Source organism: Gopherus evgoodei, chromosome 6 (assembly GCF_007399415.2).
Source record: "Gopherus evgoodei ecotype Sinaloan lineage chromosome 6, rGopEvg1_v1.p, whole genome shotgun sequence".
In the NCBI taxonomy this organism is placed as follows: domain Eukaryota; kingdom Metazoa; phylum Chordata; order Testudines; family Testudinidae; genus Gopherus; species Gopherus evgoodei.
In genome coordinates this window covers 62975191-63239506 of record NC_044327.1, presented here as the reverse complement: position 1 = coordinate 63239506, position 264316 = coordinate 62975191, and the positions used below count along the sequence as shown (strand labels likewise).

The window sequence follows — 264316 nt, the reverse complement described above, 5'->3', positions numbered from 1 at the left end:
GTGAAAAAGGTTATGAGTATCGTGCATCTGGAGGGGGCTGTAGGTATAGAGGGAGCAGGATGCTGTGTGGGGAAGGGGTTGTTTACAGCTGAAAGTTGGGGAAATTCAGCTTTTTACCACAGAAAGGAAGTAGGGAGTGTTATCTTTCTTTTTACTCCTCACAGCATTTGGTTAAAGCAAGCAGCCTTTACAATAATAAATATCTACTCTTCTAGCCTCCTACGAACATGGGTTGCTGGGCAGTTGCCTCTCCCTCACTACAGCCATAAGAGCAGGCTCTTCTGTTTACCATGCTGGTTACCTCCTCTCCCTGTTCTCAGTTCAAAGAGAGATGAACAGAAGAGACAGCTCTTGACTGGCTGAGTGTGTGCCAAGGAGGAGCCACCTGGGGATGCAGGTTGCAGAGGCAGATGGGGCAAGGCAGTATGTATTTGTGTGTGTATGCATGTCTGTGGACTGCAAGGGGACAGATAGGTATTTGAGGTCTTTGTGTGCCAAATAGTAGGTGGTTGAGGACACAAGAAGGAAAAGTAGTGGGGAGAAAGGAGCGCAATTCCCTAAAGGAGAAAAGAAATGGGATATTTATTGAGAAAGGGACCTGAAAAGGGCAGAGAGACAGAGATTGAGATCGAGGAGAACAAAGACCCAACGGAATTGAGTCCAGGAAGAAAGTCAGAAGGAGGGTGCCAAGGCCACTAAGAGTGAAAGACTGCAGAAGAAAGAAGACATCCAAAAGGGAAGAGAGCAGGAGCATGAGAGTGGTTATGAGGAGAATGGAGTAGTGAGTAATTGAAGTAGAGGGATCCATAGAGGAAGGGCAAGATGTTGGTCCCATCTATACTATAAAATATACCATGCTTGTTACCAGTTACAAAGCAATCATACCACTGTTGCTAATCCCAGACAGCTCAGGGTGCAGAGAACATGGGACCACATCATGTTGATTAACTTTATTGGAGCTTTGATTTATTGCAGAAGTCATGAAAACTGCTAAAACATGGTTGTGACTTGTCTTCACTTCAGGATCAAATCTATTCCACTATTCTGGAGAAGAATTTTCTCTAAACATGGATCATTAATACAGAACTCTTTCAGGTCAGTCAAGCTTGTGCCAATAAGTGTTTAATTTGTCAGTAACAGTTATCAAAATGTACTCTAAAATTAGAAATTTAAACAATCAAAACAACTACTTTATATTTACATGTCCCAGGTCTTAATAACATTAAATCATAGACAATTTTTCTGCATCACACACATCCACTCCTAGGTATAGCATATATATGCTCTGCATGATTTTTAAACTGCTTTCTGATACCTTCTGAAATTCAGTTTAATTAGGTATAATTGTAGGTGTTGGGATGAGAGAAAGAGGAAAGTTATAGAGGGGGTGTGTCAGAGCAAGAGATTGTAGGAGTCCAGGTATGAGTAAGGAAGGGACCATCTTATCCATAATTTCCCCCCAGGATCATTTAGAAAAATTCTGGCATGTTACCCTACTCAAAATCTACTACCCATCCCAAAGGAGTTTCTACCAAAATGATCAGCAGAGAAATAGTTAACATTTTTCACATGGAACTTATCTTTGGGTTTCAGATTCAACATGTCATTGAAATAAATGGTGCATTCATAGCAATCTTGGTACTTTTGATTCAATCTGTCTGTTTACAGACTCACACTATTGGTGCTTATTCAGAAAATTTATTTGCAACCCTGATGTTTAGCAGTTTAATTTTTTAAATGAAAAATTAAATTCTATGCCAGCCCTTGAAGCCACCAGAGAAGTGGCTGTACACAGTGCCACAGTATTATTGTCTCAGTGCAAGTCTTGCACTTCTGTGCTTGTATTGCTTCAGTAACTCTTGTGTAACTCTTGGAATTGCATTTTCTAATCTCATTGGAACATTAATCAGCTGATCAGAAATATTTTAGATAGTTTTTGTTTTAAACTAAAGTGTATTCACATGGTGCATAATGCAAAGGCTAGTCATGCGTCTCGAGACTACATCAGAAGGGCTGAATCTGATGAAAAGGGAAAAACAAGATGTTTGTGGCTGTTGTTAAAGATAGTGATGGCAGGGGATAAACAGTGTCTCTTACTGGCTCTCTTATGTCTCAGTGGAAGAGAGGCTAAAATAATGTTATGAGATTTGTGACGTGCAGATCTGCTTGTAAGTCTTGTTCCTTCAGGAAGAACAAAATGTCCTCATGTTCTGTTGATTTTTTTAAAAGCAGAATTAATAGTATATGGGTATAAAGGATTTTTTTGCACTAGGTTTCCAACAAGTCATTTACAGGCTCTCTTGTTTTTGAAATCAGACTCATTAAAATTGTCCCATGGCTCTACAGGAGCTAGAGTTTTTTTCTCCTCTTCTTTCTCCATAATGAGTATCATTAATTTGGGAGGAAAGACTTAAGAGTCAGAAATATCAGAGAGAGGAATTAGAGCAGCAGGGGTGAGGACAAGAGGAGGGATAGATTAGAAAACAGAGACTTTAGTTTAACATTCCATACAGTGTTTCCATCTTATATTTTTCACATCCTATAATAAAAGCTCAGTGGATTATTTGATAATGAAGAAAGAACCTTACAAACTAACTTTAAACATTAAAAACTGCTCTTTAGTTTCTTCCAATGCCCATTTTGTAATTGCTCTGGAATGCTGTGGTGCAGACTATTCAGCAATGCTGATTAAAGTACACCTCAGCTGCACCAGTGGCATTAATTGGCCAAACACCAGTCAGTTGTGTCCTGTTGCTTTATCTAAGAACAACCAGGCAGCAGAAACAATGAGTGTGTTTCAGGTCCACAGCCAAGTTATTTTTTATTTCTATTTAATTTTATTGGGGAGGGTGTTTGTACTGGGGGAAACTGAGGCAAACTCAAAGTGAAATTAGATAGTTCCATGTACCTGCAGAATAAAGTCCTCCCAGTGTAGGGTAACCATATTTGCCTATGCTGAATACAGGACACCTGGTAAAATTGCTCATATTCAAGTGAGTCAACAGCAATCAATCAGAACTATGCAGTAGCCCTCTCCCCCACCCACAGGCTATAAAAATTCCAGGGCCCAGCAGGGAAAGAGGAGCTTCAGGCATAGGCCTAGTATGACTTCTATTCTTGGGGCAGAGGCCAGCGAGGCTCAAGCTAGCTTCATATGACAGGTTTGGGGAGGGAGTGCCACCTACACCCCTTGACTCACCTCAGCAGGCCACCCAGCCTGTCTTGGTTGTGGTGGGGGAGTGCAACCAAAAATTATAACTCAAAGGTGGGTCTCAGCTCAAAATGTTTGAAAACAGCTCAGGGTGCAGGGAGGGGATAGCTGGGGGCTGTGTGTGGGCAGGGGGATAGCTCAGGGTGCAGGGAGGGGATAGCTAGAGGCTGTGTGTCAGAAGGGTTCCCTGTGGTCCCTGTTCCCTGTGGACTCTGCCAGCCATGGAGCTGTGTCCCCCACCACTGCAGCTCTTATCAGTTGTAAGAGGAAAAAGAGGCTGGGAGCTGAGGAGCAGCTTCAATCCCCTGCACCAGCAGCAGGAGAGGAGGCACCAGCCAGAGGAGCAGCTGCCCTGCACTGCTGGGTTCCAGATTCCTGTCTCTGAGCTGGCCACGGGGTGGTTAGAGAAAGTGTGTGTGGGGGACTGCGGATTTGCCCCCAGGACAGCCATGCACTTGCATTGCAGTTTGGGGGGGCAACATCCCCAGTGCCCCCCAACTCTTGTCAGGGGTCTTGGAGGGCTTCTGCCCCATGGGGAGCACTGAGGATCTGGGATTCAGCCCTGCCTCTCCTGGCTTCAGCCCCGTGGCAGGAGCTGGGGATTGGGGCTTCAGCCCCATGGGGGATGCTGGGGCTCAGGCTCTGGGTTTCAGCATCAGTGCACAGTGACCCCCCGGAAAGGGCTTATGGATCTCCATGGGGAACTCCTGCTTTAGGTTTCACCCATACCCCTCTCTCCCCACCCCCCCCCCAGGCTGTCTCTCCTCCTACCTGATATGGCCTCTTCCTGCCTCTCCACCCGGCCTGAGGCCAGCATGTGCTCTCCCTTATGAGCCACTACCTACCCGCACTCACCTGCCAGCTGCAGACAAGGCACGGCTGGGGCTGTGCTGACTGACCAGCAGGAGGAGCAGAAAATATGGGACAATTTGCCCATTTAAAAACAAACAAAAAATAAGGGTGGGGGGCATGACACCTGCAAGAGGGCTTGAATACAGGACTGTAATGTTAAAAATGGGATGGATGGTCACCCTATCCCAGTGCAATGTTTATCTTTTAAATGTCATACCTACATGCATAAACAGGATGAGTGAGGTGGAGCAATCTAGCTTCACATCAGAATGATATTTAGATTATAGCTCTAAATAAAATAAAATAGAAGAGGGTGTCCTGTATCCTTTAACTTAGCTTGGTAGTTAGTGAGCCTGCAAAACTCCCACCTACTGTTGCTGAAATGGCCCCAACAAGACTGGTTAGACCCTGGGTCATCCAAGAGGGTAGGGAACTAGGCCAGTGATCTGGCCAACAGAAGGCCTTGGAGCATTTTGACAGGCTGTGCCAGCACTAGCCAACAAGAAAGGGAAGTTGCCTTCTCATCCTGTCTGAGTTACCTGAAAGCCTAAGCCTTGTTCAAAGATCCAGGCGACATGGGGTGTCATAGGGTGGAGAGTGAGACTGAGGGTCTGGAAATAGGTTGATGGGAGTGGAGAAAAGCAGTCCTGTGACTGTTGGAGGAAAGCCAAGAAGTTTAAAAAACTTGGTATTGAGAAATATAGCTGCTTATATATTAAATATTTTTTGTACTTTCTTCTCTTTTTCTTTATTATTATGGACATCTGTATCACATTGTGCAAGACATGTTCATAATCCCACATGCTCTTGCATGGGGGTAGGGATTCTGGCCTCAATGGGGCTAGGATTTCACCTAGGATTTTAATTTGTATACATGTGCACCCGTACCTACAGGCTGACTCAGACACAAAGAAAGTACTTGTGTTATTTTCAGTGGATTGCAGGTTGCTACTTAGCATGATTCACATGTCATAATTCATGATCACTCACAGTCATGCAAAAAGTTAAGACTCGTGTGCTGACCAGCACTGTGTACTTAGTAATAATGGAGTGGAAGAGGCTGACCTAGAGGAAAATGATCAATTTGAGGTTTTACACATAAAACACTAAATTCAGTTTTAATTGTTGCTCTAATAGACATGATAACCATTGTTTCTCCTTACTATACATCCACAGAGAAACCTTCATTTTCAGCTTCAGGCAGCTTGCGATGTATTGTGAAAAATGAGAGAATAAAACCAATAGGTTCCCATTGTAATTCTTTTTCTCTCCTGCTATTGTAGAAAGGATTAAATTACAGTCAGGAGCGCCTCAGAGATTTTATAATTTTTCCCCTAGAGAGATTTGTGGTTTATTTTTCAAGACAAAGGAACCTGAATGCAATACATGACGACTATCCACACACTATCTTTTAAATCCGTTTGGTAAACTGTTTCCTCTAAATTTTATGTCAGCATTTAATTTTAATAATGGTCAGAGGAAAGGAAAATAATATAACCAAGAACTTACAATGGGTTAAATTAACTTGCTCTAAGGCTGAGCTGTAGCAAATATCTTAAAGAGGGCATGGATTGAGCTAATGAAGATTCCAAGATTTGTGCTGGACTTACCAGAACTATTTGTTTGCACACCACAGAGGAGAATTTAGCATGATGCCAGTACACTGACTTATTGCCAATATCTAAAATTTATGGGTTTTTGGTCATTTTAAACTTGTTCTCTCACAGTGACAGGGAAAAGCGATAGGAAAAGTCATCGATGATCTTAATATACTGGAAATTTGAAAAATTCCCCAAAGTGTCAAAATCAGTGTGAATTGTTACTTTTGGTCTTATTGCAAACTAAACTACAAATCAAAGGCAAACAATGAAAGTGTGACAGAGTTGCAACATTTTAGAGATTTGGGGAAAGTCTATTTACTTAACTGATGACTTTAAGCTGCAAGAGGTGGCTGTTAGTTTGTAAGATGTTTTATGTGACTTATTTAGTGTAGTAAGATATTGTCCTATTATTACCATGTTGTTTTCTTTATTGCAACCTTTTTTTTAAAAAGTGTAAAAATTATTGTGGTCTTAATGGTTACTTTTCAGTTTAAAAAAAGGCCTAAAAGAGTTTTGCGTGATGTGTGTATACTATAAAGAAGATAATGCACACAAGAAATGAAGAATCACATCCAAGTTTAAATGGATTTCTCAGTTTTATGTGTTGTATGCCAAGGACTGTAAATAATGAGGTGAGGATGAGGTCCTTTAGGACTTTTACCTGGCATTGTCTTCAGCGCTGTCCTCCTGGGACCATTATTTTGATGCTTAGTCTTCTGTTTCAATCGCTCTGGCTGATGTCAGGATCTCACTATCAGAGCACTTGTGCAGCAGTAAACCTAGAATAATCTTTCTTCTGTATGCCAGGCTGTTTGGTTGGTAAGTACAATTTAAAATTTTGGAAAACTCTTTTTTCCTCAATAACTGATATAACCTTTCAAACTGCAGTTTTTCATAGGAAGAATTTAGCACGCCTTTCCTATTTGTTAGATGAAGTCCAGAATGAAAATAATGATTATACAGATCATCTTGCAGAATTCAAACCCAATGAAAAGGCCTATCACTTCCTGTTATGCAAGAAATAACAAGGAAAGGATGTGTGGGGGACAAAATCTCCACTCTGTTGCAGAGAGTCTGCCTTGTTGTTCTGTTGGTGGATGGTGAGGGTTAGGGTAACCAGACAGCAAATGTGAAAAATCCAGACTGGGGTGGGAGGTAATAGGAGCCTATATAAGAAAAAGACTCAAAAATCGAGACTGTCCCTATAAAATTGGGACATCTGGCCACCCTAGTGAAGGTTGCTTTCCCGACTCTTCCCACAGAATGGGCCATTGTTCTGTCTCTACATCTTATGGATTCTCTAGGATACTGGCAGAACCTCAGGAGGCAGGGGCTATTCCTGCATATGTGTTCTGCTTCCATGCTGGCTCTGGAGTCCCCTCCTGCTCTCAGGAAGCCCAGCTCCATTTGGAACTCTGCTGCCAGGGAACCACTAAATGGTGGCTCACCTCCAGAACACCATCCCCCCTCACATTCACATAAAGCATTTCCAAGTGCAAAGAAAAATTCATTCATTCTCATGCTGAATTAAATTTATGTTCAATTTCCTGTAGAGTTTAGAGATGTGTGATATATGTGTCACAACATCAGCTGCTGATTCCTGGGCCCACAGAGCTCTCTGCAGGTTTGGGGCCAGGAGGAAGATGGTACTACAGAAATAGCTTAGCCCAATCTATCTTTTATGGGGGATGGGGGTAGATCTGTGAGGAGTACCTCCTCTGTACTGGTCCAATGAAAGGAGTGATCAGACTTAAATATTTTAGGCTAAATTCAGCGCGTTTACACCAAGGTGACTCTAAAGGAGTGGCCTAATATTATTAAAAATCTTGTAATTATGTAAAAGTAAATTAGAATTGATATGTACTTTCACTGTGAAGATAACAAGCAGCCTGTAACTATTAAGAACTCTGCTCACCATATCTTCTACCAGCTGAAGTATTTAGACAGCACAGGCTGCAAGACCCATGAATAACAAGTAACAATAATAAACCCTTGAAATAACAATGAGGAACATTTTCCTTTATAAAAATCATAAATGAATGTTATGCCTTCCAACTTCAAACATTTCCTGATGCATTGCTCTTTCTGACCAGAAACATCTGTCTCCTTGACAACATCTCCAAGTCTCTTTATATTACTTCTCCCATCCTGTCTTCAGTCAGTTAGCACTGTCTTACGTCTATGTTTGTTAGCAAATATTATATCCTTTACAGAGGTCACATTGTCTAGTAACATTGAGAAATGCATGTTCACAACAATAAAATACTTATTCTCATCAAGTTGTATGCAAAGTCAGTGTTTTGAGAGGGAGGTAGCATAGGAGGAGATGGACTAGAACTGACTGCTTTCCTTGTACACACAGATTTCAAAACGGAAATCTAAAGAGACATTAATGCTGCTTGGACGCCTGGCTAGACTGGAGGGCTGTCCTGAGGGAGGGAAAAGAATGTCCTGTTATGGAAAAGGTTGAGATTAGAACCGCTGAGTTAGAGGTCTGGCTAAGGAGCAGCTCCTTTTGTTGTTCTTCTCATCTCCCTTTCACCTCACTGCAAGGCACCTTCTCTAGCGCTTTTGCTGTTATGCCTCAACTTCTTCCTCTTGCCCTGCAGGGGATGCTATAAGCAGAGATGCTGAAGGCGTCCACCTTCTTTGCTGGTTCTTTCAGCTCCCTTTGTCTCTGCAGTCACTTATAGGAGGAAAATGAGGCAGGTAAATTAGAGAGCAGTGCCCCTCTCCTCCCCGCAAGGGTCCCAAGAGAGATTCCTGAAGGGGAGGGGCTTAAGTAGTGTGAAGACAACCACCCCACAGAGAGACCATTGCAGCAGGATTTGGGGAAACCTGAGACACTGTCCACCACCAGGAGGAAATGACTGGAGAGACCCAAATAAAGGACTTAAAAACCCTCCATGTCAAAGTGTCAGAGACCCCAAGTGTGGGGCAGTCCGGCAGATCCACGAGCAGATGGGGAAGGCTGTAAGAGCCTCACATGGAGGAGGCCCTTGGAGATGCCCCTATGGGGAAGTGAGGGGCAGAGAGATCCCCAGCAGACTGGGGAGAGCAATGAGATGCTCCCCAGCAGGCAGGGGGTAAAGGAATTAATGGGTGTTTGATGGGGAATAATGAATGCTGAGTGCAAGCTGTGTGTGTCACATGAGTGATTCTATTGTATTCAGATTCTTATACTGCGCCCATCACCCTGGTTTCTAAGCACTTTCCAAAGGTGCATTAAGTGGCAAAACCAGCATCTGTCACATGCAATTCTGTCTCCCTTTATCCTTCTGGGGGAGAGCTGTGTGACAGTGAGCAATGAAGAAGTGAGTGAGTGTGTTGGTTGGCTGATTTTGTGAGTGAGTCCACAGTTGTTTTATTAGCAGAGGGAGTGATGTGTTTTTTATGTTAAACATAAAAGCAGACTCCAAGTATAAGCAAAAATAGTGTAAAATGAAAAAGTGTGCGTTTAACAGGCAGAGTTTTCACCTCACCTGTCATTTAGAGCCTCCAGTACATTGGTGAATTGTTATGCTGCTGTCTGGAATGATAGAAATGCGACATATATTATTGCGACACATCTTTTGGAGGTCCATAAAATATGACAAACTATAGCACCCGTACCAGTTAATTTGCTTACACAGTGAAAGCTTTTAAAAAATTGGTTGACCATGACCTTATATTACCTGTGTAGAACAACAGTGACACCTAATGGCAAGTTAAGTTAACGATCTGTACATATATTCTCCACATCTGTTGCATATCATTGATGGCTCTTATTTGCTTTGTGAAAATGTTGGTATGTGTTTTTATATTCCAGAGAGTAATTTACTGTTTCAATGGGTTAGTGACAATTCCTTAAAATGGTTTTCTTTGATGTCTTAATGTCATGATTTACCCAAAATGTGTTGGAGTGTCTGGAGATCATCATTTTGCACTTGAAAATATGCAGCATTGCTGCACTGTAACATTCCTGCTCCTGAATAGCAAAAGATGAAACAAGACTTGAGTATTTATTAAAATCATCCAGCAGAGACACTGGAATTATGCAGCTGGGATCCTGGAATTATGCAGTACTGCCTCCAAGTTCTCTCTTCCTCATCACCTGTTCAGCAGTTGTCCAACCAGTACAATATGCCCTGATGTTATTTATTTATATTAAGTTGATACTGAATTTTATTATGCCCCCAAATTTCAATGTGCTGCACATTTTGGTATTGCAATGCTTAACTGCATTGTACAAGTAATCGGAGAAGAAGTCAGAGGTTTTACAAATAGAGAAGGGACACTTGGGTCTTTTGACACAGAGGAATATATGGGAAGCAGTTTTGTTTTTTGGCATCCAGGAGGCAACTGAGGCTTTTGATACATTTCCTTTGCAGTATCTCTTCTTACTTTCCTCCTTTTGGGCTCAAGGGAGATTACGTTAAATTTGGGAGAGGGGTTTGAATTCCTTGTTCCTCATCTCTTCAGCTAGTTGCCACTCTATTCTGCCCCAAAGTCTGCCACTACTTCTGGCAACAATGGATGAGCACATTAGCTTGATACGTCTGCTTTAAAGATTAGCAGGAAATAGTTAACAAGTGTTGTCATTTAAACTGTGGTCACTGGGCTTCAGAATCAACACCCCATTGTAATGAAATGGAATCTTCTTTCAAAGTTATTGTTTCTGGCTGTCTTTACAGATTCATGCAGAAGGCACTACATCTGTAGCACCTGATTCACATCTTGAAGGTTTTCTTCACAATCATATTGAGCTACAGACTTTTTATGATTTTAAGTGGAAGGTTCAGCTGTGGAGCTCAATTCACCTGTAATTTCAAAAGATTGCAGAATTATGTGATCACTTATGCAGTTGCATAAACAGGGTCCGTCTTAAACATTTCAGATAGCAAAAATGTAAATGACCATTGACAGTTCAGGAATCATTTAAAAAATGTACGCCCAGAACAATGGCCTAAGGATCTTTGGAGGAATATTATGCTTGCCCTGCAAAGTAGTCATCTCAGTAAATTATTCAGTAAATAAAAGGAAAAGGAACTAGGGTCAAACTGTTCAAATGTTGGTGCCTAAAAATCAAGCACTTACAGCCATATTTAGTTAATGAGATAAAATAGAAATAACAAATAATTTATAATAAAATTTAATTAAGAGCTGCTGGGTGCTCAGCACCTCTGAACTTCTGACCATTTATTTATGCACTTAAACATTGATTTAGGTATCTAACTTCAGGCACCCAAGTTTGAAAAGTTTGGCCAAAATTTAGGCTAAAACTAATGTACTACAATTACGGTTCCTCATATATACCCTATATACGTTGACTAGCTTGTATGGGTAACAAACCTTACATAGCATTTAAAATTCCTTATTTTAAATGGATTCTATCTTGATGAGCTTTACAGCAACTTTTCTGTATCAAAGATTAGATTTTAGAAGATGAATTGTCTCACCTCTAGCCCAATTCCAAAATAGGAAGATTGCAGTAATTGCTTTGTATCCAAAAGAATAAGAACAATTGCCTGTTTTGAGATTAGACGAGGAAAAAGTGGAGTTGATGACATTTACTGTAAATTTGAATTTATTTTTTGCTGATGGACTGTTGAGTAATTCATTTTTGTTGTGTCGGGGTGTTTTCCACTTGTTGTTTTTATAGAGGGTTTATAATGAATTTTCCTGTTTCCATAATGTCCTTTTGAGACATTGAATCCAGATAAGACCTTGCCAGTTTCCTCAATAGTGGTCTTATATGCCTGAATTTTTGATATTTTGGGGGAGGGTCACAGGCCAACAGTCTGTAATATGGAAAATACAAAATATTTTTAAATTGCTGGCTTAAGCAGAACTTTTCCAAGTTGATGCTTACTAACAGTAACCCAATACAAAGTTGTTTGGATCAAGTTGCATAGCACCAAGGTAGGCTTTGCATCTGATTTGTCTAAAGACCTTGGAAGGAAAGCTTCAAGGCAGAATGATCAACACTGTAAATGGTGTGAATTAAGGGTAAGGCTGACACCTGTGGGATTTGTTTGTTTGTTTTGGGGTGGGAGGAGTGTCAACAAGGCATCAGAGGTAGACTGTCATTCCAGAATCTTCAGGACTGATCACTTTGGGGAGAGCAGCATCAACAAACAGGCCAGCTCAGCCTTTGACTGGTCTCTGCCAGCACCCAAAGAAGTTCTGTTAGTGAGAAGTGTTTTCCCAGCAGAACACTGTTTGCACTCCTGCTCAGTGAGAATCCAGAAGACAGAGAGCTGAAGAGTTTGTGAACATTTTAAATATCTAATTTTTCCTTTTTCTGTTTTTTGTCTTTTGCTTTTATTAAGTGGGAGAGGTCTTAGCCTTTTTATTTTCTTTATTTTTAGGGTGTGGAAGTGAAAGTGTCGCTCTGTGCATGCACATCCAGAAAACCCACATGGGGAAAACACCACAAAGAAAAGTTCTCCAGATTTAAACAGCCCTAAATATTTTCTGATAAAGACACTCATTACAGTGTGCTCTGTATTTAAAAGTCTTGAGAGACTTTAGATTGTCACCTGCAATTTCTAGTACATAAGAGTTGTTACATTTCCACTTATGGAGAGTGTTCTGTTAAAGGTTTGTATTATAATATCAGCGTTGGGGACAAGGAAGGAAAGGGTTAGTTCCACATGAGAAATGAAGTCTAAAAGGAAACTGGCACTGTAATAGCTCTGAGATTGAGGTTCAGACATTAGGTAATAGTTTACTTTCAATATTAGGCTTTTTAACTAGATTCAAATTACTCACTTGATTGACCATGGTAAAATTCCTTAGTTGGGATATATACCCAGCTGCACAGCCACATTCTCAGCCTCCTTAGCATTTATACGAGGATCAGTTATTTTTATATTTATTTGATGATCTAACTCCAATCCACTATTTAGCCTACCTTGTTTGATTTGTTGATTTGATCTTTATTTGATTTTGATTTGGCAATGTTTTATTTTTAGTTAGTTTATTAATAATAGCTTACCTTTGGTGATATATTTCTAGATTTTATATTTGTTTTTTCACAATTTTAATAACATTTCTAAAATAGAATCAGACACTGACACATTTTTTTTTCAGCAAGCAATGTGGGTCCAGAACCTTTGAAGGTCTGAGATGGATACCAGCTGGTCAATTTAAAAGTTTGACTAGCTCTCTGTAATAAGTCTGTGGTTCTCACACCTGTATATATCTCTTTAAAGTGTTCAGTTTTTGATGTTTCCTTTTTTTAGTGTCTTGAAATGAGTGATCATTTAGAAGAAAGCTGTACTGAGAAAAGCAATTCTGCCCGTGAGGAACCTGCAGAAGCATATGCCACTCCTGATGAAGATTGTCAAATAGCACAGAAGCAACTGGTATGACTTCTGAAGTACTGTGTTACTGATCAGGGGCTGGAGCAAATGTGCAAATACAAGTAAAGGCAAATAGTGAAATGACAGCAGTACGTGCACAGGTACTTAACAGAGTGTTTAGAGCCATTCATAGTTCTAGCAAGGGAGAACGAAGGAAGTGGGACAGTCCTCTGAAGAGAAACTAATCTTTGTAATTAATTTTACCCTTAGCTCTGGAAGGAATTCATTGTATTTGTCATTTCAGCCTCCATTGTTGTCTATTATTTGCTTCCAGTTGGAATGTTTGTAACCTATGAGTAGGGACTGCATTTTAAGAGTAAAACCCAATTTCTACCCACAAAATGTAAATGTCTACATGTGGCCAGCTGATGAGGTTGTCCCACTGCTTATCAGAAGGCCAGTGGCTTTAATTTTCAGTACTTGATGTCAGCCAGCTTGCAAATAAAAGACCTTCAGTTGGCTATTGGACATGTGCCACAAGAACGGAGAATCTGCTTAAACTCCCATTGCTACCACCAGTGTGGAGTGACAGGAACCCTCCCCTGGGAGCACACATCAATTTATATATGAGAAGATAAGATCAATTTATAAATAAAATACTGGTAATCTACTTTTACAGAAATCTTGAGAATCCCAAACAAATATTACCAGCTTGCACCTTGTATCATCATTTACTACATCATGTGTATAGTAAGTGAAAAGTGGATGTAAAATGCTACTCTTCTGACTGGTAACATTTTATGCTCACTCGCAATTGCATTATACAGGTGAAAATGACAAACCACGTTGTAGGATATTGGAGAAGGCCCATTTTTTTAAACCCCCTAAACAGTTTAATATGATTGTAGATCCAGATTTCCAGCAAAAATACAATAAAATAATCCTGCTAAAGTACTGTCAATCTCTATGAATTGTTTGCTTTGGCTCCTCCTTGCCTTTCTTATATACTTCAGTCCTGCAAGTTGTTTTTTCCAGCACTAATGATCTTCCATACCTTCTCCTTGCCCCCAGATTCTTCTTGGAGAGATGGGCCATGGGGGCTGAGGGAACAGAGGCGGGTAAGAGAACAGAAGGAATGATCCAGCTGAGATTAGGACAGAGATAGTATTTTCTTTTACATTGTAGGCTATTGAATTACTTCCTTAAAGGCACATTGTGTACTTTTATGGACCTTCATTTTATTGTATAATGTTGAAATAATGCTTTCCTTGAATATTCAGAATAATTGAAAATGATGCAATATCCTTATTAAGGTTTTTTTCAGATGTTGAGATATATATTCATATTGGAAGAATGGTCTAATAAACTGTAACTTGAAGAATGCAAAATTAGGTTCACTGGGGAGAATTTGGAGAAGAGCTAATGCAACACAGATGAAGGCCTGGACCAGGGTAGTTGGTAGGGATTGTGCAACATAGACATAAACAAGGGACAGGGCAGAAAGGCCCCAGGCAGCATTGTGAATGGGCTATGAAAGTTTGAAAGGGTGTACTACTGAGAGGCAGAAATCAAACAATCTTTCAGCAACTCTATTTCTGTTAGAACTTCTGTTTTGAAACTTGTTCTGATTCAAAAGAAAACACATAAGGGCAACAGTATTTAACTGCAAAATATTTTAGAATATGCAATGTCTGCTTTCTTACATGGCATTTATGATGTGGTCCAGTCTCTCTGACAGAAAGTGAACACCACAAGTGCTGAGCTCCTTCTTTCCTGTTCTCGAATTCACTCTAGCTAGGCCTTTACAAGAAGGGAGTGTTTCTGCCCACGGTGATAATTTTTCAAAAACCAAGAGAAAACCAACCAATTTTTGTGGTGAGGTACTACAACCTGAGCTCTCTGGGTATGTCTACACTGCAGCTGGGAGAGAGCCTCCCAGGGCTGACAGAGAGACTTGCACTAGTGGGGCTTGATCTAGCACACTAAAAATAGCAGTGTGAACGTTGCAGGTTGAGTTTTCAAGCCTAGGGGCTGTAATGTCATGCTTATCCACCTCCTTTCTCTGCATTCACACCTGCATAAAATTGGAGATCCCTGGCTTTGCCCTCCTCTGTTAGCTGACAAAATGGGCCTTGGGCATAATTGGCTAAAAAGTTAATAGATGGATGAACTGTTTTTAAATGGGACTATTGCTACGGTAGGTCGGGTTTTTGCCTTACGTGCCAATCACTGTGTCCTTTTATATTTTTATTATGAAGATTATTAATTGTTGTAGTAAACTAGCAAACATATGGCAGTAAATAAAAAAATTCTAGCTAGCTTTGGTGTTTATAGTCTTTCCTTTGTTCATTCATAGCAACAAATAGAGCGGCAACTAAAATGCTTAGCATTTCAAAACCCAGGACCTCAAGTAGCTGACTTCAACCCTGAAACTAGAGAGCAGAGGAAGAAAGAGCGTATGGCAAAGATGAACCAAGATTTTTTTTATAAACACAAGTAAGATGGTATATTTGATTTATTGTGTGTCTTTTGAAGTTGAGATGTTTACTCAATATACACAAAATTAAAAAACAAATATTTTCATAGCCTTGTTAAAATGTGCATGTTTAGCAGAGTAAATAGACTTTCTCTGTTTGGTTTAACAGAAGATTGACTGACTTATTTTTGTGGCACACATTACTTAACATTTAATAACTGTCTATTATTAGCAGAATCTTATATTGGCATTTCACTATGTTGCAAGAGTGTTCAGAAGAAAGTACTTGCTCCTGTGTAGATTCTTCCTCATTAGCTTATTTCAGTCATTGAGTGTGTTTGAAATATTTTCTGTGGGTCACTGTTTTTTCTCTAACAGAACTATGAAGAAGTATGACAAACATGGCAGGCTGCTTTGTAATAACATGGATTTGTGTGACTGCCTGGAGAAGAACTGCCTGGGTTGCTTCTATCCGTGCCCTAAATGCAATTCGAACAAATGTGGACCAGCGTGTCGCTGTAATAGAAAATGGGTTTATAACAGAATTGAGACTGAAGCTGGTGAAGTGATCAGCATGTTACCATTTTTTGTCCCTGAATGATGTTTTTCTGCTAGCTTTTGTAACTGAGCAATGTTTTTCTTTTCATTCTTTTTTATTTTTTAACCTTGAATAAAAGTGAATTTTGGTTTTGTGAAAGGGGCTGGATAGACTTGGCTAAAGTACCTGTTGGTGGTGCTCATGCGCCTTTCTCTGCCTCACCAATGTGCCTTAATCTTCACCATTAGGGACAAGTATATATTTCATTCTCCTTAATCCTTGGCAACTTTGCTGAGGCAACTAACAAGGTCCTCCTAAATCTTTACTTTCTAAAATTACAGGTGTCAGGAATGCTGTGGTCAGACAACTTCCTTACTCTAGAAAACAGGATCATATTGCTTTGATTCAAGTTTTCCCTCAATAATTTTTTTCACACATGCACATATACAGACGTATGACAAACTCATTCTTCTTAGAGTGATTCTGCTTGTATTCTGCTCTTCCTTGTGTGCATGCACTGCATGCGGGCGGGTAGCAATGTTTATTGGGGCTGCACTTGCACCCTGCATGCCCTCCTGTGGCCCATAGCTGAGGGCATAAATAGCAGTGCAGCCACAACCAGGCCCGGCTCCAGGCACCAGCGCAGCAAGCAGGTGCTTGTGGCGGCCAAGGGGAAGGGGTGGCACGTCCAGCTCTTTGGCGCCAATTCGGCGGCAGGTCCCTCAGTCCCTCTTGGAGGGAAGGACCTGCTGCTGAAGTGCCGCTGAAGAAGAAAGTGGCGCAGTGAAGCTGCCGCCAAAGTGTCGCTGATGACCATCACAGCTTTTTTTTTTCCTTTTTTTCTTTTTCTTCCCCCCTCTGCTTGGGGCAGCAAAAACCCTGGAGCTGGCCCTGGCCACAGCTGCCCTCCACTTCCTTCTTACCGTTGGTATCAGTGTCTCTGCTCACTGTGTGATTCTTTCCTTGCTTATTTGTTAGTAGTTAGTTGTAGATAGTGTTCTATACCTAGAACACTATCTAGATCAGTACAGTTAAATTTCTACTTTTAAGTCTGTTGCAAAAAAGAAAAGTAGAAAGGCATCACATCAGAAGGTGCTCCGGCACTGGACACCTTGGGACATGGCAGATTCGAAATCTCCAGGATTCAAATCCTGTCCTTCCTGTGAGGCAGCCATTCTTATCAGTGATGGATACTCTACAGCTTCTGCCTTGGTGAAGCACATGTACCACACAAGTGCTCTATATATTGCTTCTTTTTGAAAAGGCCCACAAAAGTGAGGGAATCCCAGCTGAAGCTCTTTCTCTTAGAGAAATCTACGAAGACCTCTTTGGTTCCCAAAGAAGAGAAGACCACCTATCCTGACCAGACCATCCCAGTGATTGCTCTGGTAAGCCGGAGAACCACCCAGTACTCCTGGGCTCATTTGGTGGCAAGAAAGTCTCACTCCTCCAACTCCTTGACTATGGAGTCAGTAAGAGATTCCCTCCCCTTTCCAACCCTCTCCTATGAAAGGAGAGGAAGGAAGGAGCACCACTCTCAGGGTGACTGGAGTCACAGATCTCCCTCTTCAGCTCTGAGTAGATCCAAAGCCGGAAGCAGTTTCATGCCCCAAATGGGTCCTGCTGATATCTTGGCCCCCAAGGGTCTCCAGATGACCTGGGTGACATTTGAAGAAGCTTCTTGGCTCCCCACCAATGCCAATGCACCAGCACCAAAACACCTGGCAGTGACAGTAGAGCACTTCATCTTCTGTGATCCATATCATGTTCCTGGATGTGGATGAAACAACTTTGGAACTGACCTGCTTGGTACCCATGAGATTCATGGTATCAGGTGTCCTAGCGGTAACCAACCAGCCAGAGTCAACATTACTAGCCTCCACAAAAAAGCTGTTGGCTCCAGAGCTGTCCACATCTTACACTTCAGTGACACTCTAAGATGCTTTGGGCCATCCAAAATTCCTGAAAGAAGGTTCCACTTCTCAAAGAGAGATGATGTGGCGCTACATCTTTGAGGATTGCAAAACACCCTAGTACATCAACTCACAGACAATACTCAGACAATCATGAGTGGTCAGTAAAGGATTCAGTTCTACATGACATCTCCTCCAAGTGGGGACACCCAAGGATAGGCCTTTTTGCTACAGAACAAAACAAAAAGTGCCAAGTGTGTGCTCCAAAAGGAGATCCAGCACAGGCACTTTCCTCGTCCCTTGGACACTTGGGCCCCCCCTACACAGATCAGGGCCCTTTTCATCAGATCTCAAGCAGCTTCTGAGTTTTACTAAGAGGGATTCCATCCTGGAGATTTGTGGATCATCTACCTGGAGTTCAATTCATCTTTGCCCAGCTCTGCTTCTTGGTAGAGGGAGCCAGTACTGATGCCTGCTTTGCAGAGCTGTCTTACAGTTATTGATTCAGTAGACTCTGGCCATCCACCTCGAAGAATTGGGATTAGTGCTTGTGAGTCACTAGAAGTAGAATTGATGTGGACAATCACTCGAAGGAATGGTTATTTACCCTACAGTAACTGTGGGTCTTCAAGATGTGATGTCAACATGTATTCCATGACCTGCCCTCCTTCCACGCTACTTTGGAGGTCTGTATCAATTGTTTTAAAGAGGTAACTGAATGGTCCTTTATGCTCTTGGTTATGGGGTGCTGGAGGGCACGCAGCATCCAGGCATGGTCCCAACAGACACTGCTCTTCAAAAAAAATTCCACACTCATATGCATGGGGCACAGGCACAGCAGAACTAGAATACATATGGACAAAATATCTCAAAGACTACAATTACTAGAGGTAAATAAACATTCTTGCTCACATAGAAACATCCACAACAACAGAATCCCTATAAACTAATCAAACTGTTTCTTCTTCCAGGATGTGAAGGAAGACAGATTATTATTATTATTTTTAATACTTCGTTGATGGTCATATAACTGTGACTATATAGTACAATGACGGGGTGATATAAGTAGTGCTGGCCAAAACTTGGAATTTCCAGTTTGTGGGAAATTTTGCAATTTGGTTTCAGTTCAATTTGGAATAAAACATTTTTGGAAATTTCCCATCAACTGGAAACGGTAAAAAATATATGTTTTGGAAACTCTGACACATGGTGCTATTGAAAGGAAATATGCTCCCTAGAACCACAGCAGCTGCTGACTAAAATTGACATTAGGGCAGTCGATTAATCGCTGTTAACTCATGAGATTAACTCAAAGTTAATTGCGATTAAAAATTAATCATGATTAATCACAGTTTTAATTGCACTATTAATAAAATACTAATTGAAATTTATTAAATATTTTGGATGTTTTTCTACATTTTCATACATATTGTATTCTGTGTTGTAATTGAAATCAAAGTGTGTATTATTTTTAATTACAAATATTTGCACTGTAAAATAAACAAAAGAAATAGTATTTTTCATTTCACTTCATTTCATTTCACTACTAGTACTGTAGTGCAATCCCTTTGTTGTGAAAGTGAAACTTACAAATGTAGATTTTATTTTTTTGTTGCATAACTGCTCAAAAACAAAATGATGTACCACTTTAGAGCCTACAAGTCCACTCACGTGGCACTTTTGTAACCAGCATTGCAAAATATTTACGTGGCAGATATGCTAAAAATTCGTATGCCCCTTCATGCTTCGGCAACCATTCCAGAGGACATGCTTCCACGCTGATGACGCTCATTTAAAGAAAAAAAGGTATTAATTAGATTTGTGACTGAACTCTTTGGGGGAGAACTGTATGTCTCCTGCTCTGTTTTACCCACATTCTGCCATATATTTCATGTTATAGCAGTCTCGGATGATGACTCAGCACATGTTCTTCATTTTAAGAACACTTTTCTGCAGATTTGAGAAAACGCAAAGAAAGTACCAATGTGTGCTTTCTAAAGATAGCTACAGCATTCAACCCAAGGTTTAAGAATCTGAAGTCTCTTCCATAATCTGAGAGGGACGAGGTGTGGAGCATGCTTTCAGAAGTCTCAAAGAGCAACACTCTGATTCAGAAACTACAGAACTGAACCACCAAAAAAGAAAATCAGCCTTCTGCTGGTGGCATCTGACTCAGATAATGAAAATGAACATGTGTTGATCTGCACTGCTTTGGATTGTTATGGAGCAGAACCCGTTCCCTGGAATGGTGGTTGAAGCATAAAGGTACATATGAATCTTTAGCACATCTGGCACATAAATATCTTGCAAGGCTGATTACAACAGCGCCATGAGAACCCCTGTTCTCACTTTCAGGTGACATTGAAAACAAGAACTGGGCAGCACTATCTCCTGCAAATGTAAACAAATTTATTTGAGCAATTGGCTGAACAAGAAGTAGGAATGAGTGGACTTGCAGGCTCTAAAATTTTACATTATTTTATTTTTGAATGCAGTATTTTTGTACATAATTCTACGTTTGTAAATTTAATTTCATGATAAAGAGATTGCACTACAGTACTTGTATTAGGTGAATTGAAAAGTACTATTTTGTTTTTTTTACAGTGGAAATACTTGTAATCAAAAATAGATATAAAGTGAGCACTTTACACTTTGTATTCTGTGTTGTAATTGAAATCAATATATTTGAAAATGTAGAAAACATCTAAAATATTTAAATAGAATTCCATTTATTATTAACTGCAATTAATTGTGTGATTAATCACGATTAATTTTTTTTAATCACTTGATAGCCCCTAATTTACATGATTTATGGCAGTTTCATTGCTGCTATTAGCCCTCGTGGCTGGGTTACTCCTGAGCGGGGGACCCCGGAAACCTGGGATTTTCATCCCTGGTAGTGCTGCTCCAGAGCCATGGAAGAAAATGAACATTCTCTTGGACAGATTCAGCTAGACACAGATTACCCTTGTTAAGTAAATCCCTGAAGCAAGTGATTAAAAACCAGAATAATGTAAATCTACAGAGAAATCCATTTACAGGTTCATTATTTGTCTTCTAGTAACACTTTGAAATCCTAAAATGGATTTTGACTCCATTCTACTGGGCACATACAAATACTGAGTGAAAGACAGCTCCTGCTCTGTGGTTGTAAGAAATAAAAAGGAAGGGGGAGGGAGGAAAAGGGTAATAAAAATAATATCACGGTATATAGGGAACTACGACACAATTTGAAGCTGGTGCTACCTGTTTCCAAACAATGTTCCCTCTACTGTTTCCTGTATGCAGAATGAGCAGCAGTCAGTGCACAAGTTTAAATCACATGAGCACAGTTGCAGAAAACAAAACTACAAAATGTCAAGCATCCATTATTTATTGATAGTGAAACTCAGTGACTGATGTCTGTAAGAAACAAGTAGTAACAATAGGAAAACAAAACCTAGGCACTTGCCTATTGGCTTTGTGTAGTTAAATGTCAAATATTCAGTACCATGTTAGAAGGGACTTGCAGGTGATCTTTAGTTAAAATCTGTCAGCAACTTAAAGGGAAGGTTTGGATAATTTTCCTGCTTCCTGCAAAACCACCCCTTCTCATAATAGTAATAAATCCTTTTTTTGCCTCCTAAAAATATTTTTAAAGAGCAAATATTTTGCCTTTTGGAATAACTTTGTTCTGGAAGGCTAATTCAAAAAAATATGGGGATGGGGGGGAGACCATCTCTGGACCACTCCCGCAGGTCTGTCCACACATACGCACTTTCTCTCTCTCTCTCTCTCACTTCAAATTATAGAAGTTAAACGTGTTATACTGTCATTATACTTAGCATATCTATTCCCTGCACACACAGCTGCTTTTCTGACAGTGTATTGTGTATTGTGTTGTCTAAAGTCTATATGACCACAAAGAGCAGCTAAGCAAATTCCACCTTTATGGTCTTGACAACTGGGAGAATAAAATAGAACCACTGTGTGATTCAGTTTCTGTTTGGGTCTCAGCTTCACATTTTCATCGTACTGAGGATATTTAGCAATTGAAGATAACTGCTATTTAATCACATGTCCAGATCTGTAGCATAAATCATTGTAACTCCACTATAATCAATGGAGCTGGGACTTACACAAGCTGAAGATCTGGCACATTGCATTTTATAAATATAGTAATGTCTAAAATGACAAGCAGATAAAAAAAAAAGCATGCTCATGATAGCTCATGTAAAAACACTGCTGACTCACTGTATGACCTTGGGCAAGTCACTTCACCTCTGTGCTTCAGTTTTCCCATCTATAAAATTGAGATATTCATATTTATTTTTTTTCATTAAACACTTGGAGATCTCTGGGAGAAAAGTTATTTATTGGAGTTTAGTAGTATTATTTAGATAATTTCTTCCACCCAAAGGATCCAAAAATACTTTAAATAACAGTGTTTACATATACCAGCACCTCTGGAGTGGAGGATAGCAGCCAAATGGTCTTTGGCATACTGTAAAACAGCAGGTGATGGAGAACCCCCCCATTTATATGAAAAGTGTCATATGATCCTGTCCACATGGAGCCTAATTTTACAGTCTTGTCCAAAAGATTCTCACCCAGTAAATTGTATGGTACTAAATTTATTTATAGTGCTTAAGAAGGATGAAGGACTGTCAGCTTTGAGAGAATTCAAATCTGTGGCTCCAGAGTGTCTAGATATTTCAATCCTATGCTTAGACCACTAACCCATTCCTTCTGGTTTAAAATAAACTTCTGTATATTGGCTAGAAGCCAGTCAGATCCACTCCATCATTTAGAGGAAAATTAATCCATCCTGTTATTGAACTTATACATGTCAGCATCTGTTGAGGAACGAACTCTATAGTTAACGTTCACCAGACTCTGCAGTAACAAAAAACCTACTATGCTTTGAAGCCTTTTCCAGGCAACTTTCTTGATCCCTTTAACACCCTCTAACAGAGCAAAACTGAGCTCAAGCACTATTTTCAAACCAGATTAAGGACTCTAGCCCCAAACCAGAGAAATGCCCTAGATAAATAGTTTCACCAGAATCATAATATCCTACTTCTGTTGAATTTCTTATCTTGTTACAAAGACAATGCTTAGTCTGTAGATTCTCACTTTGGCACACTAGACATAATCTTTAGCATTTTCAAATAAATTATGCATGCTTCAGTAACCCATATCTGATCTCACTCCACTTGGAAAGTAGATGTGTGGAATTTGGGCTAACAGCCCTTTGTACATTTGTTACAATGTAATACTGGCACTTCATCAACTCTGATTTTGACCTTGGTATGAAATATGCAAAGGTTTTTATCCTTTTTTTCCATCCATAAAAGTAATTGTATTGTTCTCTTGGGGCCAGCTCCTGCATGGTACTGAGCTCCTGCCATCTCTATTCAGGTGGGAGTGTATGGACCTTGGTCCCTCATAAGATCATGTCTTACATGTAGGTTCACATTATGAACAAATTATTCTCTGCAGATACTGCTCTTGATTATAGGTTAGATTATGCAACCCTTACATTGTGAAGCACTGACTCACTTGAGTAGTCCCACTGATTTCAAAGGGACTACTCATGTGAGTTAATGCGCACCTGCATGAGTAAAAGATGCACAATGTAGTCCTAGAAATACACAGTGATTATTTACATAAGGCCACATTCTAGCACCCTTGTACATGTTGTGTGTGTAGTATCTTACTCTGTAAGTAGTCTTAGTGGAATTATTCAAAGAGTAGGGTATAACTCAGTGTAAGGGTAGTAGAATCTAGCCCATAAAAATATACATAATATATAGTTCATCAACAGAAACCAACAATGGCAATGCTTGTTTATGATGTACACAGCCAAAATGAGGATATATTTAAGATGTATTTTACAAGAGGGTTTTTTTTTTCCAGCTAGATTTTGAACTCCAAATATATAAGATTGGAGGTGTTCCGTAACAACATGGTAATCCTAGTAGCTATTTTCAGAAGCTATCTCTTGCCTCACAGCTTTATAGTTTGCTAGATGCTTTTGCATAAACCATTTGCTACATAATTGGTTGCTGTAAGGGAAAGTTCATGTGAAACATTATTTTATTTTTACTTGGTAGCAGGATGATTACACAGTGAACCTTTAGGGCCAGGTGCCTTGTACAAATGGCATATTGAAAACAATTTTTAAGTAGTTCAATATATTCATGTGTGTACATTCGGAACTAAAGAGATAATATAGTGTGTTCAAGATAAGGGATACAAGATTGTGCTTTAGAAATAAGGAAAAATGCCAGAAGAGGGCAAGTGATGAAAGATAAATGAGGGGTTAGGAAAAGAGAAGGAGTGAGGGAGTACAGAATGACAATGAGAAAAACAAATTGTGGGAGGGGCAGATCCAAAAGATACTTTGGACCTGGAAATAGCAATGAATATGAACATTTTTCAAAGCATCTTTAATTATGTGTATTTCCTCTGTCTTCTGTAGGAGTATTTTAAAAATTAAAAATCACAAAGGAAATTCCTGCATGAATTCTAACTGAAAAGTTGAATAAAGAGAACAGGCTGTAAAACATTTCTGTGCAAATGATAGGAAAACAGTATTTAAGGGTCTATAGGTACTTGTGCATCACAGCCTACAACAGAACAGAATATATGATTCTACAACTGAGAATGGTATGGCATAGGTGGTCATGGAGACTGAGATTTAAAAAGCTGTTCAAGGGATTTAGAAGCCCCCTGTTCATTAGCTAAATTCCCTAAAATCTCAGCCATAATGCCTAGGACCCTGATCCTGCAAAAGATTTCTGTAGATGGATTAAAATGCCTCACCGCTGCCCAGTCTCTTCAAGATCTACAGCAGTATGTCGAGAGCAACAAAGCTGGGCAATTTTATGGCATCGATATACTATTAGATGGTGGAACAGTTTTGAAAAGATCTGTTAATCACATTGCATGAATAAATCACTTGAATAGGTGTGCAATTTTTTATCATGTTTTTCTACCCAAGAAAAATAACTACCATATTCAAAGGACACTGTCAATTTAAAAAATCCCACTTATGTCTGAACTTTTAAAGCTATTGTTACATGAAACACCTACAATGAGTATAAATGAAAGACCTGAGGGAAAAAAAGATTTTTTTCTCTTTTCAGTTATACTTTGTGCGTTTGAAGCCCTTTGTGTATAAATAGTTTAACTGTTTACTCTCTCTAATCAGTTTCCTGTTATTTTTGTGTGTCTTTCATACAGTAATAGGTGAGATACAATCATTTTAAACCTAGGAAAATATAACTGTAAACCCAGTACTGGCAGGGAGATTGTGGAGCATATGTAGTACTTGAACTAGATTGAAATCCTTTTTAAAAAAATTATCTGGATTTCCAATCTACCTTGTCCTTTTAAAGGTTGATCTTTGAGATTCTCCAGTCATGTAGAGCTAGTGTGAAATCTTAACTTTTTGGCCAACTTTAATATGATTTTACTCTGTTCATAGGATTGTATGGGGTTACATGAAAATGTGTAAAAATAAATGCAATTAAATAAATGTATTTAATTATCTTTTATAGGATAGCTTGAAAAAATAGTTGACTTTCATGAAGGAGATTGTGGATTTAAATCCTGCTAATATATTTGGTGGGAATTCTGTTATTCCCTCACTCTGGAATTCTCCACTTTAGAATTCAATTCCTCTGTTGGGGTAAGGTCAGTGATTTTACTCAAGACTTTTTTTCCAGGGTGCAGTATATAATGAGTTCTGAACAAATGATTTGCTTAAATCGCTACTATCCTTTAAAATATGAAAGATGAAATTCTGGCCCCACTGAAGTCAATGGCAAAATTCCTATTGACTTCAGCATGGCTAGGATTTCACTCTATATGTTTAACACGTTGCTTTCCATAAATTATTAATAATTCCTTTGACCAGGGATTCTCAACCTCTCTCCATCTGACTCCAGCACCTGCCATGGTTTCTTGCCATGACTCCAGTTCCATAATCTTTTGTTATTTATTATATATTAGATGCTCTTGTGCCTTCTCACACAAGGCAACACAATCTTTCCACCTCCATTTGTCTAACGTTATGTTCTTTGCTCTGTTATAGTCTGTTTCCATGACAGCAGCATCCTTCTCAATGGTTTTCTTCTGTGTCATGTGTTATCCTCCTCTTTTCTGCCTCTGACAAAGGGCGTCCAATCAAGGGCTTGTCTAGTAGTACAGTTTCTTGACATCCATACTGCATGTCCGAACAACTTCAGCCTTCTTTCTGAAATCATTGTCTCTACAATTTGCTGGCAAGTCCTTTCTGGTAATATCTCACAAACCTTTTCAACCACATTTAACTGTTATTTTCAGCTTTTTCACTTTTTTATTATAATAAATGCACCCAGGCTTTACAATTGCCTATTTTATAAACCTAAAATAAAAACACATACATACATTTAGTGCTAGTAGGTTCAGAAGTATTGCTTTAATGGTGGCATGTGTGTTTCTGGGTGGGGGTAAAATAGTGATGTTAGGTCAGGGGTGGGCAAGCGTTTTTGGCCCAAGGCCGCAGTTGGGTGGGGAAATTGTATGCAGGGCCATGCAAGTAGGGCTGGGGCAGGGGGTTGGGGTGTGCAGGAAGGGGCTCAAGGCAGAGGGTTGGGGTGCAGGACGGGTGCGGGTATAGCATGGGGCTTGGAGCAGGGGGTTGAGGTGCAAGAAGGGTGCATGGTGAAGCAGGGGGTTGGGGGCTCAGGGCAGGGGGTTAGGGTGTAGGAGGGGGTGTGGTATGTGGGAGAGGGCTCAGGGCAGGGGGTTGGGGTGCAGAAGAGGGTTGGGGTGCAGGAGGGGGTGTGGAGTGCGGGAGGGGGCTCAAGGCAGGGGATTAGGGTGCAGGAGGGGGTGTGGAGTGCGGGAGGGGGCTCAAGGCAGGGGGTTGGGGTGCAGGTTCCAGCCTGGCGCTGCTAACATTGAGTAGCTCCAGGGCGGCAGCAGCGCACAGCGGGGCTAAAGCAGGCTCCCTGCCTGCTCTGGCCGCACCCTGCTCCCAGAAGTGGCCAGCATGTCCAGCAGTGGCTCCTGGGGGTGGGGCGGGGCAGGGCAGGCAGCTCCACTACACGCTTCCCTCACCTGTGGGTACCACCCCCAAAGCTCCCATCGACCATGGTTCCCCTTCCTCCCAATGGGAGCTGCGGGGGGCAGTGCACGAGCCCTCTGTTCCACCCATCTCCCCTCCCCCAGGGGCCGCAGGGATGTGGTGCTGGCTGCTTCTGGAAGTGACATGGGGACAGGGCAGGCAGGGAGCCTGTCTTAGCCCTGCTGCACCACAGGGATGGCAATCCCATGGGCTGGACTGAAAGCCCCGAAGGGCTGGATCCGGCCCATGGGCTGTAGTATGCCCTCACCTGTATTAGGTAGTGCTACAGGGCTTGTTGCTAATGAAAGGTGTTGAAGTTGCTACTGTTGGGAGGGGTGCTGGAGGAGGTGATGCAATGGAGATTGTCTGGTGGAAAGTACTAGATTCATTGAAGCTTATCTCCTTGCTGCCTTGAACTCTGGAGAAAGGTGCTGTCTGAAAATGGTGCGGAGCTGGTGTGATCAATGGGAGTTGGAGGGCCTGAGCAGCCAGCACATAAAGTTCCACACCAGCCTCAAATTTCACCAGCTGAGCCTGGTTCTGATGTGAACATTGAAGAGATGATGTAGGGACAGGATTATAGTTACCAAAGAAGAGAATGATCTTCTCTTTCTCTCCTCTTATGTTCTCAAAGCTGCCTTTTAAGGAACACCAATTTTTTTTTTTTTAATGGCAGGATTTCAACCATGATGACTCAGACACTTCTTCACACCCACACTGGGGTAGTGAATTTGGTTGTATCTAGACTAGAATAAAAACATGTGTTAAAATGTTGTAGTTAACTAACACATTTGAAAAGTTTACCATAGATAGCGTGTGCTGAACATGAAACTGGTTGAGATAAAGTCAAGAGGGAAGCTTAGCCTTTTCAAGTTTCAGACTGGTAGCCGTGTTAGTTTGTATCAGCAAAAACAAGAAGACATCCTTGTGGCACCTCAGAGACTAACAAATTTATTTGGGCATAAGCTTTCGGGGACTAGAACGCATTTCATCAGATGGAGTGGAAAATACAGGAGCAGGTATAAATACACCTCTACCTCGATATAACATGGTCCTCGGGAGCCAAAAAAATCTCACCACCTTATAAGTGAGACTGTGTTATATGAGGTTTGGTCCTGTACAGCATACCAGCAAGAGCCCTGGCAGTGATTTAAAGGGCGCGGTGCTCCAGCCACTGCAGGGAGCCCTGGACCCTTTAAATCACCACCCGAGCTCTGGCAGTGGGGCTCAGGTGGTGATTTAAAGGCCCCGGGGCTCCACATGAATTCAGATATAACAAAGTAAAGCAGCAGGGCTCAGGTGGTGCTTTAAAGGGCCCTGGGCTCCCTGCTGCTTTACCCCAGTTATATCTGAATTTGTGTTATATCTGGTCGTGTTCTATTGGGGTAGAGGTGCACATGAAAAGATGCGAGTTGCCTTAACAAGTGTGAGGTCAGTTTAACGAGACAATTCAATTGACAAGGGAGGAAAAATAACTTCTGAAGTGGTAATGAGAGTGGCCCATTTCAGACAGTTGAAAAGAAGGTGTGAGTAACTGTAGGGGGAAATTAGGTTTAGTTAGAAAGTGTCAGATAACGTGTTCTAGCAACACACCTTTAAATCCTAATCTAAACAAGGCCTTAGATGATATCAATGTAAAGAATTTTTAGAATGCAATTGCCTTTGAAAATGTACGGCTGTGTTTTCATTTCCCCCAGATTGGACAAGCAAAACCACTCGAGTCAATTTCCCTCTGGTTTATAGTCAGTTTCCCCTTTAGTGTCGGACCCGGGTTCAAGGCTTGAGAAGAGCGTCGAGCTGTATAAATACCAGATTTCCATGGGATTCTTAAACCTCCTGTGTCGGTTCCTTCTGCTCTCAGTTTCTGTATACTTGGCATTGGCTCTGCTATCCCGGATAACCAGGTGTCTGTGCCGACTCCGCAATCAAACACCCAACCACGCGCACGGGACGCTACGCTCCAAAACAGCCGGTTACAGCACAAGACCCTGCTGCGGGACAGTGCTCGGCCGTTTTCAACAGGATTTGTAGCGCGGCGGGGACGGTCGGGGGTCGGATAACCACGCTGCAGGCCCCGCGCCCGCAGGAGCGGACAGAGCAGGATCCGCAGCGCGGCGGGTTCCGAGCAGCCTCAGCCCCCGGCCCCTCCCGCCGGGCAGCGAGCAGGAGTCAGGACAGTCACTGGCGGACGGCGGCTGCCCAGCCAGCGCCGCCCACAGCACCGCCCGGAACTAGGGGCGGGGCCGGCTGAGCCTGCCGGGCTCCCGTCCGCCCCGCCTACCCCCCCTTGCCGGGTGCTAGCGGCGGAACCAGGTGGCGGCGGCAGGATGGCAGCGCCCATCATCCCCGAGAGCGGCAGGTACAGACCGCCCGGCAGAGCGGCGCCTGGGGAGCCCCGGCCCGGCGGGGAGGGTGGAGCCAGGAGTACCCGCGTCACCGGCTCGCCCCAGCCTGACACCCGGGCTGGGGACCCACCGCCAAGTCCCCAGTGTGCCGGGGCCGCCGGGGCTGGGACCGCCGCGCCCCCCCCCCCAAGTCCCCAGTGTGCCGGGGCCGCCGGGGCTGGGACCGCCGCGCCCCCCCCCCAAGTCCCCAGTGTGCCGGGGCCGCCGGGGCTGGGACCGCCGCGCCCCCCCCCAAGTCCCCAGTGTGCCGGGGCCGCCGGGGCTGGGACCGCCGCGCCCCCCCCCCCAAGTCCCCAGTGTGCCGGGGCCGCCGGGGCTGGGACCGCCGCGCCCCCCCCCCCAAGCCCCCCGGGTGCCGGGGCCGCCGGGGCTGGGACCGCCGCGCCCCCCCCCCCAAGTCCCCAGTGTGCCGGGGCCGCCGGGGCTGGGACCGCCGCGCCCCCCCCCCAAGTCCCCAGTGTGCCGGGGCCGCCGGGGCTGGGACCGCCGCGCCCCCCCCCCAAGTCCCCAGTGGGCCGGGGCCGCCGGGGCTGGGACCGCCGCGCCCCCCCCCCAAGTCCCCAGTGTGCCGGGGCCGCCGGGGCTGGGACCGCCGCGCCCCCCCCCCCCAAGTCCCCAGTGTGCCGGGGCCGCCGGGGCTGGGACCGCCGCGCCCCCCCCCCAAGTCCCCAGTGTGCCGGGGCCGCCGGGGCTGGGACCGCCGCGCCCCCCCCCCCCCAAGTCCCCAGTGTGCCGGGGCCGCCGGGGCTGGGACCGCCGCGCCCCCCCCCCCAAGTCCCCAGTGTGCCGGGGCCGCCGGGGCTGGGACCGCCGCGCCCCCCCCCCCAAGTCCCCAGTGTGCCGGGGCCGCCGGGGCTGGGACCGCCGCGCCCCCCCCCCCCCCAAGTCCCCAGTGTGCCGGGGCCGCCGGGGCTGGGACCGCCGCGCCCCCCCCCCCCAAGTCCCCAGTGTGCCGGGGCCGCCGGGGCTGGGACCGCCGCGCCCCCCCCCCAAGTCCCCAGTGTGCCGGGGCCGCCGGGGCTGGGACCGCCCCCCCCCCCCCCAAGTCCCCAGTGTGCCGGGGCCGCCGGGGCTGGGGCCGCCCCCCCCCCCCAAGTCCCCAGTGTGCCGGGGCTGGACCCCCTGCCCCCCCAAGTCCCCAGTGTGCCGGGGCCGCCGGGGCTGGACCCCCTGCCCCCCCAAGTCCCCAGTGTGCCGGGGCCGCCGGGGCTGGACCCCCTGCCCCCCCAAGTCCCCAGTGTGCCGGGGCCGCCGGAGCTGGACCCCCTGCCCCCCCAAGTCCCCAGTGTGCTGGGGCCGCCGGGGCTGGGACCGCCGTGCCTCCCAAGTCCCCAGTGTGCCGGGCCACTGGGGCTGGACCCCCTCCCCGCCCGAAGTCCCCAGTGTGTCAGGGCCACCTGGGTAGTGACAACCCCCTCCCAAAACTCTGGGACATCTGGGCTGGGACCCAAACTCCGCAGTGTGCCAGGGGCACAGGGCCTGTGTCCCCAGTGAGTCAGCACTGTGCCTCTTGAGGTTTCCAGGATGTGGGTGGATCTATTTCTGTTTTGATCCTTACAGTACTTGGACACTGGTTCTGTTTCTCTCTGTGAAGTTTTATAATTTTTATAAATTGTGTTTGAAGTATCAAGTATCAAATTAATTTAAGTTAGAAGCCAATAGCACTAGTGTGCTTTGTGTGTGAAACATTAGAAAACAAAAATATTTGTACTACATTGTTTAAAGCCAATATGTTTACATTAGGAAACTTACCTGATCTCTTTCATTTTATTTAGCATTAAAAAAGCAGTGTTGCTCATTAACATGATAGACCCAGGCAAATTTCCTAGATTACTCTCCCGCATCCTTCAGAAGCTTCATCTAAAGGTTTGTATAGTCTAACAATAACCCCTTACCCCTCACTTTTTAATATATTTTAAAACTCTATAATGCATATGTCAGTTACTGTGTATTTTATACTTTTTTGAATCAGGTCATAAGATACTGTTTTCTTAAATCTTTAGATTTTGTCTTGCATGTTTAACATACACATGCACTTTATCTGTGTGGGGCGAATAAGTATATTTTTTCTGTGATTTGACATTACTTGCTTGCTCAATATGCAAGATGAAACATAAGATCTAATAAAATAGAACCTTTGTTTGGTAGAAGCATAAAGGAAAGACTGGGCACAAAGAGCCCTCAAGATCCAATATTTATATAAAGATGCAGTTGCTACAAATTTTAATTTACAAATAATAAATTATACCTAAAATCCTAAATCATGTCAGTGTTTACAGACCCTGTACAATACCATGGATGAAATCCCAGAAATCTGCCAATTTATGAACAAAAATCATTATGAAATGTGATATTGATCAACTCTATAATACAATAATCTGCAGAAGCTCTTCTCCTTTTTATTTGTAAAGGATGTCATGATTGTTGTTGTACTATTCTGTATGATGGAGATAGTCACTTTTTTGTTTGACAAGTATATCAACATGTATGTCCTCTGGCCTGTAAGAATTGTGAAGCAAAACTGAGCAATTGTGACCCTTAACCTTTGAAAAAAAAGTTATGAAATATTGTCAGGCAAGAGAGATCAATAAAGCATATTTTCAAAGGAAACACCTGTTTCAAATAATATTTTAGAACAGTGGTTCTAACCTGTACTAACACTCAAGATTATTAAAACTGAAGGTATTTTTAAAATCTGCATTCATGATCTCCTCTATTCATATTAATTTTGCATAGGAGGGTGAAAATGCCATGTAATGAAACTTTTTCCTTGGAATTCTTCCATTGGGAGGCACAAGTTTCCTTTTTATTGTATATACCTCACCCTTGCCTCTCCGGGGTAAATCCCTGGGGGTTACAAAATGTGAATCTGGAGGGACCTTCCAAAGTCAAGAGGAATCCCTCTCACCCAGCCCTCTGCCTTCCCAGGGAACCCCAAGGTATTATAGATTCTGCAGTAGGTTTCATAGGATTGCCTAATGGATTTAAGTGAATATGGGTTCTGCAGCCTCTAGACCCTGCCTTGCTTATTGGTGGATCTGGACCGCTGTTGAGCTTCCATTGGTTTGGGAGGAAGGTTGGAGCTGGCTTTCCCCTCTTATGCCCTTGCGATGTTAGAGGTGAGAATAAAGCCCATAATTAATTATTCACCATTTATGCTCCCTGCCTGTGTTTTTCATTTCTTGCAGTTTGGGTAATGAAAATAGAATGAATAGTCAGTAATAGTCACTTCTGTTTATATCTGGTGTTAGATTGACTTTCTGGCACTAATGAATCAGAAAAGTGCTCCAGTGGAAAGCTAGAGGAAAATGTTTAAATCCAAACATGCTGTTTTTGTTGGAAATTTTCTTTTGACTTTATGAAATATTTCTTTTGATCCTAAGTTAGGTTTTGTATAATATTTAATCAAAAAATGTGCCTCTGTGTACATGCCAGGAATGGATGAATCTAGATGAGTCAGATTGAATAGAATCAAGCTTATGCACAATCTGCATTTGTGACCTATATAAAATGGAAAAGGAAGACTAGTAACTAGATTAATTAGATTAGAGGCAAGTCTTTTATTATTTTTTGTTACAAGAGAACAGAAAAGCACAATATATAATAGTGAGAACAATAGTAACGGAAACTTGGTCTTCCCCTCCAGGTGCATGGGTACATATTTGCTCATTTGTGTCCAATTTCCCCTAGTCATTATATCAGTGTTTGATGGATGCAAACTTGTATTATTTATTTATTTTTTTAAAGAATTTAGAATTATAGAAGGTGCCAAACTGATAGCATTGGAAATTGAAGTCTAGACATAGGACAGCACAGTGTGGCTAAAAATAATAATAATAAAGATTTACCTTTATTGTTCAGACTACGCTCTAGCGGGACCACCTCTAGGAATATGAGGGTTGTTTCATCTCTTTGATTCAATTATTGATTTTTCTGATGAAATTGCTAATGAGAGTCTGGTAATAGTAACTGTGATTTACTTATGAATGAAGATATTTGCCCACTAGCAGGGGGAAAGAGCCATTAACTTAATGTCACCTAACCTATTAAATTACCATTATATAGCATAATAATTTTTGGTGACTATTGGCCTGCACTGGATGTGAATGAATGAATTGGGTGGAAGACTCTGTATTACATTACCAGTTTCATGAGCCATGAGTTGTCTAACTGTAGGGAGCACTGAATTGCTGGACATTTTAAATAAATTTACTTGTGTTAGAGAAGATACTTAAAGCTGCATATTTCCTTCTAAAAGCTAAAGATTAACCTGAGACAGGCTTTCAAGGTTACACAGAGCTCTTCTTCAGGACTGAAGAAGAGTTCCGTGTAAACTCGAAAGTTTGTCTGTCTCACTGACAGAAGTTGGTTCAATGGAAGGTATTACCTCACCCACCGTGTCTCTTTAATATCCTGGGACACATGTGGCTACAACAACACTGCGTACAAAGATTAAACTAATATTTTCATTTTTGCATTCTTGTTAGAGATTCAAATATTTTGACCATTCAGGTCTCCTTATAATTACATCTTCTTTGCTCTCACAGCTCAACTGCTATTTTTAAGTAGCTGTGCAGTTACTGGATTGCTAATTGGCCTCACTATGTCTAAAACATAGAACATTCTGTTTTAACAGATGACAATATTTGCATTATTTTTAAACATTCAGTACATTAGTTCAGTAAGATTTTCCATTCAGTGATCTTTAATACGACGTTGTAAATTTTTGACTTTTTGTATGTGGTTTTCTAAATTTCTCCAAATAGACCTTTATTATTGAGTCTTTTAGAAAAAAATAGACTTGTGTTCAGACCAGAGGAATGTCAATAGCAAACCAAGAGAAGCATATATATCTGCACTACATCTTTGCCTTCTCTTTGGTGCTTTTATTTCTAGTTCAGCCAGTACACATTACAGTGTTTTCACTGGTTTGTATTGTCAAGTATAAATATGTAACTTTTTCCGCATAATGCATATTATAAAATATGGTCAAAAGATGAGTTTTTTTGCACAGTAATTTCAAACATGTTTTTTGTATACAGAGAGAAAAGTGTGCACTTGTATGCATATTTCATAAAGCCTGATTAAAAGCAATGGAGCGGCTCACTGAAGTCAGTGGGGTTTTGGTCAGGCCCTTGGTATCCTGATATAGTTTTTGCTCTGACAAGGTTTGTTTGTTTTTAAATATGAGAGGAAAAAGAAACAACCCCCCCCCGACTCTTTAATGTTTTAACTAAACTTGCCTTTTGGAGAATGACAGATGGAATACTAGGAATAAATCCATTTTTTTACTTCAGACTGAGAGCAGTTTCAGTGAAGAGGAGGAAGAAAAACTACAAGCTGCGTTTTCAGTGGAGAAGCAAGATCTTCATTTAGTCCTTGAAACTATATCATTTATTTTGGAACAGGTACCATTTTTATTAGTATGAATTGTTAAATATTTGAAACTAATGCTTGTTTGGTAGAAAAATTACTATACAGAGCAAGTTAAAATAGACACTTCCCGAAAACAAATATCACAGTCTTGCTATTTATTTATTCAAGGTTTGATTCTGCCTTCTTGACTAATGTTGCATAGTATCTTACTTGACAAGTAGTCTCATTGAAATTAGGGTTGTACTTGAGGAGCAAGGTTCTACTTAATGTGACTAAACGGGGGTAGAAGCTTGCCTTCAGTCTGTATCCTGTACTTATCAAAACATCTCTGAGCACCAGCTTGTGATCCTCTCACTCACACTGAGCAGTATCAAGCTTCACAGATACATCCCTGTTTCTGTTGAAGTGAATGGGAGAACTCATGGAGTAAGGTGCTATGTATCAAGAGTATCAGAATCTGGCCCCAAGTGCCAGAGCCAGTCTTAGGGCATGACACATCAATTCAAGCTTTTTTTTTAATTTTTTTTTTTTTTTTGAAACTCAGCTGCTTGTGGGGGCGCCAGCAACATTTGCTGTTGTGGGTGGCAAAAAATATAAGCCACTAAATACATTGACATACTTTAAAATGGAGCATACAATATTTAAACAACAACAATAATAAAACCCACTTGCAAAACTGTGAGAAACATTTCCTCCTTGATGTTTTAGATAAATATTTCATAATATTGTACAAAGTTACTCTGCAATAGCTTTATTATTTAAGATATCAATCATGTAAGCCTCTACTTAAAAAGTGGAAGTTAAATCCAAGTGAGGAAAATAGAAAGGAGCATAAACTGTGGGAAATGAAATGTAAAAATGTAATTAGGAAGGCCAAAACAGAATTTGATGACTAGCTAGCCAAAGACTCAGAAAGCAATAGCAAATCTTTTTTTTTTTTTTTTTTTTTTTTAATTAAGTACATCAGAAGCAGAAAGCCTGCTGAACAACCAGTGGGGCCACTGGACGATTGAGATGCTAAAGAAGCCCTCAAGGATGATACGGCCATTCTGGAGAAACTAAATTAATTCTTTGCATTGGTCTTCACGGCTGAGGATGTAAGGGAGAGTCCCAAACCTGAGCCATTCTTTTTAGGTGACAAATCTGAGGAGCTGTCCCAGATTGGGGTGTCATTAGAGGAGGTTTTGGAACAAATTGATAAACTAAACAGAAATAAGTCATCAGGAACAGATGATATTCACCAAAGAGTTCTGAAGGAATTCAAATGTGAAAATTAAGAACTACTAACTGTAGTATGTAACCTATCATTTAAATCAGCTTCTGTACCAAATGACTGGAGGATAGCTAATGTGATTCCAATTTTTAAAAAGGGCTCCAGAGGTGATCCTGACAGTTACAGGCCAGTAAGCCTGACTTCAGTACTGGGCAAACTGGCTGAAACCATAGTAAAGAACAAAATTGTCAGACATATAGATAAACATAATTTGTTAGGGAAGAGTCAACATGGCTTTTGTAAGGGGAAATCATGCCTCACTAATCTACTAGAATTCTTTGAGGGGGTCAACGAGCATGTGGACAAGGGGGATCCAGGGGATATAGTGTACTTGGATTTTCAGAAAGCTTTTGACAGGGTCCCTCATCAAAAGCTCTTAAGCAAAGTAAGCTGTCATGGGATAAGAGGGAGGTCCTCTTGTGGATTAGTAACTAGTTAAAAGATAAGAAACAAAGGGTAGGAATAAATTGTCAGTTTTCAGAATGGAGAGAGGTAAATAGTGGTGTGCCCCAGGGTCTGTACTGGGCCCTGTCCTATTTAACACTCATAAATGATCTGGAAAAGGGGTAAACAGTGAGGTGGCAGAATTTGAAGATGATACAGGCAGACTGCGAAGAGCTGTAAAAAGATCTCACAAAATTGGGTGACTGGGCAACAAAATGGCAGATGAAATTCAATGTTGATAAATACAAAATAATGCACATTGGAAAACATAATCCAAATTGTACATATAAAATGATAGGGTCTAAATTAGCTGTTGCCACTCAAGAAAGAGATCTTGGAGTTATTGTGGATAGTTCTCTGAAAACATCCACTAAATGTGCAGTGGCAGTCAAAAAAGCGAACAAAACGTTGGGAATCATTAGGAAAGGGATAGAGAATAAGACAGAATATCATATTGCCTCTCTATAAATCCATGGTACACCCACCTCTTGAATACTGCGTGCAGATGAGGTCGCCCCATATCAAAAAAGATATATTGGAATTGGAAAAGGTTCAGAAAAGGCAACAAAAATCATTAGAGGTATGGAACGGCTTCCATATGAGGGGAGATTAATAAGACTGGGGCTTTGGAAAAGAGACGACTAAGGGCAGATATAATAGAGGTCTATAAAATCATAACTAGTGTGGAGAAAGTAAAGAAAGAAATGTTATTTACTCCTTCTCGTAACAAGAACTAGGTCACCAAATGAAATTAATAGGCAGCAGATTTAAAACAAATAAAAAGGTATTTTTTTAAACAACACAGTCAACCTGTGGAACTCCTTGCCAGAGGATGTTATGAAGGCCAAGACTTTAACAGGGTTCAAAAAAGAACTAGATAAGTTCATGGAGGATAGGTCCTTCAATGGCTATTAGCCAGGATGGGCAGGAATGGTGTCCCTAGTCTCTGTTTGCCAGAAGCTGGGAGTGGCTGACAGGGAATAGATCACTTGATGATTACCTGTTCTGTTCATTCCCTTTGGGGCACCTCGTATTGGCCACTGTCAGACGACAGGATACGGGGCTAGATGGACCTTTGGTCTGACCAGTATGGCCGTTCTTGTGTTCTAATGTGCTTATGTAATCAGTCTTTTTATTCACACGAGTAATCCCATTTAAGTGGGACTACTTTTATGAGTAAGAATTTGCAGACTTGGGCCTGCAGTTTGGTTCCATGTTGTTTTGCATACATTTTGGCTAAATTACATCTCTAATCTAAGTGTTTAATATCGTTCTTACAGAAAGTGTGAATATTTTTGTCAGTAAATAAACTCAGTCAAAATGCTTCTGTGCTGGATTGTGCTTTACTCATGTAAAAAATAACAAAATCTTACGAAAAGGTCAGTTTGGGAGAGAAAGACAGAAAATGTTAAAAATGGTTTTTGACTTCACTTTCTTTTTTTTTGTTTCCATGAAGAAGTGCCAAGGTGATATACTAGGCCGTAAAGAATAGAACACTTATTTTTAAGGGATGGAAAGATATGTTGGCCATTGTAACTTTTGCATGGAAAATAATAGTTTTGAAAAAATGTCATTGTGACATTCTGCTCAAGACAACCAGAACTGAGCTCTACTGTATTATCCCTCTGCCCCAGAAAGAGTGAGAGCTTTGCTACTGCCAAGCTGTCTGTCAGCTCCCTGGCACACTAGCTGTCAAGGTACTATTCCCACTTTGAACTCTAGCGTCCAGAAAGTGGGGACCTGCATGTACCCTTCTAAGCTTAATTCCGAGCTTGGATCTGATAGCGCTGCCACCAACCAGAAATTCCAGTGTCTGGTACACTCCCTGTCCTCCAAAACCTTCCCTGGGGCCCCAAGACCCAAACCCCTTGGGTCTTAAAACAAGGGGAAATAAACCATTCCCCCTCCCAGACTTTCCCCTCCCTGGGTTACCCTGAGAGTTACACTGATCCAAACTCCTTGGATCTTAAAACAGAGAGAAATTAACCTTCCCCCCACCTTCTTTCCCCCCACCAATCCCCTGGTGAGTTCAAACTCAATCCCCTTGGGTCTTAAACAAGGGAAAAAAGTCAGTCAGGTTCTTAAAAAAGAAAGCTTTTAATAAAAGAAAGAAAAAGTAAAAATTATCTCTGTAAAATTAGGATGGAAAATGTTTACAGGGTCCTCAGCTCATATAGACTAGAGGGACTCCCTCCCCCTCTCGCCTAAGATACAAGTTACAGCAAACAGAGGAAAAATATCCATCCAGCAAAATACACATTTGCAAGGTAAGAAAACAAACATAAAACTAATCTGCCTTTCTAGCTAGTACTTACTATTTTGAACATGAGGAACTGTTTCAGAAAGATTGGAGAAAGACCTGGTTGCACATCTGGCCCCTCTTAGCCCCAAGAGAGAACAACGAACAAAACAAACAGCATAAACAAAGACTTCCCTCCACCAAGATATGAAAGTATCTTGTCCCTCCATTGGTCCTCTGGTCAGGTGTCAGCCAGGTTCACTGAGCTTCTTAACCCTTTACAGATAAGAGACATTAACCCTTAACTATCTGTTTATAACACCAGCCTGTCTGCCTAGCCAGCAAACTCTTCAAGACTCTGCCAGTCCAGACCTTGCCTTGCAGGTAACAATCAGTGAACCTGAATTCCCCCAGAGATGTTTCCTTGCAGTGTCCATTCCCTCTCACTGGACACTCATAGTAATTATTTTCTGCCTCCAAGGAATCAGAATGCATCACCTGGTTAGGGTAGCTGAAGACTCACACTTCACTTTAATACACAGCAATGAGATGGTTTTATAGTAAAACAAGAATAAGTTTATTAACAAAGAACAGAGTTTTAAGTGATGCAAAGCAAGAGAAAGAGACAAGTTTGGTTACAAGCAAAACAAAATAAAACATATTTTCTAGTGACTAAAACTTAATTTTAGCAAGTTACAGTATTTGCCTAAGCAGTTTTCTTACTTCCATCAAGTTGCCAACATCCTTAGCCTCTGAAGTAGGTGATCCAATTTTCACAGGCTCAGAGGGTGCTGTACCTTATGTCCCCAAAGAGAAAGATAACTCCAATGGCTTTTTGCTCTCCTTATGTTTTCCAATGTCCATTTTCTCTGCCTCAAGAGCCAGGAAGGCATACTGAGCTGCAGATTCTGTCCCCCAGATGTGATTACTACACTGTCTTCTCCCCTCCTTGTTAGCTTGATGGCTTTGTTCACTTTAATGTAAATATTCCTCAGTTGCCCTTTGCCTGGAAGCAAGCTAGTCAGACAGGTAAATACACATTGCTTTATCTAGGACAAGCTGGATTTATGCACTGCCTCCTAAATACAGCACACACACAACATGTATGTATACCACACAATGATTTTTGGTGCCTGAGGGTCAGCAGTTTACATAAGATACCATATATGATACACTTCAGATAATATTATGACAACAGTGTATTGGATGTAATGAGTGGGTCAGGCCTGATGTGAGATACTGTATGGTGGGTCCTTTGTCAACTGGCATTAAGGGGCTCCTAGGGTCATAGTAATCATGTAACATATACTTTTGTTTTGCATTAGAGTACTTTATTTTAGACTGAAAAACCAAACCATTTAGACTTCTATAGAGAAGAACATCCCTATTTAGAAAAGTGCTTTTCTTAATCAAGTACTAAAGTTGCATGTGCCAAAATGGAGTTAACTTGTTTTTTCTGCTGTACAGGCAGTCTATCATAACCTGAAACCAGCTATTCTGCAACAGCAGCTGGAGAGCATTCACCTTGATCAAGACAAAGCAGAAGCATTTGTCAGTGCATGGACTGCAGCAGGTCAAGATACAATTGAAAAGTTCAGGCAGAGGATTTTGGCCCCTCAAAAGGTAGCAATTGTTCTAGTTTAAGTGGAACTAGTAGTTAAAACAATAATTATTAGGACACAAATATTACAATATTCCTTTTTTGTTTTGTAAGGACAAATTCTATTGATCAACCAATTAAAGAAATCAATAAGGAAATTTTATGTATAATGTATGTCATAGGTTTGACACTTCAAAATCCTGTACTCTACTTAAATTACACAAAGTATGTTGTAAACTGGTGTAAATCAGAAATCAGTATAACTCCATTGAAGATAATGCCGCTCACCAACCAAGAATTTGGATGAGTATATCCTGTAACAATGTGTATGAAGCAATGAATGAATGACATGGAAGTAGATAAAATGCACAATATATGGGTCCTTAAATATTGTGTAATTTAACTAGAGTATAGAGGACATTAGCTTTAAACATGTTTGCTTCTTTCCTCCTATTAATAAAGTGAGCTTTTTAAGTGCAGTGTGTGTGGTGTTCCACTATCTCCATGTTAGGGCCCGAACCTACAAATGCTTTTGATCAGATGTAATTCATACTTCCGTTGACTTTAAAAGAACTTCTTACAATTGTAAGCGTTTTCTCAGTAGTAAGTATATGTGGGATTGGCCCTTATATTACAAGATGCCATGATTAGTATTGTAAAATGGTTGCACAGCACTGGAGAAAACTAGTCTTGGTTCTGTGCTTTGTCTGTCTTAAGATAACAGTTGATCATTTGATAATTTTGTTGTGTTTTTATTGGTGTAGAAGTAAAAAAAATATAGAACACAAAACTAATTCATAAAGAATACTTAATACACTGACAGGAAATGAATGTATTTGTTTATGGTCACAAATTTTAAACTTCCTGCCACAGTTAAATCCAAATTTTGGGACAAAAGAATTGGGGCATGGAAGAGAGTAGAGAAACTTAGAACAGGATTAAGGGCCCAATTTTCTAAAAGGCAGAAACTCAGGCTTTTGCACGGTTGTGTAAGAACATAAGAATGGCCATACTGGGTCAGACCAAAGGTCCATCCAGCTCAGTATCCTGTCTGCCAACAGTGGCCAATGCCAGGTGCCCCAGAGGGAGTGAACCTAATGATCAAGTGATCTTTCTCCTGTCATCCATCTCCACCCTCTGACAAACAGAGGCTAGGGACACCATTCCTTACCCATCCTGGCTAATAGCAATTAATAGACTTAACGTCCATGAATTTATCTAGTTCTCTTTTAAACCCTGTTATAGTCCTAGCCTTCACAACCTCCTCAGGCAAGGAGTTCCACAAGCTGACTGGGTGCTGTGTGAAGAAGAACTTCCTTGTATTTGTTTTAAACCTGCTGCCCGTTAATTTCATTTGGTGGCCCCTAGTTCTTATATTATGGGAACAAATAAATGACTTTACCTGATTCACTTTCTCCGCATCCCTCATGATTTTATATACCTCTTATCATATCCCCCCTTAGTCTCCTCTTTTCCAAGCTGATAAGTCCTAGCCTCTTTAATCTCCACATGTGACCTGTTCCAAACCCCTAATTGTTTTAGTTATCCTTCTCTGAGCCTTTTCTAATGCCAGTGTATCTTTTTTGAGATGAGGTGATCACATCTGTACGTAGTATTCAAGATGTGGGCGTACCATGGATTTATATAAGGGCAATAAGATAGTCTCCATCTTATTCTCTATCCCTTTTTTAATGACTCCTAACATCCTGTTCGCTTTTTTTGACTGCCGCTGCACATTGCATGGATGTCTTCAGAGAACTATCCATGATGACGCCAAGATCTCTTTCCTGATTAGTTGTAGCTAAATTAGCCCCTATCGTATGTATAGTTGAGGTTATTTTTTCCAATGTGCATTACTTTACATTTATCCACATTATATTTCATTTGCCATTTTATGAGATCTTTTTGAAGTTCTTCACAGTTTGCTTTGGTTTTAACTATCTTGAGCAGTTTAGTATCGTCTGCGAACTTTGCCACCTCACTGTTTACCCCTTTCTCCAGATCATTTATGAATAAGTTGAATAGGATTGGTCCTAGGACTGACCCTTGGGGAACACCACTAGTTACCCCTCTCCATTTTGAGAATTTACCATTTATTCCTACCCTTTGTTCCCTGTCTTTTAACCAGTTCTCAATCCATGAAAGGACCTTCCCTTTTATCCCATGACAGCTTAATTTACGTAAGAGCCTTTGGTGAGGGACCTTGTCAAAGGCTTTCTGGAAATCTAAGTACACTACGTCCACTGGATCCCCTTTGTCCGCATATCTGTTGACTCCTTCAAAGAATTCTAATAGATTAGTAAGACACGATTTTCCCTTTACAGAGGCCATGTTGACCTTTGCCCAACAATTTATGTTCTTCTATGTGTCTGACAATTTTATTCTTTACTATTGTTTCAACTAATTTGCCCAGTACTGACGTTAGACTTGCTGGTCTGTAATTGCTGGGATCACCTCTAGAGCCCTTTTAAAATATTGGCCTTAAATTAGCTATCTTCCAGTTACTGGGTAAAGAAACTGATTTGAAGGACACGTTACAAACCGTAGTTAATAATTACGCAGTTTGACATTAGCATTCTTTCAGAACTCTTGGGTTAATGCCATCTGGTCCTGGTGACTTCTTGTTGTTAATTTTATCAATTAATTTCAAAACCTCCTCTAAATTAAACACTTCAATCTGTGACAATTCCTCAGATTTGTCACCTACAAAGGATGTCTCAGGTTTGGGAATTTCCCTAACATCCTCAGCTGTGAAGACTAAAGCCAAGACATGAAGCAAAGGCTTCATTAAGGCATGCAGTTACTGTGACTGTATGTGCAAATCAAATATTTGTGCACTCAGATATCCAGTGAAGCAAATAGTTGATAGTTTGGGAACACAAATACTAGATTTGCACATGAGGCTTCCCTTCTTTTGAAAAAGATATGTTTACAAACACCTAGATATTCAGCTTTCATACACTGAAGTGCCAGAAGTTAGTTAATCTAGAGTAGTGTCACTCTGACTTTAACAGCAAATGTCACTTGTATATCAAATGAGTGAGTAACCAAAATACACTTCCTAGAATACACAAACTACCTGTTAAAATGAAGTGTGATCCTGACAAAGAAAATAAAGTCAGAATGAAAAGGCTGTGTTGGTCTTAAAATATGCTATGTTCCATAGCATATTTTATTCAGTCGAGTTCTCTTCATGCGTAGCATATAACTACATACTGGGAGCTGGCTTGCTGTTGACTACTGTTGGGCATATGCAAATTTACCAGACATGACCTTTTGGCCTCCACTCTTTGGGGTTGTGTCCATCCTGAATTTTGCTCTGTGAGTGCTAAGCGTGGCCTTGTTTGTGGGTAATATGCCTTTGCTTCCCTCTTTTGTGTTTGCTTTTGGAGACTTGCATCTGATATGTCATCTTGAATCCCTTTCTGGCGATTCTTCATGTATTTGTCTTAATCTCATGTAATGAAACCACATTGTGTCCAGTGTATTACACTCAAGCCTCCTAATATAAGCAAACTCTGAATATGGTTCATAATTAATAATCTTCCAGTAGAACAACTGTCTTCTAGTGAAATAATGGAATGTTGCACTCACCTTAGTTGTTTACCCGAACAAGTATAGGTTTAACCTGGGTGCCTAGACATATGTTTAAATTACCGTTTTTCTGTGGGGCAACTTCTGGATTTTTAGGATGTTGTATGATACTTTACTCAAACTTGAGAGAGAGCTGAATGTAGGAATGTAAGGAACCAGGTGTCACTCTCTAAGTTAAATATTGGGATAGTGTTATGAATTTATTTTGGCTGCTTGCTTCAGAAATCTTTAAGGACTCAGTCATGCAGATCTTACTCAAGAAAAATCTCCCCTTGAAGTTAATGGGAGGTTTCCCTTACTAAGAACTTGGAAATGCAGAACTAGCCACTATCTTCTCAGCTGCCTAATCAGCTCCAAATAGAAAGAATTTTAAAATCAAAATAGGATAAGCCTGCAGGACTTTGTTTATGGTTTTGCTATATTGTTGGTGTCATATCCTTGTAAATTCTTTCATCTAACCTTTCAGTGTTTGTTTATGTATTATTAAAGTAATTGCATAGTACTGGATTTTCTTAACCATTGTACACTCAGTGATAAAGTCCAAAAATATTTAACCATCATCAAAGTCAAAAGATTATTTGGTGTCGTCACTTTAGTTTTTATTTTCACAAAATGCTTTTTTTTTGTACTGTTGGCAATATTGGAAAAATATACATTGTTTTCTTATTCGGAATATGTTGTTTTAGTTCTAGCAGTAACCTCACTGTAATATTTTCATCAGCCCCTAATGAAAGAATACAAATATATTGGAATCCTGAACATCCCTTGAAACAATTAAAGATGTTTTCACTGAGGCTGGAATAGCATCTGCATGGAAAGCAGAGGTGTATAATCTAACTAGAAATACTCTTTGACAACAGTATCCTAATATATGTATATAAAACGTGGAAGATCTTTGAGGTAACCTTTTTCAAAATAGTTGGAACTGTTTAAATACACTCATGTGGTTGTACTTGTGTGTGTATTTTTGCACATGTATGCTTTATTTATGTTCCAAGTATTCAACATACGGTATCTGTTTACATGCATGCTCCTTTGCATGTTTAGTTTTCACATGTTATTACTTACATGTGCAAATGATAGAATATATCTGTGGGATTTTTAAAGGAGTCTAACATGCCCAAATCCATGGACATTTAATGGAAGCTCAGCAACTAACTTCCTTAGGCTCTTCTAAAAAGCTTAGCCCATGTGTACAAAATATTTGTGCTGCCTATCCCTGCAGATAAGTCGGCCATTTGTACATTAATCATCTTTGTGTGCAAAAAAAAATAGCAAAGCCTCTTTGAGAACTTGTCCTGTAACATTCATCAACTTCTGTTTCCCATATGAAGCTCCATTATTGTTAAGATGTACTCTTTTATGTCCCTTTCCAGTATATTAGTGTTTTAATCCAATCCTAATATTGCTGTCCTTTTAATGAGAGACACAGACACAATATTAGGATGATCCTTGCAAAGGTAAAGTACCAAATTCCAGTAACTTTACTAATGCATTATGAGTTTCTCTAATAGTCAGACTGATGTGATAACTGCGCTGCCCTGCAGTTTGGACAGAGGGGAAGGGGTTTGTGAATAGCAGTGTGCACCAAAATGCTGCAATGTAACACTCTTGGGTGGATGCTGTGGGTGCAAACTGAAAGATGCCTAGTTTGCATTAATATAGTCCTCTTCAAACACAACTATGTTAAGGTGAACTAGGAATGTTTTAGTTAGTGCCTGCAGTTTCCACATGGGGGAGTTATAACACAGTACTGGTGCGTGCTGCTATTCACACCTGTATAGGCTGAACTGTGTGTCAGTGTAGACAAGCCCAAAGAGGTGCATTCAGCAATTTATCACGCACAGGTTTACGCCACAAATTTCAAACTTGGGTGCTTAAATCCTGAATAAGGGATCAGATGTTAAGAGATGCTGAGTACAAGCAATTCCCATTGACCTATAGTCAATAGGGTGCTCAGCTCCTCTGAAAATCTGGCCACTTTTAGAGCAGTAATTCCAAAACTTTATTGGTTCAGATATTGATGTTTGATGTACCACATGCAAATTTATCCTTTTTGTACACATTTATTTTAGGCCTTAATAAGCTGCACTTGAGTATTTATAGACTTACTGTAAAATAAGTTTTGAATTTGGCTGGATGCGTCTAGGTGGAAGGATTAAAGGACATGAAGTATAGAGCAGTGATGGGAATTTTTCAGCAAAACATTTTTTGTCTGGAAAATGGTGATTTGTCAAAACTGACCTTGGAGGGGAAGGGGGAAGCATCAGGAAAAGTTTCTTAGGTTCAGGAGGGAATTTTTGGTTAAAACCAGAGAGAGACCCTCCCAAGAATAGCCTCTTGGCCAGGACACTCAGATGGGCTGTGAGAGATCCAAATTCAGTTAATTAATCTGTCTGATTTAGACCAGGGACTTGAACCTGCATCTCCCACATCCCAGATATTTGCCCTGACCATCAGGCTGCAGGTTGTCTTAGGGTGGATAAGCACTCGTGCTCTCTCTCTCTTTTTTTCCCCCTTCTTTCTCTTCTCTCCTCCACAAAAAACTTCAAAACATCTGTTTTGTCCCAGTGCAGAACAGGAACACTTGAAATCACAAAAAGTTTCACAAGATGGGAAAACTGTTTCTTGCCCAGCTCTGAAGCTAGACTGTGGGTTGGGGTTCTGCCTAGAATGCAGGGAGGGGACCTGGTCTCTAGAGTTTTTTGTACAAGTGTTCACCTGGTCCCTGAACTTACAACCCCTTCCTCTTGGTTAAAGGATTCCACAGCCCTCCACCAGCATCTATGTTGCTGCAGCATTCCACAGAGCCTTCCTTGGTCACTCCTTCCTCTTGATTTCAGGGCTCCCAGCCCTTCTCCTTATAATATATGGAGATATACCTATTTCATAGAGCTGGAAGGGATCCTGAAAGATCATTGTGTCCAGCCCCCTTCCTTCACTAGCAGGGATCTGGGGTAAAATCAGTACTTGGTCCTAAGGGGCCCCCTCAAGTATTGAATCACAATCCTGGGTTTAGAAGGCCAATGCTCAAACAACTGAGCTATCCCTTCCCACTTGGGGCTGTACTGTGATTCTGGTAGGCCTCCTCAGCTTTCCAGTCTCCATTCAGGTTCCAGTCCTTGGGAACCTCTCCCCTGACTTGATGCTCCCCCTGTAATTCTCCTGTCCAGGTTGCTCTCTTTCTCCTTCTGGTTGCCACCTAACAGCTGGGTTTTACCATATAAAGGAAGTGTTGGCAACTATCCATCTCAAAAGATGACAGTGTAAGTGCCCAAATGGTTCAGTTATGTCATCATGAGTGACTAAAAAGTCCATTTCTTGAATAACAGTCCTTGCCCCAGAAAGTGTCGATATAAGGGCTCAGCTCTAGAAGAGGAAGCCAATGCACTAGTAGTTCTCTTCTTTCCTCTCTTCCACCTCTCTACCTGAATAACATCTGTCCCCATAAAATGTTCATCTTTTGATAGGAGGTGGGTATAACAGAGCATGACTGGCTGTCCTGGGAATTAGATCTCGTTTCACCGGAGGGCCCTCGTCTAGTGGTGTCTCTCACTGTCCCCTTCTGGACACAGCCTTCCGGCTGTGCCCCACTTGGTTCTTCCCCCCTTCCGGGTGACTGACGGTCCTTAGTCCAACCACTTGCCTCAGTGGCAAACTGCAGTCTGTTCTCCAGCCGCTCCCCTAAGTGGCAAGGGGGGAACCCTGGCCTGACTGCTACTCTGGGTCCCGACCCAGGGACCCTATAGCTGGCAGCCATGTACTGCCACTCCTCCAATTCTGCTGTCACCTTCCCTGAGCCGCTTCCCCGCAGTCCTAGTATCTTTTCTGCCCTTGTATCAGGGCCTCAGTCTGGCAGCCTGGAGCTTTCTCCTACCCTGCTGACCCTGCCGAGCACTGCTCTGTCCATGGTGCTCCAGCCTTCTAAACAGCCAGTCCTCCTCCCTCACTTTTCATGGAGTAACTGCCTCCTCCTCTGCTCAGCAGCCCCTTCTTATATGGGCCAACCTGGCCCTGATTTGCTGTTCCAATAAAGCTCCCGATTGGCTGGCACTATAAGCCTTTTCCTCATTGGCTGTCTCCCATGCAGCCTCCCCAGGGTGGCTTTAACCCCATACCTATTAGTGAGGGGCAGCTGCCCCCATCACAGTGGGTATTTTTCTGAAGTTTCTCTTCCTCTAACTCTTCCATCAGAGTTAAAAAGTTACAGGAGAAAAGGGCCTATGAAGTTTTGCACACAAAATATCAGAACTTCTTTGTGTGTGCGCCTTGCAAAATTAATAGATTTTAAAAGTAGAAAGGAATATTACATCTGATTTCTTACACAACACAGGACATGGATCCTCAACCAGTCATTTCTATTTAGGCAATAGCATATCCTTTAAAATGATGTCCAAACTTTATTTAAACTTAAAGTGATGATGAATCCCTAGATTAAGTCATTCCAATTCTTCATTACCCTCAATGTTAAAAATTTGTGTCATGTTTCTAGTCTAAATTTGTCTAGCTTTAGCTTCCAACCATCGGATCTTGTTATGCCTTTTTTCATTACATTAAAGAGCCATCTAACTATCAGAAATCTCTTCCCCACAGGCAACCTTTAATTCTGGAATTTATAACTTCAGAGTGTTTGCATAAATATATAATGTGTGCGTGTGCGTGTGCGTGTGCGTGTGTGTGTGTGTGTGTGTATATATATATATATAATATAAAATATGAGTGTGTGTATATATGTATAATATATATTTCTCCCCCCCCACACCCCTATAGGTGGTATGTGTCTTCCTCAAACTCGGGTCCTCTACCAGAGGCTTGGGAGTTTGAGGGTTCTGCGCAGTATCTTAGCTGTTCCTAGCACTGCACGCTTCTGGACAGAGAGCTCTGATATTGTTCCTGGGATCTGTTGGAGCCACTCACCCAGCTTAGGAGTCACAGCCCCGAGTGCTTTTACCACCACTGGGACCACTTTGGCCTTCACTTTCCACATCCTCTCTAGTCCCTCTTTCAGGCCCTGGTACTTCTGCAGCTTCTCATACTCCGTCTTCCTGATGTTGCTGTCACTTGCACTGCTATATCTATCACCATCGCTGTCTTCCGGTCCTTATCTATTACCATGATGTCTGGTTGATTGGCCAGTACCTGCTTGTCTGTCTGGATCTGGAAGTTCCACAGAATCTTAGCCCTGTTATTCTCCACAACCTTCTGTGGAATCTCCCATCTGGTCTTGGGAGGATCTAGCCCATACGCTGTGCAGATGTTCCTGTACACAATGCCAGCCACTTGGTTGTGCTGTTCAGTGTATGCTGTTCCTGCCTGCATCTTACATCCTGCCACTATGTGTTGGACTGTCTCTGAGGCCTGTCTGCACGTTGGGTCCTCTCTAGTATGGTAGACCCCTGCTTCAATGGATCTGGTGCTCAGTGCCTGTTCCTGTGCTGCTATGATCAGTGCCTCAGTGCTGTCTTTTAGTCCAGCCCTTTCCAGCCACTGGTAGGATTTCCCAATGTCAGCCACCTCAGCTATCTGTCGATGGTACATCCCATGCAGGATCTTGTCTTGCCATGGCACTTCTTCTGCTTGGTCTTCCTCCCATGTCTGCTGCCGCCTCAGGCATTCTCTCAGCAGCTCATCTTTGGGGGCCATCTTACTGATGTACTCCTGGATGCTTTGGGTTTCATCCAGGACAGTGGCTTTGACGCTCACCAAGCCCCGCCCGCCTTCTTTCCGGCTGGTATACAGTCTCTGGGTGTTGGACTTGGGGTGGAAACCTCCGTGCATTTTGAGGAGCTTCCGGGTCTTCACATCGGCAGCCTCCATGTCCTCCTTTGGCCAGCTCACTATACCGGCAGGGTATCTGATAACCGGCAGGGCTTATCTGTTAATGGCGTGGATCTTGTTTTCCCACTGAGCTGGCTCTTCAGGACCTGTCTTATCCTTTGATGATACTTGGATGTTGCTGTCTTCCTTGCCTCCTCATCGTGGTTTCCATGTGACTGTGGGATGCCAAGGTACTTGTAGCTGGTCTGTATGTCTGCTATGTGGCCCGCTGGTAGTTCCACCCCATCAGTCTTGACTACCTTCCCTCTCTTCACTACCATCCGACCACACTTCTCCAGTCCGAATGACATCCCGATATCCTCACTGTAAATCCGCGTCAGGTGGATTAGCGAGTCGATGTCTCGTTCATTCTTAGCATACAGCTTGATGTCATCCATGTAGAGGAGGTGGCTGATGGTAGTTCCACTCCTAAACCCATACCCGTATCCAGTCCTTGTAATTATCTGGCTGAGGGGGTTTAAACCTATGCAGAACAGCAGTGGAGACAATGCATCACCTTGGTATATGCCGCACTTGATGGCCACTTGTGCAAGCTGCCTTGAGTTGATTTCCAGTGTTGTCTTCCATAGTCCCATTGAGTTCTTGAGGAAGGTCCTTAGTATCCTATTGACTTTGTATAGCAGCAGACATTCACAGATCCACGTGTGCGGCATTGAGTCGTAGGCTTTCCTGTAGTCAATCCAGGCTGTGCTCAGATTGGTCTGTCTAGACCTTGAGTCTTGGGTGACTGCTCTGTCTATGAGCAACTGGTATTTTGAGCCTCTGGTGTTGTTCCCAATGCCCTTCTGAGCTGTGCTCATGTACTGGCCCATATGGTCCTGTAGCTTGGCGGCTATGATACCAGATAGGATTTTCCATGTTGTGGGGAGGCAGGTTATTGGCTGGTAGTTGGATGGTTCTATTCCCTTGCAGGGGTCTTTCATGATCAGCACTGTCCTTCCTTGTGTTAGCCAGTTTGGATGGGAGCCTGCTGCCAGCAGCTGGTTCATCTGTGCTGCTAGGCATTCATGCTCTGCTGTTAGTTTCTTTAGCCAGTAGGTGTGGATCATGTCTGGTCCAGGTGCTGTCCAGCTCTTCATGTTCTTGACCCGCTGCTGGATGTCTTCTACTGTGATGGTAACTGGTTTCTGTTCTGGGAGATTGCTGTGCTCTGTTCTCAGGTCCTGCAGCCACTTTGCACTGGTGTTATGAGTCTTCTCTTTCTCCCATATGTTCTTCCAGTACTGTTCAGTTTCTGCTGCTATATAAATAAAAATATTAGGGCTGTTGATTAATTGTGGTTAACTTGAGATCAACTCAAAAATATTAATTGTGATTAATTGCAGTTTTAATTGCACTGTTAAACAATAGAATACCAATTTAAATTTATTAAATATTTTGGATGCTTTTGTACATTTTCATATATATTGTATTCTGTATTGCAACTGAAATTGAAGTGTATATTTTTATTACAAATATTTGCACTGTAAAAATGAAACAAAAGAAGTAATATTTTTGAATTCTGTACACCAGAAGTGGACACAGTATTCCAGTAGTGGTTGCACCAGTGCCAAATCGAAATACATATTGTCACTTGTCCTCTTTGGTATTTATCACTCCCTTAATCTCGATATCATCCTCAAATGTTACCAGTGATAACTGTTTTTCTACCAGGTTATTGATAAAAATAGAAGCATACCCATTTAATGACGATTCCCTATTTACAGTTAAATTTTGAAATCTGTCAGCCAGTTTTCATCCATTTTAATGTGTGCCAGGTTATTTTGTATCATTAGAGTTTTTGATCAAAATGTTGTGTATCCTTTTTTTTGATCCTTAAACATATGATGTGTCTTCACTTTAACTGGGAACATGTTTCCCAGCCTGGGTAGCCATACACATAGGTAATAGTAACAATAATCTGTTTGAGCTAGCATGCTAAAAAATAGCAGTGGAGTATGGGCAGCAGCTTGGGCTAGCCATCTGAGTGCAAACCCATGTAAACCCTCTGTGTACATATTTGGGTGATTAGCCCAAGCCACCATGCATGCTACCCCTTGGCTATCCTGCTATTTTTAGTGCGTTAGCTTGAGCAGAGCTCAGGTGTGGCTATCTGCCTGAGCTGGGAAGCATGCTTCCAGATGCATAGACATATTCGTATGCTGTGGCCCTCCAGATACCCTCTGAAGTTTGCAAATTGTTATAAAGCAGTAGAGTAAACTTAGATCCTATCATCTTTGAAAGAGTTTCCTTACATAGAACTTGCAATATAGTAATACTGCAGACCTGATAAAATATAAGAAACAGTTTTTATTTCAGATATTTTTTGTGAGAAATGCTTCTTATCTTTGAACTGTCATACACTTGGATTGAGTAAAATGGATATATGTTCCTTTAAGAAACATAGCTAAAACAAACCCTAACTTTTCTTAAGCCAAGAAACTGGATTTTTTCATTTCATTTTTTAAAACCCTGCTTTAAAGAATTGATTTTTTTTTGTCAGCGCTTGTAGCTGTTGGGAGTAGGACTAAGCCTTTTCTAAGTTAATCAGGTACAAATTCATTCAATAGTCTGTAAGAAAGAGCGTGCAGAGTTGTCCCTCTGAGTGGGCAGTGCAGATAGTGCTAGACAACTCTGGGTTAGAGTCTCTGGTGTATGCAGCTTACACTGGTTTCTTTAGAGGGCTGTTGTCCAGGAGCTGGTTGTGGCTCTCTGATTCTGCCTCAGCTCTGGTACAGTTTACAGCTGCTCAGTTAGAGGAATTTAGTTATCAGACTACTATTCTGCCTAGTATTCAGATCCCTTTTTAATATTCCCTTCTTCCATGACACCACCAAGAAGTGAGTCAACCAAGACATTTTTTACATTTATTTCAAATGTATAGTTACTAAAAGCTGTACAAAAATGTGTTCAACTATACTGTACATATGTCTCTGCTGAGTTGTTGGGTGATGTTATTGCTGTAACCCTTGTCTTTCCTCCCCATGTTCACCCCATTGTTGGTTGCCCTGTTATGGTGGCATGTATGAAACAATATTGCACACATTTTGGAGCAGCTCATCTGCGTTGTGATGTGTCTAGCACACTTTTGAGTACCCTAAAATGTATACCTTACATTTTAGTTTATTAATATAGCATCTTAACCACATGCCTTTGTGCATAATACCTTCTATAGTTAGTTTTTGGCCCTAGGAACTTCAAAATTAATTGATTTAAGCAAAGGCTATATTTCAAGTCTATGATTGAGGAAAAAGGGATTATTAATATGCTAGAAACACATTTATACTGTATGGTTAAACTCAAGTTGTTGTTTTTACCCATGGAGACTTAGCCAATGTAATTTGATTGTGATCTTTGCAAAGTTACTGTAGGTTCTGAGTTCACAAGAAAGTACTGTCCTGCTATTTATTACATAATACCTTCAGCCTGCAGTATCATGGGGGAGGGATAGCTCAGTGGTTTGAGCATTGGCCTGCTAAACCCAGGGTTGTGAGTTCAATCCTTGAGGGGGCCAGTTAGAGATCTGGGGCAAAAATCTCTTTGGGGATTGGTCCTGCTCTGAGCAGGGGGTTGGAGCAGATGACCTCCTGAGGGCTTTTCCAACCCTGATATTCTATGATCACCACAGAGGTACTGAAGTATGCATTATTCCCATCAACAAATGTATGTAATAGTAACAATAATCTATTTTCTCACCAACCTGGACTTTCTTGATCTATGAAATGTTTCCAGCTTGCGGTCCAACAAAGAAGGTAGGAATCTAATTAGATTCCAAGAACTTGCCCTAGCCAGCCTGCTACAAAACTTTTCCAACTTCTATATAATAATGAAAAGCAACTGGATTCAGTGCATAGTCTATGTTAAGCTTGATACTAAGAAGTCACATAGGGAAGTATCTTCCATTCCCTTGTCCTCCCGGATGTGCTCAAGTCACTGCAGCAGCTTCAAGGTAGTGCATGGGTGGGGAAAATGGCTGATGGAGCCACATAGGTTTGTCTACACTGCAGTCAAGGTATGTGATTGCAGCACATGGAGGCACACCCAAACTAGCTTTAATCTGGCCAGTTTGGGTACCAGTTGTAGTTAAGCTATGGCAGTATGGACTTCATCTGGGCCCCTGAGTATTTGCTCAGGTGGCTAAACAATACTGAAGTCTTTACTACCAGAGCTTCATTGCTAGATCAGAGCTTGCGTGGATGTGTGTACACATGCTGCAATCACATCTCTGATTGCAGCGTACACATGCTTGTAGTTGCATGTTGTCCAGATCTGTTCTTATATGTTCCTCCCACAAACCTCCTCCCTTCTGGGACACAGGAATTTCCCAGTGGAAAATTGCTTCCGCACACAGTAGGTGTGGATCCTTTAGTAGGGGTGACCCATATTTTGCCCACTATGTGCCTTGGAACCACACTATTTATGCTCCCAGTTATACCTTGTATACTCACTAGGGGAAAGGCAAAATTTGTCCCTAATGAAGAGTCAGAGGCACACTGCTCCAGCGCATCTTCAAATTGGCAAACTAACTCTAAAGAAAAGTAATTATAAATGTGAGTACTTGACTTTAAATGGGTGTTGCATCAATAGTTAAGGAGCTTTGGATTTTACATATCTTCTATACAAATGTGAATCAGTGCTTTCTTTACTAACAGCCTAGTAAGTAACTGGCTGAAACTGAAGGCATGAAGGTCCATGTTAGTGGCTTAAGTAGACATTGCTAATACCAGAAAGATCATTACTGTTAGAAAGTAGCCTCAGAGCGGTGTCAAGATTGAAATTTATAAAATGAATATTATTTATTTTCAGTCATGCTAAAATCAGTAACTGTATCACTAGAGGCCGATTTGATCTGATTGATGGGCTCATTGTAAGCTAGATCAATAAGAGATTTAATACCATACCATAATTTCCTTGGTATACATTTTTCTTCTCAGTCGTTGCAGTAGTACTGTGTAATCTAGCAGTTTCAAAGGAGACTACAAAGATGCCTATGGTTTTGGCCTTTGTCACAGACTTAGTTTACTTTAAGTTTCTGACCAACCAGTATTAAATTCCATGCTAAATTTAAGTACCATTCTGTCCCACTCCCACTAGGTAGCTAAATTTTCAAAAAACTTATACTGATTTAATATGAGACAGATCCTCAAACACTTCTATGTATAAGTAATCCTCTTGACTTTGTTGGGAGTATACATGCATATATGCTTTATGCATGGTAGTGTTACCTTCCTACATTGGGTTTTCTTTAACTTACTGTTCTGTGCACAGAAAATTATAGAACACCTACTCTCAATTTAGCACAACTTCTACCTCCACCCTGTCAGACTTGCTAACAAGTATTCTGTCCAGAAGGCTATGCTTTTCTGATTTTGTAATTAAGATGAATTTGCAATGTATTTATCTGAGATAAATGTAAATTATTCATCTACTTTGTCACACCAGGACAAAGCCAGTCAGCATTCAAATCCTTTTATATGTAAACAGAAGTAATATTTGTTTATGCAGAGATCTAATGATGTATATGACAAGGTATTCAACACCATTCCTGGTCTAGGTTTTCTATGAATATAAAGCAGTGTTATAGGCTTAATATGGTTTAATTGTGTATTCTAAACCGTATCAGATAATATCAAAATCTTGAATTTATTAGATATTTGAATAAATATGTTTTAAGTTATTACATAGATGGTGTAAACATGCACAAATGAAAGGTGCAATTTGTATTACCTTATAGTGAAAAGCTAGTAATTTTAAATGCCGTACATCTGGGAATCTTGCACAAATGGGAGATGCAATTTGTATTGTATTTTAGTGAAAAGCTAGTAATTCTAAATGTAGTACATCTTTTCAAAGAAATTGCAAGGATCTGAATGTAATAACCAGAGTATTCATAATATGTTGATACTAAAGCTTTAGCTGATTGGTTGTCACATAATTATCTAAGCTTCTTTCTTTTGTAGAAATTCTGATAATGTTGATTTCAGCTACTCTTACAATTTGCAGCCTTAGTTACAGTTTAAACCAGGGCTGGGCAAACTTTTTGGGCCGAAGGCCACATCTGGGTGGAGAAATTGTATCCAGGGCTGGGGCAGAGGATGGGGTGTGGGGTATGGAGGGGGTGCGGTGTGCAGGAAGGGGCTCAGGGCAGGGGTGCAGGAGGGGTGCAGACTGCGGGAGGGGACTCAGGGCAGAGGGTTGGGGTGCACAGGGGTGCAGGGTGCAGCAGGGAGCTCGGCAGGGGGTTGGGGTGCAGGAGGGATGTATGCTGTTCCAGTGCTTAACTACCCTGATAGGAAGCTTTTCTGAATGTCCAACCTAAATGCTCTTGCTGCTCAGGGCTGGGGGATGAGGTGCAGGAGGGATGTATGCTGTACAAGGGGGCTTAGGGCAGGGAGTTGGGAGGCCAGGTGCAGGAGGGGTTCGGGCTCCGGCCTGGTGCCGCTTATCTAAAGCGGCTCCTGGGTGGCAGCGACACGCCCCGGAGCCAGGGCAGGCTCCCTGCATGTCTGCCCTGTCCCTGCGCCACACCACAAAGCTCTGTGGCCCTGGGGGGGCGTGGAGGGTTCCGCGTGCGCTGCCCTTGCTGTGCCTCCAGGTGCCTCATCCAAAGCTCCCATTGGCCGCAGTTCCCTGTTCCTGGCCAATGGGAGCTGTGGGAGGCGGAGCCTGGAGGCAAGGGCAATGCATGGAGCCTCTGTCCCCCTGCGTGGGGACTGCAGGGACGTGGTGCCGGCCACTTCTGAGGGAGGCGCGGCAAAGGCAGCTCGCATGGAGCCCTCCACGCCCCTATCCCGAGGCCGCAGCTCTTCGTGGAGCGGTGCAGTGCCAGGGGCAGGGCAGGCATGCAGGTACTTGGAAAAGATAATGGACCAAATAACCAAACAATCAATTTGTAAGTAGCTAGAAGAAAATAAGGTGATAAATAATAGTCAATATGGATTTGTCAAGCACTAATCATGTCAAACCATCCTAATATCCTCCTTTGACATGTTAACAAGATGAGAGAGGAGGGAGAAGCAGATGATGTGATATACCTTGACTTTAGTGAGGCTTTTTATTCTGTCTCACATGACCTCCTCATAAACAAACTAGAGAAGTGTAAACTTAATGAACCTACTATAAGGTGGGTGCAAAACTTGTTGGAAAAGCATATTCAGAAAGTAGTTATCCATGGTTCACAATCAAGCTGGAAGGGCATATCAGCTGGGGTTCTGGGTCCAGTTCTATTCACGATCTTATTAAATGATTGGATAATGGCATAAAGAGTACATATATAAAGTTTGCAGATGATAGTAAGTTTTGAACGACAGAAATGGAATTCAAAATGATCTTGATAAACTGGAGAAATAGTCTGAAATAAATAGAATGATACTCAGTAAGGACAAATACAAAGTACTATCCTTAGGAAGGAATAATCAATTGCACAAATACAAAATGGGACGTGGCTGCCTAGGAAGGAGTTCTGCAAAAAAGGATCTGGAGGTTACAATGGGTACAAACTAAATATGAGTTGTCAATGTGATACTGTTGCAAAAAATGCAATCAATCTGGGATGAATTAGCAGGAGTGTCATAAGCAATACATGAGAAGTAATTTTTCTACTATTCAGCAGCGATAAGGGCTCAGCTGGAGCACCACACTCTGGAGGAGATGTGGACAAATTGGAAAAAGTGCAGAGAAGAGCAACAAAAATGATGGAAGGTGTAGAAAACATGAACTGTGAGGACAGATTGAAAAAAAAATAGGGCTTATTTAATCTGGAGAAGAGAATACTAAGAGAAGGGGGCATGAAAAGAGTCTTCAAGTATGTGTTATAAAGAGGAGAGTGATAAATTGTTCTCCTTAACCTGTGAGGACAGGACAAGAACTAATGGGCTTAAATTGCAGCAAGAGCATTTAGGTTGGACATTCAGAAAAGCTTCCTATCAGGGTAGTTAAGCACTGGAACAAATTACCTAGGGAGGTTGTGCAATCTCCATTGTTGGAGGTTTTAAAGATCACGTTAGACCAACACCTCTCAGGCATGGTCTAGATCAGCGGTTCTCAACCAATGGCCCACGGGCTGCGTGCAGCCCAATTAGCACACAGCTATGGCCCAGCTCAGCTATTTGCTAATGGCTGCCCAGTGCAGTTGGGGCTGTCAGCCAGCTGTGTGGGATCTGGGTTCAAGGTGGGCTGCCACCCGGCCCCACAGAATCTGGGTCCAGAGCTGGCTGCTACTCAGCCCTGCGGGCTCAGGGGTCGGGGGTGGGCTACCACCTGGTCTTGCAGGCTCAGGAATCTGGGGTCCGGGGCGGGCTGCATATGCGGCCCATAATGATAAATTAGTTGAGAACCACTGGTCTAGATAATACTTAGTCCAGTCCCTTGCACTGAGGCTGTGTGTCTTATCAAGGTTCCTTCCAGTTCTACATTTCTATGATTCTATACTGTTGTTTTCAGTTGTTTCAGTTTAATTCAAAATAAGGTTACCTGGACAATGAAATACAATTCAGCATCTCAACTACTCTGGCAATATGTTGGGGATAGGGAATCCAGTGGGAGTAGATCTGGAGTCTGTTAGGGAAGGGAGCCTGTTGCTGAAGGTAAGCTTAGTTTATTGCAGGAACAGATGACTTGAAACCTTTTCCTGCCAGAACTGGTGGTAGATTTCCAACAGCTAGCCTCTGAAGATGGTGCATGATATCCACTTTGTATGCTTATGCGATGATGTCTTTCGGTTAATGCCGCCTTAGCATTATGGGTTAGGTTGGCTTCTAAATATGCTATAGTTTGATGTGGATAGTTCTTTCCTATTAGTAGCTGTGCTGTTTGTCAAAATTCATAAAATTCTTTGACTCTATCATGTAACCATAACAACTCTTTCCAGTTTTATTAGATTTTCATGCAACACTCCTTCAGTTTATCTTGCATTAAATCATACTACAAACAAGTGAGTTGAACAGGAGTGTCTTACCTGATACAGAGTAATTTTACAAATAAGTTAATTTGAGTTGTGGAGGCGATAGTTTACACAAGACTACAAACATTAACTTTGTGGATATAGTTTACAGTGGGTAAATTCCATGTTGTACAGAGAATCCACATAAGGCCTATCTACCACTTAAGCCCTGAAAATAATATTTAAATGCCATTTAAGTTTCACATGGGCAGGCTTTCCACCCAGGGGATGTGTAGGGTGTGTGGTTATGTTCCTTTAAGCTTGCTGGTCCTCAGCTACCATGATGACCTCCTGGGGAGCCAGTGTGCTGCAAAATGGCCCCAGGATTAGGGGATTGTGAAGGTAGTTTAAAGATTCCCCATTTTAAGTTGCTTCGTCATCCTCAGTAGTACTAGAGGAAAAGAGCTGAAAGATGTTCCATAAATGCTAACTTGTATTAATGATATCGACTGCCTTCCCCCCATCTTCTAGTTATACTTCATTGTCATTAGTTTACAGACAGTTAAAAGTGTGTGATTTTTTTTAAATAAAAAAGTTGTTAAAACTAGATAAAAGTTAGTGCTACCAGTAAGATGTTATGTAGCAAAATAACACACAAACCATATTTATCTTCAAATTTGAGAGAAAGAGGGTAACTTTTCTTCATATACGTGTGTGTATGTAGAATATATATAAATGTGTACTTATGTGTATATGTATATATATATATGTATTATAAATATATCAAGTATGCTGATGAGGAACTGTGGAAAGATGCCAGAAGTCTACAGTAACTGAAAGCATCTATTTATTTTAATAAATTGAGAGAGGGGTGTGTGTGTGTGTGTGTATCCAAGGAATTACCTCTGAGATTACATTAAAACATCATAGTAGAGTATGAATACTGGAAAATCGTTCTAACCTTTTTGGGTCATTATAGTGAACATTATATTAGAAATGAAAAGAATTGAAATGTATTTTTATCCTTTGAAAAATTAATCCTAAAAGTTGTACCACTTAATTGTTGGCAAGTACTGTGACTCAGAAATAAATACTGTACAGAAACCTTGTTGCCACTCACAAAAGGTTAGTTACTATTTCAGAATTTTGAGCATCTTCCAAATAAATAAAGCCATGGCAAAATATATGTTCTATCTCTCTTTCAAGAAAATAAATAGGCAAACCACTTTGAAGCTTCAAACAGCATACAATATATTAATCAAATATAGTTCTCATACAGCTATATTAAAATGAAAAAAAAAAATCCATGATTCTTACCAGAGACAAAGTAATTTTAAGGTAAACTAATATAAGAAAAGTTAGGGCTTTTATTGTTAACTCAGACTGTTGTGTCGCTGTATATGTTGTGTTTGTTCTAAGATGTCTGCAATATTCCAGAACAAGTATGAATTAGGAGTGAAATAAAAGCCATAAATCTGCATTTCTAACACATGATGTTTAGTTTACTGCTGGAGGTCCCTTTCAAAATAAAACAAACATTTGGCTCAAGCCCTCACCTAAAACCCTATTGACACTTGCAGTTCTAAGAAATTTAAACAAAAACTTTGGACTCCCTTAATGTTGTTCCTTCCTCACACAGCAAACACATGGGCTTCTTGAGAATCTGCTATAGAAACTACTTCTTCATTAGGTGTTGTTTCTTTTCTCAAATATTTGGCATACTTCAGAGTTTCTGATAGTACCTGTTAGCCAGTCTTTTGGGGCTCTAGAGATTCTTGCTCATTGGAAACCATACACAAACCTTAGTCACAACCCCCTGGTTTGACCCTGCAGTCATGAGCTTGTCACAGGGTCTCCCCTTGATTTTTCACCAGAAGGCCTGAGGTACTATGTGCTGTTCACTGCTTTGGTGTGCTGCTGCCACGTCCAATCCAGTCCATCACCACTGACTTGGGACTGTTGCTCTATATCACCTTAAATAGTGTTTGAACAAATTACTCGATACGGTCCAATGTTCTGGTTTGGAACCTCTATTGCTGGACTTATTGTCCAGTGGAAAGCAAGGTGCTATGGGCTTGTCTATGTTGCAAATTGCACCAGTTTTAATAATAGTGTGTTGTTTTTAATCCAATTTAGTTAAATTGGTTCAAGTTTGTGTGCAGACAGATATTTCAGTTTAAGTGGTTTATTTTGATATAGCTTAATCCTGTTTAAAATAAAAGATTCAAACAGATATGAGAGCAGGAACTCTTAATGCCTTGTCTACACACATTGTGAGCACCACTTTTAAATGTATTTAGTTAAATCTGTAAAACCCTTTGGTGTGAACACTCTTATTTTGGACTGAGTACCCTATTTTGTTTTTTTCTTAAGACTCAATATAAACAAAATTGAAATAGGGCACTCTGATGTAAAACACGTGTTGCTCCACAGAGTTGCACTAATTTTTAATTAATTTGTCTTTTTAACTGACTTCGTTAAATTGGTTTTTAAATTTTGCATAGACTATCCGTAAGTCAATAAGTGTCTTTCTATTGATTTCTGTGGCCTTTGGATCAGTCTGTTTATCACCTCTGATCAGCTACCCAATTTGAGCTCACTAATTATTAGAATAGGGTGTTGCACCTTTTCATGTATTCATATACTCTTTCATTGTAGAAGGATGACAGCTCTGTGATAATTAAGGTTAAGACCAGGTTTCTGTTTTAAAACTCTGCTTTCCTAAGTGATCTATAATCTATTCTACACGGTTAATTGGATTGCCTTGAAATTTGGTATACCTCATGGAGCTCTGGGTTTCTGTTAGCATTCCAACTCTGGGGCTGGTGGACCTATGGGTTTCCAAGATACAGTCCTTGGAAAAATAACTTTGCTTAGAGTTGAGAGATTCTGGCAGTCTTTTTTGCTCACGGAGATCAAATGAGAGCTCAGAGTATTGCATCAGGCTGTCCAATGCTCAAGGGTTACCCCAACAGTGTGCGTAACATCCACTAGTTCTTTGGAGGAAAGAAAATTAAAAAGTTATTGGAAGCAGATTTTGTTTCTTCCATTTAGAGCATCCAAAGCCTTGCATGTTCAGTGATGCGCTAAAGGGATTACGCTGCACATGTGCCATGAGTTCAAATCCAACCCAGGCCAGAAATCTGAAGTAAAAAAAAAACAAAAAAACAGAAATATTGCTCCACTCTGCCTTTATCAAGGGGGATTTTTATTTTGGGGAACTGTTTTTTGGAAAATGAATAAACAAATGCTCACTGGGAGGGGAAGGAGATTGGGGTGGGAAGAGTAGGTGGGAATGGTGGGGAATCAAGTGATGGAGAGAGGGTGGAGAGTGCGAGGGGAGGGGTGGGGAAACTGGGAAGAGGGACATGTGGGTGAGTGACGGGGACATGTGGGTGAGTGACAGGGGGACTGGGGGAGAATAGGGGCGGGGGTGCCTGTCAGTCCCTCATTTCTCTCCTGTATGTGTGCCACAATTTGGGATCCCCTAGTCCATTTAACCTCCCATTCTCTGCCCCCTCCTATGAACCAGGTATTGGAGGGGGATTGCCTTTCTGGTTGGGTCTAAGCCCCACTCCATACCCCCTGTGTGAACTGGAATCTGGGGCACCTTGCTCTTCTTGGGGTATATGAGCCCCTCTTCCTGTCCTTCTGTGTGAACTTGGATTGGGGCAGAGAGGGGGCTGAAGGAAACATAAATGTAAACATCTAAAATCTAGAAAATGAATATTTAATATACACCCCACTGTTGTGTGAGATTGGATGGGAGTGCCCAGTGTTGAGGAGGAGCGAACTGGATGGACCTGTGGCATAGCTGGGGAACCTGGTTGAACCAGGGGCAGGAGTCCCATATGGGGGCAGGTAGTAGGAGTGAGGAGCTCAGCTCAGTGTGAAGCTGAGGCTACTTAACCAAGGTAGCATGCAGCCACCAATCATCTCTCACACACTTAAAGTTACTGAAACCATCATGTAGTAAAACTGTCAAGGTTTTGGGCCCTAGACCATGGGTGAGAGTTCTCTCAACAGCCCTGTTAGCAAATACACATTGCAAGCATGTCAAAGTATAACCATTATCCCCATTCCATTGTAACAAAATGTACAGGAGACGTGAGGAAAACTCAGGAGTCACATAGCAATCATGTGGTCTATTGAAAAAACTACTGGATTGGGACTATTCCTAGCACTGCCACTGGCCTGTTAGGTGATTTCTCTTCTCTGTGCCTTAGTTTCCCATCTGTAAAACGGGATGATGATGTAAAATACTTTTGAGATGAAAAGCCCTATATGAAAGCTGAGTCTTTTCATTATTACCTAGCCACAGTAGTATATCATCTGCAAACGTAGGTGAGAAATAGAATTGTCTAAATGACTATTAGCTCCTACCAACAAACATTTCTCTTTCTTTTTAAAGAGCTAGGAAATTAAATGCCAAAAAACATGGTTAATGCAGCATTAAGGTTGCTGGGTAATAGCTCATGCCTTTCCAGAACATCAAATTCAGCAAAACTCAAACTTTTGAAAATCAGGAAATACAGAGTTAAGGTAACTCCTATGCAACTTTAACAGTGCTCTCTTTGAGCAGTGTCCCACAATGCCTATAACACACACATTCCCACTCTGCTTTTTCACTTTAATGGATGGGTGCTAACTGCACTTACCATACACAATCACAGTTCTTCTAAGAAGCTCCAACTTATTCCTCCCCCATTCAATACAGTTACACTGAAATGTGAATGTATCTGGAGTGCATGTAGACCATTCCCAGTGGCTATTGGAGGCTCTGAGGGCAGAGTTAAGGTTGTGTGGGTGTTTATCATAACTCTGTATTTCCTGTTTTCAGAAGTTTGAGTTTTGCTGAACTTGACATTCTGGAAGGGCAAAAGCTATCACTGGACACCCTTAACTCTGCATTAACAAAGATTTTTGTCATTTAATATATTTAGTTCCATAACCAATTTAAAATGCATTCCTGTGAACAAAATGTAAAGAAATTCCAAATAATAGAATTAAAAACTTTATAAAACTAACTAGAAGCAAGTGATATGCTAATTAAACCTGTCAGCAGGTAACAGCCCTTCAGTTTTCTTCTCTTCTCGTGTAGCTAGAGAAATTGTTTCCTGTAAGCCCCCTAGTTCTGTGCTTTATGTAGTAATACCCTCCTTATAAGGGGTATTGTGATGCATAATTTGCTGATGTTTGAAAATCACTTTAGGTCCTTGACTTAAGTGATATAGAGTGTGTTTTGTATGGTTTCCTTTTTATGTGCATTTTGTTTGTAACTGAAGAAGGAACAGACTTTGCAGGTCACACTCTTAGCTGTTTTAGTTCTGCAGTGTTAACAGGAGTGGAAAGCCACACAGAATAATTCTTGTCATGAGTATTGGCAGGCGTGATGGAATGCACACAGGGAGCAGACCTGCTGATGTAAGAATTTAACATTCTTATTTAGTTACTTTCCAAAGAAGACCACATTTTCTGTTAAAATTCTATTTTTGGGAAGGAAATTTAAGTATAAAACACAATTTAAGTGGGAACCTCAGGGGGTCAGCACCTTTGAAAATTATTTTTTTTAGATTTGGTTTATAAATTGCTTCCCAATTGTGCAGAAATTAGCGTTAAGTCACTGTCCTCTGTAATTTTAGGAACACAATTATTTACTTGAACATACCACAGCTTTACCCTCAAAGTTGTCACAATTGTCGTAGAATAAATGATATTTAAAGGGTGTTCCTGCAGATTAATTTAAAACAAGCCACATTATATAGTTGAGGGAGAATTTGCAGAACGTGCTTTGCATAGGAACTCTAATACCTACATAGAGCCTGGCCATCCATGTTCATTGACACAGACCACTGAGAAATGTTGAAAGCTCACCTCCTTAGTGTTTCTGCAGCATCTGATTCTAATTTGAACTTGTGTTTTATAGCTTGAGACAATTGGATGGCAGCTTAACCTTCAGATGGCTCAGTCCACCCAAGCAAAACTGAAATCTCCTCAAGCTGTATTAGAACTTGGAATGAGCAATGAAGATTCAAAGGTAGGAAAGCCACTGTCTGGCAGAGTGAACTTATGCAATTTTTTAAAGTATTATTATTTTAAGGTTCTAAGACTATAACTAGCTCTACTGATTGTCACTAATCTTACAACAGTGTTTTTACTTATTTTTTTTAAAGGTAATTTAATTTAAGCAAGTAGAATTAATAAAGAATTGGCGTATTGTTATTTGCGTTAAATAGGTTTTGGGGTTAAGGCCATATAAGCAGTTCTTTGTACTATAAAGATATTGACAGGACATGCCGTGGGGTGTGGTTATTTTATAGTATGTACCTCATGATTGATAACTCTTACATATTTTGCACCTGGTTTTCCACTGCCTTCTACTTTGTTTTCATTTATGCTTTGCAAAGTAGGGCTGAGATTTTATCAAATAATTATGCATGTGTTCTAAGGCCACTATACAGGTGTAGTAAATGACAGTGGAGAGCCAGGGTCTTTACATTTTTATTGTACAGCCCTGTCTAGCATGTGGTTTTTAGCCACTGGTGTAGCTACACTGGGACAGCCACTGGTGTAAACATGCTGCACCAATGTAAACTTTGGGTTGTGCTGGTGTATCTTATTTCAATTTGAAACGGATATACTATGTCAACGGAAACTACTTTTTACATTTATGTTGTATTTTTTGCTAGTGATTTGAATGGAACCAATACAGTGGTGGGTAAACCTTAATATAGGCAAGGTCTGACTACTATAGAAAGTAAACTTAAAAAAATCCCAAAGTAATACAAATAATGTTTTGTTTATGCTTGAATAGTAAGATCTACTGGTTTTGCAGATTTTAGGATAGAATTACCTCACTTTGCCAGTGGAAAGTAATCTTCCCCCCCCAACTTTTGTGGTCTCTACCATAATCTGTGTTAGTGAAAAAGTAGATTTTTAAAAAACAGAGGAAAATTTTAATTCAAGGAACCTGATTCTGCTCTCAGGTCATCTTTAAACCACAGTAATTCCACTAACTTGAATAGAGTTTACTCCTGACTTACACTGGAATAAATAAGGAGACTTAAGCCCTTGGTCTTCTTGGTGCCTTGAAATGGCGCCTGTAACAGAGCTCTTTGTTTTTAGAAAAAACAGTAGATTACCTGAGGGTGAATTTTAAAAACCTTAATACACAAAGCAGATAGCATTTTGTATACAAGTCGTAACGAGCAACATATGTAAAATGCAGCTACAAAAAATGACTTAAAAAAAACACTGGAAAAACATGCACATGCTGCTATAAAGGAATATTCCTTCTTAATAAATAGTTTCTCTTGAAGTTTTATTGTTGTTTTGATAAGAGTATGTAACTCTTTTAAAAAAGAAGTGAATTCATTAAGATTTTGTACATTATGGCAGAAAGACAGAATGGATCCTAATGCATCCAACCATGCCACCTTGAGCTATGGTTTGTTCCTACATTAAAGTCACATGTGGTCAGGCTTGGTCATTACTTAGATGGGAGAACAGTAAGTGAAATCCAGGTGCTGCAGGTACTTGTATTAGTGAATCAAGTGAAGATCTTTTTGAGGAGGCGGAGAACCAATGCATATGCTTTATTTTAGTGGGAGCATTGTACTGTTGGATATGCTAATTTTTGGTTGATGTTCTTGTTTAAATTCTTCCAGAAGAAACTGGATATTGTATTCTTTTTCTCTTTTTGTCCTAAAATGTTTTATAGCCAGTGTGATCATCTGCAGGATTAGCTGCAATTCAGTGGTAACCAAAGTGATTATATAGTTAGACTATCAGTTATTAGTGTTATAGTGATTAAAATATATAGATCATTGATTGACTGAATTTGTGGTTTGATATTAAAAATGTTCAGGAGACCAAATAACCAAAGTTAGCAAATTTATTGCCTGAAGATAAAATAGTACAATACGTTAAGGAGGTATACTCACCACTCCCTCTGGGAAACTGTTTTTCACAGCATGCAGCTCACTTTACACAGAAAGTGTGCTTCAAAACTAGGCCTTCAAAACTACCAGACCTGTGTACAATTTCGAAAGCACTGTATATACATCATCCAAGACTAAAATTCACCAATCACTTTTTTACCAGGCCCTTTCACCATAAGGGCACCTGTTCCAACCCCCTCAAAATGAACATACACATACCGGAAGAGTACAATGAATATAGGAAAGGGAAATATTTATTTACACAGCGATGAATGGAGGAAAACAACAGGGGGGGAAAGATAGGGGAAGTGATAAAACAGGGTTACATTCAACACAAGGCCCCACAGGCCACAGTCTGAAAGGGCAGACACCAAGCAATGCATCTGCAGAGCTGGCCTTTGGGGAGGGGACAGCATCAGAGCCCCCTGGCTACCCCTCCACGTAGGAGCCAGAGGACATGCCGCTGCTTCCAGGAGCCACACAGAGCCACATCAGCCAGGGAGCCTGCCTTAGCCCCGCTGTGCGGCCGACTGGACTTTTAATGGTCTGGTCTGCAGTGTTGACAGGAGTCGCCAGGGTCCCTTTTTGACCAGGTCTTCTGATCGAAAACTGGACACCTGGCAACCCTAGGTCCATTCCTTGTCACCCATTTCAAGCTTCTGGCAAACAGAGGCTAGGGACACCATCCCAACTAATACCCATTGATGGACATATCCTCTATGAATTTATCTAGTTCTTTTTTGAATGCTGCTATAGTCAGCCTCCCCACTTAACTAGCTACAGCTTCCTTCCAATGCAAACTCACAAGCCCCAGTACTCAGAGCCCCATACCACTCTGGGCAGCAGTGATACTGGGTCCAGCTCCAGTTTGTCCTTCTCGGGAGATTCCTCCCTACCACAGTGCTCCTTCTGGCTCCTGTCTTGGGGTGTCCCTGGTTGACCGCTCTATCCCTCCCAGGCTTCGGGCAGGTTCTCGGCGTCTTCACTCTGGGAGAGACTGCTTGCTGCAGCCCTTCTGTCTGGAGCTGCAGACACACATCCCATTGCTCTCCCTCTCTCTACTTGCTTCTTCCTCCCTGCCAGCCAACCCCCTCTCCCCTCCCAAAACAAAACAAAAATAAAACCAACAACAAAAAACAGCACTCCCTCTTCTTGGAACAATCATCACTGCCCCCCTTTAGCACAAAGATTTAAAAGGGCCATGCTCTCTAAAGCCCAAAGGGGTTACACCTGTTTTTCTGGTACCATGGTGTACCTTTTTTTATCTCTGTTTTGGATACCATATTCCACCCCAGGATACCTATTGTCATGTGTTAGGACACAGAACCAATGAATCTTGCGTTTGAGAGGTATTATATTCACTAATGCCAAAAGCTATGTTTAGCTTTGCAGAGTATTGTGGGATATATATTACTTGACATAAGTGAGCAAAGTGAACAGAATTGTAGGAAAGACCTAATATAATTTGGTTAACATATCTGTCCACATGCTGGTTATAATAAATTATTAATATAGCATGCCCTACTCCTAACATACAAGTATTGGCTAATAGTTAAGACTGTTAAAAGTGTGTATGCGGATGTTCATATCTTTGCAGTGTTGTGCCTAGTATTTCCACCTGTGAAGTGTAGGACCAAGTATGATTGTGTGCAATTTTATGCATGGGCACTTAAAAGTTGAGTAGAGGCCCAGCTGAAAGTTTTTTTTTCCCCATGTGTAAAGTGGATTCATTTTGACTTTTTTGTAATCTGTATACAGTATTTTCAGGGTTTAAAATAGAGAATTAAAACACTATTTCTGGCTTTCATATATATGGCATTAGACAAGTCGCTCTGTTTCTTTGCATCGGTTTCCAGTTATAAAAATATAAAGACAAAGTCCTTATCCATTGGGTTGTTCATTGACATTAGAATCCTATGGAACCAGTCTGCCTGTATGATGTAACTGTTGAAACTCAAGCCATATATATCAAAAGTGGCTTTTTGCACCCCTGTTGGTCAGGTAGTGACATATGAATATTTACCGATAGATCATGCGGTTGTTGTTTTATTTAATCAAAAGACAGTTTATATTGTTCAATCTACCAGCACACATTTCCTTTATAAACACAATTCCAGTTCCTAAACTCTTCCTGTTTATTCTTTCTGTTTCTTTTTATTGATGCAATCAGATGGAATTGGATTTTCTTGCAGTTACTACGAGCCTTGAATAACAACTCTGAAATTGGTGCTTAGTAGATGGAATGGTGCAACAACAAAAACATACAAATGCTGTAATGTTTTGCACACTGAAATTTAGAAATCTAGGTTGACCTGAAGAATAATAGCAACTGCCTTGTGGCTTATTGATCACATCGAGTATAGGACAGGTTTTAAAACAAAAAAAAGGCACTCATCTATCTGCTTCATAAAAGTGTTGAGGCTTAATTAGTTAATGTTTGTAAAGTACTTTTCATCAGCAAAGGTTCTATATACGAAAATGCTAAGCACTTATCTCAGCATCCTAAATGTTATACAGCTTTTCTCATTTTCTCCCAAACCTTATACGTAGAAGTAATTGCAGCCTCTTATTCAGAATTTTGGTATGCATCCTAGTTACTATTTCAAAATGGCTAATTGTTTATATGTGCTATTTATCCTCCATGCTTGAATGTAATGGCCTGTTGTTGCTCCATGAAGGAGAAAGATTGAAATGATGAACAGAAATTTCTTTCTAAATTAACTCATTAGGGGGCAGTAGTGCTCTTTCCCTTCATTATACTTCTCTGGCACTTGTCTGTTTCTTGAAATAATATTCAAAATCAATTGTGAAGTCAGTAGTTGTGGGAAATGCTAAGTGTTTACATTTCTAATCCATATATAACAATAGAGTTCTGTTGCACCCGCTTACAAAATTAATGCCTATTAATCAAAAATATCCAGAGCAAAGTAAATGAAATTTGTCTTTAGTTTCATTTTTGCTAATTGTACTAGTATGATCAGATTCATTTTTTTACTACAGCTAACTAAATTAAAGATCACTCAAACATGAGCTCCTTTGTCAGAATCTGACGTTCAAAACTGGTACTTGATTTTCCTCCCTGGAGAAATAATTTTAAGCTCTTGGATGTTTCTATGGTATTGTTCCACAGCTATGACTTAAAGTAGTTCAAAGGCAGTCTGAGTTCTGAGTTGAAAGATACACAACACCTCAGATTTGTATTCCATGCAGTAATGTTTGAAAGGTATAAAGTGACTTTCAGAGTTATAATGCTTAAGGTATACGAGGAAAACCCCCCAAGGAAATATTCTGGTTGGACTTTTTCTGTTAATTTGTGTTATTAGTTGCAATATCTTAATTGCCAAGGAAATATGCTGTCTAAAACTCTAAAATAATTAAGCTTAGATTATCTGAATTTTGGTAAATTTGTATCCTCATTTGCTACAAGCTTCAATCTTCACTTATTCTCAGTCCTTTTGTTTCATCTGTCTTTTCCTGGGGAGCTGGTATGAAATCACCTTGACAACAAAAACATCATTTAGCTTATGGTAAATTGGATTGGAGTCTGATTACAGATGGTGCTTTTTTTATGGAAAGGAAATTTTAACTTGGAGTAAAGTGAGACCTGCTAATACAGTTTGAGGATCAAAAATGTTAAATTATATTTCTAAATCGTAGAAAATGATCTAAAAAGGATTTCTTACATAGGTTTATGATAACATTTCTTAATAATAGTGCTGTTAAAAATTTCTTTTGTGTAATTTTAGTAATTTTTTTCTTGTTAAAATATTCACACACACATTTCTTTTAGTGCCTTTTTATTGGTTTTAAAATGTTGCTACTTTTACCCTACTGTAAATAGTTACCATTCTGATGTTTTTGAGAAATTGGAGAAAATTGATAATTTATTTAGGACCTTATGGGTATTACTGTCTTTATGGCTGTAGAGCCAGTTAACCAATGGAGGGAATACAAGTTAATAATTCTTATTCCGATAGCTGTACCGCCAGTATGATACTGGTTTGCAAACAAAGAAGTAATCAAAAGAAAAAGCCCTATATTTATTTTATGCTTATCTAGACAAAGGCATTTTCATAATGTATAAAGAATAATTTATATATGTAGAAAATGAGGTGGTACGGTATTATTGTACTTTGAGACTATGGCATTAGTTATGCCTAAATTGCAGATGACAAATCTCCATAAGACATCTCAACCTAATCTCTGTAATAGCTCAGGATTATTCTCTGAATTCCCTGGGGCCATCTCAGACTCTTGTGTGGTGAAGTTCATAGAAAAGTTTGAGATGTTCAGGATATCGCCTTAATGTTTGTACCAAGCGCTTGCCAAAGGGGGATGAGTGTGTTTGAGCTCCTGGAACGGTTTAGAGGCCTGGTCCATCTGTCCCCCTCTTTACTCTCCAGGGATCATGGCTCCTTTAATACCATTCCTGCCACATCATTCCATTAGGAGCAGACAACACAAAATGGAAGAAAAGGACATACATGATTTATTGTGAGATTGGACATATATTGCCTGTATTATACCTGAAAATCCTCATTTCCTATCTAGTATTCTCCCATTTTGTATTCTGCTTAGTATTATTTTCTCCAAATGTATTACCTTGTAGTTATCTAAATTAAATCTTATTCCATTGATTTATTTTCTCCCCTTTCTTGTTGCTTTCCTCCCTTCTCCATTTCATATACAACTTCTTTTTAACCTTTGGCTCTTTTAAGTACTTCTTTATGTGCCCACATTGGCCTTTTTTCTTTTTGCTCATATTTTTCTTTTCTACTAGAATTGCTATCTGTAGTGTTCATATGATAATATCTCTGAGTATATTGCAGTTTTCAGGTATTCTGTTACTTCCCAAAACTTGTCACAGGTGATCCTGTCAAAGTTGACAATACAATACTAAACAAAACAAAACAAAACAAAACTAATAAGATGCCAGTTTTTCATAAACACCTAATTTTTTCTGACAGCTCATGTTAAAATATAATTTTACTATAGCAGGTTTATGTTCATGCTTATGTCATTTTTATCAGACAACTTTAAAAACGCCATTGATCTTTTTAAAGGAAAGAAGATAGCAATAGAAATATTTTAAACAGATTTTCTTTAATTATTTCTTTAAAATCAATTAAGCAGTCTTACTGTACTTGGCAGAAATGCAGTACGTCATCACACAGGGACATAAAAATAAAGGTCTGTAAAGGTCTCAAATGAGTATTTGGAACAGACTTTTTTCTTTTTAAACTGAGATCCCAATTGCTCGCCCCATCCCTGATTTTAACAGATTTTCTGCACGTATATAGACTTTGACAAGCTTGGATCCTGTCTACTGCTTCTCTTATCTTCACAAAGTATGCTTTTTTGTTCATTAGGTTCACCATTCTGGACATTTCCTTCCATCTTTAACTGCAAGGCAGAGCAGACCAAGAGAAATAGTGCTTTCCTTCTCATTGAGCTATGCTGTCTGCTGACTTCAGATGAAAATGTAGTTTCTGGTCTGCATGCCATCTAGACAGAAATGACCTGCAGTCCAGTGCACTATGGATCTTTAAGGGAAAATGTATGAAACTTTATCAAGTTTCCCTTTTCATTCTTCCTCTGAAGGAGTTTTTGTCTGCAGCTTGGTCTAACAGTGTAAAGCAGTGGCCAATGGTGATAGCATTTGAAGCAAGGATGGCTCTTCTTTTCCTTCGAGAGAGTTAAGCAGGTGGGGTCCAGGTTCAGGAGGCAGGGCTGAACAAATTTACATCTGAGGTAACCTCCCATTCCTCTTAAGAGCTTGGTGCTTCCTCATTTCTCAGGGATCAGGGCTTATCTGGATATTGTTTTCTCAAAGCCCTTACGAAGTGTAGTAGGAAGAGAGCCTGAAACCTAAGCCCTTGTATTAGAGGCCTGGTATGAGGCAGAACCTGCTCACAAAGTTTGGAAAGTACAAGGCCAATACAGTAACTCCTTACTTAACATTGTAGTTATGTTCCTGAAAAATGTAACTTTAAGTGAAACAATGTTAAACGAATCCAATTTTTCTGTAAGATTTAATGTAAATGCGGAGGCTAGGTTCCAAGGAAATGTTTTTTGGGCAGACAAAAGGCATCATGTACTGTACTGTACTGTTGTTGGGAAGTGTCCCTGGCTTACCCCACACAGGCACAGCCCACTGCAGGCAAGGACGCTAGGAAGCACCTTTGCAGCAGCAGCAGTAGCTTCCCTGGAGAAGAAGAGGCTCGGACTTTGCCGGGAATGCTCCAGGCCTGCTTTTTCTGGTCCCCACTCCACTCCAGGCCCACCTCTTCCCATCCCCACATCACCTCCTCTCCGGAGCATGCCACATCCCTCCTCCCCCAAGTCCTAAGCTGTTTGGCAGCGCTTAGGACTTTCTGGGAGGGAGAGAGAGAGAGGAGCGGAGATGCAGCTCTTCCACGCTCCTGCCCCTCCCTCCCAGAAAGTTCTAAAGGTGAAGTGCTGGGAGGGAGGGAGAGGAGCAGAGAAGCTCCATGTGTCCACTTCTCCCCCTCCCTCCCAGAAAGTCCTAAGCACCGCCAAAAGAGCTGTTTGGCAGCGCTTAGGATTTTCTGGCAGGGAGTGGGAGGAATGGAGATGCTTAGGACTTTCTGGGAGGGAGGGGGAGGAGTGGAGACGGGGCACTTCCCTGCTCCTTCCTCTCCCTCCCAGAAGTCCTAAGCACCATGGCAGTGGGGGAAGCACTGGGAGGGTCGAGGAGGAAGAGGCGAAGCGGAACTTGTACAATGCTCCCTTGTAAAGTTGCTGCTCTTCTGCAGAATCTTACAAGCAGGCAGCCAGACAACGTTATAATGGAGCATTGCAGAACTTTAAACAAGCATGTTACCTAATTGAGCAGGGATGTAACATTGAAACAACGTTAAATGGGACGACGTTAAATGAGGAGTTACTGTATTGCAAAAATACACTTTGTTAAGGAGTGCTAGTCACAGAGTGCTCACGCAAACACATCCTGATATCAAGTGGTACCAAAACATCCCGATATCAAGGATGGTACAAAAACATTCCCCAAAGGTAACAGGAACACTTTTACCCCCTCCTAAAGATAAGGTCAGGATAACAGTATGTAATAAATTGTTTTAATCAAACCAATATGTACAAGAATAAGTAATAACTAGCCATGTCAGGGGAAAGTAACTATGTCAGAGGGCAGTACTAACTTGTATGTATCAGGGTATAAAAATGTATCTCAGAGGGACTATTTTTGTCTGGCCTAGGGAGGTAAGGGAAGTTCTGCTGTCTGAGCTAGTCCATTGTTATAGGCATACATATATAAGTAGTCTGGTAAAGTCTGTGGAATACTAGCACTGTGCTTCATTGATAATTAAACCTGGCTGGTTGCCTTTGGCCCTTAACAGATCTTGTGGTCATTGGGTGGTTTGCTCGAGGTCTGCTTTGCCAGCTGTCTGTCTGGGGTGGCACACAGAGGGAAAACTCACACACAGCCAAACATCTATCAACATTTAACCACACTAAGAAGAGTAAATTGTACTTCCAGCTCCTTCAAGAAGAGGGCAATTAAAACAGAAACCACTTACTTTTCAAGAACATAAGAACGGCCGTACTGGGTCAGACCAAAGGTCCATCTAGCCCAGTATCTGTCTACCGACAGTGGCCAATGCCAGGTGCCCCAGAGGGAGTGAAGCTAACAGCCAGTGATCAAGTGATCTCTCTCCTGCCATCCATCTCCATCCTCTGATGAACAGAGGCTAGAGACACCATTCTTTACCCTTCCTGGCTAATAGCCATTTATGGACTTAGCCACCATGAATTTATCCAGTTCCCTTTCGAACTTTGTTATAGTCCCAGCCTTCACAACCTCCTCAGGTAAGGAGTTCCACAAGTTGACTGTGCGCTGTGTGAAGAAGAACTTTCTTTTATTTGTTTTAAACCTGCTACCTATTAATTTCATTTGGTGACCCCAAGTTCTTGTATTATGGGAATAAGTAAATAACTTTTCCACTTTCTCCACATCACTCATGATTTTATATACCTCTATCATATCCCCCCTTAGTCTCCTCTTTTCCAAGCTGAAGAGGCTTAGCCTCTTTAATCTTTCCTCATACGGGACCCTCTCCAAACCCCTAATCATTTTAGTTGCCCTTTTCTGAACCTTTCCTAGTGCTAGAATATCTTTTTTGAGGTGAGGAGACCACATCTGTACACAGTATTCGAGATGTAGGTGTACCATGGATTTATATAAGGGTGATAATATATTCTCAGTCTTATTCTCTATCCCGTTTTTAATGATTCCTAACATCTTGTTTGCTTTTTTGACCACCTCTGCACGAACATCTTCAGAGAACTATCCACGATGACGCCAAGACCTTTTCCCGAACTTGTTGTAGCTAAATTAGCTCCCATCATATTGTATGTATAGTTAGGGTAATTTTTTCCAATGTGCATCACTTTACATTTATCCACATTAAATTTCATTTGCCATTTTGTTGCCCAATCACTTAGTTTTGTGAGATCTTTTTGTAGTTCTTCACAATCTGCTTTGGTCTTAACTATCTTGAGTAGTTTAGTATCATCTGCAAACTTTGCCACCTCACTGTTTACCCCTTTCTCCAGATCATTTATGAATAAATTGAATAGGATTGGTCCTAGGACTGACCCTTGGGGAACACCACTAGTTACCCCTCTCCATTCTGAGAATTTACCATTAATTCCTACCCTCTTTTCCCTGTCTTTTAACCAGTTCTCAGTCCATGAAAGGACTTTCCCTTTTATCCCCTGACAGCTTAATTTACGTAAGAGCCTTTGGTAAGGGACCTTGTCAAAGGCTTTCTGGAAATCTCAGTACACTATGTCCACTGGATCCCCCTTGTCCACATGTTTGTTGACCCCTTCAAAGAACTCTAATAGATTAGTAAGACACGATTTCCCTTTACAGAAACCATATTGACTATTGCTCAATGTTGGAGGAGCTCTCATCAGGAGCAAACAGAATGCAAGGGTAAACTGCCCCGCACAGCCTGCACCCTGCCCTGGCCATTTCCCTCCTAGATAGAGAGAGAGAGATACGCTCTTTTTCCTTAGGAAACATGTAATAATCTTGCCTCTTTTGTACAGAGGTGAATTGAGCTCTGCACATAATTTTTCCGTTGTTAATTTCAATAAGTGGAAAAATAGCTGAATTACTTAGATTACGTTAGTCAGTGATTCCCTGTGTGGTGATGTGTGGACAGTGTTAAACTTGTTTCAGGAAATATAAGACTTTTAATGCTTAGTATCTCTAGATTTCCTGATTTTCAAATGTCCTGATATTTTTGAAATACCATGTTCTGATCGAAGGTGTCTATCCTAGTTTTAACTTTTTCTTTCTCTTATGGTTTGTTTGAAAATTTGCCTCTTAGCTAATATTGTGGGCTTGACCCTGCAATCTTTACTCTGGTGAAACTGCAATTAACTTCAAAATAAATTAATGGGAATTTTGTCTGGGAAAGGACTGCAAGATTGGGCTTTACATCCAAAACAGAACTCATTATAAATCACCTCTACCCTGATATAATGCGACCCGATATAACACTAATTCAGATATAACGCGGTAAAGCAGTGCTCCGGAGGGGTGGGTCTGCGCACTCCGGCAGATCAAAGCAAGTTTGATATAACGCGATTTCACCTATAACATGGTAAGATTTTTTTTTGGATCCCGAGGACAGCGTTATATTGGGGTAGAGGTGTAACTGTTGAATCACTGGCAACAATATTCAGCACACTCCAAGAACTGTACTGCTGTATTAGTCTTAGAATAATATCTGGGAAGGTAAGATTGCCCATGAGGCCTAGATCCTGTGAGGTTTGTTTTTTTGTTTTTTGTTTTTTTTTTGGTCAGCCTTTCAATCAGTTACCATTACTTTCATTCTAAATTAGTAGTATATTGCAGGCTTTTACTGTCAATTCTGTTTCATTCCTTCTTTTATCTTAGCCCGTAAAATTTTTTTACTTGTCATTGATGACTCTAGGCAGTCTAATTCACTGTTATAGAAATATATATTGTATTACTCTGTTATAAGGTTTTATGAAATTGCTAAAAATGTCTCTGTGTGGCTCCCATGGAAATTGATGTGAATTTTGCTGTTGATTTCAATGGAAACAGGATCCGGTGAACCAAAGTAATAGTTTCATAAGGAGAGAATATGTAGTTCAGAATTAAATAAATATAGATGGTATTTTGAGAAGTTTTCATAAAGAAGTACAAGAAATGTGTGTATTTGCTATTAAAAAAAGCCCTCCCGTCTTTCTCTCCAGTGTCAAATCTCATAGACTCTAATAGACTTTAGACTTTAAGATCAGAAGGGACTATTGTGATCATCTAGTCTGACCTCCTGCACAATGCAGGCCACAGAATCTCACCCACCCACTCCTGTAATAAACTCTTAACCTATGTCTGAGCTATCGAAGTCCTCAGATCATGGTTTAAAGACTTCAGGGTGCAGAGACTCCTCCAGCAAGTGACCCGTGACTCGTGCCCCACGCTGCAGAGGAAGGTGAAAAATCCCCGTGGCCTCTGCCAATCTGCCCTGGAGGAAACTTCCTTCCCAGCCCCAAATATGGCAATCAGCTAAACCCTGAGCATGTGGGCAAGACTCACCAGCCAGACACCCAGGAAAGAATTCTCTGTAGTAACTCAGATCCCACCTAACTAACTAACATCCCATCACAGGCCATTGAGCATATTTACCACTAATATTCAAAGATCAATTAATTGCCAAAATTAGGCTATCCCATCATACCATCCCCTCCATAAACTTATCAAGCTTAGTCTTGAAGCCAGATATGTCTTTTACTCCCACTGCTCCCCTTGGAAGGCTGTTCCAGAACTTCACTCCTCTGATGGTGAGAAACCTTTGTCTAATTTCAAGTCTAAACTTTCTGATGGCCAGTTTATATCCATTTGTTCTTGTGTCCACATAGGTACTGAGCTTAAATAATTCCTCTCCTTCCCTGGTATTTATCCCTCTGATATATTTATAGAGAGCAATCATATCTCTTCTCAGCCTTCTTCTGGTTAGGCTAAACAAGCCAAGCTCTTTGAGTCTCCTTTCATAAGACTCACCAATGGCTACACATTATAATATTGTGTGTACTGGAATAAAGCTGTGCTGTCAAGTGAAATCAAGATTCAGTGTCCAATTGTATGAGCAGTATGAAATGTAATAGAACTGGAAACCCAAATAGGTTTTTTGGTCATGTCAGCATATCAAGTTCTTTTAAATTCTGTTTGACATACCATGTGCTGCATAATTGAGAATTGCTTCACCTCTAGAATCTAAATTACATTTTAATGGTACTCTCACTATTCTATTTTCCTATCATTGTATGCAAATTCTTGTTAACAGAAATGAAGTAGGTAAATACATCCATGTTGAGGAGTGAATTTACACTCCTTGGTGTTTTTATCTGTTTTTAATTATGCTTTCAATTCATAAAAAAGATGTTGCACCCATTAACTAGTATTCATTCAGTGGTCTGATCCAATGCATGTATCTTGCCCCATTGATAATACTGGAGTAGGTAAAGCTAGTTTGGTAACAAGTGCTTACGACTCCTCATTTTTTTTCTTTGAGCCATGATATTTTATCCTTGAATATTAGAGGCATGGGAATGGGGGTGCAAAAGACCAGCAGCCATATTTGGAATGGGGAACAGAGCTTAAAAACTGCTTGCTGAGGGAATTGAACATAGCTGCCTACTGAAACTGGTGAGTAGTAGGAGATGTGGGGGGAGGATAACCACTGACTAGCTGGTGCTGGCAACTTTTCAGGAACTGCACAGAGTGGTGGGAGAGGAGGTTTTTATCCCCAGCCTGGATCCATTACCAGGAGCTCTTCCTTTCTCCCACCCCCTAATTCTCACCAGGACATTAGCTTGCTACCTCCCCTTGCCTGTCAATACCTCTCTCTGTCTCCGCATCCTCCTTCCTTTCTCCCATTTACCTTGTTGACTTGGTTCCCCTTCAGTTAGCAAGCAAGTTATGTGCTCCTCTTGCAGATCTGTTAGAACTGTGGGAATTTCTCTTCATTTTATCCTGTGCCGACTCCTTAATGAAGAAGATATGAGTGGGGATGGGAAGGAAGAGAGAAAATGTTGTTTTTGTGTCCTGCTCTAACAGCAAGGATATTAATTGTATGTAGCAGAGCTCAACTTACATTAGCTCTCTCTTTCAGAAAGTGGAGGCAAGGACTAAGAAATCCAAAATATGGTCTCAAACTAATTACTAATTTTTTAGGAATACCATTAGCTGCGTCCATATTTTAAGTGTAAACCACCCTTTAATTACCAAGAAACATAAGCACTATTCTTGCTTCACAAAAATTTACAATAAATTTGACAGCAGCAAGAGTCAAGGAAGAATGGTTGTCATAAATACAATATGATTTTGTGATCCAGAAGCAACTGGAGAAGAAATGGAATATGCTTTTATAAAATAGGAGATGAAATCACAGATGTCTTATATAGTGCATTTTGCTAGCATCAAGAGAATTTACAGAATTGCGGTGTGTGTGTGTTTGTGTACACAACCACTGAAATGCAGAGTTCCCTCTGAAATGATATGCTGCAGGTATTCAACTGTGCACACAAACACCACACAGTAGTTTCATGATTGGAAGTGAAGGAGATAAATTCATCCCCTGTGCATCTGTCCTAATAATGGAATACAGCTCTATGGTATCTGAGCACCTCTCAATGGATAATATCCAAAATCACAGTAGACTAGCAGTCCTTAATTTTGAACCCTACTTCCCTTAAGACAGTGTGAGCTAGATGATCTGGTTGTGCCTTCTGGCCTTAAACTCTGTGACTATGACTCTGTGTGCTATTGTTTGGTGGTTAATTTATTTTCTCCTCCCCTCTCTTTATTGTACACCTTCTCTTGTGTCTCTTCTTTATTGTCTGTCGTCTTAGCTTTCCCACAACGTCAGGTAAAAACAGCAAAGTTGGAGAAGTATATTTTACATTTTGTTCTTGAGATTTCTGCTCAAATAGTATCTACTCTGCAAGTACAGTCTGCCCCCCTTTGTCCCATTTCAGATACCAGGTATATTGGCACTCATGGCTGCTGGCTGCACATCACAGAAGTGCTTGGCACTATATATTATTTTTCTCTTTTTGTTTAATATTTGCCTAGAAACTTATTTGGGTCTTGTGTCTTAATTTTGTCCCTCCATTTGGCAAATGTTGATTTTTTCCCATATTTTTGTTGGAGTTGAATTCAGCGTGGCTGTCTTTTTTTTTAATAAGCTGTTGTAGTTACATTACACTATATTATACCAAAACTACTCGGTGTTTTCTACCATTCTCTTAGTGTATTTATTTATCTTTTGTAGTTTCAGTAGTTTAGGTCCTGATTCTGGACTCACTGAAGTCAGTGGCAAAACTTCCATTGGTATCAGTGGGAACAGACTCAAGTTTTTAGGGGCCATACCTTCAAGGTGCTTGCTCAGCATTTCCATGGAGGTGCTGAGTACCCTCTAGCTCCTGTTGTATACTCCACTCTTCTCATAATTGAGCTCTCACTGATGAAGTGTCATCAGGAGCACAAAATTATTTTTGTATGTCCAAAAAAGTATAAATTCCTCAGCAATATTTGTTGTGATTTGTTTATTTTTGTTTTTAAGGAAGTTAGAATTCATGGGATTTTCCATTCCAAAAGACAATTGGTTGTCAAACTCTTAGTCTTAGCATTTGACTTATGTTTCTTCACGTGTTCTTTATGTGCTACACTGGCAGCAGAACACAAGTGATAAGAGACAGGAACTTAAGGCAACAGGAATAAGCGGACTAGCCGCCCGCCAGAGGCTGGAGTAGGCATGCGCCGTGCATTGCACAGATGCGATGCAGTGCCGGGACAGAGGTGAGTTACTATCTCAAGCAGGCCTTGGTTTCTATTACTTTTCAGAAATTCATGGAATATTCATATTAATTCCTTCTTTTGGGTGACAGCTGAATGTTTTTTTTATTGACAGATATCTCAGCAACTAAGTGCAATTACAAAAGAGAGAGAGTGTGTGTGTGTGTGTGTGTAATTTATTTAACAGAGGGGGTAACTGAGCCACAAAGATGTTAAATGACTTGCCCATGTCATTCATATGTATGTATATATATTTTATGTCTGTACACGCCCATGTATAAATATACACACACAGTTGAACTGATCCTAGAGTTTATTAATTAGACTATCATTTTTATGGGTAGCTTTGAGCAACTTACTATATATATTATGCTATAATTCCATAAAATCCCATTTGCAAGACCCAGACCATTGTGCCTTGAAGTCCATCAGCTCTATCTCTGATGACACATCAAAGGGAGCAGCTTTGCTACCTGACGATCTTCAACTGAAAATGGTCCACTGCCAGTCTTAAACAGTACTGAAAGAACGACAGCAGGAGCGACACATGTCCTGTTCTCTCTAATCTTATGTTAGCTACCAGGATGAGATATATATAAAGATGTGTGTGTGTGTGTGTATATATATGTGTGTATATATATGTATTCACACAAGATAAAAGATGTTGTGAAGAGGCCAGTTTGATCTAGTAGTTAGTCCAGAAGACCTGAAATCAGGAGACTGGGTTTGTCATCTTGGCTGTGCTAATAATTTGCTTAACCTCTTTGTGACTCAATTTTCCCATCTGTAAAATGGAGATAATATTTATACATTTTTGTAAAGCAATTCTTAGGTAAAAAGCGCTAAATAAATACTAAGTAGTATTTTAGATCATACATATCTTTGCTGAGTATCTTGAGCATACCTACAAGTTAACATGCACTGATTCAAAAAAAAAATTGCATTTTTTGCAAACTCTGCTATTCTCTTAAATCTTGATCCTGCACCATTGAAGACAATGGGAGACTTTGCTTTTACTTGAGTGGGTGTTGGAGTAGGGTCTTAGTGAGGTAAACTGTTGCAGGTGTCATAACAGCTGTTTCATGTTCACAATGAAAGATGATTTTGAACATTTTAAAGCAGTGGAATTTGATACTGTCATATGCATATACAGGACAATTAAAAAAAGAACTTTCTCTCAGCAGGCAACTGGCCTGCCACAAAATGTCTGTACCTACTATCGACGGATTTGCAGTTCCAGGATTGGACTCCTGAGTCATCTCAGGATCCATATGTAAATTAGTGGTAGAGATCATCCTCAATTGAGGGATCATCAATGAATAAATAATACATGACAGTTATTCTGTGACATGGTGTAAGCGTGATTTGTAATAATTGCAAGACTTGTTTAACTTGGTGGTGTCTGCCATTCACACTTTAGAAGGATTCACTCATACTGAGGCTACGTCTTCACTACCTGCCGTATCGGCGGGTAGCAATCGATTTCTCGGGGATTGATATATCGCGTCTCATCTAGACGCGATATATCGATCCCCGAACGAATTACTATCGATCCCGGAACTCCATCAACCCGAACAGTGATAGTGGAGTCGACATGGGGAGCCACGGACATCGACTTCAGCTACGTTATTCACAGAGCTGAAGTTGCGTATCTTAGATCGATTTCTCCCCCGTAGTGTAGACCAGCCCTGAGATTCGTAGCGTCCATTAATCCATTAGCTCTCTGCATGGTTCTAATGGAGGTGGTCCCTTTGGGATTTGGATTTTTAAAGTGGCTTTCTTTCAAAAATATTTTTATTATTCATAATTCTAAAAATAAAATATGAAGTTTCTTCCCTAGTAGATTCAGGCTTGCAGTTGTTTTAAATCTTTTAAGAGCTGATTCATTAATATTTTATCTACAGGAACTCGATTCCCTTTCTCTAAAGTGTGGCACATTCTAGATCCTCACTTGTGATTGTCCATCTTATTAAGGGGTGATGTGATAGCTTTCCGCGATGGAGTGTCCACCCCACACAAGACCTGAGTGAGATAATGTGGGCCAGGAGGGGCTAACTAATCATAGATGCTGCACCTGGGATGGGGGAACCAACCATTGATTAGGCCTAAAGGCTGATGAAATCCAGTGGTGGAGAGGAGCTGGTATAGGAGTATAAAGCCAGGAAGTTAGAGCAGGAAAGGGGCTGCAGGGAGGAGGTCTGCAGTCACTGCCTAAGGAAAAGGGAGTTGGCCAAGGACAAGTAGGAGATCTTGGGGAGAGTAAGCCCTGGGGTCCGGTCCTGTCCTGTACTGCACTGGAGTCTTACAAGAGGCACAGAGGAGTTAAGAAGCCTTGGGGAACAGAGGAAGCTCTGGTGGTAAATCCACACATAGGTAAGGAGATGAAATAGGAAGGAACTCAGGAAAATAGCAACAGGATCTGAAACTGAGCTGACCTAGGTTGCTAGCAACAGGGTCTCTGGGCTGGAACCTTTAATAGGAGGCAGGCATGGGTTCCCCACCCGCTGGGGAAAGTGGCACAGGACCTGAAGTTGAAGTAGAAGACTACCTGAAACAGCATTTAGACAGCTAGTTCCATGAAACTTTGTTACCCTAGAAGGAAAGGACTTTATAGTGATCTGAATGGAGGGCTGAGTCATGAAGAGGGAGCACTCTGAGACCTGGCAAGAGAGAGAGAGGGGCTACAGCTCACGCAAGCAAAGGAAGGTGGCACGAGACAGGGCAAGAGCTAATTCCCAGACCTAATTCCAATGAAGTGCACCGGTAGTGAGTGGACCCCTTCACACTCTTGTGTAGGCTATTGTGATGTAGTGCTGCTTCCAGTTGCCATTCTTTATTGTGGATCTGGAATGGGATATGACAATGAAATACTTTCTTCCTTCAACACAAGAAGTCAGTAATGGCCATATTTTCTTCCACCCAGTCCCCATTTTAGGACATGATGCCATGGTATCATGGAATAGGTAACAGAGTCTCCTCTGGAACCTGTACTGTGGGGAAAGGGAGCTGCTTGAGATCCAGCTCTTGGGCTTCTCATTACTTCAGTAGTAACCACTGCAGGTTTGGTTGGGAACAGTCGGAGCTTTGTCTTGCAGCTTTCTACCCTGTCTCTATGTAGAAACAAGTGTTAGAAACAAAAACAGGAAGAGGATCATTCATAGTGAGTTTTTATTCCTGTTTATTTGTATTCTATAGCACTCACAAGCTGCTAGGTGCTGTCCAAAATGTATGTCCCCAGTGAGTCTAAGAAGTTGAGCAACTTATGAAAGGGGAGGGATAAAAACAGTCTCTCTCTCTCACACACACTCACACACTCACTCGCTCACTTTTTAACTATGCATGTCAATTATCCCGAACTAGTCATTCACCTCTGTAATTGGCTGACTAGCTTCTTGTAGATGTCACAGTAGAAATAAGTTTCAAGGAATGACTTCCAGGAGCACAGGGTAGTGGCCTAGCTCGAGGTATCAGCTCAAAGAGCCCCCCATGTGTAGGGAACCCTATGGAGTGCAAGACGGCACAAGGTCAGTTGTGGGAGAAGCAGACAAAGAGGCGATTGAGTCTAACAAAAATTCAATACGAAGTAAGTAATAAAACCATAGAAGTTAAATAAGGATAAGACTTACAAGTCATCTCATTCATTACTCTGCCAGAGCAGGAATGTTTTCTGCAATATAATCAATAACTTGTTCTTTGATCCAGCTTTTATCACTTTTCAGGTGAGAATGTTGCACAGTACTAGATCTTTTCACTTTTCCTGGTATTTATTCCAGTTTTTCCATGATTAATTTCAGACTTTTGGAACATCTTTTCTCTCCTCCTTGATTTGTACAATAATGTACAAAATATTTGTTACATGTATATACCTACATACATCCTTCCCGTGGCAATGTTGATGCACAGGGTGGAGACTCGTCTCTTCCATTATTTTCTGTCATTCTCTGCTGCTTCCATCTGCTCTGTCATGTTGTGATTGACTGTTTTGCCCTCCCATCTGAGGATTCTTCTCAAAGTTTCTCTTGGGCACCCTTATTTCCTTACACCATTTGGTTTCTGCTTGATGACTTCATGTGAGAACCTGTGTGTTGGCATCTGTATTTGGTTATGCCCAAAATACACCCATGGCTGCTTTCTGATTCTAGTAGGAATGAGCTGGTAGGTGGTGATTTCTAGGATCTCTTCATTGGAAATAAGGTCTTTCCAAACAGTGCCCAGAATCTTCCATAGACACTTATATTTGAAACTATCTGTCTGTCTAACTTTTTGGTATCTCTCTAGCCCTCATAGTATTATAGCACTAAGATTACATTTGCATTGAAAAGTCTCAATTTTGTTCTAGTGTTGTACAGCTTTGATTTGTATATATCACAAAGCAGAAAGTAATACAACTTCTTTCCAGTTATTACTGTCAGTAAGATCACCCTGTTTGGGTTTATTGATGATGATTCCATGTTCCTGCTGGTTAAGAGGGATCCGTTTTATCAAACTTCATAGAACAACTCTCTCAGTTTTGTGAGGATGCTGTGTCACATGTGTTTAGCATTTCTGCTGTGATTTGGTCATCTCCTGCTCCCTTATTGTTTTACTGTTACTTGATTGCGGCCTGTACTTCTGACATCTCTATTGGACAGATGTTGATGTCAGGTTGATCAGGTTCACATGTTTCATCTGAAATGTGTCTGGGTCTGTTGAGGATGACTTTGAAATGCTCTGCCCATCTGTTGTTCTGTTCTACCCCAGTTGTAAACATTTTTCCATCGTTGCTTTTTATTGGTCTATTTCCTGTTTAGGAATGTACACGCTGGATTTTAGTCATGTGATACGTGGCTCCGTGGTTTCTTAGCATAGCAGCATCTTCAGTTGCTAGGTCTTCAACATATCTCTGTTTCTCTTTCCCTTGCATTGCTTTTTCTGCTTTCTTGTACTCCACTTTTGCTTTTTCCAGTATGTTATTGGTCTTAGCATTTAGGAGTTTTCCTTTCAGTACTTTTCTGTCCTCAGTTAAATGCCATATCTTTTGATTTATCCAATTCTTGCTTTATGTTGATATCCAGCTGTGACTGCTGCAGCTTGAATCACATGCCCAGGCCAGTGAACATTTCCCATTTTTCTTCAGTCCCAGTGAGTGCCTTGCCTTCCTTTGCCTGTGTCACTGCCTCAGACTTGTTCCTTAGTTCAGGTTCGAATTTCTTGCAGTACTCTTTTTGTATCCAGCTTTGTACTGGTACTATTCTTTACCACTTCCTGTTGAAAGATCTATCTCAATTTTAGTTTCAGGTTTAGCAATGAAAAGGTTGTGATTTCTGCTGACATTTGCTGTTTCATATATGCCCTTGCTTCTTGGACAGATGACCTGAATCTCAAGCTAATGCAGATGTAGTTAATGTAACTTTTCATTTTGCCATCTGGCAAAGTCCATGTTTTTTTATGTACGTCTTTGTAAGGGAATCCAGGGCTCGGAAGAACTAGATTGGATGCCAAGTACAGTCCAATGAGTCTCTTATCATTTTGGTTAATGATTCCCAACCCGTGCTTCATCATTGATTTTTTTTTCCATTTCTTGCTTGTCACATTCTATTTTAGCTTGAAAGTCACTCATCATAAGGAATAAGTCACTTTTCTTCAACTATCATTTTACCAAACTATACATATTTAGTCCATTTAATATGTCTTCTTAAATTAACTCTTCCAGCAAAGTAATCAACTTTGTTGCTCTCCTCTGAACTACTAGTTTACCAATCAATTTTGGAATGTAGTGCCTGTATTGGTCTCCTCCCTCTGGAAATTCTCCAGTGCTTTTACTCCCCTAGGGTGCGTGACATAATATTCATTTAATTCAATATGTAATCTCTTCACATGGAGAAATTCTGAGGGTCTCAAGTGTTGAGATGGGAAGTGGAATCTAAGATAGTTTGCACAACTTGCTGGTTGGGGTCAGAAGCAATGGAGACACCTCTCTCCTTGGGGGATCTCAGTTAGGAGCAGATAGGGCAGTGCTGCACACCCTTCTCCAGTTTCCCCCTCCCAATGAAGTACAGAATGGGTATATGTGTTTGCTTCTTTCCTTTACCCTCCCCTCTTTCTTAGTACTGTGTGGAGGGGGTGCAGGCCATCTTACATTGCCTCTGGGCATTGGAGCTTCTCCCATTCACTCCTGCTGCCATTGGCCTGGGACATTGAGGTTGGGCTGCTACTTGATTCTCGACTCCTGGAGTAAGAGGGGTGGGATGGGATGGCTACCATTTGCTGTTGAGTCAAGTAGCCATTTTGGGCTCTCTGTTCTAGCCCTGTTTTTTTCCCCGCCCTTACCTAGTATTCTGGGCTCCTGTGACACTGAGGACTAGGCTGATCTCATCAATCGTTTGGAGGTCTGGAAGGGATTTTTTTCCCCATATGGCTAAATTGGCAAACTGCTGTGTGGATTTTTTCACCTTCCACCTGACATCTTTCAGTTCCAGTTTTGGGATTTAAATTACATTTGTCACAACTTTGGTGAGTTGAAAAAGGGTCTGAGGTGAGTCTCTGTAACCCAGTGAGATGCTTGGGCATTAGTCCCAAGCACATTACGTGGTGAGGGGTTATGCCCTCATGTCTTATACAGTGTGTCTCCCCTCATCTCCCATCACCTACCTCCTGCGTGGAGGAGGGGAACGGGTTGGAATTCTAGCTTTTAGATGGATCCCTGGGTAGTCCTGAGGGTGTAGAGGGTACATTGCCCTCATACCCATCCTCATATTTGTAGAAACTGGAGCCATTGGTGCCCAGTTGAATTCCACAATGCACAAGTCCTGCAGAATGGTTTGAGGGGGAAGCGTTCCTCTTTAGTTAATAATCTCAAAGTTGTGATTTCTGCATTTAACCATACTGTCACTATGTGTGCCATTGTTTCCATGTCCACATCAGTGAGAGGATGGTTAATTGCAAACATGTTATTGAAAATTGGGGAGTGTTTGCCATCAAATTTTCTTTTATTTTAAACTTTACTCATTCTTTCAAATTTAGCAAAGCAACTATGCCTGAGTGATGACTAGCCACATGCTAAGAAATTTCCAAAATCAACTGTGTTTGAGGAATTTTAGTAGAAGAACAAAAGTGTTCTTTCTCACTTGACTTCCTCAGAAATAGCTGAATAGATTTGTTTTTTGTTCAGACATCTTGAAAGAATTCACCTTTAAGGTAAGACCAAATGTGAAATTGCAATCCCCAAAGTATTATTTTAAGAAATATAGTAACAATTAAAAATGGGGAGCTTAGCAAGGAATACTATTTTTAACTGTGCTGTGTTTCTATTGTGAGCCTAAAGTACAAGTCATTGGTCTATAATACTATTATAGACAAAGGGCATTAAGACTGGTTAGAATAATTACTCTAGAATGCCCACATAACCTGCAGTATATCATTACATTTGTGAAATGACAACTTGTGCTATTCCTTTGTCACTAATTCTTCTGTTCTTTGTGTGCTTTGGACAAATCACTGCCCATTTCAGTGCAGAATTATAAGTGAAAGGGTAATCTTCCCAGAGAGTAAAACATTCAAACCTAAAACAGCATGCAGGGTAACTCTGTTTCTGAATCCTCAAAATAATTCTGATTGCTTTCTGTTTTTTCTGACCATTTTAAAAATCACTAGATCTCCTTTCTTGGCAGTTGCTCCTGATGAGAACTTGGAGTTTTTATTGACATGGAACTTTTCAGACTCACCAAATCAGGTTTCCTGAAGAATTAATATATGTTCTTGAAAGATTACAAATGGAATGTTGTCTCTCATCTTGTTAACATCTGTCCTGCTTGAGGCACTGAGTATATGGTACATGCTGTCAACCCTTATCAATACTGTGTGCATTTGACACTGAACAGGTGTCAATGGTAACAACACTGTGGCACCCTTTACAATCATGCTTGAGGAAGAAGGTGGTATAGGTGATCACCTCCAATCAGTTGCAAGCCCAGCTGTTTTCATCCATCCTGTTTCCTGTGATTTATAGCAGTCAAGAATTTGTAATCTGCAGTTATTGTGGCATCTAAGTTTGTGCCACTCGGCTTTCCTTAACATTTAGCCAAGTTTAACAGCAGCAATGACAAGCAACCTTTTCCAGTGGTAAAATACATGAAAAAAGATCTCTCTTACAGTACAAAGAACACCACCAAAGTTGCATAGTATACAGCCCCTGAGCAAATCTTGCTGAAGTAGTGCGATTGTGTAAAATCACTGCTAATGAAATAACCTATGCATCTTTCTAAGAATGGCCTGCCAAGATATAATAGAGACTTCAAGGAAAAGAAAACATGCTATTTTTTTCTCTTTTGCCTAATGAGACAGATAGTGTTACTAAGAACACATTTTGAAACCTTTTGTTACTACAAGGGCAATACAGAAACAATGTAAGAACAAACACAGTTTAATGGAAACATTTCTCCTATATTGTTGTGTTTATGTAAGAGGAAGCTACCACAACAGTTTCTTTTTCTGACCTCTTGAGAAACTTATTTCAGGACTCCTGCCATCTTCAGAATATGACTTCGTAGTCAAAGAGTTGAAGCTATTGCTTTCCAGTGTGAGAAGGAACCATGCAAATGGGTTGAGATGAAAAATAAATTGCAGCACAGTGCTGTCTTGTTGAGGTTGCTGTTGTCTTTTCCTAAAGGAACAAAACACAGTGCAGTGCACTAAGTATAATAAAAATAGTACAAGAATGGCTTTGTAAATGCAGGTTTCCAAATGGTTCTTTGCTTAGGGGTATGTGGGTTAGTGTGGGGTTCTTCAGTGGTGTCTGATAAAGACTTGTTAGAGAACTCCCACTTAGAAGCTGCAAGAAATGTCATAACATTCATGAATGGCTGCAGACATGTTTAAAAAGGGGTAGTAATGTTATATTGTTTCTCTTTCCTCCCTTTGCTTTCCCTCCCCACCATCACTAACAAAGCAAAAAGAAAAAAGCATGGAGTGAGTGAAGGGGAGGGGAGGGCAAGACAAACTGTGCTAAAGAAGAATTTTAAAAGGAGGAAAAAAAGGGTGAGAATGAGGGGAGTGGACAGGTACACAATTGTTAAGGGCCAGATTCTGGTCCATGAGAGCTACTCTGGCGATGTACAGAGGTCTTAAAGAGGCTGTTTTGGTCCCCATGTGCAGTGTGGGGCCAACATAAATGGTCCTGTGCTTTCCCAACCTGGAAACCCATGTCATAGGAGTATTCCATGGAAGGGGAAGTGGCTGTAGCTCTTTGTGCTACGGCTATTCTGGATTTTGGAGCTGTGTTGGGTTTTGAAGCTGCCCATTGGAAGCTGTGAGGAGGCTGCCATAAGTTAGAATAGCCCCAGAATGCACTGGCTCCACTGGAATGCATTGGCTTTGCCAAAGATACCATAGCAAGACAAATTTATTTAGGCTGCGTAATGGTTTTTAATTGAGAACATCATAACAAGTAATAGAAGTGCAAGAAACTAAACCAGGAAAAAGTCAGTAAGGGCAACTAACATCAAAGAGAAGGCAATGAAATGTTCTACACAGTTTTTACTAGAGATATTTAAATTGTAAGCTAGGGGAAAAATGGAAATAAATATATAGGAAGATAATTGTTATGCAGGATTACCCACTAGGTCTCTTTCAGCCTGATAGCTAATTCTGTCGGAGCTTGGGAGTCATTCTGAAAAATTCCTCAAGCTCTTGTGAGTTCAAGTGTAGCGCAGTCTTGAAGCTATAAAACTCTGGTAGTCACTAATGTGGTTATTTTTAAATTCACTTTAGCATTTTTTAAGCCACAGTATTAACTGCTGTAGCCTTGAGGGAGTTACAAAGAACTTGGAGCCATTGTTTACTTTAAAATGAGCAGCATTTTAATCTAGGATGTCTGGGACAAAGAACATGTGTTGCTTTAGTGCTTTTTGAAGAGGAGACCTTGACAAATGTCTGGTTGAGCAATCAGAGTGAACACCTACAGCATATGCTTCAAAGATATCTGTGGGGGAAAAATAGAATGGTTTTCATTAAAAACAAATCAGACATGAATTTTGCATCTTGGTTGCTATAAGGTGTAAAGACACAATATTTCTGCCAGAGTATGGAGAATCATATTATCATAGACATGTGGCACTGAAAGGGATCTCAGTAGGCCATCTAGTCCAGTACTCTGCACTGACACAGGACTGAATGTTATCTAGACCATCCCTAACAGGTGTTGATCTAATCTGTTCTTAAAAGCCTCCAATGATGGAGATTTGCACAACTTCTGTAGGTAATTTATTCCAGTGCTTAACTACCCTTTCAGTTAGGAAGTTTTTCATAATGTCTAATCTAAATCTTCCTTGCTCTAATTTAAGCCCCTTACTACTTGTCCTGCCCTCAGTGGTTAAGGAGAATAATTTGTCATCCTTCTCTTTGTTAGATGAAGACTCTTTTCATGTCCCCCTCTCAGTATTCTCTTCTTCAGATTAAACAACTCCCCTCCGCCTTTTTTTTTTTTTCAATCTTTCCTAATAGGTCATGTTTTCTAGATCTTTAATCATTTTTGTTGCTCTCCCCTGGGCTTTCTTCCAGTTTGTCCTCATCTTTCCTGAAATGTGGTGCCCAGAACTGGACACAGTACTCCAGCTGAGGCCTTATCAGTGCTGAGTTCAGTGGAAGAATTACTTCTTGTGTCTTGCTTATGACTCACCTGCTAATACATCCCAGAATGTTTGCTTTTTTTGCAACAGTATTAGATTGTTGATTCATATTTAGTTTGTGATCCACTGTAACATCCATATCCTTTTTTGCAGTACTCCTTCTTAGTTAATCATTTCCCATTTGTGCAATTGATTATTCCTTCCTCAGGGTAGTACTTTGCATTTGTCTTCATTGAATATCATCCTATTTATTTCAGACTATTTCTCCAGTTTGTCAAGATCATTTTGAATTCTAATTCTGTTCTCCAAAGCGATTGCAACCTCTCCCAGCTTGGTATCATCTACAAACTTTGTAAGTGTGTACTCTATGCCATTATCCAGTCAGTTATGAAGATATTGAATAGAACTGGACCCAGGACAGATCCTTGCAGAACCCCTCTTGGTATGCCCTTCCAGCTTGATTGTGAACCATTGATAACTACTCTGACTACTCTTTTCCAAACAGTAGTGCACCTATGTTATAGCAGGTTCATTTAGGCTATGTTTCTGTAGTTTGTTTATGAGAAGGTAATGTGCAACAGTATCAAAAACGTTAGTAACATCAAGATATACTACATCTTCTGCTTCACCCCATCCACAAGGCTTGTCAACCTGTCAAAGGAGGATACTAGGTTGATTTGACATGGTTTGTTCTTGATAAATCTATATTGACTGTTACTTATCACCTTATATTCTTTTAGGTGCTTACGAATTGATTATTTGCTTCATTATCTTTCCAAATACCAAAGTTAAGCTGATTGGTCTCTAGTTTCTTGAATTGTGCTTATTCCCCTTTTTATAGATTCAACTTTTAGATAATGTTTACCCTTTTCCTGCCCTCTGGAATCTCTCCCATCCTCCACGAGTACTCAAAGATAATTGCTAATCTCTTCAGCCAGCTCCTTAAGTATTCTAGGGATGTATTTTGTCAGGCCCTCCAGACATGAAGTCATTTAACTTGTCTAAATAATTCTTAACTTGTTGTTCTCCTATTTTAGCCTTAGATCCTACTAATTTACACTGATGTTCACTATGTTAGTTGTCCAGTCACTGCTTTCTTTTTTGGTTAAAACTGAAACAAAAAAGGCATTTAACACTTTGGCCATTGCTGCATTTTTTATTGTCTTTCTCTTCTCATTGAGTAATGGGCCTACCCTGTTACCCTTTATGTTCCTAGCTAATTTCATCTTTTTTGCCTTTGCATTTTTAATTTTGTGCCTACATGCTTGTGTTGTTTTTTTGTGTATTCATCCTTTGTAATTTGACCTAGTTTTCACTTTTTATATGACTCTATTTTGAGTTTCAGTTCATTGACGATCTCCTGGTTAATCCACACCCTTACCATACTTCTTTTCTTTCCTACGCATTTAGATAGCTTACTCTTGTGTGCTTAATAATGTTTCTTTAAAAAATTGACAACTCTCCTGAACTTTATTTCCCTTAGACTTGCTTCCCATGGGGTTTTACCTGAGTTTGTTTGCTAAATCTGCCTTCTTGAAGTCCATTGTCTTTATTCAGCTGTTTTCCCTCCTGCTTTTCCTTAAAAATTATGAACTGTGTCATGTCCTGATCACATTCATCCAGTCTGCTTTCCATCTTCAAATTCTCAGCTAGTACCTCCCTGTTTGTCCAAATGAAATTTAGAATAGCCTCTCCCCTAGTCACTTTTTCTGCCAGCTATAATAAAAAGTTGTCTCTGCGTTCCAAGAATGTGTTTGGATAGTCTGTAGCTTGCTGTATTATTTTCCCAACACATTTCTGGGTAGTTGAAATCCCCCATTGCTACCAAGTCCTGTGTTTTGGATGATTTTGTTAGTTGTTTAAAAAAAGCTTCATCCATCACTCTTCCTTGTCTGGTGATCTGCAGTAGACACCTATATGACACAACCCTTGGTTTTTAACCCTTTAGAAGACGTGGACTTTTCTGTGCCTAAGCTATTACAATGAAACATTTAGATCTTGAATCAAGACACATTCTTGTCTCATTCTGAATTTTTTTCAGTAAAATCTAAGATTAAAAAAGCTTCCAAGCCAACACAAAACAGCAGTTTGAATGTGTTACAAGTAGTTTACATTTTTTAATAGGACTATTTTTAGAATGCTGCTAATATTTGAAAACATGAAAGACTATTACTGGCTTTTTTTTAATCAGCAGTGCAGCTTCAAAATTTATCCCTTGTTTTTTTTATGGTTGCTTTGAGCACTAAGGTTTTTCCAGTATTTTCTGAAGAACTTCAGTTCTTTTCTTTTAGCTTCTAGTGTATCTCTTTTTTTTTTTTAAAAAAAGGACCAAACATGAGTTAGCTTATGAACTTGCAGAAAGAGCATTGCAGCTGAGAAGAAAAGTCTAGTACTAATTTCATACATCTTGTGAACTAGAAAATGTTGTAAATGCTCCACAATTCAAGAATTATATAGCTAGGAATGGGTTTGTTTAATTCCTTCAAAACACCTTGTAAATGAGGTGTTGCTACAATGGCTGCAGGTTATTACTGCCACTGGAAAAAATATCCAGTAATATATTGTTCCATCAAGAGATCTGGAACAGTTTTAAATGAATCTTTTGTTACTGAATCAATGTAACATTGTTGTCTTCATACTTCATAGATAAGAAAAATAATTTACTTTTGGATTTGGTTCTGTGGGAAAAAAGTGAATTATTTCAGGCTGAAGGAAATTTCTTTAAAATAGTTATATATGGTTCCCCCAGTCCATCTCTGATTTTTATTTTTTTTTTTTTTTGGTCTAAACTTTACAGTTACTCCTAGGTTAATCATAGGGAGAGATGGTAGTGACACCTATATTTAGTTGCCCTAATACTTTCCACTATAAAAGTTTCTTGTGACAGTTTTTTGGAAACAGTTTTAATCTCTGCATTGTATGCAGAAGTTGTTCAAAATTTGACAAGGGGGAAGTCTTGGGCTAAAGAAGTGCCTTGTCTTTGACCCATAAAATTCCATTCAAGTTTAGCTGAAATTTAAATGGCTAAAAATCATCATTTCCTTTTTGCTAGTTGCTTTGTTGGCGATATGTTAGCAGCAGGCCAGAATAATAAATCAATATGCACATTCTGCTCTAAGGCCCTTGTTTCTAAAGCAGCAGCAGATGGCGTTGCACTGGGAACCCTGGGAAGTACATAGCATGGTTGCTGCTGGACCAGCTCCAGGAGGGAGAGGGCTAGGCTGGGTTCCCCCTGACAACCTCCTGGATCCAGCACATTGAACCAGCTGCCCATCTTCTCCCCCACCCCCAGGGATACCTCATAAGGTGGGAGCATGCCATCTCATGTAGAGCTGAGCTGGGCTCCCCATCACCAGTTCCAGACCCAGCATATGGCTTGAGCAGCTCATACTCCTCTCAAATGAGATAACGTCCTTCTTCTGCTGTCAGCTAGTGTAGTTAATCCTGTAACTCAAGCTGTGCTGCATTGCTAACTATTTAGGGTTCCAATCCAGCTGTGTTGCATGACGGGGGCTTGTTATAGTTGCACATAATAGAATTTTTGTACCATTTAAAATATAATATCCTTTATTAAAAGAATATTTAGATTGCAAGGTCAAGTGGTAGGAAGTAAGGAAATAACAGAATGTATTGCCCTTGAAGCCTTAATTATGTCCCATTGAGTGTATGTATTATGATACATCCTTTAATCATGTGATTACATATTTTGCCAGGGTATCCCCACTTATTCTATGCATACAATGGATGGTGTTAAAAGAATAAATCAAGGTTGTGTATTGAATAATACTCTTTGTAGGATCCCTGCCTCATTTGCTCTAGAAATTAGAAAGTGTATAGAGAAGAAGGCAAGGGATTTCAAAGAACAGTCCTCTGGCAGTTGAATACTACACAGGAGAACTCAGTTCTGTCCCTGTCTCTGCTCTGTGTTGCTGACCAGGGCACTTAAACCAAAATTTTGGCAGGTAGCCACTAAGTGTGAGACTCTTGAGGCCTGATATTCTGAAGAGCTGGCTGCTCACAAGTGCAGTAAATGAGAGCTGTGGATGCTCCCCATCTCTGACAGTAATGCAGTGTGGTCTACAGGAATGAGCACAGGGCTAAGAGTTAGAAGGTCCTAAGTTCTAACACTGACTGTCACTGATTTAATGTGTGGCCCAAACAAGCCACTACCCTTTTTTTTTTTTTTTTTTTTCCTTTTCACAAATGGGGATGATAATACCCTTATCTCACAGGGGAGATAAATTCATTAATAGTCGAGAGTCACTCAAATATTGCAGAGCTGAGCTATTTAGAAAAGATCATGAAGAAATGAATAATTCAGTAGTCAGTGTAGTGTTTGGAATGTGTGCAGTAAATAAGACAGGGGTCTCACATTGAATGATAAGGGTAAAAGGAAATAGTGAACATCTGCCTCTTTACCTGAGCATCATCTATCCTATCACTAAATAAGACAGGGTACTGTGGGGAGAATCATATGGGATCACATAATTAAAGAGTGGGTAAAATTTTCTAAATTGGCCAAGTGACTTAGTAGCCTAAGCTTAGTTTTCAAAAGAGACTTAGGCACTTTGAAAATCATTGGAAGTGATGCTACTAAGTCACTTAGGTGTCTCTGATACTTTTATCCTATAATTATAATGCATACACACAAGGGAGCAGAATAAAGGTTGTATTGGCAACCTGAATGCTGGTCTTTCCTGATTTATAGGGTTTAATGAGACGCTGTCAATGTTAAGTTGTAAAACTTGAAAAAGTGGAGTGGACTAAGATAGGGAGCAATCATACACTGGTGAAGGGATGGACCAGATGATCAATAGGACTTTTCTAACAAGTTCTGTGATTATCTGAAGATTAGTAAAACCCTAATTTTAACCCAATAAAAATAGCCATAAAAAATTCTAGTGAGGGGTACGCATGTGACCAGTAAGTACAGTAACCTGTTTCTCTGCAAGTGCCATTATGATGGTTGCTGACTGTATGTAGCCTGGGAGTCAGTGGAGAAAGGTGCGTGGGATGTTCAAGCAGAGTGGAGGCCAGTGCCCAAGGGAGAAATTGGGGCGATAAAGTAGACTGTACTTGTGTACAGTTATATGGGATTGAATTTCATGTTTTTTTTAAGTGTGTGTGTTTTTTGTTAAACTAATTACAGCATTTTTGTAAGAGTTTTTATCCTTAAGTCACTGATACGTAGTATCAATCTTAATGTCAATCAACTTTTAAGTTTGTTTGTGAAATAATATATATATTTCAACCCTTTGACATACCCTTTATACTTACACTCTCTCTCTCTTTCTGTGTGTATATATATATGTATGTATGTATATATGTATGTATATATACAGAATTTGTCAAAGGGTTGAAATGTCACAGAGAGGCTTCTGTAATGAGACAAAACTGAAATTCAAGATAAACCACAAAAACAATAAATCAGTCAATGACTACATTAACAGATCTCTTTGGTGGGGGAACCATGCCACTTACTGTTGTTCAGGCATGTATTTAAATCTAGGCTGCTAATCTAAAAGATGCCAGTTACTTTTTATAAAGTACTGCATTCATGCTTTCAAGGATTGCAGCTCTCTTTTCTCTGTAGATTTTAGTGGCAGTCTCAAGACAAGCATATTGGTCTAAAGAGAACATAAGAAAAAGCAGGGATCTCCTATATAAACATCTGGGCCCTTTAGAAGAATTGATGTCATCAGCTAATAATAAATTCATATGGATTATAGTAAGGTTATGAACATAAAATGAGCGTTCAGAGGCAGAGAGAAAAGTGCCCCTCAAGATCAATAAAGTATAAATCTCTTGTTAATGGAGTACAGGAGAGAGAATGAGAGAGAGCGTGTGAATAAGTTGAGAATTAAATGTTTTAGGAATTCCTAAAAGTTTTGAAAGCAGGAGATTTGTCTGCAGTTTTTATGATGTGCTTATGAGATATTTGATCAGGTTCCGTTTCAGCCTTTTATTATTATTTACTGAATGTCATTAGCATGCTTAACCTTACAGAAACATAAAGGAATATATAGTCCCTGTCCCAACAAGCTCACACTCTATATCAGACAAACAATACAGTTCAGACACATAGGTACACAGATTGATTCTTCAATCTCATAGTAGTGTAGCTATTTTAAAAATCTATTTATATTATATCTTATTGGGGGGGAGGATAGGAGAGAGGGGTGGAATTATGGTCCACAAAAGCACATGGTAAAGGAGGAAGAATAAAATGTATAACAAATCTTAAGTGATAGAGGGGACTTGATGACCCATTCATAGACTGGGGGATGCCATCAAAGGGAACAATCAGGGAAATTGTGATTTATAGATGTGGTACACAGAGACAGCTTCTGGGATACCATATTTAAAAGGACTAAACTAGAATAGAAGCAATAACTTGTCTGATTTTAATTACCCTGGATCCTCAAAGGAGAGGATGGGGAAGTAAGCATTGGAAATTGCAATATGAACCATTTCGTGATGTAAATATTATATATATATTAATAAAGGAAAAGATGAAATCTCCAAATATAACTGGAAAACTGAAAAACTCAGAGTGAGTTAAAAGGGTCAACAGGAATACAGAATGTGCGATACTGACTGAGAAAGGAAATGAAAGGCTACAGAAGAAAACTTAGCCCAAGCTGGGGGAATTAGTGTAACACTTCAAAATATTAATAGATATTAAGAAAAACAATGTGGCTAACTAAGGAAGTCCTAGGAGTAAAAGAAATTGTATGAAGCATGTGTAATGATGCAAAATGAAAAAGGGATAAAGAAAGTTATGAAAGAAAGCTAAAAGGGGAATAAAACTGGTTGTCAGCCAAAACAGCGATTGTAAGGAAGATTGTCCAGAAAGAACAAAACAATACAACATTAAGTAATGTTAGACTGATGTGGAGAGAAGCAACAGCATCACTAAGTACTAGTGAAAGGAAATTTGCAGAGGAACAAGATACATAGTTTTGTAGCTGAAAAGTTTTTAAATGAGTTCTAAATGTTCACAAAGGGTTAAACTAGAGGTAGTTTCCAGATTAAAGTAAAATGTATGTGCTTTAAATTATGAAAAGATTCTAGAGTTAGTTAGATTACACTCCAGAATCCTGAAAAAAAGGTTAATAGCCTAACTAAAATATGTATATATATGTATATATATGTATAATGTGGTTTGTTCTTTTTTTTTTTTTTTTTAAACAGTGCACCACCGTAGGGCATAAGGAAATTCCAACATGCCACAAAGAATCAAACATAAGGACAGAATTTAGGAAAGGAAAGAGGAAGGAAACTATAGAATCATAGAAATTAAAGACAGAAAAGAACTTTTTTTTTTAAGACAGAATTGCACTTACATTTTCTGCTAGAATCCTAATTTAGTACAGTACTTTCCACAAACACTGCAAATTTAAGTAGATTTAGCCACTTTGGCACACTTTTTCCTTCTGGGGCATTAGTGAGTAATCATCAGTATTACTGCTAACATTAGACAAAAAAAAAAGTACTACAGCACTAGAAGCACAATGTGGAACTAAACAACTCTTGCTAAAGACACTTAGTACCTCCACAAGGTAATGTAAAATAATGAATTGTTCAGCACTTTGCAGGATATAGACCTATGTCAGATGTTAAAAAGAATTACAATACTTTGTGTAACCTGGAATTATATTCGTTATGTGATGCCTACAGAATAATAAGGAACTATTTGACAGAGAGTACAAGTGAAAGTACTAAAGCCAGGTAATTTTAATAAGCAGTACAAAGGACCAGATGGCAATAATATCACTGTTCATGGCATATTCGTTTTGTGGAATTCCACTTTTACACTGGTTATTAAAATAGCATGTGCACATAAATTAGAGTTTTTTTGGTCATCTTATAGTTGCATGGATTTACTGTGTGGGTGAGTACTACAATGGGCCTGGATTCTGATCCTTTACCAGTTTCATAATTGTTAACGCCATTTACTTTAATAGAGAGAGTCTTGATAGACATCCAGGTAAGTCAAATGAAAATCAGGTCTAATGAACAGAATAGAATTCCAAAGAGACATACATATATCTATATCTATATATAAAAATTCATCTTCTACTATTCACTAATCTATCCCTGCTCCATTTTGTTGGTTCAGAAAGTTTGAAATTTGATAAACCAAAGATAAATGCTGTTTGTTAAAATCAATTTATAGTCCATCTCTTTGCAAAGTTTTCTTATTTTACATACTGAACTTAATTTTTTACCATGACTGAAAGGAATGTGTATCTTACTCCTGGGGGAATTCTGTGCCAAAGTATTAAAAATTCTGCACCAAAAATTGAAAATTCTCCTCATAATATTTTAAAATTGTGCAAAATTCTGCATATTTTATTAGTCAAGATAATACAATATAATCATGCCAATTTTGGTTATTTTGGTAATTTATTTAAACTACAATACAGTGCACGGAGAATAGGAGTGGGGAGCACGGGAGGAAATCGCCAACGCCCCTATGGCGAATAGTAATATAGCTAGTATTAATCCTTTTCTTCTAGTTATTAGTCAACAAATATATGCAGCCATGTGCTCAGTGTTAAATCATAGGCAACTGAAGAGCAAGTGAAGACTGGGGAATCAAACTCACAAATTATATTGGCTATTGACTGTTTCCAGACAGGTCAGTAGTAAACTCTTCATGGAGCACATCTTGATAGGAAAATTATTCAGTCCAAAAATATAGACTAATCTCACATAAGCATTTATAAGATCATACTGTCCTTAACACCACTCTGGCAACATAAAGGAGCCTTAAAACTTTTATACCTGTTTTATACTCATGGGGGAATTCACAGAGACAATGGGAACAATTCACTAAGCAGGCAGGCTGCTACATTCTGCTCTGTCTGAGGGGCTAGAGCCTGCCCCACGCTTATCTCCTCAGAAACACCCCGAAGCCCTTCTTCTCCACACCGAGTGTACCACAATAGTGAGTGAGAGGGATAGAGTTGTCATAAACAGATAGATAAGGGTTAATGTCTCTTTCACCTATAAAGGGTTAACAAACAGTGACCTGCAACACCTGACCAGAGGACCAATCAGGAGACAAAATACTTTCAAATCTGAGTGGAGGGAAGTTTGGGTATGAGTTCTTTGTTCTTCTCTCGAAGGGTCTGAGAGAGACCAGACATTACTACAGGCTCTCTAAGTTTCTTTTCATATAGTAAGTAAAACAGGCAGTTTAGACTTTTTAAATTGTTTTACTCTATTTGCATTTGTGGATCTGGCTGGTTAACTTTTATATGTGTAGTTGCTGGGAATATTTTGATTTGTATTGGTACTGGGGGGAAAGTCTCTTTCTGGTATATGTAAGCTATAGGACCCTGTATATTTACATCTTGAAGTTACAGAGATAATTCTTTACTTTTTCTTTCTTTTATTAAAAGATTTCTTTTTAGAGAAACTGATTGATTTTTTTTTTTTGGTTTCCCTTGTTTTTATCCCAGGGGATTGGGATAACTCACCAGGACGGGTGGGGGAGACGGGAGGAGGGAGTGATAAAATCTCTCTCTGTTTTCCTTGAATCTGTTTGCCTCTTTGTGAAAGGGAAGATAGATGCTTCCCTGTATGGTGATTTAAGAGGTTAGATCAGTATCTCAGGATAGCCCAGGGAGGGAAGTTCTGGGAGGGGGAAAGGTGGGGGAATGGTTTATTTCTCCTTGTTTTAAGAACCCAAGGGATCTGGGTTCTTGGGGTCCCAGGGAAGGTTGGGGAGGTCAGAACACTATATTTTTGGGTGGTGGCAGCCTATCGGATCTAAGCTGGTAATTAAGCTTAGGGAAATTCATGCTAGTCTCATTTTCTGGACTCTAAGGTTCAGATTTGAGAAGGACTGCTAGGACAAGAGTGTCTTTCTCTCTCTCTCTCTCACGCATGACATCCCAGTTCCCACCCCCGACAGTGAATTACATCTCTACCAGTTGCTCTGGACACCCAAATCGACCTGTCTGCGCTGCTAGAGAGGGGCTCTTGACCGCTCTTGTGGCCTCCCTTTACTTCTCTGTCAGAAGTCATTTTTCTGTGAGGAAGCAAAAGAATCTGCCCAGGCCATGAATTCTGTGCATGCGCAGTGATGCACAATCCCCCCAGAAGTAATATCTGTATTTGTGATAATAGGAAAATGTTATAAATAATTTCTCCTACCAAGAAATGAATCAGTAGGAGAGAGAATTTCTCTGACTTGTTGCTTCAAATAGCTAATATTTGAACAAGGTTACAAAGTATAAATTCCCTGCAGCCAAAATCCATTTTGCTTTATTGAAGAAGTGCACTTCCCTGCCACAATTGCAAACTGCTACCCGCAACTATTTATTACAGTGTCAAAACTGCAATTTTTGTCTTTGACTTTCATACCACAATCATATTAATACTCTAGTCTGTTTCTGAAAATGTTCTGTAATTTTGTAATGCTTTCCTTAGCTATTCGTCTCAATGTAGTGCTTATACTTCATAGAGGAGAACTGCAGTTCTGTCTGTGTAAATGGTACTGGACAACTCTGCATTTTGCTTGGACTCTGCACCTTTTCCACTCTTAGGAAGGCAGCACCCCACTCTTTAAGTACCCCCTCCTCCAAGAGTTCACTCTGTTTCTCTCCTCCTCCCCTCCATCTCTCACACATAGTGTCTCCCCATCCACCACATGCAGTTTCTCTCCTCATCCCACTAGATGGGTGGAGAGACCACGAGTGTGGAATGGAGGAAGAAGCAGAAGGGCTCTGTAAGGGAGAGATGCAGCAGTGGGTGGGAGGTGGAATCGAGGGGACAGTGGAGGGAGGAGAACCATGAGGGAACTAAACGGGGAAGTAGAAGCTCTGGGAGGTAAAGGAGGGAAGAAAAAGAAGTGGAAGGGTTTTAGGAGTAGGGCGAAAGAGAGAGAGAGCAGGGAATCTCTGTGATCTAGCTAGGGAATGAGATAGGGAGGAGTGGCTGGAGTTGTTGGGAAGGTTAGAGATGTTGAAAGAGGTACAGCTGGTGACCAGGGTGGGTTGGGAGGTGAGTCATTCAGAGAGTATGGTTACAAGAGTGCAGTAAGAATCTATATAGAATAGAATTGAGTGCCAGGACAAGCTGAGGTAGTAGGATGGCTGCACTTCTGGGAGTCATGCAGCATTGTTTCTTGAACCTGTTGCTAGCTAATTTGGCTGACAAGAGGAAGAAGGTGGCAGTTGGAGAAAGTATTGTGGGGATGGTGTTTTTAAAATGTTCAGAATATGAAGATCTTATAAAAATCCAAATAGAGATTGGAGTGGAATCTTATTTCATCTTAATATATTTGAAGAATAAAAAGAAAATATCTGAGAGATAAAATAACATTTATAAATGTTTAAAAAATTAAAACCCGTATTAACCATTTACTAGAAAACCACCCCTGGCAACTGAGCATTGCTAACATAGTGGTGTTTTACACAACTGCGTTCTTCCAGTGCTAGGCACTGCCCAGTTTCATGCAAAACTGCATCTTTACCAACAGCATTGGTATAACTAACTGCATTATAATCATTGCAGAATATAACTGTAGTAGTAACACTTGGATTCTTCCTCATTTGTGGATCATTTAGCTTCAAAATTATGCTTTTATATTTAAAAAAAATCATGCAGTGGAGTGTCCCCTTCCTGATTCCAGTATTCTTTTTTTAGAGAATCGGGTTTATTTCACACACATTCACATTTTGATTAAGCCTTTGGAAAAATCTGCAAATCTTGCCTTTTCCTTGTCATATTGGAGTAGTAGTATTGCCCTGAAGCAGAAACCTGAAAGGGACTTTTTGTTTTTAGCTGATCTCAAAGACAAGATGAGTTTATCAGAACAAACAATGCATACAAAAGGAAGGAGCTCTGATTTAGTAGGTGAAAGTACCCTTTAAAAATAAATTTGTTGGACTAATAACCATTCTTAGTCTGTATACAGATGTTTCATCTGTAGATTGGAAAGTACTTTACAAAGGAAGAAAAATATATTTATACCTGCTTTATAGATAGAGAAACTGATGCACATGGGAGTGAATTGACCTGCTTAAGGTCATACAGAAAGTAAATGGTGTACCCAGGAATTAGAGCCAAGCCCTGCCCACTAGACTATTACACAAAATATCTTAATTCTGGTCAAATTAAAATTAGAATAATGACACAGTCTGTTATAAGCAAATACTGTACTATTTTAACGTGCATGTGAATTTTTTTTTTGTTTAGTTGTTGCCTTTTTATAAGGGAGAGGGGAGAGAAACAATAAATGGCAAAATGTTCATTCTCCTTCTAATTTTCCACCTAACAATATTAACATTTTTTGGCATTCATACTGATGTTGGAATAGGTGACACAGTAGGAGCTACAATTTTTATTGATTTTGTTTTGTGGTATTGTACGGTATTCCTCCTGCTAACGTAAGTCTGAAACTTCACCATTCACTCGCAGTCAGAAACAGGGGCGGCTCTAGGCATTTTGCTGCCCCAGGCACGACAGCCAGGTTGCCTTCGGCTGTTTGCCTGCAGAGGGTCCACTGGTCCCGTGGCTTCGACAGGACCAGCGGACCCTCCGCAGGCACACCTGCGGGAGGTCCTCCGAAGCCACGGGACCAGCGGACCCTCCGCAGGCAAGCTGCCAAAGGCAGCCTGCCTGCCGCCCTCGTGGTGCCAGCAGAGCACCCCCCATGGCTTGCCGCCCCAACATGCACTTGGCGTGCTGGGGTCTGGAGCCACCCCTGGTCAGGAAATCTACTCTGATCTCTTTCAATTTTTTAATACTGGCTTAAATCAGTTATATATTTCTATACTGAACTTCTGTTCTTCGTTCATTAATATTTTACTTTTAAGTATGTCATAACTTGTAGGCCTTTTGAAGGGCAGGCTGAGTGATTACAAAAAATGAGAGGATGTGGATATAAAAATAAGGCGAATGAACCTAAAAAGTTGAAACCACAGACTGTAATGAAAAATGATCTGAATGGAAGGCATACGGCAATACTTATTCTGACACAAAAGGCACATACAACAAACTGGTGGGTGGGCAAGTGGCTTTTGGGTTATGATATTATCTATGGTGTACAGTAAAACTGAGCTTAAAAACAGTATAAATGAAACCATATACAAATTTGCATCTGTCCATCCATTTATTATTTTAAAATGAGGTTACAGTGAAAACTGATTTAAGTGGGCCCAAACAGAATACATTTCAGGAATGAATTATCCTAAATCTTGTATGCGAAAGGGTGATATAATCAACAAAACATGATTTTGCTGTAATGCAGACGATCAAGAAAGCGTAGTTCACTATATATATTTTACAAAGTATAATATATACTTGTAAAAGTATAATGCCTTTCAAGCATCTCTCATTTAACACCAAATATCTGTTTCATAAATCTGGAAATGTTTCACTTTATTATTGTAAATTACTTCAAAATAGTGAATCAGGCTATCTAGGATATTGAGGTATTTGTTAAGTAAATGGTACCTAGTAGGTAGCTTTCTGCAGTAGCTTTATTTTTATATCCTCAGTTTTAGTTGTTTATACATTTTCCAAGGACCCAAAATGGATTCTTAACATGCTCAATACAATCAGGTTTTTATATGCCTTTTGGCAGCTTTCTTCGTTAAGCAACATTACCCTGCCCTGTTCATTGCCACCAAAAGGCTGCTGGTTTTTTTTCTTTCAGCTAATAACATCTATATCATAAATGGCCTGATTCAGCTCTAGTGTTTAACCACGCCTCCTTTGGGCCATTTTATTAAAGCAAGTTAATGATATCCACGTCCTTGTGAAACTCTACATTGGAGAACAAATTTATACATTTTTAAATGTGCTCATTGTAAAATGAGGGAGCAAATGCTTGTTTTAATCAATACTTCTGAAATTTGCCTAAATGGTTAAGGACAGCTATGAAAAACATAACACACCATTGGATTAAACTTTAAAGTCTGATGGATTTGAAAGTTTTCTGTGTACGAAAGTCCTTTCCGATTTTCATGATCAAAAGACAATAAAACACAGCTAGACAAGAATAGGATTTATTTACACACTGGACATACCCAAAGATAACTGTACTTTCCTCTAAGACATTGAGCAGAATAAATTACAAGACCCACTGACTCAAAATAAAACAGTTGTTTCTTGTTTACCCTTTCACTGTGGCCTCTCCATTTCCACTGCAATTACAGAATGTGTTTTAAAATCAACTGAAATGCAATACCAAAGAACACATGTAGAGACTTGCTTTCCTTAATCAAATGCTGCAACTTAGAGGCAAAGACTACATCAAATATTTTATCATGTTACTGTTTCACAATTGGTGTTTTGTTTTACTGATTCTGAGCACAAACAGCACACCACCTGTTTTTCCTTGAGATGGTAGCATAAAAGGTTAAAGAACAAATTCACCTAGAACTATGTTTCTGATGAGCTCCCATAGTAACTGTAGTAACCACATGCTGTTTTACTGGAAGAGTGAATTTAGGATATTGTCTGATCTCTCTCTACCTCCCATGGTAAACCTTCTGTTAGCTTTGAGAATTTGGTAGTCAAAGGTGAATGATAAAACGTGCCATCTCTTAGTTAATGAACCCTTCACAGGCTGTGAGTCTGCCAAACTGCTGCAGATTTTTTTTTTTTTTAAACTTCATTAAGCCCCACAGAGGGACAGTCATGACAGTTATCTGTTCAGTCCAAACCCCATATTGACTAAAATCTATAAACCAATATGTACAATAAAACAAAGAGCTTGAGTGAAGGAAGGGACATCCTTATGGCTCCAGTGGGACTGAAGAATAACTCAAGAAAAATCAAATCAAATCAAAACTGCGTTTTTTGGATGAGTGAAGTTAAGGAATCAAAAGGTTAAACTGGCCCTGTTGCAATGGACTATTTTAATATTGTTTCAGTAGAATAACAGGAACATTTCCATCATCTTTCATCTTCAACTACAAGAACACACTATGTGGTAGCTGTCTCCACTTTCTGTACTTGGCAATTGCTTAGTGACACGTTGTGGTGCCTGGTGCTGCATTCTCCAAACAGCAGTACTGTATTGCCTGTCAAACATTCTTTAATAACAGGCTGACCTATATCTGCTGCTTTCATGGTTTAAGACTAAGGGAAAGGTAGTTTGACACCCTTCTATTCCCCCAAAATGACTTACAATATCAGTTGTTTTCTTTCAGTTATGAAGTTCATGATTTCTCCAGTGTTTCTCTGTTTTCATAAATATTTGGCAAACATTATAAAAGTGTCTTTCCCTCTCCCCCAAATAAAGAAACCATACCAGTTGGATTATACTTCTAAGCAACCTTTTAATTTATAACAGTGTGATTGGAACATCATAGGTTTTCTTTTTAAAGTTCTAAGATAGGAGATTCAGTGTTCTTTAAAAAAAAAAACAAAAAAAAAACTTATGTAAACCCAAACCAGAGTAATGGAAAGCCACAGGTCTAGTGCAAATCATAATGGCCTGATTCAAAGACCATTTAACTCAGTGAAAAGATTTTCATTGACTTAAGTGGATTTTGGATCAGATCCATACCAAGAGGATGGAGGAAAGCTAGGTCTCCAGCCCCCACCTAATAGGTGGGAGTCTCAATTTGCATGCTGGCATGTAGAGTCTTCCTTGGGATAATGATTGAGGGTAGTGGTCTGTGGCACCTAATTTAAAAATTGAATGATACTCAAGTTGATGTTGGTACCTTAATGAGTATTTCCAAACTTTCTGGTGGTCAGAATTTCTTTGAACTTCTTGAAATTATTAGATGAGTATGTTGCTAGATGAATCTTTGGCTTTCCAATGACTGCTGCCATGTTGGAGCGCTGCAGTGCCCACATAAACATCCAAGGCCACTGCACAAAAAAGTGTCTGTTATGTAGTTTACCAAGTCTGGTATTTTTTTAAATTAATAGTGTTCTGTTTATTGTATTGTTAGAGGGAAAATATGTTCTTTTAAAAAATAAAGGGGGAACATTTCCTTGCAGTTCCTTGCTCAGTATTTTTAGTAAAATTCCCTAGGTCCATGCTTTTTTGTTAATCTTACACCCACTAAAAATTAAAAGAGAAGATTGAATTAATTCCAGATTTAGATGCTGACAGAGGTGGTGGGTGGTCAGTACAAAATTAATTTTATAAACTTGCATTTAAAAAATAAATCCTTTGTGAAATATCCCTGGAACCTCCTGATGTGCTGGAAATATCCCGGAAAAGCTTTATTTTGGTATGGAATTTGCAGAGATATACTCTTTTGACTTTGAAGCTAAACAATTCTATTATTCTGTCCATGAGTTTAAGCAAAACATGATGATGACATAGTAAATCTGATTCTATTGAGAAAATAGTTATGAATTCCATACTTATGGATATTCTGTATTTGTCTTGCTTTTTTATATTTTTGACCTGAACTAGTTATATGTTCAGGTTTTGATGGTGGTTTGTTGAATGGCATTTGGTTTGTCAGACTTAATTATGACTTCTTTATAAAATAAGCTTCATTTTGCAAGCTTAATGTTTTGTCTTCTGAGATTGTGTTCTCCCTTCTGGATGTATAAAACTTATCTGGGACTCTCAAATCACTTCAAATACTTCTTCCCATGCAAACCCCAAATAACTGGGCTTTGTGCAGGCAGCTAAGCAGGGATAGGAATGAAATTCACCTGAGATCTCTGGGAAGGTACTTCCATTAACTGGAAGCCAGTAGGAATTTCCCTTTGTGCCATGCAGGGGATACAGAGATTCTTTCTACATGATCATTGCTTCTATCGGCATGCTACACAAGACTGCTATGGACCTTAATTGGTTAAGAGAACCTTATGCAGGATTCTAAACAAAGGTGAGTTTTGACCATTAAGAAGTAGGATCATATTCTTTAGAACTGCCAAAAGAAAAGAACAGGAAACTTGAATTGTGATTCTAGAAAGAAATGTTGAGGGGGATGCATATAAAACAGAAGTTATTCAGATTATGAAAATTTGATTGTGCCCTCATCTTTGGGACAATGTTTTCTGCATGTTGAACATTTAGCTATGCTTTTATATCTGTCAGGGCTAGCAGGTCTCTCAGATGAAACCAAAGACCATCTGGTGTAGCCAGAGGAACTTCAGTATATGCTACAGAAGAAGTGGTAAGAACTCGGGGCATAAAACACAGTCAGGCTCTTTGGGTAGGTTCCATCAAGATTCTTACATTGAAATGTCACTGTGAGTTTGCCTGCAAGTTGATTCACTGATAGCATAATTACCCCAAAATGCTAAGTTTTTGATTCTGTGAAGTATGGCACTTTTATGTAATTCCTTTAAAAGAAATCAGAATTTTGATTTTTAATTGTTAGTCTCCTGTTAGATAAGATCAAATTTTTTAAAAAATCAGTTATCCTTGCTTTCACATCTGCAAGGGAAGCCAACTTAAGCAAATGATTTTGTGTATGTGCTTGATGAACCAGGTTGACAGTGCTCCTTTAATAAGAATCCATTACAAATTCCTAATAGTCTAGAGATACCAAACTGAAAATGTTAAAAATAGGACTTCTATTGTCCCATTACAGGTTTCTAAATCAGAGGTTGTCTTTATTTATCACTGGGGTTTTTAAAAGTTTTTTTCCAGGAAGTATGTAAAATAAACCCTTATTAACAATGTGGTGGCAGTCAACAGATCTGCTAGCGCTATAGCTGCATTGTAGAACACCATTCATTATTGAACACAATCATTTAAGGTAATAAAACAGTAACCCCCCTACCATTTTCCCTCGTCAAAAATGTTAAATGTGTCTATAGTGCACACTTTTGAAGTTCCTTAGTTGTAATTACCTGAACCTAAAGAAGGAAGGAATTTCAAGATAAAGGGACCAAATACACACATGGATTCTTCACAGTTGCTGATTTTATTAAAGGCAATAAAACTCACTTGAGTATTATTTGGAAGAAAAAAAACTTGAAACAAAGTTTAAAAATCCAGCAAATAGACTGTGTTTACATATAACTATGAATTAAGTTGAAAAGTCTCAGCTTTAAATTAATTATGCTGAGCTGAATAAATACTTTAGTCTTCTTACTAGATTTAAGTAAGCTTTACATGGCAAAATGTAAGAATATTAAGTTTTAGCACATAAATATATCAATACTATTAATTAAAAAATGAGACACACCTTTGCTTCACTTTGGGCCTGAGAGATGCTTTGTAGTGCGTTGCCCTATGGGGAAAACCTTGAGCTTCATATCCTATTTGAGAGTTCACGGGAAAACCAAGCCTGCATTGTTTCCTGCACCTCCAAAAAAAAAGACGGGATGAGTGAGAAAACTAGGTGAGCACACCTCAGAGAATTTGAAAAGGAGCTGACCAGCTGTAAAGTAAAGACAGTAGTCCATTAAGACCGTGATCCAGCAAAGCAGTCAAGAACAGTGTTGCTAACTTCTGCAATTCTACTGCAAGTTTCACAACATTTTGTATGTTTTCTAAAAGCCCCTCAGCTGTCCCTCCTGCAATAAAAGGTGTCTAGCCCATACGGTGGAGAAAATCTTTAGAATATGTGAGTTCCCTATAAAGGCTTAGAAACCAGAATGCAAATAAAAATAACCCAAATTTTATTAATTTATAAAAATCACGATTTTTAAGCTAGTGAGGGCTCTGCAACTAGTGTCATAATTTTTTGCAGGTCTGATTTTTAAATGTTTGGGGTTGGCAATACTGTACTTATTTAATTTTATGTGCATGAGTATTCCCATTGACTTCAGACAGCTCATGCTTACAGTTAAGCATATGCTTAAGTGATTTGCTGGATTGGGCCTCAGATGCCCCTCATTAACAGTGAGTAAAACATGACAAGACTTACTCTAGCTATTAAACCAAAATGGGAGAATCTGCTTGGTTGTCTCAGGTGTCTGTCTAATTGAGGTCCAGATTGGTAAACACTGAAGAGGTCACTGAGAAACAGTGCTATGCCAGAGTCTAACAACACACTTTTGTGGAAAGATACAAAATCTACTGCAGGATTTCTCAAACAGGGGTCACTGCTTCTGTAGGGAAAGCCCCTGGCGGGCTGGGCCGGGCTGGGCCGGTGTGTTTACCTGCCCCGTCCGCAGATCCAGCCAATCGCGACTCCCATTGGCTGTGGATCACTGCTCCGGGCCGATGGGGGCTGTGGGAAGGACGGCCAGTAAGTCCCTCAGCCCGCGCCGCTTCCAGCAGCTCCCATTGGCCCGGAGCAGCGATCCGCGGCCAATGGGATCCGCAATCGGCTGGACCTGCGGATGGGGCAGGTAAACACAGCGGCCCAGGCTGGCCCGCCAGGGGCTTTCCCTACAGAAGTGGTAACCCCTGTTTGAGAAACCCTGTTCTAATGGGTATTAACTATGAAATCTGATCCAGAATCCAGTTCGCCTTATCCAAAAATAGTAAAGCTCAGATCTGGTGTTCTCATCCTGGAGCCATCTACAGTACCTGCAGAGACAGGTTTTTAGAAATCTGTGTGTGTGAAGTGAAGCCAAGTGAAATTTTCAGGTCTATGACGTTTGAAAACTGGAGAAGATACTTATTAAAATATAGTTTGGGCAGCATTGAGAGCCTGAAACTGTTTCATACAGACCTGCCATGGAATTACGTAATCATTAATTTACTTCAAGTTCCAGCTTCAGATAAAATATTTTGCAGTGTAAATATTCCGTGCATAAAAATGTTGCATTAGGATAGTGCTATCACTTAAAAAGAAACACATTACCTTTAAAATGGACAAATCAAACTGTCAATGTAAAATTAATAATAATGGGAAAAAAAGCAGAAGTGTTAACATTTTTAAAAGCAGAAAGGGGTATTAAAAAATCTCACTCCCACAAGAATATACATAGCTAGCCGTTCTAACCCAAGAAACGTATTAGCTGTCCTCATCCCTTTCCTTCTTAGTATTTGTTGCACTCTGATTTTGTCTTTATTAGGCCTCAGTCTTGCAAAGACTTAGCATATGATATGTTTAACGTCAGCAGGACTACACGTGCTTGAAGTTAAGGGCTTGTCTTCACTACCGTGCCACATTGGCTCAGCTGCATCCGATGTAGCATATCTGACGAAAACATGCTATTTCAACAAGAGAACGCATTTCTGTAGACGTGATTACTCCACCTCAACAAGAGGCGGAAGCTATGTCGGTGGGAGCATGTCTCTTGCTGACAGTGCGATGTAAACACCTCTTCAAGATGATGTAATTTATGTCACTCTGGGGTGTTTTTTCTCATGCCTGAGCGACGTAAGTTATATTGATTTAAGTGTTAGTGCAGACAAGCCCTACGTCTTTACAGGAAGTATAGGCAGATTGCTGTATTTATGCAGAGTTCTATTGACTTCATTTGGGCCCTGTTGCAGAGCCCCAGTCCATTTGCACATTGTATATTGCAGAATTGGGGTCTGCAAACTCTTCTGGACAGGGACTGTCTCTACTTGTGTGTTTGTACAATACCAAGTTCAAAGGGGCCCAGAATTCACTTGAACCCTTGGAGCTATTGTGATACAAATTATAATACTGTGCTATACTATACCTCCATCTGTCAATATAGCAACTCAAAGAAGGATAAAAGGTTGAATTTTAAAATTTTCCTGTTTTTTAAAATGTATCCAATCTAATTAAAAATGGCTTATTATCACAATGCAAGCCTTCAGTGTGTGGAAAAAATCACCTACTATAGAAAAAACAAAATATGAAGAAAACTCCCTTTCAGACAGTTTTGTCAACATGCTTTAGCTTCTTATCTCTGTGGCTGCCACAAGTATATGCAGCCATGGCGTACTTAATTCTTCCAGTTACTTTAACAATTTTTCTAAAAGGCCTTAAGCATTGGCTGCTATGTGAAAAATTGTTCTTCCACACTGTACTCAGTAAAAACACAGCTCTAGGTTCATCTAGTTTCCTCTGTTGTAGCATCTTCTACTGCAGGGATAGGCAACCTATGGCACGTGTGCCGAAGGCGGCACGTGAGCTGATTTTCAGTGGCACTCACACTGCCTGGGTCCTGGCCACTGGTCCGGAGGGCTCTGCATTTTAATTTAATTTTAAAAAGAACCTTCTAAACATTTTGAAACCTTATTTACTTTACATACAACAATAGTTTAGTTATATATTATAAACTTCTAGAAAGAGACCTTCTAAAAAGGTTAAAATGTATTACTGGCACGCGAAACCTTAAATTAGAGTGAATAAATGAAGACTCGGCACACCACTTCTGAAAGGTTGCCGACCCTGTTCTACTGTATCTTGATTTGATTAGTTTCAGCAATCTGTTTTAAAAGGAAAGTTTATTTCCTTGCCATCTAAATGTTTGCACTGCTTTAAATTTTTCACAGCATCTGCAGAATGGAAATGGAAGAGTTTCATAAAGTTTTGTCAATGCTTTTTTTAGTTTTATAAATTCAGTGATCAAGACAAAACTTGGTGCCTTCTGCTTACTGTTTTGGCAGTGTTTGTAATATTGGACCTTTGGCTTCTACAATATTTCTTCTTTCCTGGCAAACAGATTTTTTTCTCGGCTATTACTAAACAAAAACTTCTTTTCAGAATAACACTATCAAGTAATTTTATTCTGTTTTCTAATGCCACTACTTTACATTTTATTCTAGTTTGGTTTTCTCTTAATGCTCTGTTCATTTCAACAGTTTAGCGTTCTTACCAATTTTGTGAGAAACTTTGAGTAGTCGTGCTAATGAATTCTTAGGGAAAAAAGTCTTTCAGTTACTGGTCAAATTTAAGGGCCTCAGAATTAACGTATTCAATTTTTCCCAAATTTCTCCATTTAAATTTTGGAAAGTTTAGAAGTTGAGAATGATGCTTTTGTGAAATAGTTCTGAAGACTGAAGTCCTTTCTCTGTTGTATCCACAACTAACGGGACATTCTGGGCACTGATTAGCAGTACAGATTACCTCACAACTCCCTCCCAATGTGCTTCAAACTTGACATGAAGGGAGAATGTAATTCAATCTCAGTGTCGGAACTACTAATAAGGGTGCCGGTTATCATGGCCATCTCGATGTGGACACCTGCCCACTGGAAACTGGATTGAGACTAATAATTCACTTCTTGTAAGCCATCCAGTAATCAGATGGTTACAGTTTGGGTGAAGCCCTCATATATTTGTAATGTAAAACTCCTACAGCACATGAAATTGAATCACATACACAAACTATTTGAGAGTGGAGCAGACAGAGGGTGCTCTACAATTCAGGAACGTTAATCTGGTCCTTGTGTGTGCTCCTGGATTTAGTTCCACAAGGCACTGAATCAATCTTTGCTGTATTTTGAACCATTTTTCTTTGTTCCCGTTGGTAGGATTTTCTAAAGCACTTAGTGATTTAAAAGCACAGATCTCATTGTTGGTTTTTTTCAGGTGCTTTTGAAAATTCTACCACCTTGTAGCTTCTCTTCCTTTGTAAATTAACAATTTTGGATTTATTTCCTCATATCAGTAGTTTTTTGCTGTTCATAATATCTGCCTAAAAACTGGTGTTGCCATTGAATTGAAGAAACAGTTGCCCTAGTATGTTAGATATTTTCTAATAATGTCACATTGAATTTAGAAAATTAGTATTAGATTAACTTTTTTAGTTATTTGGTTAGTCTTTCTATGTTCATAAAACACAAGGAAAGTATACTGTAATTCTGTCAGACTTATGATATCCTTCCTCACCAGCCCAACTCTGGCAAACAAAATCTTTCAGTAAAAAGAAAATCAGTGCTGTCATCTAAATGTTCCTGATCTTTTTAGCATTTTAAAATTTTGATGTTTAGAAATAACGTTACTTGAAATTGCTGTTGATTATTTTATGGAAATTCTCAGTTGTCACAAAACCCCTCATGATGCCGCTTTTATCAAATAAACCCAATAATCAGCAGATTTTTTGTAAGAATAATGATTTTGTGAATTATTTAAAACATTACAAGGACTACAGAGATTATTCCCTCCAGCTTTTAAAGGGAAACTGAAGAAATGTTTAAGCAAAGAACAGAATTTCACTTTTTATTGTAGATGAAAAGCTGAAATCACTAGGTGAAAAAGTGTCAGATCACTATCATAGACATCAAACATGTAAATTGTATATGGAGAGTTGTGTGCCTGTAGAATCCAAAACAATGCCTCTCAATATAATTGTAGCATTACATGTGGCTATTACATAAATAATGTCTCTAAATCAATACAATCCATGCATATAGTTGCAACTGTACCTGTTCCTAGAATAGCAACTATAAAACCATTTTTCAGGAAGATGACTTCACTTATAAGCAATGTAGCAGTTCTTTGCTATGAAATCATCTTGCATTTATATAGTGCCTTTCATCCTGAAGGATCCCAAAGGGATTTACAGCAAGGTTTTTTTCCCCTCTGTGTCTCTCATTCATTTAATGTGCCTTTATTTATGCTGTACACACACTTCATCCACTCCTGAAATGCATATTAATTTTAACCTGTTACAAATTTTATTCAAGAAGTGTGAAATTCACCTTACTAAAGCCCTTTTTTGCTAGACCAACTAAGATGCAAATGGTGCATAGGGCAAGGTGTGATTTACCAGCATTTGAATGAATTTAATTCAAAGTGAATAACCAAGGGAATTTAAGTACACAGACTGTAATTACTCAAGTCAGAATTTGGCAAGAATACTTGTGAAAAATGCCATGGGATCTTTCATAAACATGAATGGTTAGGACCTATGTTTTTCTCTTCTCATTTGAAAGATGACACTTCCAGCAGCATGTCACTTCCAAATACAAAGCCTAGTCATTAGTTCAGTACTGACTTGAAAGGAAAAACGTCACATATTCCAGTCCTAACTATGTTAATACACCAATACAACAATGGAAGAGGATAAAATAAATTTAGATTCTGTGATTAAATGAACTTGATAGTTCAGAAATAAGGTAGTACAGCATTCTATTAATTCTATCCATTCATCATTTAATTAATCCAGATTAGTCGTATCTCCTTACTGAGTGGTAAGAAGAAATTGAGGTAGGGAGTCAGGCTCCCTTTTGTAGCCTCGTATTGTATGTTTGAAGGGGCTTTTGCCTCTAACAGTGACTTCTAGTAAAGTGTTCTGTGTTTACAGGCTGATGAGCTTCCTACATTCTGTAGGGCTACATCATAGGAAACAACTTTTGTGCAGGAAACAACCATTTGGTATGTGCACTGCCCCTTGTATCATCACAGTGTCTGATTAGTGGCTGCACTTGTGGGATATCAATGCTGGCTTCTCTTAAATATTGCAAATTTGCTATATTTGCTAGCAGTTAATGAGAAAAACGTGTTTTGGTAAAATAAAAAAAAAGGTTAGAAAATTCAAAGCTTTTTAAAATGACATATCGTGCATGTTGTATATTATTCATTTCCTTTAGCAGATAGCATGTGTGTGCCAAATGAACCATTCTATTTATATGTACATACAAATGTTTGTCTATTTGGAAGTGTGCACACTAGAAATAACTACAGTTGAATTTTTCAGTGATTAGACATGAAATTAACATGTAAGAGCCCATTCTTACAAGGGATTAATCTTCACAGCAATTACAAGAAATAGGACTTCACTTTACTACCATATAGTGTATAAGCTGTGAAAAATAGGACCTTCTATATTTTGATCTACAACTGGTCCAGAATTCCATGAACAAGATTAGTGAGTAGGTCTCACTGTCAAGAGGCCCTGCTTTGCATAGTTTTATAGGGTAATAAAATGAGATGATATTTCTTCTAATTCCCTTGCTAGAGTGTAATCTCAGGTTTTTTATGTCAAATAATCAGCAAAACTTAGAGAGCTGAGGATTTGAGATGTACTTCCTGCTCTCTTTTTTTCAGGATTTGTTATTTAAGTGTTGTATTTTAAAAAATAAATAAATCACAATTAGACATTCAAATATAGCACTTAATTTAATTAATTCAGTGTGAGACTAGTTCCATGCCAATGATTGTTTCAGTACTTACATGCTGAGATAAGACCACAGGGAGTCAAATGGGTGTTTTTTGCTTTACAAAAATAACAAAAACGCAGGGTGGTTCAATGAGAAAAGCAAAATATTAAAGTATAAATTTAAAAATAATCAAAATTACTATATTATACATGTACAGTTTACCTAAGTTTACGTTTCAGTGGGAATCTTAGTTTCTGAGTTTATTGACTTGTCATTAACATTTTCAACCTGGAGTTTTTGTTTAATATGCAGTATTTAGTAAAATGTTAGTCATCTGCATTTTTTCTGTTATTATTGTGGTTTGTATATAAGTAAAATATTGGTACTTTTGAATGGAATTTATATTAAATATATGATAAAAATGCTGGATTAGTTGATTTAATTTCAGAATGCAGCAGGAAACAGCTGTTAGTTTATTACCAACTTTTTAGAGGATTGTATGGTGGGGACAGGAGAAAAGAGTGAGCATTTGAAGACTGGTTAATTATATGGAGCAGTGTAATATATGTTAAGCCTTCATTTGATCTTTTCACAAGGAGATGAATTGTACAAATTGAAAGGATTTTTTTTTTTAGCAGAATCTGAGAAAAATACTGTTAGAGATCCAAGGTCAAATTCTTCTATTGATGATGCTGGCTAATGTCAGTGTTGTAAATGCTGATTGAGGACCCTGGGGTGGACAGTTCCTCAGGATCGGGAAGCTACAGAGAAAGTGATCACAACCTCTCTTGTACCTTAGGAGTAAGGGAAAGAAGCAGTGGAACATATGGTATGTCTACACAGCAGCTGGGACTGTGCTTCCCAACATGAGTAAACCAGACATGCATTAGCTCTGCTTGAGCTAGTCTGTAAAAGAGCAATATAGCCACAGTGGTATGGGCTAGCTGCTCAAGTGCATGCGCACACAGATGGGATTGTATTTGTGCGGCTAGCTTAATCTGCCTGTGCTGCTACAGCCATGCTGCTATTTTTAGTGTGCTAGCTTGAGCAGAACTAGCGCTTGTCTGTCTTCCTGCACTGGAAAGCACCCTTCTAGCTGCTGTGTAAAGATACCCACAGAGGGGAGGGCAGCTGAAAAAGTGTGTGTTGCTGGTTTAAAATTGGATGTGGACAAGATGTGGTTTTATTTAGTGCATCCCTTCAGAAGCCCTGGCCATTGGAGCCCTGGCCCATCAAGTAAAGCTGCGTGACCTAAAAGGGTCCCCAAAGAAAGGTGGCTTTGGGAACACTTCCTTCAGGATGAATTCCTCCAGTGTCACGAGGAGTTTTGGTTGGCTTATATAGGTGTATGTGAATCTGGCCCCTGAACTTCTCTGATGTAAAAGTGTGCTTCTTTATAAGTTACCATTGTGGAAAAAAAATCCAGCTCTACTATTTAAAGATTTAAGCAAATGACTGCAATTTGATTTTTCATGTATTTGATTTTTACATGAATGCAGAGGTTAAGTTAGAATTAAGTTAGGTTCAGTCAGGTGTTACATGCTGTGGGAGAAAACGAAAAAAGATTGGGTTTTTTTTTTTTGTTAAATTTATGTCAGAAAGACAGTTTTTTTTCTTGAAATGAGAACAAAACTCAAAAGCATTTAAAACCCAAACCAACAAGATAGCTTTGGGACTGCAGTATATCCTAATGGAATAGAGGATTGAAATGTGTTTTCCTTACAAGAGAGACCTACGCTCCAATCTGCTGAGAATTCTCCTCAGTCATGCATTGCTTCTTTAACTATCTTGATAGTTAGACATAGATACTCTGTCTTTCTTTCTAGACTTCATCACTGTAGTAGCTGAGTGCCTTCGAGCTATATAAAAGTAGGGATAACAATCTCTTTCTACTTTCCTAGCTTGTTGGAGGTGTAGTTACATGTTCGTGATTCTTAGAGGGAAAGCTAAATTGAGGGACTGGTGCTTGCCTCTAGTTCTGAGTGTAATTGAGATCCATTGTCATTCTTATCTTTTATAGTAGTGAGTTCTGCAATCTTTGTTCAGCACAGGCGAAAATTCCGTCCTGTGCACTTTTGAGCCTTCTCTTATTGGTTGACATTTTCGCTGTTATGATGAAACATAACTATGGGCTTGTCTACATCAGAAAGTTGCAGTGCTGGTGAGGGAGTTACAGCGCTGCAACTTTGAAGGTGTACACATCTGCAGGGCATCACCAGCGCTGCAACTCCCTGTTTGCAGCGCTGGCCGTACTCCCGTTTTGTCTCGGGTGTAGAGGATCCAGCGCTGGTGATCCAATGTAGACACTTACCAGCGCTTTTCTTGACCTCCGTGGAAGGAGGAAGCCTCTGGTAATCAAGCTGGTCTCCTTCCCCGGCTTGCTCTCGCGTTCCCGGAACCCCGAGCAAGCAGGTCTCCTTCCCTGCGGTTTGCAGGGTGGTTCGGGGAACGCGAGAGCAAACCGCGGCGAAGCTGGTCTCCTTTCCCGGTTTGCTCTCGCGTTCCCGGAACCCCGAGCAAGCAGGTCTCCTTCCCTGCGGTTTGCAGGGTGGTTCGGGGAACGCGAGAGCAAACCGCGGCGAAGCTGGTCTCCTTTCCCGGTTTGCTCTCTCGTTCCTGGAACCCCGAGCAAGCAGGTCTCCTTCCCTGCGGTTTGCAGGGTGGTTCAGGGAACGCGAGAGCAAACCGCGGAGAAGCTGGTCTCCTTTCCCGGTTTGCTCTCGCGTTCCCGGAACCCCCCTTGAAGCCGCCCAACAGCGCTGCAGTGTGGCCACATCTAACACCACTTGCAGCGCTGGTTGCTGTAAGTGTGGCCACTCTGCAGCGCTGGCCCTATATAGCTGTACTAATACAGCTGTAACAACCAGCGCTGCAAAATTTTAGATGTAGACATGGCCTATGTGTAATCACAGAGTGGTGGTGGTTGTAAAGGGAGTGGTGCTTTTTAGGATCAGTCCCATAGCAAGTTTTGAATAGTAAGACAGACACTTTGAATAGTGCTCTGAATGCAACAAAAAGCGAGTGCAGGCAGTGGAGTACTGGGATGATGATCTCAGTGTGACCTGGGGTGCCTGGGTAGGTGGGCTGTAGCAATTTATATGAATTAGACTTTTTTCAAGATGTATGGATTCTTTCCTGGATTAGATGAATTACAATAATCAAGCATGGAGGTCATGTATGCATAAATAACCACGTCCAGCTCTTGGTCTGAAAAGATGGGATGAAAATATCAGATTCATTGTAGATGGAAGTGCCTGTCTTCTGATCCAGTGGTAATAAGGAGACCAAAAGGACTCCTGCAGAAAGTGTGAGGTAATATAGTGAATACCTGTTCATTAGTGATACTGGTAATTCCTGTACCCTGCGGAAGAATCTCTTTCCTGCTTTTGGTTGTTCCACAGCTGTTAAATGACAGTAGTGCTGTTATGCTAACAGTGTCTAGTATTGTATTCCTTTTTCAGTGAATACTTCCGCTGAAGTCAATAGGGATTTTGCCGGGGTCAGAAGTGTGGGGAATCTGGTCCCAAATAGACGCTGCTTATGATGGTATTGAAGTAAAAGGAGAAGAAATAGGGTTTGTGGTAGAGCAATTTTTTTCTGTCCCCATTGCAAGCTCACCTCATATATTCTGCTTTTCCTTCCAGGAGTGAAAAGGTGTCTACATTTTGCTTGCCCATGGCATTTTTTTCTTTTCCTTAGAGGCATGTTAATATCTCATGGATCACTTTTGAAAACCATTTAGTATAGGAAAGAATTCTTCAGATATAATTTATATTTTCTTTATTTCTCCTCTCCTGTTCTTAATATTGAAAACAAACATCCTGTTTTCATGCATGTCCCTAAGGGTTCATTTATCCCTGATGTGTTTTCTTCAGTTAATGTAATTGCTGTTTTTTGTGACCTCATAATTGGTTGCTCTGGAAATGACTTTGATGTAGCAAAAGAAATATTCTTTCTTTAGATGAATACCTGGGAGCAGAAAATTCCTGATAAATATTTTATTAAAAAGTCTTTTAAAATTGTAAATGTTACAATATACATGTGCATAAAACTTTTCAATAACATATTTGAGAGTGACTGACTTTATATCTGTATAATATCAAATGAATATAAAACCATATGGGGCAGGAAGTAAATTAGTATGCTATTTCCCCAATAAAAAACTAGGGCAGAAAATACAGAAAAGCAAAAAAACTCTCTCCAAGCAGAGTGTTTTTCTTGGTGTGGGAAGGTCTTTAAGTAGCTGAGCATTACAGCACAGTGCTGTGAATCTTCTCCATTCACCAGGACTAAACTGTGATACCTCAGTGCAGTAGTCAGTGAGTACAAAACACAATCCAAAGAGAGATGAAATAAAACAAACTCCTAGTTCTCTCATAGGATGTTGGGCTCAGCACACAATAGGGAAGGCATTGAGATGACGCCAAACACTCTTCTGGGGCATTCAAGTTCAATTTAACTTCCACTACTAACCCCGCTTTCATGAAAATACTCCCAAGTGCAGAAGGGAATGAGACAACCCAACCTTATCTTAGGACAAGTTAGTTTTAGCCATTTGAATTGAATTTTAATAGATTAATTTGGAAATCTACTCAACCTGAAATTTGATTTAATAGGAACATGCAGAATTTTAATATGAATTAGACTGGAAAAATGTATTTCAATAAACTTTTACAGACAGTGGGCCTTAATAGGCCTCAAAGTGGCATATTCAAGCCTTTGTATGTTAAACTGTCTTTTTCAATGGTGAGCACTGTGGTGTTAGAAACCAAAGGTAGAGGACAAAATAAGATTCCAGTTTCCATAACAGGAGTGTCATGTCTATACTGTCTTTTGGGTTGGAGAGCAGGAAGCACTGAAAATGGATAAGTACTGTAATGCTGTTTTTCTAGCAACTTTGCACCCTGATTTTGAACTGGAAAAGAAAAGAGTAGTGGCATTAGGCATAGGTGCCTTAGGAAGTCGTCTAGGATATAATGGTGCAGAGAGTGCCAAAATAATCCTCTAAAGGTTTTATTTGACCTTTTTCCTTGTTCTGATGAAGCAAATTTTGATTTTGTTGTGTCTGGCCAACAAAAGACACTGTCACAAGGATTTAGGCATTGCTGTGCTCAGTGCTGTAAACAGCTAAACCTCATTTTTAAAAGAAATTTACACACTTAAGAAACAAAATCCCATCGAATCAATGGGTTTTAGGCTCCTGAGTGCCTGAATCCTCTTTGAAAATGAGGCGTAGGCTCCTAAATCATTTAGGTGTAACAACAGTGGGTGCAGCATTGCCTAATTACCTTTAAATATATGGGCCACTGTGCTCCAAAGAGAGATGAAATAAAATAAAACTCCTAATTCTCTCATGGGATGTTAGCAGCCAGTAGCCATCACTCACCTTCAGTAGAGAACAGAAGTTGTGTGTATTGCCTTCTGGGAGAATGCACAGCAACAGTTGCTGTCATCCTCCTCTCTTCTCCCCCTCCCCCAGCCTGAGATCTTAGAAAGAGACACTTCAGGCTAATCACAGACCATGCAATGAATGAAAGGAGAAGACTCATGGATAAATGAAAGTGTTTGTGTGTGTGTGTGTGTCGGGGGTGGGGGAGAAGGTAGGGGAGGATGATTTGCAAGTGGGAAAGATCAGGAATAAAGAAGTAGAAACAGGGAAAGGCTCTAGAAGGTGAAGGCCATGAAGTAACCGCATGAGCCCATCTCAGGAGCCATTAGGCTAAACAAATGGACTGGCAAGTTTGAACTCCCAGGAGTAAATTTCTGGAGATGGAGGGCAGAAGGTCTTGGAATACATCTAACATTTAATGGGTTTGTGTGTGATATTTGGAGGAGGGAAGAAGGAATGAATTTAGGGAGGTAAATGGCTGTGAGGAAACAAGGAATGTGCCAGAGAGCAAATAGGAGGAATGTAAAATATGTGAAATGCAGAGGAAAAGGAAAAGAAATGAGACCCAGTGGAAGAACGAAATAGATGGGATGAGAACAGAGAGAGATATGGGAAGAGAGAAGAAAATAGAATAAATGAATAAGGAAAATGAGAAAGGAAAAAGGAGATAAACCAAATATAGGAGAGAAAATCTAAGAAAGAGAGATGGAAGAAGAGGAAAAATAGAAAAGAGAGTAAGGAAAGTAAACCACTTGATGGATGATATATTTTTATATGATTTATTAACGTACCTGCATTTTAGGGATACCTCTTAAAGATGTGATATATTATATCTATTGCTTAAAATCAAATATCAACATCTCTTCATTTTGATAAGAAATTTAAAAAAATCTTCTGCTAGACTACCAGTGCACCTAGAACTGACTAGGAAAAAGTTAAAGAAAATCTTATCTTTCATGTACAGTTTGATTCTTAATGTTTAGTTGGTGATTTTTAAACTAGATTTATCATTTGGGTGGGGGACACACCATATACCAGATGAGGCCATGTTACATTTTCCACCCCAGCCTTACAATCTCTTATGCCTCTCCTCCCACTGCAACTCCAGCTCCCTTCCCACTTCCTACTTTTTTGCCATAGTTGGCCACAGTAGCTGCATCTATTGTCACCTAACCTGTTGTTCACCAACCCAATTTTCTTTCTGATCCACTTCCTCCTCCCCTCTGATCTGGACAGGATAGCATTTCATATTGTGCTTCAGATTTCCTCTCAGTAGTGCAGCAGAATCAAAGCACAGGAAAAGGAAAATGAGGCTCAGAGCAAGTGAGGCTTATGGGTGAAATATCAGGCTGTTGGGCCTGACTTCATGAGGTGTTGCGTGTTCTGAACTCCCATTGGTTTTAATTGAAGTTGAGAACACCCTGGCACCTTACAGGAAAGGGTACCAAGACCGGAGGCAAAAAGAGAATAGAGCAGGAGATATCAAAGTGGCCTTTTAGACAGACGTGGCTGAACATCCTCCTAGATAGTTCAACTGAAATAGGGAAAAAATTAGGTTCAGTGGATCTGATTAGGGCACTGGGGCCGTAATTCAAAACAATGACAACATAGTAAACTAGGACATGTGATTATCTAAACTTAAAGATCCATTTTTCCTCTGACATGAGTTGCGCACTCATGGAACTCCATTAACTGAGGGCTTGTCTACACTTCAGGGGCTAGAGCAGCATAGCTGCAGCTATCCTGCTGTATTGATGCAGACTACAGCGATGGAAGGAATTTTTCCATCACTGTAGGAACTCTGCCTCCCTGAGTGGTGGTAGATAGCTCTATGGAAAAATTCTTCCATTGACCTAGCCACAGGTGTTATGTCAGCACAACTATGTCACCTGGAGGTGAAAAATTGGGCATAGCTGGGGCACTCAAGGTGGAGAATTTTTCAGCCTCCTGAGCAATGTCAATGTAAGTTTTTAGTATAGATCAGTCCTTACTGGATTTAATTTCAATTTGCACTGTTAAAAATGAGAGAAGACTCGGGCCCAATGTGTAATTTTTCTACAAGATAAAAATTCCCTTTGGAAAACTAACTCACTATCTTTTGTACAGAGATAAGGAAAATTGAATTAATTATATTCCTGTCTAATCCATATTGGCATCAGAGCACAATATTTAAGATTGACCCGAATAATCGTAGACATAAAATCTAGTAGAAGGAAACGGCATTAAACAGTATAATGCCTGTCTTTTTCTTTATTTTTTTAATTTTTGCACTGCACATCTGTGTGTCTGATTTGATGAACAGTGTGCTAGATGACATTTAATGTTTTCTCTTTTTACTGGATATTTTAAGAACATAAATTGCTGTTAAAATTGTTTGAATCTAGTTTTTAAGTGTAAGAATGTAAGCTTCATGGATGGATCATGACTGTATGTTTTTAAATTCATCTAGGTTTAATAGTTGCTAAATTTAATCCAGTATTGAGAAGACAAGCACTCAATAGAGCAGAGAAGGATTTAAAGGGAAAAGAATCTAGCTGTAATGCATTTCATATTTAGTTACTGCTGATGTGCTGTAGTTACATTTACACACAGATTTTGAACTGACCATATGGTTCAAGCATTCATTAATACTGTAGGTTTTTAGACACTTTGCTACTTACAGACATTGTTAAATATTCCTATATGAACATTTTTCTTGCAAAATCTGCTCACTAAATTATTCAAATGAATCTAGTAATGTGTTCTTTACTAATCTCACAGTATACTGTAAAATTAGTTACGGATTACTCTGTGCATCTGGTTGGTGCTACTGGTAGTGATGTAATTTCATCTTTTTGTCACAAGAATAGATACAGTTAATGACTTTAGTTGCGTTCATTGCTTAGTATACCTGAAAATAGTTCCATGTTTGACTTCAGGGAGGTTTTAAGACTTTGTTTTAGTTTGCCCATTTTGAAAATGTGTGTGGGTTTGTTGTTTTTTTTTAAATTATTATTTGGGAAATGGGCCTCTTTAGTTATGCCCAGCGAGACAATAGTGAGTGGCATTTTTTAAGTCACTTTATGAAGTCACTTTATCTCATCTGCTTTATTTCACATGTACTAACTGTTACATTTGTCTTTAAAATGGTCTTTTTCTAAGATGTTTTAAAAGTAGGCTTAAAAGATTTGTTGTGATTCCTTGAAGGCTTAAAAGTCTCTTAAAAATCGTTTACTATTTATCTGTATACTTTATGCATAAAATGGGTTTCTTTATACAATGTCCATATATGTGTCTTCTTTAAAGCAGCTTCCATGGCTATCCGTTTTTTAATATTCATTTTTTTTTACTCTGAATGCAATAGGCTTGATAAAACTATCTTGTTTTTTGAATGCAGCAGCAGATTTTTGTTGTGGTTAAATACAGCTCTAGAGAAATAACTTGAGAGTCTAAACATGTCTGGAAATTTTAGGCTCAAGGATACTAGATCAGTTATCAAATACGGGTGTGACAGGCTTAAAGGTGAAAGAGATTTGTCATATTTATATTAATACATGTAAACTAATTTGTCCTGTATTTTGTAGCCTCATTTGTGACATTTTGTACAGCGTTATGATGCTCATCAGCATATGTTGGCACATATTTCAATAGGCTGGTGATGCACAGCCTTCACTACTATTACTGCTTTTCAATTTAGAAATGAAGGTTTTTTTGTCCAGTGTTGGCTATCTCTTCTCTCAAAAACACAAGAAGAAAGAATTGGGTTTTTTCACCTAACAGCATTAGTGCTTGCATATCATTGGGAGCCAGACATCATACTGGGCAAAATTACTTATCAAACTCAATATACTTAGTTCTTTCTATAAATGGTAACAAGACAGGCAAGAAGGTAATATGTCATTTGAAAGATGCACATACGCATAAATGTGCTTTACAAGTTTTTGTAGGTAACAAAATTATAGATTTGTTTTCCTGTAGGTATAAGAAGTTTTCTTAGTTGTACACTTTGTCATACACACACACACACACGAGAAAGAGAGAGATGGGGAACTTAGACACAGAGAGATGAAGGTCAGAAATTTCCACTACTTTTGGGTATCCAATTAGAGACATCTAGGACCTGATTTTTCAAAGTACATACCATTTCATAGTACTTTATACATTCAAAGCATAGCCCCCATTGATTTCAGTTGCAGTTATGAGCGCTCAGTATGTCAGCACATCAGACACCAGTGACTCACCTCAGGCCCCCAGAAAATGAGGAATTCAAAATTAGTGACCTCCTGTGAAAAATTGGATTTAAGAGACCACCACATAGAAACTGTGTGGCAGAGGCAGAGCTATATTATCCAACTCAACTGTCTGAATCCTGAGACCATCATTTCTCTTCCTGCAATTCCTTGCCCTGTTCACCTTTTCCAATTTCTTCAACAAATAAAACATGGATTATACCAGAGTCTCCTCTGTGATCATGTAATTAAAGACTATGCATTATGATATGCACAGGCAACCTTAATTCTGGTATTTTCTAACTTTTGAGTTCTTGACTTGAAACCTTAATACTGCTTTTTAAACATAGGTAGGGGTATGTGTGTGTGTCTAGTTTCCTATATTTTTAATAAAGCAAACTGATTTTTTTTCTAACATATAGTATCCTATTGATAGCCACATGGATCATCAGCAGGATTTGGAAATTTTAGATCCACTGACAGATCTCTGCTACTTGAGCTAATGGATAATTGATAGCAGTCACAGATTGTCATCCTCTATGGATACTTTGCCTCTTGCTTTCACAAATGTTTGCTGGCAGCATGGGAATGATGAGATTCAGGGATCTTGGGTTCTATTCCAGATTCTGGAGAGGAGTGTGCTGTAGTGGTCACTGTCTGTTCTGCCCTATCCTCTGCTTGTCCAAGGCCGCTCGCTTCTCGCCACCCCTGGCTCCTTATCTCTAGTCCAGTCTCCCTAACTACCTAGACCCAGTCTTCATTTCTCAGGATTCTTACCCCAGTTCCAGTCTACCTGCCTGCCAAGTGCTAGGCCTGTCACCTTGGATTCCCAGTCCCAATCACCTTGCCCAGACATTCTCAGCCCTGCCTATAATAAAGGCTGTGTATGTTAAGATGTATTTGAAAATTATAGATATTTCCTGTATCTCTTTCTTCCATTATTGGTATGTTGCTTGTTAGCTTAGACTGTAAGCTCTTTGGGGCAGGGACTGTGCTCTTCTGTGGATGAGAATCCATTGTGGATGCTGCTTGAATATAGATAATGATAAATAGTGAAGAAAACCATGTAAATTCACATAACTCTCAAGTCTTTTCTCATGGTTTTGTAAAAGCCTCAGTCTTCATGTTTAAATACAAATACATTGTGCTTCTTTGCCAAGAGAACAATATTTTTATTACAAATTCCAAATAATTGTGGTTGATTTAGTTAAATGTCCACTCACATAAACTAGTGCCCTGCTATTGAGTGATGGTCACCTTTATAAATACAGAAAATAGTAAGAAAAGATCTCACATTTAATGAATCTTTGAAGATACACCTAATTTAGTTTAAGTGAAAATAGGAAGTTGAATAAAATGATACAGAATTCATGGAAGACTGGGCTTAAATTAAAAGGTGCCATGAATGGCTAACATAAGTGGAAGAAACCTTCCAGAAGATGGTTTAATAGGCTATTGCTTGATTTTATTTTTTTTTTTTTTAATTCTAAGCTTCAGTGAAACCTACAGATAAAGGCACAGTTCTTTTTTATTGAATGAGTGAAGATCTGGTAAATTTTTATGCTTTTTCTCTTGGACTTATTATAACATTGCCTATTATACACCATGCATCATTGTGACTGGTTAATATAACATAGCTCTGATTGTGTTTTTGTGAAAAGCATATTCAGATACATGTTAAGCATTTTTTCATCATTTTGTGTCAATGCATGTGCCTTGTTAAAAAGAGTATGTTCGGGTGTAATGACAGATAAGGCTTTTTTACATTGTGTTCAGTGTGTTTCACTGTATTCACACTACATCACTGGATGACTTCAGTGAGAGCTATTGGGTGATCAGCACTTTCAAAAATCAGGCCACTTATTTATCTCTTCATTTAAATAAGGATTTAAGAGCCGAACTTTAGACACCTGTTTTGGAAATCGTGGTCTGTTTTTGATGTATGTTTGTTTATACCTTTTTATTTCAGTGACTAACAGGATGTCCTTGTTAAAACTCAGCACTTTCACAGTGGCATAAGAGAACCCTAGAAGTCCCTAGTGCAAGAATAGGTTAGGGCCCCCTTCCTGATTCTGAAATCTGAGTCTCCCAACCTAGCCCACTGCCTCCCAGCACCTCTCATTCCTCCAACAGCTCACTGCACTGCACCATAACATACTCTATCTACACGCTCCCAGCCCCTGGCCCTGCAGATCCCCAGCACTTCCTGCTCACCCCTAGCCCAGCAACAACTCATCAACCAGCCTTTTTTCCTGACCGCTCCCTGGCACCACTTGAGCTAGGTAGCTCCAGCCAATAGTTTTGCACAGCAGCTCAGCTCCATCTCATCACCTACCCTGTCCTCACACAGTGCTGACCAAATCTGAGTAATGAGTGGTGCATGGGGTTGGAGTACTGCTTAGGTTCAGCCCAACCACCCCTCTGTCACGACAGAGGGGCAGCTGGACGAACCTGAGTGGCACTGTGACCCTACATATACTGTTGCAGTGCCACTCAGATTTGACCCAGCTGCCCTTCTGTTCCAGCAGAGACGCAGTAGAACCAAATTTGAGTGAGTGGTGTTGAACCACTCCATCTGGTTGGGCCCAATAACCTTGTGGACCCTGACATGACTGCAGCACTTTGCACTATTGTAGCTACCTTACTGCACCCTCACTCCTTCTTAAATAACTTGTGTGGGCTAACAATATACAACCTCCAAGATCGCCACATCCTCCACAGAAAATACAAGCAAGAATAGAATTGTCATTCCTGATATTCCAATATAAAAAACAAACAAAACCAAGCAATGTAAAATAAAAAAAAAACAAAATAAAACAAACAAAATAAAATAAAAAAAAATAAAAAAATAAAAGAGCTTTTAAAAATAATTTGTAGAACACTCTTAAGGGCAGAATTGACTAGATTTTTCATTTTACAGGGGAAAAACTATAATTCATTGGGTTGACAGAGTGACCTCCAGTGGACAATAACACTATCATCCTGCAGATGAGTGTTATTTTTCTGCTAATCACTTTTACAGCCATTGAGCAAACATTTTTTGTCAATAACCTCAGAAAAAAATTCTAAAATGCCTAAATCACATTTTCAAAGGAGACATAGGCACTTAAGAGTCTTAGGTGCTTAAGTAATTTTTGAAAATGGTACCTAGACTCCTAATGCATTTAAATCCTTTTAAAATGTTTACCCTTACAGTTCCGTTAGAATTAAGTCTTTTTTTCTTTTTGGTTTCAGTTTCTCTAAGCTGTTTATTTACTATGGAAATAATGTTATTAAAATGAGTGGAGTGAAATGACAATCCATAAATTCTGCATGAAGTCATTCTATACAATAGTTTGCAATTTGTACCATGACTAGATTTGAGGGTACAAGGAGTAAAATATTGCCTGAGTATAAAATCAGTTCTTAATAAACACCTCCTGAGATATATCCATATCTATATAGATATATATTTGCTTTTCATTTCTTTATTGCATGACTATTCATTTTAATAACTTTTATAGAATCATAAATAACTAAAACAAGGTGTACAGATGAAGCAATATCTTTCTCTAAAATTATATCGCTGCACATTTGTGATAAAATGCCAGTGTAACACTTCTCCCCTTCACTCCATAGTTTCACTGTTTGAGTGTTCACAACACCATTTGTTTTTGGAGAACCAAGGCTGGATTTAGGATTGTTTGAGTCACAAGTTTAAAGTATGATTTGAGGTTCCTGGTTGCATAGATAAAAAGGCATAAATATGTTATGGGTAACTTACCCTGTCTCATACTATTACCTGTACTGCTGCATCCTGTACCTTGGCATTTGCAGTGCTCTGCCTTTCTTGGGTACGCCAAACCACTGCTTTGAGTTAATTGGTTTGACATTCTTTTCTGTGACTTCACAAGTACATTTACTCTGTAAAGACATCTAAACTACAATTACTGACCGTGGAAAACATGCACTGAGTTTTGTCAGACACACAGGTTTATAGGTTTTGGAAAGAGCATTTATTTAATCACTGTGGTACGGCAGATAGACGCCACTCTGACAACAAGGGTGTTAATGAGGCGGATAGGCTCCACGCCAGTAAGGAGAGGATTAAGGAGAGCCTGGGGCTCCAGATGGCCCCGCGCCACTACACCTGCAGCAAATGTCAGGCATGGAGAGAGGCATTAAAAGAAGCCCAGTCCGAGGTTGACAAGGAAAGAGAAGCAGAGCTCTGTGGCTCTTAATTGGAGAGAAGTGTGGTTGCTGCCTAGAGACTGAAGTAGCTTGCCAGCTGGATAACCCCTGCTAAGGGATGACCAAACCCTGGGGATGAATCAGTGGAAGCGCAGACTGCTTGCAGATAAGCCCTGCATAGGGGTTTGTTGGATGGTGTCAGTTGCAGTTGTTTTGGTTCCTAATATCCTTTGGACCTTAACACCTCAGAAGGGGTAGGAATGAAGCATGCCTTGGCGAGAAGAAATACCTTTGTACTACCTTCACCATGCATTGTATCTTTCTGTAATTATAAATTGACCTGCATGACTGCTGCCTTTTGGAATTGAAATCATATGTGGATTATATGTTGGATGTTTCTGAATTTACCTCAGTGAGGGAAAAACTGTGAGAGGGCTATGTGCCTTGTGGTAGTGCTGCATGTTGGATTTTTGTGTGGAGAGGGAAGTTTTATTATTGAAAATTTTATCTACCTTTTAAAAAATTGCATTCTTGTGACAAGTATCAGAGGGGTAGCCGTGTTAGTCTGGATCTGTAAAAGCAGCAAAGAATCCTGGATGCATCTGACGAAGTGGTTATTCACCCACGAAAGCTCATGCTCCAAAACGTCTGTTAGTCTATAAGGTGCCACAGGATTCTTTGCTATTCTTGTGACAGTATATTTTCTGTTTTACCTACTGGTACTACTTGTGATGTAATATGGGGAAAACTTTCACCTATAATTTAAATTAATCCAGTCATTCTTCTTCACAGGGAAAGAACATAGATCCATTACAATGGGTCTTACCCCCTACTCGCAGCTCCTTGGAGGCAGAACCAGACATGTCGGTCCTGACAGACTGGAAGTAGTCATACCTGAGAACCCCCAGCAAAACTGATCTGCCTCCAGCAGCTGCAAGGAGGATTTACCAGAACTCCTGGTCAGCACTACGAGAAAACAAATGAATACCACGAAAAGGGATCCTTCTTATTCTTAATATTCATCTTATGGGAAGAAGATAAAGATAAGAAAAGATAAATGGAGATCTACCCATCTCCTAGAACTGGAAGGGACCCCGAAGGGTCACTGAGTCCAGCCCCCGGCCTTCACTAGCAGGACCAAGTACTGATTTTGCCACAGACAAGTGGCCCCCTCAAGGATTGAACTCACAACCCTGAGTTTAAGCAGGCCAATGCCCAAACCACTGAGCTATCCCTCCACCCCTGAGCATTGGTGAGCTCTTATTTATTCTCAGGAGCTCTGCGACAAGCTTGCTGGAAATACCACTTCTGATACTAAGGTAACGGGCTGTTGCAGCTTCCAGTGCAGCATGTCCAGGTGGGCGTCTCTGACAGGAATACCTCACTGGCAACAAGAGGAATAGAGAAGCAGGCAGGAAAAGGTGCAGAAATGCCTGGGCTAACCATATCTCGCTCTTATATAGTAGGCAGGCCATGCCCAATCTGCTGGGCCAACAGGATCCTGCACATTCTGCAGGTGTAAATTTTATTTCAGATTCCCTCTTCAGTAATATCTTGTCTCAAAACATGGAGCACTCTCCCTGTGCCCTACAAAGATGGGGAGAGGAACCTGTAAGGTTAGGGTACCCTCAGTATCAGAATCCTCAGAGATTGATTTCTCTCTTCTTTCCCCATCACCACTTCCCTCTCCCCCCTCAAATCTGAGAAATTGGGAAAGACATCAGGGAAGGATGCTACAAATTCTGATTACAGGGGACACTCCTGCAGAGAGAAATTTCCAAGGTTCAGTTTTCCCAGTAAAACAAGTAATAAGGGGTGCAAGGAAGTTCACCATAATACAAATTTTTCTGCAGCTCAGCATCTCCCACAATGCTGATATATATGGGCATTTCCCCTTCCGTCTGCAGTTTCTGGAGGCAGTTCATATCTATAGCACAGCCCATGAGAGCCATGTCCCCCTCTCTGGCTTGCTGCCAGATCTTCTGCCTTAATGGCAGCAGTCAAGTAACGGTTCACTTTGCTCCTGACTTCTCTTTGCCAGCGTTTTTTTGTTGTCTGTTTTTTTAAGCATTGGTGAGCAATTTTTCTTTAGTCTGTCTTCTCTCCCCCATCCTGGCTTAGGTATTGAGCACTGAGGTGGTCTCAGTCACCCAGAGCCGGCACTGCAGTGCCTTTCTGCCAGACTCCTCTGTCCCCTTCAGGCATGGCAGAGCTGTCTTGCAAACAGTAGGCAGTGAGGCAGCTTTTAGAGGCTCTTTAGAAGGCAAATTATGCCCTTCCTGTCCTCAGTGAGCTGACCCTGGCATGCTGGTACAGGCTAAGTCAAACTGGCTGTTGTGGGCCCCAAGGAACTGCGACTCTAACATAGAAAAGCTCAAGAAGGAACGACAAAACCAAACAGGAAGAGACTCCAAAGATAAGGAGGACTTCAGCCAGACAGCCCAAGGGGTAAGTCCTTGGACAGAATAGGACCAGAAAGACAAATCCTTAAGAGGCACCAGGGCATGTGTGTGTCCCTTTACCCCCAAAGTACTAAAATGGATCCTAAGTTGGCCTGGGAGAGAAGCGGGGCTCATTCTTGGCTCCCCTTTTCCCTAAATTTAGGGAACTCTGACTACAAAACCACATAACCCAGCCAAAGGGAGGACACTGAGGGAGACATGTCCAGAGGGCTCACAGTGCTGCATAAAGCAAGCCACAAAAGATTGCAGCCGGGGAATGACTCCTGCAAAGTGAGCCAAAAAATCCAGAGAGAGCAAAAAGGAAAAGAAAAGTACAAAAAGCCTAAGAGGTATTTGTCCTCTGACTCAAACACTCTCCACCCCTCCCACCTGCCCCAGGAAGGGTTACTCTAGGATATAGGCTTTGAGCAGGACATAGTAAAAATGCAGCAAAGATTTTCTCTCTTTCAGATCTTTGAAACCATGTGCTGGTAGTAAACACCAAGAACTCCTTGACTCCCTTCAGAGAGAGATTTCATCTGGGAGTTAACTTGAAAAAGGAGTAAATCTCTCCTGGTTTATAATCCCCCAAAGTCTTTGTTTAAAATGTAGTGCATCTGCTGCTTTCACGTCTTGTGCTAGAGTCACACATGCATGGTCATACTCCCTATTGCCTGGTGTATCATTCAAGATCAGAAAAATATTCTGGACTGGCTGCCTTTTTTAAGAGAGATTTTTATTAGCAGTGGCTGTCGTGGGAAATGCCTCTTCCTCCGCCTTTAACAGTCTAAGATTTACAGGAAGAGCAATGATATATATACACATCATGGTGTCATGACAGTTTAATAATAACATATATTATAAACTTTGTTACAACACTAGCTCCACCTAAGGGCATGGAAAGCTAATTCGCAGGCAAAACAGGTACTATTTACTACTAAATATCCCAGGGGCAGGCTCTTTAGTGACTTAGTAGGTTGTGCTGCCCTGGAAACCTCCTTTCAGTTAATTTAAAAAAAAAAAATCTAAGAAGGCCTTTAAGCTCAAATGGAAATATATACTCTACTGTGGGTCTTGGCACTCTTTGATCCAAATGACAGTTATATGAGGGACATCCGTTAGATGATTGAACACACCAAGTGACGAGAGACGGAAGGGATACTGCAGAAAAACCTTCTTCGTTTTCAAGCACACATGGCTAGAGTCTGACTACATAATGTAGTTTCCTAAAGAGGGGATAAGTGGCAGAAGATGTTGAAGTGTGGGACACTACTACATCAAAAAAATGAATCTGAGGCAGAGAGATCCAGCCTAACCTTAGGGTTAAATGCAACCCCTAAACCAAGGTTAATGACATTCTATTATTCTTCCAATCAACTGAAACTCCAGACTATGAAGACTGCAATATATCATCTTAAAACTGCAGTAATTGATCCCCTAGGCAACAAGAAAGCTTAGAAATGTACTCCATCTTCTTTTTAGAGCACAAAGCACTCCAAAAACAGAGGGGTGCCTAACCTCAGCTTCTTGATTTGATTCTTCTGGAAGCCATGGTTCAGGACTGAAACCTTAAATTCCACTTCAGCAACCATTTCTAAAGGGGAATTATTCCCCGCCCTCCCATCAGCGGATTGGAAGAACACCTATCTGCACATCATAATATGAACCTCCCATAGTAGACATGTCGTCTTCACATGCAACAGACAATGTTTGTAGTGTGTTGACTTACCTTTTGTCCCACCTGCCTCTCTAAGTGCTTCCCAAAATACTAGTTAACATTTTGTTTTCCTTGGACAGAAAAGAATTCACGTATATTCGCTCTAAAATGACCTGCTCTACAGAGTACCCGTCCTGCAAGAGGCCCACATAACAGCCTAGGTTGTATTCTGAAATAACATGGATTTGTCAACACTAACAAGAGCCAAACGATTTCACACATTTAATATTATTTACGAGAGTTATCATAGCTACCAACCTCCACAGAAGTATTTCTGTTAGGGCAGGATTCAGAAGCTGGTGGCTGCAAGGCACAATAGAATTTGTTATTCAGTCACAGCTATGAGTGCTCCCATGTCTCAGATTAGAACAATGGTGTTGCAGAGTGTGGCTGCATCGTAGCACCCCTGTTGGCTGATCATGGCACTGCAGGCTCTCTCTACCTCAGTTTCCCCTCACCCAGGTTTTGTGTCTCCCACAGATTCATGTGGCTCAATTCTCTTTTGGACTAACAGAAGACCAAACTTTAATACTATAATAGGGTGGAAAGCCCTGAAGTAGGGTCAAGAGGACTCTAGGAAAGTAGCCTGGGAGTCTGCACTCTATCCCAGAGCAGAGAGAGTGAAAGATAGCCTAGAGGGGCTGAGACTGTGAAAGGGACTCCAGGGAAGAATTCTGTGAGTCAGCACTCTGTCCCAGAGTGAAGAGACTTTTTGTCCCCCTTTGGTCTCCCCTGAGCCTACCTTCTGTGCTCCCTTTAAGTCTGTCCGCTCAGTTATAGAGCACCGAGTCCCCAGGTAACATGTTTCTCTTGGAGTACACAGCTTTTTGCAGACCCTGGCTCAGGGCCTTCCACAGAAGCCTGCCCACTCCCTGTGGTTACACAGTCTAGACTGATCTCTCTCAGCCTTTTTATAAGGTCCAGCTGTCCATTAAACTATCACCCAACCCTACTTACCAGCTGGTTGCCCCCTCAGGCTGGGAGCCAGCAAATCAATTATGATACAGGTAGGGCTGGCTCTATCTCCCCGTAAAGAGGACAGTCAACCTGTGGCTGTTGGTCCATTACACCAATATACTATTGAGTGAGGTTCCACATGAGTCCACTCTAGAAGCTTCCTAATTTATTGAGGCTACAGGACCCATAATCTTTGTTCTTCCTTGTCATGTTGTAAAGAGGTACTCAGAAGGCCAGAGTATAAAAACTGGAGAGGATTGGGGGAGCAAATTGATGCCACCTTCAAGTGCAGGGAAGCTAATTCAGGGAACAGTTTCATCCAAGGTTAATGGAGGATCAGATGTCCAACACAGTATCAGTTGGATCAAACTCAGAATAATCAGTTATGCCCTAAGAACTTTAATTTCAGTTCTGATCAGCCAAGATCTACATCTAACAACATCTTTGCAGTGGCTTTTTTTCATCAATCCTGTTATGAGCATTTAAACTTCTCTTTTTTTGGGTGAAGGGAGACGGAATTCGAAAGGGAAGGGGGGAGAGAGAGAGAGAAATTTGTATTCTCAAGCACTACACATAAATAGGTTATAAACATCATACCAGCTGGGTAAGCAGGCAAAGGATAAATCCAGAAGAGAAGAATATACCTGTCAGGGTCTTCAAATGTGGAAACAGACCCTGGCTTGCCGCCCTTTGTCAACAGACCTTTTGCATCCAAGATACACAAAGATACTGAAGTCATGTTCCAGATAAAGAGATTTATAGTCAGGGCATGATCATGGCTACGTTCTTCCCTGGCAAAAAGTATGACTGTCTTTTTCTCTTCATAATGTTCTCCAGGACATCTTTAAAACAAAAAGGGCAAAAGTAGGCCTCTCGTTATCCAAAGAAATCCTGTTTCTTGAACTAATTCTGGTAGCACTAATTTGTTAGCTACCTTTATAAGAAGACTTTTCTCTCAAGGACCAAAATCCACACCCAGGACCCGAGTAAATAATATAACTATAGAATCCTGAAGACGTACCAATTAAAATAAATTATTCAGATGTGTTTGTTGCACCTTTAACTTTGAGAAAGTATTCCACAAAAAGGAAATATTCAGGGCCCTGCCAATAGGTAAGGCATTAGTATGGATGGATCCAGTCAAGACAACTGCAAAGCATGTCTTTTTTTAGTGTTCTTACAGTAAAGTCTTAATACAGGCCTAAAACCTCAAACTGTAATATCTGAGTGGTAACTATTTCCAGCTCGCTAAAGATAGCAAGCAGGTTTTGGATTGCCCTCTTATCCAGACATATGATTTCTTATAGCTGCACTTCTCAACTCTGTACAAATGAGGAGAGGTTCCTCTAGGGATCTAAATCTTGTTATAAACACCGTGGTTAAGCATTCTTTTGATCTCTTGTCAGAAGTGCCCTTAGATTTTCTATATTTAAAGATTGTCATCTTGGTTGCAATCACCTTGGAAAGGAGTATTTTTGGAGGTTACTGAGGAACAGCAGTACTGAGCCTTTCATGAAGGCAAAGTTGTTCTAAAAGCTAATGCAGCCTTTAGTCCAAAAATAATCTGGTTACAAGATTTTTTTTGTTTGTTTTCTTTCATCCTTTTTTTGGTGCAAAACACCTTTTAAAATAAATAAATTTAAGCAAACCAATGTTTCACTCACCTCTGGTATACTTTTGATGGGAGGAGAGCTCTAAAAAATCAACATTGAATACAATACCCAATTCAGAAAATCTCTAATTCTGTTGGGCTCTAACTTATTTATCATAAATTTTAAAAGGATTGGCAAGTCTTCAGTTATTACATGGCTAAAGTGGTACTTTTCAGAAATTATAAAAGGGAAAAGCTGTTTTTTCCCTTGAACATTCATGCTCATTCATTCGGGGCCATGAAAGCTGCCTGGCCTGAAGAGGTAGATGAAATGCACAGAAAGAATTGTGGGATGGCTGCCTGGTCATGTTTCCGCTCTGGGTGTGTGTGTGTGTCTGTGTCTGTCTGTGTACACTCACAGACATTGCCCCCTCCTTTAAGAAACTCCCTCTCAAATATATATATATATACAATATTTAAATTTTTTGAATTCAAGCTGTAATTGATTACCTGTTGAGATGACTGGTTTCCTGTGTGGCAACATCTAAAACAATAAACCACATTATCAAACTTTGAGATTTGTTATGATTTTATTGCTAGTAATGTTGCAGTTCTATAGTTACTCTTGTTTTAATACATGCCAACTGTCGGTTTGCAAAACAAGAGAAAAGGATTGCATCACACAACTAATGCTGGCAAAAGAGTGAAATTGTGACCATTATATTTTTGTTCTGAAATACAGATGTGATCTATTGCAGTGTCTTAAAGTTGTAAGGGACACTTCACATGAAACTAGATCATAGGAGAGATTTTTTGGAGGCTTGAGCTTAGCTCAGAAACCGGTAATTTTGATTAGAAATTCAGCATTCTACATTACTTTAGTCAGAGACACGCTGAAAGAAAAGATATAGCAACAGTGTTATCCATTTACCGGTAATTGATATATCTCATAATATTTATTTGTCCTCCTTTGATTGTAATATAGAATAGCATCCAGTGCTCCCATCATATATGATGTATACAAATGACAGCACCGGGAACTACAAACAACAAATTTAACTTCCATCTTCTAGTTATTGGTTACTGATTATTTTGTTACTGGCTACTACATGGTCAAATGTATGCAAATAAATAAAATCATTGCTTTAAAATAGTGAAACTTTCACACAAAGTAAAGAAAGGGAGTAATTGGAAGTGTGTAATAGGATCCATGAGATTACTATCCAAATATTGGATACTTGAAAGCTTATAATTCTCCTCAGAAACAGACATGTTCAGTTTTATTATGACAGCTGCTACTCCTGTGGTTTCATTTTTGTGAAGCGTTGTCATTTTGTTGAAAATCTTATTTTTTTAGTTCTCAAAGTTTACAGTAGCTTATTCAATAGCGGATGTATAGGAACTAGTCCAGTGTTTCTGTGTAAATGGCATAATTCCCAGTGAGGGAGAATTGGATGATATATAGATACTGGATATGTAGCTTACATGTATTGATTCACTAGACTTAAAAATAGCTCATAAATTTCAGTGACATTGTTCAATGACATTTGTACATGCACTGAAGCCTGGTTTTAAAGAGAGATGCGTGGAAACACTAAATTTTATTTTGCTTCTGGATGTGAGCAAACCTCTAATTTTTCCCCTCTCCCACAAAAAAGCAATACTGTGTATGTTTTTTCCCATCGCTCGCTAAAGTCAGAATTTCCTTTTTAAAGGTCCAGTCCAACTCCCATTGAGGTTATTGCAACTCTGACTTAGCATTCAGGTTTACTAGTTGACAAATCAGATAATAAAATTGTAGTTTCTTCCAGTTAATGTTTTAGGGTTGTGATGGAATATTTAAATGTTTTTATTAAAAAAAACCCTGTTGTAATTAATCAATGACAACAATACATTAGTATATTTACAACTACAGTTTTTCATGGTTATATATTTGGTTAACATTTTTAGTAATTTTTCTGCATACATTGGCATGATGAATGCAAAAAATCTGTTAATCAAAATGCAATAAAAATGTTTTGGGTTTTTTTGGTCTCATATTTACTTGTGCTAGAGTGTGATTAACTTTAAGCATGAATGTAGTCTCATTGACTTCAGTGGGACTACTCATGTTTAAAGTTAAGTATGTTTCTAAATGTTTTGTTGAATCAGAGCCATCTGGAACAAAAGGTACAATGTTCTACTTTTGACTGGAAATGTGTTCTAGAATTCAGGTTTACTGTTAAACAATTTTATTCTTCTGTAGTCCCTTCATTAAACACTTGAGAGTTAAGTAACTCATTGATCACTTCTAGGGAAGAACTGTGGTGTTTTTTTTTTAAAATTAATTTCTTCATGCCATATGTTGGTACTTATGATAGTATTACTTTTATACCTGAGAGAGACTTGAATAGCTAAATTCATAAACTTCAAAGCAATTTAAGAATTGTTCATCTAAACAACTGACAATGTTAAAAAGATCTGTATTTGTAAATGACAAAAGCGATTTACTAACTCTATTGTTAAACAGTGATAAGTTGTTAAATGTTGTGGCTTCTTCATAATGGCATTGCTGAAACAGAAATTGTGTTGCATAGCACTTAAGGCATATTTCAGTGAAATCTTTTAGAAAACAGCAATAGTATACAGTGTGTCTTCAAAGTTTACCTTAAAGTTAAGTTTTTATACACAACAAACCTCCTGCCCTTTAAGCTGTGGGAGTGTGTTGGCTCATAAGATCCCCCCAGACACAGATTTTCCCACTGAAATTTGTGAATGAATGAGTGATACCAATGAATTTGTTTTAGAATTATAAACAGATTAGAATGTAAAAGATCCACTTAAAATATATCGGAAGACCAGTCTAATGAAAACAGAACTATTAATAAGATGTGACTAAAGCTATTTCCTTGAAGAACAGACAAAGGAGGCTATTTTCAGTGTTAAGAAAATATATACAGTAAGTGGTGTTGGCCATACTGCAAAGGTGAAAATGTCAAACAATAGTATTGCAAGAATTCTATTTCAGTGATCAGCATACACACATCAAGGACTGTGACATGCTGGGATATTGCCATGGTTGTGGTCTGTTTGTTAATCATGAGAGTGCTGCAGCTCCTCCACAGTAGCACTGTCTCAGGACACGTGCCTTGTCTTACTGGGGGAAAAAAGCAAAACACAAATATAGTACAGTTATTTAAAAGGAAATAAAATGGTGAAATATTTGTAATAAAAAGTATTCTGATACCACTTAAAGTAGCTTCACCCATTAAGAAAGCATTAAACTATAAATGAGGTTAAAACAGTTAACGGTCAAATGTAAATCATCATAGCTTCATTGAAGTCAATGGAGCTAAAACATTTTATGGCAACTGAGAATCTGGCCAAGTGACTACAAATAAAGCATCATTTGATTAAGCTACTTTAGTTTCTGATGGCTGATATTAAGCACCCCTGACCTCTGACATCTAGCTGCTTCTGCTTCTCAGCAAGTTTAGGCCACCCAGTGCCCATAGTGAGAAGTTTCATTTTATTTAAATTTAGTGTAAAGCTGAATTGAAAGTTGGGTGGAGTCCCTTACACAGCTGTGTTTTGTAATATCATAGGAATCAGAACCAGAGCAATGGATAAAGTTCACTAAAATATATTGCTGAAAAATATGTCCTATTGTTTCTGGAGGCAAAAAAGAGAATGGTTGCAGATCATCCACTCTCTTTATACCAGTGTAGGGGAATCTACCATGGTAGAAGGAATGATATGTATGGTATCATATCCAATCCTCTTTTGGAGCCCATGGATCTCCCTCCACAGATGTTCTCTATGAGAGGAGCTCCAGGTGGATTTCAGGAGACAAAATAAAAGTGGAAGAGAGAGCCAGCCAGTCTCAGCAGGAGCATCCCCTGCCTAGCATTGAAATTTCGATGTGGAAAATGTGTGTATTAATGCTTGCTTTGTTCAGCATAATGTGGAGTTCACTCTGTGGCTTCTACTGACCAGCTGGAAAAGGACTTCACTAATTGCAGCAGGACACCTGCTAGAGCAGTGCTGACTAGGAATATGGCAGGGCTGGTAGAGCAGTGTGGAGAGCAGAATATCATGTGTGCAAGACAGTTCCTGCCTCTGCATATTTGGTGGGAGGGCACCCCCTGTAACTAGTCACTATTCTCTGCTCACAATGCAGCTCTGAAGCCCTTACCATGAGTGTCAGTGAAGTGAGGGATTGGGCTAAGCCTTCTGAACATCACAAGACATTGAGAGATGGCAGAGGGTTAAGAGAATTGCAGGTAGGACAGAAAGGAAAGGTAGGTGGAGATAGGTGAGATAGATGAGCTATATATAGAGAGAGCTAGATCTGGCGACTAAGAGAAGCAGTAAGGTGGAAGAGAAACGTGACTGGAGTAGAAAATCTCCTAAAATTGCATGAAATTTAAAGCAAAGTAGAGAATGTAATTACATTTATTTAAAAAAATGCATTGCAATGCATCTTCAGAGAAATCTGTGTTTTTTCACTAATAAATAGCTACTGTATAACAGTAAACAAAATAAGTCCTTTACCTGTAGTTTTAATTGCCAGGGTAGTATTGCTTGTACAGACCAACTGAAGTGCAGGATTTCCCAGTGTCATTTTATAATGGTAAGTATAAATATTTTATGGAAATAGTACTAAAGTAGTAGTTTGTACAGAAATGCCAAATCTTACAGGAAAAATCCTTTTATGTGAGGCTCTGTAGAAAGTTCAAGGATGTTGCATCCTGCCGAGCCATTGGGTGTTACTATTTTCAGTACTTTGTTTATTACTTGAGTCATATTGATTTCCAAACATTATAAATCCATACAAAACAGGAAGAATATAATATCCTCACACAGTAGCTGAGTTGGTTTTAGGGTTTTTTTGTCTTTTGTTTTTTTCCCCATAATTGGATTATTTGTTAAAATTGAGCAAGATTAGCTTGATACAAGAAATTGTGTCTGTTTGCGACTCATGCTGCCATTTGGTCTGAGTCCCATTATTTCTGCTGGTATTATTAGAATGTCAGTAGTCTCCATTCTGGAGGTAAAGCAGCAGCTAAAAATCTTTAATCTCTCTCCCTTGACCCAAAGTGGGTTGATCATATGATGGGTTCAAAGTCAGATGTGATGAGACCTAACAGTAATGTGAATTATGAAACAAAGAATGAATTTCTTGGGTTTGTCTTCAAGTGATCTAATCTGTTTGTCTATACCTCATTGCAGTAATTCTTATAGCAGAACACCAGCTCTGCTATAGGTAAGGTTGAACATCACTTTCTGTCTAAAGGTCAACTATTGAAAGGGTTTATCTACACATACATTTAGTTCACAGCAAGATGGAGTGCAAATCCACCCCACAGTAGCCTACCATGCACAAAGTGTCCGTGTGGATCCTGCTGCCTTGCACTAGCAGCTCTCTAGTGCGCTTAGATTTACCCTGCTTTGAAGTGGAACTACAGTAGAACCTCAGAGTTAATAACACCAGAGTTACAAACTGACCAGTCAACCACTCACCTCATTTGGAACCAGAAGTACATAATCAGGCAGCAGCAGAGACAAAATAATAATAATAATAATAATAAAGGAAATACAATACAGTACTGTGTTAAACGTAAACTACTAAAAAAAGGGAAAGTTTAAAAAAAAATTTGACAAGATAAGGTAACTGTGTCTGTGCTTGTTTTGTTCAAATTAAGATGGTTAAAAGCAGCATTTTTCTTCTGCACAGTAAAGTTTCAAAGCTGTATTAAGTCAATGTTCAGTTGTAAGCTTTTGAAAGGACAATCATGATGTTTTGTTCAGAGTTATGAGCAACCTTCATTCCCAGGGTGTTCGTAACTCTGAGGTTTTACTGTATATCAAAGTGCACTAGGGAACTAAGTGAGCAGTAAGAGGGTCCATTTGGACGTTTATTGGGTGGCAGGCTAATATGGGGTAAATTTACACCCTAGTTCTCTTGCGGGCTAAATGTTCATGTAGACAAGCTCTAAGTGTGCTAAAATCTGCATGCTTTTACTGGAAATGAAATTTGCTGTGCCCCATGGGGGTTTTTGATAGCATTAGTGGTCCAAATTCAAGGTCTTAGGAGCCAGGGGTTGTCAAGATACCAGCATTTTACAAAATCAACTCTTTTTTAAAAACATGTTTTTGCCCACATCTGGGGCTCAAATCAAGTTTGGCAAGAACTCAGAGTATCATTAGCTGAAGCAAATGAAGCACACATATGCAGCAAGATTAGGGATCTATTGAAGCAAGAAGGCTTCCAGGCAAGCTGTTATCACAGTAACTAGGTGGCTCAAAGGGTCAGGCTATGTTCATTGAAGCTGAGTTGCACTTTGAGTTCAAGCTCTGCCTTTGGCAGAAATGTGAGAATGATTGGTGGGCATATTACTGCTATCTGTCTCTGCTCCAGAGAAATGTCCCCTGATCAGTACAGCTACTTTAGAAAGGACTCTATTTCCTTAATTATAATAAATTACACATTCTTTACTCGGATATGTGAGAGTGATTGCTGGGCAAGTTGCTATTTTTCCATCTGTGGGATAAAGGTTTTACACTGGTAGGAAAGTAGCTTTGAATAGCACAGCTAATTTAGAGGGCCCAGTAATTATTTCTAACTATACTACTGCTCTGCATAGTGCCCTTGGCATGTGACTTGTGAGTATTCCTTGCTCTCTGCCTGCATTCTGTTCCTTTTGAAAATTTCTGGGTTCAGAGTGATATTGTAAAGTGCCCTATAATCTGCATGCACACTCTGATTTTACTTTAGAAGTATTATCAAAGAAGTTAGCAATGACTAGATAGGGAGAAACTAAAAGACTGAATTGTGCACTCATGTTTCCTGCACAATGGAACTGAGTATGATCAAAAGCAAGCAAGTTGCAGATTCACTTGATCAGGGATTCCTGATAGAGAGCCCCCGTAATGCGAGCAAAACTCTGCTTTAGGTCAGATATAGCTACGTCAGGCTTACACTCAAACACTGAGTCTACTCCACATCAACCACCCTAGACTTGCAAAATATAACCAATCACTCCCCCACCCCAACAAAAGACACACTTTTATCTTTGCCTTGTGGATTCCTTCTGATGCACTGAATAAGACAACATCCTTTCTACATCCCATTTTCAACCTGAACCACTCACTTTTTTGGCTGACCTTCCTTGCACGGGTACACAGCTGGGAGGATGCTTACCAGTGCAAACAGGCAGATGTGCTAGCACTGCTCGAGCTAGCATGTTAAAAATAGCAGTGTGGCTACTGTGGCCTGGGTACCAGCCCATGATGTTGGGTGGGTTTGTACTTGGGCAACTAGCCCAAGCCATGCTCATGCCACGGTGGCCATACTGGTATTTTTAGCCTTCTAGCTCAAATAGAGCTAGCATTTCTGTCCAGCCATGCTGGAAACACCTTCCCCATTACTATGGAGACATACCCTAAATCCGAGAGATTACTGTTATGTATGCCATCAGACTGCTGTTCTGTTGAAACAACCTAGAAAATTCAGTACTGAAAACGATCCCTCAAGGTACACGTGCAATAATTTTCATTTCGCATTCACAACTCTGCCAAACTGCTCCAAGTAATCCTGCCACTGTTCAGTGCGAGTATACCTTTTACAGTGAATGCAGCCGGAGTGCATGCAGATAAATTCTGGAATTCAAATCTGTGGAACATAACACAAGCACATAGCACTAAAAGCAAGTTCTCATAGTCCTTCCTCATATCTGCTTATTATAGATTCATAAATTTTAAGGTGAGAAGGGATCATTTAGATCATCTAGTCTAATCTCCTGGATAACACAAGCCAGAGAATCTCATCTGGTTAATCCTTCATTGAACCTAATGACTTATTTTTGATTAAAACATCTTCCAGAAAAGAATGTGGTTGGATTTGAAGACATCAAGAGTTGGAGAATCCACCACTTCTTTTGAGAGTTTAGTCTTTGTATCTTCATTATTGAATCATTTCAAGTCGCTATTGCCAGCTCCCTGGGTACAGAGTCTTCATTTAAATCTCAAAACCAGTAAGTTTTGCTATTCTCCACATTCTGGAAGGGCATGAGACACTACTGGAAAACCTTGACTCTGTGTTAACAAAGTGTTGGAGCATTTAATACATATTAGACTCAATATTTGGAGAAATAATTTCTCTTCAGTAACACCTTGTAGGAAATAATTAAAGCTACCTATATTGGAGTAGTGGGGCTCTGCTGTAGCTCATTGAACAAAGCTGTTAGAACCCAGGGATTAGGAGGATGAAATTCTGCTGATTCATTGTGGTAGGTGCAGCTCATCAACACCACACAGACTATAATGTAGGTAAGAGTGGCTCTTCAGGAAGAAGATATTGAAGGGAGGAAAAGGCTATATTTTCACAGCGCACCCTACAACAGCATGACTGTGCCCCTGCAGCTGCGCCCCTGCAGCCGTGCTGTTGTAAGATGTGCTGTGTGGCTGCTCTTTATCACTGGGAGAGAGCTCTCCTGGTGACAAAATAAAGCCACCCCCAACGAGGGGTGGTAGCTTCGTCGCCAGGAGCGTGGATCCCCCCAACGAAGAGCTTTCCATATCGTCGCTTTTCGTCGCAAAAACTTTCGTCATTGAAGGGGTGTTTTTTCACACGCCTAAGCAACAGAAGTTTTAGCAATGAAAGTGCCAATGTAGACATAGCCTAAGGCAGGGGTTTCCAGCTTGGTTTGTGGCTTGTTCAGGGTAAGCCCCTGGTAGGCTACGAGATGCTTTGTTTACCTGAGCGTCCATGGGTACAGCAGCTCTCAGCTCCCAGTGGCTGTGGTTCACTGTTCCTGGCCAGTGGGAGCAGCGAACCACAGCCACTGGGAGCTACTAGTGGCCATACTTGCAGACACGGCAGGTAAACGAAGCATCTGGTGGCCCGCCAGGGACTTTCCCTGAGCAAGCCATGAACCAAGTTTGGGAACCTCTGGCCTAAGGGAAACCAGCCTCAGGAAAAAAGTTTAGGTTGAGGTTTCTGTTAAGAATTTTCAGTGATCAGTAAAGCCAAACTCCACTAAAGGAATGAAGTTCAGACACTTAGGCTATGTCTACACTACCACTTATGTCGGCAAAACTTATGTCGCTCAGGGGTATGAAAAAACACACCCCTAAGTGACATAAGTTTCACTAGCGTAAGTGGTAGTGTGCACAGTGCTATGTCGACGGGAGAGGTCAGAGCAGCTACACAAGAGACATTTCCGTAGCACAGCTGCATCGGTACAGCTGTGCCACTCTTAAGTTCTCTAGTGTAGACAGACATAAACTAATTCATGCTCTGTGTACTCTTTTGAGGCTGTAGGATACTTTCTCTATTTATTCTTACATGATTGAACTCTTTTCTGAGAAAAGTATGGAGGGCAAACTTTTCATAATGTATTACTTTATCCACGTTATTTTGCTAGATTATAATATGAGAATGGAGCCATGATATTGCTATTATCTCTTCATTCCAGTATTCTTAGTCAGACCTACATACAAGAATTGATCTAATGGTGAATTTTAAATATCTTTTCTTCAAATGTGTGCTGGGATATTTGTCCTGTGACGCAGAAATAATAATCTTTATTATGTTTACTTTTAAGAAATATACATGGTTTCTCAGCTAATGAAATTCTGAAAATTTTGTTTGGCCAATATATTTTTTTCTGTTAATGTCCTCCCTTCACCTGAGAAATTTCACAAAACGAAATAATATGAAACAGCCACAGAAAAATTTGTTATGACCTGGTTTAGACACTTTTAATTGATGCTCAAGCCTCAAGTGAAAATATGAAAGAGCGTTTAATGCACTTAACAAGGATGATGAAGGAAGTCTGCATTCAGTGTTGTACTTCATTGTGACATAATTCTGCTCACATTTTTAATGAATTAACTCATGATCTATGTACCCATTACTTCAGATTTTATTAATTTCTATTTTCTTTTTTGTTCTTCATACTCTTTTTTTAAATACAGCATTTCAATACCAGAAGTGGAGAGACACCGTGACATGAGATGATGCTGGTGTTTTGAACATTCTCCCCTGTTCTATTGTCCATTCTAAATGGACATATAAATAGTATTAGAACTTATTTAAACCAGGTTTTTAAAAATGATGCCTGAAAGTATTCTTTGCTTCTAATAATGTGGATGTGCTCAAGAATGTAATTTTAAACACACACTTTTAAAATTTTTATGTTTGTTTGGCCAGGCGCAAGCCACATGTAAACCATTTGAACTGTTTTCAGACTGTTTCTGTCTTGCCTGGGGATTAGCTCAGATGCTTTTGTTGAGACTGTGTCTTGCCCTTTTTCCTTCCTGACTAGACCCAGCGTTCTATACCTGTTAGGCTGCAGTTGTTTTGAAAAATGGGGACAGCTATCATTGATTCTTTCTAGTACAAACATTGCCTGAGTCTCCCCAACTTCAGCACTCTTACAAGGATCACGTTTCACAAGACAAAATGTTCTGAACAGTTTCTGCCGCATGTGAGCCAGTTTTTTTCATTATCTGGACTACAAGTTTCGTCTCCATTTGCTTTATTTCTCCTTAATAAATAGTTGTTTTTTCAGAATAATGAAAGGGAAATCCCAGACTATTTGTTCTCAACAGTGTAAGACATCTTCCTTATAAGATGTGGTACATTCCTCACAAGATCTTATGTTGTACTGTGGTCACGTGAAATCATTCAGACGTGGTATTTGCTAACATGATACCTTCAACCTATTTCATTGCCCACTTCTTGTTTTACTGTGTCCCAGCCCTATATACTGGTAGACTCTCAAGGCACAATTAGTATTGTAAGTAGACCTAGTTGGAATTTTTCATAGGAATGATTTTCCCATAGAAAATGCCCTATTTGGAAACATCAAAATTTTCTGTGGGAAAACTGCAATTTCACCCCCAAAAAATCCATTTTCCATTGGAAAAATTGAAATAATGGCTTCCCTGCTGCTGTCCTAGAAGACTTTGTCAATTTTTGTCACTACATGAAATTGAGAAGATCCTTAAAGGCAGGCAGCCAGGAAACTGAAAAATTCTATTTCAGTTCTGCTGGGAAAGGATTTTTTTTTCCTTTGAGTGAGATTAGGATTGGTTTTTCTCATTTTGGCAACTGAAGATTCCCAAATGTGCCTTTTTCCAGTGTCCCAAGAATATAATTTGGTACCAGCAGAGAAGACAAATAGATTTCAGCTCTCAGAGTTCTGCAGGTTTATTATGTGAGGGCTATATTATGGGAGCTGCTGTTTTATTGCTCTGAATTCTAATATAGCATGTGCATTGGTCACTGGTGGAGATTTTATCTATGGCAGAATACTGTATGAAGTCCACATTATGCTTTACCACTTGTTTTGCTCAAAAGAGAAGGAAATACCCCTGTGCACTGATCCAAGGTTATGGACTTGAGGTTTGTGGACTGAATGGTAGGGAGAGATTAAAGTCAGATTTGGACCTTTGGGTTTTACCACTACCAAAATATTCAGTTTAGCTTTTAGCCATCTCATCCTTTGAGGCTGCTTTCCTAAATCTGTTGCATTATTTACAGATGAGTGCAGATTCCTGCCAAATGGCTTATTTAAATACATCATTACTGGACACCTCATCAGCTTCATCCATTTCAGCACTGTGTATCTTTACTTCATTTCAAAACTTATTTTACTTAAGCACTACACCTTTGCTGATTTACTGGTTGTGCTCAGTTGATAAGGATTTTGTTAGTGTTTGTAACCATTTACAGTGTACTGTTATTACCATAGGATGTAATGCTTACCATTAATGTTTTTTTCTGTTTATATGATCACATCTACATGAGTCATTTGTTTAATAGAGTGTTCATTTATTGTTATTTTTAATCCAGAACTGTTGCTAAATATTTTATGCAGAATGGTTCAGAATTTCCATTTACATTGTCTTGACATATACATTATTACATAAGTCCTTTTGTATTTTGCTGCTTCAAATGTGTGTTAACAACTGTGTGAGTGTGGTTCTGGTCTGGAAACTGATTATTCAAAGCCAGGTTTTGATTGAACAGTAGGTTCTCTTTGGTGATGTCACAATAATGAAACAACCTAGAATTTTGCACAGATAGGATTTCAGATCCAGTTAGAAAAAAGGAAAATCCCTAAATCTGTCATGTTAAATGGATTTTAGCACAAATAAAATTGGAAGGAGGGAACAATTTACCATACTTTCATCCACTTAATATTTCCCTATTGAAATGAATAAAATGACGATTCATCTTAACTCATGTTAGGGCATTTATGTCGCCTTTGCGGCGAAAACCTCTAGATGATATCTCTCTCTGCATCGGGATGTGCAAGGACTGTGATTGGAACTAGTCCTTGTTCAGGCATAACAGGGAAAGTGTGGAGGAAAGCAAAGTCCTGGATTGAGGATCTTACTGTGGTGTTGGAAAAGCTGGTTCAGGTCTTTTTGCCTTAATATTTTTATTTTTTCCATTTACTAAGTTCTTTGAGTCAGGGATCCTCTTTTTGTACTGTTTTTGTACAGTGCCTAACACACTGGGGTCCTGCTTCATGACTAGATTCTACGATAATACAAATAATAGTGTTGAGCTGTACCACACCAAGTGTGACTGTAATGGATGGGCAAGACGGTTTTAGAATGCTGACTAGTGTAGGAGTCTGCTTCTACTTCCTGAGAGATCTTAGTCGTCAGCCAAAGTGAGAGTGTGTGACCCATAGCAGTTCAAATATTGGGTCACACAGTTGGCCGGAGATGTATCCATTTATGTTGAATGCAGGAGAGAATCACTTGGATGAGCTCCTGGAAGGGCCTGTCAGTAGTTTGGGAATATGAGTTTTTCATCCCAATTATATGACTCAATATGAGACAGTGGGTTTATAGACTGAGTGATTTGCTAATGTTCTTTGGCCTAGAGATTGCCATGGAAGTAATCTGTGAGAATAGATTTTGAGACCTATGTTGATTCCATGGGAAGGCAATTAAGGTGCAGAAGTGCACCATTCCACTGCTACCGTTTAGAGTAATTGTAGAACCCGGGAAAAACAAAGATGTTAGCTGTAGGAAGGGCAGACAGCTAAAGTGTTGTGAAAGAGCTGCAGCTATCCATGCACTTAAAAACTTACATTGCAATTATTTTGCTAGGAGTAAAACCAGTGTGTTACTGTTAGTGGAGAAACAAGAAGTGTTACTAGAGACATATTAGCAAGTATGTTGTTCCTCGTTATTTAAAATTTCAACAATGTAATTCAACTTGTATCTTCGATTTAATCCTAGTGAAGATCCAGGCATTTGGGATTTTTGAGGTGCGTCTTTGTAAGTAGAGCAGAAAACAGTCTTTTCCTCCCATGAAACATTCACATTTTTGAAAAAAAAATCATCCTGAATTGGGATGAAAGGTCAAAAATTCAAAATTTGTCATGAGAGGGAAAGATTGAAAGCTTCCATTTCTGGAAGACCAGAGTGAAATTTTTCAGCTTCCTCCCCGTTATGCCCAGTTCTGCAGATGGGTGACCATGTCAGCCCTGGAGCCTTGGCCCTTTCTCCTCCCCCTCCCCCAGCCCATCAATAATTGAAAGGGTAGATTAGAGGGAAAAGGAAGTGGAGGGGCAAAAAAAAGTCCACCATTGTTGTTTATCTAGCCATGATATTCTAGTGTGTTCCATAATAACTGAGGTAATGCAAAGGTAAACTTTGAAGCAAAGTATTAAGAAAAGAATCTTGAGTTAGTGTAGCGTTCCTGTGAGAGTGGTTAAAACCTTGTAAGAAGTTTGATGACCCTTCTTTGTGGTGTGTGGGAACCTGGAAGTTCTCATTTTGTGTATTCCCCTCCTCGCCCTGTCTATTCAAATTTTAAACCAAAGTTATGTTGGACTCCAAAATTTTTACTTTGTCATCAAGCAAGTTGACTTGTACCTCTATTCAGATTGGGACATGGTGTGCCACCCAAGAACTATTCCACTGTGGCGGTGGATAGTGCGGGTCTAAAGCGTTTGTTCTTATGTTTTTAATCATAGGTGTTGTCATTAGAGGCATATTTTAAATGGATATTTAAAGATATAGAGATGCAGGGCTAGTCACAATCTAGCTGTTAATCATTTTCCACTCTTGATTGAATTTTTATCAGTGGCTACCTTGAGTTCTCTTTCTGATATTAACTGCTTGTCCCAGAGATAATCAACAATGGGTTTGTAAAAGTCAAATGGAAGTTTATTAATCCCTCTTCTGAAGATTCCATCAGAGTTGAAAACTAAGATGAGGATCCTTAGATCCCAAAGTGAGTATTTATTGAGCTGCTGTAAAGTAGATTCTCCATTCAAAGAGGGCAGGACAGTATAGTGGTAAAAATGGGGGACTGAAAGTGAGGAAAGCAGAATCCTATTCTCAGGTTTCCCACACTTCTGAAAGTTTGGGCTAGTCACTTAATCCCTCAGTATAATATACAGCATAAAACACTGGTTATAATACTGTGTAATTCACTGCACTATGTAATATATGAGTTTTAAATAAATTTATGCAAACAGTGAATAAGGGCCTAGCAGAGTGGGAAGTAATATTTGGATATTGTACCTCACATTTCTTTAAATGTCCAGTTAAAGTACCACCTTATTAACACCAGCTTTCTCGTCTATTATATTTTGTAAACCTTTCAGTAGAACTGCAGTATCAAAGCAGGAGGTAATTATTGTTTGGTTATTTTGAGACCTACTCAAGAGTTCATGCAGCTTTAAATTGTGGTCATATGTTGATAATTTTGAAGTCCTGTGTGGAAAAATAAGAATTTACTGCAGGCGTGCTTTCTGTTGTTCCACATTATTAGAAAATCCATGTTCTTAGAATTGAACTCTGTTTCTTCTTTATATCTTTTGTAATCAATTTTCATCAAAGCTGAATAATTAGACATTTCATCTTCTCTTGCAAATTTCATTGTCTTTTGGTGATGGCTGAGGACTTTTATGTCATATTCAAACGGGCTCTAAGCCATTGTGGTTAGAACAATCTCCCTCTTTTTCATTCCTTTTAAAAACATTTTTGACTGAATTTTATGCTGTGACTTCATTAAACTGATAGGTGTAGCTTCTTGTGTTGCCTTATTAGCTTAACATTTGATTAGACTCTTTATATGAACAGTGCACCAGGAACAGAAAAGTAAATCTTAATTATCTGAATGTTTTTATTGTGTTACATTTTTACATAGTGTACATCCTTCTTGATATATTTAATTAGAATGTGAATTTTGCCACATCCTTACACTCAGACATCAGGACATGACCATGCAAATGTATTTCCCACAGGAAATCTACAAAGAGCACTGTCACTGATTTGTTTATTACTCCCTTCCTTCTCTCTTCTAACCCACAGTTGGACATCACCACATGTCAGCTTTTAAAATCCCTTTCGTTTTTTAGAAATCAGAATTAGCTTTAATATCCCTCTGAAATTACTTCATCAATTAAGAGATTAACTACCATTTCTGAATGACCTAAAAAGTATTGGTTTTTTACCTAGTGCTGTCAGTGTGTTTGGCACTGTACTATGCCTAAAGGGAGATATACTCTGAAGTAGACAGACAGTAAAGTGCAGATAAGGTTGGCAAGTAGAAGGCCCAAGAGCAAAATCTGTGTCCATTATTTTTTAAATTAGTTTCTATTGTGTTTTAGAACACCAGAAGTCTAACACTGAAGGCTTCACAGAAGTGTGCGTTAAAGAATAATTTGAATGAAGAGGGATTTGGTCATTTCTTGCATAAGTGGGAGACTCTTCCAGGCCTAAGAGGATAGCGTGGAAGAAAGCATAAAGACTATAGTGGGTCAAGAGCTTCCTCCTTCAGTTAATAACTGCTCAAGAACTGTCACCTTTTTTTCTAGGATGAAAAGCAATCCTCCTTAACTGGGTTAAAAACTCCCCTCTTTTAACACTCTAAAAATTGGCCCTTTTGGGGAATCCTTTTCAACGGCAAGACTGAAAACTGCAACTGACTGGAAAGGGATCTGGGGGTCATGGTGGATCACAATTCTGGAGACAGTTACTGCGCCATCTACCTGAGAAAACTCAAAAGATGTTGAATGAATGAACTAATCTTGGAATTACTCCACAACACAATATAGATTATAGGGAATGTAACAATTTTTTTCACTTTTTAAAAATTAACTGAAAAGAATTCAGTTAAGAGTATCATGCAGTGGTATATTTAGCAGTGATGACAGGTGTTTAGCAGGAGACAAAAACCCACAGCTAAGTCAAAAACATGGAGAGCTGGGGGAATCTGGGAGGAGCATGGGCCATTACAGTGATATAAGGGAGAGACAAGAGAGAACATAGGGGAAAAATCAAATCAGTATCTTAGATGTCTGTACATTAATGTGAGAAGTAAAGGGAATAAGCAGGAAGAACTAGTTAATAAACAGAACTGACATAGTTGGCATCACAGAGACTTGGGATAATACATGACTGGAATATTGGTGTAGAAAGAACAGCTTGCTTAGGAAGGACAGGCAGGGAAAAAAGGAAGGAGGTGTTGTCTTTTTTATATATATACACTTTGACTGAAATTGAGATGGAAATAGGAGACAGCCTCTGGGTAAGGAGAAAAGTGGTAAAAAAACAAGGGTGATGTCACGGTAGGGGTCTACACAGACCACCTACCCAGGAAGAGGAGGTTGATGAGGCTTTTTATAAACAGCTAACAAAATCATCCAAAGACAGAACATGGTGGTGATGGGGAACTTTAGCTACCCAGACATCTGTTGGGAAAATAACACAGCAGGTTACAGATTATCCAGCAAGTTCTTGGAATGTATTGGAGACAGTTTTTTATTTCAGAAGGTGGAGAAACTCAGTAGGGGAGAGGCTGTACTAGATTTCATTTTGACAAATAGGGAAGAACTGGTTGAGAATTTGAAAGTGAACAGGGCTGGCTCTAAGTTTTTTGCCGTCCCAAGCTCCAAGAGTGCAACTGCCAAAGCAAAAAAAACAACAACAACAACAAAATGGGTGGCCGGAATGCCGTTCCTGGAATTGTGGTGCCCCAAGCACGTGCTTGGTTTGCTGGTGCCTAGAGCTGGTCCTGTAAGTGGAAGGCAGCTTGAGTGAAAGTGATCATGAAATGATAGTGTTCATAATTCTAAGGAATGGTAGGAGGGAAAATAGCACAATAAAAAAAATGGATTACAAGCAGGCAGACTTTAGCAAACTCAGGGAGCTGGTAGGTATGATCCCTTGGGAAGCAAGTCTAAGGCGAAAAATGATTCAAGAGAGTTGGCAGTGTTTCAAAGAGACATTATTAAGGGCAACAGAGCAAATTATCCCACTCCATAAGAAAGGTAGGAAATTTGGCAAGAGACCACCCTGGCTTAACCAGAAAATCTTCAATTATCTGAAATTCAAAAAAGAATCCTACAAAAAGTGGAAACTCGGTCAGATTACAAAGTATGTAGGGACAAGGCCAAGGCACATAACAAGATTAAACTAGCTAGAGACATAAGGGGTAACAAGAAGATGTTTCACAACTACATTAATAGCAAGGGGAAGACCAAGGACAGGGTAGGCCTGTTACTCAATGAGGGAGTGGGAGGGGGGAAACAATACCAGAAAACATGGAAATGGCAGAAGTGCAAAATGACTTTTTTGTTTGTTTTCACCAAAAAGATTAGTAGCACTTGAACATCTAACTTAATGAATGCCAGTGAAAATGAGGTAGGATCAGAGGCTAAAACCAGAAAAGAACAAGTTAAAAATTATGTAGAGAACTTAGATGTTTTCAAGTCACCCAGGCCTGATTAAATACATCCTAGAATACTGAATGAGCTAATTGAGGAGATATCTGAGTCATTAGTGATTATCTTTGAAAAGTTATGGAAAATAGATGAGATTCCAGAGGGCTAGAAAAGGGCAAATATAGTGCCAATCTATAAAAAAGGAAATAAGGACAACCCGGGCAATTACAGATCAGTCAATTGAACTTCAGTACCCAGAAAGATAATGGAGCAAATAATTAAGCAATCAAATTGCATACACCTAGAAGATAATAAGGTGATAACTAACAGTCAGCATGGATTTGTCAAGAACAAATTGTATCGAACCAAACTAATAGCTTTCTTTAACAGGGTAACAAGCTTTGTGGATAGGGGGAAGAGGTAGATGTGGTATATTTTGACTTTAGTAAGGTTTTTGATACTGTTTCACATGACCTTCTCATAAAAACAAACTAGGGAAATACAACCTAGATGAAGCTACTGTAAGGTGAGTGCATAGCTGGTTGGAAGAGCATATCGACAAGTCCTGAAGGGATCATTTCTGAGTCTGGTTCTGTTCAGTATCTTCAGCAATGATTTATATAATGGCATAGAGAGTACACTTAAAAGTTTGTGGATGATACCACACTGGGAGCGGTTGCAAGTACTTTGGAGTATAGGATTAAAATTCAAAATGATCTGGATAAACTGGAGATATAGTCTGAATTAAATATGAGGAAATTCAGTAAAGACAGTTGCAAAGTACTCCACTTAGAAAGGAACAATCAGTTGCACCCATACAAACTAGGAAATGACTGCCTAGGAAAGAGTACTACAGAAAGGGATCTGGGGGTCATAGTGGATCACAAGCTAAATATGAGTCAACAGTGTTACACTGTTGCAAACAAAAAGCAAACAGCATTCTGGGATTTACTAGCAGGAGTGTTGTAAGCAAGACACGAGAAGTCATTCTTCCGTTCTAGTCCATGCTGATTAGGCCTCAGCTGAAGTATTGTGTCCAGTTCTGGGCACCACATTTCAAGAAAAATATGAACACATTGGAGAAAGTGCAAAGAAGAGCAACAAAAATTATTAAAGGTCTAGAAAACATGACCTATGAGGGAAGATTGAAAAAAATCGAGTTTGTTTAGTCTGGGAAAGAGAGGACTGAGGGGTCACATAAGTTTTCAAGTACATAAAAGGTTGTTACAAGGAAGAGGGAGAAAGTGTTCTTAATCTCTGAGGATAGGACAAGAAGCAATGAGCTTAAATTGCAGCAAGTTTAGGTTGCAGTTTAGGTTGGACATTAGAAATAACTTCCTGTCAGGGTGGTTAAGCACTGGAATAAATTGCCTAGGGAAGCTGTGGAATCTCTGTCATTGAAGATTTTTAAGAGCAGTGCAGATTTTTAGACAAACACCTGTAAGAGATGGTCTAGATCAGGGGTAGGCAACCTATGGCACGTGTGTCGAATGTGGCACACCAGCTGATTTTCAGTGGCACTCAAACTGCCCGGGTCCTCGCCACTGGTCTAGGGGCTCTGCGTTTTAATTTAATTTTAATTGAAGCTTGTTAAACATTTTAAAAACCTTATTTACTTTACATACAATGATAGTTTAGTTATATATTATAGATTTATAGAAAGAGACCTTCTAAAAACCTTAAAATGTATTACTGGCATGTGAAATCTTAAATTAGAGTGAATAAATGAAGACTCGGCACACCACTTCTGAAAGGTTGCCGACCCCTAATCTAGATAATTCTTAGTCCCTGCACTCAAGGCATGACTGGACTTGAGACTTCTCGAGGTCCCTTCCAGTCCTCCAATTCTATGACACAAAATGTCTTCTTGGGAGAATTTCTGTCATCACTTAGTCTCACAAGGCTTTGGATATTCGACAGAGAAGTGAGAAATAGAGGCAGACTCACACAATATCCTACACCAGACATGGCCAAACTGGTTTGTGAGCCACATGCAGCTCTTTTACAGTTAAAGTGCGGCTCATGGAACCCTTTTTTCTGCCTAACAGGATGGCAGGAGTGGGAGCCCAGGGCTTCTGCTCTGGGATGGGAGTGGGTGGAACTAGGGGCTTCTGCCCTGCAGGAAGTGGAGTCTAAGGGCTTTAGCTCTGCTGTGACATGTTGGGGCAGAAGCCCTGTGCCCTGGCAGGCACTGCCCCATGGGGCAGGTTGTGCACGTCTTGCAACTCTTGAACTTCTGAAGATTATTATATGTGGCTTGGAAGGTCAGTAAGTTTGGCCACTCCTGCTCTACCCAATACTCTGTAGACTAGGAGAAACTACACTGAGCTAAGATCCCAGACACCAGGAGTTCTAATCTCTCTACACATCACAAATATTAGAGCAAATAGCTTCCCAAATAAATGGACTGTGATATAAAAAGGTGCTGATATGTTGATGCAAGAGAATATGAAGTTGCCTTTAAGAAAAGTGCAAGTTTGACTTTAGGGTGCACATTACTTTACAGTTTCTGCTGGAGATGGAAATGAAAGCCTTATGCACATTAGAGTGTTATTGACAGCATTGTAGGGAATGAGAAAATGCAAGGGAATGTAGAAAACTCTTCCTTTAAGTTCTGATCTTGTTTTTAATGTTAGGTTGTGACTTTGTGACCTTCACTGTCCCTAAACGAAGCTTTTGTTTGCGTTGATTATGTGTACAGTGTTAGAGAAACGTACCTTGTGTGGCAGTCTTGTGGATGTTGCTGTACGATGGTATCATAGCCTAAATTTCAAAAATAACTAGGGACTTTGAGTTCTTCTGTCTTTGGCTGCCAACTTGATATCCTGAAAGAATCTGACTTTTAGAAAATGCTGAACAAGGCATCTTCAGAAAACCAGGCTAATTTAAGGTGTCTCAAATCACTGATAAAGTTTGTAGATTACACAAAAATTGTGGGAGTGGTTACTAATGAATAGTACAGGTCACTAATTCAAAGTGATTCAATCACTTAGGAAATTGAACACACACAAACAATATGTATTTTAATATGGCTAACTTTAAATGTATATACATCTACGAACAAAGAAGGCAGGCCATGTTTCTAGGTTGGGAAGTTCTATACTGGGAAGCAGTGGCTCTGAAAAAAGATTTGTGGTCATAGGGTTAATCAACTGAACATGAGTTCCCAGTCAGATGCTGTGGCCAAAAGAGCTAATGTGATTCTGGGTTACATGAATGGGGAATCTTGAGTAGGAGTAGAGAAGTTATTTTACCTCTATATCTGGCATTGGTGTGACTGCTGCTGGAATACTGTGTCTAGTTCTAGTGCCCACAATTCAAGAAGAATGCTGATAAATTGGAGATGGTTCAGAGAAGAGCCATGAGAATGCTTAAAGGATTAGAAAACATGCCTTATAGTGATATAGACAGAACTCAGAATTTATTTATCTTAACAAAGAGAATGTTAAAGGGTGACTTGATTATAGGCTAGAAGTACGTACATGGGGAACAAATATTTAATAATGGGCCCATCAGTCTAGCAGAGAAAAATATAACACAATCCAATGGCTGGAAGTTGAAGCTAGACAAATTCAGACCATAAATAAGGCACACATTTACAATAGTGAGAGTAATTAACAATTGGAACAATGTACAAGGCTCATGGTGGATTCTCCATCATTTACAATTTTAAAATGAAGATTGAATGTTTTCTAAAAAAATATGCTCTAGGAATTATTTTTGGGAAGTTCTGTAGCCTGTTATACAAGAGATCAGACTGGACAATCACAATAGTCACTTTTGGCCTTGGAATCTATGAAGTTGGGCACCGCAGATCACTAATCACATGTGATAATTTAGACCTTTATATCTTTCATCATGTTGTTATACACAGTGCATCTTGAATATGTAAGCTACACGTACAGGTTTGTTCCAATCAGACAGTATTACATATAGTGTGGTCAACATTTTCCAGGATCAGGCCTTTATCCAATATGGGTATAATGCACCTAAGTGCAAAGGGCCCATGTTAGGGTGCTCTGCACAACTTTTGCTTTACACAGTAGCTGCACCGAGGTTATATGTCTCCCTCTGTGTATATGGGATCTGGAGATAAACTTGATAAAATATTTTCAAAAGGGCCTGCTCTAGGCACCAGCTAAGGAAGCAGGTGCCTGGGGCGGCAAATCTGAATGGGTGCCACTCTGTTGTTGTTTTTTTCCCCTTCTTTGCCCACAGTTTGGTGGCAGCTTTTTCATTTCTTCTTCTTCGGCAGCACTGCTGTGGCCGCTTTTTTTTTTTCCCTTTGCTTCGCCACTTAGAGTGGCAAAAAAGGTAGAGCCGGCCCTGATTTTCAGTAGTTATTACAATGGAATTCTGCAGCAGAATACACTGCAGCAGTAAGACGACAGACTTCTACTTTTCAGGGGGTGCTAAATTTTCCTAGAAAGATGTGGTGTGCCGTCAGGACCAATTGCTGTTTGTTCAGTGCTTTTATGGGGATGAACTCTCAGAAAAATATTTTATGCTTGAACTCTGCAGACAAGCTATAAGATCATAAACCATCCAACTTCAGGCAGTTCTGCACTAAACAAATGCCAGTAAACTTTCAGAATGAGTTAGCTAATATTAAACTACTTGTGTACACAGGGTCTAAACCATGAGTATGTTCAGCAAAGTCTTTGTTTTGTTTATTAATGGGTTTATGAAGGTCTCTCTTTTTTAGAAACTTTTCTTCACACTAACAACTATTCCATTCATGTCTCTGCAACCTACACCTAGAGTTGCTGCAGTTGTATCTAATGGAATACAACAAGGTCTCTAGCTAAAACCATGCAGCCATTTTATAGAATTTTAAAACAGTGCAGATAGGCACACTCAGGAAGGCCAATATTAATATACAGATTATTTTTTCTAATGTTAGTAATTGAATAAGTATAATTTTTTACTCTGAAAGCTCAGTATCATGTATTGATTTCTAATTCTGTATAGATTTTTATATCCTTTAACTTTTTATCTATTTAGTGTCTGTATTTCATGCTCTTTTTTCTTCTTTCTGTCCTAGCCACACAATCCACTGCTGTTGAGCAAAAATCATACTTAAATATCAGACATTATTTTGTGACACAAGGCTTCATGAGACTGCACTTTCTTAGAATATTATAAACATATTGATGATGAAAAGACCCCAAATGGAATTATCATGGTATTTCTGCTTATTCACATATGGGACATAATATGAGTATTGCCTGTGACAATATTAATTTCCACAAAAACTCATTACAAAAAAAGTTTTGTGGACTTACTTTATTAACATTACAACTCAGCATTAGTTTCTGTTAACTCAGTCATATACTGCAAGCTGTAAGCCCTGTATTAAAGACAAAGAAAACTTCTCTGTTCTTCTTAATTATTAAAAACATACAGAAATGTTAATATAATATGCATCATATCTCTTGGGAAGGGAAAAGAGGTTCAGCATAAAAGTAAGTAATCTGGGTTTACATGGTTAATGTGTGTGTGGTTAAATATCGTTTTTTTCTGAGCCTGTCGTTAAATTCAAACTAAGAGTATGAAATGTAAGTAGACTATTCAATTGTCCTTAAATTGTACTGAGTTATAATTTTGGCAAATGGTAAGGTGTTGCCATTTAATTTAATTGGAAAATTCACCTTAACTTTACTGGAAACAGGATTGGATGCATAAACTCTTTTGTGCTCCATTTTACTAAATGGGTAGAATAACACTAACATGTCTCTGACCAGTTGTTGATAGGCTCAGTTAATGTATTGCTTTTAGAGTGCTTTGAGATTCTCAAATACAATCGATAAAATGTAATTTTTCAACGGAGAAAACACATTTTGACTATGAAAACGTCCTTTCTTCATGGTGAAAAATCAGCATGAAAAGAACCAAAATATTTGCCTCCTGTAAATCTTGCAAAAAATGTTTTTCTCTGGTTTAGCCACTAGTGCTAACTTATTTAGGTTACAAACACCTAAGGACAGGGACTGGATTTACATTTCTTATACAGAACCAATTGGTGATTTTAATAATTATATATTAATTATTATAATTATTAATAATATTCATACAACAGGGAAAATATTTTTAAGCATGTCTTTCCCCTAATCCAAATTCACCTGTTGCTCAACCAAGTGTTTGCTACTTTATGAAAGGAAGTAAAATTCTCTCTCCAATTATTACTTTTAGATATAGAGGGGAAATTGATTTCAGCAGTAAAGAGATGCAGAACAGGAAGTAGAGAGAAGCTGTACTGGCAGGCAAGATGGTTTCAGTGGTAACTTGGAATTAGGTAGAGAAAATTCCTTACTATTACATTGTAAAATATATCTGTTCTAAGTCAGAAAAGATAAAGTTCAGTATACCCCTTTTAGTAGTGTTTTAACATCTTCCTCTCAGCCTGACACTGGAACTGTTTGGCAGTTTCAGGCAGAAAAAAAATTATTGAGATTAATAACATGACTGTATTAAAATCACACCAGGTTTGAAAGTAACCCAGTATGCCTTTAAGTAGCTTTTATCAAAACTAAGGTCCTGTTTTGACATTATACAAATACCCAGGAGATCAGCAGTTTCAGAAAGTTACAAAGACATTTTACAAATCTGTTTAGATTTGTTAAATTCTCTCCAGCTGAAATTAAGTCTGTCCTCAAAAGGAGGCGGCATGAACTTTGAAGAAACAAGCTCCTTGGTATGGTGTACTCCTCCTACTTAATCTTTTTGTCCTCTTCATATTAAACATCTTGAACATGGCAGGTCTGGATAAATAAACGTATCTTCAAGAAAACGGCCTATTCATCTTTTTTTCCTATCCCAGTTCTTTGTTCCACAATGACTGTGTGTTTCTCTCAATATTCCTATATCCCTAAATCCAACATTGGGGAGAGAGAACTTAACCTTCTCTAAATCAACTAAATACTTTAATAACAAAGAAAATATTCCCAACCATATTATTTTACTAGTTCAGTAACAGAGACACATTTAAGTGTGTTTGATGTGTTGTGGTTTTAATTTTTTAAAATGGGGTCTTTGTTGATGCCTTCTGAAAACTGAACACCCTGTTTCAGTAGACGAAATCTCAGGGAACTGAAACAATGATACCAACCCACTCTAAATACAAAACAGTTGGAATACTTAAATATAAACAGATAAGTGGAGACAACAAGCTTGAACAGAAGTGCTACAGAGAAGACATTAAGTGCATCTGTATAGGACTAAGTGGTTTCAGTTTGCAGTGGGTTTAACATTTCTTGTTGTTTGTGGTTCATAGTTCCTGAAATGAATCTAGAACACAGAGTTAAACTACCAAGTTTGAAACCAGACCCAACTCTGGATTTTTTTTTAAGCAATGCCAAAAATCTCTTCTCAGAACGCATGGGGAATGTGAGACATGCTCATTCAAAACATCCCATATTTTCCTTAATCGCTTAGGTCAAGTTCATGAACATTACTAAATGTCACTGAGGACTTCATTTTTAGTCTTGTTATTAATGTTTTTCATAGCTCTGATTTTACTGTAGGGTGAAATTCCCTTCTCCTCCCCAACCTCCCAAATTAGATAATTTTGGGCACTGAGCTTAGTGAAGGATGGAGGGAGGGGAATAGAATCTATCACCAAATCTATTGTTGTTGTTCCTTCTGTGTGCCATGGAGGCAGGTCTCCATCCTGGCTCCAAATAGGTCTGAACTGAGAGTTGAGTGAACATGAGGGGAATGATTACATGGATTCAGTAGCACCGCATCTCTTTGTAGATAGGAAGTAGTCAGGAGTTGCAGCTGCTATCCAACCTATAGTCACTCAGGAACCCTGAATATACCATAAACATGAGCACAGTCAGATTCTGAGAGAAAGAAGGCAGGTAGTTTTCCAGCATGGACATCTACTTCTCCTGTGCTTCAAAAGGAAATTCTTACTGGCATGGTAGAAATGAAGGCAATTTGAAGTTTAGGCACCAAGGACCTCTGTGACAAGTGCACTGACTGTACCCATATGAGTCACACCATTCAGGAAGACGTTTACTTTTCACTTGACCATAATTGGTTTTGTTTTTATATGTTCTTTTTCTGCTTTGTTGGTCCTGGGTTTTTGCATTATTATCCGAGCTGGTTAGAAAATTTGAAACCATTTTGTCAGAATTTACCTATTTGTCAAAATTGAAACATTCCGCAGGACCATGTCAGTTTTAACAAAATTGTGATAGAAACCATACTGGTTTCCAGTGGAAGCTTATCTGGTTTTCTCCCTGCTCGCTCGCTCTGCTCTTCAGCAGCCCCCCTGATGGGCTAGCCAGGGAGCCTGGGCTTCCTGGCTCTCAGCTTCACGGCAGGCCACCTGGTGGGTTGACTGGCAGCCCGGAACCTGGAAGCCTAGAGAGTCCCAAGCATCTCAGCAGCCTGGGTTTCCTGGCTCTGGGACAGCTCATCAGATGGGAATGAAAACCAAATTTCATACTACTGAAAGCTCTTATCACTCGTAATGTATTTGTTTGTACTGTGGTCCTACCCAGTCAGTTTTTGTGCACCATTGTGCTAGGTTCTGTATAAGCACATAGAAAGATAGGAAGTCATCCTGAGACTGTTGCAATCTAAAAAGACAAAGCAAATAATAAGCATCAAATATACAAAATGTGCAAGGTATATTTCTTATGAATTATATTTTGTTTTCATGTTTTCCCAAAAGTATAACTCCTTGCCTAGGTGTCCCAGTCAATCAGCACCACCATCAATGGCCGAATGTACTTTTTCTGTTCACAATAAATTCTGTTTCAGTGTCAGAGGGCATGTTTATGTAGGGTTGCCACCTCAGAGGTACAAAAACCTGGGATATCTGGGATGATCTTGTGCCCATAAAACTGCACAACTGGCTGTGTGTACTGAGCACCCTTACACATTTCTGGGACAACTACCTCAGATTTCCCCAGGCTCATCCCTTTTCTGAACAGGTGGCAACCCTATGTTTATGAAAACAAAAGCATACTCAGTTAGATGGTGCTGAAGTTACTGATTACTGAAATGTCAAAGACAATCCTTTTGTGACAGCTCCAGCTGCTCCTCACCTCAAAAAGGAGGTAAGTGGAGAGAGACTTCAACTCTGGAGGCTTTCTGTGTCAGCAGCAGGGTCCAGCATAACCTCTTTACAGCCCTTTCTGGCAGCTCCGTGTTTTCCACGTGTGTCTAATTAGAAATACATAAGTGTTTGGGACCCTTTGATTTTTTTGAGATTGTGACAGACTTGCCATTGACAGGTTGTTCTCTCATAGGGTTCCAGAGTTATACAAAGCAAGCGTACATTTATTGCATAATATGTTTGTTTTAAAATGTCTTTAAAATCTTGTAAGATAGCATGTAATTGCAGCTGGCATTTCAATGTTTTATGGACTCCCTGCCCTTCTCATCTTTGTTTTTTTGTTTTGTTTTGTTTTGTTTGTTTGTTTTAACTGCCATAAATTCTCCCTCCTGGTCAATGACAAATGTGTGTCTAGAGTAATGCCATTTATTTGCTTTATCATGACACACTATGTAAAGATATACAGTTAGTGTGGAAAAGTGTGAGGGTAGAAGGTTGATGTGTTAAGAAAATTCAGATTGTCAGTCAACTACCTTTGCAAGCATGTGATCTATTCATGTTAAGACTTGCATTCTGATTCCATGCTAATAGCCTGATTATTATTAATATATGCTGTCTGGTACTGACCTATTTTGTTTGGAATGCATGTTGGTTTATAAAGTGCTATGACATTTAAGGGTTATGAATTTAAAAAAATAAAATTTCCAAAATAAAAAAAACTCATACATTTTAATAGAATTTACAATAGAACTAACTCCTCTACATCTTGCCCGTAGCAGGATGGTACAGAGTGTATGAAGTGTCAGTCCTTCTGTGTCCATGAAGAGGAATTGCTAATCTGGGCAAAGAAATTAATTGTCCGTTGGAATGGACAGATGGATTTGCTTAAATCCTTCCTGTTAATTGGATTTTTGAAAAATGAATACCTTTTCAAATGAGATTTCAGGCTTCAATTTTTTTGTAATACCATTTACATTCTGTAAACGTTACTTGGTTTTCCGAGGGGAGGTATGCGTGAAAGTGTAAGAAAATTTGTCTTCAGTGTGATTCACACTTGCTTTCTATGGGAGTATAAAACTAGCTCTGATATAATATATAAAAACTTAAACAAGCTCACATGCACAGGCTTTCTTATATCCATCTTTGGTTAAAAAAAAAAACTGTCCTAATAGGCTAACTCCCCTCCCTGCCATAGGTGAGAGCCTAGTTTATTGCTCCTTTTCACAAACCCACCCTACTCTTTATAAACTAAAATAATATAAGATGCAGTGAAGATGTTATCTGCTCATCCAGGACAAGTTAACACTTTTAAATTCTCTTCAGCTTTTTCAGCAACAGAAGTTTTTAGAATTTTACCTTTATTATTGTGGCTAAAAAGGAAATTAAAAAACAACAAGAAAACATTGGAATACATTTTGTGTTTCAAGGAAGAGAAAAACCTAACATATCAACTGTGGTTGGGAAGTAGTTAAGAAAGTATTACACTATAAAGCCAGCCTATTCTCATATTATATTGTGGATGCTGTGGAAATCTGCTAACAGAGGTAATACGTATTTGGTGAATTCTTAAGTATGTCAGCTCAACTGCATTTTTTTTTTTTATAAACTACCATTTCATTTTTCACTATGGACCTTTTATTCTACTGCAACTAAGATTCTGTCAGCACTTCCATTATAAACCTTTTCCCCCCTCTCCAGGGACTAAAAACTTGGCCATAATAAACTTGCTCTGAGCTAAACTCTAGCATGAATGGTATCTACCCAGGAGGGTTTTTTTGTTGTAAAAAAACAAACCACCTACTAGCCATTTAAAGAGCATATTACTTATTTGAAATACCTGTTTCCTATAAGAATCTCTCAAAAACAACTTCAATTTAAACAAGAGTTTAAAAGGCCAGGATACAGTAGGTTAAATAATGGATGCTGCAAATGTGCCTCAGGTATTTCACCACAAAATTTTACGAGGATTTTTACTATGGATATTAGGTTTTCCAAGCACACCGTGGGAGGATAGAGGACATTAGTTTCTGAATTTGGATAAATAGGCTGGTCTATAGAAAAAGAAACAAACGAAATCACTCAGAATGCACAAATAAGTACAAATCCATTGTAGTTTACTGAAATGTAGCTGTATTTAGAAGAAAAGCTGACATTTTGAGAAAACGATGCATTCCTACAAGTCTTTTAGTGGAAGGCATTTAATGGAATTATCTAACTGAGGGAGCAGAATGGCTTTTACCACTCCAGAAAGCATTCTTTTTAAAAATCTCAACTTTTTTTCTCATGTATACTTGATTAATGTAACATTTGTGCCCAAGGCTTTGTGCCGTGCACAGAGTCTGAGTAACCTGGCTTTACATAGGGATTCTCTGCAGGGTTGTGGGAGAAAATCTTTTCCCTTTCTATTTCATGACCACAGACTTTCTTCCTCTCCATTATGTTTACTGGCTACACCCTACTTTCTGTTTTGCCCACATTCCCACCCTTGCATTACTGTGTGGAGAGCTGCTCCAGGAGTACTCTAAGATGTGCTTGCAACCTCCCTTTCCTGTAAAGTAGAACCACTGCAGTTCTACTGTGCTTAGTATCCCCCAATTCCATGCGGTGGTGGGAGCATGTGGCTATGGAGGATTTTACCTTATGATAAATTATGGATTGATAGGTCAAAAGGACTTCGCACAATATTCACAAAACAGGCACAGCGAATGGAACAGCAGTACTCATATCCCTGTCCAGGACCCTGGAATGATTACCGGTAGGAGTGAGAGGGTTGTTCATTCTCTGTGCTGATTCATATCTTGATCTTTACACTTAGGACTACCAAAATATGCTAACTTTGATCATGCCTTTGATATTATTTATACTTCTTTCTGGAACTGGACTGAGATTTCCAATTCATATTACCTGCACTACCAAAGATATAATTTATACAGGGTCAAAACTCTATCACAAGTTACAGACCAAATAACTGAGCAATGCAGTGTGAATTTGACAGGGGTCAGTAAGAGAAGAATGCACTTCTTTCCCAGCTCCTAGGTTGTGGAGCAACAGCAGAACTGTTCTTCAGGCACTACTCAGTGCCTTCTCCTTGTGTGTTCCTTTGTGAGGTCTGGGATGAATACCCAGTGGATGTTTATAGTTGTGTATCCATCAGCCCTGTCATCTTCCATAATATCCCTGTTCACTCCATGGCACAGTGTGGGTGCAGGCTAACTGAACGTTGACTCTGCGATTCCATGCAGTGGAACCACCACAATTGTGCTGCCATCTTAGGCCCTTAATGGTTATAGTGAAGGTGGTAGGATTTACTCTGTAGTCATTTTTCATTTTAAAAACTGCTTAACATTGTCAGCTCTGTAGGTGTTCACTGGAGAGGTAAATGCATTGGGCAACCACGAACCTGGGGCACACAGACAAATACAGAATTATTGTCGCCTTTAAAAGTGTAATTGACTTTGGCAGATAAACAATAACATTTTATTGTTAAATACTGTAACTTTAAATCATGGACCGCTAACACTGTTTTTTTTTCTCTATATTTTTTCAGTAAAATGTGCAGCAGTATAAAAGAGTGTCTTAAGGAGATGCCATGATGTTGTATCTCCATATTTTACCTGTTTTCTAGTAAATATTATTGCTAATGTCAAAATACCCCTTTATGGTATTGCTTCAGGTAGGTGAAATGTTCCAAGGAGCCTCTTGGTATGTAACGGCTTTCAGCAATGTGATTTGCAGACCAGTTTCGATTTTTGTCTGCAGCTCTTCAGTCTGTTTGCTTGGTAACATAATCACCTACCAGTCTGTAAACAGTTCTTTCAGTTAATCTATAAACATTTTAAAGCAGTACACTAATACGAAACTAAATCCAGCAGCATAACTTCACTTTCAAGTGTGTGCCATGCAGTCATGATGACTGGTGCTCCAAAACGTTGTTATACTCATAAGTGACTAGAAATGGTCTTTTCTTATTCACTTTTGCCTGTGGATACGCTATTCCATCTTCTTGTAAATTTTCACTCCTGTAAAACTTATAGCTAATATGGTTATAGGAGAATGAGCTGGAATATTTCTGACTTGTGCAATGTGCAAAAAATAAGTTCCAAGATCACTATATCGTTGGTAATATGTGAGCCAGTGAGAGCTCAGCATTAACGCTGGTTGGAAATTTTCCCATTAAACTTTTTTTGTCGACATATGTTGAATTGTAAAAAAGCTAAGCTTTTTTCAGAGGAAAATACTAGTTTTCCTCAGGACAGGTTTCTCAAGTCTAGAATGGAATTTCTGGTCAAAACCAAGAGGGAGGAAGAGAGACTGATTCTGTAGCCCACTGATCAGGGCACTTATGTGGGAGACCCAGTCCCTGCTCTGCCGTTCTCATTGGGCTATTCTGCCATGGGTGTGTCTCTTTTTCATGGAAAGTTTCAAAGGGTCTCAATTTTATCCTAATACAGAATGGGAAAATATTAGAAATTTTTAAATTTTTTTGCAGGATGGGAAAAATGGTTTTCCTCCCCACTCTACTAAGCATAGGTTTTAGATCCCACTGTGAGTTTGCAGTGTTAGCAGTTCAACAACAACCTTTTTATTTGTTATAAGAACATAAGAACAGCCATACTAGGTCAGACCAAAGTTCCATCTAGCCCAGTATCCTGTCTTCCGACAGTGGCCAATGCCAGGTGCCCTAGAGGGAATGAACAGAGCCGATAATCATCAAGTGATCCATCCCGTCACGCATTCCCAATTCAGGTAATTGAGCAGTCTGCTATGGAGTCAAAAAGTTTTCATCTATTAAAGGAGAGAGATGGTCCAGTAAACTGGAGAATCTCACATTGACTAATGCTACATTATGTCAGAATTCTGATCATGGTAGATAACCTGGAACAGTACAGTTACTATGTTGTTGCTGGGGGATAGAAAGGGGGACAACTGATGATATAGGGATGATCTCTGAGTGGCACAATACCAGTATGGCTCGCTTTGACAATATCTTTGTACTAGAAGAACGTGGCATGATTAATGAAGAGGTTGAATTACAGATGTTCAGTCCATGCTTTCAATCTCTGGTTCCTAATCTATCTTGTCTGAACTGAATTTAATCAATTTGATCTCATTCATTTCCCTACTTCTGTCAGGCACTGGAAAATACAGAACCGCAGAATCTCATCTCATTAAAAAGGCAATGTAGATCTAAGTGTCATTTTGTGGATTGGTGATGCTTCAGGCCAAAACTTCTCACTATCTTACCTAGAAGATGTATGTGCTCATTGAACAAAGGGAGTGACAAAATAAAATCATGCAGAAGTAGACACAAATGTCCTTTCAGAAAATTTGATCCGCGATAACTTTATCTTCCTAAAGGAATGCTAGACTTCAGTCCTGCTAATCATTCTGAAGCAAGTCATATGCTGTCTTTCATTCATTACCTTATCTTCCATTAACCAGTAAGAAAGTTTCCTCTAATGTTTAACAAAGACAAAAATGCAAAAAAACCCCCATAATGTACATAAAAACAGGCATTACACATGCAGCATGTCGTGTATACAATCAGTCAGGATAGAAATAAGTAATATTTCAACATTCTGATAACTTCCCCTTTTGTTCCTCCTTCTGTCCCAGGGGTTCTCAAACTGGGGGTCGGGACCCCTCAGGGGGTCGTAAGGGTTATTACCTGAGGGGTCATGAGCTGTCAGCCTCCACCTCCAAACTCTGATTTGCCTCCAGCATTTATAATGGTGTTAAATATATAAAAAAGTGTTTTTAATTTATTAGGGGGGTTGCACTCAAAGGCTTGCTATGTGAAACAGATCACCAGTACAAAAGTTTGAGAACCACTGTTCTATCCCATCACCTACATTATACGTTGTTTACTTGAAAGGGGAAAAAATGTAATAATTTTGGAGTTAAATAGATTGTGTTCAAACTTGTATAAAAAACATTTTTGGTATTAACTGACACAATTCAAACCTGCCCAAATATTGTGTTCTAGTCATCTGTAGAATAATCCAAATCTAATTCTATGTTCCACTCATCTGTCACTCTTTTACTACTACATGACCTGTAAATAAAAACAACTTGTATACGTATTTTAGACTCTTTCTTAATGTTAATGTTTTCCTTCAAAATGTCTAAGTCCTATTAATTCTTTCCAATTGTACCCACTTAAATAATGTTTTAAAAGTAAATATTTAAATATACTTGCTAGAATTTTATATTTTCCTTTTAAATGGAAAAATACATTAATAGCTTTCCTTCTCTTCGTCCATAAATAAAAAAGGACTTTTAAAAATCTCGAGAAGCCTAGAATTATTATTGCATACATAATAGGGACATTTGCTAGATTTTTTTTTTTTAAGTTTCTAACTTCTTGCCAGGTTACAAAATTAATATTAACGACTGACTTATTCATTCCACTTTAAACATCTTTAATAATCAGTGTAGACAAAACTTTAAACAAATTACATGGATTCAATATTGTTTGAGCCACTTCAGGCAGAGAAGCAATTTAGTATCTCCCTATATCCAAGATATAATAAAGTGAAGCTGAGTAGCCTTGTAATTCCATAAAGCTGGTACCACATTTCCTCCTCTCTCATAAAGATAAAATAGACTTTTGCAAAAGGACCCCATAAACCCTTATTTTTCCATTAAAAATACATATAAATATGTTTCTTAAACTTTTTTCATCTTAAAGTGTTAATCTTCCTATAAGGACAAGGACAAGATTGACCATATAATGTCATTTTTAAAAGTTAATTTCCCAAATTACCTGCATTAGCCAAAAATAATTTTTCTCTCTCCCAGGTAGATATTAGCTGCATATCTATATTTATCCTCTATATCAATGGTAAGATTCCCTGAGAACTGTGTGATTATTTTTCATTGTAGGAGAAAACAATATAACAGTTGGAATATTTTCCCATTCTGTCTAGTTCAAGTATTATGGGCCTGAACCTACACCATATTAATCAGTTATAAAATTTCCATGGACATGGAATTTTAGGTTCTTATATTAGGCTTTGCAGGATATCTGATACTTAGAGGAATATAATACAGTAATATGCTGCTTTGTTGCAAATAAAGATACCAAACATTTATTTCTCTAAATATTTCCAGTTCGTTTCTACTGAATGGGGTTTTGACCACGTCACATAATGAGTTGGCGGAAATATCCATTAAACTGAAGTGGAGTTTTTTGGTCCCATCCCTTTTCCATGCTTTTCAAATTCATTCTGCCATGGGGAAAATCCTACTCATTTCTCTGTGTGAAGAGAGTCATCTAGCACTAGGACAGTCATTTTTTCACTACACAAGGCAGAGGAAGTATATAGGGAAGCCACATAGAGAGAATGTGCACCATCTACATGAGGCAGTGCAGAAGCACATGCCAGAGGATGTATAGAAATGCACGGAAGAGGCAAGAACGGCACAACAGGAATCCTCTGATCCTTTCCTTCCATTAAAAATAAGCCCTCAGGCCTGAATCCTGCAAACATCCTGTACAGGTGGATTCCTGTGCCCAGTGCAAAGCTCCATTGACTTCAGGGCTCTGCCTGCACACAACAGAGCTTGTAGAGATGAGATCTAAATCTCAAATATTTCTCTAGTTACCAGGCTGGCGTAACATCTGCAGAATAGCCTCCATTGTCACTTGGCATACTGAGGGGTGAAGAGTCTTCTTCCTGATCCTGTGTAGTTCTCCATTGTCCAGCTCTTGTTGTTCCAATTGTCTTTAAAACTTTCTATTTCTGTTTGGTAAATCCAGATATTTCGAAGTAGCCAGAAGGATACTTTGCTCAAGTATAAAGTATAGTTTTGCTAAACAAAATAGCAAGTTTTTAAACTACCACCATTTCATGTCACTGCTGACATTTTTATGGTTAATATTTTTGTATGTCCTGATGTTCCATTTATTTGGATGGGTATTCCATATAAAACTGCTGCCAAAACAGATGTGCTAGAGAGAGACCAACCCACCATATTCGTCAGATCCAAATTTCCTTCCTAAAAGTTTGACTTTTAGTGCAGCCAGAGAGATTGGCAGCCACAAGGTTTGGACCAGGATCTGAGCTTCCTCAAAGTTCAGAGATGGGGTCAGGCTCATACCTGATTTGTATGCACCAGCAATGAAAGTTTTTGTGATACATAGTTAACCAGGTCAGCTCTAAGCCAGCTTTGCAGAGAGGTTCTTTGTGAGGTTCTGTTGGAGCAGAATTTTCCCTTTCTAGGTAGCTGAGCAACCAGGGGAGCCGCTTACACTCCTTTTGGTAGGGAGTTTTGGCCACTGGATCTACATCACATCTGTGTCATTCTGTTTTATGGCTCTTGGGAAATGAATCTCCACATCTGTCTTTCATGATACTTCTGCAAGCTGTAATATTTTCCCTTTAATAATTAATAGTTTAATGTGCTATGAATTTTCAGATTCCAAATATTAGGCTAAATTCACCCTAGCATTTATGCTGGCTTCTGCCAGCCCTAGACTCAGAGGCACCAGGAACAGAAAACTGACTGGAGTGAGATGACAGAAAGTAGCCAAAACTCAAACTGTAGGGGGCCATCAAAGCCTAAAAAATATGCTGTATTAGCTGGGAAGAGGCTATGACCATGAGAGCTATGTTTCAGAAAATCCCCTCAGCATCTTTCAGCAGCAGGATTCCTAGGAAACTACTGTAGGTTTTAAAACTGCCCTCTTCTAGCAAGTATGATGAATAGCTTTTCCTTTCCAGTGTAAAGATGTAATTTAACATCCCTATCGCAGCTTCGGTGAATCTCTGCTTCAGAAAGATAAGTAAAGTGTGTAGTTTCCCCATGTTTTCATTTTACAGGAAAAGGAATTTTAATTAGCTGTAGTAATCCAAAGTGTAAATTGTGAAATTAACACTCATTTAGGTGTACATATTGACTTTCTTGATTTTTAAGACTGGCATGACAGCACATGATAGAAATAAATTAAACATACACTTATATTTGTAAAGGCCTTTTCCCTGGGCTTTGCAAGTAACTTAATTACTATGCAAAATATGTACTGCCATAGTCTGCAAGAACATAAAAAGTTAATTTCTATCTATGAATAAAATGCTTTGTGGCTGAAGCAGAGAGATCTTTACTGAAGAAGGGAGAAGAGACGTTTCCATTCTTATTATCTCTGTCTACATGGAGCGTGAGCAATTTGAAGTGATAAAGCTGTGCGTCCCTCCCCAGGGACCCTTTAGCTGTATGTGATACAGTACATTTTGCTAGGAAGAGGAATACAGCTGTTTTAAATCTGTAACCAGGTTGATGAGTCTTAAGAGAATTTACTGCAGTAATAGGAATAAGATATAATTTACAGAATAAATTAGTGGATAATGCAGGGGAACTGTTATTGGTTCCTGTGAGATGGTGTACCCGACTCCTGGAGGCCTCATGGTCCTGCCACACCCTGGCCCAAGGAAAAGGAGCAGTGAAGGCCTGCCTCTGGGCCTGCCTTGAAAGGCTGCAGTGAAGCAGACAATCAGAGCCCAAAGGCTCAGTTAAAAAGAGCCACAAGGCCTGAACGGATCAGTTGCTGGCTGGGACCAGAAGGATGAAGCAGGACGGAAAGGCTCTGAGACACTTAGGTGAGGGGGCCTGTGAGAGACCCTGCTCAGGCAGGGAACAGACAGAGAACTTCAGCCCTGAGATAAAGGTGAAGAAGAAGGGGCTATGTGGGAAGTTGTCTAGGGAATAGCAGCAATGGAGCATCACTCCAAAAGGAAGCAGCACGGGACTATTATTTGTAGGGTCCCTGAGTTGGGACCCCAAGTAGTGGGCAGGGCCCTGGTACCCCCACTGGCAGAGTGGCCAAGTCCTGAGAAGGTGACAAGTACTGTTTAGAAGCTCAAGAAAGGGCTCAAGGACTTAGCTGAAGACACTAGAGGGCCAACTATTTGTTGAACTTTGTTACCCCCAGAAGGAGACTGAATGTGAGAAGTGACCTGGCTGGAGGGCTGCGTCAATGAGAACCACTGAGGACAAAAAGTTTCCAGGGAAGAAGCCGTGGGGCGGGGGGGTGCTGCTCTATCACAGGGCAGGAACAGACTTAGAGATAGATCAGAAGGGGCTGAGAACTGAGCCCGGGGACAGGGCTGCAGATACAGATACTGACAAGGGCACTGTGATAGGCCCCGGTGGACCTTTAAGAGCTGAACCTGGAGACAGGGCTAACAACATTACCAAGGGCACAGGGACAGGCCCTGTGGGACCTTTTACCCTGGGTGGGATTTGAGCGTTCATGCATATTGACTGTCTGTCACTTGGCCAGAGGGCTGTGCCACTGAAAATTCACCTGATGAGGTTAATAGCTGACAGGGGAGCTGAGATCAAGAGAAAGTGAGTGCAGGTTCACACCTGACTGATAGGAGGCACTCACAAGAGGCGAGTGGCCCTGCCTCAACCTGGTAGCAAAAGTTGGATCTTTTCGGACCAGCCCCTGAAAACAAGGAGAGAGTGGAGGAGTTAATAAGAGTGCTGACTCAGCAGCAGCACAGCTGGGCTGAAACCCAGTGGATACTAGCAGAAGAGCAACAAGAGGCCCAGCTGGCTCTCCAACAACAGCAGAATGTACTCTTGGAGGTACTTCAGCTGCAGCAGCAACAATAACTCCAGCATCATCACTCTTGGGCTTGGCAGGGAGCCCAGCAGCCACAACAGCATCCAAATAAACCTGGCTGTCGCAGATGCCAAAGGGAAAGGGGTCAGACAGGCCTACTAAGCGGATGCAGGTATTGTGGACAAGGGGGGGCGTGCAAGTTCAGTTTGCTCCTGGAGTAACAGAGATAAGGGGGATTAGTGGCATGTGCAGAGCACTGACACCTGGGGAGGTTTGGGTCACAAAGGATGTCTGTGCTCAGATGCCAGAGGCTCCAACTGTGGTGAAAAGGACTGATAAGACGGCCTAGAGCCAAGAAGAGTGATTTCCCAGGGGGAAGGTGTTTTACATATGGGGAACTGGAGTGGGGTATGGCAGGACTGCGAGGCTTCCAGCAGGAGGCCTCTAAGGGCCTGATACACCCTGTCACAGTTCTTTGCTTAATCAGTGGAGTACGCTGAAATGGTGAAAAGTAATATGAGAAAGTGATACTAATGATTTTCGAAGACCTCTCTTATATATTACGTTTGGCAGCCACAGCTAAGCTATCCTGTGTTGAATCTTAAAATTATAGTGACATATCTGCACGTGCACACACTTCATATTACATTTAGTGAATGTTGTATTGCAACTGGCAGGGAGTCAATAGCCTATTTGTACAGTACATATTGTTCAAAAAAAGGGAAGAACATGAGGGGCAGGGTACAGAGTGGGCATGGAAAGAAGGCAACACTTGACTAATCCCAATAAGCCTTCAGTGGGCCTTTTTCCAGCAGGTGGTAAGGGAGCGGAGGAGGGAAGGGGATGCAGCAAGACACTTTACCTGCTACTAAGGGTACATCTACAGTATGAAATTAATTAGAAATTGTTCTATTTGAATTTTCAGAAGTGATTTTATACATTCGGTGTTGTGTTCCCCCACTAAAGTGTGTGAATTTGGCGGAGTGCGTCCACAGTACAGAGGCTAGCATCGAATGTTGGAGGGGTGCACTGTGAGTAGCTATCCCACAGTTCCCGCAGTCCCTCCACCCACTGGAATTCTGGGTTAAGCTCCCAGTGCATGATGGGGCAAAAACATTCTTGCAGATTTTTCTGGGTGTGTGTCATCACTCACTCCTCTCTCCATGAAAGCTGTGGCATACACCATATTGCTACAAGACGGTGCAGTATGGTGCACCGCCTGTCTCCTGGTATATGAATCCACCTGTATGTCCTCTCATCTTTCTATCTACTCTTTTATCTAACCATTTCCCGCCTTTTTTCGGCCACCGTGAACTGAGCTGCACAGCTGCTGCAAACTCTGCTCTCCCGCTCTTGCAGTACTAGCAAATTTCTCCATGTTGTCGGTCCTGGGCTCCTGTGGAAGCTACAGAAAGCAACCATTTCCCACCATTTTTCAGCTATCATGAACTGAGCTGCACAGCCTCCGCCGCAAACTCTGCTCTCCTGCTCTTGCAGCTCTAGTGAGCTTCCCACCTCTGTGAAAGCTACAGAAGACAATCATTTCCCACCTTTTATCGGCCATCTTGAACCGAACAGCTCTCCTATGTTTTGCGACCTTTTTCCAGGATTACCCATGCAGGCGCCATAGTGCAAGCATGGAGCCCGCTCAGATCTCCGCTGCTGTTTTGACCATTGTAAATACCTCGCAAATTATCCAGCAGTGTGTGCAGTACCTGAAAAACCAGGCGAGGAAGCAATGACAGCGCGATTACTATACTGACGAGGACATGGACACAGATGTTCCTAGAAGCACAGCATGTGGTGATTGGGAGATCATGGTGGCATTGGGCCAGGTTTATGCCATGGAACGCCGATTCTAGGCCTGGGAAACAAGCACAGACTGGTAGGACCACAGAGTGTTGCAGGCATGGGATGATTTCCAGTGGCTGCAAAACTTTCGTATGCATAGGGCCACTTTCATGGAACTTCGTGACTTGCTATCTCCTGCCCTGAAGTGCAAAGACACCAAAATGAAAGCAGCTATCGCAGTTGAGAAGTAAGTGACCATAGCACTGTGGAAGCTTGCAACACCTGACAGCTACCGGTCAGTCAGGAATCAGTTTGGAGTGGGCAAATCTATTATGGGGGCTGCTGTGCTGCAAGTAGCCAATGTAATCATTGACCAGCTGCTATCAAAGGTAGTGATTTTGGGAAATGTGCAGACCATTGTGGATGGCTTTAATGTGCTGGGGTTCCCTAACTGCGGGGGGGTGATAGGCGGAATGCATATCCCTATCTTGGCCCGGGCACGCTGGGGCGTCCAGTACATAAACTGCACGGGGTACTTTTCCATGGTGCTGCAGGCACTGGTGGATCACAAGGGAGGTTTCACTGGACATCAACGTGGGATGGCTGGGAAAGGTGCATGACACTTGCATCTTCAGGAATTCTGGTCTGTTTGAACAGCTGCGGGAGGGGACTTACTTCCCAGACCAGAAAATGACTGGTAGCATTAAGGTAGCATTAAAATCTGGGACTATGAAGAATATATTGGGTTTGTGTTGGCTCTACTTAGTTATTTTTAGCAAATTGCACTGAACATACTGTATGTTTTACATGAATTAAAAGCTGCATAGCATTATTACAGAGACAAGGTAGGTGAGGTAGTATTTTTATTAGACTAGTTTCTGTTGTTGGTTTGGGTTTCTTGCGTGATTTCTAAGTAAGTTTCCTGGTTATTTTTTTCTTCCAGTGTGTGGGTGCATGCGATGATTTTTTTGTTTGAGGTGGTCCCTTCTGGAGTATATGAGGGGCAGTAAGTGGTTCTTTAGCATGTTTTGTTTTATTTTGTTTTAAGGTCTTCTGCACAGCTGTTTATCATATTTGGAGTTGTATGCAATCGTCAGAAGGTTACAGGTGGTGAAACCTATGAGGAGGATGTTTTGTTTCTTGCCTTTGCTCAGGAAGATGATGTCGCTCGAGTTATGGAGATTCCATTTCAGATGGCAAAATTCAATTCCATTGTTGTAGCTGTGTTGGCCTCAGTATATTAGAGTGACAATGTGCATGAGGTAGTATCTTTTTATTTGACCAACTGAAGTAATAAAGATATTACATCACCCACTTTGTGTCTCTAATGGGACCAACAGAGCTACAATAACATTGCATACATAAAGCATTATTAGCATCAATGATTTATAAATACAAGCCAACCTGTCTCTCCATCTGTTTGCTTTGAAGTACTTGGCATTAATTGACCAACGCCATATCTACACAAGAAACTTGTGTCAACTGAAGTAACATCAGCATACAGCTCCTGCAGTTAGCACGTCCCTTGTGCATGTGCATATTTGGCTCCTTGTGTCGATGATGTGCATACTCAGCAGGAGTGCTTGTTTCAGTGCACAGTGCAGTGCACCATGAGCAGTTATCCTGGTGTGCAACTCATTACCATCCAGTGCATTGTCTTTTGGGAAGTTTTGGCGGTGCATGATGGAGCCGAAACAAATTGCATGGGGTGACTGGGAGGATGAAGTCAACTTCCCATTCTGCAACTGTTTCCATTCTGTAATGTCGTCTGTATCCCTTAATTTTCATGCCTTTTTTTTCAAAATCCCACAAATCCACGTGGCCCTCCTCGCTGACCACTATCTCCAACATAAGCATGGAGCCTGCACAGCTCTGCAATATTGTCATTATCATTGCAATCATTGGGGGCATAATCCTATAGTATTTGCAGAGCTGCAAGAAGAGCCATGGGGAACATGATGATTCCTTGGAGGACAGATTGCTGTGAGACATAGTGAGAACCGATTCAAGATTGTTGGTGGTATTCATGGAGCAGCTACAAGGGGTGGCGCGCCTCTTCTGGGCCTGAGAGACTAGCACTGACTGGTGGGATTGCATCGTAATGCAGGTTTGGAATGATGAGCAGTGACTGCGGAACTGTCAGATGTGCAAGGCCACATTCCAGGATCTGTGTGCCAAGCTCAAGCCAGTCCTCCAGCAGATGCATACCAAATGAGAGCCATACTGACAGTGGAGAAAAAAGTGGTGATCTCACTGTGGAAACGTGCAACAACAGATTGCTGACGGCTAGTTGGGAATCATTTTGGAGTTGGGAAATTACTGTGGGGACCATCATCATGCAAGTGTGCAAGGGCATTAATCACCTCCTGCTATGCAGGACTGTGACTCTCATCAATGTGCAGGACGTAATGGATGGATTTGTAGCAATGAGGTTCCCGAACTGCGGGAAAGCGATAGGTGACACACATAACCCTCTTTTGGCACCAGACCACCTTACCTCACAGTACAGCAACAAAAAGGGCTGCTTTTCTATAGTTATGCAAATACTGATAGATCTCTGGGGACAATTCATTGACATCAGTATGGGCTAGTCAGAGAAGGTGTGCAACGCTCTCATCTTTAAGAACACTGGACTGTTAAGAAATCTGCAAACAGAGAATTTCTTTCCCAACCGGTGGATTACCACTGGCAATGCTGAAATGCCAATAGTGATCCTGGGCAACCAAGCCTACTCCTTGCTCCCCTGGCTAATGAAGCCATACATCAGCCATCTTAAGAGGACCAAGGAATGCTTTAATTACCAGCTTACCAGTTGCAGAATGACAGCTGAATGTGCCTTTGATCATTTGAAGGGATGCTGGCATTGTTTACTCACAAGATTGGACTTCACTGAGAAATATCTCAGTGGCTATAGCTGCCTGCCGTGTCCTGTATAATATCTGTGAAGCAAAGGGGGAAAAAATTGTACTGGAGTGGAGGACAGATGTCTGCTGAATTTGAACAGCCAGATACAAGTGCTGTTAGCAGAACTCAATATGGAGTTCTGCAGTTCAGGGAACCTTTTGAAAGACCATTTTAATAGTGAGCTACAGTAGTCTGTGTTGTGGTAATGTGCTCTACATAGCCCTGCTCTTTTGCAGCCTGGTATGAATTATGTGGTGATTGCTGTACATGTAGGGATATAATATTGTCCATACAGCTGTTAATTTTTTTGTGAATGATTTTATGAGTTGTGACACGGTGCAGTAATAGGTAATTGGTCACTTTCAGAACTGATGAGCACCAGCCAGCATATGTTGTGAACTAATAAAGACGAATTACGTTCCCGATAATAGAATTTTATTTTGTAGCAAAACCAGTGCCAAAAAACCCCATGTCAGAGATTGGGGAGAATTTAGTGACTATAAAAATGCGAATAGAGAGTAATGGGGAAATTAAAGTTGGGGAAAACAGCCCTAATCAATTAGACTTATTTGACTTGTCCAGAAGTTCTCAAACTGGTACATTATTGGCAGGGGAGGAAAGTAAGGATGAAACTAGATTTCATGGAGATGTATGAAGCAAAATAGCATTAGGATTAAAATTAACCAGCTAAATATGTATTCAGTAATATTAGGTGGCTAAGTATGTTAATTTACTCATTTCATAATATTTAGTAAGGTGTTGGTACCCTTCCTTTTGCACTGCTGCTGACTGCTGCGTGGCCTTCAGAGCTGGGCAGCCGGAGAGTGGTGGCTGGTGGCTGGGCGTCCAGCTCTGAAGGCAGCGCCACTACCAATAGCAGCACAGAAGTAAGGAAGATCAGTTTTTCCTACAAATTTGTTTTTAATGGCTAGGAGTAAACAAATATGGTCGCCGGTCACAGATGATGAGTCATTGCTCTTCACATTTAAATTATAGAGGGAAAATGTTCCATGACCTCTGCAAATAGCTGCTCGTGACAAGTGGCCTCTCTTTAGAGGTGGTTGCTAAGGGAGGTTTTTCTGTATTTGTACTTTGGGAGGCTATCAGGTACTATAGTGATGGGCACTCTTAGGGCTTCTCTAGATTACCTGCCGGATCGGTAGGCAGTGATTGATCCAGCATGGGTTGATTTATTGCGTCTAATATAGACACAATAAGTCGACTGCTGTGCGTTCTCCCATCAACTCTGGTACTCAACCAGAACGAGAAGCGCAAGTGGAGTCAATGGTAGAGTGTCAGCTGTTGACTTACCACAGTGAAAACACCACGGTAAGTAGATCTAAGTATGTTGACTTCAGCTATGTTGTTCACGTAGCTGAAGTTATGTATCTTAGATCGACCCTGTGTGGTAGTGTAGACAAGCCCTTACAAAAACCTGAATGGATGGATAAAAGACATAGACAGACCAAGCAAGACTATATACTTTACAATGGCAACTGAGTCAGTAGGTTGTGGCTACAACATTTTTGTCCCTTGACTCAATTGAAAAATATATAGACGTTTTAGTGTAGATAGGACCTAATTGTAATCCTGTACCTGAGCGAAAGCCTTGGATGAGCCAAGGTTTTAACCTGATTTTTGGATCCCATCTATTCTGCTGAGTCATTAGACAGCTGGGTAGTAACCTGGTCCCCTGACTCAGTTATAGTTTAATTGTGATTGGCTCTGAACATAGTTTATGTTCACCAGAATATGGGTAATAGATAGTTAGTAATTGTGGCAACCATTAATATTTCATTGTTGACAGAAGCCTAGGCTGGCATAGAATTATATTCCTATGACCGGGTTATGACACTTAGGCCTGGTCTACACTACACGTTTATACCGAATTTAGCAGCGTTAAACCGATTTAACATTGCACCTGTCCACACAACGAAGCCCTTTATATCAATTTAAAGGGCTCTTGAAACCGATTTCTGTACTCCTCCCCGACGAGTGGAGTAGCGCTGAAATCAGTATTGCCATGTCATATTAGGGTTAGTGTGGCTGCAATTCGACGATGTTGGCCTCTGGGCGGTATCCCACAGTGCACCATTGTGACCGCTCTGGAAAGCCATCTGAACTCAGATGCACTGGCCAGGTAGACAGGAAAAGCCCCACGAACTTTTGAATTTCATTTCCTGTTTACCCAGCGTGGAGTGCTGATCAGCACGGACTGTACGGGAGATACTGGATCCGATCGCTTTATGAGGAGACAAATCTGTTCTATCAGAGCTCTGTTCCAGAAGACGAAATGCCAAAGCCTTTGAAAAAATCTCCAGACAGAGTCCACAGCAGGGACTCAACACAGTGCTGCGTGACAAGCAAAACGGAAAGCCAAAGAATCAAATGGATGCTCATGGAGGGAGAGAATGGGGACTGAGGAATCCAGCTATCCCACAGTCGCCACAGTCTCTGAAAAGCATTTGCATTCTTGGCTGAGCTCCCAATGCCTGAAGGATCAAAAACATTGTCCCAGGTGATTCAGGGTATATCTTGTCAATTTACTCCCTCCCCCCCATGAAAGAAAAGGGAAAAAAATCGTTTCTCGTTTTTTTTCAATGTTGCCGTATGTCTACTGCATGCTACTGGTAGACGTGGTGCTGCGGCGCTGAACAGCAGCATCCCCTCCCTTTCCTTTCCTGATGGCAGACGGTGCAAAATGGTGGAAAACCGTCCTCATCATCCCGTGAGTGTTCCTGGCTGGCTTCGGTGAGGTCGGCCGGGGGCGCCTGGGTAACAATGGGAATGACTCCTGGTCATTCCCGGCAGACGGTGCAAAAGGATTGAAAACCATCCTCATCATAGCAACTAGGGGCTGAGCTCCATGTCTAATGAAGAATCTGTACTGCCTGGACTGTCATAGCAGTGGGAGGCTGCCTCCTCATTTTATCTCACTAAAAAGTCAATATTTCTTATTCCTGCATTCTTTATTACTTCATCACACAATAGGGGGGACACTGCCACGGTAGCCCAGGAGGGTTGGGGGAGGAGGGAAGCAACGGGTGGGGTTGTTGCAGGGGCACCTCCTAGAATGGCATCATCATTTCTGCAGGATCTCTGGGGCTCTGACCCAGAGCGGCTGTGCTCTCTGATTCTCTAGTACACTTGCCCCATATTCTAGGCAGGACTGACTCTATTTTTAGACAAAACATAAAGAAGGGAATGACCTGGGGAGTCGTTCCCATTTTAGTCCATGTGCCCCCGGCTGACCCCAGCGAGGCCAGCCAGGAGCGCCCATGACAGCAGCAGGCGGTACTAAAGAACTGATAACCATCATCGCCGATTTCCAATTGCAGATGGTGCTATAGCTGGTAACCGTCTCTGCCAGCTTGCAAAGGCAAATGAATGCTACTAGGTAGCACTGCAGTACCGCGTCTGTCAGCAGCATCCAGTACACATATGGTGACAGTGACAAAAGGCTAAACGGGCTGCATGGTTGCCATGCTATGGCGTCTGCCAGGGCAATCCAGGGAAAAAGGGCGCGAAATTATTGTCTGCCGTTGCTGTCATGGAGGAATGATTGAGTGACGACATCTACCCAGAATCACTTGCGACACTGTTTTTGCATTGGGATCTCAACCCAGAATTCCAATGGGCGGGGGAGACTGCGGGAACATTTTATTCACATGTGTAATTAAAGAAGAGTAATAAAGAAAATATTTTCAGTGTAACCTCTGTATGTGAAACTGCTCATAACTTGGTTAATTATGAGCAGTAGTGGAAGATGTCAAATCTTGATTGATACTTATACAAGCTCACCAAAACTTTATTTAATATGACTACTAAACTGTAAGTAATATAATATCTCTCTTACTTTGCTCCTTTACTTTTCAGAGTTTTTATGTTACATTCTTTTTTTTTAAAGCAGTGAAACTGCAAATGCCAAACCTGAAGTCTTGAATGATGATCCATTTCATACTGTGTATGGGTTTTTTTCTTTTTGCTTCTGCAGAAACCACTTGTTTGCTTTCTCTTGGTTTCTTAGCTGATAGAATTTCTTACAAACACTTTTACTTTCCTGTCAATGGATTATGTTCTCTGGAGAGGGGATCAGCTGGAATCATGGCAAAAAGAACCACTGTTTCTTTGATTTTTTTTGATTCACCATCCCGTTCCCAGAATTGCGTTGTTCCCTCTCACAGGGGGAAGACTTGTCTCTCATACAAATTACTGGTCCATTTCTGGGCTTTGTTAACCTTCTTGAAATCCTTGGAAAGAAGCCCTCTCTGTAGAGAAGAGAAGGTGGCATTGGAGCAACATGCTGGCCCAGTAATTTTATGGCTTTTAATATCTCATTTTAGCAGTAACTATTAGGCATTACTTAACTTAAGTACTCAGTTCTCCAGCTACTTCTGTGACATCATTGGGCCAGTGTAAATTGAGTTAATTCCAGATTGACACCATTTTAACTCAGAACAAAATCTGGCCCATAGTCCTTGGTAAATGCAAAGATTTCCATACTAACTTAAGATGCACTGTTACAAGGTACTATTAAACTAATTTAAGAGAGCACACACAAGGAGTTGGCACCATTTTAACTAGATCAGTTTCTAAACTAATTTTGTTAAATTGGTGCAAATTTTGTGTATTGACAGGACCGTAGACACATTTTATATACCGAGCCTTAGAAGGCTTTTTTGAAAGTGCCATTGTTATCATGAAGAACATGTATAGCTCCTGGAAAGTCAAGCACTGACATATAGTATATTGAATAATGATTATAGATTCAGTGACAAGAATATAAGAAAGTGACATGGTAAACTAAGAAAAGTAGATGTGGAAAAATAACAGTAACATAAGAAGCTATAGAGCCCATAGAAAGACAAATGAACTAATTTATCTTCCTTTTTATTTCCCTCTTTATTATGTCTCTCTTCAATTTAAACAGTGGTAGCAGGAGAAACTTAGTGATGTATTGAGATGCATTATTATATCTGGTTTATTTTAAAAAGTTCGAATGCGCACACTTAGCTGGTCTGTGCAAACTTATTGCCCCCATTGTTGTTTGTCCGCCACACTAACACATTTTCCTTTTGTTTAAATCTTGATGTAAACGCTTCAGGGCAGCAACTTCTTACTCTTACTTCATGGTTGTACATCCCTTAGCACATTGGGACTCTAATCCTGATTGGTACCCTGTGGATGCAGCAGTAATGCAAATAGCTAATAATACTGTGCAGTCAAATTGGATGTTTCTTCACACAAACTTCCGCCATTTTTCTTTGAAACACCAAAATAACATTGTATGAAGTGGGAATGCATCTGCCAGATCAGTAATCTAATGAAATCAGTGGCAAGCATTAAACTACCTGTTTTGTGTAAGCAAGTAAAGCAGGATAGAATTTTTTATTTAACCCCCTTCCCAACACTCACAAGCACATGCGTGCAGAGGGTTATTATCTACCATCTGTTTTATCCACAGTAGTTTCTATCAATTGTGTTATTTTGAGTTTTATTAGTGTTTAAGCACTACTTTGAATCTGTTGTGTTGTTAACTTTGGCTGAGACTATGCGTAAATGACGATAGCAATCTCAGCATGTTAAGATCATAACTGTTAGATTAATGATGGAGCTATTAGCTCTGAGCTGGTGTATTGCATTAATGGATGTGTAAGTTCAATCAAATACACTGCCTCCAGTGTCTCTGCATAATGGTATTTACTAGGTCTCAAATGGACTGCTGAGAAAAGTGAAATATAATCTTCTGTTTTATCTGCAACTTAAAAAAATAGATAATGAAATCATTCTCTTCCTAGCACATATTTTACTGTGGTTTGTGGAATCACTTCCAGAAGAACAGAGGTAATTGTATGCCTAAGTTATTTGCTAAAATGGAATGTGTATTTACTAGGGACATTGTGATCTTTAGAAACAATTAGAGTTAGTGATGCAGGTATTGTACATTCCAGCTAAACTTAAACCCAAAAGTCAATGACAAATTAACATTCTGTTATAAATGAAGAGTAAGAAAATAAAAAAAAGAACACACTAATTCCCTCCTTTTTATTTTTTCTTCATAGAACCTGGAGAAAGTGTTTGTGGAATTCAGTCATCAGGAGCTGTTTGAGTTCTATAACAAGGTCCAGCTTTTACCATTACCATTTCCAAATATATTTTAAGGACTTCTATTTCAAACTGATAAATCTCATATTAAATACTCCTGCATCACTGTTTCCCCATACTGCAGAGATGCTTGCACTTAACTTCCTTTGTAAACACCTTATGCTCCTCAGCAAGAATCATTTGCTTATATGAGTAAAATCTGATGAAACTAGAAAAAAATGAAAATAATTTTATTAAATCATTGAATTTGTTAGTTTGCATATAAAGCATTTAAAAAATCGTGATTGCATTCAGTGTTAGAATAAATTTAATACAGTGGTTTGGTCATTCTTAAATATATCTTGCTGTTAAATCTAGAAGAGGAGCTGAGGACTAACGGGAGGAGCAATCTGGAAGAAGTGTTTTTGTGTGTTGTCCTCAGCCCAAAATGCTAGGCTCTTAATCCAGTCAAAATAAACTCTTATTATTTTTTTACGTTGTTATTATGCATTGGAAATTCACATCAAAACAGCTGTGCATGCAAAAAAGGAAGTACTTAGACAACTGTTTCTTTAAAATTTGAATATTTAAACTGCAGCAGTGAATTCTAATAGCTTCATGTAAAAACAAATATTCATGAGTAGGAATTTTGTATTGCCATATGAGTAGATTTAATATCCATAGTTGCAGATTCAGTTATTTCTTGTCTGTTTGCATGTTTCTATACAACATTTTATATGAATTCTTTTTTGTTGTTGTTGCTTTAAATAGCTGGAGACTATACAAGCACAGCTGGATTCCCTTACGTGATGTTTTTGAAGACTTGTTTCTCCCTCGCACTCCTGCCACCTCATTATTTTGAATTGAAGATAGATTGCCAAGCTATGTTCGCTGATGAATTCAATAGGTTGCTTCCTGTAAAATTATATGGCTTATCTCCTCTTAGACCAGTAACATTAGCCAAGGGAGATCATTGTTAAGAGTTCTGAGCTTCTAATTGATTTTCTCTTGTTTTTGAACCAACAGCATTTGTTAACAGTGTTACGTGAGAAAAAAATGTAATACCATACTGTTGGTTTATAGTTCTTTTATACTTTATTACCTGTGTTGCTTGATTCATTACACATCTGATGGCAATTCACATACTAGTGAGGGACAGGAATAAAATCTGTATCAAAGTTATTAAAAGAATATAGAACTTAAGGAGTAACATTAGTAGTAGTAGTCAAAAAACAGACAGAATTGTCTCCATCCTTTTGAATTTCTCCCTTCCTTCTCTCCCCTCTGCCCTCCGCAGATAGTGTTGATTGCAAATTAGCCAAAATACATAAATAAAAAAATGAAAAAAGTGGGTTGTCTTAGTTTGGGTCATTTAATTCGATTTAGTTGCATTTATATTCATTTTTGGTTTCTTTTTGTTCTTGATGATGTCACTGATTTGAATATTTGCTTTTGACATTGAGATTAACTAGGGCTCCTGGGGACTGCAGTAGTACAGATAAGAAATAATAATAATCACTGAATATAAAAAGGGAAGGTGAGAATAGATTGTTAAGAACACTGAACTAGTCATGAGACCAAATTCCTGAAAGCCATTCATTGATCCTTCCTAATATTGTCTGTTTTTATTAATGTAAGTAAAAATATTCATAAAGTGAAATCTCTCAAAATCCAAGTTAACAATATTTTCACATTATTGTGGGATGAACTTAAGTCCAGTAGCACTTGATCCTGTTAGAGGGCTAGAAGTCCTCGTCTTGCCTGTCACTGCAGAAAACAAACTTTATCTTAATAATAGGAAAGGTAAGTGAATCTTCCATTCTGGGCTAATAGGAGGTGAAAAGAAATAGAAATTCAAGATGTTATCATGCCTTTTTTTCAGCTAAACGACTTTGTGAACATGGCTTTGCACTTTCACTTCCAAATCCTCCAGTGGGCCTGGTTAACGCCCAGTGCAGCATTTGGTAGGCGTTCTCTTGAGATCTCAGTTTGGGGATGACATGAGTTTTAAGTATCACCAAAAACATACTTTGAGTATCTGGGATTTGGGTCCCCTTGTGTCTAATTTGTGGCATATATTGTATAACAGATCACCAACTCACTTTGTTTTTAGGAAGGATGTTATCAGTTCCAAAATTTCAGACAAGAGAAGTGAACTCTTCAGTGGCTGTAAGATTAGAGGAAAGGCTTTGAGGACAGCAGCCTACTCAGAAGAAAGAGTGAGTAAAGGGCACCAAAGAGATCACAACCAATAGGGGCAAACATATCTACTGAAGGAAAATTTTAATTGCTGATAACATACCACCACACTTGCAATATAGTGTGATACCATCAATGCAGTGATCCCACTGGGCAGAGGCAATACAAAAAAAAATTGTACACTTGACGCATATTGAATCAGTATTGTTTTTCATGGGGCAGAAAGCAAACATTTTGAACTTCAAGATTGACACAACACCAAAATTAAATGGGTAGATTGACCTGTCTTAATCTAACATAATAGTTGTTAGTTGTATCTTAACTGAATCTTAAAAACAAAATGAATGTCTCTGCTTCAGCTGAGTGCATTGTTTGCTAGCATTTCCATTTGCCTCATAATCAGTTTTGACTCCAGCAGGCTGCAAGGAGCCTTTTGGCTTGCCATTTATTTCTACTTTCCCTTCCTGACCATCTCCATTCTAGAAGGCCAATAAAGGTCTCAGTGTGCACTAGTCAAAATTTAAAACCTTATCACTACCGAAGGTAAACATAACTATTTTTTGCCTAGTAAAAAGGGCCTCAGCATTTCTAACTAGGGGACATTTTTACCTGAAAGAGTAGCCTTCTCGCTCTTCATGGGCAGCTTCAGGCAGGCATCGTCTCAGTGCCGTCCTCTGGCCGTGAAAACTCAGGTGGCATCAGACCAACAAAAATAAACACACAATCTAATATGAATTGTTATCTGACACTCTGTGTCCCTGCATGCTTTCACAAACAATACTAACATGGATGAGCAATATTGCAAGTATGGTCTTTCTCAGTCTGAAAATCATATGGCTAATGGCTTCTCCCTGGAAGAGAGTGAAATAAAAGAATGGTATTCAAATCTGTTCATGCAGGTATATGGGGCTTTGGGATCAAATCAGTTCCCAGCTATCTTAGTGATACAGTGGGAAATGTTATGGACAACTGAGACTATTCAGTCATCAGAAAAGTTGGCTTACATTCCTGGCTTCTCCCAGATTATATAGAAAGGAATACAGGTTATAGGGCAAGCTGAAGCAGTCTGTGAAATACACCAGGAGAAAATACATTCATACAAGTGCTAGCTAGAATAAGTGCAGCTTCAGTAACTGCCTTTTGTTGCCTCAGAGCTATCCAACCAGCCCTATCTGGAGTTAGACCCTGATTGATGCCAGTCTCTTTGATTTTGGAACTAAAAGGGCTACCTATAACTTTTGATCAGATAAGGTCACATGACATTGTCCATGGGGGGGGGGGTACCCTATGGAGCTGTGAAGGATAAGAACAACTTTTTCCCATTCTCAACAGATGAAAGCTTTTACAGCCTGCTCACCATCCTATTTCTAGCCTCAGAGAACTGGGGACAAATGGAGCAGGGCCCTGTCTGAAGCATCTAAATAAGTTCCTGCAAAAGGCTTGTCTTCAAAGCATTCCCATTTTAACATACCTACCATTCTTACGTTTTGAAAAAAAAAGGATCCCATCCATTTGCCCCTATTTTGATCACTATTATTGATCTTACATGTGCTCCTAGTATCATGGTAACAGTAATATTGCTTTAGAGAAGAAGGAAATTCATCTGATCTCTTCCCAGACATTTTTTTCCTCTTTAGGGTTCTGTACACAGAGAAAGCTGAAGCGAACATACAGTGTGATACAGTTCCAGGAGTACCTTGAATTCATGATAAACACAGACTTGTAGTGCCAAGGAGGTCAGTAATAGGCCTGGACTGAGGATAAATACTATCAGGTAAAAGGTCTCATCCCAGAAAAATATTAACGGAAAATGAAAATGCAAAACAAGTGTCACAGAACCAAAAATCCTATTCTTATTGGAATCTGTTGAAAATTCTGATCTCATACACAGGAATAGCAGCAAAGAATCCTGTGGCACCTTATAGACTAACAGACGTTTTGGAGCATGAGCTTTCGTGGGTGAATACCCACTTCCTCAGATGCATGTAATGGAAATATCCAGGGGCAGGTATATATATGTGTGCTAGCAAGCAAGCTAGAGATAACGAGGTCAGTTCAATCAGGGAGGATGAGGCCCTGTTCTAGCAGTTGAGGTGTGAAAACCAAGAGAGGAGAAACTGGTTCTGTAATTGGCAAGCCATTCACAGTCTTTGTTCAATCCTGAGCTGATGGTGTCAAATTTGCAGATGAACTGAAGCTCAGCAGTTTCTCTTTGAAGTCTGGTCCTGAAGTTTTTTTGCTGCAGGATGGCCACCTTAAGGTCTGCTATAGTGTGGCCAGGGAGGTTGAAGTGCTCTCCTACAGGTTTTTGTATATTGCCATTCCTAATGTCTGATTTGTGTCCATTTATCCTTTTCCATAGAGACTGTCCAGTTTGGCCGATGTACATAGCAGAGGGGCATTGCTGGCATATGATGGCGTATATTACATTGGTGGATGTGCAGGTGAATGAACCAGTGATGGTGTGGCTGATCTGGTTAGGTCCTGTGATGGTGTCGCTGGTGTAGATATGTGGGCAGAGTTGGCATTGAGGTTTGTTGCATGGATTGGTTCCTGAGCTAGAGTTATGGTGTGGTGTGCAGTTACTGGTGAGAATATGTTTCAGGTTGGCAGGTTGTCTGTGGGCAAGGATTGGCCTGCCACCCAAGGCCTGTGAAAGTGTGGGATCATTGTCCAGGATGGGTTGTAGATCCTTGATGATGCGTTGGAGGGGTTTTAGCTGGGGGCTGTATGTGATGGCCAGTGGAGTCCTGTTGGTTTCTCTCTTGGGTTTGTCTTGCAGTAGGAGGCTTCTGGGTACACGTCTGGCTCTGCTGATCTGTTTTCTTATTTTCTCATGCGGGTATTGTAGTTTTGAGAATGCTTGATGAAGATTTTGTAGGTGTTGGTCTCTGTCTGAGGGGTTAGAGCAGATGCGGTTGTACCTCAGTGCTTGGCTGTAGACAATGGATCGTGTGATGTGCCCGGGATGGAAGCTGGAGGCATGAAGGTAGGCATAGCGGTCGGTGGGTTTTCGATATAGGGTGGTGGTAATGTGACCATCACTTATTTGCACCGTGGTGTCAAGAAAGTGGACCTCCCGTGTAGATTGGTCCAGGCTGAGGTTGATGGTGGGGTGGAAGCTGTTGAAATCATGGTGGAATTTTTCCAGAGTCTCCTTCCCATGGGTCCAGATGATGAAGATGTCATCAATGTAGCGTAGATAGAGAAGGGGTGTGAGTGGACGAGAGCTGAGGAAGCGTTGTTCCAGGTCGGCCATGAAGATATTGGCATATTGTGGGGCCATGCGGGTGCCCATAGCAGTGCCACTGATCTGGAGATATATATTGTCATCAAATTTGAAATAGTTGTGTGTAAGTATAAAGGCACAGAGCTCAGCAGCCAGTTGTGCTGTGGCATCATCAGGGATAGTGTTCCTGACAGCTTGTATTCCATCTGTGTGTGGGATGTTTGTGTAGAGAGCCTCTACATCCATGGTGGCTAGGATGGTGTTTTCTGGGAGGTCACCAATGCATTGTAGTTTCCTCAGGAAATCAGTGGTGTCGCAGAGATAGCTGGGAGTGCTGGTGGCATAGGGTCTGAGTAGAGAGTCCATATATCCAGACAGTATATTACATTGGTGGATGTACACAGGAATGTTTCAGTGATCCAGAGTTCACAACATATATTCAGGTATCCCGTCTGCATCTCCCCCCTTGATAGAGATCTAGTTCCAACTGTATATTCTTCACTCCCTCAACTGATGAATTCTGAGAATCAGATTTTATTTTGAAGGGATCTTCCCAATTCAGCTCAGGGAATGGATTCTAGAAAGAGAGAGCATGACATCCACTATCTGGACCATAGTGATTCATAATGTCTCAGAGCTCTGCTCCTTTCATGGATAACAGTAATTGTGTCTGATAGGCTTCTCAAAATAACTGGGAAGAAAATGACTGGATTTGGCCCTACCCTAGAGAGACATCTCCTGTTCCACAGTTTAACTGCCATGTTAAACCAGAGAAACATAGCCTTGAGTTCCTCCAGGAGGGCCTTAATGTGGATGCATGAGTCTCCAAGCAAAGAGATCAGGTGTCTGTATTATAAATGTTCAAGAAAAAGGGAACACTAAATGATTCCTTATGACCTTTGTAGAGGTGTGGCCTAAGCTAGTGCATATTATGTGATCAACTTTAATCCGGCCCTGTAGGTTATGGAGCATGACCTTGGAATCTTACTCTGCTCCCTACACTAGTACCCAGATTGAATGTCTGCAGGGAATGTCATTACACTTCCTGTCCATTAGAGTAGACCTCCTGGCTACTATCTCCAATCAGTTGAGTACTTTATTTGAAGTTGCAAACTTTCTCTAACACAATCCATATTGTACTTTTAATTCAGACAGGTAGGCCTTACAATTGTCATAACATTCATTCCCTAATAAATTCAAGAAATATTCCTTCCTAAGCATCAAAATCCAATCCTTAGAACTGATAGCTATCTCAAGGCAGGGAGTCATGTTTCCTGTATTGAGATCTGCTGGGTGACCGTGTGGCCATCAATACATAGATTCACCGAATTCTGCATATTGGTCATCCAATCTTAGCTAATGCCATTTCCTGTCTTTTGACAGAAGTCTTTGCCACACCTTAGTGCCTGGGGAAAGACTGACGAGATATTGTATGTAATCTGTCCCATTTTGGATGTCCACATATAAAGAATGAGCCCATCCTGGAGGTAAACTGCTCCCATAAAAATCCCATCATAACAGATCTGTTGACTTTAGCATGAAGAATAGGTTAAATTTTCTGTGAATGTCCTTTATTCAGGTAGTAAGATCTGCAGATCTGGCCCACACTAGAGAAAATGGATCATCCAGAATAGGGATGGAAATTAACATGCAAGGATTTGGGTTTATTGTCTTTCCATGGAATTTACCATGCTCTGTAATAGTAGAAATTGGCTTCTTCTCTTAATACAAACTGCAATTTAGAAAAGTAGAGCTGAGTCAACCTGTCTGCAGAGGTTATTTCAACTGAAGGGAACTTCAGAAGTTGGGGCATTTCCCTGCTGTCAGTGACTGATATGTCTGGTTCTGCCTCCAGCCTGCAAGCTGGCTGGCATATCCATTGTAAGGTGTCTGTGGACCTTATTTTCAGGTAAGCATAGATAAATCTTCCCATTCTTCACAGAATGAAAAAGTTTAACATTTTGTTATGCTTACTTCCTTCTTTGGATTCACCTGTTCTGTTAGTTTTCAACAGGATCAGGAGATTGTGCTGTCTTTTTTTCTTTTCCTGCTAATTATACTGAAAATTGATGTCAAAAGTTTCCATAAATGTTTACTGTATATTAATGAAACTGGTTCTGTTTGGTGAGTGTAACAGGGTTGATGACCCACCCCTCTTCCTGGGGCCCGCTTGCTGCCCCAGTAAGGCTCAGAGAGGCTTCAGGGTTGTGCAGCACCCGTATCTTTATTTACTTACAGTTATCCCACCCCCAGTGTCTATCTATTTACAAGCTTTACAGGATTATTCAACCTCTTTTACAGGCAGAGTGAGCCTTCAGCTAGGAAGCCTCCAGTTCCCTCCCTGAGTGACTTCTCCCTGGCTGCCCCCCAGCCTTAATAGCCCCTGGCTTGTCAGGCCAGCAGGTGTTGCCAGCATCAAGCCTATTCCATCAGCCCCAATCTGCTTCCCCAGATTGGAGCTGACTGGGCAGGGGCTAATTAGGTGCTTTTGCACCAGCACCCTGCTACAGTGAGTATTTGTTTATTTTGAAGGGCTCAAGAAAGGTCACAAGCCATGGAAAAATTATTTTCTAAATGTAGTCGGGTGTCTACACATGCATTATTCATACCTACGTTGCTCAGTGTCATTCCTGCCTGATCTTGCATGCAGCCCTAAAAAAGGGAAAGAATAAATAAACTAACACAACAAGGACACAATAATACAGTGAAACCTGTTCAAGAGACTGACCTTATTTGGAATCCGCCTAGCTTGTGAGAACATTGTCAAAGTAGCCACAAAAATAGTAACATTTCTGCTCCATCATTATTAGAAGACCACATCTATTGAGAAACTAATTTGTTGCTGGTTCCTTGATCACTTAAGAATTTTGTTCTTTTTGTTTGTTAGCAGTGAATGCGGTCCGTTTAATTTACGTATTGGTTTACAGTAGTTCTCAGTTATCAGGCTGAAAAGTAATGAGTCTGGGGTTACCCTGAGGAACATGGTACTATTTTATAAACTCATTTTTCCTCTTTTTTAAGGATTAATATGAGCAAAGTTGTCTAGACAAATATAATGTTGAAAACTTGGTGCTTAAAAACTGCCGTTAATTTATCCAGATTATCATAATAAGAAAATAGTTAATGTGTAATGTCGGATTGAATAAAGAGAATAAAATGTATACCTCACAGCAGTATTGGGATTTATGATAGCCAGTGCTGCTGACCCAGAGTTTCTTGTGAAACTGAAAAAGTAAACACAAGGTCTGCATATACTGAAAAATAATTTGAGTTATTTCTATACTTCAGAGGTGATTAATGCGACATAGTCAAGTTAAATCCTCTGAAGAGACATTAGCAGGATTTTTATTGATATGTTTTGTAAGCATGAATTTGGTCTTATTACATGGTAGATTTTAATTTCCTGCTAAGATGTGATTCATGATCAGAACAAAGATACACATAAATTCTATTTGCTGAGTATGCGATATTGATATGATTTCCCTCAGCAGCAAATGATAAGGATACAAAATGTCTTGAGTTATATGGTGCAAACTATTCCATGTCACAATAAATGTACAGAATTGAACTAGAATATTCACACTGAGACTACTGCCAAGCTGATGATGATAAAATAAGGCTGCTAAGTAATCTTTTCTTATGCAAGCTTGCGTTTGTTATCCAGAGAATTGTTTAAAATTTTAAACAAAAAAAAGTTATACTTAACATTTTAAATGGCCTGATTTTCTCCAGGGATTTCTGGGTACTCTGCACCTCTGAACATTGGACCATTAGTCTCTTGATATTCTGTTGTTTGTGCTTTTGTAATACAGAGACTTTCAACCATGTCGAGTCTTGAGCTCTGTTTGCCATTGTTTTGAAGCTTTTAACTTCATGTACATTATCCTGTTAACTGTCTGAATGCAAACTAGTTGCAGCAGTAAGAAAACAGCAAGTTGTAGTATATTACTTCTTTGAGTGGTTGTTCATGTCCATTCAAAGTAGGTGTGTGCGCGCCGTGTGCACGCCAGCTGGAAGATTTCCCCCTAGCAGAGTCTGTAGGGTCGGCCTGGCGCCCGCTGGAGTGGCACCACCACAGCGCCCTATAAAGGGGCCCACTGATCCTCCACCCCCTCAGTTCCTTCTTACCGCCGGTAACGGCTAGCTGGAACTTCTCTTGCATAGCATTTTGGCAGTGTCCTATCCTTACTGTTTAGTCTGTGTATTCAGTTATTTTATAGTTATTTAGATCTTTGTATATAGTTTTTGTAGTTGGGGGGTGTCCCCCCCCAGTGTCGTCTTCGCTCACTGGGGCATGCCTGGGTCCCCCGGGTTCAAACTCTGCGAGAACTGCGGAAAATTCATGCCCAAAAGTGACCCGCACTCTGTGTGTTTGAGGTGCCTCGGAGAGAGCCACCAAAAGGACCAGTGCTCTATCTGTAGAGGCTTCTGCCCGCGAACTCTTAAGGACAGGGCTCAAAGATTTAGAGTCCTTCTGATGGAGGTGGCCTTACGACCACCCTCGGACCCAGAACCGGCCGAGGCGGGGTCCAGCATATCGTCCTCGGTGCGGAGTGCCCCGGCACCGGCATCAGGACTTAGAGCCCAGCCCAAGACTTTGAAAACTCGGCGCCGGACAGAGTCGGGTCATAGGAAGTCGGCCTCAGTGTGGCAACGCTCACCTTCGCCGGTGCTCACCAAGAGAAGGAAGCCGGTGAGGGATCAGTCACCCCACCAGGATCCGAGGCTGACGCCATCCACAGGTGTAAGCAGACAGGCTGGGCTGCAGCCCTCGGTGGTTCCATCGACTCCTGCACCACAGAGAGAGCGGTTGAGTCCAGACCAGCCTAATTCCCCGGACCTCAGTGGAGACATATGCCCCCCGTCGATGCCGGAGGCATTCGAGGTGGCCTCAGGCCTAATGGGTCTCCCGGCACCAGCCTCCCCGCATCGTAGGGATTTGCCTACTGTGGCCCGTCCACCAGTGCAATCTAGAGGCAAGCCAGCCATGCTGTTGCCTTCCTCCCTGCACCGCGCTGTGAAGGCGGCACAGGACCAGATGAGAGGCTCCCGCCGCCTCGGCACCGCTCTCCTTTGGCACCAGGCACTGCTCCCCCCAGGTCCTCGTACTCAGAGACCTCAGACTCAGAGGCAGACTCCTATCGCTCCAGCCGGTTGCGGAGCAGGAGATTGGTGTCAGGGGTGAGCCACCAATGTTACCTGCAGTGGCAGCAACAATGGCAGCCGCTCTCACAGTGGCTGTTGTGGACTCCTTGGGCCTACCATCAGTCGGTAGGCCAGGACTTTGGCCCTCGGTCACAGTCGGCTTCAGTGTCCTCAACGTCGGTGGGCCTGGTGCAGCTGCCTCCCCTACCGGCACCGTCGCCGGGCAGGGGTGTGCCATTGTTAAGTTCCGCACCCCCTAACCGGGCAGCGGCACTGGCAACGGCTTTCGTTCGGGCTCCGCCGGCACCACATGATACGCCAAGTCGCTCACTGGCAACCCCAGTACTGGCTGTGGTTCCGCATTTAGACTCAGAACTGGCACCGCAACCTCAATACCGTCTGCGGCAGGACCTCGAGGGGCTGCATGCACCAGAGGAAGGGCCGCTCCATGTAATCTCCTCATCCTCCTCCCTGGACGAGGCGGTCTCTGGCACGGCTGCGGCACCGGCCCTAGAGGACACTCGAATCCTCCAACAGTTGCTTCGGCGAGTAGCTCAAAGCCTCACAATCCAAGCGGAGGAGATCGAGGTGGACACGGATCCTGTAGTGGACATTCTGGCCCTCTCAGGGCCATCCAGGGTGGCCCTCCCGCTGATAAAGACTATAGCTGGTACGTCCCACAACCTATGGCAAACACCAGTCTCATTGGCCCCTACCCACCAAGAGGACGGAGCGACACTACTTCGTCCCCTTTAAAGGGCATGAACACCTGTACATCCACCCTTCCCCGGACTCCCTGGTAGTAGACGCGGCTAGCCAGCGGGAGCGTCAAGGGTTTCAGGGGTTAACACCGAAGAGCAGGGATGCAAAAAGACTAGAGCTCTTTGGTAGAAAGGTGTACTCCACAGGGGGACTCCAACTCCGCATTGCCAATCAACAGGCTATAGTAAGCCGATATGGCCACAACACTTGTTTGGCCATGTCGAAGTTTGCGGAGCTCCTTCCACAGGACTCGAGATCAGAGTTTTTGGCCCTAGTGGAGGAGGGCAAACTGATCTCTCGAGCCTCCCTCGAGGCTGCCTTAGATGCGACGGACTGAGCCTCGCACACCCTGTCCACAGGCCTGGTCATGCGGCGGGGGGCCATGCTCCAGGTCTCGGGCTGCCGTAGGAGGTCCAGCCGATGATTCAAGACCTCCCCTTCGAAGGGCAGACGCTGTTTTCGGAGAAAACAGACAAACGTCTCCATAGCTTAAAGGACTACTTGATCCCGAATTACATCGGACAAATGGGTGCTCCACATGGTAGAGAGGGGATATTCTATCCAGTTCTCCTCCCTTCTGCCCCACCAACCTCCCTCCCTGTCCCTCTTCAGGGACCCTTCTTACGAGCAACTTCTAATTCAAGAAATGAAGTCCCTCACGGAGGCAGGGGCGGTGGAGGAAGTCCTGCGGGAGCTCAGGGGCAAAGGCTTCTGCTCCCGGTATTTCCTTATACCGAAGGCAAAAGGGGGCCTACGACCCATCCTAGACTTGCGGCGGCTGAACAAGTTTGTGAGGAAACTCAATTTCCGCATGGTCTCCCTGTCCTTGATCATCCCCTCCCTGGATCCAGGAGTTTGGTATGCCGCCCTCGACTTAAAGGACACCTATTTCCATGTTGCCATAATTCCACGGCACCGTCGGTACCTCAAGTTCGTCGTGGCCGACGTCCATCTGCAGTTCACAGTGCTCCCATTTGGCCTGTCAGCTGCTCCCAGAGTCTTCACAAAGTGCATGGCGGTCGTGGCGGCCTTCCTGCGCAGGCGGGGCATCCAGGTATTCCCCTACCTGGACGACTGGCTCATGAAGGGCCGCTCCAAGGAGCAGGTAGAGACCCAGGTGTGCTGCATCAGGCGGACCTTTCTCAATCTTAGCCTCCTCTTGAACGAAGCCAAATCCACCCTGTCTCCGACGCAACGAATAGAATTCATAGGAGCCCGTTCTGGACTCCACACACGCCAAAGCTTATCTGCCGGAGTCCAGGTTCCATGCAATTTCCGAGCTCATCCTCGGACTGCACTGCGCCCTGGTCACCACGGAGTGAGTTTGCCTCTGGCTGCTGGGCCACATGGCAGCATACACCTATGTGGTGGTCCATGCCAGACTCCAGCTTCGCCTGCTGCAGTCCTGGTGGGCAAAAGTTTATCGCCCGGGCAGGGACCCCCTGGACTCAGTGGTGTCCGTTCACCGGTTGGTGCTGAGCTTGCTATAGTGGTGGCTCGACCCACGGGAAGTCTTCATGGGTGTCCCCTTTGCTGCCCCACAGCCCTCTCTCTCCCTGGTGACAAACACCTCGGATCAAGATTGGGGAATGCACCTGGGACGCCTCAGGACGCAGGGCTTGTGGTCGCCGGAGGACCTCGAGTTGCATATCAATGTCAGGGAGCTGAGAGCGGTCCGCCTGGCGTGTTTGACCTTCCGGTCTCACCTGGCCGGCAGGTGTGTTTCAGTCCTTTCGGACAACACGGCAGCAGTCTTTTATATCAACAAACGGGGGTACACGCTCCTCTGCCCTCTGCAGGGAAGCCCTCGCGCTGTGGGATTTCTGCGTTTACAGTTCCACTCACCTGACGACGTTCTGTCTTCCAAGGGAGCAGAACAGTCTGGCAGACACCCTCAGCCACTTGTTCCAGGGTCACGAGTGGTCCCTCCGATGGGATGTGGTGCGCTTAATTTTCCAGCTCTGGGGCTTTCGCCGGTTAGACCTGTTTGCTTCAAGGGAAAACAGGAAGTGTCGACGGTTTTGCTCCCTCCTGGGCCGCAGTCGGGGGTCTCTGTCGGCCGCCTTCCTTCAGCCATGGGAGGACAGTCTGCTCTACGCCTTCCCTCCGTTCCCCCTGATACACAGGGTGCTTCTAAAAGTTCTCAGGGATCATGCCAGGGTAATCTTGATAGCTCTGGTGTGGCCGCGCCAGCATTGGTACATGTCGCACCTGCACATGTCCGTTCAGGCACCCCTGACACTGCCTCTCATTCTGGACCTGATCACGCAGGACTGGGGATCCCTCCACCATCCGAACCTCAAGTCCCTTCACCTCACAGCCTGAATGCTCCATGGCTGAACCCTGTTGAGTTGCAGTGCTCCTAGCAGGTCAGGCAGGTGCTGCTGGGTATCAGGAAGCCGTCAGCTAGGGCCATTTACCTGGCTAAATGGAAGCGCTTCTCCATATGGTCGGGTCAGCGAGGTCTTGACTCTCTGGAGGTACCAATTCCTGCTGTCCTTGACTATTTGCTTCACCTAAGACAACTGGGCCTCTCCCTTTCCTCCATTCACGGTCACTTGGCGGCCATATCCGCTTTTCATCCGGGAGAGGGGGGTGCCTCGGTGTTTGTGAACCCGCTGGTTGGGTGTTTCCTCAAGGGTATGGACAGGCTCTTCCCGCATGTACATCAGCTGACCCCTGCTTGGGACCTGAATCTGGTCCTCTCCGTCCTCCTGGGGCCTCCCTTCGAGCCTCTGGCTTCGTGCTCCCTGCTGTACCTGTCGTACAAGACTGCCTTCCTGGTGGCGATAACCTTGGCCCGACGGGTGTCGGAGCTTCAAGCGTTAACATCAGAGCCCCCGTACACAGTCTTCTACAAGGACAAGGTCCAACTGAGACCTCATCCAGCTTTCCTACCCAAGGTCGTTTCACAGTTCCACATAGGCCAAGATATCTTTCTCCCGGTGTTTTATCCGAAACTACACGCCTCCAGTGAAGAGTGGAAGCTACACTTACTGGATGTCCGCAGGGCCTTGGCCTTTTACATAGAGCGTACTAAGCTGTTCAGACGCTCAACGCTCAGCTCTTCGTCACAGTGGCAGAAAGGATGAAGGGGCTCCCGGTCTCCTCTCAGCGAATCTCTTCGTGGATCGCGACTTGCATCCGGGAATGCTACTGTATAGCTAAGACCCCTGTCCCTCCTGTCACGGCCCACTCCACTAGGGCGCAGGCCTCCTCTGCGGTGTTCCTGGCTCAGGTTCTGACTCAGGAGATTTGTAGAGTGGTCCTCCATCCACACGTTCTCGTCTCACTATGCCATCACGCACCAGGCTAGGGATGATGCAGCCTTTGGTCGCGCAGTACTCCAGTCAGCAGTGATCTCCGACCCCACCTCCTTAGGTTAGGCTTGTGAGTCACCTACTTTGAATGGACGTGAACAACCACTCGAAGAAGAAAAAACGGTTACCCACTTTTTAGTAACTGTTGTTCTTCGAGATGTGTTGTTCATGTCCATTCCAACACCCACCCTCCTGCCCCTCTGTCGAAGTGCTGGCAAGAAGGAACTGAGAGGGTGGAGGGTCAGCGGGCCCCTTTATAGGGTGCCGTGGTGGCACAGCTCCGACCCTACGGACACTGCTGGGGGGAAATCTTCTGGCTGGCGTGCACGTGGCACGCACACACCTACTTTGAATGGACATGAACAACACATCTCAAAGAACAACAGTTACTAAAAGGTAGTTAACCATTTTTTTTCTAGTCCACTGGCTAAACTTGCCATTAATTTACAGTAATACTACTACATAGATCTTATATAGAGTTTTTCATCCAAAGATCTTCAAATGCAAAGAAGTCATTATCATTATTCGCATTATAATGTAATTAATCCCCATTATAGTCACTCTCACCACAGAGGACATGCATGGAGTTATCTTTTCAGACTGTATGTAGTGTATACTGTACCCCCCTGTGTATTAGCATAAACTTCAAATTAATACAGTAGTTTGGGTGGTGATTTACATATAGTGGTCTATTTGTTTGGCTAATGATCCAATGAAGCATAGCTACTATCTGTAGAATTTTCAGTGAACACCTCTAAATCAGAACATTGTCATCTAGGGTAGATAAGTCTTAGCTTCCCGCTTCCTGGGGGACAGTACTCAAGAGTAAAGTGACTTCCTTAATCTACTGCCTCTTTACAAACTTGCTCCATACAGCTGGAAGCTCAGTCCTGCTGCTTATAATACAAATACTTCTATGAAGATCTTGTGGAGTGTGCTTTATTCTACTGTGCATTAGCTAGTGCATACATTCAAGAGACAGAATGTTTCAGTATGGTAGTTTATCATCTTCGAGAAGTAAGTTGCACTAGGAACAAATCGCATGGCTATAATAGCTAGAATTCATACAGTCTCATAGACATTCATGGGCTGCTGCTTCCAAGTGTTTTGTCATCCTCAGGTAGGACTTTATTTGTACTAATTGAAATCTAAAGAGTTAACTTCTGGCTGAAGGATCTAACAAATTATAAATTAATGACCTAAATATTATACATAATGTATGAGTTCTGAATATTTACATGATGTATAACTAACTGCTTGTTGAGCACAGTAGTCTGTCCCTTTACTTTTTTTTTACACAGGAAAAGCACATCTGCTGTGAATTGGGGATGTCTCTTGCTTCCACATGGCAAGTTGTTCCTTCTACTCTCTCCTCTCAAGCTGCAGTAAAAGAAAGGAGAAGTGTTGGCTGCTAGTAGAAGAATGGAGAAGCTATATGGGGAAGAAAGAAAGGATGGAGCTGAAGAATTAACTGGGAAGTCAGCTACTTTCCAGCTGTCTTCCAGCCTGAGCACTGCTGACGCCCTTTAGTTTATGCAATGGCTGCAGGGCATTTGCCAAACTTACCACCCCTTGGAACCACCTCTGTCACCCACTGAAAGTTCTGTTTTCACTTTGAGAGCAGTTTACATTTTAGAGCACTCTCACTTGAAGCATATACTTTAGTACATTCATTTTTCTTTTTCTGTATTATTTCTTTGTGTATTTATTTACATTAATATTTCAAATTTTCTGACAGAATTTCTTCTCAGGAAACTAGAACATGGTTGATCTGTCAGATTTCTCTAGTATGGAAGAAAAATGCAGGATAGTCTTCACTAAGTCTTGGCATTGTGAGGCCTGTAGCACAGTACTCCAATTTTGTGTTGTAAAAATGTATCTGCTAACCAGGGTAAGTTGATTTGTCCATGGAGAGTCAGCTTCTAGAATGTGCACATCCCTTGGTCCAGAAGTTCTCTGCGCTTTGGAAAGCAATGAGTATACGCCCTCTCAGATCTGAACATTCATCTAACCGTCCGTCATCATAGTTCTTTGCAACCATCAAAGCTGTGAAATTGGAACTTTTTCTTTCTTGATTTCTCTTTGTCGACATTTGGCATTTTTCTCGGACTGGTTCCTAGCTTTAGCATTAAACTGATTTTTATTCTTAGTGTTTCAGATAACTGATAGTTGTTTTCTGGCTTTTCAAGGTCCCAAGGATCAGCTCCTTTATCCATAGCCCTCCTTTCAGTTTCTGTGTCAACATCTCATATTAGAATGGATGACACTAAGAAGAAGGATGACGTCAAATGCTCTGCATACTGCCAAGACAGATGTCTTTTGGGCCAACAAGTCTGTTGGGTCTTATGTCTCAGCAAGAAGTATCTGCAGGGATACTGCACAGCTTGTGCTAACTATTGCCGGGGTACAAAATGATGGGGGTTATTTTAAGAGAGGGGTTAGAGCTAATGAGGAGGGCCAGGCCAAGTCTCAGCCTCAAAGACATTTGACTCCTTGTAACCATGCGGGACTCACCCCTGCAGCACCTCCTGCTGGTACCTTCTGGGAATTAGCTCTCCACCCATCAGAGCGCCTTCTGCAGGCAAGTGTCTTGCTTTCCCTGTCCCCTGTGTCCCTCCTGGATCTGGTGCCCCTTGCACCCTGGGGTGCTGTCCCCTGGCAGTATATCCCTCAGTCTCTGAGTCTCCCCTTTCTGGGGAACCCCCATCCACTCTCCCCACCTCGCCTCAGACTTTCGCTACTGCCCAGTCTCCATCTAGCCCCTGTTCACTGGGGGAGATTGCAGTATATGCCACTCATCACAGGCAAGGTTGGGTTTGTACCTGCTGCCTCTGCCTACCCCTTTGGGCTGCCCCCTGCAACCTCAGTACCTATTTGGCCTTCCACTAGGCCACAGCCTGGGGGTTTCCAGGCCAGAGCTCCCCAGCTCCCTGGGCCTTCCCCCAGCTCTGTTCCAGCTCAGATACCATGGTACACTCCCAGCAGCCAGTTCCCTCCCTCTCAACAGGCTAGAGAGAATCTGTCTCTAGCCCACTACCCTCTTAGAAGGGCCAGCTGGGTCCTGATTGGGGTGTGTTCTGAGGCTGCTTCCCCAATCAGCCTGGGCTGCTTGCTTCCAGCCACAGCCGTCTCCTGGGCTGTTTTAAGCCCTTTATGACAGGAGCAGATGACCACCACTCCTTCACCACAGAAGCCTGAAGAGAAATCAAAGAATGGATCTGCAAGCTGCCTGGACTTGAAGCTGCAGAGAGCCCAAAGATCTCTTTCACTGAGGGAGAAGAAAAAGAGGAAGTAGACGTCACTGATTGCTATCTTCAGCCCCTTTTCAGCTTGAAGACATGCAAGAAGCATTTGTCTGCTGAAGTGTCAGTGTGGAAGAAGTCTCATTTCTTCAACTGGTGGCACCTAAGTGTATACGTCTCCCTAGTGGAGATACAGGACTCTCAACGTAAATTTATGGATATACTGCAAACTACTGGATCCAGTCGAATAGTACTCCCAGTTAATTAAGCTATTCTGGAACCCACTAGAGCAGTCTGACATACACCAGCTATACGTGCCCCTACCCCTCAAAGTGCAGAGAAATGCTATTTTGTTCCAGCCAAGAAAGTGGAATTTCTTTTTACCCGCCCCACACCCAAAACTCTGGTCATTCAGGCTGCCATGGAGAGATCTAGACAACAACATCCAAAAGCCACTTCTTCTGACAATGAGGCTAAATGTCTAGACTTGTTGGAGAGGAAAGTCTTCACATCCCCTAGCCTTCAGTTCAGAATAGCGAACTGCATCTGAGGCAGAGAGAAGAGTTTATTCCCTTGACGTATAATGAGCCTTGGTCTTTTACCTACAAAGTACAAAAACAATAAAAAAAAATCACCTAGACTGTTTCTTGCCATAGCAAAATGACTCCAAGGTCAAGGTATATCTTCCCAGAAGCTCTCTCAATGGGTCTCTGTTGTATCATATGCCACTACTAGCTGTCACATGATCTCTCCCTTCAGGAGTAGGGCGCTACCAATTTCAGTCCATTTTGGTCAATTTCATGGCCATTGGATTTAAAAAATCGTAAATGTCATGATTTCAGCTATTTAAATCTGAAATTTCATGGGCAGGGTAGAGTGGCAGTTGCTGGCCAGGAACCCAGCTCTGAAGGCAGAGCCACTGCCAGCAACAGCTCAAGAGTAGGGATGGCATGGTCTGGTATGGTATTGCTGCTGTCCGGCCACCCAGCTCTCCAGCCACCCAGGCAATGCAGAAATAAGGGTGGCAATACCGCGATCCCCCTAAAATATAACATTATGACCATCCTGCAACTCCCTTTTGGGTCAGGACTCTTAATTTGAGAAATGCTGGTCTCCCCCATGAGACAAGATTTCACAGAGGGAGACCAGATTTCGCAGTCCATGACACATTTTTCATGGCCGTGAATATGGTAGGGCCCTATTCATGAGATAAGGGCTCATTCTACATGAGCACAAGCCATATAAATGGCATCACTTCAGGAAGTATCTCCACTTGACATTTTCACGGCAGCTGCGTGACGTTTCAACCGCACATTAACAAGACATTATGCTGTAGTCCAGGACTCCACTGCTGACGCATCCTTTGGAACAGCCATCCTTCAGATGGCTCTGCCACCTTCAGCCTTGCACCCTCCTTTTCCTTGAGTACTGCTCATCAGTTACCCACAGTGGAATACACTTAGGGACCAGCCCTCGAAGAAGAAGAGTAAGTTACATACCTTATAGTAACTGGAGGTTCTTTGAGATATGTGGTCCCTATCTGTATTTCATTACCCACTCTCCTTCCCCTCTGCTTCAGCTCATTCCTGGATTCACAATAGAGAAGGAATTAGAGAGGCACTTGGTCCACTTTTCCCTTTATACTCCCAGGTTGAGGCATGAGGGAAACAAGGGTGCATGTGTGAACTAATGTGTCCTGCTTGCAAAATTTCTCAAAGTCTGGGTGCATGGAGCACATGCTAACCCACAGTGGACTACAGACAGGGACCACACACCTCAAAGAACCTCCAGTTACTATAAGGTAAATAACTTACTCATGTGAAGGATGGTCTGGATTCACTTTGGATGCAGATCTCAAGTTTTCATATCCCTGTGTTCAGATTTTCTTCGTTCAGTGATTTTTTTGGTCTTTTTTTAATTTAGCATGTTCAATTAGGGTTCCCCCCCCCCTTTAAGTCAAGTCTTTACAACCTTAGTTCTAGTTTTAACTGTTTTTTTCCCCCTTGGAACAGAGATTTTTATTTGGGCCGAATTTACCCCTGCAAACACTGTAAAGTTATCTGGTGGACAACTAGGTGCAAACAGCACCAAGAAGAGACTTCTAGTGTCAGCAAGTGTTTGGTAATCTCTAAAATGGCAACAGGAAAATAATTGGTTGGACAGAAAACTAAATTCTTTGGGATCTTTTCTACTGACACCGTCAGGATCCATAGTGAAGGCATTATGTCAGTTCAAATGGATGAGACACTCACTCAGGTCCCCTATCAGATCAAGGAAGAATCCTTATCAGAGAATAGAAGCAGAATGAAAAAATGTTTCCTAGAGTTGGATGCCCTCTGAGTAGCTATATTAATATATCAAAATGCCTTTCAAATGCCTTTGCCGCAACATAGGCAAATTGGAACAAGCAGCACTATTCTCAGTGCGCCACTAACTTTATTGCTTTCAGACAGAGACTAGTACATTGGGCAATGCTTGCTCTTTGTTCCGTGGAGCCATTTAAGTAAATGACCACTTCGTTATCTGGTTCAGCAGATAGAACAGAGTCTAAATCAACAGGTTTCCAAGTGGATAATCTGTATTAGCAAAATAAACCAGTTTGCATTTGCACACACATGAACTGCTTCACTTGTGTAGTAGAGCATGAAATCCAACAGCAATAGCCACAAATACACTTGCTACTTGTAAAAATTACTCCTTCAATGCCATTAATTTCTCTGACTCTACAAAAAAAAAATGGAGTAGATCTGCAGTATGAGAGTAATAGCTACAAAATTAGCCATTGGTACCGTATATGAACTCAGCTGAGACTGAAATCCATAGTTGTTTCATTGAACATAGCAATATAAAAGGAGCTATTTCTCTAGTGATCATTATGACAGTCAGATACAATTAGCCTAACAAGGGGGGCTTAAATGCTGAAAGGCAGAGCTTCATAGGAAAGGGATATTTGGACAATGATGTGATGCACATAAGATATTCGTTAACACATCAGGGTTAAAAACAAACCTTATACCATTGAATTGGCAGAAGGAGTGACTAAGGTGATGGAAAATACAACAATGCTAAGCAAAATCAAATAATCTTAATAGACTAGAATCCCCTGTTTGTAGTAGTGTGTGTAAGTTGTTTTAGCCATGGTAGATTGAAAGATATTGGACCTTAAAACTGCAACATTTTCCTGGATAGTAAAGCTGTTTTAGATTACTTTCAGAGGTTTACAAAATTTGTTAGTAATTCTCACTGAAGCTAATTGAAATCATCATTCAAAGTTAGCCTGGCTTTTCAGTCATAGAAAAAACAAAGCACTATATAAAACAAAATACTCTAGAACACTTCTAAATTAAGGTTCTTCTGTAAAATATATAGCATGTTTTATTGGTGTATCCACCCCACACAAGGCCTGAGGGGATTAAGGTGGCTAGTGGGGCCAATTAACTGCCCAGGCTTCACCTGAAGGAGGAGAAGCTAGGGAGCAAGGATTAATTGGATGAGGCTCAGCTGGACAGAAACTGGAGCGCCCTGTGTAAAGTCCAGGAGCTGAGAGCAGCTGAGGGCTGCAGTCCTTTCCTGAGGGAAGAAAGGTGTGTTTGGAGGTACAGAAGCAAGTACCTGTCAGTTACTCCCTGGGATGAGGGAACTTGAGCTGGCAAATGAGGAGGAAAGGCTCCAGGGAAAAGCAGCAAGGAATGAGATACTGCAGACCTTGGCTGCTGAAAAGAGGGCCCCTGAGCTGGAACCTGGAGTAGAGAGTAGGCTCATGTCCCTCTACCAGCCAGTGGTGAAATGGCACAGACCAGGCCATGAAAAGTGAACATCCTTGGGCAGTTTTCCCCAACAGACTTTGATACTCTGGAAGGGGGGGGAGGACCATAGTGACCTAGCTGAAGGTCTATGCCATGAAGAGGAAACTGCTGTTCCTGGAGCAAGAGAGGCTGCAGGGCAAGAGAGGATGATGGGTGGAGAGACTGCTAGAGGAGGGCTCAGCCGCTGGAAGGAACTAATCCCCAGAGTGGCCAGGAGAAGGTGCCCTAACGAATGGTTGAGTGGACCCTGTGAGACATGTACAGAATTCAGGATAGTATGTAGTGGCATTTGCTTGGGATAACCAACAGAAGTCATTCAGTGCTTGTCCATTTGTGGGTAATGCAGTCGCCCCAAACTCATGCTGATAAAAACCTCTATACCACATCTCACCATCATATTTGTTCTTTGGACCAAATCATGGGGTGCACTGTGGCTGATGTGTACCATCCTCTCAATGGATTCTGCTATAAAGCAAGTGTAGCCAGCCTTGGGAGGATCAACCGGTGTAGTGGGATCCTGCAATGGCATATAGGCAGCGTAAAGGCTCCTACACCACCATCACTCTACCTTTACCAGATGGGGCATGGCTAAAGGAAAGTAGGCAGAGTCAGGAAAACCTTGTGCTATGTCTTATGCCCAGCTCAGCTTTCAGTTCTTTGGGCCCTTTAGCAGCCCTGCTGTAACCTATCTTTGAAGACTGGCCATTCTCAAAGAATCAATATGCTTGAAGGAATGCAAAGTTGAGTTTTACACCACCTTTGCAACAACCTTCCCCTTTCAACCTGTATGTATACATACTCTTTCTGTGTAACAATAGTCCTGTGGACCATCAATTTACTTAACTCTTGGACCATCTTAAGGCTCTACACCAGTGGTGTCCCGCAGGCCGCATGCGACCCATCAGGGTAATCTGTTTGTGGCCCGCGAGATTTTTGCTGTTGTTAACAGTCTGCAGGCATGGCCTCCGGCAACTCCCAGTGACCGCGGTTCTCTGTTATCAGCCAATGGGAGCTGTGGGAATGGGAGTTGTGGCGGGCCATGCCTGCAGACAGTCGATGCCAGCAATAAGATTACCCTGATGGGCTACTGGTTGCCCACCACTGATCTACACTACAGAATGTAACGGTAATATTTCTAAACCTGCTGCTCTCTGTTTAAAATTATAAAAATACAAGTATATATAAAAATTGTATATACTTCATAGATCATCTAGTCTGACCTCCTGTGTAACACAGGCCATAGAACTTCCCAGAAATAATTTCTAGAGTATATTCTTTTTACTTGATTGTATCTGTTTCCTTACACCTTTCATATGGCACTTGTCTTCTCAAACTACATTTTTGTGAGCAGGGATCATTTGTACAGTGCCTGGTTCAATAAAGTCCACATCCAGCTATGGGCCTCTGGGTGCTATTACAACATAAATGATGAAAGAATTCCTTATATTTCATTTCAGTCAAGTTAGAACTTCATGAAGGAAAACATCAGAAGTAAGAGCTGTGACCATTGAAATTCAGTTCTTCAGCATTCATCAGGATAGTGTAGTATGAACCGCTGCAGAGTTCACTCTCAAAGTGAATTCTGTTTTTCATACATCAGGTCATAATGTTATCATTCTGTCCAGAACCTAAACATAGCAAATAAAATCTGTGGCATAGGTTTAGTGTCAGAAGGCCCTGAGGAGGGCATTAAAAATGTACCTAAAGAGAACTAGGTTTCAGACTTTCACAAGCTCGGTCTGTACATTTCCACCCTAGATACAAAGTTAAGAAAACCTTTAAAACCGCACTAACTAGTTGACTTAAAAAGCTGCATATCTGAAGCCTGCAAATCGCCACCAGATGTGATTAAAGCACACATTCTTAATTCAGTTTCAGCCTTGTGGGCAGACGGAGCAAGCTCTTTTACAGAGGGAATCTGAAAGTCAGTTACCTATTTTAATATCCATACTTTTATAAAGTACCTGCAAGATTTAGGGGATACAGATTTTGGAAATAAAGGATTCCATGCTGTTTCTAGTTACTCACTGTATGTTTAGCCCAAGCTCTTTATGGTTTGTTCTCTAATGTATTTATGCTTATCTTTAATAGGAGGAATAGTATCTTATTTTCTTCCCATTCTTACTTGACTCTTTACTTTGTCTATAGCTATAGCCAGTATTCCTCTGGGGTGGGAGGTGGGTGTTGAACTTGAGTGAAGTAATGCAGAAGCATATGTCTTGTAAATTATGTTGAATTCAGTCAAATAAGGGGGCTGATTCTTGCAATAATTTTTATTAGTGACATGCGTCATCTGTACATGTTCCATCATTCAGCTTTGTCCAACGGTCTGAACCTGACACAAATGGGAGAAAGAGCATTAATCTATACTGCTTACGCAGGTAGTAAGAGGGAGTAGAACTACCTTGGCCAGGAGGGGAAATGGCGCTACTTGTTTGTCATCCATCCAGGAGTAATACTAATGTTAAAAGATGTTTGGGTTTATACTAATAAGCTAATATACGGATTTTATTGTCATTTATTCAAGTTTATTAGTTTATAAACCAGTAGTTTTAGAAGAACTATTCTAGCTCTCATGGACATGCCCTTCAAACTTGCAACCCAGACTGAGAGTTTAGCCAAGAAGGATGTTACTCTGTTGTTTGAATTAATTACACTTCCATGTATATTTGGATGCTACATGTACATACTGTTCTATAAAAACACTTTTGATTCTATTTTAACTATTTTTCACTCCTAGAACATAAAGATCTGAGAGTTGCTTTGCAGTTAGAGTTCTTTATTGGATTCAGGTTGGCCTGGCAATACCAGAATTACCAGAGGGCAGATTCATTCCATTCTGTTTCTTTCCAAAACAGATTATGGACTAGAATAAGTATCATTCTTAAGTGAACAAAAATTATAGTGGAAAAAACAAAAGGGAGGCTGAAGCTAAACTTTAATATGCTCCACTTTTCTTCATCTATTCTACATCTTTTGTATTCAGATGAACAGTTTATAAGATCCAGTATTTAGATTTGTTTCTATTATTCAAAACATTTATAAAATCAGATGGGTAAAATCTGGAACACTATATATTTCACTAGATAACTTAATGGATACTCATAAAACATTATCTTCTCCCCTCTCTGACTTGAGTTCAAATCCAATTTAATGAGCCAAATTTCTGCTTGGTGCATTTCCTCTGAAGTCAGTGAAGATACTATCAGGATTAATTTGCCCAATATCTAAAATGAAATGAGTGTATTGCTGTAACTGGGTGCACTTACTTCACGCGAGCATCCCGTGGTCGAGTGCATGTGTTCCTGCAGTTTTTTCTTCACTCACAATGCCCCCATCAGCCATTATGCGTGTCAGTTGGTGCATCTTTCTGTAGTCCTCCCTGGACTCAGTCATTAAGCAATCCATCTAGATTGCAAAGTTCTGACTCTGGTATTGAGCAGCACCCCAAGGGCTTCTTCCCTGGTGACTCTTTGCCTCCACTTGAGTCCTCAGTGACCCCAGCCTTCCTACTGAGACCCTCGTCTTGAACTTAGTTCGCTAACCCCAGCTCTCCACTGAGTCAGTCCCTGTAGTGCAGCCCTCTTCTCTGAAAGGTCACAGTTCTAATTCCCTTCCTTAGGGTGTAGACTTGTCCCTCACTAGCCACTAGGGGAATCTGGTCCAATCCACTGTTTCTTTGAAATATAGCAGCCTCACGCTGCGTCCCTTTAGTAATTACTGCTCTGTGTTTCCCTGGGCCGCTTCCCCATAGCCTGCCTTAGTTGAGTCCCAACAATCAGTCAGGAGCTATTCTCGAGCTTCCTCTGTCCCTTCCAGCAACTAATCTATCCAGCCTGTTTGCCTCTGCCCCCAGCCAGGAACACCTCTTGCTCACTTGGTTCCTGCCAGCAGACTGAACTCACTCTGCAGTTCCTTTTATACAAGACTGCTGGAGCCTGATTGGCTGCTCTCTTCAGCCTCTTTCCTCATTGGCTGTGTCCCATGCAACCGCTCTAGGGAGTTTGGAAAACCCTCTCCACTGCCTTTTTCTGGGGTGAGTTGTGGCAGAGCCACAAGACCTCCAGCAGGGGAGCCTCAGGGCCTATCTCACCCTTCACAATTGAATTTATTGTGGTTCTTGAAGACAGCAGTCCTCTTCACAAAGCCATCAGCACTATATACTACTATACAACTGATTGAAAACCAAGGACCTAATTCTGATCTCAGAATGCTTTTACATTGACTTCAGTGTAGTTACTCTTGATTTTTCACCAGGGTATCAGTTGGTTGCACGGGTCACAGATGAGGCTAATAGTAAGATCTAAAGAAATTTGTAAGCCCAGACTAGCTGAGGAAACACAAGTTTTACTCTCTACTCTGGGGAGTTGTGAATCCCTATATAAAATGCTATTATTGAACCCTAAATTCTTTTCTCTTTCTAGTATTGGCTTTCTTTGTGACTGGGATTCTTGGTATCTGGGGCTGAAGTAGAGGATGCTCAAAAATTCGCTGAAAATATCCAACAGGGATAGAAGAGAATGATATATTGGCCGCTGAACTGTTCTGTGTCCATTGTTCAGTCATGAATATGAAGAGTCAAAAATGCACCACTGCAAAATAGACATAGGTGAAATGTTCCCCCCCCCCCACACAACCATTAAACATGTTTATTTATTTGGCTGTTATTTTTGCTGTACTGAGTTGCTTCTCTTAGTGTACCATGCACAAAGGCTGTATAAGGTTGAATACAGGGAATATGTTCCCAGGTTGACAAGGTTACGAGAAACTCAGCAGCTTAGCCAAACTATTTTTCTATGGGTCCCTTCTAAATATCTTGCAAGTGGACTCTGGAGCATGGGTTGCACCAAATGTTTTTTGTCTGCTTAGTGCTTTCTTTGTTTTTTGTTTGCCTTCTTCGTTGTGTTGTCTTAGCTCATTAAAGGCCAAATTCTGATATTTCTACTCCCATCAAAATAGCACCTTATTTCACAAGTGAAGTCAGTTGGGCTACTCACGATATAAGGTGTCATTCAGTGTGAGGCTATCAGAATCTAGGCCTTGGTAATGTTTATCTTTCTCCATTTGTTCTAACTTTGTTTCTTCCTGTACTTTTAAATTGTGCTTCTACATCACGTAAGTACTGGGGGGAGGGTTGTTAATTGTACTTTAGTACAACTGTTGTATAGAGTAAGCAGCCTTAAGAAGAAGGTTTAGAAAATCAATAAGCTTTTCAGGCCATTTCAGCAATGTAGTTAAAACAAATGCCTAAATATATACGCATGTGAATAGCTCAACTGACTTGAGTGGGATTACTCATATATTTAAAATTAGGCATATGCTTAAATACTTCCTGAACTGGGGCCCAGTCTGAATTTTGTCAAAACTTCTTGATTTACAATAAACAAAAAATGTTTAAAGTCTTGCTTGGATCCTGGCTACAGATCTAGTATATTAAGCATACTGAAGTCTGTGCTGTTCTTTTCTCTCTTCTGCAGTGAGAATGATAGGAAACTTCAGTTCTTTCTAAAATTATAGATAGGCCTCATGTGAGTACACAACAGGCAGCACAAGACAAGAAAATGAACAGATGTGACACAATAATTTTGTATCGGCGCCTCTCATTTTTATTTTGGATGAGCAGCAGTGAAGTCGACTAGAATCCTGACCTGTGAAGTTCTGGCTGACAGTGCTTTGATGTTTGCAATTTTAGTTTGTTACATTTGTCCTTTTGGTGATTTGCTGGCAATGAAGTGAAGCTGAATTAGAACAGTAAACTATTAAGCAATGTTTACAGCAGCGTATCACAGTTCTGGTCAGTTTTATTTTGCTGCCATCTGGAATGTAGAGTGGAATAAAAGAGAGAGAAAATGCATTGGGAGAATGTGGAGCCATGGAAAGAGGGAGAAAAGGGGAAGGCAGAATACAGGGAAGGGAGATATCAAGACTATAATTTAAGGTAACTAAAGAGACATCACAATTTACAAATGAAAGGGGTAGGAAGGAAAGCTCATATTATTTAGTTCCACCTGTTGCATCACACACAATTTTCCACCACCCACCCAGATCCCTCTAGATGTCTATCAGGCTCTTTTTTGAACACCCGTAATGATACAGCCTCAATTACCATAGTAGGCAGTCTGTTGTCAGATCACATATACTGTTAAGATACTTTCCTAACATCTTATCTAAATGCTTATCTTACCACTCTCATCTAAAATACATGCAGTACTTAAAAATGTAGCAGGTGTTTGTGGGATCCTGCAAATGTCCTACATGCTCCTGTTGCTTTTTGTTGAGTCTCTGTTTGTTCACATACCCTCCTCCCCCAGCAGTGATTTCCCCAACTTCATACAGATGTTTGTCATGAATCCTCATGGTCTTAGACTGGGAATGCTTTCAAGTCAAGGAGAAAGAATAGTCTAGGTTGTGAAATCTGGAACTTTTTCACAGAGAGCCTATAGGGAACTATATCTGCAATTTCACTAGGCCTTACTGCGTCCTCTTACAGGGCCCAATCCAATGCCCAGTGGAGTCAGTGGGAGTCATTTCATAGACTTTAATTAGCATTGGATCCGACCTATATGCTTAGACTATTAATACCATTCCTGATTGGCTACATGAGCAACTTGAGGCTCATCGTTTCCATTGGATCTGAGAATACCACCTTTGTAGCACTTTTGTCTATTGCTCCTTTGGCCGTGGGAGATCAAAGTGTCTTGTTTGGTAATTTTAACCTTATCCCAAAATCAAGGAGACAGTCCCACCTGCTATTTTTGAAATCAGTGACTGGGATTTCAATGTTCATATAACAATAACAATCACTTTTACAGATCTCTTTATCAGTATATCTCAAAGCACATTATGAAAGTGGGTGGTAAGCACAATGAACTCCATTTTACAGATGGAGAAAGTGAGATTATAGGCTTTGCCCATGGTTGCACAGCAAGTTAATGGAATAATTATTAATCCAGAACCCTACCCACTGAACCACACTGCCAGATTTTATTTCCTAAATTTAAAACATTTTGACCCAAATAAATTCTGCCTACCTTTACTTTAAAAGAAGTATGTCAATTTGCTTCAGCGTAAGGTTTTTGGAAGATGGTGTATTTAGCACATAATGTATTGGCAAATTGTTTCATTTTATTTTTTTTAACACTTCACTCCAGTAGTTTGTAAATACAACTGGGAGAGAAAACTGTGTTATACAATTTCTGAGTTGTTTTATCAAATATCAATAATACTTAAAGGAAGGATACAAGTGAGAAACGATGTTTATACAAACCTGATGTTCCCTGGCTTCACTATATTTTGCCCAAGAGGTGAGCAACCTTATATTTTGTAACAGGAAAGAGACTAAATCACAGGGAGTTCACCTACATACACATTTTGTCAGATAATTATTCAGCCAACATCACAGAGCTTAAAAACCCCTAGACTTCATAGTCTCTGAAGACTGAATTCATTATGTCTTAAACAAGATAAGATTTCCCTTTGGGATTTTGATCTGGATGCTTTCTTTATATAATTTACCTGTTTAAGAACTAGGCAAAGAGAGTAGATTGACTCTTATAAGTCAGTACATATCCGATATTCAACGATATTTTCTTGCTATTCCAGACTTAATAATGCTTTTTTTTTTAATGTAGGCAGGTTCATATTTTCCCCCTGAGTTGAGACATGAGGCCTAGTCTTTGTGCCCCTTTCATTTATAGTTTTCCATAAGGCAAGATGCACAGGATGTAAAGCTCTCTAGTTATGACTGTTAAGGATATATGAAAAGAAAGTATACATTGAACATAGGAATCCTGTCCAAAGAGGTATAACTTTTTTAAGCAATAAAGTAACAGTGATAGTCTCTGGAAAATTTAGACATTTTTGGAAAAGTTAGTCACAGAAGTGGATATGCACCCAGATTCCTTTTGCCTCTTTTTGGGAACAAACAATTGGAAAAAAAATCCCTAAAATGAAAGGGACAGATCCTTAGTATCAATCCACTGAAACTGATTTACACTGGCTGAGAATCTGGCCCAAACCTCCATTAAAATCTGCTTCTTACAGTTGAGTGACTTAAAGCTGTGTACACAGGGACTGGTCTTAAGGATCTAAGCCATGTTTCCCTTGTGGAAAATGATGATGATGATTTTTATCCACATCTGTGAAATTTCATGTTTGTGATACTCTCCTTTCTGAGTAAATAACTGAGTCTTGTGGAATTTTCATTTTAAATGCTTGTAATTGAATCAATAGTGGCTTGAAGAGGAAGAACAACTCTGATTTAAAGTCACTAGCCCTCATGAGTTTCATAATTCACAATGGCTTCTCATTTATTCTGAAACATATGCAATAACTGCTTTTCTGCCTGAGCACAGTTTGTTACTGGTCTCGCTCTACATTAGCACATGTGAAACATAGTTTTACTTCTCAGTCCCTTTCTCCTTTTTTCCACTGGGCCTGGAATCTGTTGACAGGTCATGCAGGCTCCGGAGAAAGGAGGTAATTTAACATTGCTGAACTGTGGTTCATTTCACCTGTTTAAGGAGCAGCAATGGCTGGCTTTGAAGGGTGGTGGCTGATTTCTAGCTTAAAGAGGGTGGCATGATGTGGGTTCTTGAGCACTGTCTGTACACATGCCCCCACCCCATCTCCATCAGCCTAGTATCTAAGCACTCTGGGAAACACAGGATCCTACCAAGGGAAAAAATGCTCCTCTCACTAGCAAGTGGAGCCAGGAGTACTGGAGAACACCACTGGGGAGTAGTGGGGAGAGGAATAAGATATCCACCAGGAGCAGTTAGGGCAGTGCTCCACATGCTTCTCCCCATCCCCAAATTGCTGGGGGGCTGCTTCTTTCTATTTCCTGCTCTCTTCCCCTTCCTTATGTTGCAGTACAGGCATGTTTGTGGGGAAAGGAAGGCTGTCACATGCTACAGCCAGGCACTGGAGCCTATCTCTCCCACAAAAAATGCCTTTGGGCAGTGGGAGGTGGTAATGGTACTGGTGGTTGGCTCCTACCTGGAGAAGCTGGGGGCGAGTTTGCTACTGTATGCTGCCTAGGCAAGTAGCCCTTTTGGGCTTCCTATTTCAGCTGATCCTTCCCATCCTTAATTTAATATGCTGGATTTTTGGTGATGCCGGGGCAAGGCTCGTTACCAGTTTTGCAGTCTTGAAGGATTCTTTCCATATGGCAAAATTGTTTCCACCTTCCATCTGGCATCCTAGAGTTCTAGTTTTGGGTGTTTTAAATTACAATCATCACAACCTTCATAGCGTCATAGATTCCAAGGTCAGTAGGGACAATTGTGATAATCTAATCTGGCTTCCTGTGTAACACAGATCATAGAACTTCCCCAAAACGATTCCTAGAGCAGATCTTTTAGAAAAACATCCCATCTTGATTTAAAAATTGTCAATGATTGAGAATCCACCATGACCCTTAATAAGTTATTCCAGTGGGTAATTACTCTCACTATTAAAAATTTAAACCTTATTTCCAGTCTGAATTTGTCTATCTTCAACTTCCGGCTATTGGATCATGTCATACCTTTCTCCACTAGACTGAAAACCCCATTATTAAATGTTTGTTCCCCATGTAGGTACTAACTGTTACCAAGTCACCCTTTAACCTTCTCTTTATTAAGCTAAATAGATTGACTCAAGTAGCTCAGTCACTATAAGGCATGTTTTTTAATCCTTTAATCATTTTCTTGGCTCTCCTCTGAACCTTCTCCAATTTATTAACATCCTTCTTGTATTCTAGATGCCAGAACTGGGCACAATATTCCAGTAGCGGTCACACCAGGACCAAATACAGAGGTAATATAATCTCCCTACTCTTACTTGATATTCTTCTATTATATACCCAAAGATCCTTATAAGCCTTTTTGGCCACAGTGTTGTACTGGGAGCTCATGTTCAGGTGATAATCCACCACAATCCTCAAATGTTTTCCAGAGTCACTGATTCCCAGGACAGAGGCCCCCTTATAGTAACTATGGCCTACATTCTTTATTCCTAGATGAATAAACTCATATTTGGCCACATTAAAACGCATATTGTTATTTTCTGCGCAGCTTACCAAGCAGTCCAGATTGCTCTGTAACAGTCACCTGTCTTATTCATTATTTACCACTCCCCCAATTTTTTTTATCATCTGCAAACTTTATCGGTGGTGATTTTATGTTTTCTTCCAGGTCATTGATAAATGTTAAATAGCGTAGGGCCAAGAACCAATCCCTGTGGGTCCTTACTAGAAACACACCCATTTGATGATTTTCTGTTTACAATTAAATTTAGAGTCCTATCATTACCCAGCCTTTAATGCATTTAATGTATGCTGTGTTAATTTTGCATCTTTTTAGTTTTTTTAATCAAACTGTCATGCGGTACCAAATGGAACACCTTGGAGAAGTCTAAGGCCTGGTCTACACTACGCGTTTAAACCGAATTTAGCAGCATTAAACCAAATTAACCCTGCACCCATCCACACAACGAAGCCCTTTATATCGATATAAAACCGATTTCTGTACTCCTCCCCAACTAGGGGAGTAGCGCTGAAATCGGTATTGCCATGTCGGGTTAGGGTTAGTGTGGATGCAAATTGACGGTATTGGCCTCTGGGCGATATCCCACAGTGCACCATTGTGACCACTCTGGAAAGCAATCTGAACTCGGATGCACTGGCCAGGTAGACAGGAAAAGCTCCGTGAACTTTTGAATTTCATTTCCTGTTTGCCCAGCATGGAGCTCTAATCAGCATGGGTGGCAATGCAGTCCCAAATCCAAAAAGAGCTCTAGCATGGACTGTATGGGAGATACTGGAGCTGATCGCTGTATGGGGAGACAAATCTGTTCTATCTTAGCTCCGTTACAGAAGACGAAATGACAAAGCATTTGAAAAAATCTCCAGGCTATGATAGACAGAGTCCACAGCAGGGACTCAGCACAGTGCTGCATGACAAGCGTAATGGAAAGCCAAAGAAACAAATGGATGCTGAGGGAGGGAGGGAGGGAGTACTGAGGACTCCAGCTATCCCACAGTCCCCAAAAAGCATTTGCATTCTTGGCTGAGCTCCCAATGCCTGAAGGGTCAAAAACATTTTCCCGGGTGTTTCAGGGTGTATGTCATCAATTTACACGTTCCCTCCCCCTGAAAGAAAAGGGAGAAAAATCATTTCTCACCTTTTTTCAATGTCACCCTATGTCTACTGCATGCTGCAGCGCTGAACACCAGCATCCTCTTCCCGGTGGCAGACGTTGCAAAATGACTGGTATCCATCGTCATCATCAGCCCGTGAGTGCTCCTGGCTGGCCTCGGTAAAAATGGGAATGACTCCCAGTCATTCCTGGCAGACGGTACAGGAGGCTTGGTAACCGTCCTCATCATAGCAGCTGGAGGCTGAGCTCCATCAGTGCCCCCCGCCTTCATGTCTAAAGAAGATTCTGTACTCCCTGGACTATCATAGCAGCTGGAGGCTGCGCTCCTCTCCCCCCCCCACCCTTTAATGTCCTGCCTGGACTATCATAGCAGCTGGAGGCTGCCTCCCCCTCATTTTATCTCACTAAAACTCAGAGTTTCTTATTCCTGCATTCTTTATTACTTCATCACACACATGGGGGGACACTGCCACGGTAGCCCAGGAGGGTTGGGGGAGAAAGGAGGCAATGGGTGGGGTTGTTGCAGGGGCACCCCTTAGAATGGCATGCAGCTCATCATTTCTGCGGGATCTCTGGGGCTCTGACCCGGAGCAGCTGTGCTCTCTGGTTCTCTAGTACACTTGCCCCATATTCTAGGCAGGACTGACTCTACTTTTAGACAAAACATAAAGAAGGGAATGACCTGGGGAGTCATTCCCATTTTTGTCCATGCGCCCCCGGCCGACCTCAGCGAGGCCAGCAAGGAGCACCCATGACAGCAGCAGACAGTACAAAAGGATTGATAACCGTCATCACCAATTTCCAAATGCAAACGGTGCAAAATGACTGATAACCATCATCTCATCGCCAATTTACAGTGGCAGACGGTGCAATAGGGATGGTAAAAGTCTCTGCTACCTTGCAAAGGCAAATGAATGCTGCTGTGTAGCACTGCAGTACCGCGTCTGTCAGCAGCATCCAGTACACATATGGTGACAGTGACAAAAGGCAAAACAGGCTCCATGGTTGCCATGTTATGGCATCTGCCAGGGCAATCCAGGGAAAAAGGGCTCGAAATGATTGTCTGCTGTTGCTTTCACAGAGGAAGGATTGAGTGACAACATTTACCCAGAATCACCTGCAACACTGTTTTTGCCCCATCATGCATTGGGATCTCAACCAAGAATTCCAAGGGGGGGAGACTGCGGGAACTATGGGATAGCTATGAGATAGCTACCCACAGTGCAACGCTCCAGAAATCGACACTAGCCTCAGTACATGGATGCACACTGCCGAATTAATGTGCTTAGTGTGGCCGTGTGCACTCGACTTTATACAATCTGTATAACAATACTGGTTTCTGTAAAATCGGAATAATCCCATAGTATAGACATACTCTAAGTATATTACATCAACACCTTTATCAATCAAACTTGTAATCAGATCAAAAAAATGTATCAAATTAGTTTGACAGGATTTAGTTTCCATAAACCCATGTTGATTGGCATTAATTATATTACAACTTTGCCAGGTTCCAGTATGGTTGGTGGGTTAAAAATGGTCCCTGTAACTTGGTGGGCTGCCTAGGCTTTGAACCTGGGCACAACAGCAGTGCAGAGTGACTGGAGGTATGTCTAAGGCTAGGTCTACACTGGGGGGGGTCGACCTAAGATACTCAACTTCAGCTATGCAAATAGCATAGCTGAAGTCGGCATATCTTAGGTCGATTTACCTGGCCGTGAGGATGGCAGCGAGTCAACCACTGCCGCTCCCCCATCGACTCCGCTTCTGCCTCTTGCCATAGTGGAATTCCAGAGTTGACGGCGGAGCAATCGGGGATTGATTTTATCACGTCTAGACTAGATGTGATAGATCAGTCCCCGAGAGATCGATCACTACCTGCTAATCCAGCAGGTAGTGTAGATGTACCATATGTCTCATTAATTTTATATCTTCCTCTTATCTCATCTCTCCTGTGTAGAGGAAGGGAGCGGGTAGGGAACCTGACTTCAAGTTAGGGGCCAGTGCTGACCTAAGGTTCCAAGAGGACATGGCCTTCATACCCATTCTCAAGTTTATGATACCTGTGGCCATTAGTGCCAGTTGAGGTTCACACAGGAACAACCCTGCTGGGTAGTTTGAGGTTGTTAATCCAGTTGTTTAATAGTTTAAAATAAAGTTGCAGCCTTTGTAATTAACCATACTATGCTGTATATATCTCATTGTTTCTGTCATCACATCAGTGTTTCTTTGCGCAATAGAAAGTGATTATCTTTAATTTCTTCGGTGTTTATACTGTAGTATCTAAATACCTATACTGAACAAACCAGTCACTCCATAGTGACAGTGTTATATCTCACTTTCCTAGATTTTCTCTCTTTTGCCCAATCTCTATTAGTTAAGCAGTCAAGCTTCTCTCATTCTCCTTCTAAGCTCAGTGCCCCAATAGCCATCCCACCTTCAGCTGTTGTGTCAAATGTCATAAGCTAACCAGGAACTGGTCTAATCAGTATTTGAATGAAAAACCTCCAAAGAAAACTTGGGTACTGTGGAAAATGATGTTAGTGATTCAGCAGGTGGCACTCTTCCCTCTGCATCATCGCTGAACCAATGCCACTATATGTGGTCCTGGAAATGGCATATTTGGGATAATATATCCTGACCACTCATGCAGATAGAAGGATTCTATGGCAGTGCAATTGAACTGTGGACTTTTTTCATATATAGTGACCGTGCGTCCACATGTCCAAGAATCTTTGTGGAGGATGATTTGAGAATAGGCTTTGGACATTACAGAGCATGCTTTGCCACACAAAACCCTGTTACTAGTTTTGGGGTTATCAGTATTATAAACCACCTTTAAACTTCATAAAAGCATTAAAAATGTGTTGTACTCTTTTTGGAAAGATGACATCGTAAGGTTCCATATTTCTTGTGTCTCATTGATTACCTGGGATCTGAATGTTAAGCTGGGCTTTTCATTTTTTTGTTTTATCACCAGGTTACTTGAGGTTCTGCAGTGCAAATTATGCCCTCAGTGGCACATGTGAAATTCATTGTCTTCAACTTTGGAAGTTAGTAAACAATTTTGTCGGTGTGTAAGAAGGCATAGAATCCAGCTCTCTGGGCTGTGTTGGTTCCTCAGGGCTAACAAGTAAAAGCAGTAAAAATGTATTTTAGTCATTAAAGTCAGCAACCGTGACTGAATACACAGAGGGAGCAGAGCTGTTATGTGAGAAGGTGTCATTTCTGCAGTCAATTTTCAGAGTAGAACTGCACTTTAATTTCTCACCACTTAGTAGCTGCTAAATATTTAGAGGAAAGGACCCATACTTCCTCCCCCAGGTTTAACAACTGTCGGGTTATTACCCTGATTTTTGCTACAGTACTAATGGAAAAGTTAATGGTAAAGCAAAAAGAAGACATCTGCTAAGGAATCTGGCTGCTATTTAATGTTTTTTTGGGTACCGCACATTCACCACCTGTTAATCCAAAGCATCTAGGGCTCAATCCTTGTGTGTGTACGAGCTATCAGGGAAGGAGAGGAAATGTGGTTATATGCCAGCCTTGCACTTGAGCTGATATAGGTCAGTTAATGGCCTTCGGGTGACTTTTATGCCAGCTAGAGATCATTGGAGCACACCAATACTTCCCCCTTCATGGCCCACTCCCGACATAATCCCTGTGTTGCTGGTAGGTCCTACCTGCTCTATATCAAATAGGAATCTGTGCAGACCAAGGGCCATGCTTATCTTTCCAGTTAGGGCAGCTTTGTGACCCCTTTGTGCCAGAGGGTCAGCACAAAGGGGCTGTATACTTTTTGTGAGTAGTAACTGTGATACACCTGAGTCATAAAGGATATGGCAGGATCCAGGAGTCAGCCCCCATCCCTTCCTCCAATACATTCTGTCTCCAATATATATTCTCTAATGTAAGAAGCGAATGCAGCTATTACTATGAAAGTCTTAGCACAACTGCTGTAAGATATTGCTATCTTGGTTTCTTGTTATTCTAGGCACTATATCCTCTTTAGACAAACAGCACTTTTTATCAGATTCTGCCATCCCTTCACATGTTTAGTACCTGTCTCCTTGAATAGTTCAATTCATTTCAGTAGTAAGGTGCTACTCGGTGTGGGTAAGGGTGGCAGAATATGGTGCATAGTAGAGTTATTAGTCCTGCCACATCAAATAATAGACTAAGCTCAGGTTCTAGCCAAACTGTGATCAATCAGCCCTGCTCCACACACAATCATGCCAGTTGCTAGTGGCTTCATTGGGTTTCCTAAGCTACTGCACTGTAGTTTTGGACACTTTACTCTCAATCTAGTACCAGCTGGAGTGGGAGTGTTTTCCTGTTTTGCCTATGATTACCCTTTGCTGGTTGGGGCAATGGTCCTAACTGGTGGCTCTATCAAAGATGCGGGAATAGTCAACCTTTCTGAAAATTGATAACTCCAAGATTATCCAGGAACTTGGAAATTTATCCGTGATGCACTATAAATCACTTGTTTTCTGTTACTCAAACAGAATTATTTTAACCTACAAATAGAATCTCAACACTGAATTTTTTACTTTCATTGATCTAAAATACATATATTTTAAATCAGTATAAACAATGCTGATGACAAATATGATGGCATTTTGAACTGTCACATTTTATCATGCGGATTAACATTCACTGGAGGGGATTTTATTAAGTATATCACATGAAAATGTTTCTATCTAAAGGCTGATGACTTCTTTTTGAAGGTTATTTTGGTCTCTATCACACCTGCATCTGTCATTCTTTACTTCTGTTTTTAATCATTCACTTTAGTTGCTCAGATACTGCCATGATAAAAGTGAAAAAGGCCTGATAGATAAATGTGAACCGTATGTCACAAACGTGGACAAAGAAATGTAACACAAGATCCCAGCTGAGAAATAGCTCATTACCCTTCTCCTCCTTTGCTAAAAACTCTGTAAAATGACTGCTTTATCTTGGCTAATAATTATTACCCTTATTTGGAGCAATGCCTGCTGTGCTCTCTGTACAGCATCTCCCCCAAAGATGAGTAAATAAAGCACAGGGTGCATCTGAGAGTAAATAACCCCATACAGGGAAACATACTTTAGCCTGAACAGTTGAAAGGAATCTGTCATAGCTGCACAATTAAAGGTACAATATTAGTTTCTGTCTATCTGTCATGTCTATAGAAAAAACAAAATCTTTACTGTTACTAATGGTTCACTAGTCTAACAGCCTTATTTAAAATAACTGCACAGTTCTTAGACCAAAAATAAATACCTCTTGAAGGGAAGCTGAGGCAAATTTACCACTTATTACCACAGAGCAGCTTGACATCACTTCATTTCAAATTTCAAACTGACTATACACGCAGCAGGAGGGATATTCATTTTAAATTAAACATGCCAGGAATTGGACTTCAAAGGAAGCAAAGAGCATTTTTTGGTTTCCTCACTGGAAATTCTCTGTCTGCACCAGTGAATTTTGGCTCACTATTTTTCTTGTTAAAATTAATTGCTATCCATGCTATGCTAGAGCAATTAAATCATGAAAGAACTCTCACAGTGGCTCATGACAAGGGGAGAGGTTGAGGAGCACAAAGAAGGAGATGTAGTTACCCAAGTACTGGTACCAATTGCTATCAGAGCTTAAAAAAATACAGGAAAGCTTAGGAAAAGCAAGATTTGAAGTTTGTATCAACTAACTGTTGGTCTGAGATACGTAATTTGCAGTATGTGAAACTTGAGAATACAACATAGGATGAGGGAGATGAAGCTTGCCTTAACATGTGTCCATTAGCTGTAATTAATGTTGTCACAGAGATGTTCACTTAGAACCATATCTGTCCTGTCTCTGCTCATAATAAGATTAGGAATACCCATTTTGAGGGGTTTATAAGCAACTGGAAAAAATTGGCTTGAACCAAAATCTTGTCTGACAAGGTCTAACCCCTTAAAGCACCTTTAAAAAAATCATTTATGTTTAAATTGCAGCAGGAGTACAAGCAAATGTGCATATTTGCGGATCTAGACTTTTTCTAACTGCAGTTCTATAACTCAGCATGTTTCTTTTCTTTAAAATAAAATGTTGCTGTCATTAATATGGAGTGTGATTAATATATATGAGAGGTATGAGTATCTGTACAGTTAAATGAAATCAATGATTGTTTCAGAATAAACATTAATGAATATACAGCCATATTTGTAATGTCTTATACTGTATGCAAGTTACAGTGTATTATTGATGTAAATGTTGCATACTAATGACCAGATGGGTTTGATCAGGAATTACTGCGTGAAATTCTAAGGCCTGGGTTACGTAGGAGGTCAGATTATGATTAAAATTATCATAATGGTCTCATCTGAGCTCTGCATGTGAGTAAAAGCTCAGATTGCTCAGTTAGCTAAGGATTGTGATTAAATCATCCTAATACTTGAATTCTAAAATATTCTCATGAACTAGTCTTGAGCTGTGTGTATACATGTTCTACTGTCCTCTTCTGGATGGAGTCAGAACTGCTATACTGTGGTTCATACTCCCTATACAGCTAATAACTAAAAGAGTCTCACTTAACTCAAGTGACAGGGGACTGTAGTTTTAGAACAGGTGGTTCCGCATTCCATTTCCTTTGTCACCATGAAACTCTGAGAAGCCATGACTTACAGCATAATAGCAACAGTAAAGTTCCTAGGGGACCACAAATTTGTTATATTAATAAAGGTCACATGGTAACAAAAAAAGTGGGAAAAATCTAGTGTTTGAAATAAAGCTAACATTTTCTCTAATGGTCATTTTGAGGCTTTCTGCAGCATCCAGAGAATGACAGCATCAAATTAACAGAAAGGAAGCATAGCAACAGCCTGCCTTGTCACATAGTAACTAGATGGAATTACGATGAGTACGGATTCAGAGTAGCAGCATGTTAGTCTGTATCAGCAAAAAGTGCCACAGGTACTCCTGATAAGTAAGGAATGAACATATATAAGTAAAATATTCAAAAATATCAATATTTATTCAAATAATAGATGGAAAACCAGAGAGAAGAAAAATGGAAATAACTAAGATTCTCGAAATACACTTCAGTGAAGTGCTAAAAAGAATCCTAACTGTCTGTCACCATTCAATGTGCCATAATTTTATTACCTTCCCACATGAAGCGGTGCTATTGCAATGCTGTTACATTCTCTCCCCTCACCTCTGGGTGCCAAAGAAGTTTGACGGATGAACCTTCAAGGAAATACTTTATTTTGCAGACACGGATTGATATTTTATTATACAAACCACATCTGCATGAGTGATTTTCCCTATGTGCTGTTATACCCAATGCTGATGAATATACAGTGATATATTTCAGCTAAAAACAGAATCTCAATTAATTTCCCTGTTACGTTCTTTCACCCTGGGACTGAAAGCGTGTTCCTTATCATTAGGATTCCTTCCTTTACCCACTGATCCAAGTAAAGCACAGAAGAAAAGAGAGAAGCCAGACTGCTGGGGAAAGAAAACTCTTCCTATTTGACCTACCCCCGACCATTAAATTTCTGCCAAAGATGTCAGCTTTTTAATGAAAAAAATCACCCTAAAACACAATTCAGAACTCTCTTTAAGGGATAGGGAATGAGATTTTGGGAAAGTGGCAGGACATGATTTTATGTTGTTAGATCATCATCTTCTAGTTTGGATATTTAATCGAGTATGCAATCCAGATCTTGTACAATGCTGGAGATTAATTATTACACTTATAAACCATTTTCCCCTTTCACTGCCATTGCTTCAGCAGCTCTTCATTTTCAGTGGAGTACAAGTATAGCTCCTTATCTACAAGTTCTCATTTTTATAGGCTTAAGATAGAATTGTAAGCAAATGTTAGGAACACATCTTTATTGCTAATTTTGTAGAAGACATGACGCAAAGGTGATCTCTTTTACACTGCGCCATCTTTTGATGTTTTGTCTCAAAATATTGATGTATTAGTTATGAATTGTCATAAGCAACATCACATAAATTTTCTTTACACTTTTTGCAGAAAAGAAAGCTTTTCTGAAACTATGCTTGACTAGAGAGGGGTCACGTTGTGTTTGGTAACTCTTTCTGTTATTGAGTAGCTTCCAGGATTGAATGCGCATTTAACACAAAGAAAGGTAGTTTTCCAAACTTCATTCACCTTAGGGACAAATATTTTATGTGGCTGGCGGCAATATATTGTGGTTGTGGACTAGTTACCAGTTAAATTTAGTACATATCTCTGAAAAGGCTATTCCTGTTCAGGGTCAGGGCCACCCAGAGGATTCAGGGGGCCTGAGGCAAAGCAATTTTGGGAGCCCCTTCCATAAAAAAAAAGTTGCAATACTATAGAATACTATATTCTTTTGGGGCCCGCACGGGGCCTGGGGCAAATTGCCCCACTTGCCCCGCCCTCTGGGCGGCCCTATTCAGGTAGCTTTGAAAACAATTACCATTTAAATTTGGTTCATAGAATATATTTTTATTTAAAAATATTCTTCCTTTTTGGAAATTTTCATAACAAGCTTAGCAAAATACTTGAGTATATTTAAAAGATACAAATATTAACATCATCATTTTTCCTGTGTAGCATAGTCAGTAAAGTTGATTGATGGATGACAATTCTGTTTCACAGAATTATGTTAAGAAGCCTTGATTGTGTGTAGGTTGACATGTTTCTTCTTCTGCAAATATGAATTCCATGTTTTTATGGCCTCTTTTCAATTAAAAGAAACTCTGTCAAGAAAGTTTGACCAACATTTATGTTGCCTGACACAACAAACAGTGGGGTCCTAGACCATGACTGGGAGTCCAAAGTGCTACCACAATACTACTAATAAATAATATTAACAATAAGAAATTGCATAAAATTTTATGGTCCAGATTCTGCCTAAATTACTCCTGTTGAGAGAGATTTACTGCAAAAGCAGCTCCATTGAATAAAATGAGACTGCTCTCAGAATAAGGTACCACTCAGTGGGATTAAGAGTGGTAGAATGTAGCCAAAATGAATAAAAATATTTTCATGTAAACATTCTCTAGCAGTGTTGTGAACCCAAACATCATAACATTGTCCTAGTCTGTGAGAAAGCGAAACTGGCCAGTTTACTATAGTTTCATCGTCCAAGCCAAGTAAAATGCAAAAGTGAACGATGACCATACATCCAAATTAGACTTTTTTACAATTATTTTCTTTTAATAATTTGTCATATAATTTATGTCATAAATAAGGATTGTTGTTAATAACAACATGTTAATTTTATCCTAGCAGCTTCCCTTTAAGGTCAAGGCAAAAAAGCAGTGGGTTTATATGTAATAGAAATTGTGAACTTTTTCAGCCCTTGTTGAGATGCTGTCCCCATGCACTCTGATTCAAACTTAAACAAAAAGTAGTATCACTTCCACCTGGTTTCCATACTGAAGATGGGTGTAAACATGTAGCATATTTCTGTTAAAGCAAGAATGATTTTTAAATAGTTTAAGAGCCAACCATCTCACTTCCAAAGTTGTTTGTGATTTTTTTTTCTCCTCCACAAATGTCTATATAGCTGGCGGAGATCAAAAGCAAAATTGTGTCTTACAAGAATTGCTGTATCTGAGCCTAGTGTTGCTTCTACTGTACTTTATCTGATCATGATCAGTCATCTTCCATGGATCTTTTTTTGTTGAAGGTGAAACAGCAGTCTATGCTCTCTCTGCTGCTGCAGAGAAAAGAAGGTGAAAGGCTCAAATGCCAACAGACTTTGCCTTAAAGCTTAAGAAGCCCATTTTTTATGGGACTAGGATTTTAGCACTGGTGTAAAATTATAGGACTTGCCATTTCCTATGGTGCTAGAATCCAGAAAGGAGTTCCTTGTTAGAAATACAGAATATGATCTTACATTCTGTTAATTCATCAGGGTAGTCCCTATATTCATGCATATGAATACCCGTTGTATACCTTTCTGAGGCAACTGCTGGATATGGTGTTCTTTATGAGAGCTAGTTTGTGACATTGCATTAGCCTTACTATGGTCCATCAAGCTAATTTAATTGCATCAGGAAATGAGAGCAAGGGCACCATGATGGTGCAGCTTTTCTCTCCCAGACCCAATCAGGAATCCCCAGACATGGCAGAAGCCTCAAGTAGGGACCTGCTCTGCTCAGTATGCTAATTGGGAGCAGGGTTTAAAGGATATAAAAAATGTAGTGCTCACACAGCTGATTTTCAGTCAGCTGGAGCAAGGTCACTGCTACAGCTTGCCCTTGGTCCAGCAGTAGAGTACATCATCTCACTCCAGAGGGGTTTTCTGCAGGAAGGGAATATACTATAGTTGAGTATGGTTGACAAGGAGACCAAAAACTATTGTCAGCTGGGTATTTTTATGTTTTAAATTAAACTATCACATTGATGAATCCTATTGCTCTAATTTGATAATTTGCCTGTGCATTAGGACAAGTAGGATTTGCATAATAGTTTTCACTTTTCTATTTAGAAACAGAATAGTTTGATATTTGTGTAGACTAAATGGGATCAAGCTACCAACTGCCGGGAGACTAATTTGATTTTAAAAATACACCACTGGGATTAAACTGACTTTGCTACTGCTGGGCAGCAGCTGCTTCTGCTCCATCCCTGGTGGTTTCTTCTTTTTCCCCAATTATTTTGCTCTCCCACTCCAGACTGACCATCTGTATCAAGTTAATCTTAAATTCACATTTTTATTTTCAAAACCCAGAACCAAATTGCAAACCCTCCATTAGCTAGTCCAGCCTTCTTGGGGATGGTAGCCAAAGAAGTGGTGATCCTCTGTCTGTGTGCTTCCATGGGCCTCAACACACTAGTATCTTCACAACATCCCTGAGAGTAGGGAACTGAGTCACAGGTTAGATAATTAACTTGCTGTAGCTCACACACGATTTCCATAGCTGAGCTGTGGTTTGAAGCCAAGTCTCCTGAGTCCCAATCCAGTGCCCAATCCACTAATGTACCTTTCCAACCTATTGCAAGTTTCAGTACCATACCTCTTTAAAAAAAAAAAAAAAAAAAAAGCATCAAAAAGGGCTCTGTCCTCCCAGCATTCTCTTACATCTCTTTAAAATTCTGCAATTGTCATCCTTCCAACTCTGAATTCGTTAGGTTGCCTCTACTGGGTATTTTTAATACATCTTTTATAACTAGATTTTATGCATAACATGGAATACTCAATGGAGATTTTACATTTTTTTTCCTGAGGCTACTTGATAACATTTTTTTGATCGATTAAAGCACCCAACTCCTTTCAAAGATAGGTCTACAGTATGATGTGCCATATCTGACTTTAGGCACCTGCAAAACTTGCAGTCTCTGGTGGGAAATCACTAAATTCAAATCAATTAGAACATCATGTTTCCTTCCTTTTTGTTGTATATTTGTATTTTGTGTGTCTAAATGTTTCTGGCGAAGGAATTTCCAGGGAGCTGTCATTCTTCTAGCACAAAAGTGTATTATCAAAGTATTTCTGTTGGTAATACCAGGAGAATGCTAAAACCATCCACAAGTCCAGAGAACGAAGGGAAAATCCTGATACCTAACGGTAAAATTCTTCAAGCTTTCCATTTAAAATACTAGTGTTTTTTGTAGGAAATGCTGTGGTGAGAGAGAACTATTTCTAGAAAGAAATAGATGAAAATTATTTAAAAAATAAAACATCTGGAACATATTCTGATCTCATGTCAGTTTTACACCAATGTATTTCCATTGATTTCAGTGGAGTTACTCCTGATTTACACGCATGTCTGAGAGATTAGACTTGTCCATGGGTTTCTATGTCTGTGTTCATGAGATTTACCTGTATTTAAATATGTATATCTTGTCTGGATATGTTTGAGAGCCTTGTGTATTTATATATCAAAATTAATACAAATATTTATGAAAGAAAAATACATGCAGAAGTTTCAATATTTCTGTAGCTGTGGACATCCTTGAGTTTACTTTCTTTCTGCCTCTCCATCAGTGATATCTTATATGAACTCCATCACCATATTATCTTAGCATTTCCCAAGTATTTTAAAACAAATACAATAACAGTATATCATTCTTTCTTCCTTACCAGCATGTTGATGGAATAGTTGGATTAGAGGGTGTGTGTGTGTGTGTAAAACACATACACGAGAGAGAGAGGATGGTATTGAAGAGGAAAAACAAAGTCAAATAGATGGCGGGGCAACCAGGATCCAGTCTAGTCTTTGCACAATTTAGAGCAGCCTGCCGGCCCAATACTACTGGAACATGGCATATTCCTGCTGTGCCCTTCCCAGGCTCCCCCATAATTCTGCCTGTATCAGGAAATATGGTGTGTGCAGCTGGCTATGCCATTGTCACACCACCCAGAGATTTCCCTCCGCAAGGAGGTTCAGTGAATTGAAGTCAGCTGTCTGCCCATTTATGCCACATGACATAAGAGAGAACGGTGCTAAAGGATCTGGTCTGAAGTTTTTAGGTATATGACAGACCCAGGCCAGTGAGGTGCAGGACTTTGGTAGAGGGCAAATATATTGGTCACTGGATGAGTAGTTTTCTGTTCCCTGAGTGACCAGAGCAGGGGCTGCACTAGAGTAATCAGGAACCTGCTAGAACCATTTAAGGCAGACAGGCTGATTAGAACACCTGCAGCCAATCAAGGCAGGCTAATCAGGGCACCTGGGTTTAAAAAGGAGCTCTCTTCAGTCAGGTGGGGGCAGGGGGAGCCAGAGGAGAGGAAGTATGTGTGAGCAGCTGGGAACAAAAGGTACAAGGAGCTGAGAGTGAGAGGGTGTGCTGCTGGCGGATAAAGAAGTACAAGCATTATCAGACACCAGGAGGAAGGTTCTGTGGTGAGGTTAAAGAAGGTGTTTAGAGGAGGCCATGGGGAAGTAGCCCAGGGAGTTGTAGCTGTCGTGCAGCTGTTACAGGAGGCACTATAGACAGCTGCAATCCACAAGGCCCTGGGCTGGAACCCGGAGTAGAGGGTGGGCCCGGGTTCCCCCCAAACCTCCCAACTCCTGATCAGACACAGGAGGAGTTGACCCAGACTGCGGGAAAGATCACTGAGGTGAGCAAATCTGCCAATAAGCGCAGGACCCACCAGAGTAGAGGAGGAACTTTGTCACAGATAGTATTTCCTTAATTTTTGTAAATATAATTTAGTTATATATTTATGTTTGATACCTTGTAGGCAGAGATGATCCAGGAGCTTGTAGATCTGCTTCCCTCTCCCTCTCCCTAACAGACAGATGTCCCCCTGATTGCCTTCTCTAAATTTTTGTATGAAACACCGTGCACCATCACACGTCTTCTCCTTTCCTGTGTGCTTCATTATATTATAGCTCTGATCTCTGTGATGAAGGGTTTCAATATATATTCTACTTCTTCCAAGAAACATTTAAATTTTTTTTAATCTATCTCATTCAAATTGTCACAACTTCATGGCTCTATTACTGATCGTCTCACATTTAGTTAAAAGCACTAATTATATGTTTAAACAACAGCTGTGGAAGTTTTTCTTCTTCTGGAACCTTGCAGACAAATTTCAGAATTTTGTTGTTTTTTAAGCCTTCATGTCTTTTTACATTTAGGAAAACTGATAATCTGAAAATGTTGTAGCTCAAGTTCATCCCATTGAATGGTGCAGAGGTGTGGCCACATTAAAAAGTGAGTGGCCCCTGGAATATGTGGAATTCCTTGTCATGTGACATGGGTATTGTTCTGTGTAACCCTGACCCAGGTCACATGACTGGGATCAGGAAATCCAGTGCACTTTCTTACTTGCATTCTGATGTATCACAAATTTATTATAGTTGGAAGTGTGCAGGACACCAGGAATGAAAATACACGAGTCCTGTATCGTCATTTTGGTTTGACATCACCAGAATAGATTTTTAAAATGTCTGCTTTCATTCCTTGGCTTCCATGTTTTCCTCTTTGCAATGGAATCATACAAGGAAAGAATTTGGTTTTATCTTCAAGTATGATTTACCCTGACTTGCCTCGAAGTTGAATAAAAATAGTTATAATGTTAGTTACTGCAAAATAGTTACGGCTTAAGTGTATATAATACACAAAATGTCTGAGTCTTGAGAAGTACTAAGCACTTGCCACTCCCATTGGATCTATCGGGTCTAAACCCTTTAGAAATGTGTAATAAGTAAATCATTGTCTATGAATTAAAAGAAAACTGAATGCCTTTTCCCCCCTGGAACTTGCATTTTTCAGAACCAATATAAAAATGCAACACAATCTTTCTGGTAGAAAAAGGGTTAAGATTATTATTCCTTGTTCTAGATGGTGTTTACATAGGTTTAGGCAATAATATAAATCCCTCAAATCACTGATAATCTTTAGTGAGATAACCCTACAGTGATTTGCATATCAGGTTAAGTTGATCTTAAACTTACAAGTACTCATTGGAACATTAGACCTCATTGCTGATAAGTTTTTGGCATCAAATGCAACCTGCATATTTATTTATTTATTTTCTTTTTAGATAGTACTCTTCATTGTGAGAGGACTAGAACTTCACTGGAGTGCACTTGGTACTCTGAAAAGCACATCTGGACTATAGCTCAACTTCTTTCTTGATTAGTCCACAATTGTGTACCTTTCTAGTTTTGTCTCTGTCTCCTTTCTCAGCTACCCTGTCTCTTGGTCCACTTCTGTCTAGTGGGCTGTAAATATGTGTTATACCAGGGATACATTTGGCCCAATAAGTTTTCTGTGACTCTCACTAATTTAAGCTGCATTCGTTGATTTCAAAATTCTCTTCCATAGTAAATGTTTTATTTTGTGTGAAGTGTCTTATTAACTACAAAGTTGTACATTAAGAGGGTTAGTAAAATCACATTGACACCATACAAATTCATGACCCGTTGGCAACATAGTTAGTTTCATGTTGTGAAGATGTCAAATAGACAAATGCATGTAGTCAAGAAAAATGTAGGTTTATATTTAGACTGAGATGTTGTCAGGATGTTTTCATAACAGATTTTAGGGGATAGACTGAGGGATATTAGAAATCAGTGAACAATAACATTACAAAAGGCAGCTTTCCAGTTGTGTTCCAGACATTTCACAACTCACAGACTGAAGGTATCTTTATGGCTGATAATGTGAATGGATGGTCTCAAGCAATCAATATGTGCCATTGGTTTCATTTCAGCCTAGGTTTGTAGCACCCAGAAATCATTACCATTTAAATGAAATAAGTTGGTGGTCTTAGTCCATGCCCAAGTTGACAGGTGACCACATCCCAAACACTATCGTTAGTTGTTTGGCAATGTCAGGAGAGGCCAAAGACTGACTGAGCGCTGAAGGGGGAACTGCTGGATCCTTTTGCTTGGCATGTGGTCCCTATGGAGCATGATTTTGGAAATATTGGCAAAACAAGATGCGGAAATTGTTCTGCCAAACTCAGTGGTACTTGTTCTGAGCAGAGAGAATTCAGTTCTAGTGCTCTTTCTGGAGCAACAAATACAGCCAGTAACAAAAATTATCATCCTAAGTACTTATTCATATTTCTCTTTATTTTATTTACTAGTATCTATTTTAATTAATAGAAAGAGTAACCTACTGATTTGTGCTGATAAATCTGGAATAGTAGTAATACCAACTGTAAATGGCAGTAAATGGAACATGTGCAAACTTTCACAGGCGGACTGAGATATGGAGAGTGCATTTGTAGAAGTGTGTGATAAGAACCACTGTGGGTTTGTGCTGCTGCTGCAGCATTTCTAGAGTCATTGGGGCTGTTTCTGATCATAGTTACAACAACGTAAAAGTTTTAAAGCAGAACTAAACTCATTACACTTGCCTCAGGAATGGCGCCTGTGGGAGTGGCCCCTCCTCAAGGCCTTATAATGCAGATAGTGGCTTAAAAAACAGTCTTGCCCCTCTGTGTACACAGGTATGCAGAGGGTTAGCCCATTGTACCATCTAGCCATCTGGAATCATGTTAATTGTTGTTCTATCATCAAGAAGCAGCCCCAACCATGCGTAATGTATTGGAATAATTTGCACTTATGGGAGAGGTGGAGGGCTAGACATTTCTCAGTGCAGTTTAGTCAGGTAGAGCCTGCCACCTTTGATTTCTCAAAAAGCACAGTCTCCTTATCTGCGTGACAAAATAATAATATGGATTTTTGTGTGAGAGGACGAAGGTAAATCAATATCAAACCTCTGCACAGGTGCCTTTGTTATACTGGAGTGTTAACAAAGGCAAGATCAAGCTTCTAAACTTCATCTCTGCCCCCAAGCTATTCTAAGATGAACCCCCCAAAAAATTAACAAACTGAGAAAATTTCTCCGTATGACCACAATGTTGAGATTGCAAGGGAAGTTTCTCTTGAAGCAAAAGGAGTGGGCAGAGAAGACCTGTTTGGCTGATTTGAAAGAAAGGCTTGTTTAGATTGAATATATTGGAGAAATTGTTCAGGAATGGTTCATTCCTGTTTAAAAAGAAATCCCTGTAATATTGCCAAGGTTAGTGAGGTCTGCAGTGATTTCCTGTTTGAGTGCCAGTCAGGCAAATTAAAGCTACTGACTGCTTTACGTTACACATCCAGTATGTTTTCTACCCCAAAGGATGCAGGCAATTTGTAAAATGCAAATATATGCAACTTCTTTGGGCCAGTTCCTCTACTTGGATATTCCTATCACTACCATCCTCGATTCCCACCTGGCCAAGATTTCTGAGCTCTGCCCCAATTTCTGGTAGCGATAAGGCTGACTCTGAATAATTAAAATGAGACAGCCACTTACTTGCTACATATTTTGTCTACATTTTTCAAAAATCCAAGAGTGTTTTGTGCAGTATGAGCGGGTTCAGAATCTGTGAGTGTCTGAGCCTGCTGGTGTGGTGGAGTAACAATGCTCAAAGTTCCTGGAAGAACAACTCCTGGTTTCCTTAAACTGCCATAATTTACGGTGATGAGGAGAAAAATCTTTGTAATATCTTCTTCAGTTTGCTGATGGTTTAAAAAATAAAACATAGACTAGTCATCTTGTGGTGGTGAACTCTGCTGCTCTGTCACAACAAAGAAATGAAACTAAAATATCTCAAACATTGATTTTAAATATTCTCTAGTCAGAGAGATCAACCAGTTCTTCCACCACACAAACACTGTTAAGCTCTTTTTTGCTTTTGGAATTAATTTTGATAAGTTGACAGAGCTCCAGAGACCTTTTGAAGAATAAATCGAATATGTCAGTTTGCTCTGAAATTTCCACACTTCTCCGGTGCATGTTAAATTGAAGACCTTTTAAGTACGTTGTAATCCTGTAGCAGGCATTTGTCAACTTAGAATTTTCTGTGGCATCAGTATAATTAAAGCTCAGTTAATATTTATTTTTATAACTAAGCTGATAGTATATTTTACTGTTGGGGCATGCAATTATGTGACTTGTAGGGATTTATTTCAGCATCTACAATATACAAGATTTTAAAAGGTTTTTGCTTTATGCTTACGTGCAGGTTGGCATACATAGCTGCAAAGCAGGTAGGGTGTTTCCTCATTTTAATGTGTTATTCTTTTGGCAGGTCTTAATTTGATAGGGTTTTACTGTGTGCACAAGATTTGAATATATCTAAAATTAGTTCTTTCATCAGTCAAAACTCTTACACTATATAAAAAATGCATAATAAAATAACAGTAGTTTCTGTAGATTTATGTTAAAATTAGTACTAATGTTTCCAGAATGTCTTCACGTTTCCAGCTCTGCGTAGGTGTTAACCTCGGAGTCCTTGCTTTACATTTTTCCCTTCAGCACATATAGTTGCTTCAGAGAACTTAACACACACACACACATCACAAAAAGCTCAGTGCCCCTTGTTTCGTGTATTGTGTGCTAGGCAAATAATGTTAAAGGATTTTATATTTGTAAAACTAAACTGACTTTTATTAAGCGAAATATGTAAAAAAGATGATGCAACTGCAGCTAGCATTCTAGCTATGACCTCCACAATCTTCTCTCCACAATCTGTGCTCCTCCCTTAAAGTTTCATGTGGGTTGCTATATCTTTCCTTTTAAACAGTTTGTTGTTGTTGCCTTTTGTGCAAGCATTTGCTGACTTGCTGGAGCCAGAGGTTACTAGTACGTAGCCGGCATTAGGGCCAGAGTGTTCACCACCATACCATTGCAGCTTGTTAGGCCTCATATCCTCCCAGTTTTTGTTTGTGTTATCGCTGTTGGTGGGAGACTTGCTTCCACCTTATTGCTGCCTTCATTCAGTTGGATGGGCCTCTGCATTGCTCATATACCTAATTTCTTCTGACTTTTCCGCATCTAGCCAGCTGATAGTTGAAGCTCTTTCAGTGCTGTCCTGCTCCTGTCCTTGACCCTGTCTATCTGGGTGTGCTGGCTGTCTGCTGCTTCTCCACTGTTCTTTAGTGTCATTTCTACCACTGACCTCGGTCTGTAGCTACTCATATGACCATGTCCCACCGCAGCTTGGATGTTTACATTTGCCATTGCTTTGTGTGATTATTCCGTGTTTAGGCCCAGACTGGCTCACCTGTGTAGTAGCCTTGGGTTTTTGGCTTCTTTTTCTTATAGGCTGCCTGCTTATCTTGGTGTTCTCTCAGCTACTTCTGTGTTATGTCTATTGCTCCTCTGCTGGGCTGCACCAGGCTATCCCCTCATGGTTCTCCAAATCATCAGTCCCATGCTGGGCTAGTGACTGGGAAGGTGTGACAGCCTGTACCCCTGTGTTCACCCCTTCTACAAGACTATGTTAAACTTTTGGGAAGGTGTGACAGCCTGTACCCCTGTGTTCACCCCTTCTACAAGGCTATGTTAAACTTTGTACCAAGCATATTATAAATCGGTTGAAAACTCATAATCTGCTGATCATTATTGTCCTGGTAAAATATGTTTAGCAACATTATGTGTAAAGATATAAGATTCCACAGTATAATATTTCCAAAATATGTTCCAAAATGTTCTCAAGGGCAGTCACAAACAAGTTCCCCAGAGAAAAAAGGCTAGCCAATGCCTCAGCCAGGTATCAGTGAGATCAAATGCACCATCAGCTGATTAAATGGCAGGAGAGAGGCTGTGGGCAAAAACAAAATCTACATTTTGACAAAGCAGTAGCTTAAGATTCCGGACCACACAGACTTTGTCTTCTGAACATCCAGCTGGAGATGGTTCTTCTGCACAATAAAGGACCATAAGAGGAGAGGGCAGATGCCCCCAAATCATCTCTCCCTTGCTCTCTACTGATGGTATCATCAACTCCTGAAGGACAAAGGAAGCAGCACTGAACAGGGGGAGATATCCTGACTGAAAGAGGTGTAGCCAATAAGACTGCTGGAACATGTGGCGAGAGAGACCTTTCCTTTGTGTTAGTTGTGGTTTATTTTTTTTTCCTTGTAACTAATTCTGACTTATATATGCCTCATTACTTGTAGTCGCTTAAAATCTATCTGTTTGTAGTTAATAAACTTGTTTAGTAGTCTCATCTAAACCAGTGTGTTTGGCTGAAGTGTTTGGGAAAATCCATTTGGGAGAACAAGATTTGTGCATATTTTCTATTAATAAGTGATGGACTTTATATGAGCTTCTATTGTCGAGGAGGGTGCTGGGAAGTATAAGACACACATTTCTGGGGGGAAAGTCTGGGACTGGGGGTTTGCTGCTGTTGCCCTGCTGTGTAATTCATAAATGGCTGGTTATAGCACTCATACAGTATAGCTGGGAGTGATTTACATGCAGGAGGCTGTGTGACAGATGACCAGGAGTGGTTGCTCTCCCAATGACACAGGGTAAAAGGCACCCCAAGTTGGAGATTGAGGGAACAGCTGTCCATCAGTCCAGACTGTGTACCCTGGGTAATGTCACAGAGGTGTATTGATGGATTTCCAGTAAGTCTCTTGGCTGCCTTTACTGATAACTCTGCCTTCTATTGCTTTATGGAAGGTGAAGAGGTATTGTGCTCAGATTCCCACTTGGCACTGAATCATTTGAATTCTGCTGTAGTGCATTGTGGCCCACTGTCTTAGCATAGTGTGTCAAGTATGTCATAGCTTACAAAATGCACCTTCAGTTTTCTGATCACAGGTCTTGTGTGAGTATCCTCCAGATGATCTATCTACCCCCTAGAAATTGGAGTAGTAATCTACTGCAACTATGTAGTGCTTGTGATTAAAACTGAGCAGGTCTGGTTCCAACTAGAGCTGGTAGAGATTTTTTTGATGGAATGTTTTGTCAGAAAATGCCATTTTGTCAAAACCAACATTTTTTTTGTGGGAAAGGGTCAGTTTTGATTAAACTTCTGTTTGGAAGGTTTCTCAAGTCCAGGATGGATTTTTTGGTCAAACCTGGTTGGGGGAGGGGAGTATGAGAACTCTAGAATACAGTCACCTGAGATGTGGAAAAGCGAGAGGTTCAGGTGCCTGCTATTCTGGGGTGGTGTCTTTCTCACTGGTTTCCTCTCCTGCCCCCCAAAAATATCAAAAGATGTTGGTTTATTGATGCAGAATGTAAAATTTTTGGAAATCTTTAATGTTCATGGGACAGGAAAACCATTTCCACTCAAATCTAGCTATGATCTTTTTTTCCCAGCATCAGTTTGGGATTTCACAAGGCCATAGAGTGTCCTTTCGTTGTTGATCACTAAATTTTTTTACACCTCACACTGTTCCCTATACACTCTCAATTGGACGGGCATGCCTAGAAAGTAGATATCTCCCTAGCTTGTCTTAGGCATGCCTGTACCCCTAAGTGTGAAATGTATAACCATCTCTTGATGGGAGCTCTTAAATCTTCTCAGATTATTGCTCAATTCGCTTTAAATACAATCTTGTCTTTAACACACAGTTCATGGCTCACTTGGTAATAGGGGTAACTTACCGTGGCATTTGCTTCTTGTGATCCAGCCAGCCCTAGGGTATGAACTGTTATATTATAGCACTCCATCCTCTTCAGTGCTTTGCTGAATTGCCTGGAGCCTTCTATCAGAGATACAAAGTTTTGCAGAATGCTGATGGACTGTCTCCTGTCCCACAGAGCCATCTGTGTTGTCCTCTGGAATATATGCACTATTCAGTGTATCTGCCATCAATGGTGACTTTCCTTAGCAGAACTTATCCTCAGATCATAGCACTGAAATCCCAGTAACTGGCATTGTAGTCTCATGTGTACACTCAGCAGCAGCTCCTCTATGATGCTTTGTAATGGCTTGTGCTCTGGCTGTACATCCAACTCCTGCCCAAAGGTGAACGGATGGAATTATTCCATTCCAAAGAGCACAGCCAGTAGCAACTTTTCTGACTGTGCATATCCCCTGTCTGTGTCTGTCTGAGCACTAGTAAGAATTGCTATAGGATGCTGGCTTTGCATGAATGTTCCTCCGAGACCTCTGCCTGAGGCATCACACTGTAGCTCTAGCTGCTCTGCAGGCTGTAGTACTTTAAATATGGTGCCTCACTTATGATTCTTTACTCTTTTCCAAATGCCTATTTTTGGGTCTCTGACCATTCCCGTGCTATATCACTGAGTGCTAACTGTCTCAAGGGTTCACAGGCTTCTGACAGGGTTTACAGAATCTGGGAAGAGAGTTGACCATTCTTCCTTATACAGCTGTGGACTCCCTTCACATCCTTTGTTCTGGGCATTTCCTTAATGGATCTCAATTTCTCAGGGTCTATGTGACATCCCTCAGAAGTCCAATGTCCGATGTAGGGAACTTCAGTTCTCCTCAGCTTCAGCTTGTTGCATTCAGCCTAATACTATTTGGCTCCTGTTTAGGAGCTGTCACAGCTGGGTATCCAGCCCTGAATTGCTTCTTTCTTGATCTCTCCTACTCCTACATAAACAATGTCATCAGCTACAATGTCGATGTCTGTTTGGGAGTGCTTGGTTCAGTTTACACTGGAACACCTTTGGAGCCAGGCTGATGTCTATAGGCCTCCTCCTTGCTCCAGGGGTGCTCAATCCCCCTCTACCTCAGGCCCCACTCCTACCCCACCCTCACCCCTCCTCTTCTTGCCCCCACTCCACCTCTTCACTTCCTCCAAGGCCCCACCTTTCCACCCCTCCCCCAAGAGCACCCTCCTCACTCCCACATCCCCCCAGTGCCTCCTGCAATGGAACAACTGATTGTGGCAGGCAGGCTGGGAGGGAGGAGGAGGAGGAGTTGATCAGCAGGGCTGCTGTTTGGCAGGAGGCACTGAGGGGAGCGAGAGGAACTGTCTAGTGGTGGGTGCTAAGCACCCATTAATTATTTTTTCCATGGATGATCCAGCCCTGGAGCACGCACGGAATAGGCACCTATTGCAGAGATTGTCAGGAGGCTGGATTGCTCATCTAGCTCAACATGCCAAAATCCATTCTTGACATCCCAAACAGTGAACATTTTTTCCCTGGATAAATCATGTAGTATGTCTTCAACCATTGGTAAAGGGTAGCGACTTCTTGTCAATGCTCTGGGCAGTGGTTTTGGATCAATGCATATCCTCAGTTTACCCAAAGGTTTTCTTACAATTACTAGTCTGCTGATCTGCTCTGTGCTAGTTTCCAGAGGGGTAATGATGCCTCCTCTTTGCAGGCTTGCCAGTTCCTTCTTCAACAGCTCCGGCTAAGGGTACTCTGTGTTTCAATATTCTCACAGACAGAATGTGTGTGTGGGGGGTCTGTTTCTAAATTTGGTTTGCCGTATAGGTGTCAATCACCTTAAAATATGTCCTTATATTCTGTTAGAATGCTGGTCAGGGCCAAGGTGTCTGTTCTTCCTCCTCTCCTACATTGAGAATATGCTGGTTCTGTGCTATGATCGAATCCATGGTTTACTGTGTCCTGCTGCCTAGCAGGGAGTGGGACTCCAATGTGTCAGCTATTATCAACTCCTAGTGAGAATGTCTTTTGTTTTGTGGGGTTCTGATCAGCAGCCTGCATTTGTCCACTAGCCGCAGAATGGTTTTACTGTATGTCACCAGCACCTGGTCACATTTCTCCAATTGAATGTTGCTGTGATTCCATGACAACTGACTCTATAATCAAATTGGTCATGGAACTAATATGGACACGAAGAGGTTCTGTCTCCCAGACTTCTGCCCAGTGGGCATTTTTCTTTCTGCCTTTTCCGTTGCTTTCCATTCTACATTCTGTGTTGGCCTGGCTCTGTCCTACTTCCTGGGTTGCTTTAGGTTGAGCCCGTGTATTTGTTTTGCACTAGTGGCTGTTATTGTTTTGCTCCTTTCCCTGGACAGGCCAGATGCCCTTGATATTTGGAGTCATTTCTCTCAGATTACGTCTGCTTCTCTCAACAGTCTCTCTGTAAACTGGAGTCACGTAGCCACAAATGGTCCTGTCTCTAATTAGGGAATCTGTAATGTCTACAAAATTACATATGGATGCCAGAGTTCTCAATTCTGTAACATATCTATTTCCTTTTCTGCTTCTCAGTTCCAGGTAAAAACCAGTATCTCGTTAGTGTCTCACTGTGTCTGTGATCATAGTAGTCATCAGGCACCTTTATCAGCTGTGGCAGTATTTTGACTGTTATTCCTGGCAATGGTCTCTCACTCATTACTTGTCCTCTCCCACACACCCAGTGCAATAGTGGAAAAGCTTTCCCTTCATTTTCACATCTTTATCCCTATGTTCAGCTCTGTTTTATAGATCTAGTCCTTGCTTCTACTTCCATGCTTGTGCAATGTTTTTTCGGTCTGGAAATCCAACATTCCTCTTGGTTTGAGTCCCTCCATGCTACCCATTTGCTCTGCTTCTAGGTGCTGCTATTTGCCTCTTAATCACACTCTCTTTCCTTGCTGGGTAATAACATGAGCAGTCTCCATGCTTGCAAAACTAAACTGCTAGTATTCGGAGGTTTACAGAGGTGCTGGAACTGCAGCTGTCATTCTAGCCACGTACATAGAGATTGAGCTGCTGGTGCCTTCTCTACACTATTCCTTCAGAAATCTGTGCTCCTCCCTCCAATTTCCATGCAGTTCACTACGCACCTGAGCAGCTCAAAGAGAAACAGGGCCTGCTCTGTGGATCCACTTGCAAGACTTAGGGATCAATTCTGTCCTCAGTGAAGTCAATGGTAAAATTCCCATTGCAGTAAGCGGGAGTCAGGTCAGGCCTGTATTTTGGTTAAAGAGATATAGTCTGATCATTTGACCTTAAATTAATATATCCTAATACAATATTTGGTTTGCATCACCTAACACAATGCTTGCTAAATCTATGAAGCCAGGCTATATCTAATACACCCAATTATTCATCTGGTTGTGTAAACTGACAATACTGGTTCGGAAAGACACATGAAGGGAACAGTGTATTAAGTAACACAGGGAAAGTCCTAAGTACAGGTGTAACTCCAGATGGGTAAAATGAACAAGTGTTGAGTCCTGTTAAATTATGGTCCCAAGGCATGATGGCAGCAGAATCTGTTTGCTTTATAAACATTGTCCCATAAATAAGGATTCCTTGTGGCGATTCTCTCTCAACCTCTTGCTGTTATTACAGCCATGTCAATATCTTTCTCTGCTGATGCTGATATTGCTGCTGGGTGACTTGCTGTTGTTTCCACATCTGCTGTTAGTATATCCACACCAGTAGGGTGAATGAAAGACCACATACTGTTTCCTCTGCTTCCCAGAGGAGAAAACCTTTGGCAGGAAAATACAGAAAGAGTGATAATGCAAGAAGTAACCAAATATTACAGCTTCATTTAGGCCCCAATTAAGCAAGGTGCTTAAAGTTACCCAGATGCTTAAAAATTTTGCTGAACAAGGGTCTTGTAGGACTGGCCCAATGAATTCAGATGCTGAAAAGAAAACAAATGTATAAGAAAGCCCAGCTGCCATCAGTCCTTGAGTAAGCCGGGTACACGGCATGGCATCACTAACACATTGTAAATAAGTAATTAAGATGCCTAATGTAACTGAATAACATGGGAAATAGTGGCAATAAAAGTTAATTGCAAAATATATCTGTTTTCTTCAGAGAATTGCACAGGTATGCAAAAAGGACTTACTAGTATATATTACTGCATTTATGAGAGACTGTAGTCATCACAAAGACAGAAAGAACTCTTGGGTAATCTAATTGAACTTGCTCCCAATGCGGATTTGTTTCCTACAATACATTTCCCAGTGTTTTGTTACAAGGGCTCTGGGAAGCATATGAAATAGATACTTCATAGACATATGGCCCAGATCCTCAGCTTGTTTAAACTGACATAGCTTCTCTGAAGTCAGTGGATTTATAACAGCTGAAGATCTGGCCCCTGGGTACTAATAATCATGTAGAGCCAGATTCTGCCACTTCTACTCACAATGAATAATACCCTACTTCATGAATAGCCCCATAGACTTTGGAGGGTGTTTTGAGTGGAAAGGGCAGATCATCTCATGGTTACAGTGCTAGCTTGGGATTTGGGATTTCCTGCTCTGCCCCAGTTTTCAGAGTGGCCTGGGGTACCATGTTTAGTCTCTCCATGCCTCTGTTCCCCACCTGAATAAAATGGGGATAATAGAACCACCCTGCCCCACAAGGCTGTTGTGAAGATTGTGAGCTACCCAGATACTAGTGACGGAGCTTATATAATCACCTAAGATGGACAGACTTGAAATCCAAGGGCTACTCATGGAGTAAAGTACGTAAAGGTGCCAGAATCTGGCCCATAGTGTTCAGTTATGTTTATGAGTCTTTTAATAACTTTCTTATAAATTTTAGAATTACTATTCCTATGTAACATGAGCTCAGTGCATACATACTGTGATACAAGGAAAAATGTAGAACACGTGTGAAACAGAACAGCTCTCCTCTGATAAAAATGTGCTTGTTCGCCTTAATGTCTGTTTGATAGAGCCAGAGTGAGCCTGATTCTGCCACTCTTAGTCACACCGAGTGGTGCCTTACTGCTTGAATAGTTGGGAGTTAACTACTGCTCAGTAGGAGCAAATGTGGCAGAATCTTGTCCTGTGATTGTATTTGCACTGTTAACTCCAGAAACAGCCCACTGCCACCCTTACCTGAAGTCTGAGTTCAATACTCATTGTACTCTGGCCTAACTGCATCCTTTTGCACCACCTCCAGAAATTCTCTTCAACCCAACGTTTTCTACTGTAGCTTCAGATACCAAGACCACAAGGACTAAAAGCAATTTCAAGTAAGAACCCATACAGTACAATTTGATGCACATATTACATGATATTTTTAACATAATGTCTTAGAGTAATATATACAATCTGACTTTATTATGTATAGCTTCTGTCATTCAAACTGCATCTCATATTTCTTTACAGTTAAATAATACAGCTTCAGGGTGAAATAATAAATAATATCCGAGGGAGTGGGAAACTAAGAGGCATAGCTGAAGACGAAAAAAGATAAGTTTTCAGATGAGATTTGAAAAGAGACTGAGAGTCAATGAGGCATGTAAATGTATTCTTTAATCTTTATAAAGCATCTTATGCTCCAGAAGAATCTTTTCCAGTTAGCAACTTTTTCCTTTAGGCCACGGAGAATCAGAACCACATGGTGTCACTGGGCCTTTGCCAAGCTGCATGTCTCACGAGCAGTCAAAGCACATCATTCTACAACATGTGATCAGATAATATTAGAAATCGGTGAAGATATCTTGATGCAGAGTGAGAGAGAGAAGGACATTCTTGAAGAGGCAGAAAAAACCCAATATAGTTTAGACTGGAAACTTTTTTCCCCCAAATACTTCCTTTTTTAACCAGCACATCACCGTCTCATTCAGAGAGGTCTACTGTTTAACATCCTTCTCCCCAACCTCTTAAGAGGACAGATCTCCGTGAAAGATGAATACTGCATCCCAACCATGGAAAAATGGAGGAGAAATACTCAAGTGCTAAAGGGAAGGAGAAGTTGCAAGCTTACTGCTGAAGCAGTGAGACGCCTTCAACTTAACCATTTCGTGCCTCTGAGACAAATTTAGGCTTTCTTTATTTTCAAATCAGTTAATTGCAGAGGGAAGAGAAATAAGTCAGAATAGTTAATAGAAGACAGTTTTTTGTCACTTCCACTTAAGCAAAGTTGTGCAGGTCTGTATATATGTATATCCTGTTTATTCTGGGTGGAGAAAGGCAAGAGTCAAAATATCTAGATTATGGATCTCTATACCACATTTGGTTTGCATATAAATCCAGGCTACTTGAGGCTATGTTATGTCAAATCTGTTTTAAAAAATTAAGGCAGCCACATGCTGGTTTTGACAAGACACTTGCATTTTTTCTGCTGTCTTTAATATTGAATAAAGCACAGTTGATTTACAAAAAAGATCTCTCTCTACTACATAGCTTTTGAGCTAACAAATGTGGGTTACGTAATCATTCAAGATACTTGCCTGGAGTAGAGAGCTAGTCAAAAGAAGGTGTTTCACTGAAATTTTGAAGGAAATACAGTTTCATTTTATTAAAAAACTTTTGTGAAAATTTTGGGTTTTGGTGATTTTTGAAGTATTTTGAAAAGTTTCATTTGGAGAGAGAACACCTTTTAAAAATGTTTCCCTCTTTTTTCCACTGAGAAAACATGTTGTTTCCCCATTGAAATGAAAGAAAAGTTTTTGAAATATTTTGAAAAAAAAAATTGAAAAATGTCTGTGACAATGCCTATTGAAAAGGTGTTTTTCATTGAAAAAAGTTTGACAAAATGTTTTCTTCCAGCTCTAGCGTGGAGCCACCTAGTCTTCCATCTTTTGATAATCTTTTAAAAAGTGTGTTAAAGGCCTTGTAGATGCATTGATTTTAAGGCCACAAGAGACCATTAGATCATCTGGTCTGATGTCCTATATAACACAGGCCTGAGAATTGAATCCAGTCACCCTGCATTGAGCCCAATAACTTGTTTGACTACAGCAAACCCAAGTTATTGGATTCTCTTTGCTCCATCGGCCTTTCAGTCTCTGATGAGATGGGAGTGCCTTGGAAATGCCGAGTTTTGCCAGGGATAATTAGTTGCATCTGGCTTTGAGCACCGCATCTGCTTGTGTTCTGGATGTTTCCTCAACAACCTTTCCTCAGTTTAGTCTTTTCAGTAGGGTGGAGGCTGCCTCAAAACAAGATAAAGTATTTGCCTATTTCGTATTTATAGCTGTTGTTGTTGTTTCCCTTTCATTTACCTCACCTGATCTGCAATCTAACAGTGGATTTGCAGAGCTACAGGAGGGTCGTCTTAGAAGATGAGCTCTTCTGAACTGTGGGGTTTTGTAACGTTTATAGCTCAGGAATGATTAGATATATTTCCCCACTCCCCCCAAACACAAAGGGACTTGCTTCCAGTGACTGCTTTATTCCTTTGTTCTAGTTCAGGTTGGGTGTGGCATAGAAGAAGCCTGACTCTAAATCAGAGATCAGTTTAGAAGAAAGCAGGCCAACAATTAATTCTTTTGCATTGAATACTCCACAGGTTTTCATTTCAGGGAGTATAGATGCAGATTCTTATGTTCTATGTTATGTTCCCTCTTACATTCCCAATCCCTGGGAATGTAAGAGGGAAAGGGAAAAGCACAGTGAGTACAACATCCATTAACGGTATTGCCCTAGTGCAGAGAGCTTGCTTCCAGAATAATTAAGTACAGATATAGCTATTCTAAACAGAGAATAGTTGCTTCTGTAATAGGAATTTTTCCAGAAAGGCTTTGCATGGTCAAAGGGACTTTTTTTACATGACCTTGCGGGTCCTTCGCTTGTCAATTGAATTGCCTGCTGTGTACTGGCATCCCCATTTACTGCTGCCTCCAGATTTTGTATTCTATGAAAGGCATCATTTTAGCATGAACTATTGCTGTTTTATGAGAGACTATGTCGTCACTGATTATCCTGATCCATACCCACTATTTAATGAGGGAAGAGCAGCTAGTGCTTGGGAGCTGCCAATTCTTTTTCCCTCACCCCTAACATTCCAAACACTCAACCCCTGGATTCATCTAATTTCCAATGTAAGGGACGATTGGTTCCACAACATGCCCGGATACCAAAGTAAACTAATTCATGGTTTTCAGGTGGTCCCTGATGACCTCTGTCCTCAGACGGTAATTAGGTAGGTTGGCTCAAACTAATGCACAAAAAAGTTAGGCAGTATAGGACAGGCACTCTCTGCAATTCTGTATAGAGTATAAGAGGCATAAAGAAATCTTTCTCTGCGATCCAATCTCCAGAAATTTTCAGTCCTTCATGTTTACTTCCAGATCCCTTTTTTTCCAGAGGATTTGAAAGGATTCGTGAATCTGTCAAGAAAATGAAATAACTCCTGCGAGCCTTACTTGATTCTTATTTAGTCTTTACTCAGGCAAACACCAACTGATCTCAATGTAATTGGCCCAATATGCTGATCATATGTGTATCATCTGATTTTTTTCTTTTAAATGCTGTCATATTTATATCATACCTAGTACTATGGAGTCTATCCTGGTTGTGGCCTTTAAGGGTTACTGCAATCCCAATTTTAAAAAATATAATACATTAATAATAATCCCCTTGTTCCTTCTGTTATAAATAATATAATCCTTTGAAAAGAGAATAGGCAAATAAAAGCTGTTTTATGTGTGAAATGCACTTGAGAAAGCAGTATGATTGAATTTGCATTACAAAGTAGACTGTGATCTTGTGGGTAATCCTCAAAGTGATCCATCATAGTTTTAAAATATTTTAGGTATTATTTAGTTGGGTATAATGAGCAATCCAACATATAGATCCCTTACAATCATGTTTATTGCGGGTTTATTACTGTTTTACACAATTACAAGATGTTAATGATAAATTAAAATACTGCGAGTTTGAAAACAAGTGAGAATAATTTTTTTCTCTGTTTTGAGAAAGGGCTGAGAATGACAGTTTTACTTCGGTACACACAATGAATGAAATAGGATTTCAAAGAAGAAGTTTGTCATGAACAGTAACTGGTATATGGATCTGTATTACCCGTTCTTTCAGATTCCTTTACTGTCAGTGCTTACACAGCGCTTCCCCTACCCTATTTGAATGCTGGTCCCCTAATGGATTCTTTTAATGATCTAAGTTTTAGTGTGTGTCCGATGTTTGGCAGTATATCTTAGTGCTTCCTTAAAGGATGTCACACTTGTCTCATTTCAGAGCCACGTAATGTTAATATTCTATAGAAGAAAGCATAAGTGACTGATGTAGAAAAGGAGGGTGTTCATGTAGCCGTGTAGTTTATTAGCTTATGTTTATGTGAAAAATCTAAGCCCAGGCTTAACCTGTACATTAAGACGTATTGGAGCATAAGCTTTTGTGGGTGAATAGCCACTTTGTCAGATGCACCCACAAAAGCTCATGCTCCAATACGTCTGTTAGTCTATAAGGTGCCACAGGACTCTTTGTTGATTTTTACAGATCCAGACTAACATGGCTACCCCTCTGATACTGTACATTAAAGCTGTCTAGAATCACTTCTAACAGATGCCTCTAGTTTGTTGTTGTGGTGGTGTTTGGTTTTGTTTTTTTTAGGGGAGCGGGGTTCAGTTGTTTGTTTTGGAACAAGGATAACATGAATAATTTTGTTCCCTTATATGCTCTTAGCCCTTTTAGCTGGATGCTCATTGTTTCGTTTTGTAAGTTCAACATACTCTGCTGTGGGCTTTACAGGAGATGGATAGTAATAAGTATAGAACATTTATTATGTGTAATTTAAACGTGAGGTGTAAAGAAGTGCATTACATGTGTAAGGGGTAAGTGAGGGCAGAGCTGGGGAACCAATGGAGTATAATGTGGATGTGCAATGCACATTTTAACATATATACTGAATTATTAGCAGTATCTGCAGATCTTTAGAAAATTATCTGCACACTGTCTGCCTGCCTGGAAGCCAGGTTCAATTGCTTACTTAAGTTGCTAAGCTGTGTCTGCCTAGTGTTGGCATTTCCAGCTGCCTCTTTTCTATATCCACCATTCAGCAGAGCTGTAACTGTTGCTGAGACAATCCTGCTGGGTAGAGGCTGAGAGATAGCATTGACTCACGGGGTTTAGTGCTCCGCTTCTCTCCTGCTACCCCACACACCCAATTTGGAGCTGAATCTTTACTGCTGCTCTCTATTTCCTTCCCGTAGACTTGCCATAGCCTGAATCAATAACTGGTTGTTCATGTTCAATGGTGCTTCTGTTGTTCGTTTTTGAATGCCCCGAGAAGCATAGGGCCCTATTTTCTCTTTTAAACGAGAGTTTCTTGTTAATAGCTGTCCCTTCTGTAAATCAGGCAGCCTTTAAAAGGCCATGGCCTGGCATAGTAGGCACATGGGGAGGCAGAAAAGTCATGAATTCCTAAAATCTTCCCACAGATTTCCATTAGCTTTTTCTTGGGTTCTGCAGTTTCAAAGCTTTAATTTAAAATAAAATTTCTAACCCTCCTGTTTGCAAGATAACCTGGGAGTGTTGTCTTACTCATAGGGAAAAGCTACCAGTGGGTTTTGTGTACCATTGAACTATGTTAAATGAAATCTTATTCAGAGTTGGCTTAGCATTTCCACAATGCTGGTCTGCAACAAGGTCAAAGGCACTAAACTGTTACAAGTGGAGTGGAAGCTTGGTCTGATGCCGTGATTCTCAAACATTTGTACTGGTGACCCCTTTCACATAGCAAGCTCCTGAGTGTGACCCCCCTCCTCTTATAAATTAAAAACACTCTTTTATATATTTAACACCATTATAAATACTAGAGGCAAAATGGGCTTTGGGGTGGAGACTGACAGCTCACGCCCACCACATAATAACCTCACGACCCCCTAAGGGGTCCCAACCTCCAGTTTGAGAACCTCTGGTCTAGTGGATAGGGTACTAGACTAGGAGATGTGGGTTCAATTCTTGGCTTGACCATTGACTTGAGTGGAGACCTTGGGCAAGTCACTTCATTTCTGTTTCCCCTCTCGCCCTTGGGGTCCTGATCCTGGTGGAAGCTACTGTAATATAAACAAAAACAATCAGTGAGAGCCATGGAAACTGCCCCGTTAGCAGTGTTTGAATATTGTTCTGTTACATTGCTCTTGGCACGTTGTAATGAGGTGAGGACACAAAATATATTATGCTCATTTATGGACAGGGCTCGCAAGATGAAACTGCATCATTTTATAATTAATAGGGTATCTTTGCAGACAGAATAAATATAAGCTATTTTCAAATGAATCTGAAGAATGCATGGAAATAACCCCCATGGAAACCTGCAGATAACGTGAAAGAATAGAACTAAAAGTGTAAACATTTCCTGTTTATCTTAAACGCATAGTTGCCAACGTTGTTAACAACTTCCCTCTTGATCATTGTACCAGAAACATGCCACAAATTTGATTGGTATATTTGTGCTTATCTATCACATGCCATGAAAGTGTTCTCCAGATCTGTCATCACCAGGCCTGTCATAGCTAGACAATGGAATTAATTAGTTTGTACCAAATTTTTAGATCTTAGACTGACATCTTGTTGATATACATTTAAAATGCCCATCAGCAGCAACAGACTTGCCTGGACCCCACCACAGTCCTCTTTATTGTTTATCTGGTCTCTTTTTTTATGTGACCTAATGCCCACTTTAATCTTTAATTTCCTCACTTTCCATTTATGTGTGAGGGCATTCCAAAGGAGTGAAGCTGCAAGTGTTTTAACTATGCAAATCTATTTTTTCCCCATTTTTGATCTTTCAGATAACACTGATATTTGCAACTTTCCTTAAAGATCTGGAGTTTTCATATGAGCTGAAAAGCTCCTACATTGTGGCTTGCAGAATTAGGTAAGTTTTTCTAGAGAAGTTTTCCATACAACCACCTCCATGGGCAAGACAGACAAAATAATAAGTCAATACAAATTTGTTCAGGCCTTCCATGCATCTTGTATTAAGATCTGGTATCAATGTATAAACTGAAGGTTGAGTAAACATACAAAATTGAAAGAATTATTGTTAATAATTAATACTTTGCACTCCCATAGCACCTTTATCAATAGTTCTTAAAGCACTTTAGAGATGTGAATACTTTATTATTAATAATAAAGCTACTTTGTATTTCTACAATGCCTTCCACTTAAGGATCTCAAAGTATTTCATAAGCATTAATAAATTAAGCCTCAGAACAACTCTATGAGCTAGAGATTGTAAGATTTTCCTGTTTTAAGATGAGGAAACTGAGGTGCAAAGAGCTAAAGTAATTTGCCTAACACCATAGAGTGACTGGAACAGAACCTAGGAATCCTGATGTTCAGTCTCCCATTCTATGCAAGGTAATGTCTCTTCCCAGAAACCATCCTGCAGATTTGGACAGGAAAACACTATGTACTTTACCAAAATACCTCACAGGTTTACACTATTCATGAAAGTTGCTAAGGGCCCTAAACCTCATAGACACAGTTGGTTTCTGCCCTTCTGTTGGCTGTTCTGCCAACAGGATGGCTATTTTAATCTCTTTGTAAGGCAGAAATATGGAACCTTTACTCCTGTGATTGGTTTCATCTGCAAATATTTTATTTATGTTACCAGTAAGTAGCATTTTCAGTGCCCTCTTTATTCCTCAAGTATAAAGCAAGTGATAGTTGCAAATATCACAACCACAGTATCCTCAGTTCTCTTTGAAATTTCAATTTGTTTTAAAGAGCTCATTGTCTAAAATATATATTAAAAAGTGGCTTCTTTAATTGAAGCTAACATTTTTTCCAACTATATAGCATAAACCAATACAGAGGGATGAGGCTGAAGGCTGATGCTTACGAAGATCAATGGACTTTTCTGTGAACAAAATCAGGAAATAGATTCATTTGCCAGTTAAAAAATTCTTACAACTCTGTCACTGAGAATTTCTAGTGCTTCCTTGTTTTGATACTTGGCAGAAGGATCACCCTGAGGTCAAGGAGGTGCCTTTGGGTGTCCCTGTGAAAATCCACCCCAATTTGGCTGCAGTATAACCTTCTGAAAATCACTCTTTGCACATACTCAGTAGAGGTAAATTCTCCAAGGAGTCCTCGTGCATCATGCTCACAAAGGTCTATGCTATACACACTGAGCATGTTCCACCACCCACAGAGCACACTGAGCATGTTCCAGCCTGAAACTCATCTGGCCTTTATCTGAAATTGCTTTTTCTGGCAAGTGGTTGGTTTGGTAACACAGAGACTTTTTTCCTGTGCTTCCAGTGCTTTCCCTGCTGGCACCCAGGTAGTGTTGATAAGGAGGAATTGGTGGGACTAGAATGTTGAAATGTAAGGTGCAAAAGGCAGGAATGGAGTCAGGCATGGTGTTCAGCCTGGGACAGGTGTGATAAGGGCAGGTGTGTGTTACAGGACAGTAGCAGAGGTGGAGGGAAGCAGGGAGGACAGGAACAGCAGAGGACAGGGCAGATGGAATCAGGCTAGGGGCAAGACTCTAAGGACTAGAGCACGCTTCTCTCCAGAATCTTGAATTGAACCTAGGATTCCTGAATCACAGCATTCATCTGCTGTCAACTAATAATCATGAAACCCACTCACAAAATGTGTCATTTAGTGGAGTGTTTGGTTGATATGTGTTGTATAAGTAATGGAACCACAAACTGAATGATGAGGGTAAAAAAAATTATTAAATAGCTACCCATCCAGTGAGTGTCATCCACCCTATACACTGAATGGTGCAGGGGTCTTGTGGGAAAAGTAGTATATGATCATGTAATTAAAGACTGTATCATAAAGCACAAGGGGGGTGAATTAAAGTTGCCCATGCAACTTTAATTCTGACCTCTCTTAACTTTTGAGTGATAGACTTTGCAACCTTAATGTTCTTTCAACATAGCTTTTGTAAGTAATAGACATATAATGTGTGTGTGTATGTATGTGTGTGTGTGTGTATATATATATAATGCCAAAGTATAATATGATGCCTTTTGATGGGCTGCATCCAGCAAGGATTGAATCCGGCACCTCTAAATCTACAAGCATGAATGTCTACTGCCTGAGCTAAATTTCACATTACTGTTGTAGCAGACTCTTATATCTGTACATGTGGAGTAAAACTAGAAAGCCATCAGTGAGCCACACCATGTGAGCATGGGTTACACATACAGAGGGAAGCAAAGTAACCACGTATTCTTACTGTATAACCTCATGTTCTCCTTTCTCTTACCCCTTCTTCTCTTGCTGCCTTACTTGTATTATTTAGCCAAGTAACATCTTTGGGAGGAATCTCATCTTTTCTTTCCCTGTAATGCATGGAGCACATTTGGACTCTGTAGAAATAATATGAAGAATTACTGTATATACTCAATCATAAGCCGGTTAGTTTATAAGCTGATCCCCCCGCCCCCAAGTAAAAATGGAAAATTTTTATGACCTGTTCATAAACCGACCCTATAATTCAGAGGTTAGCAAACTTTGGCTCCCAGGCCACCAGGATAAGTTGCTGGTGGGCTGAGATGGTTTGTTTACCTTGAGCGTCCGTAGGCACAGAGGTAAACCTAAGTAAACAAAGTGTCCCGGCGTGCCAGCTGCTTACCCTAACGGACCGGGACAGCAACTGGTGGGGAAATTTTGGGGGGTAGATGCTGGGGGTCAGGGGAGTAACCCCTGTGACTACCCCCCACATGACCCAATCCCTAGCCTGGGACCTCCACACACTCCCCATCACATCCCTTCCCACCTTACCTGGGAGGGCCAGGGGAGGATGTCTCTGGCCTGGCTGGAGCTGCTCCTGCAGGCCGGGCAGTGCGGCCGCAGCCTGTTCTGGTGGGCCAGACCAGGTGGCACGGCCGCCACATGTTCCAGAGGGCTGGGCCGAGCGGTGCGGCTGCAGCGTGGTCCAGCGGGCTGGGCGGCGCAGCCACAGCCTGCTCTGAGGGGCAGGGCCAAGCAGCACAGCTGCAGCCTGCCAGCCCCAGAGCTGCAGCTGCTTTGGAGGCTGGGGGGAGAGCAGCGTGGCCAGAAGCAGAGAGACTCTGGCCCCGCCTCTTCCCTTCTGGCTCTGCTCGCTGTGCTGCCTCTCCTTGCTCCCCCTGTTGGGGGGAGGGGCTGTGTCCCACCTCTCCATCTCTATACCTGTTCATAAGCTGACCCCCTTTTCTGGTGCTTCCCTTTTTTACTAAAAAAATTCAGCTTATGAACGAGTACATACGGTAATAAGAAAATGTTGTGGAGCAGAAGACTATGCTTTGGAATTACCCTCAGTACACTTGCCCTTCTGATTGGTGAAGGCAGTGCAAGGCTCAGGTTCTTGACCATGGATGAGCAAGGAAAGTAGGGCGGACTTGGATGAGGGCTGGGATATGCTGCAAGCAAGCATGCTACAGCTTTTCTTCTTCTCCTTTTTAGCATAGCAGGTCTGCTGAATGGGAAGGGAACGGGGGGGATAAAGAGAATCTAGAATGAAGGGAGTGAAGAAAATGTTTTGACTCTACTTAAGACTATCCATGATTTTTTGATATTCAGGATTTTTTGATATCTCAGGGTCAACAGGTCACAGTTAAGCCAAGTACTGCCTGCTGATTAAATCTAAAGTAACTCTCTAGCTGGGAGCTAGCAAGCAAGTGTGGAAGAAAATTGGAAATGAGGTGGCACTAGTAATAATAATTGTATTTAATAGGCAGCCTTTCTCCACCCTTCAGATGAACCCTCATGGCAATACACAATACTTAAAAATAAATTAATATAACCCCATCGATTAATGTGTAAATAGAAGCTAAATCAAGACATTAAAGTATCAACACTAGATCTGATGATAGTGATAAAAGACTTAGTTCACTGGGGACCAACTATACCTGACTCATGCCCAATCCTAGTCTCAGGAGATTTGACTGGAATTGGGAGAAAGCTGCACTTTTTGGAACTCTGCTGCAGCATTTCGCTAACTGCAGTATGTCAAGTCCATAAGCAGATGAGGAAATAGTTTGAGCTGGATCTGCAGATTTCTCTGTTTTGCCCAAGTGGAGTCTATAATTACTTTTATTTTTATTGTTGTGAATGTTGTGCTTGTAATATAGGAAATAATTTTAATTAGCTGCATAAATTCCCATTGTAACCCTGAGTTTATCTTCAGTTACCCTATGCATAGGAACCCTAAACCAACTCCAAGTACCCTACTCATAGGAACCCAATCCCTAGCTCCAAGTATGCTATTTATTGGAAACCTAATCCTGGATCTGGGACCTCTACCCATTGTGTCTCTAACTGTATATTTCAGTACTCTACCCATAGGAACCATAACCCTAGAGCAGGAAGCCCTATACATAGCAGCCCTATCCCTAGTTCCAAGTGCTCAACCCATAGGAACCCTAACCCTAGCTCCAGGACCCCTATCCATGGGAACTCTAACTCTACTAAGGGTAGGGTGTCCTCAGCTAAGATTTGGCTTCCTACGGGGGTTCCCATGGGTAGGGCGCTAGGAGCTAGGGTTAGGTTTCCTATGGGTACCTTGCTAGGATTAGAGTTCCTGTGGGTAGGGCTCTCAGAGCTAGAGTTAGCGTTCCTTTGGACATGGTTCTTAGAATTAGGATTAGGTTTCCTATAGACAGGGCTTATGGAGCTGGGGTTGGTGTTCATATGGGTAGAGCTCTGGGATCTCGGGTGGAGATTCCTATGGGTGGGGTTCCCAGAGGCAGGGTTGAGGATCCTATGGGCAGGGTGCTTCTGAGCTCAAGATAGGCTTCCTTTGGGTAGGATGTCCAGAGCTAGGATGGGAAGGGTTCCAGGAGCTTAGGTTGGGGTTTCTATGTACAGGAGTCTGGGATCTAGGATTAGGATTCCTAAGGGTAGGGTGCTTCGAGCTATAGTTAGTTATTTATGATATAGTACTAAAATAGTTGTGATATGAGGGATCGCCTATTCACTAATTTGACAAACTGTCACTTGTTTATTCTTTCTCTTATTTTCCCTGTATTTACCTAAATATAAATTAATCATAGACTCTAAATATGTTTTTTTTAAACCATCTACCATTAGGATTAAGATGTGTGCCATCCCTCCCGTCATTTTAAAAGCTGGTTTTTAAGGATTAAAAGGTGGTTTAATCCTTAGATAGATTACTGTGTATCATTGATTTGTATTGAAAGGTTAAAAAAATAAACATGAACGAAGAATCTATTGAGTTGCATTAGTTATGTTAAACGTCATGTTTGTTTAAAAGGAAATACCCAAGAGACTACTTAGTGCTCTGTTACTCACCCTAATGCATTTTGCATTCTGGTTTTGAATAGTAGAGAAGATCCTGCAAAAAGTGTGTTTATGGTCAAGATCTGCTTCTGGAAATGCTAATATAAAATATGTAAATGGATCTTATTTGAATTTAGAAATCAGTGCAAGTTGCAACTCAGGTGTCACTCTCCTGATCTGCATTTCTACCAACTCCTCATCATTACAGAGATCTAAAGATAATCTCTCATCTTAAAATCAGATCTAACTGTGTTGCCATATTTTTATTATTTCCATCAGCAATGTATTTTAATGTTCTTTAAAAAAATCAAATACAAATTCAACATAGTTCCAAGACATTTAGATATAAAAATTCTATAAAGACTGAGTTTTTCGGAATATAAATGTGAACGATTGATTAAAACCAGATCTGTTTAATTTTCCTGGGATCCAATGAAACATATTAAATACTATGAACTCAAGGTTTCTACTCTGAAAAGATGACTGTGTAATAGTAGCACCTGCTTGCTGTGCATATTTATTTGCTGACATTAATGACTAAAATATGTCTAATACATCTTGTTCCTATTAGCACAGCATAACCAATATGGAAAAGGAAGAACAAACTAGATTCACATATCATCAGCGTTGTTAACCGAGTTCCAGTTGCAGAATCGTTATTTTTGATGCACTAAGCCAGAAAGGACCCAACTTGTTTTTCTGATTACAGGTTGATTTGAAGCACTGACCATTTAAAAAATCCATAATTTTGCCTGTAAGATAAGTAGGATTTTGCCATTTGGGCCCAACCCTATTTCTCTATTCAGTAGGTGTAATGTACAGTAATTAATATTCCCATATAAAATTAAAGGAACTACTTATGTGAGCAAAGTCTGCAGGATTGAGTGCCTGAATGTCTTTTAGAGATAAGTAGTTTGCTGCCTTTGGCACAGAGTTGTTTTCTGCATGTTTAATACTGTCCATAATTCCTTGATGTTTGTTTGCTTTAGCAATGACTTGTTACTGGGGATTCATGGCAATCTGCTGTAAGATGGTTTATAAGGAGGATAGCACTGTTCTTAGTTTTACTAGTATGTTCTGATCTTCATGGCCCCAGTTCAGAAAAGCATTAAAGTTTTTGCCTAAAAAGTCTAGGGTTAGGTTAAGTGATGCTTAAAATTAAATGTTCTTAAATATTTTGCAGGATTGCAGCCTAATTGTGCTTCCAGCAGTAATTCTTTCCATTTCGTCCAGGTTAACTGGACACTTTGGGCCAAATTCTGCTCTCATTTACTGTGCGCTTACTTCAGTGTCACACTCTTGAATTCAGTTGTTCCTCCAGAGCATTTACACTTGAAAGCAAAACTTGGTCCATAGTCTTTTGTTTTTTCAATAAGTTTTGCACAGATATAAATAAGGGCTAAGATCTGAGGACTTCATTTTGTGTTTTTTTCCTGATACCAGCAGTTTATTTTAATTATTTTAATTCCATTTGCAGTTGTATGTTCGGTTCCTATCATGCTATCATTCCTATCATCAGATTCTTATTAATTGGAATGCACTTTACAGCTTGCTGCCATCATAGGACTCCCTATGTCAGAAATGCTGGATGGTTAGATTTGCTAAGCTGGACTAGTTTACCCAGAGTTGTGGTGGATACTCCATCACTGGGACTTTTAAAATCAAAATTGGATGGCTTTCTCTAGTTCAGACAGGAATTCAGGGAAGTCCTGTGGCCTGTGTTATACTAGATGTCAAACTAGAAGACAACAAATGGTCCCTACTGGCCTTATAATCTATTGATCAAATTGAGGTTATGTGAAATATTGTTTTGCTAGGGCTGTCAAATGATTAAAAAATAATCACAATTGTGAGATTAAAAAATAGTTGTGATTCATCACAGCTTGAATCGCACTTTTAAACAATAAAAAATACCAATTTAAATTTATTATAAATATTTGTGGATGTTTTCCTACATTTTCAAATATATTTATTTCAATTATAACACAGAATACAAAGTGTACAGTGCTCACTTTATATTTTTTATTACAAATATTTGTACTATAAAAAAATAAGAGTACAATCTACAAGTCGAAGCATGAAGGGGCATATGAACATTTAGCATATCTGGCACAAAAATACTTCGCAACACCGACTGCAACAGTGCCGTGCGAATGCCTGTTCTCACTTTCAAGTGACCTTGTAAATAAGAAGCAGGCAGCATTATCTCCTGTAAATGTAAACAAACTTATTGTCTTAGTGATTGGTTGAACAAGAAGTAGGAATGAGTGTGGACTTGTAGTTTCTAAAGTTTTACATTGTTTTCTTTTTGAGTGCACTTATGTGAAAAAATATTCTATATTTGTAAATTACACTTTCACGATAAAGAGATTGTACTACAGTACTTGTATGAAGTTAACTGAAAAATGCTATTTCTGTTGTTTACAATGCAAACACTTGTAAGAAAAATATCAAATGAGCACTGTACACTTTGTATTCTGTGTTATAATTGAAATCAATACATTTGAAACTGTAGAAAAACATCCACAAATAGTTATAATAAATTTAAATTGGTATTTTATTGTTGTTTAATAGTGTGATTAAAACTGTGATTAATCACCACTGTTTTTTAAATCTAGTTAATTTGGTTTGCTTTAATTGCTTGAATTAACTGCAATTAATTGACAGCCATAATTTTTCCTAACAAAATGGATCCCACATTATTATTTTTCATATCCTTCAGTTTAGGGGATAATGTCACCAGTATAGTCCAGCTGCTTTGTGCCACCACAGCAGTGTAAAGCAACCATAAAACCAGTTTAACTGGCACCTTACCCTGTATTTACAGGGGTTTAGCATCAGTAGAGTCAAACTAAGGAGCCAGAGCATATTTGTGAATCTAGTTCTAGGTTTTTAACCCATATATGGGCCCTGGCATGGTGAGAGACATGTTGATGTATTTAAAGTCTTTTAGCATTAATTTGGATAATGCACCTAATACCCCTGTTTTGCCGTTAACTGTTGCAAATATATAATTATCCAAATGCATTAATAATGTTATTAAAAGAAACATGCAGCCAGATAGACCCTGTCAGGTACTTATTTGGTTAGAGGAATGGCAGACTTTTTCTGAATTATAACTTATATTTTCCTGGGGCTTATTAATTTTACATAGGAGAAGGGCAAAATTCTTCCCTCAGGTCAGAGTGTAGACTAATATTCTGATCTCCTTACAGTACATGTCTAGATGTCTAATAGATATTGGTCATTCTGTATTTATAGGTCCCTTACCATTGACTTGTGGTGTAGCTTTGAGCCCATACAGATGGCAAAATAACCAAGCTCAGCCATGAGGATCATTCTAAGGCTGAAACTTTGCTCTAAGAGTTTTCAGTCCCTGGTTTTCCTGATTGTGGATCCAACCTGCTAAAAATGAAGTCTTCGAGTGGCTCAAAGTTTTTCTTTTCTATTTAGAACAGGCACATGATTATCAGGGAGAAGTCCTTCAGATTCAGTGCTGCAGTATTACAAAACTTGTTCTGTCCTTGTGGCTTTCCTCTAAAGAGAAAAGTAGAGGCAGATATTATATGCTACAAAAAACCCAAAACGAACAAACAAACACAAAAACGGAGAGACACACATACACACATGCTGGTCCTTGAACTACCGCAAAGAGATATTGTATTATATTTTTCAGTGTTTCCTAGGAAACCAGTCCAGTGGAAAACGAATTCTTTGTCTCCTTTGCAAAATTGTTTGAACCATCGCATCTCATAAAAGGTTGCTTCACAAGCAATTTACGCAGCATTAAAAAAAGCTTAATCTGCAGTTTGTGGCACCAATGAAAGTGATACTTTTATCAGAGGTTTACATGCTTTAGATTCAATTTATTCAAAACTGAAAAGATTATGCCATTATTTCTGGAGTCTCTGAAATAAAATCTTTGTGTGTCTTTTTTTTTTTTTTTTTTTTGTAGATAAGTCTTTTCTGTGCACCAAGGCAACATTAAAAAAAACCATGAAATTATTTCTAGGGGCTCTTATCAGCATGTCCATGCTAGACTATTGTTTGAGACAGAAATACACATGTATTTCTTCCCGAGCATTCAAGAGACTTGAACAAGATTTCCATAGATGTTGGGTTTTACTCACTGTTTTTATTTCGAGGAGCGATGCATGTGCTGATTTGTGGGTTCCCATCTGCGATAAAAGGTTCAGAAGGTAGGAACGAAAGAATATTCTTCTGACTTGAGTTGTTTCTGACATCTATTACAGCAGGATGAGCTTCCCTCCAGGTGCAGGAAGCTTGCATTAAGTGGCAGATACTCAGCTGGTATAAATTGTCCCAGCTTCTTTGTAGTCTAAGGAACTATGACAATTTACACCAGACAAGAATCTGTCCCTTATGGTTTAAAGTGGTACTGTCTAAGCAGGGGTCAGCAACCTTTCAGAAGTGGTGTGCCGAGTCTTCATTTATTCACTCTAATTTAAGGTTTCACGTGCCAGTAAAAATTTTAATGTTTTTAGAAGGTCTCTTTCTATAAGCCTATAATATATAGCTAAACTATAGTTGTGTGTAAAGTAAATAAGGCTTTAAAAATGTTTAAGATGCTTCATATTAAATTAAAATGCAGAGCCCCCCTGGACTGGTGGCCAGGACCTGGGCAGTGTGAGTGCCACTGAAAATCAGCTTGTGTGCTGCCTTTGGCACCCGTGCCATAGGTTGCCTACCCCTGGTCTACAGGGATATGTAGGCTTGCTGCACTGGCATGAATTTCACCAGTAATGCTGAATAGTGAAGAAGAGCTTACAGGTTCTCAACCCTGAAGGATGTAGGGTCCTGGGAGCTCACATTTCTGAGGTTCATAGTTTTATATTTGTTGTTGTTTTAATTTTAAAGTTAGTTTAAAGTCAGCTTTAGAATTTCCATTTTATAGACTGTCAAGTTCTGAGCAATTTGATGACTTACTGCTGCAGGTAGATTGGCCTTCGCTTCCACTGCACTTTGCTTAGATATGACCTAATGTTCTAGTGCCATATTCTGTCATATATAATTGTTATAATTTCCCATCATGCTCATTGTGATTTTTTTCTTGTTGTACTCCAGAGTTCAGCTACATTTCCGACGATCTCTGACAATATTTTATTATTCTATTATTTACAATGCTATTATTCTGTGCAATGGACTGTTATCCACATTATGCACACAGTTGTTGAACTTCCAAATGCATCATGACCAGCAAAGGAAAACACTGATCTAACTGAATTAACAATGGTGTTGTTATGCTTAACAGAGTTTGTCATGAAACACTAAGCAGATGTGACAGTGATCTTGGTTAGTCGTATTTTTGTCCTTACTCTCAGACATGTTAACTGTTAGCCAAACCATTTTGAAAGATAGCTCTCCTTTGCTGATCAGTAATCACACCCACCTAGACGTGACAATCCCTTTAGACTGATGGTTAGAAAAAGCCAAAGCCTTGAATAACTGAAAGCTTTAAATACAGATAATAAACTTGCCTAATTAAAAGGAGATGCAGATGGCACTGCCACCTAGCAATTTTCACCTCACTTACTTTGACTCCAATTATAGCCCTTCCCTACTGACTTACACTGTTTAAATTACAAAGTCAGAAGGATTGATGACTATTTACCTGTTTCTATTCATACAGAGAAGTCTAACACATAGTTCTTTTTCTGTTCAAGGCATGTGATGATGGTCTTAGTGTTTATTTGGGAAATAGAATTAACTTCATTCTTTAAAAAAAGAAAAAGAAAAACTACTAAGACTCATTAGTAGACCTACTCATCAGCATGAAGCATATGACAGTTATGCAACACAATTTGTTGGTTGGAGGAGTATCATAGTTCTGGGAAACACGTTAGTAGTTCAATAGCTATTGCTTATCTATTGCTTTTCAAGTCAGTTTCCTATTGTATTTTGCCTTTTGGCACACTATAGGAAGACTGATCTGGCTCCCACTCCACAAAATTTGTTTCTCTCTACTAAAAGCCACAGTAAATGGGTTTTGTGGGGTGAATAAAGCAGGATTTGTGGGGATAGAATCCACCCCAACCCACAGTCAGGCTACAGAGCTGAAATAGCAGCTACTGTAGGCTGTTCCTTTGCATGTGGTAGTACCTAGCTATTGTGGCCACTGTTCCTTCTGACCTGATCCTGAAGTTCCACACTATGCTATCTGGGGCTGGCACAGCATTCCTGTCTGACACTCAGAGTTCAGGAGGTGCTTAACCCTGTGTGTCCACTGAAGTTAATGGTAAAGCTGTCAATGGTGCAGACACTCCTTGGTGTGTCTGCTCTGCTCGCACCATCTGTGCTGCAAGGCTTCTGTAGTGCAGAGTCTATTCAGGCCACATACGGGGGGGCGCGGGGTATTTCACCCTTGTTGAACAAAAATGTGAGTATAGACAAAAACTTAGTGAGTATAGACATTTCTAGGCCAGCTTAGCTAAGCTTTTTGCCTGGCCAGAACCACCCAACTTCAAGCTGTGTTGGCTCCCTTTTGGCAATAGAGAAGAGATGTCAGCCCTGGTGGACTTGCTCGTGTTAGAGGTCCTTGTGTCAGGACCTAGGCCCACAGCGGGAGTGAATGTGGCCTTTAAAGTTTCATGGATTTTAGAGTTGGAGGTGGTACAAAGCCTGGGTCTTCTCAGATAAAAATGTTTTGATGTCTCAGTCTGCGTTGTGAGGCTAGGCTCCTTTGTATGAATTGATGTATCTGGCAGTGCAACCCCTCACGATGGTACTCATGAAAGTAGTTCCATTGACTTTAGTGGAGCAGCTTATATGAGTGTGACACTCTCTGTACACCAGAGCAATACCCTGGCACCCCCATATTTGCCATGGTGATATGATTATAATATGTTTTGTACGAAGTATGCCTTGTGAGATATCATTTTAAAAGTCTTGACCTGTTTACCATTGATATCCTGTTAAATTGTATGGGCTATCATTGTACGTGCAATTATGAAGTTTTTCTGTGTGTGTGTTGTGTTGTGAAGTTGGAAACATCCACAACCAGCCTTTCAGGTGCAACAATTGAGAAGCCAGACAGCATTGATGGACCATTAAGGGGAATCCACATGAACAAGGACTATTACAGAATCTGTATACAATGAAGACTTCTCAGAGGGAGCATGTAGACAATGGACACTGCTTGACTCACATCATAGCAAAAGTTCTTTCCAGGAACCTGGAAGAACCTATAAAGAAGGGGAAGCGACATTATCATTTGTCCTCACTCCCCTCACAACTCAACTTGGAAACATATCTAGAGAACAAAGACTTTGAACTGGGGAGGTGCTCCCAGGCTGAAAAGAGGAATCGTAGCCTGTGTATGAAGGAACTATACCTTCAGGGTGAGATACTGCTTGATTCAAATCCTGTCTATTTTATAGAACTCAGATTGTGATTCTACTTTTATTTCTTAGGTGACCAACTTTGAGCTGTACATTTACTGCTTATAATCCTTTAAAAATTATCTTTCTGTAGTTAATAAATCTGTTTTATATTTTGCCTAAAACAATGGGTTTTGCTTGAAGTACTTGGGAAATCTGCTCAGGAACAAGAGACGGTGCATGTCCTCTCCACACTGAGGGAAGGGTGGACTGGGTAATAAACTTGCACTCGTCAGGCTTCTGACCAGGGCAAGGCAGTACAGCTCTGGGGTCTGAGGCTGGGGAACTGTGGGGAATGGGCTGGAGCTTCTCAATTGTTGATTCATGAGTGGCTGGCAAAAGCATTCGCGTAACTCAGTTGAATGTGTGTCTGCCTGTGGATGTCTGTACAAGTGCAGGACCTGGAGGGGTTTGCAGCTTGCCACAGCATCACAGTATGAGAGGGAGCCCAGGTTGGTAAAGACAGAGGGCTCAGCAGTACCCCAAGTTCAGGTTGCACCCTGGAGAACCCATCATAGTAAGTGCTAACCACTGTAAAAATGGCCTAAATGGAGCCAGTGAACAAGGATTTACAGTATCTACAAAATCCACTTTTTGGATTCATTTACCAGAGTATCTTTCATTTTGTGCAAAATATTTATGCAAATTAATGCTGATTTGCAATGAGCTTTCACATATCATAACATGCTAAATGAGGTTATCATGATTAACAATGAATAGTGTGTCAATAAATTGATTAAACATCTCAAAGCTCCATTGCTTTTTCCTGACACTTTTTGCTTGACCCATCCAGATCAGAGGAGTTTCTGCTATACGGTACCCAGCAATTAATTTTCTTCAGTGACACCTTTTCAATGTTTTTTTCCAACAGCAAACGAAAAATGCCTCTTATTTCATGATGCATATTTTTCTTCCTCATTTATTGCTCCTCTACTAGGCCATTGCTGCAGCACATTAGTAGGATGAACGACTGCCTCTACAGACTGTTAATGCTACTGTGGAGACTGCCTTGAAGAAGTTGATCGGGAGGAAGAGTGGCTTTGAGGCTTACACCTGATCCCAGAAAGATATGTTTTGTCATACAGGCAGATTATTTACAGATCCCAAGGGTCTTCCACAGAGGATCTCTGATTTTGCACCCTCTTCATCATGACCTTGGTTTGCCGTTACCGTCCTTCTGCTGAAAACAGCTGGGTGGGGTTCCCAAAAAAGTCCTTCATTCCTACTTTTCGATCTACAAGGGTTTGAAGTGTTCTCTGTCCTCAGGTGCTGAGCAGTCTAAGAACTCAGCAACACTCTCAGTCTAAGAACTCTTACATGGCAGCACAAGGCTTTCCAGCTGGCCTCCTTTTTTTAACCCCATAAATTTAATTTTCACTTGCAGAAAGGTTCTGTATGAAACAGTATTCTGAAGCAAACCAGGACAGCAAAAGCTCAGTCTTCCTCTCATTTTGTTCCAAAGGCTAATGCAGCTAGGGCTAGCATAGAATAATTTAAATGGAATACATGCTAATGCTAATGTCCGCAGAAAACAATCC

The 264316-nt window shown here is 40.5% G+C and overlaps 2 protein-coding genes across 4 annotated transcripts; both read left to right on the top strand.

The window, feature by feature from the left end:
- The first annotated feature begins 9698 nt into the window (after positions 1–9698).
- ARL14EPL (ADP ribosylation factor like GTPase 14 effector protein like) lies at positions 9699–16027 on the top strand. The gene is made up of 4 exons (XM_030565952.1): positions 9699–9779; positions 12891–13013; positions 15307–15446; positions 15805–16027. Exons 1-4 carry the CDS (start codon positions 9699–9701, stop codon positions 16025–16027), a joined length of 567 nt encoding a protein of 188 aa, XP_030421812.1.
- Positions 16028–29229: 13202 nt separating this feature from the next.
- Positions 29230–185811, top strand: COMMD10 (COMM domain containing 10). Of its 3 annotated transcripts, XM_030566543.1 has the most exons (8): positions 29230–29333; positions 31155–31245; positions 34677–34787; positions 40179–40334; positions 64530–64640; positions 184187–184232; positions 184451–184510; positions 185244–185811. In XM_030566543.1, the coding sequence occupies exons 1-7, from the start codon at positions 29302–29304 to the stop codon at positions 184495–184497; spliced, it is 594 nt and encodes a 197-aa protein (XP_030422403.1). In that variant the 5' UTR covers positions 29230–29301; the 3' UTR covers positions 184498–184510; positions 185244–185811. The 3 variants fall into 3 exon arrangements, with proteins under 3 accessions (XP_030422403.1, XP_030422401.1, XP_030422402.1); XM_030566541.1 differs by lacking the exon at positions 184187–184232; XM_030566542.1 differs by lacking the exons at positions 184187–184232; positions 184451–184510; positions 185244–185811 and adding an exon at positions 130453–130689.
- Positions 185812–264316: the final 78505 nt, after the last annotated feature.

Coding starts and splice junctions, on each gene's coding strand:
- ARL14EPL (XM_030565952.1), top strand. CDS start 9,699: ATGCAGCTGGGATCCTGGAATTATGCAGTACTGCCTCCAAGTTCTCTC. Junction 13,014..15,306: donor AAATAGCACAGAAGCAACTG/GTATGACTTCTG, acceptor GTTCATTCATAG/CAACAAATAGAGCGGCAACT. Junction 15,447..15,804: donor GATTTTTTTTATAAACACAA/GTAAGATGGTAT, acceptor TTTCTCTAACAG/AACTATGAAGAAGTATGACA.
- COMMD10 (XM_030566541.1), top strand. CDS start 29,302: ATGGCAGCGCCCATCATCCCCGAGAGCGGCAG. Junction 29,334..31,154: donor ATCATCCCCGAGAGCGGCAG/GTACAGACCGCC, acceptor CATTTTATTTAG/CATTAAAAAAGCAGTGTTGC. Junction 64,641..184,450: donor TGAGCAATGAAGATTCAAAG/GTAGGAAAGCCA, acceptor TTTTCTTCATAG/AACCTGGAGAAAGTGTTTGT.